Source organism: Tachyglossus aculeatus, chromosome 6 (assembly GCF_015852505.1).
Source record: "Tachyglossus aculeatus isolate mTacAcu1 chromosome 6, mTacAcu1.pri, whole genome shotgun sequence".
Classification (NCBI taxonomy): domain Eukaryota; kingdom Metazoa; phylum Chordata; class Mammalia; order Monotremata; family Tachyglossidae; genus Tachyglossus; species Tachyglossus aculeatus.
This window is the reverse complement of record NC_052071.1, coordinates 27,236,855-27,525,212: the sequence shown is the minus strand read 5'-3', so window position 1 is coordinate 27,525,212 and position 288,358 is coordinate 27,236,855. Positions and strand designations below refer to the sequence as shown.

Here is a 288,358-nt window from a genome sequence, read left to right as displayed (position 1 = left end):
CACTGAACGCTGCTTGAACATTGCTGCTCAAACAGATTGCAGCAAAACACATCTCAAACCTGGCTGCTATTATCACTGTGTAGAGTGGGTGTCGCCATGTTAAGGGCTTGCTTCTCAATTTTAAGATACCTGACCACCACCCCCCTCATAAAGCATCTCTTCCTGCTTCTCAGTTTACTTGATATGGGAAAACAGTTCCACAAAGATCCCACTCGGTTCTATACACAACAAAATTCCAGCATCGTAACCTTCAAATAAGGGTTCCAGAGACTCATCTCGTCCTGAGCCACCATCTCTCTCCTACAGGACTGACAAATCAAGAAACAGCCACTCCTAAAATGACCGTAGTCCTTCACAGACATGAAAAGCTGGCATCCCCTAGGAGAAATAGCTTTATAAAAAACAAGGCTCCCTTGTAAAGGTCTTCTTTTGAGTGCTCAGATGCTATGGCAACAGGTGCTTTAGAAATGGGTCCATTAAATAGAGGATAAAAAATCTCTAGAAAAATGCAACCCATGTATTGATAACATATGCAAATTAAAAAGCAAAACCAATCTCCTCGAACAGCTCCTTTCCAGTTTTCTCCAGATTTGTACTGAGGAGAGCTAATCCTCAAGGAAGAAAGATAATCTTTATTATTGAACACCCCATATTCCTTACCACCCTTCCACTGGCATTAGATTGGGAAGCAGCCAATCCTATAGTGCTGAATTCCTGTGCAATGATCAGATTAAGTGCTCATTTCTTTCACGAAATTTAGAACCATTGTTGTCAACTTTTCTCTCTTGAAATCTGTTCCAAGACCTACCTCCTATTAAGCTCACTGAGGGAAGGGAACGCGTCTACCAACTCTGTTATATAGAACTCTCCCAAGTGCTTAGTCCAGTGCCCTGCATACAGTAAATGCTCAAGAAATTTATTTTATTTTGTTAGTATGTTTGGTTTTGTTCTCTGTCTCCCCCTTTTAGACTGTGAGCCCACTGTTGGGTAGGTACTGTCTCTATATGTTGCCAATTTGTACTTCCCAAGCGCTTAGTACAGTGCTCTGCACATAGTAAGTGCTCAATAAATATGATTGATGATGATGATGATGATGAAGAAATATGATTGATTGGCAACCACTAGAGTAGCCCATCATTTCATCTGTTTGGGCTGTAGCTGCTCTGCTCTGGCTGGGACAACAGGGAGAGTGCAACAAGTTACTTCAGGTGAAATCGCGAGACCACAAAGGGATACTACATAAAAATGTTGAATCTCTGAATGCTGTGGGGCTGGGAGAGGGGAAGAACAAAGAGAGCAAGTCAGGACGACACAGGAGGAAGTGGGAGAAGAGAAAAGGTGGGGCTTAGTCAGGGAAGGCCTCCTGGAGGAGATGTGCCTTCAATAAGGCCGTGAAGTGGGAGAGAGTAATTGTCAGACCTGAGGAGGGAGGGCATTCCAAGCCAGAGGCAGGACCTGGGCAAGGAGTTGGTGGCGAGATAAGCAAGATTGAGGCCTGGTGAGAAAGTTAGCATTATAGAGGGGTGAAGCATGCAGACCGGCTTATAGTAGGAGTAGTATATAGTATATAGTAAGGTGAGGTCGGAAGGGGCAAGGTGATTGAGTGCTTTAAAGGCAAAGGTGAGGAGTTTTTGTTTGATGTAGAGGTGGCTGGACAACCACTAGTGCTCAATAAATATGACAGTGAATGAATATCTTCTATACTGCGGTTCTTATAATAATAATAATGATGGCATTTATTAAGTGCTTACTAAGTGCAAAGCACTGTTCTAAGCTATGGAGAGGTTACAAGGTGATCAGGTTGTCCCCCGAGGGGCTCACAGTCTTCATCCCCATTTTACAGATGAGGGAACTGAGGCACAGAGAAGTGAAGTGATTTGCCCAAAGTCACACAACTGACAATCGGTGGAGTCGGCATTGAACCCGTGACCTCTGACTCCAAAGCCCAGGATCTTCCCACTGAGCCACACTGCTTCTCTTAGGAGGCTTTTCCTCCTATCTCTAATATACTTTAGTATCTGTAACCGGCATTAGATTGTAAACTCCTCGAGGGAGATGATCAAGTCTCCTTATTTCTTTGAACTCTCTTAAAGGGTAAATCCAGTACTGTGCACACAGTAGGCACTCACTGAATACTACTGACTGATCTGTTGATTCCTACTGAACAGGAGCAGTAGGGCCTAGTGGAGAGAGCACAAGCCTGGGAGTCAGAAGGACCTGGGTTCTAATCCCGGATCTGCCCATTGCTTTCTGTTTGACCTTGGGCAAGTCCTTTAGCTTCTCTGAGCCTCAGTTTCCTCCACTGCAAAATGGAGATGTCTGTTCTCCATCCTACTTATTCATTCATTCAATCGTATTTATTGAGCGTTTACTGTGTGCAGAGCACTGTACTAAGCGCTTGGGAAGTACAAGTTGGCAACATATAGAGACGGTCCCTACCCAACAGCGGGCTCACAATCTAGAAGGGGGAGACAGACAACAAAACAAAACATATTAACAAAATAAAACAGAATAGTAAATATGTACAAGTAAAATAAATAGAGTAATAAATATGTACAAACATATATACAGGTGCTGTGGGGAGGGGAGGAGGTAAGGTGGAGGGGATGGGGAGGGGAAGGAAGGGGAGAGGAAGGAGGGGGCTCAGTCTGGGAAGGCCTCCTGGAGGAGGTGAGCTCTCAGTAGGGCTTTGAAGGGAGGAAGAGAGTTAGCTTGGCGGATGTGCGGATGGAGGGCATTCCAGGCCAGGGGGAGGACGTGGGCCGGGGGTTGATCGCGGGACGGGCGAGAATGAGGCACAATGAGGAGGTTAGCGGCAGCAGAGGAGCGGAGGGTGCGGGCTGGGCTGGAAAAGGAAAGAAGAGAGATGAGGTAGAAGGGGGCGAAGTGATGGACAGCCTTGAAGCCGAGAGTGAGGAGTTTTTGCCTGATGCGTAGTACTTAGACTGTGAGCCTCAGGCGGGCCAGGGACTATGTCCCACCTGATTAATTTGCACCTACCCCAGCGTTTAGAACAGTGTTCTATACATAGTAAGCACTTAACAAATACCAAAAAAACCCAAAACAGTGTTTTGTTGAACAAAATTTCATGGATCAGTGAAACAGATTAATTGTTCTACTGAGCTAGTCCTGCTAATGTGACACACCTGTTGGAATAGATAGTAATGGACTTCAGAAACGGCAGTCAACAGAACAAATGAAACAGGAAATTCAGAGAGCAATTTATAGATAAATAGTGCAAGAGCGGTAATTAGACTTCAGTAAAGCTTAGAGACTCACAGCAAGGGATCGAACAGTGCTTCACACAGAGTAAGTGCTTAACAAATGCCATCATCATTATTATTATCCCCAGATTTATTAATTAATTCAATCGTATTTATTCATCATCATCATCATCAATCGTATTTATTGAGCGCTTACTATGTGCAGAGAACTGTACTAAGCGCTTGGGAAGTACAAATTGGCAACATATAGAGACAGTCCCTACCCAACAGTGGGCTCACCGTCTAGTTTACTGTGCTCAGAGCACTGTACTAAGCACTTGGGAGAATACAATACAAGAGAGCTGATAGACACATTCTCTGCCCACAAAGTAGAGATGATTTCAGGTGTACACCTTTACTGTTAATTAATTCAAAATCTTATTCAAATAATGTTTCCTGTTGTGAATTGTTCTCCAGTCAATCAATCAATGGTATTTATTGAGTGCCTACTATATAGACTGTAAGCTCCCTGTGGGCGGATAATGTGTCTACCAATTCTGTTATATTGTATTCTCCCAAGCGCTTAGTACAGTGCTCCACACGCAGTAAGCCCACAATAAATACCATTGATTGGTTGATTGATTACTATGTGCCGAGCGCTGTACTAAGCACTTGGAAGAGTACAGTATAATGGAAGGTACAATATATATTCTTTTTAACCGATCAGGGAAAGGTTAAATGCTTATTGGTCAGTTACCACAGGGTAAAGCCTTTATCCAAAAGTCTGTAAAATGCCCTTGCTACTTTGAAGAGTAAAAAGTAGCCTGTCTTCTGCAGATATTTCTGCATGAAGCACCAAAAGCTAAAGAGGTAGCATCCTTACAGGGTAAGCACAAACAATTCATGCTTTCCTTTCATTTAAAATGTCACAGGTGTATACCTGCTTCCACATCTAGCTTCGCTCACAGTGGTGAAATTGAGGTTTTAACTTCTCATTCTTTATTCATTCATTCAGTCATATTGAGTGCTTACTGTGTGCAGGGCACTGTACTAAGTGCTTGGAAAGTACAATTTGGCAACAGAGACAATCCCTACCCAACAACGGGCCTCATCCTTCTTAAAATACTTGGTGTCTGCTCTAGTGTTTCTTGTTAAGTCACTGCAGGTTAGGCAACAGAGACTGGGACAATTGGGATAAATAAAGTCCTCTTTTTACAGGCCACTTGGATATATAATAATAATAATAATGGCATTTATTAAGCGCTTACTATGTGCAAAGCACTATTCTAAGCGCTGGGGAGGTTGCAAGGTGATCAGGTTGTTCCACGGGGGGCTCACAGTCTTAATCCCCATTTCACAGATGAGGTAACTGAGGCCCAGAGAAGTTAAGTGACTTGCCCAAACTCACACAGCTGACAATTGGCGGAGCCAGGATTTGAACCCATGACCTCTGACTCTACAGCCTGTGCTCTTTCCACTGAGCCATGCTGCTTCTCTAAGCAGCATATCTGAATGTATCTGAATATATATCTGAAAATAGACACAAGGCAAATCCCTCTTTCAATGCTTTCTCATCTTCTGTTGCCTGGTTCGACTAAACCATGGTCTCCAAGTAAATGACTGAGAACAAATCTGAGTCTCCATGATTAATTCCATACTTAGCACTGATACTGTTTGGAACAAGGACTTCCAACTGTGTCAAATGTGGCAACGCTCAAATGAAATCTTTTTTCACAAGGAGTGCAGACCTTGAGCAGGTTGTTAAAACATCTCCCAAGATTAAAGGCCACTGCATTACTTCACATTTGTACTTTCAGAATGTCAGCTGTTGCTGTGTGGGGACTCTTAAAATTAAGCAACTCTTGGAAAAGCCTACACTTAATGAATGAAAGAGAGAAAGAAAAGTGTTCAGCTGAATAGAGAACACAGATTTTTCTTCAGGTTTTTAGGTAAAAATTGAAGCGTAGGTCTGTGGAAAGGTCTTTGATGAAGAAAAAATAAGTTGAGTTTTAGATGTAAACATCCGATTTTCAAAGGGGAATAGAACATATAAGTGGAAAAAAAAATCCTTCCTCTAAAATCATCGCTCAGTGAAGGAACCCATTTCTCTCCAGGGAACAAATTTCAAGCGCGAAAAACAGTTTCTCAGTAGATGTAGTACCATTTAAGTCCTGATATTGTTGGTTAATGGCAATCATATCTAAATGTATAGGGGAATAGGTTAAATTAACAACATGAAACCAAAGCGGGGTAACCATTGTTTCCTCAAATAAGTGCTTTTACTGCTGGTATTTTTATCTTTATATTTTATTCTTAAATTCTTCCTTGGTGGCTCCTGGTCTCCAGGCCAGGCTGGATAACGCAGCCTAACAGCACGGCAAGGAGTGCAGTGCCAACTTGACTCCACCTCCAACTTCCACCCCTTCTGTCTCAAGGGGCCAGGTTACGGAGAGCCTTTGCTGCTGAAAAAACTGTGGGGATGAAGAGCTAATGGTGTTGCCCCCACGGCACCATGAAGGGGTGGGCCCTGAAGATGTCTCTGAAGGAGCCTCTGAAGATGACTCCGGACAGGTGGCCCAGGATCTCGGGCCAGAGTGAAAAGGAAGACAGGCCTGCAGCTGCTGGCGATCAAGGGACTGCAGGGGCTGGAAAGGGGGCAGGGCACAGCCCCTCCCTGACCAAGGCCCATGTATTATAATAATAATAATACTGATAGCATTTATTAAGCGCTTACTATGTGCAAAGCACTGTTCTAAGCGCTGGGGAGGTTACAAGATGATCAGGTTGTCCCACGGGGGGCTCACAGTCTTAATCCCCATTTTACAGATGAGGGAACTGAGGCCCAGAGAAGTTAAGTGACTTGCCCAAAGTCACACAGCTGACAAGTGGCGGAGCCGGGATATGAACCCACGACCTCTGACTCCAAAGCCAGGGCTCTTTCCACTGAGCCACGCTGCTTCTCGAGAGAGAGACAGAGAGAGAAATATCATTTTTTATTTCTTGGTACACAGCCCTTTGCAGACAGAGCATTTTACTCTGTTATTAAATTGACACAGATAGACAGGGAAGAAATACACTATGCAGGTGAAGGCGGATGCGCATGTACATTTACAACCTTATTTTACTTTATGCAGACGCTTACACAAACCATTGTATTTACACCTTACAATCCTTGTCTCTATACAGGCGCGCGCGCACACACACACACACACACACACACACACACACACACACACACACACACACACACACACACACACACACACACACACTGTATTTACAGACCGACCGCCAGGACTGAACCGACAACCTCTGAATCCAGAGACGGACCATTTACCCCTACTCCACAAGCTGCCTCACAATTAGGTGAATTAGGTGAATTAATACAATTAGGTATTAGGTGGGTAGTGCCCTTCACTGGCCAAAAGTCCACTCACCACCACTCCCATTGTCCCCAAACAGCAATTCCGGGACTTTGTCTTTTCCCAGAGCCGAGTTGTGGCCCATTCTGGTTTGATTACAGCAGTGCTTATTATCCCATGCTTTATCCAATTAAGAAGCAGCACGGCCTAGTGGGTAGACCAAGGGCCTGGGAGCCAGAAGGTCACAGGGTTCTGATCCTGGCTCCAACACATGTGCTCTGTGTGACCTTGGGCAAGTCATTTCACTTCTCTGTGCCTCAGTTACTGCATCTGTAAAATGGGGATTGAGACTGTTAAGCAGGGACTGTGTCCAACCCCATTTGCTTGTACCCAACCCAGCACTTAGTACAGTGCCTGTCAGTAAGTGCATAACAAATACCACAGTTATTATTATTATTGTTCCCCAACCTAAAGGGCTCCTGATAATAATAATAATGATGGCATTTATTAAGCGCTTACTATGTGCAAAGCACTGTTCTAAGCGCTAGGGAGGTTACAAGGTGATCCCACGGGGGGTTCACAGTCTTCATCCCCATTTTACAGATGAGGGAACTGAGGCCCAGAGAAGTGAAGTGACTTGCCTAACGTCACCCAGCTGACAATTGGTGGAGGTGAGATTCGAACCCATGACCTCTGACTCCAAAGCCCGGGCTCTTTCCTCTGAGCCACGCTGCTTCTCCGATCCCATCTCCTGATCCCATTGGATCTCCTGATCCCACCTGGCTCCCAAACCCCAGCAACCCTTAATCTAGCCTAACTCGCTTGGGGGCCGGCCGGGGTCGGCATGGATACTGGCTGGATCCTGAGTGAACTGGATTGGTCCAGATCCCAGATTATTAATCCATGATGGGCTCTAACCTAGAACATGCTTGCTAGAGAGCAATTCACCTCAACTGGCAGAGCAAGATGAATCTCAAACTCCTATTCTGACAGTCACAGCTATCACTTTACTCATTCCTACAACAGTTCGAAAACACTGGTAACACTTGTACTCAGCTCATTCACGCTGCACTAGAAATAATTCATTATATTCCTTCAGAGACAAAGCATTACAGGGAGAAGGAGGAATAAATTATAGAAGCGGCAATTTCCCGTCTTCAATGCAGCCAACAACAATAACTAAGCCACGTTTTTTCTCTCTGATTCTTCTTCTCCCTCCCAGGTTCAAGTTTCTTATTTCAGGTTGTTTTCTTCTCGAGCTCTTTATTGTTAACAATATATCCCTGCATTTTGGAAAGATATATCCTTAAGGAATATTTCTGTACAATCTAATATCATTTTCAGTCCATCAGCAGTGGAGCCGATTACCGAAACAGTCACCTACAGCAATAAGCAAGAAACAGCGTGGCCTAGTAGAAACAGCACGGGCCTGGGATTCAAAGGAGCTGGGTTCTAATCCCAACCTGCCAATTGTCTGCTGTGTGACTTTGGGCAAATCACTTTTCTGTGCCTCAGTTACCTCATCTGTAAAATGGGGATTAAGACTGTGAGCCCCTTGCGGGACAAGGACTGTGTCCAGCCTGATGAGCTTGCATCTACCTCAGTGCTTAGTACAATGCCTGGAGCATAGTAAGCACTTACCAAATACCATAAAAAATAGTAAGTCGATTAGCCGAATGCCAGTTATTTGAACTGAGTAGTTATTCAAAACCGACTCCAAATCAATCAAAAAGAAATCCAGAAGAGTAAACATACCTGTGTTCAGTCATGCAAACTTCCTGTTGGAAGAACTAATAGTGGTCTCAATAGGCTGGGTATTCATCTTTCCACTATGTACAGAAGGCTGTAAGTTAGTGGGAATGAGAACTTGTGGGGTTAGTGCTATGGCAGTTGACAAGCGTGAGTGCTGAGGAATGTTATACAGGAAATACAGTTCAAGTTCCTCCTTTGAGGCGCTAGCAGTTTTACCTTCTGCATCAGTCAATTAGTAAATGGGGTTTTTCATTCATTTAGAAGGTAAATCCTCAGTTATTTTTTTTTGGTGGTGGGGGGCGGGCGGAACCAAGGAGCTGTACCACTGGGTAACCACCCGGTCCAATGGAGATGACTTTGCCTTTTCTCCATCCTACAGGTAGGGCTAACAGTCAAGAAAATGTTAGTTTTGAACAGCTTGCTCTCAAAACTGGGACCGTTAGCTCCACCTTCTGTGATTAATAGGTCTCAGATAACACCATCGATGTCCAATATCCCCATTCCAAATATTTCAGTGGCTTATCTCTTCAGCCACCTAAACCAAAACCCACCTTTCTCTGGTTGATTAGAAGCTGATATTGCCCCCAGGGGCCTCACCCTGCACCAGAGTGGAGTGGATGAAAGACCACAGCCCCTTTCAACAATTGCAACATTTCGGTTGGTTGGGATGGTTTGGACCTAGTATTGCCTTTCCCTGAGCAATAGAAAGCTGAGGACTATTCCCTTCCAGGAGTGATGCACTACAATTCTCCTTGTTGTTGCAATTGTTGACTTTTTTTTACAGTATTTGTTAAGTGCTTACTCTGTGACAGGCACTGTACTGAGCTCTGGGGTAGATACAAGCTAATCAGGTTGGACACAGTTCTTGACCCTCATGGGTCTCACAGTCTTAATCCCCATTTTACTGAGGCACTGAGAAGTTAAGTAACTCGCACAGCAGACAAGTGTTGGAGCTGGGATTAGAACCCAGGTCCTACTGATTCCCAGGCTCATGCTCTATCCATTAGGCCAGACTGCTTCTCTATTGAACAGTGTCATTATTTGTTGAACTTCCCTTATTAATCTTTCCCTGTATGTCTTGTCCTCTTCTTTCTCCCTGACTTCAGACATCCCCCATGGATCAGGGCCCATATCGGGATCAATTTTGCTCATATTTCTCTCTAGTTGTTATATTGTACTTTCCCAAGTGCTTAGTACACTGCTCTGCATATGGTAAGCACTCAATAAATATGATTGAGACAGCACCATCATCCTTCCCATCTCATAAACCCATAACCTTGGGGTTTCCTTGACTCCATCTCTTTCATTCAACCCACATGTCAGTCTGTCACTAAATCCTGTCACTTCAACCTTCACCACATCGCTAAAATCCACCCTTTCCTCTCCATCCAAACTGCTCCCATGTTCATCCAAGCAATTATCACATCCCACCTTGATTACTGTATCAGTCTCCTTGCTGACCTCCCTGCCTCCTGGCTTTCCCCACTTAAGTCCATACTTCACTCTGCTGCCTGGATCATTTTTCTACAAAAACACTCAGGCCACCTTTCCACACTCCTCAAGAACCTCCAGTGGTTGCCTATCCACCTTCTGCATCGAACTAAAGCACCTTACCACGGGCTTTAAAGCACTCAATCACCTTGCCCCTACCTCACCTCACTGCTTTCCTACTACAAACCAGCCCGCACACTTTGCTCCTCTGGTGCCAGCCTACTCTCTGTACCTTGATCTCCTCTATCTCATTACTGTCCTTTCGCCTACCTCCTGCCTCTGGCTTGCAACACTCTCTCTCTTTATATCCAACAGTTACTCTTCCCCCCATTCAAAGTCTTATTGAAGGCACATCTCCTCCAAGAGGCCTTCCCTAAACCCTCATTTCCTCTTCTCCCACTCCCTTCTGTGTTGCCCTGATTTGCTCCCTTTATTCACCCCCTCTCAGCCACACAGCACTTATGTGTCCATAATTCATTTATATTAATGTCCATCTCTCACTCTAGACTGTAAGCTTGTTATGGGCCGGGACTGTGCCTATCAACTCTGTTATACTGTATTCTCATTCATTCAATTGTATTTATTGAGCACTTACTGTGTGCGGAGCACTGTACTAAGCGCTTGGGAAGTACAAGTTGGCAACATATAGAGATGGTCCCTATCCAACAGCTGGCTCACAGTCTAGAAGGGGGAGACAGACAACAAAACATATTAACAAAATAAAATAAATAGAATAAATATGTACAAGTAAAATAGAGTAATAAATATGTACAAACATATATATATACAGGTGCTGTGGGGAGGGGAAGGAGGTAAGGCGGGGGGGATAGGGAGGGGGAGAGGAAGGAGGGGGCTCAGTCTGAGGCAGGGGGCTCAGTCTGGGGTAAGCCCTTACTGTGTGTCAAGCACTGTTCTAAGGATTGGGGTAGATACAAAATAGAAAAACAGTGTAGTTTAGGAATAGAAAGAATGATAATAATAATAGATCCCAAGGCCAGAGAGTCAGAAAGACCTGGGTTCTAATCCCAATTCCGCCACTCGTCTACTGTGACAATGGGCCTGTCACTTCACTGCGTCCTGGTCATCTCATCCTCAAAATGGGGATAAGCCCGTGTGCCCCATGTAGGACACGGACCGTGTCCAACCTGATGAGCTCGTATTCATTCATTCATTCAATCGTATTTATTGAGCACTTACCATGTGCAGAGCACTGTACAAAGCGCTTGGGAAGTATCTACCCCAGAGCTCAGAACAGCACCCGGAACATAGTAAGCGCTCCCAAACGCTTAGTACAGTGCTCTATGCCCAGTAATTATTCAATAAATTGGATTGATTGATTGATAGTACAACCCATTACATTGTAAGCTCTTTGAGGGCAGGGAATGTGTATTTTGCTTAGAACTGTGCTTTGTAATCAATGGCATTTATTAAGTGCTTACTGTGTGCAGAGCACTGTACTAAGCACTTGGGAGAGTATACTACAATAGAATTGGTAGACACATTCCCCGCCACTAGGAGCTTACAGTCAACAGTGTACGGTGACCCTCCCATAAATCCCCTAGGCACAAACCATCATTATTCCTCTGTCGATCAAATTTTCAGCTCCTCATTGGTAGTGGTGCAGGAAATAGGCACCTCTTAGTCTCCAACGATATTGATCATCACTCTTGGTCCCTTCTCCAATGATTCCATGGATCTCCACCTTGGACCTCCATGAAAACTGCCTAATAACTACCCCAGTGCTTAGTACAGTGCCTGGCACACAATAAATGCTTAACAGACACCACTATTACTATTCTTTTTACCATGACTACTAGATAATGTGTAGTGAGCTGGTTTCTGCCTCCAGTAAGCCCTCTCAGACAGGTGCCTGTCCCCGGAAATGTTAGACATTTTTGGGAGCTGCTTAATTCTTCCAGGCCATTTAGTGACCTCTCATCTAGCAGTAATTTTGTAAATGGTCCCATAGGGATCTGTATGTGTTTGAAGTGCTTACTTTCTTCCCTAATGCATTGTCAGATTCTCTAGCTTATTGAATTTTGTCTATCACCACTGAGCAGAAGACCCAAAACCCACTCTGTAAAATTTGCATCGGCCTCGCCCATATTTACCAATACCTTCCCCTCTGGACACTCCCCATCGTACAGAGATAAAGCAATACCAGTATCAACTGCAGCAAACACATCCAGAGTTTATGCCAATCATCGATCCCCACAAAAACCAATTGAAAGTTATTGGCAAGGAGAGATAGTGCTTTACAAATCTTTTTTAACCTTACTGACTGAGAGCGTCAGTCAAATTATTTTCTATTCTGGGTCCAGTGTGGGAAAGTGAGTTAGGATTGGGCTAGAGGGTGTTTAACTTGGGGTAAGGTTTATGAAAATTGGGAGGACTGTCAGAGTTTGAGGTAATTTACTGCTGGGAAGAAAGTATGGAGAAAGGGAAAACTTGGTTATCAATCAATTAATCAATGATATTTATAGAGTGCTTACTACGTGCAGAGCACTAAACTAAGAGTTTGGCAAAGTACAATATAATAGACACAATCTCTGCCCAGAAGGAATTTGCCATTTTTTATGCCTTTTGACGTAATACAGAAATACAGGATGGAACTCCCCATCTTTGAGTCCACCTGCTTTATTTCACAGCATTTTTTGCTTTCCTGTGGAGTCGAAACTAGGCCAATCCAGGGCCTTTCAAATCCAATCCTGGGACAAATGGTGGAAACCTAGGCTTTGGAGTACTATTGGGTTTTGAAGCAGCCATCCTTCTTTCTCCAGTTCCATATGGGTGTGTCTATTAATGGAGTCGATATAACTGCTCTCTTCTTCACCTAACTTTTTTAATCAGTCTCCGGTTTAGTGGCAGATTTCCCAATGGGCCCCATAGGCCCTAGCCAAGAGCAACAAATACCAATTTTTTAGAAAAATAAATCAAAACCTAAAAATTTCAAATTAATAATACATGGCACCTGTAGGTATTTTTCTCAATCACAATTTATGCCCTACTAACTATACGAACAGTGATGTCTATCTACCTATTGCTACATGTGGTTGTCCTTCATGCTTGAAGGAGATTCCACTGTTGGTGGAATTCACCTATGAGTATATTTGCAAGATCCCCAGTTCTGACCACACTATATGTACACACACACACACACACACACACACACACACACACACACACACACACACACACACACACAGCCTCTTGATGAATCGTCACATTTGCAGCACTTTGGCACTGTTTTTGCTTTTGCCTCCTTTTCTCGCATTTCTTTGATGGCTTCTGATCAAAAAGAACTGCTCCTTTTTTTAATTGCAGTGTGAAATTCTGGTCTATCCAGGGCAGGGAAGCAGCATGGCCTAGTGAAGAGAGCCTTAGCCTGGGAGTCAGTGAACCTGGGTTCTAATCCCAGTTCCAAAATACTTGCTAGGTGTGTGGCCTTGGGCAAGTCACTTAACTTCTTTGTGCCTTAGCTTCCTCATCTGTAAAATGGGGATTCAATTCAGTGTCTGTTCTCCCTCCTCCTTAGATTGTGAGGCCCAGGTGGGACAGGACTGTCTAACCTGATTAACTTTGAGCCCATTGTTGGGTAGGAATGTCTCTATATGTTGCCAACTTGTACTTCCCAAGGACTTAGTACAGTGGTCTACACACAGTAAGCGCTCAATAAATACGATTGAATGAATTAACTTGTATCTACCGCACTGCTTAGAACAGTGCTCAACACATAGTAAACCTTAACAAGTAACATTATCATTATTATTATTATAACTGACTCACAGTTTTCAGTTTGGATTTAAGATTTGGGGATTAAATTCTTAAAGCTCTACAGTATGGTGACGGATCCTATGGAACTCTTTCTATGACCATGGCCTGCCAGATGTGAGCTCTCCCTAGAAACAGTGTGACCCCCATACACGATGTTACCCCTGACTCGCTCAGGTAACAGGACTCTCCCACTAGGTAGCCATTAGCTAGTGAATCATGCACCGTGATCATGGCTCATGACATGAGACCCACTGGCCCCACTTGCTAGGGTGAACCATTCTAGAATAATCTGGTAGAACAATCACCCTTGCATCAAAGGGCTTGTGCCTTTCTTATCTTGAGAAATGCTTCCCAAATTCCATCCTTTAGTTCCCTGTCCAACAAAGAGTTCTGTTTGAGGCCCAAGTTCCTCGATTCTCTTGATGACTTATAGGGGGACAGGAAAGTCTTCTTCTGGTGATGTGAATGATACCGATTCCTCCTCCCTTTGATGAAAGTCTGTGGGAACATGTGGAAACTCTTTTTCAGACTTCCTCTTCTTGTGACGTGGGCAGTTCTGGTTCCTCCTCCTTTTGATCCTTCTCCTATTAATGTTAATACAGTGGAGCCATTTTGTTCAGAGATTGTTTATAATGGTATTTGTTAAGCGCTTACTATGTGCCTGGCACACTACTAAGTGCTGGGGTAGATACAAGGTAATCAGGATGGACACAGTCCCTGTCCCACATGGGGCTCACAGTCTTAATCCCCATTAAGATGAGGGAATTGAGGCCCAGAGAAGTGAAGTGACTTGCCCGAGGTCACACAGCAGACAAATGGCAGAGTGGAGAATAAAACCCAAGTCCTTCTGAGTCCCACTAGGCCTCTATCCACTAGGCCATGCCTTGTGTGGATGCTGATGTGCCTGAACTTGGAGAGGAAGTTTCTCTTTGAGCAGATCCAGAGTTGGCCAAATGTCTGCCATCCTGGATTGATGCAGGTTCAGGGTTGTATCTGGCTGCTATTATTCTGCAGCTGGCCTTGTGTGCCAAATAGGCCACTGTACAAGTAGTAATCAATAAATTGCATTCATTGAGAGCTTACAGTATGCAGAGCACTGTACTAAGTGCTTGAGAAAAAGCCATAATAATGATAAATTACTTATCTATATTAATGTCTGTCTCCCCCTCTGGACTGTAAGCTGGTTGTGGGCTGGGAACATTTCTGTCAACTCTGTTGTATTGTATATGTTGCTTAGTACAGTGCTCTTCACACAATAAGCACTTAATAAATACCACTGATGATGATAAGTTGGTAGATGTGATCCCTGCCCACAAGGAACATACAGTCTACAGGGGGAGAACACAAGAGTGTTCTAGAATGCTATTTATTTTTGTTATGGTATGTTAAGCTCTTACCATGAACCAGGCACTCTACTAAGCTTTGAGGTAGATACAGTCAGGATGGATATATTCCCTGCCCAACATGGGGCCACAGTCTTAATCCCCATTTTACAGATGGGCCAACTGAGTCACAGAGAAGTGAAATGAGTTGCCCAAGGTCATGCAGCAAAGTGGCAGAGCCAGGATTAGAAGCCAAGTCTTCTAACTCCTAGGTCTTTGCTCTTTCCACTAGGCCATGCTGCTTCCTAAATAAATAAATAAATAAAACCTAAACAAAACCCTAAATCTTACTAGCTGAGAGCTGGCAAATGAAAAGTCACTTCTGCCTGAGGTGTGTTTACACACTGGGTGTTGCAGGGGATCAACTGACAGGGAATCAACTAGTGACGAGGGGCCTGTGAGGAAGTGCCTCGATGTAGGGAGTCCTTGGGGAAGTCTGATTGCAGAGCTTCTGAGACACCCTCCCATCTACTTCTTGCATATTCTTAGTTGTCCTCCTGGTCTACTGGAGAGGGTTCTCTCCAAATGGGCCAGCAGGATTCTTGATGTCAGGATTTTGAGATGCCAGCAGCTCCAAATGGAGAGTCTGGTTAGCGGCTCTTTGGCGCTCCCGAGGTCTGACTTCTGGGTCATCCCTCTTTCTTCCTTGGCTCCAAATATCCAGCTTTCATTTTTCCCATGCTTATTAGATAACCTCCTCTAGGTGTGAAAAATCAATGTTACGCCTGGTTGCAAAAATCCTCGCCTTGTCAAAACACTAGCTTTGATGTTTGGCTTTTCTTTGTGAAATTTTGAGAAGAAATGGTTTTCTTTTTTGAGGTTTTTAACAGCAAAATATGACACTACTACTGCATCAGCCTCCTCGCTCACCTGCCTGCCTCTTCTCTTGCCCCACCCAGTCATTCATTCATTCACTCATTCAATCGTATTTATTGAGCACTTACTGTGTGCAGAGCACTGTACTAAGCGCTTGGGAAGTACAAGTCGGCAACAGTCCACACATCACTCTGCTTTCCAGATCATTTTCCTAGAACAACATTCAGTCCACATCTCCCCACTTCTCACTCCTCCAGTGGTTTTCCATCCACCTCCACATCATACAGAAACTCCTTACTCTCAGCTGTGAAACACTCAATCAGCTTGCCTCCTCTTACCTTACCTCGCTGATTTCCTGCTACAACCCAGCTCGCATACTTTGCTCCTCCAATACCACCCCAGTCACTGCACTTCAAGTTCGTCTATCTCGCCGTCGACCCCTCGCCTACACATCCTCCCTCTGGTTTGGAACTCCCTTCCCCTTCTTATATGACTGACCACCATTCTCCCTACCTTCAAAGCCTTATTAAAATGACATCTCCTTCAAGAGACCTTCCCTGATTAAGCTCTCCTTTCTGCTTTCCCCCCCTCCCTTCTGTGCTATCTGGGCACTTGGATCAATCAATCAATCAATCAATAGTATTTATTGAGCGCTTACTGTGTGCAGAGCACTGTACTAAGTGCTTGGGAAGTACAAGTTGGCAACATATAGAGACAGTCCCTACCCAACAGTGGGCTCACAGTCTAAAAGGGGGAGACAGAGAACAAAACCAAACATACTAACAAAATAAAATAAATAGAATAGATATGTACAAGTAAAATAAATAAATAAATAAATAAATAAATAAATAAATAAATAGAGTAATAAATATGTACAACATATATACATATATACAGGTGCTGTGGGGAAGGGAAGGAGGTAAGATGAGGGGGATGGAGAGGGGGACGAGGGGGAGAGGAAGGAAGGGGCTCAGTCTGGGAAGGCCTCCTGGAGGAGGTGAGCTCTCAAGGCACCTGATATTCATCCCATCCTCAACACCTAAGTACATACCCGTATTTTATTTTAGTGTCTGTCTCCCTTTCTGGACTGTGAGCTCCTTGTGAGCAGGGAACGTGTCTCCCACTTTGGTTGAATAAATACCGTCAACAGATTAATTAAAGGCATAGACAGTGCAGTCTTTAGCACTACTTGACCTTTGGCCAAGTCTATTCTGGGCAAGTGAATTTGGAGAGGATTTTTCCAATGAAAATGTCCATTTTAGACTAGAAACTGTATGGGGCAAAACAAACTGTTGGTGCCAAGGAGGCATCTTTGAAGAGCGCAGTATCCTGATGAGAATATTGTTTTGGCATAGTGTATTTCCCTAGTCTAGCCATTCTCCCCAAGTCCCCCAGCCCCGGCAGAGCTTTAGACGGTAAGCTCATTATGGGCAGGAAATGTGTCTATTGTTATATTGTACTCTCCCCAAGCTCTTAGTACAGTGCTCTGCACACAGTAATGCTCAATAAATCCAATGAAATGAATGATTGAGTGAACCATACCAGGAAACCTGGCATCAGTACAGCCACCGGACTCACAAGTGGTACTTGGTTGGGATCATTTTCTTGGCTCTCTCTTTGGAAATGCATCCAGTCTTGAATTCGTCAAGTTTGTGAGCTTTTCTTCCCTCTTCCCCCATTCCTGTCTTAGCAGCACAATAACTGGCCAACTCTGGAGGGAAGGAAAAGTGAAAAAGAGAGAGAGAGAGCAAAATGAGAACTGTGAAACTGCAGGGAGAGAGAAGTGTTATGGCAGGGTGTAGAACTGGGAGTCAGGAGGCACAGGTTCTAGTCCTAGCTCCACCACTTGCCTGCTGTGTGACCATGGACTAGCTTCCTAATGTCTTTGTGCCTATTTTTTCCATCAGCAAAATAGGGAAGAAATATCTGTTCTGTCTTCCTCAGGTTGTGAGCCCCATGTGGGAAGAGTCTTTGTCTGATCTGATTATCTTGTATGTAGCCTAAAACTTGCCACCTAAGTGCTTCATCATTACCATCATTATCATTATTAATGCTCCTTGGGGGCAAGGATCACATCTACCAACTCTGTTGTATTATACTCTCCCAAGCGCTTAGTACACTGCTGTGCATATAGTAGCACCCAATAAATACCACTGATTGATAAAGCTTTACAGGAAAAAATGGTCTCTGGAAGAGAGAACTCCACTCAGACCAAAGGACTCAAGAGAAGAGATCTGAAGCAAACAAAAAAAACTAGAACAGTTCATTTTTCCGGATGCTGAGAGCACTTTTGACTACTAGCCAAAGCTCTACTTGGAATCTCCTCATCCTGGGTCCCACAGGCCTATAGCCTAGAGTAGATCATTAAGAGATGAAGCAGGACTCTGCTAACCAGAGTACTTAGCATGAAACATAATTCCACACAGGATCCTTGAATATACAGCCTCAAGGTAAAAGGAATAAAACAAATCTCTGGCTCTACATTTCCTTTTCTAGAGGGAAATGGGCAGCAGCTTTCTACCAAGCAGATCCTGGACCAATCAGGAACCACAATCAAAAAACAATGTCTAGGAAAGACAAGCTTAGCCCCAAGCAAATAGCTATTCATCTATTTGAATAAACAATGACAAAAAGAACTAGCTGCCATTATCCACTTCACTGGTTTGGAGAGTGAGGCTGCTCCCATTTTCACTATTAAGAGATTTGGTTTGGGGAATATTTTTCAATTGGCTTTTGGATTACCCCTTGCAGACATGGCCACTGAGAGTCATAATTTTTAAGAAAATTTGCATTCACCAGTATACCTTCAAAGGAAGTATTATCTAACTTCTGAAAGACTACAGGTGCACTGTGTGTCAAGGAGCCTTAGAAGAGTGTCATTTACAAGAGAAGCAGCATGGTCTAGTGGCTAGAGCATGGGCCCGGGAGTCAGAAGGACCTGGGTTCTAATTCTGACCACCACTTGTCTACTGTGTGATCTTGGACAAGTCACTTCACTTTTCTGTGCCTCAGTTACCTCACCTGTAAAATGTGGATTAAGATTGTGAGCCCCATGTGGGACATGGACTGTGTCCCACTTGAGTAGCTTGTATGGTCCTTAGTTTAAATGCCTGGCTTATTGTAAGAAATGAGCAGATACCATTTTTAAAAGATAGCAAACGTTTAAGAACAGACCATGTTCAATGAAAATTTAGGGATTAAGAGTGGAAGAGAATGAGATTATAGGAAGCTGCTGCCCAAACAAACTGTCCCTTTTTTGACCCTAAATGAAGTTCACTGACAACATCTTTGGCTAAAAGATGCATGACAGGCGAGAAGATTTTTCTACAAGGTTAGATCAATTAAATGGTTGGTTGGAACCTTTGCAGGCTAACTTTCTTTACCATTACAGACAAAAAAAAGAGGAAGAAGAGATGACAAAGAGCACCTTTACTAGAAAATGAGCCTGCTAAGGAAAAGGACTGTACCATGAAATCAATCAATGGAACTTATTTATTAAGCACTTACCCGTGTGCAGAGAACTGCAGTGTTTAGGAGAGTACAATACAGTAGAGTTGATAAATATGATCCTCTCCACAGGGAGTTTTCATCTAGAGGTGGAGACAGACATTAAAATAAATTGATAAAATTATCGGCCTTCACAACATCACTAAACTCCGCCCTTTCCTCTCCATCCAAACTATTACCATGTTAATACAAGCACTTACCCTATCCTGCCGTGATTACTGCAACAACCTCTTTGCTGACCTCCCTGCCTCCTGTCTCTCCCCACTCCAGCCCATACTTCACTCTGCTGCCTAGATCATTTGTCTATGAAACCATTCAGTCCATGTTTCCCCACTGCTCAAGAACCTCCAGTGGTTGCCCATCCACCTCTGCATTCAAACAGAAAGTCCTTACCATCAGCTTTAAAGCACTCAATCACCTTGCCCCCTCTTAGCTTACCTTTTTTCAAAAAAAATTTTTTATGGTATTTGTTTAGTGCTTACTCTGTTCCAGGCATGGTACTAAGGGCTGGGGTAGCTAGAAGTTAATCAAGTTGGACACAATCCCTGTCCCACATGGGGCTCACAGTCTTAATACCCATTTTACAGATGAGGTAACTGAGGCACAGAGAAGTGATTTGCCCAAGTTCACACAGAAGACAAAGGAATAGCATGGCCTAGTGGAAACAGCATGGGCTTAGGAGTCAGAAGGACCTGGGTTCTAATCCTGGCTCTACCACATGTCTGCCATATGACCTTGGGCAAGTCATTTCACTTCTCTGGCCTCAGTTTCTACATCTACATCAGGAGAAGCATTGTGGCTTAGTGGAAACAGCACGGGCTTGGGAGTCAGAGGTCGTGGGTTCTAATCCCGGCTCTGCCACTCATCAGCTGTGTGACTTTGGGCAAGTCACTTAACTTCTCTGTGCCTCAGTTACCTCATCTGAAAAATGGGGATTAAGACTGTGAGCCCCACGTGGGACAACCTGATTACCTTGAATATACCCCAGCTCTTAGAACAGTGCTTGGCACGTAGTAAGCGCTTAACAAATACCAACATTATTACATCTGTAAAATGAGGATTAATCCTACTTCGTCTTACTTCAACTGTGAACCCCTGTGGGATACAGACTGTGTCCAACCTAATTGACGTGTATCTACCCCAGCTCCTAGTACCATGCCTATAACTGAGTATAAGCACTTAAAAAATACTATATTTAATTGTGGCGGAGCTGGGATCAGAATCCAGGTCCTTCTGACTTTCAGGCCCATTCTCTATCTACTGGGCCATGCTGCTTTCCTCCTACAACCCAGCCGGCACATTTCACTCCTCTATTGCCAACCTACTCAGTGTACCTCAATCTCATCTATCTTGCTGCCACCTTGCCCCCAACCTGCCTCTGGTCTTCAAAACTTTGTTAAAAGCACATCTCCTCCAAGAAGCCTTCCTTGACTAAGCCCTCATTTCCCCTTCTCCCACTCCCTTCTGAGTCACCTTTGCACCCTTTATTTACTCCTCCCTCAGCCCCATAATACTTATGTACACATACATAATAATGATGGCATTTGTTAAGCGCTTACTATGTGCTGAGCACTGTTCAAAGTGCTGGGGAGGATACAAGGTGATCAGGTTGTCCCACGGGGGGGCTCACAGTCTTCATCCCCATTTTAAAGATGACAAAACTGAGGCCCAGAGAAGTGAAGTGACTTGCCCAAAGTCACCCAGCTGACGAGTGGCGGAGCCAGGATTTGAACTCATAACCTCTGACTCCCAAGCCTGGGCTCTTGCCACTGAGCTGCGCTGCTTCTCTAATACATAATTTATTTATATTAATATCTGCCTCCCCTTCTAGACTGTAAGCTCACTGTGGGCAGGGAACATGTCTATCCAACTCTGTTATACTGTATTCTCCCTGGTTCTTAGTACAGGCTCTATACAGAGTAAATGGTCAATAAATACAATTGATTGATTAAATTACAGGTCTGTACTTAAGGGCTGAAGATGGGGGGACTATCAAGTGCTTAAGGATACAGATACAAATGTACAGATGAAACAGAAGGGAGAGAAAAGAGGGCATAATCAGGGAAAGCCTCTTGGAGGAGGTGTGATTTTAATAAGGCTTTGAAGGTGGGAGAGCAATGTATATGGATGGGGAGGGAATTCCAGGCCAGAGGAAAGATGTGGTCAATGCATTGGCAGTGAGACAGACAAGATCAAGGTACAGTGAGTTAATAGGTTGGCATTGGATGAGTGAAATGTGTGTCTGAGTTTTAGTAGGAAATCAGTGAGGTACGGTAGGAGCGAGTGAGCTGATTTGAGTGCTTTAAAGGCAATGGTAGGATGTTTCTGTTTGATGCGTAGGTGGATGGGCAACCACTGGAGGTTCTTGAGGAGGGAGTAAACAACTGAAACAGCTGTCATGGGCAATAGGGCATGGGATTTAATAAGGATGGAGAAATAATATGGCTGGGCAGAGAACAGGGCAGGGTTAAAGCAAGAGAAGAAGAGTTTGAGAAGGATGCAGTTAGCCTAATATCTGGATTTCTTCCAGTAGAGCTCTGCAAGTGATCCAGGGCTACAGGTTATGAGATTGGCAGAGGGACAGAAGAATGATGGAGTTGAGTTCAGCAGAAGGGGTGGTGTTGAGGGTGTAGACCTGGGCATCAAAAGAAGTTAGGTTGGGTATGGAGAAGAAATGGGGCATGATGACTTTAGAAAAATCGGAGGGGGTCAAAGGATAGGAGACCTTGGTGGGGCAACAGGAAAGATTTGGGAATTTGGTCCCTATCCACTAGGGTGGCGGGGGAACTTCTAAGTCTTAATAATGTGTTGCAATTTAAAATAGCATAACCATCCCCAATATACTTAGCATTCATTGCTGATAACTGTTTTTCCCACTTCCCACCCTATCCCAACTCAGTTAAAGTGGTGCTAATCCTGGCCCATGGCTTTCCACTTGATCTGGTGCCTGAGATCCACTGATTTCCTCTTTATTCCTGTGTGAAAGTCTTCCGTAAGCTGGGTCTTGCCCTTCTAAAGCTGCTTTGCAAAAGAACCAGAGTGAATACAAGAACAAATGAATCCCCAGTAGCTTAAGCACATGTTGCTTCTTTGACATTCCCATCTCTCTGAACCCTCTATTCTCTTAGTTGCTTACACATGCAGTGTGTTGTGAAACAGGCTGTATGCTATTTCCCTTCTGAAGCCTGCTGCAGCTTATTATTCACCCTGCAGAGGATGAATAACTGTTCTTCACCTGTGGTTCCCTTCCTCCTGCATTATAGTATTAACTGGAAGCCTTAGAAAAATAGGCTGGATGCCCGCAGGTTGCCAGGATTAGCATCGGGGGTCTTGCAAAGCATGAATTTTGGCTATCAAGCCAGTACAGAGGGCCCATGAACTTTCTATAGGATGCCAACCTTGTTAGCAGGTCTGATGGAACAAATAACAAAGCAAGCGGAGAGTAGCGTGGCCTAGTGGAAAGATCTCAGAGCCTGCACCTGGCTCCGCCACTTGCCTGCTGCCTGACTATGGGCAACTCACTGAACTTCTCTCAGCCTCAGTTGCCTCATCTGTAAAAGGAGGGATTAAATACTTGTCCTCCCTCCTCAGACTGTGAGCCCCATGTAGGTTAGGGACTGTGTCTGACTTGCTATCTTATATCTACCCCAGGGCATAGTACAGTACTTGGTACATAGTGCTTGACAAATACCCCTTCTTATTATGGTGGTGAGAGCCATAGAGATGCTGTTTGCCCAAACTTCCCCCACGCCACCCTACAGTAAGAATGGAGTAGAATCAAACAGTTTAAGTTAAATGAGCATTCAATCCAGTTTGAGCCCGCAGCCAGTCTGGCTTCAGCAGAGCCCCAGGGGTTTGGACCTAGCCAGTTTTTTTTTTTTGATGGCATTTATTAAGCACTTACTATGTGCAAAGCACTGTTCTAAGCGTTGGGGAGGTTACAAGGTGATCAGGTTGTCCCACAGGGGGCTCACAGTCTTAATCCCCATTTTACAGATGAGGTAACTGAGGCACAAAGAAGTGAAGTGACTTGCCCAAAGTCACACAGCTGACAACTGGTGGAGCTGGGATTTGAATCCATGACCTCTGACTCCAAAGCCCATGCTCTTTCCACTGATCCACGCTGCTTCCAACTTGGGGGTACCAAGATCAACTCTGAGCCTTCCCCAGGAGTTCAATCACTATGCTAGAGAAGCAGCATGGCTCAATGGTCCGAGCACAGGCCCAGGAGTCAGAGGACCTGGGTTCTAATCATGGTTCCATCATTTGTCTGCTATAGGACCTTGGGCCAGTCACGTCACTTCTCTGTGCCTCAGTTCTCTCATCAGCAAAATGGGCATTCAATAACTGTTCTCCCTCCTTCTTAGACTGTGAGCCCCATATGGAACCTTGTATCTACCCCAGCGCTTAGCCACAGTAAAGACCTAACAAATACCACAATTACTATTAAATATTATGTCGGGCCCTAGTGTCCTGGAATGTCCCAGGGTCATCCCAGTTCCAAAGCAGTCTGAATGAACTCCTAGTGAATTGTGGAACTTCCCCCATTCTCCCTAAGGTCCTCCAGCCTGGGGATGACCCGAAATTGGACGAGTCTTCCTGAGGCCGCTGCCAACAACCTCAAACTTGCCCCAGGGCAGAACCAAGTTAGGCGCAAATCATTAGATTCAGCAGGAACTGGACCAGGCTGAGTCACCTGGAAAGCCAAATAACTGGAGACTTCCCACCTTCTACATCTTTTTGGTAGTCATATAACTTCTGGTTCCTTTGACCATCACCCATAGGGATTCATCACCAGAAGGGAGAGCAGAGGGGACTGAGACTAGGCTGACACTCCTTCATTCCCTTGGGAGAATTGGAAAGTTGCTTCTCTTTGGCTCATCTCCCTCTGTGCCTCTTTGACTGCTTTTTTCCTGCACTATATCAACCACTTCTTCTTGGCCTCTTTCCTTTCCTCCTGCTCCTCTTCCTCTGGTTCTTGTTTCCTCTGTTCCTCTTCTTATAATAATAATAATAATAATTATAATAGTAATGATAATCATTATTAGGAACTTATTATCTGCCAAGCGTTGAATTTGATACAAAACAATCAGACTGGATACAGCCCCTATCACACATGAGGTTCACATTGTAAGTGGATGGGGAAACAAGTATTTTACCCCCATTTTAAAGATAAGGAAACTGAGACCCAAGAATTTAAGTCGCTTTTCAAAGACCTAACTGCAGGCAAGGTCACATCCAGGGGTCGTAATAATAATGTTTATTAAGTGGTTACTTTGTGCAGAACACTATTCTAAGCACTGGGAGAGAATTCACATGTGGGAATTAGATGTTGTCCCTGTCCTTAATGCGGTACTAAAACTGGGAATTCCTAACTCCCAGCCCTTGCTCTTTCTGCTAGATCACACTGCCTCCCTCATCTTCTCTCATCCTGACTCTCACCACAGACACTTCCATAGTCATGTGGCAAAAGAAATAAAAACAACCAGTAACAAACCTTGAATAACCTTTTTAGAAACAAAAAAAGAAGCCTAAACAAACCTGCTAAATATAACCATACAGTGTTATCATTTTTTCCTCAACTTGAATCTTCTCATTGGCAAGGAATGTATTCTTTTGTTACCTTATGTAGTGTTGCCACTGTGCCATATATACTCAGATATCTTGGAAATAGAAATCAAACCTGTTTGTTTATTAGATTTTTACGATGTCTTTTTTCAGCACAGTGCAAATAATACACATTAACCAGGCACTGTACTCACATTTGAACAGATCTATGTGCCAAAAATTTATTACCTGCATCTGCAAAATGAGTATCTTAATTAGTACCTGTAGATTTGCAGTTCTTTAACTCGGATGCATTGACAGAGATATAAAAATAATTTACATTCCTAATATTCTCAGCACTAGAGTAAAATGCATAATTTTGAACACCATGTTCATCATCATCAACAACAACAAAGAGTTCTTATTGAGTGCTCACTAGCGAGGTGGTAGGAAGAGGTCAGAAAGAGAGTAATGAAAATAGTGCAATAAAGCCCGTGAGACTATAAAGGCTTTGGGATTATTTTCCTGGAAAAGAGAAGATGGTCTTAAAAAATGTGAAAGGTTATTAGAAAGAAGAAAATGACCAGCTTTTCCCTAGAACTATATCGCAGAAAAGCAGGTTTAGGTAGTGGAGAATTTAGGCATTGGTTAACCTTGACAAAGTTGCTTCTCTTTGGCTCACCTCCCCCTATACCTCTTTGACTGCTTTTTTCCTGCACTACATTAAATGAAATTACATTAAATTAATCAACAAGAAATGATGCTTCTTGTTGTTCCCCAAAGTTTAGGTGAAAAAAAAATTAGGGGAGGGCAAACTGGCATACCCCTGCCTGATACCATGCCCTCCCTTGTCTTGTCTTATGCTGTCATCTCCAACAAATAGCGACACCATGGACACACCTCTCCCAGAACACCCCATCTCCATCTGCAATCGTTCTGGTAGTGTATACTTGGTAAAAATACGGAAATGGTTTACCATTGCCTTCCTCCACATAGTAAACTTGTGTTTCCACTCTCAACTCTCTTCCATGCCGCTGCTGCTCCGTACAGGTGAGTTTTGATTTGTAGCAGATTGCCTCCCACTTGCTAGCCACTGCCGAAGCTAGGAATGGAATGGGTATGCCTCTGCTTGACTCTCCCTCCTAAAGCTGAGACTGGCAGAGTACTGGAAACTATCCAGGTGTGATCCTGAGAGGGGTATACCCTCCCTAGGGCACAAAAAATATTTCTGAACCAGACCCAAGCTGGTCACCCCACCATACACTGTCTCCCACACTAGCAATGGAAACCCAACAATTGGTCTCCTTCAAAACCATCCTAATGCTTAATGAACTATACTGTTCAACATCTTTAACTTTCCTTCTTGTAATTCATTTAGTACTGTTCACATTAATTTATCCAACCCCCTCTAGAAATTACTGCTATTTTTGAGTTGTGCTACTTCCTGGATAAACAGAAAGTAATGCAAATCTAGTATTTACAACCTATAGTGCAAGTCTAATCCTGGCTCCACCGCTTGTCTGTTGTGTGACCTTGGGCAAGTCACTTAACTTCTCTGGGTCTCAGTTGTCGCATCCACAAAATGGGGATTCTCCCTCCTACTTAAACCGTGAGCCCCTTGGAGGACATGATTACCTTGTTACCTACTCCAGCACTTAGTACAGTGCTTGACACAGTGTAAACACTCAGAAAATGCCACAATTATTGCTGTTAGTAGAGAAGCAGCATGGCTCAGTGGAAAGAGCCCGGGCTTTGGAGTCAGAGGCCATGGGTTCAAATCCCAACTCCGCCAATTGCCAGCTGTGTGACTTTGGGCAAGTCACTTAACTTCTCTGTGCCTCAGTTACCTCATCTGTAAAATGGGGATTAAGACTGTGAGCCCCCCGTGGGACAACCTGATCATCTTGTAACCTCCCCAGCGCTTAAAACAGTGTTTTGCACATAGTAAGTGCTTAATAAATGCTATAATAATAATTATTATTATTATTATTAACAATTACAGTAATTAATCCCATATGCTCCACTTCTCATGTGATACAGGAATTGTAGTCTTATAGAACTCTGTGTGAAAGAAAACATGCATCATGGTACTCTCTTCAGGTCTGACACCACACACATATACATAACCACTTCTTCCTAACAGATTTCTTCATACCCAAAGGGACATGAGTTGTCAGAAGAACCTTCCCTGATTCTGCCATCATGTTCTATCCAAAACACATAGTCAAAGCACACATTCAATCAATCAGTCACATTTATTGAGCACTTACTGTGTTCTAAGGGCTTGGGAGAGAAGAATATAACTGATTTGGGAAACCTGTTCCCCAAATGTATGTATCACACCCACTGTGTGAAGAAACATTTCTTTTTGTTTGTTTAGAACCTATCAACTTGAAACTCCAACTTAAAACTCCAAAAAGACCCCCTCCCTTCAGTGTTGAGTGATTTAGTGAACAGCAATTCAGTGTTCCATTCATCCTGTGCACACCCTCTGTATTCATTCATTCAGTCATACTTATTGAGCGCTTACTGTGTGCAGAGCAGTGATTCCGGCATTAGCAACCTCGGGATGACTGTGGAATCTTCTTTAGAATTCCAGAATAGTAGAGACAGTATTATAATAGGTAAAATTGTAAAAATATAGATCTTGGATGAAGGGAGTGTGCTAAATAGATAATGTATTAAACTGTGATGCCACCAATATAGTTTCACATTTGAATCACTTTGTGGTTTAAATTATAAAACATTTCCTTAAGGCTGAGAAAAGTAGTGGTTTTGACAAACGAGTACAATTATCCAGTTTGGTATTTTTTCAAAAGGTGAACTATTTAGCACCTAATAACCTTAGTTATTCAAATTAGAACCTGAAAACAAGAGAGTGTTCATCCATTAATCAACCCCCAATTCGCCTAGTTGCTCAAGCTCTAGGGTAAATCTGCTTTATAAGATAGCCATCATTTATAGCACAACTGAAAAAAAAGTTGCCTCAAATTTTCTTCTAACTGCATCTCAGGGTATTTTCAACTTTTCACATTTGTGAGCCTGGTTAGCCCCTAACCTCTCCGCTCTCTCAGTTTTTAGAGGGCTCAGATATATCATGCTAAAAAAGCTTGTTACTGTGGAAGCCTCTAAATAAGACCCGTGAGGAAATAGTAAAAGAATTGGGGTTATCTGACTTGGAAAAGAGAAAACTCTTCATGTCATAAAGAGGGTTTCTGGGAGGAGTTTTTTTGATACCAAGAGTTCTCATAAAATGAAGTATTTAAAGAAAAGTTGTTATCAAGAAGAATGAACCAAAATTCTCCAAGTTTAAAAAAGTCTTCCATATTTTAAAAATCCTGAACGTTCATGGACAGACACAAGAACCTAAATGAAGATTGGTATTTTCTCTGTAATGGCCACAATGGATGTGTCATGTCTTCCAGATGGAAATAAGGAAACCATGAAGCCTATCTCCAGCATTTATTTCAATGGAAATTGGAAGACTTTGCAGGCAGTCTTGGTGTTCCCGATCAAGAAACTTTCTTGAGAAAGCAGGCTCAAACGTCTACTGTTCTGGGAGCTGTTACTAACCACAAAAGGGCTCCAACTTTTGCCTTGTAGTAGCTGGTTTATTATGTAACTCCAAACTTTCTCAAGCATCTCGGAATTCTTAGGTGCCAAATAATGTCCCTCATTCATGAATTATATATTAGAATGATAAATATGAACAATTATTCCCATTGTTCAATTTTTAAAAATCTCAACTGCAGTAAATAGAACCTGGAGTTATTCCTCCTCTAAATATTGGATTCAGGCCTAGTGTGTGTGCTTAGGTGTACAGTTTAATGCAGTATTAGAAACAGTAGAGATATGAATGAGTGCCGTGCATTTCCTCCTTAACCATAGAGACTTCTGGAGAAGGGAAAAAAAAAAAAGCTGTACAGCAAAAAGTTTCTTGGCATCAAGATTTGATGAGTCTGGTATTTGTTGTATTGTGCTTTCCCAAGCACTTAGTACTGTGCTCTGCACAGAGTAAACACTCAAGCACCACTGATTGACTGATGATTTAATACCAAGTATTGTGCTAAGCCCTGGTGGAAATATGAGATAATCACATCAGACACAGTCTCTAGCCTACAGTGAGATCACAATCAAAAGTGTGTGAGGAAAAATATTTCATCCCTATTTTAGAAATGGGATAACTGAGGCCTAGAGAAGTTAAATGACTTGCCCAAGTCACACAGCAGGCAACTGTCAGTCAAGACTAGCACCCAGGCCTCCAGTCTGCCCATTCTGCACTCTATCCACTAGACCACACTTCTACCTCCTCAGATTTGTACTGTCCACTTTGTATTCACTAAATTCATTCATTCACTCATATTTATTGAGCACTTACTGTGTGCAGAGCACTGTACTAAGCGCTTGGAAAGTACAATTCAGCAATAAAGACAATCCCTTCCCACAACAGGCTTACAGTGTAGAATGGGGAGACAGACATCAAAACAAGTAAACAGGCATCAATAGCATCAATAGAAATAGAATTATAGATATATACACAACAAAACAAATGAGCATTAATGTAAATAAATAGAATTATAGATATGTATATGTATTCACAAGTGGTGGGGCAGGGAGGGGGGTTAGAGCAAAGGGAACAGGTCAGGGCGATTGGGAGGGGAGGGGGCGCTGAGGAAAAGGGGGGCTTAGTCTGGGAAGGCCTCTTGGAGGAGGTGACTCTCCAGTAGGGCTTTGAAGAGGGGATCGTTTGGCGGATTTAAGGCAGGAGGGCATTCCAGGCCAGAGGTAGTATGTGGGCCAGGGTTCGACGGCAGGACAGGTGAGAATGAGGCAGGGAGAAGGTTAGCACCAGAGGAGTGGAGTGTGCGAGCTGGGATGTAGAAGGAGAGAAGGGAGGTGAGGTAAGAGGGGGCAATGTGCTGGAGAGCTTTGAAGCTAATAGTGAGGAATTTTTCTTGATATGGAGGTTGATAGAAAAACACTGGAGATTTTTGAGGAAGGGGCAGACATGCCCAGAACGTTTCTGTGGAAAAATAATCTGGGCAGCAGAGTGAAGTATGGATTGAAGTGGGGAGAGACAGGAGGTTGGGAGGTCAGAAAGGATGCTGATGTAGTAATCCAGTCAGGATAGGATGAACAACTGTACTAATGTGGTAGCGGTTTGGATGGAGAGGAAAGGGCGGATTTTGGCGATGTTGTGAAGGTGAGACCAGCAGGCTTTGGTGACAGATTGGATGTGTGTGGTGAATGAAAGAGCGGAGTCAAGGATGAAACCAAGGTTGTGGACACCAAAGCCAACCCTCTAATACTTATCATACTTGTTAAATGCTTACTATGTGCCATGCAGTGTCTAAGCGCTAGATACAATTTAATCAGGTCAGGCACAGTCCCTGTCCCACATGGGGCTCACAGTCTAAGTAGTAGGGAGTAGGATCTAATCCCCATTTTCCAGATGAGGTAGTTGAGGCACAGAAAAGTTAAGTCACCTGCTCAAGGTCACACAGCAGGCACATGGCAGAACCGGGATAAGAACCTGGGTCCTCTGACTTCCAGGCCAGTACTCTTTCCACTAGGGCATGCTGCTTCTCTTGGAGGGACAAGACTGGTATCATTCGTTCATTCATTCAATCGTATTTATTAAGCACTTACTGTGTGCAGAGCACTGTACTACGCACTTGGGAAAATACAACAATAAACACTGACATTTCCTGCCCACAACAAGGTCACCGTCTGGGGCCGGGTGCAGGGGGAGTCACCACCACCCCGCTGAGGTCATCTGGTCCCAGCCTTTGGACAAGGAGACAAGGCTGGCCTTAAGAGAGTTAGGTTCTCACTTCAGTTCTGATATACTGCATGACCTTGGGTAGGTCCCTTAACTTCTCTGGGCCTTGGTTTCCCTACCCTGGTTTCTTACCTTGTGGGGGTGGGGAGCTAAGGAGAGCTATGAACACTCACAGCTTCCTGGAAGACAAGCCCCTCAGCCTTTCCCCTTCCCCTCCCTTCCATTCATCTGTCCTACTCCAACTCTCCTCTCTCCATGTACTGTCCTCCAAATCCCCAAACTAAGAAAATTCAAACATCTGCCTGTGACAAATATACCCAAAACGCTCTCCCCCGAATTCAGATTCTCTTGAAGACTCAACAGAGAGATGCCAAGAAAGAAAAGGCAGAGATGGGTAAATCCTCTAGGCCTGCTGTCTAGCTTCCCTTAGATGCAACCTGATTTTTTCCTCAGACTAAGGCTGCACAGAGAGGATACATGGACAAGCTCAAGATAACTGGCCTAACTACCTAAAAACCTGCAGAGAAGCAGTGGGGCCTAATGGAAAGAGCCCAGGACTGGGAGTCAGAGGACCTGGGTTCTAATTCTGGCTCCACCACTGGGCTGCTGTGCCATCTTGGGCAACCTCTCTGTATTCCCTCATCTGCAGAATGGGGATTCAATACCTATTCTCCCTCATACTTAGACTGTGATCCTCATTTGGGACCCGATTATCATGTATCTACCACAGTGCTTACAACAGCCCTTGGCACTTAGTAAGTGTTTAAATACCTCAAATTAATAATATAATACTAACAATAATAATAATTTTAGCCCTGCATGAATAAGTGGACTGCATCAGGTTCACTCTGAGTCAACTAGATGATCTGGGGACCCCAATTTTATTGCACACTAGGAAACTAATTGATTTGACTAATATAGGGTTTTGATCAGCCTGGTTTGATTAACATGGCCTTGGGTTGAACACAATGGGTATATCTGCTCATCTTGATGCCCAACCCATTTTGGACCAAACCCAACTTGACTCTGGCAGGATATGATGGGAGAACTTTCCTTCCATCTGGGAAAGTGCTCTCTGTGTCCCATGGAAGCCTCAAGGCCTAGCTTTCCTAATGGCAGAACTCCTTGCTACTATTGCCCTGGCCTTTGATGAAAAGTATTTATTGAACACTTACTATGTTCAGAGCACTGCATCAAGTGCTTGGGAAAGAACAAAGAAAGAAAGAATTAATAGTAATGACCTCTGACCTCAAGGGGTTACAATCTATTGGGGAAGACGACACTAAAATAAATTACAGACAGGAGGAAGATATGAATAATTATGCCATTTGTGTTTATTGTGTACCAAACACTGTACTAATCCCTTCAGTAGATGCAAGACAAGTAGGTCAGACACGGTCCCTGTTCTACGTGGGGCTCACAGTCTAAATAAGAGGGAGAGCAGATAGCGAAGCTCCATTTTACGAATGATGAAACTGAGGCACAGAGAAGTTAAGTAAATTGCCAAAGGTCACAGAGCAACCAAGTAGCAGAGGCCTCCAAGAGGTCTTCCCCAATTAATTTATTTTGCTCCCACCATATTCCCCCCTAACTGTCACTGCAGCATATCTGTGCCATCTAAGCATTTTTAAGTACTCACTACTCATTGTAATAATTATGATATTTGTTAAGCATTTACTATATGCCAAGCACATTCTAAATACTGGGGTAGATACAAGGTAATCAGGTTGGACACAGTTCCTGTCCCACATGGGGCTGACAGTCTTAATTCTCCATTTTACAGATGAGGTAACTGAGGCCCAGAGAAGTGAAATGACTTGCCCAAGGATACACAGCAGACAAGTGGTGGAGATGGGAGTAGAACCCATGACCTTCTGACTCCTGGGCCTGTGCTCTATCCACTACATTATCTGCTTCTAGTACTTATTAACGTATCTTCTATATGAATTATGTTCAGCATGCCAGAGACAATGAGTAAGATGTCCCTTTTTATTCTCACCCCTCTCATAGTTCTAATTTTGCAGCTTCCTGTGGACTCTGCAAGCCCTTCCTGTTCATCTTGGGATTTTCAATCCTAACAAGTGATTTGTGAAGAGGAAGGACATATATTACACATATATTACATATATAGTACATATACTATCTCCACTTTGCCCTTTACCTTAGTTTTTTTAAATGTATTTTAAGTATTTAAAAAAGAAAAACCCAATTCTACAACAGTGTAGTTTCACTTCTATTTTCTCTAGTGAACTTAGCTTTAGTGATTTGCATCCTTGGATACTTCAAACTTGGGCCAAAATTTTGATTCGAGTACCTCCTGTCACTACGTGTCATTATTATGTGAGAGAAGAGAAAATTTGGGTAACATCAACTGGGGGCCTGATGGAAACTACTCAGGAAAAAGTGTCAGATACATCAAAGGATTGGCATGTTGGTCTTTCTGCCTGGGGAAAAAAAATGAGCATCAGACTTGAGAAGAATGCAAATCCACAAGGCTGTAATTCCAAAGAGATAGGGAGGTTGTCATTTGTCCAATTTTATACAGAATTCTCTTTTCAGCTGGTTTGTCCTGGTACAGAATGGATATGGCACAAGACCGCTCTGGGTTTAGTGCTTGTATTTCAAATGCACAGCTTCCCATCACTTCAGGAATCTAGAGCCTAGGGACACAGTGGCTTTGAAACAAGGTGGAGCCAGGGTACCCTGATGAACACTCCAAGTCCTACGAACTTCCACAAATAAGCTCTTTGTGTGTCCTTACAACATTACTACAATTCGTTAGTCAACCCACTGCTTCTGGCTCGGCATAGGGGCAGCATTCTTATGGGCCATAACACTGGTCACACCAGAGAAAGATGTGAGGAAATGGAGGACATATCTTGATTAGGAAGGCAAAAAAAAAAAGGACCCGTTGAAAAGAGGAATTAAAAATAGCAGTGAGGTCTAGAGGAAGAGCACAGGCCTGGAAGTCAAAGGACCTGGGTTCTAATTTCGGCTCTTCTACTAGCCTGCTGTGTGACCTTAGGTAAGACATTTGACTTCTCTGTGCCTCAGTTTTCTCACCTGTAAAATGAGGATTCAATTCAATCTCCCACCTACCTAGATCATAAGCTCTAATGTGGGACAGGGATTTTATCCAAGCTGATTAACTTGTATCTATTTCAGCACGTAGAACAGTATTTGACGCATAGTAAGCCCTTAAATACCATTATTATTGGGTACAATTAGTAATCTAGTCAATATCTGATTAACTGTGCCAAGGCAGCATGGCCATTCAAGACTTCAGGAGCCCAAACGGAAGCTATTGCCAAGGGTAAGACTTGCCTTATAATGTTATTCTGGCAGTTTGAGGCAGAGTATGAGCATATTCTCTCTTCCCTCCCCCTAAACTTGCTAAATTTTATTTTTCCCCACAGCCTTGCAGAAGGCATTGGCACTAATGAGGGTGGTGGAGCTTCCTCTATATCCTCACAAATATTATGCAGTCAGTTCTGAATAAACCTAAGGGTCTAGGGAGCAGCAAGGAAGAGGTACTCCATCTCTCCGGACAAGTCACGCTTGTCTGGAGTACTTTCTCTTTCCATCTGGCTGCTTCATTCTCAGAGGCACTTCTTTTTTTTCAAAATCTTTGTTAAGCACTTACTATGTGCCAGGCACTGTACTAAGCACTGGGGTAGATACAAGCTAATCAGGTTGGACAGAGTCCAGATCCCACTTAGGGCTCAGAGTCATAATTTCCATTTGACAGATGAGATAACAGGCACAGAAAAGTTAAGTGACTTGCCCAAGGTCACAGAACAGACAAGTGGCAGATCTGGGATTTGAACTCAGGTCCTCTGACTCCCAACCCCAGGTGTTTTCCACTAGATAGTGCCGCTTATCTCTGTCCCTGGCTCTTCCATCCCATTATCGACCTTTACAAGACCACTCTTGGGTGGCACCAGGGACCCCACCCTCACTTCAGCTCAGAAGCGTAAAATGTTTAAACCACTGTGATGTCTGCCTCTTTATTGCAGCAAGACAGCTGTGAATTCTGTCTCCTCAAAACTGCATGAGACACTTAGTGCCCTCCTAGGGCAATTCCAATTTCAGTTTTAATCCATGAAACATTCCAGACTTTAGGTTCTAGATCCCTTAGGAAAGCACTTTCTTTACATCCCCTTAGCAATTAGGCTGTCAATTCTGAATAATGTCGAGGGTCTAGGCTGGAAGCAGGGTGCCCTCCATGGGAGTTCAAATTCTCTGGTTTTCCCTTCTTTAAAGCCACAAAAACTTCAGGGCCCAATATCAAATATGCCTCACAGATATTCCTCCCTGGATAGAGTACACTAATTACAAGGGCTAATATATCTTTTGTGGTTTCATTATGTTATTTTTATTGCAATTTCCAAAATGAAAGAGATGCATTAAATTTCTATTTATGGAAGCAAAATAAAAATCCCTGAAGGCCCAGATACTGTTCTTCACAGATGGTTTCTTTCCATCTTGATTCTTCCTTATTTTGAAGGACATGTAAATTCAGTTTGTGGTATTGCGTGGTGAAGAGGCTGTGTAAACATATCGTAATCACCACCTTTGCCCCACATGATCCCTGAAACTGAACTTACTTGCTCTATCAAATAGGGGAGAATCAACAGCCCTTAGCAAAGCAACCTATAATTTCAAATCCTGTAATGTCTTTATTTTTCTCTCACATACTTATTATGAAAGAGCAAAGGGCATAAATCAGTCCTTTTCAGAGTATGACTGAGCTATGCCACAGATGGACAATATATTGATTTAAGGGATCATAAATAAGTCTAAAAATGAAAATGTTTTAGTTACTTCATAGACGGACATAGTCAGTAGCCTAATGGCTCCTCTCAGGATCACATCTGGAGAGTTTCCAGTACTATGCCAGTCTCGGCTACGGGAGGGAGAGTCAAGCAGAGGCATACCCATTCCATTCCTAGCTTGGGTAGTGGCTAGCTAATGGAAGACAATCTGCTACAAGTCAAAACTCACCTGTGCTGGGCAGCAGCGGCATGGGAGACAGTCGAGGGTGGAGACTCATGTTTACTGCGCGGAAGATGACAATGGTAAACCACATCTGTATTTTTACCAAGAAAATTCTATGGACACACTACCAGAACGACTGCAGGTGGAGAGTTCTGGGAGAGATGTGTCTATGGCATCGCTATGGGTTGGAGACGACTCGACAGCATAAGGCAAGATAAGCCTAAAGTATTTCTCTTCCTTGATAATCCCAGTGTGGTTTTTAACTTTCAAACTCCTTTAAAAGTTTGGTGGGTAATTAAATAATAATCATCATATTTGTTCAGCATTTACTAAGTGCCAAGTGCTGTGTTGAGTGTGGGGTAACTAAAAGATAATTAGGTCCCTGTCGCACATGGGGTTCACAATCCAAGATGGAGGGAGAGTAGGTATTTAATCTCTATTTTTCAGGGGAGGAAACTGAAACACAGAGCAATTAAGTGACTTGCCCAAGTACCCACAGCAGATAAGAACCAGGTTTCCTGACTCTCAGGTCTGAGATCTTTCCACTGGGCCACAATATCTTCAACTCCAAGCATAGAAATGAAAGTAAATAATGACTAATGGTTCTGGTGAGTGTCAGTGAGGTCATTTGGACAACCATTCCCACAATGCTCAGACAAGCAGCTTGCTATAATCCATTGTACTGAGGTCAGATCAATGAATCGACTTCCACATGTCAGATCAGTAGGTTATGTTGACTTGCTGGGGTCAGTAATGATTGATCATTGACATTAAAAGGTCTTTAACATGCAATTGATGCTTAAGTTGTGGAGTCAGAATAGTAATATAGTAGTATTGTTTAAAAAAGAGAAGTATTCAAAAGCGAGGAATAGGATTCCAGCACTAGTCAATTTCAAGAACGAAAAAGGCATGACCAAATTTCTTTTACTTTTTTAGCCTTAGTTTACAGCTTGTAAGATGGGCATGGAAAAAATCCATCTCTATCCACCCTCAGAGTGCTAGTTTATTGTTTTGATACTTTTTGAGAAGCTATGAATAGGAACTAAAACACATCTTTACCTCAAAGAGGTTTAGGAATTTAATTTAGGAATTGCCAACTAGAACACCAACTATATCTGCCATATTCCTAACAAAGTGAGGCAGAGCCCAAGAAGGTAACAACCAAGAACACTATTCTTCAAGAGGGATGTTAACTATGGGAAGCAGCGAGGTCTAAAGGAAAGAACATGATTATGGGACCCATGAAAGCTGGATTCAAGTCCCAGCTCTGTCACTGGCCTCTTGGGAGATCTTAGGCAAGTCACTGGACAGTAATACCTGCCTCACATGGATGTGGTAAGGAGTAATGGATATCGCTCATGGGAAAGCGCTTAGAAAAACCAAAAATGGGCTGTGTAAATTCAGGTTATTGTTACAGTTACAGGAAACAGGGATCTGAATGGAGAGTGGAAGCTCTCTGATTTCCTTAATCCCGCTCATATGAATATATTCTGGCAGTAAATAACCCATCCCCTTCTTAGTCACCACTCCTTGCCCCACACACATCAACAAGGAGGAATGAGAACAGTAAGAAAATGGGCAGCGATGGGCATATTGACAGCTTCAAGGGCTATGAACCATCAGATTGACTCTGAAAAGTATGCCACGACCCATTTTTCCACTAGAGAGGCATAGCCACCTCTGGGGAAAATGACATTATTATAACAAAAATCAGTTGCACCTAAATTCCACTGCTCCGAAGTTAGATCTGGAAACAAAGAGAAAACAATCACTAGAACTAGAATTTAATTCTGAGAGAGACCATTACCTTACTGTTTCAAAAATTGGCATGGTTAGTTCTAGATCTCTCTACCATTGCCTCCTGGAAACTGTGGTGATAGATCTTGAAAGGAGTTCAGTGCCCAGAAATGACATTCACTCTGTTCCTCTTTAGAAGGGTAAGTGTTACCTATTTAACCACAATCTCAACTTCCTGTAGCTATTAACCTTCAGCTGGGAAACTCCCTGCCAGTACTGAACCAGGGACAGACTTGACTCCTCTTGTTTCCTTGTTAGCTTTCCACCGTTCACTTTTAAATTGTTTGCTTGTGGAGATCTTAGAGACCTGGGAAGAAACAAAAGCCTCTGCGGGATTATCATCTTCTATTCTTTTGCTTTTTCCTCCTTGAGCTTCAGGAATTTCCCTCATAAAACTAATTTTGCTTAAGACTTAACATGATCATGCACACTGAGCTATTTTTATTTGAGATGAAAAATGTGACTGGAGGAATGTCTTTAATTTCCACCAGCACACATTTTCAGAATTTTGGGAACCACTAACACCCACAAAATTTCCATTTGCTAGTCACTGTTCAGCTTTTTTTAAAAAAGGAAAAAAGGAAGGAAGAAAGAAAAACTTTGTAGAAACCTACACCCACTTGGCTCGTCTGGTGTTTTGACAGTTCACAGAGTGAGAAGCCTTTCTCGCCATGTGGAAACTGCAGTTGGATTTGAAGCTGCTGTTTCTGATCCTCCCCCAGCTTGTGCCCATCTTTCTAGAAGCGACATTCCGAGAGACTCCTGACAACAGAAGAGGCCAGCTCTCTACACAGGAGGGAGGATTTTTTTTCTTCCTCTCTCTCTCTCCTTTGGAAGAGTAAAGGTTGAATTGTTTTAACCTTCTTCTGGTACTAAAGGCTCTTTTCCTGCTTGCTAAGGTGGCCTTCCCCAGGAAGGGGATCCAGGAATATAGAGCAGCCTCCCCACTCCATTAAGACCCTGTATTTCAATGCAGAGAGTCCTCCTTTTGTCCATTCAGAAACTGTTTCTGCTGGAACAGATGCCGATACAGGTTCTGACTGACACTCAGAGAGCTAGACATAACACTCATCTGTTGCCAAACTGGTAAAATTAAAGAGAATCCCAGCTTGTTTTCCTCCTCATTCAATTCAGTTTCTTTTGGTAAAGAAAGTCATCTTAATGACTCTTGTGGCGGGGAGTCGGGGGGCAGGGACAGGGTGCAGGGGAAGAAGGAGAAATCAAACGTAACACACTGCTAACCCTGGGAGGAATGGAGGAATTTCTTCAGCAATCATGAGAGAAATATCTAGTAACTAGCACTCTCTGTGCTTATCTTCTGGGTGGTTAGAGTCCAGGAATGTTCTGTTCTGGGGCACTTTTAGATACTCTCCAAATTGTAGACAGCCTATCACTCCCATCAGTTATCAGGCCTTCTTGGCTTTCCCTGGACTAATTCATTACAGAAATTTGTGGTGCCGAAGAATGATTAGATCTAACCCTACAGGGATCACTAAAGGACTGCACCCACCCGATGCCTTGCTTAACTCCCTGTGCAGCTTACTTTCAAGCTTCTCTAGGGACAGGCTCCCACCATTTCTCTTAGAAGATGAGTAAGGATTTGTCATCCAGAAGTGTTTCCGGTCTTGCAGACAAAATTGATCTTTTAATTACATCTCATTATACCTCCCCCATCTACCACTCTGAATCAATCAATCTTACTGAACATTTACTGTGGGCCAACCACAGTACTAAACACTTGGGAGAGTACAGTATAACAATCAATCAATCAATCAATCAATCGTATTTATTGAGCACTTACTATGTGCAGAGCACTGTGCTAAGCGCTTGGGAAGTACAAATTGGCATCACAACTAGCCATCTACCAACAGGGTTGGTAGATGTGTTCCCTGCCCACAAGGAGTTTTCAGGCTAGTGGGAGAACTCCTCTTTTGAGGGTCCTGCTCTTCCGATGGAAGGAAGCTTTGGTCATTTGTGTGACCCTTTTGCATGCATACATTTAGCATTTTTAATATTTCCTTAGGTTGATCCTTCCAGCTTCTTAATCTTTCCCTTGGTCTCCAAATTTCTTTTGATCTCTTTCGAGTCTCTTTTGATTCCGTGATCCCAGAATGGCAGATGAGGTCTTGGCTAATGTAGCCCCATCTATAAAAGTGACCACTGGGTTTCCAAACCAAACTTCCATACTTTTTCATGAGAATGTTATCCAGGACAGTGCAAAAAATCAGAGCATCCTAAGTGCGCGGTTCAGGAGACGATAGAGGGGTGGGAGACCCATAGAGCTGGCCCAATTCTTTCCATCTGAAGCAGTATAAATTTTAATGGTGGTCTATCCTCACCCTGGGAATTGCAATTCAGAGGGGTTGTGATTTGAGCTTGACAGCAACTGGGCAAGAGGCCCTGAAGAAGAATAACCAGACTTCAAACCTTGCTGGGGTAGACACCCTGAATCAAACCTAATTAATGCTGATCCCCTTGACACCTCCTTCAACTTAATGCATTACTTGTTACCTATCAACCTTTCAAGCCATATGGCTTGGCTTGATGCCAATCTAATTTGAATAGTTTTTCAAGTATAACCACCTAAGTCACTGTAGAATAGATCTCCAAGATATCATAGCTGTTTACACGCAACCATCCGTTCAAAATAGCAATGAAGCAGCTAGAATAATGCCATTGTAACCAGTGAAGTGCTCAGAACATATTAATTGATGAACATGACAGTGAACTTCATCTGGCATTCTGGATCTGGAGGCTGAATGATATATTACCCACGCTTCCATTACTCTTTAAATCAGGGTTGTCCAGCATCTGGTTCTAGCCCTGCTACTCTGCCAAGGTTCATGTTCTCAAGGGTTTAAGGGAGTAAGGAGGTGTAAAAGGAATAAGAGGGAAATGAGCCCCTAGAAGAGAGATTAGTAGCTAAAGATTACTGTTGGAAAAGGATATTGGGGGGAGCAAAGGGAGGAGGGAGGGAAGAGCAGAGGTTGTTAGTTTTATCTGGACAGGGAAGATAATGTACACAGGAGGAAGGGAGAAGGATAAAGCAGAGTCTTGGTGACACAGACTGTAAACTCATTATGAGCAGTGAATGAGTTTGTTTATTGCTAAATTGTATTCTCCCAAGTGCTTAGTATAGTGCTCTGCACACAGTAAGTGCTCAATAAATACAATTGAACAATAGAGCAACAAGGCGGAGAGGTAGGAAAAACTGGCTTGGATGTGCTGTATGACCTTGGGCAAGTCATTTCACTTCCTCTGTGCCTCAATTACCACATCTGTAAAATGGAGATTGAGACTGTGAGCCCCACCATGGGACAGGGACTGTGTCCAACCCAATTTGTTTGCGTCCACTCCAGCACTTAGTTCAGTGTCTGGCATATAGTAAGCACTTAAAAAAATACCATAATTATTATTGTTGTTAATTATTATTATGTGAAAGAGAGAGGGAGTCCCTAGGAATTTCCTCAGACTTTTGAATTCTCTCATCCTTATCAAAGGTGGAATTCCCTGGGATCTAGGGGGCAGGAGAGGGAATACCCACTGACACTGACCCCTTCCCTTGAGTTTCCCTTTCTGCTCCAAACAGGAGCCTAGCAATGAAGCTTGGCTGAGTCCCACAGGCCTAAAGACCCAGGCCTTCGGTACTAAACCTGTCAATTCTCAGGACCCCTGGGTGACCATGGTTTCACAGATCTGCGGGCCTGGTTCCTAATGGGGAGGAAATCTATTCAATAATGAATGAAATTCAGGCAGATACCATAAAAGCTGTTTGACTTAGATATTTACAGATTATTTTTCTTGTTTTAGCCACCTACATATTTGAAGCTCTTTATCATGCTGGACTTTCTCCAATTCTCTTCTATCTCCACAGTTCCAAAGAGCTCAGAAAAAAATTGGCCGCCAGTCAGGAGAGTCATCAACTAATTAGACCTAGCTAGGATGAAATGGAAAAAAAAAAAGAGCATTTGTTTATTTATCCCAACCTAAATTTCCACACTGTTGCCAGGGGATTGCACCTGCACAGTTTGGATGTGACTTTATTAAAGCTGTGATGCTATCCCACAGCAAGTAGCATTTCCTCCATCCTCTACACCAAAGTGGGTAAAACTTCCAAGTGAAAGCGTCTCCCCAATATGCTTAGTAAACCTGGGTGGGTCTGTGAGCTAATCTTTCCACTAACCTCAGGGATGTTCATGCCTTTATTTGAGCCTCGTTTGGCAATCAGCAGCGAGAGACATAAGCCCAGAGAACAACATAATTACAATGCAGGAGCTGAAAATAGAACCCTGAGGAAAGTCTAAAAGAACAGGGCTTTTGATTCAGTTCGAGAAGATACAATCAACAAAGCAGGTAAATATGTTGAAGAACAAGGCTGATGGCCCTCAGATAAATTTTGAAATAAGACAATTACAGCCAATTTGTTATTAGTCACTTCTAATGTGAATGTTGTAGAGGGCCCTATCACTGCTGGGGACTGTAATAAATAGTTAGAACATTAAGTTCTGACCGTTACTATTCGGTTTTATCACCAATCAGTAGTGCTTACTGAGTGCCTACTGTATACTGAGAGCTTGGAAGCATACAATGAAAGTAGAAGACATGGTCCCTTGTTATTATGTTATTAAGCCACATTCGGAAGTAAGAACTCACCAAAAGTCTGTGAACTACCGTTCCAAATAGCTAAAGATTCACTCAGGCAGACACTCTGTAGTTGAAACTTGATGTTCGGCAGGGGCTGTTCTCATCCTAACTCTATTTAGTACGTTCAACCATAAACTGGGTGATGGAATAGGGAAGAAATTTGGCAAGCTGGACACTGGACCCAGAATAGTGACTTGGGTCTTGGTAGATAAGGCTAAGATAGAGTTAGGATTCAGAGAGATCTTGACAAAATCAAGTGGGACAAAACAAGTAGCGCAAAGGTCAGTTGGGATAAAGGCAAAATGATACAGGAAGCAGCATGGCTTAGTGGAAAGACAAGGCCCGGGAGCCAGAGGACCCGGGTTCTAATCTTGGCTTTGCAACGTGTCTGCTGTGTGACCTGGGGCAAGTCACTTAACTTCTCTGTGCCTCAGTTACCTCATCCGTAAAATGGGGATTAAGACCATGAATCCCATGTGGGACATGGACTGTGTCCAACCTGACTAGCTTGCATCTAGCCCGGTACTTAGTACAGTGCCTGGTGCTTAATACATGCCATTAAAAAAAAAAGATGAGAAATGAGCAACACAAATACTGCACCAGATGGAAATGGGCTGGCCATGCATATGGCCAAAAAGGGGTCGAAGGTTTATAGAGGACCCTAAGTCAGCAGGAAACACTATTACTCAGAGGACATGGGTGAATTCTGGGATATATACCATCATGATTGATATACTCCACTGAGACACTCTGAACTGGCTGGTCCTCACTAGGCTAGCATGGCCAGTTTGGCATCCTTGACCAAGAATGGGAAAATTGAGAAAAGCAAGGAGGGTAACAAAAGTGACTCAAAGACTGGCAGAACAGATGTGAAATTAAAGGGAAAAGGGAATGTATCTATTTATTGTTTATTATAGTATCCCAAATTCTTAGTACAGTGCTCTGCACACAGTAAACACTCAAATATGATTGAATGAATATTTAAATTAACTGCAGAGCCTTACACTAAGAGCTGGGAAGTACAATTTCAGGGATTCAAATATGGTGAGGCTCTTGTGAAGAGAAGGTGGAGTGACTTAATTATCATCAACATATGAAAACTTATAGGTGGGGATCAACTGTTCTTTATACCCAGTAAAGATAACATAAGAGGAAATGAGGATTCATTCACAGCAAGGGAGATTTAGGTTAGAGTTAAGGAGAGGCTCTCTGGCACCGACACCTTGTCTATACTGAATCAGAATGTGCTGAAACTGTGGACCTCGGCCCAGCTGAGCCCGAGGACACTTTTTCCATGGGATTTTGAAACATTCATACATCTTGTTTTGGAGTGGGAGTGTGCTTGATTGATAGCTAATATCCAGCACTGCTGACAACTCTTTGCTCCTCCCCTCACGTACCCAGCCTCTGAGACCCTGAGGTCAGCTGAGAGGACAGCATGGTATGAGGATCGGGGTTGAGAGTTGGAAAGCAGAACAATTCAGTCATTCATTCAATTGTATTTATTGAGCGCTTACTGTGTGCAGAGCACTGTACTACGCGCTTGGGAAGTACAGGTTGGCAACATAGAGAGACGGTCCCTACCCAACAACGGGCTCACAGTCTAGACAGGTGTCAAGTCATCAGAATAAATAGAAATAAAGCTAGATGCACATCATTAACAAAATAAATAATAATAATAATAATAATGGCATTTATTAAGTGCTTACTACGTGCAAAGCACTGTTCTAAGCTCTGGAAAGGTTACAAGGTGATCAGGTTGTCCCACGGGGGGCTCACAGTCAATCCCCATTTTACAGATGAGGGAACTGAGGCACAGAGAAGTTAAGTGACTTGCCCAAAGTCACACAGCTGACAATTGGCGGAGCCGGGATTTGAACCCACGACCACTGACTCCAAAGCCCATGCTTTTTCCACTGAGCCACACTGCTTCTCTGTGAAGATATGTACAAGCAAAATAGAGTAATAAATCTGTACAAACATATATACAAGTGCTGTGGAGAGGGGAAGGAGGTAGGGCAGGGGGATGGGGAGGAGGAGAAGAAAATGGGGGCTCAGTCTGGGAAGGCCTCCTGGAGGAGGTGAGCTCTCAGTAGGGCTTTGAAGGGAGGAATAAAGAAGAAGGGAGACGAACCACTGTCTGCTAATCAGGCAGGTGGGCTGAAATCAGTACTCTAGGATGGGCTCAGAAATGGGAAGACTCCAGCTCCCGCCACCCCCCGAAAAAATTGGTGCTGTTAACTTTTGGTTGGCTCTGGGTAGATTTTCTCTTAATGGAATTTTCTCCTGGAAAAATATGTCTGGACCACATGGACATACCAGGATGGGATAGCGTAAGCTCATTGTGGGCAGGGAATGTGTCTGTTTATTGTTACAGTATACTCTCCCAAGATCTTAGTAAAGTGCTCTGCACCCAATAAGCACTCAATAAATATGACTGAATGAATGAAGATATTGCTTACCCTATAGATCTTTGATGCCCACCTGCCTGGAACAACTTCAGCGGGTCCTTATGGAGAGGCTGGTGTTGGGCTAGATGGCCTCTGGATGCTCTTCTGAGATCAACGATTGTCTCACCTCAGGGATTATCTTCTTTAAAATCAGCATACGTGAATAAAGAGAAGAGGTTCAGATCGGATTCTTCATAATTCTCACATGTGCTTTTTTTGTTGAACCCCAAAAAGCATAGCAGGAAAAGAAAAATATAGTGTGGATCCCAAGTAAGAATTGTCAAGCAAATGTCCCCAAAATGATGGTTAACCCCGTCTCCAATACATCCCTTCCACCTACAAATCTCAGGAGTACTCATCTGCCTGTTAATCTGCATGTACAATTATGACTCTGAACCATGCCCTTCCCCTCCTGCACTCAGAGGTTAAGGGGAGCCCCAAATAATTCTGATTCATTTCACTTTGGAATTGCAAGATCATCTGAATAAGACTCAGGAAATCCAATTCAAGAAAGCATTGTTCTTTTCTTTTATCTTACTCTGAAGAGTCTGTTGAGACACTTTGCCTGAATGGCATTATCTAAAAATAAATTTAACAGAATATAAAAGGACCAGTCATAGAATAAGGAAAAGAATAGGGTGAGAACAAAACCATAACTTTGAAAAGAACTATACTCCAATTATTTATTAAAGTCATATTTCCCAATTGTACTTTATCTAATTCCTTGTGCTCTTTTAAATGACGCATGGAATGTCAGAAGTAATTAAGCAAAACAACTAGGTAATGAAGATGAGTAATCATCTCAATTGAGTTTGAGACCTTAATATAAGCATAAAAATAGGGGAAAGGATTTTTAGAATAAGGGTAATGGAAACCTGCAGGAATTTTTGGCAGAAAGTTTTTTGAAAGGTTATTTTACACCCAGTCCTCCCATAAACCAGGGTTGGGTTCTTAAAGAGTTTTGGGTTATGGGAAAATTATGTTCTACTAACCACTGAGAAGCAGCATGGCCTATTCATTCAATTGCATTTATTGAGTGCTTACTGTGTCCAGAGCACTGTACTAATTGCTGTGGAAAATACAACACATTCCCTGCCCACAACGAGTATACCGTCTAGAAGTGGGGAGGCAGATATTAATACAAATAAATAAATTACAGACGTGCACATAAGTGCAGTGTGGCTGGGAGGAGGGAGAACAAAGGGAGCATGTCAGGGTGATGCAAAAGGGAGTAGGAGAAGAGGAAAGTGGGGGGCTTAGTCTGGGAAGGCCTCTTGGAGGAGATGTGCCTTCAATAAGGCTTTGAAAGTGTGGGGGAGAGTAATTGTCTGTCAGATTTGAGGAGGGAGGTGTTCCAGGCCAGAGGCAGGATGTGGGGTTGGCGGCAAGACCGAGGCACAGTGAGCAGGTTAGCATTAGGGGAGACACGCAAGACCGAGGCACAGTGAGAAGGGGCACAGTGATAAGGTTAGCACTAGAGGAGAGAAGTGTGTGGACTGGGCTTTAGAAGGAGAGTAGCAAGGCGAGGCAGAAGGGGGCAAGGTGGCAAAGTGTTTTTTTATGGCATTTATTGAGCACTTACTATGTGCAAAGCACTGTTCTAAGCACTGGAGAGGTTACAAGGTGATCAGGTTGTCCCACATGGGGCTTACAGTTTTCATCCCCATTTTACAGATGAGGGAACTGAGGCTCAGAGAAGTTAAGTGACTTGCCCAAAGTCACACAGCTTTAAAGCCAATGTGAAGGAGTGAAAGGAGTGTGGGCCTGGGAATCAGAGGACCTTTTTTTAAAAAAATGGTATTTGTTAAATGCTTACAATGTGCCAGGCATCATACTAAGTGCTGGGGTAGATACAGCTAATCAGATTAGACATAGTCCATGTCCAACATGGGACTCACAGCCTTAATCCTCACTTTACAGATGAGGTAGCAGGCCTAGAGAAGTGAAATGACTTGCCCATTTACCTGCCTGGTGACCTTGAGCAAATCACTTCACTTCTGTGCCTTTGTTCCCTCATCAGCAAAATGATCACCCAGCAGGCAAGTGGTAGAGCCAGAATTAGAACACAGGTCCTCTGACTCTCGGGCCCCTGCTCTTTGCATTAGGTCACACGGCTTCTCCTTTGCATGTGTAAAAGCTAAAATGAGAAGAAAAAACGATAAGATCACACTTATAAAGGTAAGTCAGTGTTAACTGGCATGCGTAGGGATGAATTTAATTTTGATTTGTGCTCCAAATTGTGTCAATTTCATTTGGTCATAGTTTCCAGGCTTCTGAACTTAGAGTACAAGAAAAGACAAACGAACTGAACCTTCAGATTCCTGCCTTTGGGTGGGATCAGGTTAGAAAATACCCTGGAGCAACAACATCCCTTAAACTGCATACTTGTTAATTTTGCATCTCTCCCAGTGAGAAAGGAATGCATTTATGGTAATAAGTTTAATGTTTGGGATATTTTTATTGTATTTTGTATTAAAACCGGGTAGTGTGCAATCTTTAGAAGGTAACAAGTGCCATGCTAACTACCCGTAAATCTGCTAGTTCTCAGAGTTCAAATTAAGTACATAGTTTTATGTATAGAGTCTGGATTCATTCAATCGTATTTATTGAACGCTTACTGTGTGCAGAGCACTGAACTAAGCGCTTGGGAAGTACAAGTTGGCAACATATAGAGACGGTCCCTACCCAACAGCGGGCTCACATTCTAGAAGGGGTAGACAGACAACAAAACATATTAACAAAATAAAATAAATAGAATATGTAAATATGTACAAGTAAAATAGAGTAATAAATCTGTACAAACATATATACAGGTGCTGTGGGGAGGGGAAGGAGGTAGGGCGGGGGGATGGGGAGGGGGAGAGGAAGGAGGGGGCTTACTCTGGGAAGGCCTCCTGGAGGAGGTGAGCTCTCAGTAGGGCTCTCAGTAGGGCTTTGAAGGGAAATGATCAGGGCAACGGTGTGAAGTATGGCCTGGAGAGGGGAGAAACAGGAGGCAGGGAGGTCAGTGAGGAGGCTGATGCAGTAGTTGAGTCAGGATTGGCTTAGACCCATGTGGTGGTCACTTGGATGGAGATGAAGGGGTGGATTCTGGAGGAAGAAATGGCAGGACTTGGTGACCATCTGTTATCCCTGGTGATTAAGAGCTTTAGGAAGTCAAAGTGCTTGGCAAGCACAATGGATGATGGAAATAAGTCAAGGGAGCAGTGGCCTTTGGGTCCCCCTCCCCTGCTCTGGGGACACTTCACAGATGCTGGATAGTTGCCACTGACTGATCCGTTGTCTGACTGATTGACCGACACTCACTTGTCTTAAAGTCGTCCGCTGCCAGCCGGGCATTGTCCATCTGCGGGACGAGCTTGGAGTTCTCGATGGTTGCCTCCAGGATCTTGTCCCGCAGCCCCTCGATGGTGCAGTAGTAGGCGCTGTAGTCACAGTTGTCAAAAATTTGTAAGGGTCTGTATTTATCTACGGAATTTTCACTTATTTGAAGAGAGGCTGGAAGTAGTTTCGCGGCCTGTGGCTCCAGGGGTTTCAGACAGCAATAGGGGGATAGTCTTGACAAAGAAAGGCTAATTTTGTACTAAATCTTCATTTTTTGAGGAACCTAGATTGTATATTTGAGGTATGCAGCAAGGAAGGAATTTTGATCAATTTTAATAACCATATCCTGGTGCCTGGTATAATTCAATCAGTGGCATTTATTGAGTGCTTACTGTGTTCAGAGCACATTACTGTGGGCTTGGGTAAGTTACAATACAACAGCTTTGAAAGGCATGATTAATCCCTGCCTTGGGAAATTGAATACTTATTTTCTAACAGTTACATGGTGATGACCGTCCCTAACTAGGTTTTAACAAGGTTGCCAAGTGAGGCAACTGGTCATCCTTGCAGTGCAGCTAGATCCCAAAACAGAAATATTTGTCTGTACCCTATATATATGGGAATTGTTTGTGATATATCCAAAACAGAACTTATCTTCCCACCCAAACCCCATCCTTCCCATAATTGTAAATGGTATCACTACCCTCCCTGTCTTACAAGGCCTTAACCTTGGCATTATCCTCAACTCATCTCTCTCACTCAATCCACATATTCAATCTGTCAACAAATTCTGTCGGTTCTACCTTCACAAGCATTGCTAAAATCCACCCTTTCTTCTCGTCCAAACTCTTATCACACTGATCCAAGCACCTATCATATCCTGCCTTGACTACTGCATCAACCAATTGTATTTGAGCATTTACTGTGTGCAGAGCACTGTACTAAGTGCTTGGGAGATTCCAGTATAGCTGAGTTGGTAGACACATTCCCCGTCCACAAGGAGCGTACAGTCTAGAGTTCAAGAACTGGAAGTTCCTCAAGAAATTCCAGTGGTTGCCCATCCACCTCCACATCAAACAGAAATTCCATCTGGGGGAAAGAGGGGGACACCCTCAGAAAGGGTGGATATGTTGAAGACAAGAAAGTTCTTCGAATTGGAGAAGATCATATAGATACATTGAAGATAAATTCAAAGTTCCTTTTTTAAAAATTCTCTCAGCTCCTACACAGTATATTCATTTTCTCCATTGTTGATTGATTGGCAGTAAGTCCTTTGAACCAAAAACTCTGAATGGGTTTCATAAATGGCAAAGTCTGGATTTGGAGGAGACAAGATTCAGAAGTAGACTACTAAAATCAAATCAGATGATAGAGAGGCCAGGTAATTGCAAAGCAAACACAATAGAAAGGGTTTGTTAAGACAATCGAAGAATTATTATTTCTACAGTTTGCTGCCTGGATAGATGATATGATTAAAGTAGGTCTCTTCATTTTTGCATTTCATCTCTGCATATCTAGTAGCTAATCTGAAAAGTGGAAAGGGAGATCTGATTTTATTTCTGCATCATGGGGTGGCAGGGAGGAGAATAGGCAGAACACTGCTCACTTAATACAAGCAGGGTTTCACAAGGAGCAGTAGGCACGGCTTTGCACAGTGTGAACTGTAAGTAATGACATTAGCTGAGTGGGCTGCTGAACACCAAGGGCCCTGCTCATTAAAGCAGACTCGTGCGATTTGATTATCTAGTCTAAGAATATCTTGTTTGAGGTGAGCCTGAGTTTAAAAATCCCTGCTTGTTGTGTTCAGTCTAAATTTACTACCTCAAATCTCCTCCTACAAATGAAAGGAAGAGACGAGAGAAATTTGGGCCATATTTAATAAAGAGCTCCAGATTGTTAGCAAACCCTCCTACCATGTTCATCATTTGACCTGTGATGAGCAAGAACTGTCACGCTCTAACTCACCCTCTTTTGTGCAAACATTTGGGGGAAAATTCCAAATACTAGAATCCTTCAAAGTCTTTTTCAAAGCCAACTCTACAGGTGAATGAATGAAAAGCACAACAATATTCCATCCTTTACAACTGCTCTTTCAACTTACCTTGCTACAGGCAGTAGCACATCGAAAATCCAGCTAATGGGAAAACCCCTATAATCTTCCAGTAACATCTACATTCCCCTCCTCCTCAGTTGTCTGACAGAAAGAGTGCTCCCACCTATTCTTAAAATTATAACACTGTACTTGGGCTTTGGATCTCACTCTCTACTCTTTAAAAAAAAAACCACTTGCTTCCATTTCCTCCTTCCCACCTCTCATGGTCCTTTGGATTCCTCCATTCTGCCTTGAAACAAGCCCAAGGCTCCCTCATCCTGATAAAGCTATTTTTCAACCACCCCATACCATCCTGCTATCATTCCTGTCCCTATTTCTGTCCAAACTCCCTAGACAAACCTGTGTATAATTGCTAGCTTCACTTCCTATCAAGTCTCTTCTCAGCGTCCCACAACCTGGGCCTGGGCCTCTTCATTCTAAGACTGCACTCATCAAGATCTCTCATGACCACATCCTGGCTATCCAATGGGCTCTAGTCTGTCCCAATCTTCCATGACCTCTCAGCTGTCTTTGATACCGCTGACCACTCCTTCCTCATGGGTGAAAGTTAAAAATTCCTTTCCCTGGAATGGCAAGGGGGCATTGGATCCAGGAAGAAGCCAAGCCATTTTACACTGCTGCTTGCCACCATAGCAGCCTGGTTGTTCTAGCAGGTGTTGCATGGGGGCAGGGGAGATGGAGGAGCACAGTGAAGCATTTAAAACTGCAAGGACAGTTGTGGGGTGCTAGGTAGCTTCTCACTGGGATTACAGACTCTAATTCAGTGGCAAGCTAGTGGTTGGGGCCCCATAATACCACTGTCGATAGTCTCTCTCGTATCTGTTTATTTATCTCTTTAAATATTTAATCTCTTACCTCTATCGATTTTATCTATGCTCTTACTCTTTTCCCTATTGTATATTTGTCCATTTGTCTCCTCCATTATATCATAAATTCCTTGAGGGCTGGGACTATGGCTTTTACTTCTAAAGTATATTCCTCAGCAGTGAATCCTGTGCTCCGCACACCATAAATGCTTTTCATTGTAATGATGATAGCTTGATGAAAAGGAGGATTTCACACAGATCAATTTGATTTGCTCCCTTGATTCACCATTCAATTCCTTGATTCCCTCACTTGGCCCCAAAGCACTTAAGTACGTATCTGTAATTTGTTTATTTACATTGATGTCTGTCTCACCCTTTAGACTGTAAAGTCATTGTGGGCAGGGAACGTGCCTACCAACTCAATTATATTTTACTCTCCCAAACACTTAGTACTGTGCTCTTTACACATCAAGTGCTCAATAAATACAATTATTGATTGGTATTTTTTGAGTGGTTATTAAATGCTAAGCTATTTTCCCTACCCTTAGTTCAGTGCTCTGCGAGCACTAAGTGATTAGCACTACTCCTAAGCATATGGGCGAGTACAATAAAAGCAATACATATGTTCCCTGCCCTCAACTAACTGATGTTGATAATACAATAGCTATTATGGTAGGTTAACTGAATACAACTTTTGACCGCTTGTGTGAAGGGGGAAAAAGGAGACCATGGAAATTTAAAATCCACAAGAAATCAAAAATTATTTTAGTACATCATTACAAACTCCCTCCTACCTTTCCAGTAGAGTTACTATAAGGAGGCAAAATTAATCGGTATGCACTGCATTTCCACAGTAAAGTGACCAAATAGAAAATCATAATCGACCATAGAGTCTGGATAGTCTGTCCTGAATTAGCATTGATTGAGTACTAAAGCTATATTTAACTCATGAGTATTTGATTTACAGGAAATTAAACTGGATATAGAAAAAAAAATCAATCGATGAAATTACTGGATCAGATTCTCCGTATATATATATTGCTATGCGCCCTATAGGCACCCAAATACTTGTTGATGGAATGACTAGGGAGTAGGAGCTGGCCTATAATTTACATTGACTTTGTTATTGACTGTTCCTTGACCCAAATATGTTCAAATGAATCTCTTTGAAGATATGCAACCTATAAATACACATAGCTCACAGATTAGGGCGTTTCAGCATTAGTGATTTTGTATTTAAAGTAGTCTGTTGCAATTTTTTCCCCTCAGCATCTGTCATTTAAAATAAGTAGAGATTGTGCATTTAGATAAAAAAAAGTTAAAAGGTTTAGTTCATTTCATTCATTGCCTGTGAGTGAATGTTCCAAAGGCTGAACTATCCAGTTTATATTCTGAACAAGTAGTGGACTCATAGCCACCTGTAGCACTTCTGTACATATGGCTGTATATACCCTACTGTTTAAGCACAAACTTATACCTATCCGCTTGGTTCCCCTACTAGACTGTAAATTTCATGAAGGCCAGGTTATTTCTATTTACCCTCCCAAGTACTTAATATAGTGCTCTGTCTTCATTAGGCGTGCAGTAAATACTATCGGTATTATTATGGTATTTATTAAGTACTTACTATGTGTCAAGAATTATTGTCAGCACTGGCTAGATACAAGTTAATCAGGTCCCATATGGGGCTCACAATCTAGAACAGATGTTGAATCCCCATTTTACATTTGAGAAAACTGAAGCACAGAAAAGGGACTAGCCCAAGGTGTCACAGCAGAAAAATGGCAGAGCCGGGATTAGAACCCAGGACCTCGGACTCCTGTTTTACCTCCTATTTAGGTTGTGAGCCCCATGTAGGACCTGATGATCTTGCACCTACCCCAGTGCTTAGTACAGTACATGGAACATAGTAAGTACTTAACAAATACCACTATTACTATTTTAACTCATCTTGTTAAAGTCTCGAAGAAACTGGCCCCTTACCTACACCCATCTCTCAAAATGAAAATCTGTAATTTCAGGCAGTTTATTAATAACAATAGTGGTATTAGTACAGTGCTAAGTATTTAGTAAGTGCTTAAAGTACTGGGGTAGATAGAAAATAACGTCAGTCATAGTCCCTGTCCCACCTGGGGCTCACAATCTAAGTAGGAGGGAGAACAGATATTCCATCCTCATTCTACAGTCAATGTATTTATTGAGTGCTTACTTTGTGCAGAGCATTGCACTAAGCACTTGGGAGAGTACAATACGGTACAGTTTGTAGACAGGTTCCCAGCTTACAAGGAGCTTACAGTTAGATGGGGGAAGACTGATAATAAGATAAATTACAGATAGGTATATATGTTTTGGAGTGACTATCAAATTCTTAAATGGTACCAATCCTTCTGAAAGGGAGATGAGGGCTTAGTCGGGGAAGACCACTTGGAGGAGATATTAATTCACTCATTCAACCATATTCATTGAGTGCTTACAATGTGCAAAGCACTGTACTAAGCTCTTGGGAGAGTACAACATAATAGACACATTCCCTGCCCATGGCAAGCTCAAAGATATGATTTCAATAAGGCACTGAAGGTGGGGAGAATGGTGGTCTGTCACATATGGAGGGGGAGGGAGTTCCAGGCCAGGGAGTGCACAGAGGCAATGGGTCCACGTAATGTTTGCCGTGGAAAAATAATGATGGTGCATTAAAGTAGGGTTGCATTTTTTTGCATCTCCTCTACAAGTATTCAAGATTCTAACATGTCAAAATTAAGTCAGTGAGCCACAATTTAAGGGTCTGATATCTAAATTTCATCTGAAGGTACTGTTTGGAACATTCTCATGGTCATTTAGCTGCTTGGATAAAATTTGGTTTTATTATTATTATTGTGGCATTTGTTAAACGCTTACGATGTACTAAGCGCTGGGGTAGATAAAAGATCAGGACAGACAGTCTCTGTCCCACATGGGGCCACAGTCAAAGTACCAGTTGAGGAAACAGAGGCCCCGAGAAGTGAAGTGACTTACCCACCATCACACGGCAGGCACGTGACAGAGTTGGGATTAGAACCCAGGTCCTCTGACACCCAGACCTGTGTTCTTTCCACTAGGCCATGGCTGCTTTCCACAGTTAGTTTAAAATTACCTGTTATGTCTTCAAAGAAATACTGAGCCCTTGTGACGTCTGACTTGGAAAAATCCAAGGATACCAAAGGCAGTTCTTGGATGGTTCGGTCATTTAATAATTTTAAAAATTTACCTGTTTGGCATGGATCTTAAAGTGTATACCTTCAAAACTAATTTTTACCACGATCATACATCTGTGCATAAGGCACTGCTCTAGACTTTAATTTTGCTTCAAAAAATGGCATCATAGACTGTTCTTTCCCAATGCACTGCAGAAGCACGGTTACTAGCCAGGTTACACAGCCTTTCCATTTCATCTTTAAACCTCTCATTGAAAGCCACATCTAAATGCAGAAACAGACAAAAGCATGAATCAAAATCAAAAATGGAATTTTTTCATTTCCAAGCTTGAGAGATGCGCCCCCTGAATTATGTTCTCTGAAAAGGTCAATATAGACACAATTCAGCTGGTAGATTTTGTCCTTGGAGTATATATAGTTCTAGAAATATTTTCAGAATGATATTCTGTGCATGTTTTTCCTGTTAACCCAGTGCCTGCTTGTTCAAAAGAGATGCAACTTCTCTGAAAAATTAAAAATTGGTAGAATATGAATGATCTTTTGCAATAGATACTACAAAAACAAACAAAAAACCTAAACCTTTACTCTGTCTCAAGGGGCAAAAAAGGAAAAGGAGGATGACTGATGTGTTATTTAAAACCTTCTTGTTGCATCTATCCATTCATTAGTTAGTGTTCTAGCCACATCATCCTCATTTGGGCTAATAAAAAGGATTCTACAAAATAAAACAACCTCCGAGGACATAGCTTCTACTTGAGCTTAGCCAAGAAAAAGAAAATCAGCCTGAAAAATGACAATGACGGTATGGTGCAAGGTTTTTTTTTTCTTTTTGTGTTTTTTGGAAGAGAAAAATCTGTTTGGCTCCTCAATCTACAGTCAGGCTTATAAGAACCAGTTTTATTTAAGGGGGCATTTCTGGAGTAGACAGGACCGACGTTTCTGGAGTCAGGTAGCATTCATTCATTCATTCAATCGTATTTATTGAGCACTTACTGTATGCAGAGCACTGTACTAAGCACTTGGGAAGTACAAGTTGGCAACATATAGAGACGGTCCCCACCCAACAATGGGCTCACAGTCTAGAAAGGGGAGACAGACAACAAAACAAAACATATTAACAAAATAAAATAAATAGAATAGTAAATATGTACAAATAGAGTAATAAATCTGTACAAATATGTATACAGGTGCTGTGGGGAGGGTAAAGAGGTGGGGGGGATGGAGGGGGGAGGGGAAGGAGGAGGCTCAGTCTGGGAAGGCCTCCTGGAGGAGGTGAGCTCTCAGTAGGGCTTTGAAGGGAGGAAGAGAGCTAGCTTGGCAGATGTGCAGAGGCAGGGCATTCCAGGCCAGGGGGAGGACATATTGCCCTTATTGTTTCCCTCCTTGCTGAGGAGAATTAGTGGCCTTGGAGCAGTCTCTAGAGGCTAGGCAGGATGGGGAGGGGAGAAACAGAAAAAGAGGACAGGACCACAGAAGCTCAAAGCTGCCTGAAGCTCAAAGAACTTTAGTGACTTACCCAAGGATACATAGCAGGCAATTGATGGAGTCATGATTTGAATCCAGGTCTTCTGACTGCCAGTCCTGTGCTCTTTCGACTAGGCCACACTGCTTCACAGGATATTGGTTCCAAATTGAGGGGTAGAGGGGGAAAATGAATATCCTACTGCCATATCCTGGCACATGGAGAGAAGCAGCGTGGCTTAGTGGAAAAGAGCACGGGCTTGGGAGTCAGAGGTCATGAGTTCTAATCCCAGCTCTTCCATTTATCAGCTGTGTGACTTTGGGCAAGCCACTTGGCTTCTCTGTGCCTTAGTTACCTCATCTGTCAAATGGGGATTAAGACTGGGAGCCCCATGTGGGACAGCCTGATTACCCTGTATCTACCTCAGTGCTCAGAATAGTGCTTGGCACATAGTAAGTGCTTAACAAATACCATCATTATTATATTATTATATCTTACCGAGTTGTGTTTTCAGGAGGGTAATAGTTTGTGCTGAGCTCCCCACACTCTCTGGCTAGGTATTCTTGAGCTCAGGGTACCCACTGCAAAATGGCTAACAGAGATAGTGGGTGCACTCTCAATCGTATTTATCGAGTGCGCCGTGAAAAAGGAGATTTCTGATCTCATCAGTAGCAGACATCTCTGCCCTCAACCATTCCATAAAACAATGTTGAGGACAGGGGTACCTCTGACATAACCAGGTTATGTTCCTCGAAAATAGGGCTGTATCTAAATCATTAGTCAGTGGTATTTGCTGAGTGTGTACTATATGCAGAACTCTGTAGTAAGCCCTTGGGAAAGTACAAGACAATACAGTTGAGAGATGCAATCCCTGCCCAAGATGAGCTTACAGTCTACAAGGTGAGACAGATATTAAAGTAAATTACAGATAAGGGTAAAAGGATATGTACACAAGTGCTGTGGTACAATGAGCCAGGTTATGTAAACTGGTTGTGGGCAGGGAATATGTCTGTTTATTGTTGTACTGTGCTCTCCCAAGCACTGAGTACAGTGGTCTGCAAACAGTAAGCTCTCAAATATGACAATGATCCAGAAACAACCCCCAAAGTAAAAATTATACTGTAAATTACTCCCTGCTCCCCTAACCCCTTCCTTCTGCTTCCCTGAACTCCAAACTCTGCCACTGTCTCCCCAGTCCTTTCCCCATTCTCCAGTCCTTTTTTATTTTTTGGTTTGAGCTTCAATCATATACATATCCTGGACTATTTGCTGAAGTGTTCCAGGATTCATAAACCAACCTTCTGTCCAAAATTAGGTCTAATCACAGGAGAAAAGTCCAATCTGTCCTAGCTCCTGCCACCTCTCATTCAGCTCCCTCCCTCCTCTCCCCTTTTCCCAGTAGTTTCGCTGCCACCTCATCCCAAACATGACCCCAACCTCCTCCCACATTCCAGCATTATTTATCTAATTTTTTAAACTAGCGATGCACATGGGACCACTGCCACAAACTCCTTCCTTTCCCTGTTTCAGACTTGTAACAATAATAACAATAATTGTGGTGTTCGTTAAGCACTTACTGAGTGCCAGATACTGTACTAAGCACTGGGGTGGATTCAAGCAAATCGGGTTGGACACACTTGGGGTTCACAGTCTCAATCCCCATTTTACAGATGAGGGAACTGAGGCACAGGGAAGTGAAGGAACTTGCCCAAATTCACACAGCAGACAAGTGGCAGAGCCAGGATTAGATCCCATGAACCTGTGGTTCCCAGGCCTGGGCTCTTTCCACTACACCAAGCTTGTATCACCAGCCCTCTCTGAGGCAACAATCCGGCAAGGGAATGGGGGAGGGTAATGAGGCGGGTCATGGTGGGCATGCCCACAACAGCAGCTGTTGCTCCCATCCTGTTCCTGCCCTATCCAGGAGCTAAAGCTCCAAGCAGGAAGGGAAAGGGAAGGCAGTGCTGCCTGTTTGAGAGGTTGCTGGAAGCAGGAGCCTTGGGGTTGACATCCCCAGTGCCCTATGAGGGGAATGCAACACCATACACCAAGAGAAAATATGTATAAGAGCCCAGCAGGGAGGCAGGGGAGGTGGAGAAGGAGGCAGAAAATGGCCCTCAACAGAGGAGAGTAGGTAGGGAGCAGAACAAGGAAAGGAAGAGATAGCAAAGGAATTGACGATAGCAATTCCTCACCAGTAAAATGGGGATGAAATACTTGTTCTCCCTCCCTCAGACTGTGAACTCCTTATGGGACAGTAGCAAAGGAATTGACTTACCTGCTGTGGTAGGATGAAACACCAGGAGTTGGAGCTTAAACATCCTGTGTCAGTAAAAAGTGCAGGATGTGACCCCCAAGGTGTAAACCCAAGGGATGCCTAAATAATAATAATGATGGTATTTGTCAAGCACTGTGTGCCAGGCACTGTATTAAGTGCTGGGGTGGATACAAGCAAATTGGGTTGGACACAGTCCCTGTTCCACATGGGGTTTACAGTCTCAATTCCCATTTTACAGATGAGGTAACTGAGGCCCAGAGAAGTGAAGTGACTGGCCCAGGGTCACACAGCAGACAAGTGGCAGAGCTGGGATTAGAACCCATGACCTTCTGACGCCCAGACCCATCCTTCAGCCACTACCCTATGCTGCTTTAGCTGACTAGCATTCAGGGTAGCTTTAGTAAGGGTTGTCTTTTCCACTTTCTTGCAAAGACAAAAACCAAGAGACACAATGAGAATAGCCAAACAAAACCTGTGCATTTTGATCTATAGATATATAGATATAATGTGCTTCACACAGACAGTTGACCTAGATGGTCTGGAAGTGAAAAAGAGCAGAAGCCTGAGACCAGGGCATTGGTGGACATGCATTGTTGTTTCAGGGGATGACACAGTACCACCGGCCAGTTACTTCTACCACTGGGCAGATATGAAATAAGTGCTTAGTACAGTGCTCTGCACACAGTAAGCTCTCAATAAATACGATTGATGATGATATGAAAGGCCCGATTTCAGCGCCTCCCTGTGAAATTCCCTTCCGTCCTCTGCTACACCAGTCCAATAAGGAAAGGCCTCTTCCTAAAGAAGGAAATCATACACCCATTGAGCACCGAGAAGCAGCGTGGCCTAGTGGAAAGATCATGGGTTGGGAGGCAGAGGACCAGTTTATAATCCCAGCTCTCCCACTTGTGTGCTGTGTGACCTTGGGTGAGTCACTTCACTTCTCTGTGCCTTAGTTTCATCACCTGCAAAATGGGGATGAAATACTTGTTCTTCCTCCCTCAGACTGTGAACTCCTTATGGGACAGTAGCAATCTCTGATCTGATTGCATTGTATCTTCCCCAGTATTTAGTACAGGAGTTGGTACCTAGCAAGTGCATAACAAATATCACAATTATTATCACCATTCATTTCCATGAACTTTCTTTTACGCTGCACAGCCTCACCCAGTGCTCTGAAATCAGCTCCATGTGAGCTCGCTGGGGGCAGGGAATGTATCTGAATGTGTCTGTTAGTTATATTGTGCTTTCCCAAGCACTTAGTACAGTGCTTTGCACAATAAATATGATTGTATGAATGAATGAATAATAGCTTGCCCATGTACTGCAAGAGTCCATTTTGGCGGGGGGAGCCGGGGGTAGTGTCTTTCATCATGGTAATACAGCACCACAGTCAGAAGTGGGATGATACTGGTGTGACCACCTAGATAGTGAAAGAGTGGGATAGAGAAAATTGAAATGCAAAGCCCACGTGCATTAATGCCCCACTCCTCTGGAAAGAGCATGGAGACTAAAGAGACAGAGACAGAAAAAGGCAGATACTGAGACAGAGAGGAGCAACAGAGACAGACACCAGGCTTGCTGCCGGGGCCTGGGGCCAAATGGAACTCCTTTCACAAATTAAGACCTGCCCCTCCAACTTATAATACCCTCTTCAGTATCAGTCTAAAGACAAATTCAGTATGTAGATGGCAACAGGACATTTATCAGCTGCCTATGATTCATCTTAGCAAACAATGAATTCTATGTAATAACTGGAAACTGTCTTTAAAGAACTTCCTTGCTCAATTTTCATGTTTTCAACACCATTTGGAATTCTGAAAGGATCTTAATAAAATACTGCAAATATGCACTAAGATTAATTAAAAGTTCAACTCCTCTATGAGCTTGACTTAGTCTTCCTCTGTAACTTCCTCAGCATTTAGGACAGGGATCTGCATAAAGAATGTGCTCAATACTTTTGAGGCAGCTAAGACAAGTCCCTGCTCTTAAAGAGTTTGCTATGTAAAGGGCGAGATAGGATAAATACAAATAAACAAACCCAAATTAAAATAAAGATGTGCAATTGCCAGAGGCATAGACATAAGTATACAAATAACAGAAGTATAGACAGATGATTTTCAGAGTTTCCCAAAGTATTAGGAAAGCTGGAGTGAATGATGTGAAGAGGGATGGGAGGGAAGGAGACAATGGCTTATGAAGGCTTTATGGAGCAGTGAGTGGATTTTGTTTAGTTTCAAAGGAGGGGAGGTGTGAGGAGGGCAATAAGCCTTGGAAAGTGACATGTCATGATTCAGAGGCAGGAGAGTTAAATGGGGGTTGATAAGCAGGTTTACTTGGTTTGAGGGGAGAGAAAGTGAGTTAGGATGCAATCGGAGAAGGGTCCAGTTTGAATAATGGAAAGCCTTGGTCAACAATTTTACTTTGATACGAGCCACATGGAATTTCTATAATCTCCTATGAGGAGTAGTTATTAGTAAGAGGAGTCTTGCTCTAAATAGGTGTTAGAATGGAATAGGGAGAGGCTAATTAAGTCCGTAGAGAAGTGGAAAAGGAGGGCAAATCCAAACCATGGAGAACTGTACAAGCCAGTGAATGAAAGACACACACACAGACAGAAAAAGTCCTCCAAAGGGGGTGGGGGTGGGGGGGGGAGAAGGAATAATGGTCCTGTTAGCAGGAGTGGGAAAGTTGGTCAGAAGGGAAAGGCTATGTTTAAAAGGAGTTCCAGCCAACCTGTTGCCATAAATCTTGCATCAGAGGAGAAACAACTATTCAGGAACACCATCTTGTTTCCAACGTGGCCTTTTTCATGAAGGAAACTGGGCCATGTACCTTCAATTTGTCAAAGGGGAAGGAAATCTATTTTCTTCCCATGTCATCACTGAAATCCTGAGACCACTAATTTCACCTGTACCACATCAGAGATCTGAAGTAATAGTGGAAGTGTTTAAATGCATTTCATGGAGAATTATATTTATATATGGGTTAAGCGAGTCATCCCAGAAAGATATTGTGAAAAAACATTAACACAGTTATTAAATACCCTTTTATCACATTCATGAAATGAGGGGGGCAAAATATGTTTTCTTAAAAGCAATTTCAGGCCAACTCATCAAATAAATATATTATCCTATATAAAGTGGGGGTGGGGGGAGAAGGTATAATTGTCACTTGCTTCCAAGTTCCTACTATATCTACAATATCTCCATAAGCTTGCTGTGGGCAGGGAATGTGTTTGTTATATTATTGTACTGCACTCTCCCAAGCTCTTAGTACAGTGCTCTGCTCACCATAAGTGTTCAATAAATACAATTGATTGATATCTTGCCTCTTGGGAAAAGAACTAGAAAAAGTGTTATTATAAACCCTGAAATTGTCATTAAACACAAGGGGAATAGCAGTTCCTACAAATTCATGAGCTAGCTGCACTTATCAGAGCCCAGCCACAGCGTGAAACTGCCATTTGGTGATTATAAAAGCAAAACCACAATATTGACCTGAATGAGTGCTGGATTATAAAAGATCAAGGGATGAGTTGAGATTGTAAATTCCCAGTAGACTGTAAGGTCTTGGAGAGTAGATACAATAATACTTGTTAAGCACTTACTATGTGCCAAGTGCTGTTCTAAATGCTGGGGTAGATACACGGTGGTCAGATTGGATACAGTCCCTACCTCACATAAGGCTCACAGTCTTAATCCCCATTTTAAAGATGAGTTAACTGAGGCCCAGAGAAGTGAAGTGACTTGCCCAAGGTCATTCAGCAGACAAGTGGCAGAGTTGGGATTAGAACCCATGACTTTATTACTCCCAGGCCTGTGTTCTAACCACTAAGCCAAGCTCACAGCTACAGCTACCATGAGGCACCAGAAGAGGCTTAAAGAATCCTACTAGGGAAACCAGTGAGGCCTCAATAAACCAAACAGAAATAAGACAACCTCATTACAATTCACAAAGTAGAGAATTAACCAGAAAAGAAGAAGAATAAAATCACCCATTTTCAGCCACTGAAAATAGAGAAGACAATAGAAAAAATCTGGTATCAATGTTCAAACAGTATTAAACTCCAACATGGTCATAACAACAATACCTGGAATTTACAAGACTCCTTTAGGAAATGGCCCAGGACATCGGGTACATTTTTTTCACTTGCTTTTCAATCAGTCAATCAATCATATTTATTGAGCACTTACTGTGTGCAGAACACTGTACTACGTGCTTGGGAAGTACAAGTTGGCAACATATAGAGACAGTCCCTACCCAACAGTGGGCTCAGTAAAGGGAAGCAAGAGATCATCATCATCATTTTTCATATGGAGGAACAAAGGCAAAAATACTTCAGTAACCTTCTACTGTAAACCCCTACTGATAGCAAAGAAAAACTCAGATTAGCATACCAACTCCCAACCAAGGCTACCCCTCTGGCTCTTACCTCTGATTTTAAACAACAATCAGTCTTAAAGGCTGGGGTTTTTTATTCTTATTTTTAACTTTCTGTGGGGGACACTCAGGAAGGAAAAAAGAAGTTGAAAAGCCAGCTCTTCAGATAGCACGAGATTAAATGCTTCATTTCCCTGAAATCTTTACCAGGAAATTAACTATCTTGGCACAGCATTTACAAGGGCTCCTGACAGGCCTTTCTTTTATCCTATGCAGTTATTTTCCACAGGCACTAGGCCGCATGTGCAAACAATTATGACTACCTTTGGCTAATGACACACTCAGTGATTGGCCATTTACACCTGAAATCCCTTCATCTTCAATTGACACAGTTTGGGCATGATTACATCCCACAAAGCCTGTCGAGGAGTTTAGGAGGCAGACATAAGTCTACTGAGAAGTAGCATGGTGTAGTGGAAAGAACATGGAACTAAGAGTGAGAGGACCTGGTTTCCGATCCAGGTTCTGAAACTGGCTTGCTACGTGACCTTGGGCAAGTCATTTAACTATTCCATTTATTTTGTTAGTGTCTTTGGTTTTGTTCTCTGTCTCCCCCTTTTAGACTGTGAGCCCACTGTTGGGTAGGGACTGTCTCTATATGTTGCCAATTTGTACTTCCCAAGTGCTTAGTACAGTGCTCTGCACATAGTAAGCACTCAGTAAATACGATTGATGATGATGATGATTTAACATCTTTGTGTCTCAGTTTTCTCAACTGTAAAATGGGAATTAAATACCTGTTCCTCCTCCTATTTTAGACTAAAAGCCCCATGCGTGACAGTTATTGTGTGTCTAACCTAATTAACTTGTATCTACTCCAGTTCTTCGAACAGTGCTAGACCCATTAAGAGTTTAATGAATACAACAACAATAATAATGTACTGAAAGTAGGAACTGGAAGAAGGGAAATTGGAAATAAGTATGTATGATGTCATTTCAGGATGAGTAAAGACTAGACAAAGATAGCACAAAGGTGAATGAGCAAAGTAGCCAAGGAGAATAAAAACACCTTGTATAAACACCAAGAGAAACAACTTCGGAAGAGAAAATATGGTATTCTTGCTAACAGGTGAAGGAAGGGTTACTTAATGAGAGAAATAAATGAACATTCTTAAATGCTTCAGATCCTCATTTTATTAATGCATATTCACAAGACAAAGGAAAGTTAAAAAACATCTGGAGAATGAAAAGTACTACTAGATCATACCAGAATGGAGAATCGTTGCTGAAAAAAATAAGTAGGGATAGGGAGAAAATATGAACACTATGAGGTATTTCAAAAGGGCTAAGGACCATTGTGACAGCTGAATTTTGTGGTTTTAATAAAATAACAGCAGATTATATTAAACTGGAAATTTTGCCAACGTCAAAAAAGATGGGGGGAGATCATTCAATGGGACCCAAAGAGCTTAGAATGTAACAAATCATTACCAAGTGTGGTTCAATCTGTTGCTCATTGAGGACAAAGAATCCAAGACCTAGAACACTGAGTAGGTTATTCAGTAACCAAATTATTCTGTAAAGTAGAAATGCTGAGAATCTGTGGGTGGCACAGCAGATACACTGGTACCAAGTGTCACAGCAGCAAAAAAATGCTACTTTGGGGCTACCTAACAAAGGAATGGAATTTAATGATATAGGCCTTTAAATCAATGCAGCCAAGCCATGAATATCTTTTACCAGCACGCCCCTTTAATAGGCACCAGTGGGCACAGTTTGGCCTCAAACCCCCAAATTCCACTGGCTGAAATGACAAATGTTGGCCCTAGCCCTAATGTATACACACAATCCAACCTTCATGAAGAGGTACAACACAAAAACTCACAAAATTTAGACCCCCTTCTCTAATTGCAAGTGGAAATCTGCTTTTGTTGTTTCAATTTTTTTTTTTATGTATCCACTGCCACTGGCTTATCATTCCCTTTCCTTATACTTTGGTGGAAAGCGGCTTAAGGTTGAGGGGTTGTGTCATTCTCACCCTTCTATTTTTTCTCTGTGCTTTTGTCCCGTATTCTGCACATAGAAGGCACTCAATAAATACTACTGAATAAATAAATAAGAATCAATCAGTAGCATTTTCTGAGCACTTACACTGCATGGAGCACTGTACTAAGTGTGAGGGGAGAGTAGAGTTGAATTAGTACACATGGAAGCAGCATCACATAGTTGCTAGAGCATGGGCCTGGGCATCAGAAGGTCATGGGTTCTAATCCCGGCTCTGCTACTTGTCTGCTGTGTGAACTTGGGCAAGTCACTTCATTTTTCTGGGCCTCAGTTACCTCATCTGTAAAATGAGGATTGAGACTATGAGCCCAGCTTGGGACAGGGACTGTGTCCGATTTGTATGTATCCACCCCAGTGCTTAGAACAGTGCCTGGCACATAGTAACTGCTTAAAAATGCCATAATTATTAGTATTAGTATTAGTAGATAGGATCCCTGCCATCAGTGAACTTGCAATCCTGCGGGAGAGATAGACACAAAAATAAATTACAGGTAGGGGGGAAGCAGTAAAGTTTACAGATATGTACAGAAGTGCTGTGGGGAAGCCATACCTGAATTCTTGTAGGTGAGGGCTCAAGTGCATAGGTGACACAGTGTGGGGTAGGGAGCTGAAATGTTAGTCATGGAAGACCTCCTGGAGATGTGATTTTAATAGGACTTTGAGGATGGGAAGAATAGTGGTCTGCTGCACATGATGAGGAAAGGAATTCCAGGCAGGAAGGTCAGTGAGGAATTGATACCATAGTTGAGATGGGGTATAACAAATGCTTGGACCAGGTGGTGGCAGTTTGGATGGAGAAGAAGTGGAGTTTCTTGGCCTGTAGTGAAAATAGAATGTACTGGATTTGATGACTGACCATACCGGTTGAAAGAGAAAGAGGAGTCAAGGATAATGCCGGTTACAGGCTTGTGAGATCGGAAGAATGGTGGTACTGTCAACATTGAGTAACCAAAACATAGATTGTACAAGCAGGATCCATTGCCCCTATGAAGTAATATATTAAGCCCTAAAATACAACCAAATTGAAATGCATTTGATTCAGGTGGGTATTTTAAAATCAAGGTTTGGTTTTGTTTACTTAGTTCGCAGAGAGAAATTAGGAATTGCCCCAAGGCAAACGTAATTGCGATATTTTCTGATCAGCCTAATCCTAATTTTTAGATTACACTAAATTAGGGTGAGAAGAAAATATCTGGAAGAAAATAAAGGGTAGAATTATGAGAATCCAAATGAAGAATCAAAACAATAACTATCATAAAAAGAAATAAAATATCCCCATTGAGTTGTAGTGGAAGAAAATAGACAATAATAAATGTGGCTCAGATAAATAGTGTTCTAATATCAATTCAAATATTTTTGATAGCAAGCAACACAAGAATGCAGTATGAGAAAATAAATGACTAGCCAACTAAAAAGAATGGTAAATACTTCAAATAGGGCAGAAAATTTCATTGTGTAGTGTACTCTCCCAAATGCTTAGTACAGTGCTTTGCACACAGTAAGAATTCAATAAACACGATTGAATGAATGAAAATTTGGAGATTAAAAATGACATTAAAGATCCGATTAACTCATGTGGGAAATTTAAAATATCAAATGAAATCACTCAAAGTAAAAACCCTAACCCTTTTCAATTAAACACTGTCCAAAAGAAATTTCAGTGCAGTGGCTTTGTGTCGTGCCGGGATTCATCCCATGTGAGCCCACTGTTGGGTAGGGACTGTCTCTATATGTTGCCAACTTGTACTTCCCAAGCGCTTAGTACAGTGCTCTGCACACAGTAAGCGCTCAATAAATACGATTGATTGATTGATTGATTCAAATTCTGCAAGTGTTTTTAATCCGGAAATGGAAAGTCTTAGATTTCTACCAGGATTAATTCTTCATTCTACCAGTAGGGGTCAGATTTCATTTTTGTCAGTAAACGACAGATATTAATTAGCTGAATTTTTAAACTTTTAAGTTTTAAATTTGGTACAAAAAAATACCCTAAAGAGGCCCACAAGGGTATACTTCAGGATATAGTGTAGAAATAATTTTACCTGAAAACTCTAGAAATCCATGCAATCATGGGACCCTTCAAGATTGCTACTATACTTATTTCTAAACTTCTCTTTGATATGCCATTCTGTGACTTTGAGATGACCGTTCATTATCCTCATGAGAAAGGAATGTGATCATTTTTCATCACCTCCCAAGGTTGTAGGGTTGGGAAAACTTGAGGGACCTTTGCATCAAAATATTGAGTTAAAATGAATGTATTACTATTTTTTTAGTAGCATTTGTAAAGCGCTTACTAAATGTCAAGTGCTGTACTAAGCGCTGGGGTAGATACAAGCTAATCAGGTTGGACACAGTCCCTGTCCCAAAAAGTGTTTTTACAGTCATAATCCCCATTTTACAGATCAGGTAACCAAGGACCAGAGATGTTAAGGTCATGCAGCAGACAAGTGGCGGAGTAGGATTAGAACCCAGGTCCTTCTGGCTCCCACGCCCAAGCTAGTTGGTAGGATACATTTTTTTAATCAGGTTTAATTTTTATTACATATGTTTTCCCTTTATGGGCTGGTTTTAAAACGGAAGGATGCAGAATATTGAGGGATCACTGAAAGAGATCCAAGCCAAGACTCTTTCCACATATAAACCAAAATTTAGTCTGTGGTTTCAATCTCATAAACTGCTCCAGTGAGAATTCACTAATGTGACTACAAAAACCAAATGTTTAGCTATAGTCTTACAGAAGCAAGGAACCAGATATTCAAAATGTTTCTTACTAAATATTTCAGAGATATATGCTACTGTAATATAATAGAAACATAAACTACTTGCCAAATCCCTAAGCAGGCTTCATGTTAACTCAGCCGAATATGGGGAAGAAATATGAAGGAAGATCTATTGCATTAGGAAAACACATAGGTAAAATGTTTTGCCATAATTGGCAAAAGGCGGGTATAGATGACTGTTTACTTGGCATTTTTTCTGAGCAAATTTACCCCTTACTACTTGTAATGCGGTCTTGCAAGTATAAACAAGTACTAAGCCATCAAATAACTTTATTAGCGTGCCTCTTCCCATGGAAAATAATGAATGAAAACAGCAGTCTTTACTCTTATCACTGTCTTCACCATCAGTTTTATGAAAAACTATGTAAGTTGTTCTTCTGTGCAAAGCACTATTCAAGGTATTTGCCTGCCTCGTACACCAATACTCAGCTTGGGGAAGTGGATTTTTTAAAGGATATCAATCAATTGTATTTATTGAGCACGTACTATGTGCGGAACACTGTACTAAGCACTTGGGAGAGTACAAGAGAATGAAGTTTTGCAAGACAAACTTTGAAAATATTCTTTGGGAAGAATGCCTGAGATGTTTTTGGTTTACCACTTAAGTCAAAAACAAGATCTTATTTCAGTTTTGCATAGTGGTCTTAGAATTTTTCGTTGTTACAATTATCTTATCCTTGAAGTAGTCTTATGAACATGATATAATGAATAACTACTGTTATTTGGGGGATTTGAAAGCATGTCTCCTATTAACTTACTGGTCTGAATTTCCCACCTTTAGGATCGTTCAATTGTATTTATTGAGCACTTGCTGTATGCAAAGCTCTGTACTAAGCCCCTGGGAGAGTACAGTACAACAAACAGACATATTCCTTCCCACAATGAGCTCACAGTTTAGAGGGGGAGCTAGACACTAATATAAATAAATCAATAAATGAATTAATAAATCAATAACAGATATGTACACATATGCTTTGGGGATGGGAGGATGATCCTCTAGACAGTGAGCTCTTTGTGGGCAGGAATTGTCACTGTTTATTGTTGAATTGTTCTTTCCCAAGCGCTTAGTACACAGCTCTGCAGGCAGTAAGTGCTTAATAAATACGATTGAATGAATGAATAGGAGTTATGTCAACGATGTTTAGAGGTTAATAGTATGAATGTGTGTGAGAAAGGGGGAATTCAAGAAAGTCGGGGTAGTACCACATGCCTTGTTAGCAGCTCTACTTGGTGGCCTTTCACCCAATAAACAAGGTAAATAATTTGACAGGCAGAGTAGTTGAAAGGAGGAGAAGTGGCTGGAAGGGAGAGCAAAGGTTAGTTGATGAGAAGCAGCGTGGCATATAGAAAGACTATGGGATTGGGAGTCAGAAGACCTGGGTAAACCTTGGGTTGTTGAGGTTCAATGAAAAGGGCAAATGACCTCCAGGGAGCTCTGAAATGGATCTGGTCTCCTGTTGAGATTGCCAGGGCCCAGATATGATCTGAGCTCACTCACACCTGCTGGAGTCCAGGGGGTTAAACAGTTTATGCTGTGCCTTGAGGCAAGTTTCCTGACAGAGAGCAGCAGCACATGCTCCCACCCCTTTCCCCAGGCATGCACCCCCTTGTTCTAAACTCACCCCACTAGCCAGCAGTGGGATAAGATAACCCCATCATGGCGGGGGGGCTGCAGAGTCAGGATCCCCAATTTATCAGCTCTGGATCCCAGGATAGATGAGCTAGCTGAGCCCCTAGAAGGAGCATGGCCTAGTGAACAGAGCACAAGACTGGGTGTTAGAAGGACCTGGGTTCTGATCCCACCTCTGCCACTTGTCTGCAGTGTGACCTTGGGCCAGTCACTTCACTTCCCTGTGCCTTGGTTCCCTCATCTGCAAAATGAGGATTAAGACTGTAGGACGGGGACTGTGTCCAACCCGATTATCCTGTATCTACCCCAGTGTTTAGAACAGTGCCCGGCACATAATAAGTACTTAACAAATACCGCAATAATTATTATTATTGTCTGTGCCTCAGTTCTCTCATCTGTAAAATGAGGATTAAGCCTGTGAGCTCCAAGAGGGACATGGACTGTGTCCAACCTGATTATCCTGTATCTACCCCAGTGCTTAGTGCAGCGCCTAGCACACAGTAAGTGCTTAACAAATACCATAAAAAACCCTAGGCTTATCTTAATCACAATTGGTTTAGACCTAATTCCCCTGGGTTAGGAACTGAACTTGTCTTCTACATGATAGCCATTCAACTATATGCTACATATCACTCCCTGTTAGGCAGAGTTTTATTAGCAGACTTTAACAGTAACAACATGTTACTGCTCCCTGAGTTGTGTTGAGCAATGCTATGGGAAAATGATCCAAGAAATAATGTGCAAGATGGACTGAAGGGATAGGGGAGAGGGTGTTGGAGGCAAGGAGGCAAAACAACTTGTTTTGTTTTGTTGACTGTCTTTCCCTTTTAGACTGTGATCCCATTGTTGGGTAGGGACCATCCCTATATGTTACCGATTTGTTCATTCATTCATTCAATCATATTTATTGAGCGCTTAGTGTGTGCAGAGCACTGTACTAAGCGCTTGGAAAGTACTAGTCGGCAACATATAGAGACAGTCCCTACCCAACAACGGGCTCACAGTCTAGAAGGGGGAGACAGACAACAAAACAAAACATGTAGGCAGGTGTCAAAACTGTCAGAATAAATAGAATTATAGCTATATGCACATCATTAACAAAATAAAGTAGTAAATATGTACAAGTAAAATAGAGTTATAAATATGTACAAATATATACAAGTGCTGTGGGGAGGGGAAGGAGGTAGGGAAGGGGGGGAGGAGGAGAGGAAAAGGGGGCTCAATCTGGGAAGGCCTCCTGGAGGAGGTGAGCTCTCAGTAGGGCTTTGAAGGGAGGAAGAGAGCCAGCTTGGCGGATGTGTGGAGGGAGGGCATTCCAGGCCAGGGGTCGATTGTGAGAACGAGGCACAGTGAGGAGGTTAGTGGCAGAGGAGCAGAGTGTATGGGTTGGGCTGTAGAAGGAGAGAAGGGAGGTGAGGTAGGAGGGGGTGAGGTGATGGAGATCCTTGAAGCTGAGAGTGAGGAGTTTTTGCTTGATTTGTAGGTTGACAGGCAACCACTGGAGATTTTTGAGGAGGGGAGAGATGTGCTCAGTGCATTTCTGTGCAAAGATAATCTGGGCAGCAGAGTGAAGTATAGACTAAAGCATGTACTTCCCAAGTGCTTAGTACAGTGCTCTGCACACAGTAAGCACTCAATACGATTGAATGAATGATGCTCTGCACACAGTAAGCACTCAATAAATATGATTGAAAGAATGAATGAAAGGAGAACCGCCAGCGAGGAGGTTGATGTAGTTGTTAAACCATATATGATGAGTGTTTGGACCACAGTGATGTCTGTTTGGATGGCATGCTAACTAGTAAGATAACCCAGAGCTCTACCTAGCCAACAAACCCTCACCCACATCCTGTCTCGGGCCTAGAACTCCCTCCCCCTTCATACCCTACAGACTTTCTCTCCTCTTCTTTGAAGTCTTATTATAATCACATTTCCTCCACGAAGCCTTCCCCTACTAAGCCTTCATTTTCCCTACGCCCTCTCTCTTCCATGTCATTCTTGAACTTGGATTTGCGCTCTTTATTCACCCCACCCTCAGCTGCACAGCTCTTACGTACACAACCAAATTTATTTTCACATCTGTCTCCTTCCTGAGCTGTAACCTCCTTGTGGCCAGGGAATGTACCTACCAACTCTGTTATTTTGTACTCCCAAGTGCTTAATACAGTTCTCTGCACACAGTAAGCACTCAATAAAGGTGATTGATTGATCCATTGAAAAGAAAAGGTGGAGCTAGGAAATGTTTTGGAGGAAGAATTGGCAGGATTTAAGAGTTGAATAATGAAGAACAGTAAAGAGTTGCGAATGACTAACAAGGCTGTGGCTTGGGACACAGGAAGGATAGTGGTGCTGTCAATAAGATGGGACAGTTGAGGGGAATGGAGGGTTTGGGAGGGGAAGAGGAGAACTTAACCTAGGTCATCAATCAAGGTATTTCTGACAAGGAACCATTTACCAGAAATCTTAATCATGTAAAATCCAGTTATACCATTTGATATATTTAAATGATTTGAACAAATTAAACTCTGATTTCTTATATGCTAACCTAGAGTAGGGTCCAGAGATTTAATAATGATTAAATATGAGTAATTTTTCACTAGTTTTTGGAGCATCTAAAACTTTGTTTTTCTAATTCTTATCTTATGAGGAGAGGTTTTCACCCTCACCCCTCATAATCAGAATTATTTTGCTATTTCTACCATCCCTGGCAAATTGCAGGTACAGTACCAGGCTAACTGTTATCAACTTGGCACCTCAATGACAACAAGTCTGATGTGGCCTTGGGGCCCTCACATAATCTTTCCCAGTTTCAGTTATGTCCTCTGGTAAACTAGGACCATTAAGAACCTCTTTCATTCCTTATGCGGTGAGTTAACCAGGCAACTCTTGAATCTACCAGGTGGTCTATTTACATAGAACAATATGGACTAATTGATATTCTTCTCAGCTTCAGGTTTGTGTAGGTTGATTGAAGATAATACATTTTTCCAAAGCCAAAAAGGGCACAAGTCATTTTGATGTGTGCAGCTCATGCCATACAGTTACTATATAGACTTTTCAGTGTTCAGTAACCTTGTTACCTCCAGTAAAATGGATTTCTCAATAGACACTTTGTTAGTTTCTAAAGAGATACTGTAACTCTGTAACCCTGTGGGAATGGGGGAATAGCAATCCACTCCCATTTGGAAGAATTATGGTAACCCATAATTCAAAGAATTCTTTGGTAACCCAAAGAAAGGGACCACACTGACACTGATTCCTGTATTTTGATGATTTGAATGAATTTAATTGCCTTCTGAAAAGCTTCAGAAATGCCTACTGCACTGAGCATCCATGGTGTCTGATAATTAGTAACTAATTAGAGTTTAAGATCTCCCTCCTTCTGGGACCATTTCTTTCTTAAGAGAAGCAGCATGGTATAGTGGATACAGCATGGGCCTGGGGGCGAGAAGTTTGTGGGTTCTAATCCTGGCTCTGCTACTTGTCTGCTGTGTGACTTTGGGCAAGGTACTTCACTTCTCTGTGCCTCCATTACCTCATCTGTAAAATGGGGATTAAGACTGTGAGCCCCAAGTAGGTCAGGGACTGTGTCCAACCTGATTTGCTTGTATCCACCCCAGTGCTTAGTGCAGTGCCTGGAACATATTAAGTGCTTAACAAATACCATTATTAATATTATTACTACTGCAATGGATAAAATCAGGAGGAACAGTTGGTTCTACTTGGGCTTATTGGCTACCCAGACACCTCCCATGTCCCTCAAGATCTCATCACGTCATGCCGCATGCTCAACTCAATGTGTTAATGTCAGATGTAACATTTTAATGATGAGTCCCTTTATTCTCCCAGAACCCCGAAGAAGCTCGGCTTCGAGATCCGACTCTATGCCCAGTTAACGGATCAATTCTGCCCTGCTCTAGCCTTGAGAAGGACAGTGGTGCTACTGGCATTGAGAGGAAAAGGGGTCTCCTGTCTTGTCTTAGGCTGTCAAGTTGTCTCCGACCCATAGCGACACCATGGACGTAGTGCTCAGTGCTTAGAACAGTGCTTGGCACAAATTAAGCGCTTAATAAATGCCATCATCATCATATCCCTCCCAGAACACCCCACCTCCATCTGCAATCATTCTGGTAGCGTATTCATAGAGTTTTCTTGGTAAAAATACTGGTAAACAGTAGTTTACCATCGCCTCCTCCTGAGCCGTAAACTTGAGTCTCCACCCTCAGTATCTCCCATGCTGTTCCTACCCAGCAGAGAGGAGTTTTGACTTGTAGCTGATTGCCTTCCACTCTTTAGCCACTGTCCAAGCTAGGAATGGAATGGGTAGGTCTCTGCTTGAATCTCTCTTCCCGTAGTTGAGACTGGTAGGGTACTGGAAACTCTCCAGGTGCGACCCTGAGATGGGGAGAAGGGGTGTAGCTATCTCTACTAGCCATTAGCGATCATCTTTTAGAAGGGCCAATTTGCCAAGTCTGGTGTAGCAGCTACAATCAATCAATTAGTGGTATTGATTGAGTGCTTACTGGGTGCAGAACACGTACTAAGTGATTGGGAGAGTACAGTAGAGTTAGTTGACATGATCTCTGCTCTCAAGGGAGCTTACGATGTGGAGGATACAGACATAAAAGTAAATTACAGCTAGGTGAAGCAACAAGCCCCTCTCAGGGTCGCAAACTGGAGAGTTTCCAGTGCACTACCAGTCTCGATTACGGGAGGAAGAGTCAAGCAGAGGCATAGCCATTCCATTCCTAACTTGGCCAGTGGTTTGCAAGTGGAAAGCAATCTGCTATAAGTCAAAACTCACCTGTGCTGGGCAACAGTGGCATGGGAGAGAGTCAAGGATGGAGATTCAAGTTTGCTGCAGGGAAGGAGGCAATGGTAAACCACTTCTGTATTTTTACCAAGAAAACGCTATGGATGCACTACCAGAACAACTGCAGATGGAGGTGGGGGGTACTGGGAGAGATGTGTCCATGGTGTCGCTATGGCTCGGAGATGACTCAACAGCATAAGACAGGACAAGAAGCAACAAGAGTATAAGCTTATGTATGTAAGTGCTGCCAGGTGGAGGAGAAGTGGTTATTAAAGTGCTTAGAGGTTACAGACCCAAGGACAGTGCTCTTCACACAGTAAGCACTCAATAAATACCATTGATTGATTGATTGAAGGATGTAGGTGACACAGAAGGGAGGGAGAAGATGGTGGGAGATGAGAAGTTAGAGGCATCTGCTCACTTTGCTTATCATCTGAAGCCAGCTCTAGCTGGGCCTTAAAGATTCATTCAATCATATTTATTGAGTGCTTCCTTGGTCAGTTATCATCATTATCATTATCATCATCAATGGTATTTATTGACCACACACTACGCACAGAGTACTGTACTAAGTTCTTGGGAGAGTATAATACCACACAGTTGGCATAAACGTTCCCTGCCCACAACAAGCTTAAGTCTAGAGGGAAAGAATGGCCCTGCCGGACGATGCAAGTTAACAAAATATACTAGATTGTGTTTGCTCAAAGCCCTCTTTGAATTCTTCAGCAAATACTGTACCAAAATTAACCTGGACCGCTATTGGTAAAAACAACTTTTATCCAGTGCCAGTGAACTCCTTCCCTCCAGGCACAAATGCCTTCAATTAGTTGCCACAGGAACTGGGTTTGAGGAAGTAACGAAACTGCAACACCACATTATCTTTTAATCATTATATTTACAGTTCTTGGCACACAATAAGCACTTAACGAATACCATTATTATTGCTAACATTATTTCCACTATATTCAGTCAAAACAGGCCCAGTTACAGAGTGAACTGGTGGTTCTAACTCCATAATTGCTATTTTCTTCCTGAAAGCGGTAAATCCAGAAACAGATTCAAAATGAAGGTTGTCAGTGAAAAAACAGTGGTGGTTTGAAAGCTAAAATTCTACTAATGGAGAAAACATGAGTCCCCTTACACTTCCTTGTGAATCTACCCTATAGATTGACCACCTGCTTTAAACGGGTCCCTCGACCACTTGCTTTAAGGCACTCTCTCCCTCCTGGTTTCCCACTCCCCTTCATTTGCATTCTTCATTCCTGTCAAGCTAACCTTCCTCACATCATGCTTCTCTCACCACTGACCTCTTGCTCTGGTACTCCCTGCTCCTTGGAAACCTCTCCCCCTTGATATCCAACAATCCACAGCTTTCCCCACCTTCAAAGCCCTTCCGAAATCACAACTTTTTCAGGAGCCCTTCCATGATTAATTTCTAAATTCTCCACTTCTGCACCACCTAGTCACATAATTCTCTCAACCTCTACATATTTACATACCCCATTACTTAAGCACTAACCCACTTACATATCACCCATTTCTTCCTCTTATGTGTGACTTATTTTGTTGTGTCTTTCCTGCTAGGCTGTAAACTTCTTGGGAAGCAGTGTGGCCTAGCAGAAAGAACACGGACCTGGGAGTAGGAGGACCTGGGTTCTAATCCTGACCTTGCTGCTTGCCTGCTTTGTGACCTTGAGTGAGTCACTTAAACTCTCTGTGCCTCAATTGCTTCAACTGTAAAGTGGGGATTCAATACCTGTTCTCTTTCCAACGTAGACCGTGAGCCCCATGAGGGACAGGGATGGTGTCCAACCTTCTTATTTGTATCTACCGCAGAACTTAGTACAGTGCTTGGTACATAGTAAGTGCTTAACAAATATTACCATTATTCATGTCTACTAGTTTCATTTTTCTCTCTCAAGCACTTCAGTGGTTGCACACAATGAGCTTTAAATAAAAACCATCAGTGGAGTGATTAACTTGCCAGCTCGTGTTTTGTTCAAAACAATATATTTCCTTTTATGGTATTTGTTAAGTTCTTATGTGCCAGACACTGTACAAAATTCTGAGTAGATATAAGGTAATCAAGTTAGATCACAGTCTTAATCCCCAAGACTGAGGCACAGAGAACTGAAGTGACTTGCCCAAGGTCACACAGCAGACAAGTGGCAGAGCGGGTATTAGAAGCCAGGTCCTTCTTACTACCAGGCCCATAATAATAATAATAATGGCATTTATTAAGCGCTTACTATGTGCAAAGCACTGTTCTAAGCACTGGGGAGGTTACAAGGTGATCAGGTTGTCCCACAGGGGGCTCACAGTATTAATCCCCATTTTACAGTTGAGGTAACTGAGGCCCAGAGGAGTTAAGTGACTTGCCCAAGGTCACACAGCTGACAATTGGAGGAGCCATGCTCTACGCACTAGGCCATGCTGTTTCCCATTCACTCAATCGTATTTAATGAGCGCTTACTGTGTGCAGAGCACTGCACTAAGCACTTGGGAGAGTACAACAATAAACAGACACATTCCCTGGAGACAGACTTGAATACAAATAAATAAGATTACAGATCAGATCATCTGTGCCGTGGGCTGGATGGGGGGAAGAGCAAAGGGAACAAGTCAGAGAAAGGCAGAAGGGAGGGGGAGATGAGGAAAGGTGGGGCTTAGTCCCGGAAGGCCTCTTGGAGGAGATGTACCTCAATGAGGCTTTTAAGGAGAGGGAGAAGAATTGTCTGTTAGATTTGAGGAGGAAGGGAGTTCCAGGCTAGAGGCAGGACCGTGGGTCAGGGGTCTGTGGTGAGCTGGAGAGATCGAGGCACAGTGAGAAGGTTAGCATTAGAAAGAGCAAAGTGTGTGTCCTGGGTAGTAGAAGGAGAGAACTGAGGTGAGGTAGGATTGGGCAAGGTAGTGGAATGCTTTAAAGCCAAAAGTGAGTTTTTGTTTGATGCGGAGGTGGATGGACAGCCACTGGAGTTTTTTGAGGCAGGGTGGCATGTCTTGAATGTTCTTGTAGACAAATGATCTAGGCAGTAGAGTGAAGTGTGGACTGCAGTGGGGAGAGACAGGAGGCTGGGAAGTCGGCAAGGAGGTTGATGCAATAATCTAGGCAGGGTGGGATGAGGGAATGTATTATCGTGGTAACAGTCTCTCAACAGTATCTATGTTAGTGTCTGCAATCCCAAACCTTTAGAATTTCTAAAAGTTGTGCAGATATCAACTCTGCACATAGTAAGCGCTCAATAAATACGAATGAATGAATGAACTCTATCAAAATAGCAAGAGAAAAAGTATCAAGATTCAAATATTTTAATTTCTACTAAAGCTGTCATGATTGAAAAACAAAGTGAACCACTTTCTTGTCTTCTCACCCAATGAAAACCTTACCTAAACAAAACAATCCTCACATCTGAAAACTTGCGAAATTGTCACCTGACTCAATACAAGTGAAATAATTTTACTTTTTAGCCCAAAAGAGCTGCAGTATGCATTCTTCTAGGGATTTCATGGCACAGTGGATACAGCATGGGCCTGGGAGTCAGAAGGTCATGGATTCTAATTCTGGCTCCGCCACTTGTCTGCTGTATGCCTTGGGCAAGTCACTTTACTTCTCTGTGCCTCAGTTACCTCATCTGTAAAATGGGGATTGAGACTGTGAGCCCCATGTGGGACAGGGCCTGTGTCCAACCCGATGGGGCTCACAGCTTAGCGGGGGCTTGGGAGTCAGAGGTCGTGGGTTCTAACTCCAGCTCCGTCACTTGTCTGCTGTGTGACCTTGGGCAAGCACATAACCTCCCTGTGCCTCAGTTACCTCATCTGTAAAAATGGGGGGGTAAGACTGTCAGCCCCACATGGGACAACCTGATTACCTTGTATCTACACCAGTGCTTAGTACCGTGCTTGGCACACTGTAAGCACTTAATTACCGTAATTATTATTTGCTTGTACCTACCCCAGCGCTTAGTACAGTGTCTGACACATAGTAAGTGCTTAAAAAATGCCATTACTATTATTATTTCAATTAAAGAGACTATGGTCCAGGACACATAGCTTGGCTTGCTGCAGTGCAGTAAGTCTGACCTGACCTCTAGTTTTTACATGTCTGCATAATGCAGGTGTTTTTTTTTTTTTTTAAAGAAAATTGCTTGTTGTTTCGGGTACTTAACGATGGCTGCTTTTTATTCTCTTAGAATTCGATAAGATGATTTACCCATCATTTTAAATCCAGTAGCATCAAAGTGAGTTTTGAGACACTAAAGCTACATTCTCTTTGTAAAGAATGGAGTTTCTCCCCCTAGGGTAAAACACTCTCCCTGCTGATTCTTAATTTGAAAGGCTTCGGGAGAAAGTATGATGCAGCTCATCGTAGGCTGGCGGGCGATGTAGTGTTCTGCACAAAGTCTAGCCCACGGGATGCGTGTTGCCCATCCCCTTTAGGTATCAGAGTTGGGAGGCGACACTTTGAAGCGGCTGCAATCGCTTCGATCGTTGTCCTTAGCACAGCTTTCGAGCTTCCTTCGCTCGGGAAAATTGCGGAGAGCCAACGGCTGAGCCCTGTCTAAGCGCCCCGTGGGGCCTGCAACTGCGGGGGAGGCGCTGCCGCTTGAACACTCATTCATTCAATCGTATTTATTGAACTGGGACATTCATTCAGTCGTATTTCTTAATAATAATAATGATGGCATTTGTTAAGCGCTTACTATGTGCAAAGCACTGTTCTAAGCGCTGGGGGGGGGGGATATAAGGTGATCAGATTGTCCCATGTGGGGCTCACAGTCAATCCTTATTTTACAGATAACAGAGGCACAGAGAAGTTAAGTGACTTGCCCAAAGTCACATTTCTTGAGAGCTTACTGTGTGCAGAGAACTGGACTAAGCGCTTGGAAAGGACAGTTCGGCAACAGATTACTATTCTATTTATTTTGTTAATGTGCATATAGCTATAATTCTATTTATTCTGACGGTTGACACCTGTCTACATGTTTTGTGGCCTGTCTCCTCCTTCTAGACTGTGGGCCCGTTGTTGGGTAGGGACCGTCTCTGTTGCCGACTTGGACTTCCCAAGCGCTTAGTCCAGTGCTCTGCACACAGTAAGTGCTCAATAAATACGATGGAATGAAGCAATGAACAGATGGAGGCGATCCTTACCCAACGACGTATCCCTCTTCTAGACTGGGAGCACATTGTTGGGTAAGGACCGTCGCTATATGTTGCCGACTTGGATTTCCCAAGCGCTTAGTCCAGTGCTCTGCATACAGTAAGTGCTCAATAAATATGATGGAATGAACAGATAGAGGCGATGCTTACTCAACGACGTCTCCCCCTTCTAGACTGTGGACTGTGAGCCTGTTGATGGGTGGGGACCGTCTCTGTTGCCGACTTGGACTTCCCAAGCGCTCAGTCCAATGCTCTGCACACAGTAAGCACTCAATAAATACGATGGAATGAACAAAGAGAGGTGATCCTTACCCAACGACGTCTTCCCCTTCTAGACCGTGAGCCCGTTGTTGGGTAGGGACCGTCTCTATCTGTTGCCGACTTGGACTTCCCAAGCGCTTTGTCCAGTGCTGTGCACACAGTAAGCACTCAATAAACACGATGGAATGAACAGACAGAGGCGATGCTTACCCAATGACGTCTCCCCCTTCTAGACCGTGAGCCCGTTGTTGGGTAGAGACCATCTGTATCTGTTGCCGACTTGGACTTCCCAAGCGCTCTGTCCAGTGCTCCGCACACAGTAAGTGCTCAATAAATACGATGGAATAAACAGATAGAGGCGATGCTTACCCAACGACGTCTCCCCCTTCTAGACTGTGAGCCCGTTGTTGGGTAGGGACTGTCTCTCCCGTTGTTGGGTGGGGACCGTCTCTATCTGTTGCCGACTTGGACTTCCCAAGCGCTTAGTCCAGTGCTGTGCACACAGTAAGTGCTCAATAAATACGACTAGAAGGAATGAATGAGCAAAACTTTGGCGGCAACAGTGCCCTTTCCTACCTCCTTCCCCGGGGGGAGGGCACGAGGAGGGGAGAAGGGCACGAGGAGGGGAGGAGGGCACGAGGAGGGGGGGGAGAAGGGCACGAGGAGGGGAGGGTACGAGGGGGGGGAGGAGGGCATGAGGGCACGGGGAGGGGAGGAGGGCACGGGGAGGAGGGGAGAGCACGAGTAGGGGAGGAGGGCACGGGGAGGAGGGGAGAGCACGAGAAGGGGAGAAGGGCACGAGGAAGGGGGAAGGGCACGAGGAGGGGAGCCCACTGTGGGGTAGGGACTGTCTCTATATGTTGCCAGCTTGTACTTCCCAAGCGCTTAGTACAGTGCCCTGCACACAGTAAACTCTCAATAAATACGATTGATTGATTGATTGGGAGAGCACGGGGAGGGGAGGGAGGGGAGGGGAAGGGAATGGGAGGGAAGGGAAGGGGAGGGGAAGGGGAGGGGAGGGAAGGGAAGGGAAGGGAGGGGAGGGGAGGGGAGGGGAAGGGAAGGGAAGGGGAGGGAAGGGAAGGGAGGGAAGGGAAGGGAAGGGAGGAAAGGGAGGGGAAGGGAGGGGAGGGGGAGGGGAAGGGAGGGGGAGGGGAAGGGAGGGGGAGGGGAGGGGAAGGGAAGGGAGGGGGAGGGGAGGGGAAGGGAAGGGAGGGGGAGGGGAAGGGAAGGGAGGGGGAGGGGAAGGGAGGGGGAGGGGAAGGGAAGGGAGGGGGAGGGGGAGGGGAAGGGAGTGGAGGGGAAAGGAAGGGAGGGGAGGGGAGGGGAAGGGAAGGGAAGGGAAGGGAAGGGAGGGGAGGGGAGGGGAGGGGAGGGGAGCGGAAGGGAAGGGAAGGGAAGGAGGGCCCGATGTCCCGGGGATCCCAGCTTAGGAAGACAGGCAACCAGGCCCAGCCAGGCCCCGCCCGGCGCTGCGCAACCCGTTTCTGCGGGCCCAGGCCCCGCCCCCGAGCCCGCCTCGCCAGCCTGCCCGCCCCGCCAGCCCGGGCAGCCCGCCCCTCCGGCCTGGCAGCAGCTGCAGGAGCTGCAGCAGCAGCAGCAGCAGCAGCAGCAGCAGCCTCACCGCCCCCCCCCAGCCGTGCAGCAGCAGCAACGCTGCGGCTTTGAGGCCTGCAGCCGCCGCCCTTGGAGCTGTGCAGCAGGAGGCCGGGCTCCCCGGGCCTCCCGGGCTCCCCGGGCCCGGCTCCTCCTCCCCCTCCTCCTCCTCCTGCTCCTGCCATGGAGCCCCGCCGGCTCCTCCTCGTCGTCGCCCTGTCCTTGGCCGCGCTGGCGGGCAGCGGTAAGTCACCCGCCCCCCCGGGGGGGGACCCCGACCGGTGCCCATCACAACGGGGGAGGGGGGGCAGCGCCGGCGGCCGAGCCCCGACGCCTATGGGCCGCAGGGCCCGGTTCGCCGCCGCACAAGATGCCAACGGCGAGGGCGGCCGGGGCTGACCGCTCCTTGGCCTAGAAAACACTTAGGCTAGTGCTCTGCACACCCTAAGCTCCCAGCAACAACAATAATTATAATGATGGCATTTAATTAGCGCTTACTATGCGCAAAACGCTGAGCACTGTTCACGATTGAACGAATAGACCGCGAGCCCGTTGTTGGGGACCGGCCCTATCTGTTGCCCAGTTACACTTTCCAAGCGCTTAGTCCAGTGCTCCGCACACAGAAAGCGCTCAATTCATTCAGTCGTAATAATAATAATGGCATTTATTAAGCGCTTGTTATGTGCAAAGCACTGTCTAAGCGCCGAGCACTGTTCAGGATTGAATGAATAGACCGAGGGCCAGTTGTTGGGGACTGGCCCTATCTGTTGCCCAGTTATACTTTCCAAGCGCTTAGTCCAGTGCTCCGCACACAGAAAGCGCTCAATTCATTCAGTCGTTATAATAATAATGGCATTTATTAACTGCTTGTTATGTGCAAAGCACTGTTCTGAGCACTGAGCACTGTTCACGATTGAACGAATAGACCGCGAGCCCGTTGTTGGGGACCGGCCCTATCTGTTGCCCAGTTATACTTTCCAAGCACTTAGTCCAGTGCTCCACACTCAGAAAGCGCTCAATTCATTCAGTCGTTATAATAATGATGGCATTTTTTAAGCGCTTATTCTGTGCAAAGCACTGTTCTAAGCGCTGAGCACTGTTCACGATTGAATGAATAGACCGAGGGCCAGTTGTTGGGGACTGGCCCTATCTGTTGCCCAGTTATACTTTCCAAGCGCTTAGTCCAGTGCCCCGCACACAGAAAGCGCTCAATTAATTCAGTCGTTATAATAATAATGGCATTTATTAAGCGCTTGTTATGTGCAAAGCACTGTCTAAGCGCCGAGCACTGTTCACGATTGAATGAATAGACTGAGAGCCAGTTGTTGGGGACCGGCCCTATCTGTTGCCCAGTTATACTTTCCAAGCGCTTAGTCCAGTGCTCCGCACACAGAAAGCACTCAATTCATTCAGTCGTAATAATAATGACATTTTTTAAGCGCTTATTCTGTACAAAGCACTGTTCTAAGCGCTGAGCACTGTTCACGATTGAATGAATAGACCGAGGGCCAGTTGTTGGGGACTGGCCCTATCTGTTGCCCAGTTATACTTTCCAAGCGCTTAGTCCAGTGCCCAGCACACAGAAAGCGCTCAATTCAGTCGTAATAATAATGATGGCATTTATTAAGCGCTTATTCTGTGCAAAGCACTGTCTAAGCGCTGAGCACTGTTCAGGATTGAATGAATAGACCGAGGGTCAGTTGTTGGGGACCGGCCCTATCTGTTGCCCAGTTATACTTTCCAAGCACTTAGTCCAGTGCTCCGTACACAGAAAGCGCTCAATTCATTCAGTCGTAATAATAATGACATTTTTAAGCGCTTATTATGTACAAAGCACTGTTCTAATCGCTGAGCACTGTTCACGATTGAACGAATAGACCGAGGGCCAGTTGTTGGGGACTGGCCCTATCTGTTGCCCAGTTATATAATAATGATGGCATTTGTTAAGCGTTTACTATGTGCAAAGCATTGTTCTAAGTGCCGGGGGGGGGGGAAGGGGGGGAGATACAAGGTGATCAGGTTGTCCCACGTGGGGCTTACAGTAATCATCCCCATTTTACAGATGAGGGAACTGAGGCTCAGAGAAGTTAAGTGACTTGCCCAAGGTCACACAGCAGACACGTGGCAGAGCCGGGATTCGAACCCATGACCTCTGACTCCTAAGCCCGTGCTCTTTCCACTGAGCCACGCAGCTTCTCCAAGCTCTTAGTCCAGTGCTCCGCACACAGAAAGCGCTCAATTCATTCAGTCGTTATAATAATAGCATTTATTAAGCGCTTGTTATGTGCAAAGCACTAAGCGCCGAGCACTGTTCACGATTGAATGACTAGACCGAGGGCCAGTTGTTGGGGACTGGCCCTATCTGTTGCCCAGTTATACTTTCCAAGCTCTTAGTCCAGTGCTCCGCACACAGAAAGCACTCAGTTCATTCAGTTGTAATAATAATGGCATTTATTAAGCGCCTATTATGTGCAAAGCACTGTCTAAGCGCCGAGCACTGTTCACGATTGAATGAATAGACCGAGGGCCAGTTGTTGGGGACCGGCCCTATCTGTTGCCCAGTTATACTTTCCAAGCGCTTAGTCCAGTGCTCCGCACGCAGCGCTCAATTCATTCAGTCATTATAATAATAATGGCATTTATTAAGTGCTTGTTATGTGCAAAGCACTGTTCTAAGCGCTGAGCACTGTTCACGATTGAATGAATAGACCGAGGGCCAGTTGTTGGGGACTGGCCCTATCTGTTGCCCTGTTATACTTTCCAAGCGCTTAGTCCAGTGCTCCGCACACAGAAAGCGTTCAATTCATTGTCGTAATAATAATGGTATTTTTTAAGCGCTTATTCTGTGCAAAGCACTGTCTAAGCGCTGAGCACTGTTCAGGATTGAATGAATAGACCGAGGGTCAGTTGTTGGGGACCGGCCCTATCTGTTGCCCAGTTATACATTCCAAGTGCTTAGTCCAATGTTCCGCACACAGAAAGCGCTCAATTCATTCAGTCGTTATAATAATGATGGCATTTATTAAGCGCTTATTATGTGCAAAGCACTGTTCTAATCGCTGAGCACTGTTCACGATTGAATGAATAGACCGAGGGCCAGTTGTTGGGGACTGGCCTTATCTGTTGCCCAGTTATACTTTCCAAGCGCTTAGTCCAGTGCTCCGCACACAGAAAGCGCTCAATTCATTGTCGTAATAATAATAATAATGGCATTAAGCACTTACTATGTGCAAAGCACTGTTCTAAACGCTGGGGAGGTTACAAGGGTCTTCAGGCTATCCCACGGGGGGGCTCACAACCTTAATCCCCATTTTACAGATGAGGTAACTGAGGCACAGAGAAGTTAAGTGACTTGCCCAAAGTCACACAGCTGACAATTGGTGGAGTCGGGGTTTGAACCCATGGCCCCCGACTCCAAAGCTTACTGTGTGCAGAGCACTGGACTAAGTGCTTGGAAAGTACAATTCGCTCAATAAATACGATTGAATGAGAGCCCGCTGCGGGCAGGGATTGTTTCTGTTGTTGAATTGCACTTTCTAAGCGCTTACTCCAGTGCTCTGCATACCGTAAGCGCTCCATAAATACGATTGACTGAATAGACTGAGAGCCCGTTGTGGGGGACTGTCCCTCTCTTTTGCCCAGTTGTACTTTCCAAGCGCTTAGTCCAGTGCTCTGCACACAGTAAGCGCTCAATTCATTCAGTCATATTTATGGAGCACTTACTGTGTGCAGAACACTGGACTAAGCGCTTGGAAAGTACAATTCACTCAATAAATGCGATTGAATGAGAGTCCACTGTGGGCAGGTTTTGTCTCTGTTGCTGAATTGTACTTTCCAAGTGCTTACTACAGTGCTCTGCACACAGTAAGCACTCAATAAATTTGATTGAATGAATGAATGAAAAGGAGTTGGTTTGAATTCTACCCACATCATAATAATGATGGTATTTGTTAAGCACTTACTATGTGCCAAGCACTGTTTTAAGCACTCTGGAGGGGGACACGGGACCATATCCCCCCCACTTTTCCTTGCTGCCAGCACCGACCCTGCCTTTCTTCTCTATTTTAAAACCCCAAAAAGCAAACGGCAGTGTTCTGCTGCCAATTAAAAAGTCAGGAGTGCGATGCTTTAGGAAGCCTTTAAATAGATCACCGCCTTCTCCAAACTGAGAAGGAATTGGCAATTCAGTCATTTAATCGTATTTATTGAGCGCTTACTGTGTGCAGAGCACTGTACTGAGCGCTTGGAAAGTACAATTCGGCATTGAATCAGCCCCCGAGGCAGGAACTGGAGTTTGGCTACTTTCTTTCAATAAATGCAGTGGGATATTTGCTGACTTTTTTTTTTCTCTGAAGTAGAGAGTTTCCTTTGCATTCCGCATTCTGGTGCACTTGTAGAAAACAGAATGTGAAAGCCGGATGGTAGTAATTTGGAAAACATTTTTAAAGGTCTGCAGGAAGGAAAAAATCATATGTTAACCTACACTTCAGTACAGTATGTAGATTCCGAGACGTGGAATGTAATGATCGGATCTCAAACTCTTTTTCTGCTGTCAGATGTTTTGAACAATTAGTCTTGCGAGGTTTCTTGAGGCCAGGGAACCTGGCAAATGTGTATGGAATCCTTTGGGTCTGTTGGACGAAGAATCTGAGAAGGGTGGAGAGAGAGTGTTTCTTATCTAGCCTTTCTCCATTGTGTGTAAGGCACAGAAGGAGAGCATCTGGGTAAATAGAGGGTTATGTTGGGACATCGCACTATTGCAACTCTTCTATGGCTTTCCCCAAATTGCAAACGGTAGGATGTTTTTCTTAAAAACCTAAATGAGAGAAGGAAAAGAAGAGACTAGCCTGAAAGCTCTTTGGGGGCAGAGAATGTGTCTACCAACTCTGATATATTGTATCCCAAGCGCTCCGTACACAGTATGTGCTCAGAAAATACCATTGGTAGACGAGGTGATTTTTTTAAAAAGCGTTTTGGCCATAGGCTAGATGGTGATATTTTTCCATTGTAATGCAGAAGCTTCTTCCTGTTGAGTTCATTCTTTTTTTCAGTATGATAGTGCCAGAACAATCTGGGTGCGGTTATGTGATTTTTCTCTATGCTAATGCTATAGAAAAAGTTACTTTATATTTTTTTCATGCCTGTTTAAACTATGAATGGGTAGACCCCCCCCCTTTTTTTTTTTTGGTCTAGCCATCCAAAGCTTTAGTGCTGCATACTGGCACTTTGTGTAGGCAAAACCAGATTTTATCTAGACAGCTAAATACCCACTTGAGTGCCAAATACTTTCAGAAGCAACTTTGATTCATACCCTTAAATTGTGGCTCACTGACTTCATTCTGGCATGTTAGGATCACAGATACTTTTTAAAAGAAGAGCAAAAAATGCAATCCTACTTTATCCTATTTACCATCATTTGTTTTCTATGGAAAACATTAGGCTGGACCCCTTGCCAGTGTCCTCCCACAAGGAAATCCCTCCCCTTTCATATAAGAGAGTCCATCAGTCTCCCAACCTTCAAAGCCCTCATAAAATCACATTTCCTCTGAGGCCTTCCCTGACTAAAATCTCATTTCCCCTACTCACTCTCCCTCCCACATCACCCTTGTACTAGGATCTGTACCCATTAAGCACTTGATATTCACTCCACCTTCAGCCCACAGTACTTACACACATATTCCTAACTTATTTAATGTTTGTTCCCCCCCCAGACTGTAAGCTCCTGTTGTATTGTGCTCTCTCAAGCATTCAGTACTCTGCACACAGTAAGCGTTGAATAAATAATGTTGATTGATTGATCAGTTGATTTTTTTAGAGCAGTAATAGGCCAAATTCTTGATTTGATTTGTGGCTGGCTAACTCAGTTTGTTTCTATTCTTATCTTGGGTGTCACCTGAGAAGTGTCCTGGGCCCAGGTCATTTCATCTTGAGTCCTAATTAAAAAAAAAAAATCCAGGGAGAACCCACAGAATGTTCAGAAACACCAATGAGACTAAAAACCAATCGATTCCCATGAACAGCCAAAGGAATAAAGAGAATTCAGAAATACTCTCTATGCGAAGATGCTTTTTATATAGCTCAGGTTGCTTATGGGAGTTCAGAGGAAGAAAAAAATCATCATGAGGGTGGTGGTTACAGATGCAAGTTAACTCACAGATAGCTAATGAGTTCTCAGCATCACCAGAAACGATGCCTAATACCTGAAGATTCCCAAGTGGATGTGTAGGTGTTTTGCAGCAAAACAGAACACACAGAGGCATAGTTACCTTCCCTCAGTATGCAGCAATTCCTAAATTTTTTTTTTTAAAAAGACATTCTTGTGTTCTGAGTTATTTTCCCAATGACTGACTATCCATTCAGTTTTGGGAGACAACCAAGAAAGGATGTAGGTGGTGGATTAAGTTAAGAGAATTCAGTCCTTACCAACAAAGGAAAGTTTTATGGAAGGGAAGATGCTTTTAGGAATTTTGGGTGTTAAAGTGGAATAATAAGAAGCAGTGTGGTCTAATGGAAAGAGTGAGGACCTGGGTTCTAATCCTGACTCCACCATATAGCTGTTGTATGACCTTGGGCAAGTCACTTACTTTCTCTGTACCTTAGTTTCCTCATTTGTGAAATGGAGATTCAATACCTGTTTACCCTCCTTCTTAGACTATGAGCCCCATTTGGAACCTGAATATCTTATATCTACTCAAGGGTTTGCCTTATCTACAGTGTTTGACATACAGTAAGTACCTAACAAATGCCATTATTATGGTGGTGTTATTGTTATGGACTCTGTGACTCCTAGCCTTGCTGTCCCTGGAAGAGTCTGTAGTGATGATAGCCTCTCTCAAGTTAAATAAAGCCTGATCCTCGCTCCTCATGAGACTTCAGGACTGAAACCAAGTAGGAGGGAATTGTTTATAGTAAGAGTGGTTTGCTCCATGCCACTCCAGTCAGTGGGATTTATTGAGCACTTCTTGTGTGCAGTGCACTGTACTGAGCACTTGGGAGAGTACAGTACAACAGAGTTGGCAGACACATTCCATGCCCCCAAAAGGCTTCCATTTATTCATTCAATCGTATTTATTGAGCACTTACTGTGTGCAGAGCACTATACTGAGCACTTGGGAAGTACAAGTTGGCAACATAGAGACGGTCCCTACCCAACAACGGGCTCACAGTCTAGAACGGGGAGACAGACAACAAAACAAAACATGTGATCAGTTGTCATGTCATCAGAATAAGTAGAAGTAAAGCTAGATGCACATCATTGACAAAATAAATAGAATAGTAAATATGTACAAATAGAATAAATAGAGTAATAAATCTGTACAAACATATACAGGTGTTGTGGGGAGGGGGTAGGGTGGGGGCTGGGGAGGGGGAGAGGAAAAAGGGGGCTCAGTCTGGGAAGGCCTCCTGGAGGAGGTGAGCTCTCAGTAGGGCTTGGAATGGAAGGGAGGAAGAGAGCTAGCTTGGCGGATGTGGGGAGGGAGGGCATTCCAGGCCAGGGGGAGAACATGGGCCGGGGTCGATGGTGGGACAGGCGAGAATGAGGCCCAGTGAGGAGGTTAGCGGCAGCAGAGGAGCGTAGGGTGCGTGCTGGGCTGTAGAAGGAGAGAAGGGAGGTGAGGTAGGAGGGGGTGAGGTGATGGAGAGCCTTGAAGCCGAGAGTGAGGAGTTTTTGCTTGATGCGTAGGGTGATTGGTAGCCACTGGAGATTTTTGAGGAGGAGAGTAACATGCCCAGAGCATTTCTGCACAAAGATGATCCGGGCAGCAGTGTGAAGTATAGAGTCTAGCTCTTACACTCCCACTCTCTCACCCTTGGTGTTCCCACTGGGGCATAGCTTACAATGAGCGAGTAGGTGAGTAGGGTACTGCACGTTGTGAAGGGACTGCAAGAGTTTTTCATGAGGACATATTTAAAGCTGAAGTATACTGTTGATCTAGTGCCATAATAACCCAGTCCGCGCTTGCCTTGGAAGCCTCTGTGGTCTCCTGTCCCCTGTTAACTGGCTAATTTTCAGAGTTCCTGCTGGGCCTCTCTTCCCTGGGGAGCTCCCTAGGTGCTTTTTTGTCAGAAACCTGATGGCCAAACCCCAGCAGACATCCCCTACTTGCAGATCCGGAGCCGAAACTGTGCCCTTTCCCCTGGACCAGAGCACAGTTGAGATAGTGCCTATTTGGTAATAAGGGTCACATGAATCGTACTTTCCAAGCACTCCATACAGTGCTCTGCACACAGTAAGTGCTTAGTAAATATGATTGAATGAATGAATCTAGGAACAATCTGGGCTTTTCTTTAATACAGTAGGATCCTGGAGTGACCCTGCCACTGCAGGGATCAATACAGTTCAGGATGACTTGTCTTCTGGAAAACCACAGGCAACACCTCCCTGCCATTTAGTTACACCCACGGGACTTACTTGGAAGAGGCTATTTTAAAACCCTTAAAAAATGCGGTGTTCAAGGTTAAAAGTTAGTGGGGAGAGAATTTGGTATTTGGTTCTGTTTTTACAATCTGGTTCTGTTTTTTTTTTTTTTTACAAGTGGAGTGAAAAAAGACAAATTTGGAGGGAGAGAGGAAGTCAACTGAATAGTTTTTCTAGGGCACCTCGTGTGCAGGACACTGTACTAAGCACTTGGAAGAGTACAGTAGAATTAGTAAACATAATCGTTCCCTTCAAAGAGCTTGCAGTATAATACGGGAATCATACTAAAATTGCCCATCAATCAGTCAATCGTATTTATTGAGCACTTACTGTGTGCAGAGCACTGTACTAAGCGCTTGGGAAGTACAAGTTGGCAACATATAGAGACAGTCCCTACCCAACAGTGGGCTCACAGTCTAGAAGGGGGAGACAGAGAACAAAACCAAACATATTAACAAAATAAAATAAATAGAATAGATATGTTCTTCTGATCTGTATATAAGTTAGTAGTTAAGTAGCAATTGGGTACTTTTTAGCCCTGACCGCTCGCTTCTATAATCTTTACATCCCCTTGTGCTTCCAGGAAATCTCAATGTGATGCCCTTCTGGCAACTCCAAAACTGAACTCATTTATCCTTCAAAGTCCTTTCTTGTCCTCAGTGTTGACAAACCACCACCTCCCCATCTGTCAAGCTCCCAACCTTAGCATTGTTTGAATTCTCTCTCTCACTTCCTCCTTCTCTCTCTTCATCTCTCCCTCACTCTCTCTCTCTCTCCTCCCTCTCCCCCCATTTTCAGTCATCCACCAAATCCTGTCAGTTCATTCTTCACATTTTCAGAATCTACCCATTTTCAGATTCTGCCCTCTTCCTTTTCATTCAAACTGCCCCATGCTGTTACATCAAGCACTTGTCATATCCTGACTTGACTACTGTATCAGATTCCTCACATACCTCCCTGCCTCTAGGCCATAGTTTATTCTGTTGGATGTTTTCCTAAAACATCATTTTGCATACATCTCCCCATTCATTTAAAAATATTCAGTGGTTGCCCATTCCACTCTGCATGATGCAGAATCTCCTGACTGTTGTATCTACCCCAGTGTTAGTATGGTGCTTGGTTCATAATAAGCACTTAACAAGTACCATGATTGTTATGATTATTGGCTTCTGGAACTTAATGATCTCTCTCCCTCATATTTATCCAGTACTTTATCACCTGAGGTTCTAGCAACTAGTAATTGTAGTGGCTTGTTGAGGTGGATGATGTGGGCTTCAAAGGAAGTAGGGGTGAGGGATGCAGAGAAGTTTCCTCATGATGAAGCAGGGGTTCCACACACTACATCTTGATGGAGAAATAGGTTAGGGGACTGGGGAGGGAATAATGATGCAAAAGTGGGATAGGTTAGAGGGATGTGAGTTGCTGGGTTGAATTTTGGGTGTGAGGGGTTTGGTGGTGGTGAGGAAGAACAGGGATGCGGTGAGCAAAGATTGGGAGGAGGAATTTCAATGTTGATGTTCTAGACCTTCTAGGTTCTCAGCTTTCCATCCCACATCCTGGATGACTTCCGGGCCTTGGTCCTGAGTGACTGCAATTTTCTGAAGGTGGAGAAAATAATCTTAATAATGATTGTGGCTTTTATCAAGTGTTTACTATATACCAAGTACTATCCTGAGAAGCAGCATGGCCTAATGGATAGAGCATGGACCTGGGCTCTAATCCCGGCACCGCCACTTGTCTGTTGTGTGACCTTGGGCAAGTCACTTAGTTTCTCTGTGCCTCAGTTACCTCATTTGTTAAATGGAGATGGGCTGGGAGCCCCATGTGGGTTTCCAACCTGATTAGCTTGTATCTACCCCAGTGCTTAGTACAGTGCCTGGCACATAGCGCTTAGTATATACCATTTAAAAAAATACAAGATAATCATGTCAGACACATGGGGTTTAGTCTAAGTGGGAGAGATAATAAGTATTAAATCCCCATTTTACAGATGAGAAAACTGAGGTTCAGCAAAGCTAAGTGATTTGCCCAAAGTCACACAGCAGGTGAGTGCTGGAGCTGGGATAAGAACCCAGGTGTTCTGATTCCCAAGCCTTTGCCTTTTCCACTGGGCTATACTGCTTCTCAAGTGTAGAAACTCCTCCTGGGTAGTTAGAAGTACAGAAAAATTGAGAGGCATAAATATACCTCAGATCAGGGAAGTTTGTATTGCATGCATACACACACAGTCAGGGAAGTGGACCCAAGGACACACACAGTGGGAATAGTGGACACTCACAGGCTATGGAAAGCAGTCATGGCTTAATGGGTCCGTGCGATTTTCCCTGTTGAGGCCGGGCCAGATTGTGCAGGCCTTGAGCTACATCCCCAATTACTTGGGAGGAATGCCCCCCATCGACATTTGAGCCCCCTTTTTCCTCTCCTCCTCCCCATCCCCCCCCCCCCGCCCTACCTCCTTCCCCTCCCCACAGCACCTGTATATATGTTTGTACGGAGTTATTACCCTATTTGTTTTATTTGTACATATTTACTATTCTATTTATTTTGTTAATGGTGTGCTTCTAGCTTTACTTCTATTTATTCTGATGACTTGACACCTGTCCACATGTTTTGTTTTGTTGTCTGTCTCCCCCTTCTAGACTGGGAGCCCGTTGTTGGGTAGGGACCATCTCTATATGTTGCCAACTTGTACTTCCCAAGCGCTTAGTACAGTGCTCTGCACAGAGTAAGTGCTCAATAAATATGAATGAATGAATGAATGACATCCCCCCAGAGTTAGCACCAAGTGTTGAATGCCTTCACTCTTCCCCTTCGAACCAAGAACAAAAGGCAGACCCCATCTCAGTTTTAGACAAGGCAGCCTCAGTGGCCTCACTGGCCGACCTTACTTCACTGGGTCTCCTTCAAGTCCGGGACATCCATACCGTGTCCTATGGACCAAATCCAACGTCTCGTCTTTTTGAACCCAGCCTGAAGTTGTAGGTTAGCAATTAGTTCTGCTTTGTTCAGGATAATAGAAGTCCCTGGGAAAGTATTTTTAATGGAGAACCTACTACATTGACAAGCAGTTCTACTCTTTAAGCTTCCCTCCCTGTGTCACCTTCTCTCATGTTCCAGTGGCACAACTGTCAATTTATGGGCACTAGTGTGTTCCCTGTGTAAGTGTGTTCCTCCAGGTGAGATGAGCGAATTTTGGAAACCCCTGCTTTCAGGGATGCCACCTCAACCCAGTTGTCGCAAGCAGAAGGGAGACTTTACTACTGATCTGGGGCAAAGCTCCTTGGACACCCCCAACCTCCAAGAGTCCTTTCCATTAAAACCTCAGGAATGAAATTCAAACTTTTTGTTTACTGTATCAGCCTGGACTCCTTCACTTTCCATTTTTTCATACTCAGGACTTTCTTTATTTTTTCATTTCCCCTTACCCTCTCTGTGCAGGCATCTCTGGTGTAGAGAGACAGGCTGCTGTGATACTGGGCAGGCAGAATTGCAGAGGGGCAAGGACTTCTGAATGTGTCTCATATTGTACTCTCCCAAACACTAAGTACACTGCTCTGCACACATTAAGCTCTCAGTAAGTATGATTGACTGACTGACGGCTTTTGCCTGGGGCCAACTGGGGATGGGAGGAGGGGGTGGAAATGAACCCTTAGGCCTCACAGTGAGATGGGCCTCAGTGACAGTGAGGCAAAGAGAAGATAATAAATCAGTGATATCTATTGAGTGCTGTGTGCAGAGCATTGTACAAAGTGCTTGGGAAAGTACAGTATAACAGACTTGGTAGACAGGTCCCCTGCCCACAAGGAGCTTACAGTCTAGAGGGAAGCTTACTGTGTAGAGGAAGATCAGAGGTTTTGACTACTGCTCTGCTATATCACCAGGGATATCCAAATGGGTGCCTTGGAGAGAAGTTGCTCTGAAAGATTGCTCAGTTGAAAACCTCTCTTTTTTTCTGTTTTACTTTTTTATTATTCAACCATACTTATTGAGCACCTACTGTGCGCAGAGCACTGTACTAAGCGCTTGGGAGAGTACAATACAACAATAACCAGACACATTCCCTGCCTGGTGGGGGAGCAGACATTAATATAAATGCATTTTCTAAAAATTTGAATTTAAATGCCATAATACTTAACTTTCAAAATTCAGTCAAAGCTGAACTTTTGGGAGTCACTGTGCTTTGTAACACAGACTGTTTGGAAGTAGCCTTTTTCCCCCCGATAAATACCCTACATTATTGGCATCTTTTTTTAAAAAAAAAATTGCAGGTATATCCTAAGCACTTTTATAATGTAGGTGAAAAGAACATGCTGATTCCTTAGAGATGAGACTCAAAGGAGAACACAGATATCTAACTGGGCCTGCTGAACAAGTGATACATTTATCATTTGTCATCTCAGAATGATTATAGTGCAGTTTGTAGATCATTTGGGGAGCTGTTAGAATGAAAGTGCTGTTTAAAAACTGGACCAAGTACCAGGAAGGCTGACTGGCAGTGACTGCTTTTTCCAGAAGTAGGTTGGCCCAAATAATAATAATAATAATAGTGATATTTGTTAAGCACTTACTATGTGGCAAGCACTGTTCTAAGTGCTGGAGTAGATACAAGGTAATCAGGTTGTCCCACGTGGGGATCACAGTCTTCATCCCCATTTTACAGATGAGGTAAAATGAAGCGGCGTGGCTCAGTGGGAAGAGCCCGGGCTTTGGATTCAGAGGTCATGGGTTCGAATCCCGACTCTGCCAATTGTCAGCCGTGTGACTTTGGGCAAGTCACTTCACTTCTCTGGGCCTCAGTTGCCTCATCTGTAAAATGGGGATTAAGACTGTGAGCCCCACGTGGGACAACCTGATCCCCTTGTATCCGCCCCCAGCGCTTAGAACAGTGCTTTGCACATAGTAAGCGCTCAATAAATACGAATGAATGAATGAATGAAAGGTAACAGGCACAGAGAAGTTAAGTGACTTGCCTAAAGTCACACAGCTAAGTGGTGGTGCCAGGATTAGAACCCATGACCTCGGACTTCCAAGCCCGGACTCTTTCCACTGAGCCACGCTGCTTCTCTAAATAATAAACACGTGAGGAAGAGTTGCCACTTAAGTGTGATTTTAGCCTTCAACATTTTGTGGGCACATTTTCTAGAGGAGTTGCTGCCTCTTGCAGTGCATGAGCAGTCCCCACCAGACTCGCCTCCTCTGTCAGTAACAGTCATTCATTGTCGTTGGCTGTTGTCATTGATTTATCCACCTGCTTTGGAAACACAAAGGATGTCAAAAAAAGCTCAGCTTTTTAACTCTGCAAGTACCTTCTTCCCAAGTAATTTCACCGTCATCTCTTTTTTTTTTTTTTTTTGGCTCCCTTTGCAATTACAACTTGGGAGGATTGTGGATAGGCCCGATGTGGCAGGCGTTTTCATTATTTCACAGATCTTTTAGAAAGGAGGGCAAAGAAAAGTTGGTGGGCCTTGCCTGTGATGTCCATTGTGGACAGCAGAAGGCTCCTGCAGAACGGTGTATTGGGAATCACACAGTTGCAGGACAGAGATGGTTCATATTTCAAACATGTCTTTTAATTTATTGTGACAAGTGACCAAAAGGGACGTTTTCCAAAATGCATTTTCTTAGAAGCTCACGAACATTTTTACCCCACCGGTTGCTTTCAATTAAGTGTCCTAGGGAACTGAATCAAAAGACATGCAGCTTTCAGCTGTTTCTGTCACACTTTTAAGCTTTCATCTTTCCAATCCTTTTCCTTTGTAATGAGGGCAAGCATGGAGGTGATGGAATTTTAAAGGTTTATGAAGAAGTCAGGGCAACCATGTCTGCGAGAACTTTAGAAAGTCACTGTGCTCTAGCAACCCTCTCACAACTGCCCTTAGGGACCTAGACTCCTGTCCTGATTTCTCTTGATACCTGAAAGAATAGATTGTCCCTTTTGAAGTCTGTTTCTCGCCTTTCAGTTTAAGGTAGTCTCAACTAACTCCCCTTATGGTTTGCGGTTCTGAATCATCCCATTGAAGGCTCCTGGAGGCATTGCACTTGAGTTAGCATTATCGATTCAGCCCATAGTTCGGGTCTGTTTGGGGTTTCTGCTTCAGAGATATTGGTTTTGGGAATCTCACTTGAGGGAGGGGGGGAAAAATCCTTTCTTTTGTGTTCACTTTTTTTGTTGTTCCTCCTCTTCCAGAGTCTTGTGTAACTATTTTCACATAGGTCTGTTTTGCTTGTTTTTGTCTCGTCTGGAAGTGTTCCCTAATAGGGTTGAGAGTCAACCCAGCAAAGGATGATTGGTGTGGGGCTCTGCCTTCCCAGGAGCTGAAGGAGGAAGATAGTGGTGGGGTGTTCATAGATCCACCTCCTTTGTGGAGGTGAGGGGACTTTAGCTTGGAAGGTTTTGGACAGTGAAACCAAAGATAGCCTCCATTCACCATTTTTCTTCCCCATCATCTCTCCATGTCCAAATCTCAAAGCACATGGTAGTTCCAAAGGCACATCACTGACTAAGAAGCCTGTGAGTATTTACTTTTTTTAAATGCAGTTGCTTACTTTTGACTTTTTCTAATTAACATCTATCCTCTTTGTGTGCCTACAATCCAGTTCTGTTTGGGAATGGCTGGAACATATTCCCAAACAGAATATTAGCCAAAGTCAATATTTACCTACCCGCCCCGCCGCCCCCCCACCAAAGGAAAGTGTAGGTTAATCAACCCTTTGCACAACAGATAATGTAGTATTTGCTCTTTTATTGCCAACTTTCAACATTGTGGGAGGATTTTGAAAGCATCACTTTGTGTGACCCAGCTATCTCACAGCTTGAGAGAAACCAAGAGTGTGTGTTGGGGTGTAGTGGGAGAAGAAAGTGGACACTGCAGCATGGCAGCTGTGTAGGAGATGCTGGCAGGGCTGCCAACGTGAGTTGCAGGTGATCCTGTAGCCCTGTGAGCCCCATGTGGGACACGGACTGTGTCCAACCTGATTATCCTGTACCTCCCACAGTGCTTAGAGCAATGCTCGACATATAGTATGCATTAATTCATTCAGTCATATTTATTGAGTGCTTACTGTGTGCAGAGCACTGTACTAAGCACTTGGGAAGTACAAGTCAGCAACGTATAGAGACAGTTCCTACCCAACAGCGGGCTCACAGTCTAGAAGTGGGGGGACAGACAACAAAACAAAACATGTGGACAGGTGTCAAGTCGTTTGAACAAATAGAATTAAAGCTAAATGCACATCATTAACAAAATAAATAGAATAGTAAATATGTACAAGTAAAATAGAGTAATAAATCTGTACAAACATACAGGTGATGTGGGGAGGGGAAGGAGGTAGGGCGGGGGGATGGGGAGGAGGAGAGGAAAAAGGGGCTCAGGCTGGGAAGGCCTCCTGGAGGAGGTGAGCTCTCAGTAGGGCTTTGAAGGGAGGAAGAGAGCTAGCATGGTGGGTCTGCGAAGGGAGGGCATTCCAGGCCAGGGGGAGGATGTGGGCCAGGGGTAGGATGTGGGCCGGGGCGGAACAGGTGAGAACGAGGCCCAGTGAGGAGGTTAATGGCAGAAGAGTGGAGGGTGTGGGCTGGGTTGTAGAAGGAGAGAAGGGAGGTAAGGTAGGAGGGGGTGAGGTGATGGAGAGCTTTGAAGCCAAGAATGAGGAGTTTTTGCTTGATGTATAGGTTGACAGGCAGCCACTGGAGATTTTTGAGGAGGGGAGTAACAAGCCCAGAGCGTTTCTGCACAAAGATGATCCGGGCAACAGTGTGAAGTATAGACTGAAGTGGAGAGAGACAGGAGGATGGGAGATCAGAGAGGAGGCTGATGCAGTAATCCAGTCGGGATAAGATGAGAGATTGAATGAACAGGGTAGTGGTTTGGATGGAGAGAAAAGGGTGGATCTTGGCGGTGTGGAGGTGAGACCGGCAGGTGTTGGTGACGGATTGGATGTGAGGGGTGAACAAGAGCGCGGAGTCGAGGATGTCATCAAGGCTGCGGGCTTGTGAGATGGGAAGGATGGTAGTGCCGTCTACAGTGACGGGAAAGTCAGGGAGAAGGCAGGGTATGGGAGGGAAGATACTTAACTAATGCCATAGTAATAATAATACTAGTAAAGTGCTCAATAAATACCTTTAATTGATTGATTCAGAACACTAATCCGGATAACCTGTCTCATTTTTAAACCCACCATCAAAGTAGGTATGATGACAGTATTGAAAGTCTTCTAGTCACTTCTGTATCTTTCGCCACTTGATGAATGTCTGAACGTGTTAGTGTTTTTTCTTACGAGTCTATTGCCTGTAGAAAAATCAAGCTGCTTCAGAGCATGTGGGTTAAATGTTTATCTCCCTTCCAGTCAAAGCAATTTATTATGAGTGTGCTCTGACAGACTTGATCTCCCTCTCTTGATATAAAGCCATTGTAGTATAGCAGAAAACCGTATAAATGATACAGCTGAGACACATCTCCAAGTTGTCATGCACCGTGCAATAATTTATGTGTGTGGTGGGGAAATGTATGTTTGATCCACTTGCAGTGCTGTGTAACTGAGAGCATGGCAGTCCAGCCAGGGAAAAGAGCATGTTTGAAAGAAGGTGGGAAATATGCTTAGAGTGCAATGATCCAGACCACGTGGAGGGAGCCGATTGCATAGATTCTGCAGGCTTAAGATAAGGCAGACCCGCTCATTTCTCCCTGAAGGACTCCTTGACCAGTGGAGATCTCCAATTCTTGAATCCATTAGACAGTTTGTCACATGTGGGCTTTGGTCAGGCCTGTTGCTAGTGAGCCTCATGGTTAGCAAAGTGCAGGCTTACTATGCAGAGCACCCCCTCCATCCCCAGTCTGCCCTTTCAAACAGTGGTATTTGAGTGCTAACTGCATGCAAAAGACTATACTAAGCACTTGGGAGAGTACAATACAGTGGAGTCGGTAGGCATGATCCCCTGTCCACAAGGAGCCCAAGGTCTTCAAGGGAAGACAGGTATTAAAATAAATTACAGAGAGAGGAAATGGCAGGGTTTAGGACAATTCAAAAGAGAAGCAATGTGGTATAGTGGCTTAGAGAATGGGCGTGGGGGTCAGAAGGTCATGGGTTCTAATCCCGGCTCCACCACTTGTCTGCTGTGTGACTTTGGGCAAGTCACTTAGCTTCTCTGGGCCTCAGTTACCTCATCAGGGACTCTGTCTAACTTGATTTGCTTGTGTCCACACCAGTGCTTGGTACACTGCCTGGTACATAGTAAGTGCTTAACAAATACCATAATAATAATTGTTATTATGTGTTGTGGGGTGACTATCAAGTGCTTAAAGGGTACAGATCCAAGTGCATAGGTGACACGGGAGGGAGAGCGAGTAAGAGAAATGAGGGTTTAGATGGGGAAGGCCTTTTGAAGGAGATAGGATTTTTGTTCTATCTAGGAATTTTTCTAGACTGGGGGCTGTACATCCTTCAGGATCACTGCAAGCTGACATGCATTTCTTCAAGGCTTCTACGGCTGATCCAACTCTCCTTATCTTCTTTGTTTTGCAACTGCTAATTTCCACTCTGTGCCACCTTTCACTCTCAATGCATATGGGACCTTTATCCCAGTCCATATCTAAACAACAAGTCCTTTCAAGTTGAAGCATGTTTCCCTTCATGTTTGGATTGTAGAGGTGTAGTCAGAAACAAATTGGATTGAACAGAACAGTGAAATTTCTTTACTCCTTGGGAACATTGAAACGATAAGTCTTTGGCTTGTAGGCTGTCTGAGGGCAGGGACCTCTCCTTGCTCCTCCGCTTGTTCATTATTGCCCCCAAGGCTAGAGCACCTAGCTTGGTGCCATGCTCTCTGAACTGCCCCGCGGTGGCTTTGCCCTCCAAGTGTCACCATCGTGTCTCCTGGCACCGGCCAACGGCTAAGGGTTGGGGACAGTTCTCCAGCCTATGGGCCTGGAGATCCTGGCACTTCCAGGGGCGCGGGTCCTGAGCCTGGCACCTAGACGAACCCAACCCACTGCAGCATGAGAATTCTGGATTATAAACTCATTGTCTATACTGTAAGCTCGTTTGGGCAGGGAATGTGTCTGTTTAGTGTTATATTGTACTCTCTAAGCGTTTAGTACTGTATCCTGCACACAGTAAGCATTAAGTAAATGCAATTGATATATATATATATCAATTATATATATCTATATATAAAATAATAATATAATATATAATATATATATACACTTGTCCTTCATATTCAAAGACGATGTCACTGATGGTGAAATTCATCTACAAAATTCCTCTATACTGTAAGCTCTTGTGGGCAGGGAATATGTCTATCAGCTTACTTGTTCATTCATTCAGTTGTATTTATTGAGCGCTTACTGTGTGCAGAGCAGTATGCTAAGCACTTGGGAGAGAATGATACAACAATAAACAGACACATTCCCTGCCCACAACAAGTTAGCCCACTGTTGGGTAGGGACTGTGTCTATATGTTGCCAACTTGTACTTCCCAAGTGCTTAGTACAGTGCTCTGCACACAGTAAGTGCTCAATAAATACGATTGATTGATTGATAGAGGGGGACACAGAAATTAATATAAATAAATAAATTACAGATATGTACATAAGTGCTGTGGGGCTGGGAGGGGGAAGAACAAAGGGAGCAAGCAAGGGAGATCCAGAAGGGAGTGGGAGAAGAGGAAAGTGGGGCTTGGGGAAGGGCTCTTGGAGGAGATGTGTCCTCAATAAGGCTTTGAAAGGGGAGAGAGTCATTGTCTGTCGGATTTGAGGATGGAGGGCGTTCCAAGCCAGAGGCAGGACATGGGAGAGGGGTTGGTGGCAAGATAGATGAGATTGAGGCACAGTGAGAAGGTTAGCATTAGAGGAGTGAAGTGCGTGAGCTGGGTTATAGTAGGAGATTAGCGAGGTGAGGTAGGAGGGGGCAAGGTGATTGAGTGTTTTAAAGGCAAAGGTGAGGAGTTTTTGTTTGACATGGAGGTGGATGAGCAATGTCTGGAGTTTCTTGAGGAGTGGGGAAAAATGTTCTGAATGCTTTTGTAGAAAAATGATCTGGACAGCAGAGTGAAGTATGGATTGGAGTGGAGAGAGACAGGAGGCTGGGAGGTCAGCAAGGAGGCTGATGCAGTAATCCAGGTGAGATGGGATGAGTGATTGTATTAATGTAGTAGCAGTTCGGATGGAGAGGAAAAGGTGGATTTTAGTGATGTTGTGAAGGTGGGACCAATGGGATTTAGTGATGGATTGAATATGTAGGTTGAAGGGGAGAGAGGAGTCAAGTAAAATGCCAGGATTACAGGCTTGTGAGACAGGAAGGATGGTGTTGCCATCTACAGTGATGGGAAAGTGAGAGGGAGGGCAGGGTTTGGGTGGGAAGTTAAGGAGTTTTGTTTTGGACATGTTAAGCCTGAGGTGACAGGACAGCGTCCAAGTAGAGATGCCCTGAAGGTAGGAGGAAATGCAAGACTGGAGAGAGGGAGGGGGAAGATATAGATCTATCAGGGTTGGAGATGTAGATTTGGATATCATTTGCATAGAGGTGATAGTTGAAGCCATGGGAGCAAATGAGTTCTCCAAGGGAGTGAGTGTAAATGGAGCATAGAAAGGGACCCAGAGCCGAACCTCGAGGGCTTTGTTGTGTCGGTATGGTGTTCTACCATGCACTCTGCACAAAGTGCTCACTAAATATCGTTAATTGATCATCAAGGAATTATCAGTTCTAATTGCCAGTTTAAGGCTAAAGTGACAGAGACTCAGCAAGCCTGGGCTTCGGGTTTGCACTGAGCTGTTAAGCTCAATAAAAAGAACCGTGCCAGGTAGTTGCAAGGACTTGGAAGGAGCCATTTATTTTAACTGACTTCTTTTGAGGTACTGATGATGGGTGTTTACCACTGACTTCATTCATTCATTTGTTCGATTGTATTTATTGAGCGCTTACTGTGTGCAGAGCACTGTACTAAGCACTTGGGAAGTACATGTCTGCAACCTATAGAGATGGTCCCTACCCAAAAACAGGATCACAGTCTAAAAGGGGGAGACAGACAACAAAACAAGTAGGTGTCAAAACAGTCAGAATAAATAGAATTATAGGTATATGCACATCATTAATAAAATAGAGTAGTAAATACGTATAAGTAAAATAAAGTAATAAATATATACATATGTACAAGTGTTTTGGGGAGGGGAAGGGGGTAGGGTAGGGCGGAGGGAGGGAGGGGGGCAATATGGGGAGGAGGAGAGGAAAAAGTGGGGGCTCAGTCTGGGAAGGCCTCCTTTAGGAGGTGAGCTCTCAGTAGGGTCTTGAAGGGAGGAAGAGAGCTAGCTTGGCGGATGGGCAGAGGGGGGGCATTCCCGGCCAGGGCGAGGACATGGGCCAGGGGTTGACGGCGGGACAGGCGAGAACGAGGCACAGTGAGGAGATTAGCGGCAGAGAAGCGGAGGGTGCGGGCTGGGCTGGAGAAGGAGAGAAGGGAGGTGAGGTAGGAGGTAGTGAGGTGATGGACAGCCTTGAAGCCGAGAGTGAGGAGTTTTTGCTTGATTCATAGGTTGACAGGCAACCACTGTCAACTTTCAACCACTGTCAACCACTGTCATCTTTGTGCAGAAACGCTCTGGGCGTGTTACTTCCCTCCTCAAAAATCTCCAGTGGCTACCAATCAACCACTGGCTACCATCCCCCCCGCCCTACCTCCTTCCCCTCCCCACAGCACCTGTATATATGTTTGTACATATTTATTACTCTATTTATTTTACTTGTACATATTTACTATTCTATTTATTTTATTTTGTTAATAGGTTTTGTTTTGTTGTCTGTCTCCCCCTTCTAGACTGTGAGCCCGCTGTTGGGTAGGGACCGTCTCTATATGTTGCCAACTTCAAGCGCTTAGTACAGTGCTCTGCACACAGTAAGCGCTCAGTAAATACAATTGAATGAATGAATGAACCACTAGAGATTTTTGAGGAGGAGAGTGACATGTCCAGAGCGTTTCTGTACAAAGATAATCTGAGCAGCAGAGTGAAGTATAGACTGAAGCAGGGAGAGGCAGGAGGATCGGAGATCAGATAGGAGGCTGATGCAATAATCCAGTCGGGATAGGATGAGAGATTGAACCAACAAGGTAGTGGTTTGGATGGAGAGGAAAGGGCAGATCTTGGCGATGTTGTGGAGGTGAGACCGGCAGGTTTTGGTGACAGATTGGATGTGTGGGGTGAATGAGAGAGCGGAGTCGAGGATGACACCGACGTTGCGGGCTTGTGAGACAGGAAGGATGGTAGTGCCATCTACAGTGACTGGAAAGTCAGGGAGAGGACAGGGTTTGGGAGGGAAGATGAGCTCAGTCTTAGACATGTTGAGTTTTAGATGGCGGGCAGATATCCAGATGGAGATGTCCTGAAGGCAGGAGGAGATATGAGCTTGGACGGAGGTAGAGAGAGCAGGGGTGGAGATGTAGATTTGGGTGTCACCAGCATAGAGATGATAGTTGAAGCAGTGGGAGCAAATGAGTTCCCCAAGGGAGTGAGTATAGATAGAGAACAGAAGGGGACCAAGAACTGACCCTTGAGTAGTTGCCTAAACACTGGATTTTGGAGAGTGGTTAATTGAGAGCAGGGCCAAAATGTGGGGGGAACAGAGGAAAGGGGAGAGTGTACTCTCCCTCTGCTACCACTCTGGCTCCCCATGATCCCTGTCCCCAGTCCACATACAGCCTTTGCCTCCCACCCTACTGTGTGGAGCCGAAGCCTCAGTGGTGGCTCCCAAACGCTGGTTCTCTTTGGGTCTAACTTCCCAGTAGTCATGATCATTATTTATTAAGCACCTATGTTTAACAAAGCAGCAGAGTGGCCTAGTGGAAAGAGCACAGGCCTGAGAGTCAGAGGACCTGGGTTCTAATTCCAGCCCTGCCATTTTTCTGCTGTGTAACCTTGGGTAAGTCACTTAACTTTTCTAGGCCTCAGTTCCCTCATCTGTAAAATGGGACTGAGAGCGTGAGTCCCACGTGGGAAGGGGACTGGGTCCAACCTGATTAACTGTATCCACCCCAGCACTTAGAACTGTGCTAGACACACAGTATGCCCTTAACAAGTATCATAATTATTATTATTATTACTGTTGAGCCTTTAGTTAATTTTTGTTGACGATGCATTTGTTTCTAAAAGAGCAAGCTTCCAGACCACACTTTTTCCCCTCTGCGTAGTTGTCTCAGCCTCATCTCCCTTCGCCCTATGAAACAAGTTGTTTCGGGGTGGCCCTGCAGTACTGCTGGGCCTGAGATTTAAGCCTCACCCCTTCCCCTCCCACAGAGGACCAGAGGCCTGGGCCAAAGTTTGTGCTTACCCTGCCAGCACTCTGCCTTGCTTTATGACTCACAGGAAACCAGACCGGGGAAGCTGGCAGACACATCTCTTTTACAAGCAGAAAACTCCTTTCAGGAAATTTTAAGGAGGTCAAGGAATGACAACATCTCTGTCATCATCCTGAGCTTTTTTAAGCACCCATACTATATATAGAGAGTGCTGGGTGCTGAGAAGCTGTAAAATATATAAACTGCATAAGCATAGGCATAAAATAGCCCAAGTGTGTAAGATCCCCAAAATACATGACTGCCTGTCACTAAATAATTTAAGAATTTGGATTTTTCATTGATGTTCTAATTAAATGATTTGTAAAGCTCTCAGCACATCATTATGAATATTAAGTTGTCACACTGAGAAGCAAAATCGGATTATTTTTCTCTTGAATTATAGGCCTGGAATACAGAACCACTGTAACCACACTCAGATGATGCAGCATAATTTTCATTGAGAAAGCTGTATCTGATGCAAAATCAAATTCCCCACTGTACTGATTGTGGTCTCTTTTTTTGATCATTATTTGACTAAAATATCTGATTGAAATCAGGTGATAATGAATTCATCTTCCAGAGGAAAGCTCTGCATCATCCATCTCCCTGTGTTCCTGGTATGCCTCAGTCAATGCCAGTAAAAGAAGTCTATGCTTTTGCTATGCCTGTTTGAAGGCAAATGCTGGTTAGTCTTAGGTGAGTTTTGTTCCTTTTTTAACAGGAACAAAACAATACTTAGAATGTTTTATGGAGTGTACTTGTTGTGTACATCCCCACGGCCTCTTACAGAACTTAATTATAAAATATTTGGACAATTCATGTTCCAGGGAACCTGTGTTCCCAACGTAGGAAGCAAAATCTGATTGCTTTTTTTCTGTTGGTTTTTCCTGTGAACCCCTTACCCTGTTTGAATATTCTTGCGCTCAACCTTCAATTTTAATTTACTGAATGTTTTCCCTTGTCTTCACCTTATCGTGGGCAAATTTCCCTCTTTTTTCCATTCCTGCCCTCTTAACTAACTGCTGTGAGCTGCATCTGGAAGGAGCACCTGTTTTGTCAGCTCGTTATTGTCCCGTACTGGCGGAAGCTGTGGCTTTTACCGTCAAGATGTGCTAAGAGGCATCAGGATAACTGTCTAGGAAGAATCATCATCATCAATCGTATTTATTGAGCGCTTACTGTGTGCAGAGCACTGTACTAAGCGCTTGGGAAGTACAAGTTGGCAACCTATAGAGACAGTCCCTACCCAACAGTGGGCTCATGAAGACTGAATCCAGGTCTGAGATATTGTGGGGATGGATGGGGAATTACAAATTTTGATCTACCTATGGCATTATGCCAAGGTCAACCTGCTACTTTAGAGCCAGCTCCTTTAACAATTTGGGGCACCCAATTCAGTAAGTATTCGTTGAACTCCTACTTGGTACAGAACAATGCACCGACCATGTGAAAGAGTACACTAGAGTTAGTGGATATTATTCTTTGCCCTCCAGGAGTTTACAGGCTATCTGTTGAGACAGACACTAAAATAAATTCAAGGTCAAGGAAAGCAGTAAAGTATAAAGAGGATGAGAAGCAGTGTGGCCTAATAGAAAGAGCACAAACCTGGGAATTATAGGACCTGGATTCTAATTTTGACTCCACCACTTGTCTGCTGTGTGACTTGGTCAAGTCACTTCTCTGTACCTCAGTTACCTCATCTGTAACATGGGGATTAGGACTGTGAGCCCCATCTGGAACAGGGACTGTGACCGAACTTGGATCTTCTCCAGCAATTAGTCCAGTGCCTGTTAGTGCCAGTTGCTGTTTAAAAGTCAGATAATCCTGTGTTCAGGTCCCAGAAGACCTCTAGAATTTTCCAATTTTGCCCCCTGATGGCCTGAACGTTCTTCTGTAATTTCAGTCAAAAAAAATATCATGTTACTGTAACACCATGCTAGCCCCAGCTTTTAAGACAGACTTCCTGGAATCAGATGACTGAACCGGAGAAATACTTGACTGAACTGGAGAAATACTCCTTTCATTCACCCTTTGATCACTTCAGTGTATCTGCCACTTGTCTTCTAAGTCCTACTGGTAGGTAAGAGGGGAGGGTGTGCCTGCCTCCAGGATTTTTGCTGAAGATTATCACCTGTATGACTGGCAAATTCTTCATTACTGTAGCAGAGGCTACAGTCATTTGTGGCTGAAGCAACAGAAGTGTCATTCTGAATATTTCCTAGATAAGCTAGTTTCCTCCTCTGACTTTACTTTGTGACAAGAGGAGCTAAACTGCAGCTTTTATAGACAAATCAAAGTGGGAAGTAGTTGGTAGCAGAGGAAGGGTGAAGGGAAATGAGGCAGGCAGTATTGAGCCTGTAAATCATCAGTATCTGTTCATTTCAGGAAGAGATAACAGGTACAGGGGAAAGTGACAGGTAATGGAGGGGGGACAGTCAGACAGAAACGAAGACAGAGAATGAAATCCAAAGAAGAGAAGCCACAGAAGTGAGAGGTACCAGAATGTAGGAACCCAGCCTTTATGCTTTCTGTTTTAGCTAAGTAATAATAATAATAATAATAATAATAATGATAATGGCATTTGTTAAGCGCTTACTATGTGCAAAGCACTGTTCTAAGCGCTGTTCTAAACTCAGTGACCTTCACATCCCGGTTTAGCCAGGACAATCTCAGACTTTTGTAAATCTGGATAATTACAATAAAATACAAGTCTTTTGGAGTTGGGCCCTTCCCAGCCAAACATGTCAGCCTGCATTTCTGTGCAGTAACTGGTGCAGTAACTGGAATGTGTACTGCACACACTCAAGTTCCGTAGCATTTTGGGATTTGTAGTATGGCTATTCCAGAATGCTGAGGGGGAGAAACCCCCTCTCCCTCCATTTTAAAGCAGATCAAATGACAGGCCCGGGGCCACACAGCGGACAAATGGAGGTGGTAGGATTAGAGCCCAGGCCTGTCCTCCATCCATCCTCCACCCCTTCAAAGCCCTACTGAGAGCTCACCTCCTCCAGGAGGCCTTCCCACACTGAGCCCCCTCCTTCCTCTCCCCCTCCTTCCCCTCCCCACAGCACCTGTGTATATGTTTGTACATATTTATTACTCCATTTTACTTGTACATATTTATTCTGTTTGTTTTATTTTGTTAATATGTTTTGTTTTGTTGTCTGTCTCCCCCTTCTAGTCTGTGAGCCCGCTGTTGGGTAGGGACCATCTCTTTATGTTGCCGACTTGGACTTCCCAAGCGCTTAGTACAGTGCTTTGCACACAGTAAGTGCTCAATAAATACGATTGAATGAGTGAATCCATTCTTCTGCTCCCTTAGGGGATGCTGGTATGGTAGCCAACTGAGATGAGCAAGCATCTCTTGCCACTAACCGGGAGGGGTGATATGAGTAGGGGAGAGGTTGGCCTGTGTTTCCTCCTTAAGTAAACTGTGGGGGAGGCCCATTGTGGGCTGAAAGATGATCCTAAAGTTGGGGCACCCAGATACATAGGCCTGTCTTGTGGCTGCTACCAGGCTGGGAGTACCAGGCTGCTCAACTGACTCATTCTGGGACTGCTTTGGTAATAATAATAATTATTTGGTAAATACCACTGCTTTGGTTATAAAAATAATAATGGTATTTGTTAAGCACTTACTGGGTGTGAGGCACTGTACTGAGCACTGGGGTGGAATGCAAACAAATCAGGTTGAACACAGTCTGTCTCCCACGTGAGGCACACAGTCTCAATCCCCATTTTTCAGATGAGGTAACTGAGGCACAGAGAAGTAAAGTGCCTTGCTCACGGTCACATAGCAGACAAGTGACAGAGCTAGGATTAGATCCCATGACTTTGAGGCACAGGCCTGTGCTGTATCCACTATGCCATGCTGCTTCTTGGTGGGTGTAGTCCTAGCAAAAGGTGGCAGAGATGACAAGTGCCTCACCTCTCTCCATCACCTCCCTCTCCCCATTTGCTGTCACCCCCGTGCCACGTAAGGTGACAAGACAGCTTCTTTTCTTACCAATTTGTTTCTCTCTTCTGCCTCGTCCGCTGCCACCTTTCTGTTCTGAGAGAGCAAGAGAGAAAAGGTAAGGAGCTGGATGTGAGGAGATCCTGGTGAAGCCTTGAGATCACAGGGCTGCTGTTTTGTAAAAGGTTGGAAACCCAAACCTTCAAATATCAGTGTCTGTGCTTTTCTGGGAATAAAAGAAAATCTATCATCAAATAGGATGAACATTCTTTGATGATGAAAAATGCCCATGGGCAATGTTGCATCTCTTTGTAAACGAGGCAGACACAGTGTATCTACAAGCAAGAAAATGTGCTTAATATGGGTCCCTCCCAAATTGGCTCCTTTCAAAGGCTGTTAGAACCCTGAAGGAGATATATCCATCCACAGATCTATCTCCTTAGTAAAAAAAAATCTGTAATGATAATGGTATTTGTTAAGCACTTGCTTGGAGAATATAAAAATGTGAGTAGACATGGTCCCGGTCCTCAAAAAAAAAAAAATTAAGGGGTAGTGGAGGAGACACCTTGAAGTAATTTACAGATAGGAGGAAGAAAGATAAGTGGATCTGTATATGAATGTGTTTTAAAACCTTTCTCTTACCCACCAAATCTTTCTCTCCTCCTTTCCCTCCCTCCACAGTTCCCTTGATCTGAGAGCCATGGGCCTGTGTGGCCTGGGCTAGCACAAGCCATGGCCAGAGCAGAAAGAGCCTCAATTCCTTGTGCAGGATGTTATCCAAGTGTGCACAGTGGGTTTGCTTTGGCTCCTGTGGCTGTCTCATGGGCTACTGGGATCTTTCTAACCCAATCCGATCTTGAGGCAAACATTGCAGGGTGTGTTTTCCCAACCTGAGCCTTGGTTAGGTTTCTGACCTGGGAGCTTGTGCAATCATGCAGGTCTCTGGTCCTCACAACCCCAGCCTCCTGGTCTAGGAGGAAAAGGAAGATTGGGTCTCTGCTGACCTGGTTGGAGCTCAGAGACTCTTCATGAGCCATTCTTGGCTTAGTTTTTAATGCCAAAGTACGCCAACCTCTCCTATATTTTCGTTTAATAATTTTGTATTGTCTGTGGCACTCTGTGTTTGGAAGCTATGGGGAAAACCCAGGCAGATACGGTCTGGCATTTTAGGGAGGGATCTGCTGGAGAATCAGTCAATCAGTCAGTAGTATTTATTGAACTCTTACTGTATGCAGAGCACTGTATTGCAGTGCAACAGAATGGTAGACACATTCCAATCATTCATATTTTCAAGAGCTTATTTTCATTCATTCATTCAATCATATTTACTGAGCGTTTACTGTGTGCAGAGCACTGTACTAAGCGCCTGGGAGAGTGCAATTGGTTAGCCACATTCCCGGCCCCAGAGGAGCTTACAGTCTACAGGGGGAGACAGACATTAAAATGAAACTACAGATATGTACAGAAGTGCTGTAGGGCTGAGGTGAGGGTGAATAAAGTGGACAAATCCGAGTTTAAAGGAGAAATGAAGACTTAATTGGAGTGGACCTCTTGGAGGAGATGTGACCTTAAAAAGTCTTTGAAGGTAGGGAAGGGTAGGGGGAGGGAGTTCCAGGCCAGAGGGCGGACATGGGAAAGGGGTTGGCGGTGAGGTAGATGAAAGTATGTCCATGTTTGTGCATAAAAATGCTTTTGTCTGGATGGTCAAGTGCTTTGGGATGTATGAATGAAAGGCATTCATGTAAATGTCAGTTAGTGTTTGTTCCAAACAGATCTTGTGTATATTAGTTCCCAAGCAATGCTACAAGTGCATTGTTTGGTCTCCCACTACCATCCAAGAAATACATTAACAGGCACTTCATTGCATAGAAGGGTAGATGGAGATATTTGTAAGTTAATGCACTACCTTTTTCAGTCTGTGGAACAAGGTTGCCAGATCCCACTGGCAATATTCTATGACTCTTTGTGTCTGGCTGTTCTGAGTTATGTCACATCTAGTGGCCTAATGGATCATGAAGGAACATGTGATCTTGCCTTTTTTTCTTTTGGCATGTGAGTTAGGTACTCATAGGAATCGGATGTTCAATGGCTGCTTCCAGAGCATGTAAAGTACTTTGCCACTCTATTGCACCTACTGGCTAAGACTGTCAGTCTGCGGATGCTAGGGGATCTCCTCCTAAGCTCCTAAGGACAGGGTTCACACTGGTAGTTCTCTGCCTTTCATAAAAGAATTCAGAAGTTTCATAGCGTTCCTCAATCTCTGGATGTGTTTTTATTGAATTAAGTATATTTTATCATCCGGTTAGCTCCCAGAATGGAGGATGTTCGAAAGCTTTTGAAACACAACGATCCATATTATTTTAGCCTCTCATCCACCTTGGAGCAGTAATGAAATCACACACCTCTTTTTAAAGCAAAGAAAATTATGGGAAAAAAATGAATTCATTGGTCACTTGGGTCCATATCTGCTTGTCCATTTTCACCTAACCCATTATTCTCTCTGTTCTGTTGCATACATTACAAAATGCATTCTTTATGTATTAACATGAGCCGTGGCTTTCTTCTTTAAAAAAAATAGTAATGGTTTACTATGTGCCAGGCACTATATTAAATGCTGGGGTAGATACAAGCGAGTCAGGTTGGACAGTCCATAACCCACACTGGGCTTACACTCTTAATCGCCATTTTACAGATGGGGTAACTGAAGCACAGAGAAGTGAAGTGATTTGCCCAAGTTCCCACAGCAGACAAGTGGCAGAACCTGGATTAGAACCTAGGTCCTCTGACTCCCAGACTCATCTGTGCTCTTTCCACTAGGCCAGGCCACCCTTCTCTTTTTGGCTGGCAGATATCTTTCTATCTATCTATCTATCTATCTATCTATCTATCTATCTATACGTATATATATAGATATATATATATAGAGAGAGAGATATATACATATATAGATATCTATATATATCTATATATATATGTATAGATATCTATATACATATATGCATATATATGTATATATATATCTATATATATGTATCTATATATCTATATATATCTATATATCTATATATCTATATCTATATATATATATATATATATATATATATATATATATATATATATATATATATATATATATATATATATTGACCACTGTGAAGCCAGAGACAAATTTAGGGTTTAAAGCTTTGATTGTTTTTAATGCTGTATAATAGACCAGGCAAATATGTTGCTACTGAAAGATGGCTATCCCTGATCTCCCCTTCAGTTCCTGTGTTTGTTTTGGAGTCTGTCTCTTGGCATCCCGGTCTTTGCGAAGCCTTTGTTTAAGTAGAGCAACCCCATCTTTGTTGTCTCATGTTTGGCCAGTCTGCTGCAGTCAAACTTGTTGAGTGCTTACTGTGTATTGGGAGACTACAATATAACAGACACATTCCCTGCCCACACTGAGCTTCCATTCTAGAGGGGGAGACAGATATTAATAAACAACAGATATGTACATAAGTGCTGTAGGGCTGGGACAGGGGATGGATAAAGGGAGCGAGTCAGGGTGAATCAGAAGGGAGTGGGAGAAGAGGAAAGGAGGGCTTAGTCAGGGAAGGCCTCTTGGTGGAGTTGTACCTTCAGTAAGGCTTTGAAGTTGGGGGGGAAGCGTCACTGTCTCTCGGATTTGAGGAGGGAGGACATTCCAGACCAGATTTCCCAGGAGACCCTCCCACCCTAATGAAATGTTAGTCTCTCTTCAGCACACTGCTGAATCTAATTTTTTTAGTCTGTGCTTCACAATGCTCTTAACAATAATAGTAGCATGTATTGAACCCCGTTTGGTGCAGTGTATTGAACTAGGCTCTTAGAAAGGTAGTGGGATTGCATGAAGTTGTGGTTGAGTCTTCTAGACTGTGAGCCCGTCGATGGGTAGGGGCCATTTCTATGTGTCGCCGAATTGTACTTCCCAAGTGCTTAGTACACAGTGCTGCATGCAGTAAATGTGCAATAAAAATGATTGAATGATTGAATTGAGGGTCTTTTCTGCCCACCATGCTGCTCGTGTCTGCAATTCATGCAGTAGTTTTTGGGAGTAATGAATGTACCTAGCAGTCAAGAATTCTGTTGAGGGGCTGGGGGTAGACTATCAAATGCTTAAAGGGTACAGATCCAAATGTATAGAAGGGAAAGGGAGTAGGAGACATGAGGGTTTATTTAGGGAAGAATGTGACTTCAGTAAGGATTTGAAGGTGGGGAGAGTGGAGGTCTGTCATATGAATCAGTCAAACAATGGTATTTATCGAGCATTTACTATATGCAACGTACTGTACAAAGCACTTGGAAGAGTACAATACAACAGAGTTAGTAGACATGTTTGGGTGAGGGAGTTCCAGACCAGAGGACGGATGCGGGCAAAGGTTTGGTGCCAAGAAACTCACGATGCAGTGAGTAGGTCGGCAGTAGAGGATTGACGTGTGCAGGTTGGACTGTAGTGGGAGATAAACGAGGTAGGGTAGGAGGGGGCGATCCAATTGAATGCCTTCAGGCCAATGATAAAGAGTTTCTGTTTGGTGTGGAGATGGATGGGTAACCAGTGGGGGTTCTTGAGGAATGGGGAGACATAAACTGAATATTTTTGGAAGGAAAATGATTTGGGCAGCAGAGTGAAGTGAGAGCTGGAGTTGGGAGAGACAGGCTGATGCAGAAGCGTCGTCTTCCAATCCAAAGGGCAAGATATACTTATTCATTCAATCGTATTTATTGAGTGCTTACTGTGTGCAGAGCACTGTACTAAGCGCTTGGGAAGTACAAGTTGGCAACATATAAAGACGGTCCCCACCCAACAACGGGCTCACAGTCTAGAAGGGGGAGACAGACAACAAAACAAAACATATTAACAAAATAAAATAAATAGAATAGTAAATATGTACAAGTAGAATAAATAGAGCAATAAATCTGTACAAACATATACAGGTGTTGTGTGGAGGGGGAGGGGGTAGGGCGGGGGCTGGGGATGGGGAGAGGAAAAAAGGGGCTCAGTCTGGGAAGGCCTCCTGGAGGAGGTGAGCTCTCAGTAGGGCTTTGAAGGGAGGAAGAGAGCTAGCTTGGCGGATGTGTGAAGGGAGGGCATTCCAGGCCAGGGGGAGGACGTGGGCCGGGGGTCGACGGCGGGACAGGTGAGAACGAGGCACAGTGAGGAGGTTAGCGGCAGAGGAGCAGAGGGTGCGGTCTGGGCTGTAGACGGAAAGAAGGGAGGTGAGGTAGGAGGGGGCGAGGTGATGGAGAGCCTTGAAGCCGAGAGTGAGGAAATAAATCCGACTTCTCCCATTCTACAGAAACAGCCAAAAGTTCATTGAGGATCCGAAACTTCAGCAATGTTTGTGGGATCAATTTTGCTGAGAAGCACTTTTATCTGGACCGTTTCACCTCCTGACCATGTAGTCTCCTTAGGGAAGGAAAAAGATGGGCAACTCAGTCAAAATGGGGCAATAAAGTTTCCACCAACGAGATCATTCTGTCAAATGACAGGAGGTGGGGCAAGGCGGGACCACCATGTCTCTAACCTTTTTTTATTATGGTATTTGTAAAGCGCTATGTGCCAGAAACTGTACTAAGCACTGGGGTGGATACAAGCTAATCAAGTTGGACACCACCCATGTCCCACGTGGGGCTCACAGTCTTAATCCCCATTTTACAGATGAGAGAACTGAGGCACAGAGAAGTGAAGCGACTTGCCCAAGGTCACCCAGCAGACAGCGGCCAGAGCTGGGTTTAGAACCTAGGTCCTCGGACTCCCAGGCTGTTGTTCTATCCACTAGGTCATGCTGCTTCTCTGCTCATGTTGCTTTGTGCTCTCTCTCCCAGGAATTCAACTATCTCCATTCTGTGGATGACTCTTCAGACAGCCTTCCCACCACCAACCTGAATCCTATTCCATTACCTCACACTTCCTCTTACCTCTGGGACAGCTCATGGAAATGCCATTGGCGCCTCTTTACACTTGGTCTCTTGGCCTCTGGCTTCTCCCCACTTGAACCCATCCTACTTGTGGCAGCACGGTTATCTTAACACACATATCACTCCCCTCCTCCAATGACAACCCATTTCCCTCTGTAGAAACTCCTTACTGTTGGCTCCAAGGCTCCACCGCAGCTTTCCCCACCTGACATCAGCCATGGACACTCGTGGCTCCCCAGCTCACATCCTTGGTGTAAACATACACCAGCAGTTGAGGTGGGATCAGGTTATAGGCCCAAGTCTTGGTGACTTTCGAAAGGCTACGGTATCTCTTGCCAGAAAAAACGCTATTACTCAGAAAGAGTGAGACAAAAAAAAAATTAATTATGCAAATTTTGATCTTAAAGCTTTACTCATGCATTTCCTGGCAGACTTTTCTTTAATCTCAAGAGCAAGATTGCTTGGAATTACCATATATTCTTGTTAATTGCATAAAAATTATAGCAAAGGTTGTTTTTGCTATAATCAAGAGTGATTTTGATTAATACTTATGAAATCAAATGTCTTGCTAGCAGTGGAAATGAAAGCCATCTTCTTGGTGATCTTTTTCTCTCTAACCTATGTTTCCATCCTCTCTTCTCTCCCACAACCACCCCCGCAAAGAGGTCAAACCTGCAGAGGTGTTTGTGTGCTTTTCAAATTTAATTTTGCTTCTTGAATGGACAGTTGGACAGTTTCTGTTTCTCAAGAGGAGAGCATGGTAATCTTTATATCCCTGTTTCAGTGGGTGCAAAAGAGCGTAAGGGTCAGAAAAGAGGTTGCAGAGAAGAGGAAGTCTTCAGAGATAATTGCAGAGTAGCCCAAGATGGCAGGAAAGTCTCTGTGTGAGTGGAAGAGAAGGTCAAAAACCCTGATTCATCTGCCTGTGTCTGAAGTCATCTGCTGTTTTCTTTTTTTTAATTTTTAAATGGTGTTTAGGTGCTTACTGTGTGCCAAGCACTGTACTAAGCACTGGGGGTAGCTACAGAGTAATCAAGTTGTGCACAGTCCATGTCCCAAATGTGGCTCACAGTCTTAATTCCCATTTTACAGGTGAGGTAACTGAGGCACAGAGAAGTGAAGTGACTTGCCTGAGGTCACAGAGCAGACAAGTGGAGCCAGAATTAGAACCCAGGCACTTCTGAGTTCCAGGCCTGTGCTCTGTCCGCTAGGCCTCACTGCCTGTTCCCTCCTTTTGTTCCAGTGTTAAGGAGGTAATACTCACATGGAAACATGTGGGTGATTGTTGTCTGTCAGAATATTTTTATAGCCACACTGGAAGTGAAACTTGAAATTCGGGACTTTTGAGAGTGTACTTAATGTACAGTGGTGCAGCAATTGGGTGTTTTCCTGAGGGACACAAATTAATCAATCCAGCCACCAAGCGAAGCTACAAGTCACACCACTGACCCTAAGACATCACGAAGGAAGCTTAGTGTAGCAACATCACTGTCTTCCTTGCTGGTGGCATCATCCTGGAGTCACCTCTCTCCTCCAATCAATCAATCAGTGCTATTTACTGAGCGCTTATTGTGCACAGAACACAGGAAGCTCATTTTGGGCAGGGAATGTGTCTGCCAACTCTGTACTCTCGAAAGCACTTGATACAGTGCTCTGCATGTAGTAAGCACTCAATAAATACGATTAATCTTGATGATGATGCAGAGCACTGTACTAAGCCCTTGGGAGAGTACAGTATAACAGAGTTGGTAGCCATGTTTCCTGCCCACAGGAGCTTACAGTCTAGAGGGAGAGACAGCCATTAAAATACCAATAAGTACATAAGCAATGTGGGGCTGAGGATGGAGTGAATACAGGGTACAAATCCAAGTGAAAGGGTGATGCATAAGGGAGAGAGAGAGAGTAGGTGAAATGAGGGCTTAGTCGGGGAAGGCTTCTTGGAGGATGTGATTTTTAATACAGTTTTGAAGATGGGAAGACTGATTGCCTGTTAGATATGAAAAGGGAAGGAGTTCCAGGCCAGAGGCAGGCCATGGGCAAGAGGTCCGTGGGAAGATAGATGAGATCAAGGTACAGTGTGTAGGTTGGTATTAGAGGAGTGAAGTGAGCATGTTGGGTTGTAGTAGGAAATCAATGAGGTAAGATAGGAAGGGACCAGGTGATCGAGTGCTTTAAAGCCAATAGTAAGGAGTTTGATGCAGAAGTGGTTGGGCAAACACTGGAGGTTCTTGAGGAGTGGGGAAACAACTCTTTTTTTTGTTTTTTTTTAAAGAAAATCATCTGAGCAACAGAATGAAGTAAGGAGTGTTGAGAGACAGGAGCCAGGGAGGTCAGCATGGAGGCTGATGTAGTCCTCAATTATCACCAAATCCTGTGTGTTCTTTCTCCACATCTCTAGAACCGACCCTTCCTCTTCATCCAAAAAACCACCGTGCTGGTCCTAGGACTTGTCATATCCCACTTCAACTGCTGCATCAACCTTCTTGCTGACTTTGCTGCCTCCAGCCTCTCCCCTCTCAAGTCCCCATCCTCAAAACACTTCTGAAATCACATCTTCTCAAGGAGGTCTTCTCCAATTAATCTCTTATCACCCCACTGCGGTAACTTCAGTACTTTAGCGTTGTTCAAGCTCTTGGGTACTCACCCCCATCATCCCTGCTGTAGCACTTAGGTATACATCTTCAAACTCTGCTGCTTTCCCACAAATCATAATTTATTTTAGTGTCTGTCTCCCATGGTAGGGAGAGTGTCGAGGGCAGAGGCTAGGTTTACTGTGAGGAAGGAGACAATGGTAAACCACTTCCATATTTTTAGCAAGAAAATTCTGTGGGTACACTACCAGAAGAGCCCACTGTTGGGTAGGGACTGTCTCTATATGTTGCCAATTTGTACCTCCCAAGCGCTTAGTACAGTGCTCTGCACATAGTAAGCGCTCAATAAATACGATTTGATTGATTGATTGAGTGGGGCGTTCTGGGAGAGATGTGTCCAGGGTGTTGCTGTAAGACAAGACCCATGATAGACTGTAAGGTCTTTGAGAACAGGGATCGTGTTTATTAACATAAATACCCGAGGAATCAGCAATAGGAAAAAATAGGATTTTTAAAAATGGGGCGAAGAACAACCTGATTCCACCCTTCTAGCTCCATAATGTTAAATCTTTGAGGGCTGGACCAGTATTTTTTTCTTAAAGCTTGCCACTGTGTAGGCAATTGGGATTGGAAATAGAATTTTGAGACCTGAACTTCTAGGTTCTGCCCCAATTCAGCCAAACCAGGTCGTTGGCTCCTGGTATCATACTTCATTCCACAAAGGCAGGGGGGCCAGCATTCCAGCTGGGTAGGCGTCGAGAGGGGATAACCATTAGCTCAACCCCAGAGGTTTTGGGGCGGAGCAGGCAGCCCTAGTTAGCCACCCTGCCCCTTTGAGCTGGAAAGGAAACAGAGCTGGAGCCAAGGTTGTGGCTTGGCTTCTTGCCCACTGCTGACAGAAGGAGAGGGAGGAGGACATTTCCACCCGCTTTCTCCTCTTCACTGGGCTTCGGAGCTGAGCCTGAGCCCCTGAAGCCCCAAGAGGAAGAGCCATCACACCTGTCCTCCGTCTGATCTGCCCAGCCACTCTGCAGGCCCCAACTAATAATTAATGAATTATGGTACTTCTTAAATGCGTACTGTGTGCCGGGCACTATTCTAAGCGCTGGGGCAGATACAGGGTAATCAGGTTGACCCACTTGGGGCTCCCAGTCTTAATCCCCATTTTACAGATGAGGTAACTGAGGCACAGAGAAGGTAAGTGCCTTGTCCAAGGTTACACAGCACACAGGTGGCGGAGCTGGGATTAGAACCCACATTTTGACTCCCAAACCCTTGTCCTTGCCACTAGGCCATGCTGCTCTCGTTCCTTCTTCCCTCTTGTGAGAAGCAGCATGGTGTAGTGAATAGAGCACGGGCCTGGGATTCAGAAGGTCTTGGGTTTTAATCCCAGCTCTGCCACTTGTCTGCTGTGTGACCTTGGGCAAGTCACTTCACTTCTCTGTGCTTCAGTTACCTCATCTGTAAAATGGGTATTGAGACTATGAGCCTCATGTGGGATGGGGACTGTGTCCAAACCGATTTGCTTGTATTCACCCCAGCACTTAGTACAGTGCCTGGCACATAGTTAGTGCTTAACAAATACCATAATATATTTTTCCTCCCTCCCTCACTTTCTCCTTCCTCCCTCACTTTAACTGAGGCTGAATTGGTCCCTTTGCTAGAGGATGGAGCAGGGAGAGATTGGGTCAGTGAAGCAGTCTCACGTCAGTGCCTGAACCCTGCTGACCTTCAGAGCTGGAGCAGAAAATCCTGGTTAAGTTTGGTTTGGATATAGTCCTGCCTCCAACATCCAAAAGCAGCGTGACCTTTTGGAAAGAGCACGGGCCTGGGAACTCAAGGCCCTGGGATCTCCAAACTCCTTGAACGAGTCATCTACACCTGCTGCCTCGAATTCCTCAATGCCAACTCTCTCCTCGACCCCCTCCAATCTGGTTTCCGTCCCCTACATTCCACCGAAACTGCCCTCTCAAAGGTCACCAATGACCTCCTGTTTGCCAAGTCAAACGGCTCCTACTTTATCCTAATCCTCCTCTACGTCTCAGCTGCCTTCGACACTGTGGACCACCCCCTTCTCCTCAACACACTATCCAACCTTGGCTTCTCAGACTCTGTCCTCTCCTGGTTCTCCTCTTATCTCTCCGGCTGTGCATTCTCAGTCTCTTTTGCGGGCTTCTCCTCCCCTTCTCATCCTCTTACTGTAGGGGTTCCTCAAGGATCAGTTCTTGGTCCTCTTCTGTTCTCGATCTACACTCACTCCCTTGGTGAACTCATTCGCTCCCATGGCTTCAACTATCATCTCTATGCTGATGACACCCAAGTCTACATCTCTGCCCCTTCTCTCTCTCCCTCCCTTCAGGCTTGTGTCTCCTCCTGCCTTCAAGACATCTCCATCTGGATGTCTTCCTGCCATCTAAAACTCAGTGTGTCCAAGACTGAACTCCTTATCTTCCCTCCCAAACGTTGCCCTCTCCCTGACTTTCCCATCACTATAGACAGCATTACCATCCTTCCCGTCTCACAAGCCTGCAACCTTGGTGTCATCATCGACTCCGCTCTCTTGTTCACCCCTCACCAAATCCAATCTGTCACCAAAACCTGCCGGTCTCACCTCCGCAACATCACCAAGATCCACCCTTTCCTCTCCATCCAAACCGCTACCCTGCTGGTTCAGTCTCTCATCCTATCCCGACTGGATTACTGCATCAGCCTCCTTTCTGATCTCCCATCCTCCTGTCTCTCCCCACTTCAGTCTATACTTCACGCTGCTGCCCAGATCATCTTTGTGCAGAAACCCTCTGGGCATGTTACTCTCCTCCTCAAAAATCTCCAGTGGCTACCCGTCAACCTACGCATCAGGCAAAAACTCCTCACTCTCGGCTTCAAGGCTCTCCATCACCTCAACCCCTCCTACCTCACCTCCCTTCTTTCCTTTTACAGCCCAGCCCGCACCCTCCGCTGCTAACCTCCTCACTGTGCCTCGTTCTCACCTGTCTCTTCGTCGACCCCCAGCCCACGTCCTCCCCCTGGCCTGGAATGCCCTCCCTCCGCACATCTGCCAAGCTAGCTCTCTTCCTCCCTTCGAAGCCCTACTGAGAGTGCACCTCCTCCAGAAGGCATTCCCAGACTGAGCCCCCCTTCTTCTCCCCCTCCCCATCCCCCTTGCCCTACCTCCTTCCCCTCCCCACAGCACCTGTATATATGTTTGTTCAGATTTATTACTCTATTTTACTTGTACATATTTACTATTCTATTTATTTTATTTTGTTGATATGTTTTGTTTTGTTGTCTGTCTCCCCCTTCTAGACTGTGAGCCCGTTGTTGGGTAGGGATCGTCTCTGTATGTTGCCGGCTTGTACTTCCCAAGCACTTAGTACAGTGCTCTGCACACAGTAAGCACTCAATAAATACGATTGAATGAATGAATGAATGTAATGCCATCTCTACCATTGGCCTGCTCTGTGACCTTGGGCAAGTCCTTTAACTTCTCCGTGCCTCATTTTCCTCATCTTTAAAATGGGGATGAAATTCCTGTCCCTCTTTCACTGTGAGCCCTATGTGGAACAGCAGTTAGTCGTACTTATTGAGTGCTTACTCTGTGCAGAGCACTGTACTAAGTGTTGGGAGAGTACATACAACAATAAACAGACACATTCCCTGACCACAGTGCCCTGATTATCTGTTTTAGCACTTTGTGCACTGCTTAGAGCAGAGTAAGCGTTTAACAAATGCCAGTTATTAATACCCACTCCCTGCTCCCAATCCTTTAAGGTTTTCGAGGACAATAGCAGCCACACCTCTCTAAGAATCATACATGGATGGGCTGTTGCCTGCCCACTATGGATCCTGGCTCAGCGTGGTATGGGGCCAGTCTGCAGATTTTGGGCTCTTACTCACCCATACCCAGCTCCACTTTGCTCTGGCCTCAGCCTTTTCTCCAGAACTGTGGCAACTGGGCCTGCCTTGGGGCCAGTTGGGACCCGGCCTGCGTAGTGGGGAGGCCTAGGCCAGCAGAGTGTATTTGAACAGGGTCGCGTTTAGGTAACTGGGCGCTGGAGCTGGGCTGGAATTGGGTACTCTTCGGTGGCAGGCTAGGTGGCGTTAAAAGAAGGAGTATTTGAGGGATTAAAGTTCCGTTATTTCCTCCTTTCTGGCTTCAAGGTAAAACTGAGCCGATTGAATCTGTGCCAATAAATCAGGTGAGACTCTGGCTCAGAGTCAGGAAGCTGTGAGAGACTCAGCTGAAAGAGTACGGGCCCAGGAGTCAGAGGATCTAAGATCTCATCCCGGCTCTGCCGCTTGTCTCTTGTGTGACCTTAGACAAGTCAGTTAAATTCCCGGGCCCTCAGTTTCCTCATCTGTAAAAAGGGAATTCAATACCGGTTCTTCCTCCCACTTAGACTGTGAGTTCCAGTGGGTTAGGTCACAGTCCGACCTGATTATTTTGTACCCACACCAGTACTTAGCACAGTGTAAGTGCTAAAATACCATCACCACTATTATTTTGATGATATACATTTGATATTTGCTCTAACCCCAGAGCATTTATGACTTGTTACGTATCCTGAATTATTTATATTAATGGATGTCTCCCTCTCTGGGCTGTAAGCTCGTTGTGGGCTGGGAACATATCTGCCAATTCTGTTGTGTTGTACTATACCAAGCTCTTAGTACAGTGCTCTGCAAATATTAAGTGCTCAATAAATACCATTAATTGATTGATTGATACAACAGAGTAGCAATTGGGTGGGGGATGGTTTGGAGCAGTTGCTGAGTCTCATTTTGAGGCTGTGTAAATAACTCCAATCACCAGGCACAGCTTATTCCTATCATCCCCAATCCAGTGGGGTGGGATAAATATCAAGTGCTAAAGGGGTACAGATCCAAATGAGTACTCCTTCCATGTACCTTTACCTGTCCGCCCTCTCCTACTACACCCTAGCTCCCTCTTCCTCCCTTCTCACTGTGCCTCCTTCCTGACTCTCCTACTTTTGGCCTCAGACTCATATCCTTCCTCATGTCTAGAACTTCCTCTGTTTAAATATATCACTTAACAGCTCTCCCCATCTTCAAAGGGTTTCTGAAATCCCACTTCCTCTGGGAAGCTTTCCCCTCTTCATTTTCCTTCTCCCCAAGTTACATCATCTCAGCCCTTTTACACCACCTAGCACTTTCGTACTCATAATCTCCTGTTGCGCTTTCATTCGTACACTGCTGTTTAAGCACTTCCTCCTCCTAGATGTAAATTATCTTTTCGGTCTCACCCATTTGACTGTAAGGTCCTCATGGGTTGGGAATCGTGTTTCCTATCTGTTTTCCTCTCCCAAATGCTTAGTACAGTATAGTGCTCTGCCTATCGTAGGTGTTCAATAAATGCTGTTGATCTAGAGCACCAAACCCAGTCAGTTTAAGACTCCGGGAAGCCAGATCATATTGAGCTCAAGTGGAGTGTTTTAAGTAGGCAGTGTAGGAAAGCAGGAACTCTTCCAGTTCACTAGACAACTGCTTAGCTGCATAGATTGTGCACACCCTGCTGAAATGAGCAAGGCAGTCAGTAGTTTGAAAGCTAATGCTGCTCCAAATGCCTAATTTAACCCCGGGGGAAATTAGGGTTATTTTTGAGTTGTGATTGGATCTCTTGTTCCACATACCATGTTGCTTCTCTGCTGCTACCAGAGAAGCAGCGAAGCTCAGTGGAAAAAGCATGGGCTTGGGAGTCAGCAGTCATGGGTTCTAATCGTGCTGCGCCACTTGTCAGCTGTGTGACTTTGGGCAAGTCACTTAACTTCTCTGTGGCTCTAAACTGTGAAATGGGGATTACAACGTGGGACAACCTGATTACCTTGTATCCCCCCCAGGGCTTAGTACAGTGCTTGGCACATAGTAAGTGCTTAACAAATACTATTATTATTATTATTATTATTATGTTGACTTTGCTGGACCGAAGCACTAGAAAATTAACACTTCTTAAATTCCAGTACTATTTTTTTTTCACAGTATTTGCTAAGCACTTACTATGTGCTGGGCTCAGTGCTGAAGGCTGGGGTAGTTACAAGGTAATCAGATTGGACACAGTCCGTATCCCACATGGGGGCTCACAGTGTTAATCTTCATTTTGTGGATGAGGTAACTGAGGCACATAGGTGTGTGACTTGCCCAATGTCACATAGCAGACAAGTGGCGGAGCAGGGATTAAAACCCAGGGGCTTATGATTCCCAGGCCCGTGCTTTATCCACTAGGCCACACTGCTTCTCAATAATTATTATTACTATAATAATTGTGGTAATTAAATTCTGACAATGCGCCAAGCGCTATGATAGATAAATTACAATCAGATGACACAAGGAGCTCCCAGTGTAAAGTAAGGAGGGAGAACCAGAATTTAAACCCTGTTTTACTGATGAGGGAACTGAAACAGAGAGCTTGTTGTAGGCAGAGAATGCTTCTACTAACTCTGTCATATTGCACTCTCTCAAATGCTGAGTACAGTGCTCTGCACACAAAAAGGGCCCAATAAATGCCATTGATGATGATGAGGAGAGGTTAAGTGACTTATCTGAAGTTATACAACAGATAAGTGGAAGAGGCAGTAGTATAAGTCACGTCTCCCAACTCCCAATCCTTTGCTTTTCCCTTAGGCCACACTGTTTCTCACTACTACAACTACTACAGTTACAGTAAACTTTTCGAAATTCTCTTACAAACAAGATTGAGGAACAAGTATGAGGATGATTTGGGTAAAGGCTAAATTTTTCATGACCAAATAGGGATTTAGTCTCAAAAGAGATTAGTTTTCAAAGACCCTTGTTCCACTGTCCAACAGACACCAGTGCCTGAACTATAATTTAATAATATCTCATGCTGAAGTACAAAGAAAAGTGAACAGCATACTAAGTATGAATTGTGAGTCTCTGATTCTAGGCGTAGTTGAATCATATTACTTAATTAGAACATACATAATCATAAGTAGAAAAAGTTGATGAAGACAACTGGTTGTTTTAAGTGTGACATTCCTAAAAATAATGAGCAGAGCCCACTCTCAGCCAGCTAAAATTACCTTTGAATAATACTGGGGCTGGATTTAAATTAAGAAATGAGACAATTTACAATTAAGGCTGAAAATGAGGATGCTCTTCTTTAATAAAGCAGGGTAAATGCTCCCAGAGAGGCAGTGGGAATTCAAAGGATCATAGCTGTTGTAAGGATTTGACTTTTAAAGTTCAAAAACAAAATTATTAATCTTTTGTCCAAAGTTTAACCTCAGTGGTGATTTTCCAGTCACAGTGTTGAATAATGATTTTAGAGTAAATAACACATTTTAGGGAAAATCCTCATTGGAGAATTTAAAGTGTTCATCAGTCAGTGGTATTTGAGTGCTTAATGCATGCACAGAACACTGTACTAAACACCTGGGAGAGCACAATACAGCAGAGGAATTTAGTAGCCAAAATAACTGTGGCTTGGGGAGTGTTGATCATGGAGTCTCTAGGCTCTCGAACGGGAAAGCCTGAGACCTTGTATTGTGCTGAGCAGGCAGATTGACAAATTCAAGGTTGGGCACTAATTGTTTAAGGACAGTCGGTCCTGCCGCTGCAAACATTGCTTGCAGGAGAGACACTACAAGGATGGTAAGACTGTCACGTAGAGGATTTAGAAGTAATAGACCGTGGGCTAGACCGGGGTGGGAGGGGGATACTTTTCATCCCTCTTTCTCTGTTGACGTCTTTCTCTCTGCCTCTCCTCCACCCTCCGTTTCTCCTTACCTCTCCCTTGTGCTTTATGGGCTGAGGAAAATGGCAAATGATCCCAGGAAAACCACTGTCACGTCACACTGCGAGTTTAAGACAGTGGTAATCAAAATTGTAAAGCCAATGAGTCCTTGGTAAATGGGCTCAAGTAGAGTATCTTACAGGAAAACAAGGCACAGCCAAATAGGTCTGAAGAAGGGGAGTTGGCAGGAACTGATAGATTGGGGTTGCATGTGTGAACAGAGTCACCTAGGCTAATGTCTAAGCAGCAGGGCTCAGTGGAAAGAGCACGGGCTTGGGAGTCAGAGGTAGTGGATTCTAATTCCAGCTCCTCCACTTATCTGCTGTGTGACTTTAGGCAAGTTACTTAATATCTCTGTGCCTCAGTTACCTCATATGTAAAATGGGGATTAAGACTATGAGCCCCACGAGGGACAACCTGATTACCTTGTATCTACCCCAGCGTTTAGAACAGTGCTTGGCGCATAGTAAGTGCTTAACAAAAGTCACCAGTGACCTCCTTCTTGCCAAATCCAATGCCTCATACTGTATCCTAATCCTCCTTGACCTGTCAACTGCCTTTGACACTGTGGACCACCCCCTTCTCCTTAACATGCTATCCAGCCTTGGCTTCACAGACTCCGTCCTCTCCTGGTTCTCCTCATCTCTCCAGCCATTCATTCTCAATCTCCTTCACGGCTCCTCTTCCCTCTCCCATCCCCTTACTGTAGGGGTTCCTCAAGGGTCAGTTCTTTGTCCCTTTCTGCTCTATCTGTACTCACTCCCTTGGTGAACTCATTTGCTCCCACCACTTCAACTATCATCTATACGCTGATGACACCGAAATCTACATCTCCACCCCTGCTCCCTCCCCCTCCCTCCAGGCTCGTATCGCCTCCTGCCTTCAGGACATCTCCATCTGGGTGTCTTCCGACATCTAAAACACAACGTGTCCAAGACTGAGCTCATCTTCCCTCCCAAATCCTGTCCTCTCCCTGACTTTTCCGTCACTGTAGACGGCACTACCATCCTTTCCGTCTCACAAGCCCACAACTTTGATGTCGTCCTTGACTCCACTCTCTCGTTCACCCCACACATCCAATCTGTTACCCAAACCTTCCGGTCTCACCACCACAACATCGCAAAGATCTGCCCTTTCCTCTCCATCCAAACCGCTACCTTGCTGGTTCAATCTCTCATCCTATCCAGACTGGATTACTGCATCAGCCTCCTTTCTGGTCTCCCATCCTCCTGTCTCTCCCTGCTTTAGTCTAAACTTCACTCTGCAGCCCGGATTATCTTTGTACAGAAACGCTCTGGGCATGTCACTCCCCTCCTCAGAAATCTCCAATGGTTGCCTTCCAACCTTCGAATCAAGCAAAAACTCCTCACTCTCAGCTTCAAGGCCCTCCATCAGCTCACCCCCTCCTTCTTCACCCCCTTTCTCTCCTTCTACAGCCCAGCCGGTACACTCCGCTCCTCTGCCGCTAACCTCCTCACTGTGCCTCATTCTCACCTGTCCCGTCATCTACTCCTGACACACGTCCTTGCTCCGGCGTGGAATGCCCTCCCTCCAGACATCCGCCAAACTAGCTTTCTTCCTCCCTTCAAAGCCCTACTGAGAGCTCACCTCCTCCAGGAGGCCTTCCCAGACTGAGCCCCCCTTTTCCTCTCCTCCTCCCCTCCCCATCGCTCCTTCTCCCTCCCTCTGCCCTACCCCCTTCCCTTCCCCCCAGCACTTATATATATTTGTACATATTTATTAATCTATTTATTTTATTTGTACATATTTACTATACTTATTTTATTAATTATGTGTATATAGCTATAATTCTATTTATTGTGGTGGTATTGACACCTATTTGTTTTGTTTTGTTGTCTTGTTTCCCCCTTCTAGACTGTGAGCCCGTTGTTGGGTAGGGACCGTTTCTATTTGTTGCTGACTTGTACTTCCCAAGCGCTTAGTACAGTGCTCTGCACACAGTAAGCACTCAATAAACATGATTGAATGAACAAATATCATTATTATTATTATCTTCTGTCAGTCAGTCATATTTATTGAGCTCTTACTGTGTGCAGCGCACTATACTAAGTACTTGGGAGAGTACAATACAATAAACAGACACATTCCCTGTCCACAGCAAGCTTACAGTGTATAGGGGGAGACAGGTGTTAATGTAAATAAATTACTGGTGTGTACATAAGCACTTGTAGGGCTGGGAGAGGGCACGAAAGGGAGCAAGTCAGGATGATGCAGAAGGGAGTGGGAGAAGAGGAAAAGGGCTTGGTCAGGGAAGAACTGTTGGAGAAGATGTGCCTTTAATAAGGTTTTGAAGTGGGGGAGAGTAATTGTTTTTCAGATGGGAGGGAAGGAGTTCCAGGCCAGAGTCAGGAAGTGGGCGAGAGGGTGGCAGCAGGTTAGAGGAGATTGAGGTACAGAGAGAAGGTTAGCATCAGAGGAGCAAAGTGTGCCGGCTGGGTTGTTCTGGAGAGTAGTGAGATGAGGAAGGAGGGGGCAAGGTGACTGAGCTGAACAAAGGGAAAAATCAAGTCCCCATGTCCCTGGGCCAGACACACTGTTCCACTCCATAGAGTGGGATTCCTGAAGGAATGGTTGCATTTTATTGCTCATTTCCCCACAGTGAATCTTGCTGAAGTGGCTCTTAAAAATGAAATTGTCCTTTTCTTTCCCTGAGCCCCACAGTGGGTTTGTACAAATTTATTACTCTATTTATTTATTTTACTTGTACATACTTATTCTATTTTATTTTGTTAATTTGTTTTGTTGTCTGTCTCCCCCTTCTAGACTGTGAGCCCGCTGTTGGGTAGGGACCATCTCTATCTGTTGCCAACTTATACTTCCCAAGCGCTTAGTACAGTGCTCTGCACACAGTAAGCTCTTAATAAATACGGTTGAATGAATGAATGAATATTTATTACACTATTTTACTTGTACATATTTATTCAGTTTATTTTATTTTGTTAATATGTTTTGTTGTCTGTCTCCCCCCTTCTAGACTGTGAGCCCGTTGTTGGGTAGGGACCGTCTCTAGATGTTGCCAACTTGTACTTCCCAAGCGCTTAGTACAGTGCTCTGCACACAGTAATCGCTCAATAAATACGATTGAATGAATGACTATGGCTGTAAAGGGAAAGACAGCTCTCTGGCTGGATTCTGCTAGAGGTGTGAACAGGTTAGAAGGGTATTTCCCTTTCATTTTGGCTGGACAACTTCACCATGCTGACCAAGCTTGGCCGACAGCTGACCTCAGTTTCTGCTTCTGCTGTGCTCCCTCACAAGAGAAGGAAGAAGGATAGGGGAATAAAAATGCCTGGAGCAGGAATGAAAATGAGAATGTATAATGGTATATAACGTCGGCCAGTTCTGGAGGGGCATGATCCGGGCTCCTGGGAAAGTAACCGAGTTGCTGATAAAATAGTGGACTCCCTTTTTCACTGGTAAGGCTTAGATACGCAGGCGCTAGTCGAGTATATGGCCTGTGACCTGATGTGTATTGCAATTGTATGGGAGCAGTTTGAACGGGGACATTTCTGGAGCTGGGTAGATAGTTTGCCACATGACTTTGGAATCTCTCGATTTGTTGGAATGTCCAACAAATGAGGTTTGAATAACTTGAGTGAAAAGCCTTGAAGTTTGGCTCTGTCAAGGTGGGCATGCGTTAGTTTGCCACAATGCTTAGTTATTGATCCAGAAAGGCATAATGTGTATGTTACCCTCCTTGCATTAAACAAAGACCTGTCACATTTAATTAGCTCACCATACATTATTAATTCCCACCCAGGGAGTACATGTGCTCTATTGCGCAGAAAGTGATCTGCTTTCAATTGTTTGTGTATAGAAGAATAAAGTAAAAGAAGAAAGGCAGAGTCCTAGCAAGTGTATTCTTAAAAAGGGTCTTCAGTTGGAAGATGCCTGATTTATCAGTTGAAATTTGATTTATTATATTGAAGTTTGGGGCTTACAAGTCAGAATTGGGCACATTTTTTTTCTGATTAATATCAGAATTTGGGTTTATTTTAAATCCAGCTAAGTAAACAGATACCATACTTTCAGGAACTAACCAGTCAATAGTGTTTGAGCACCTACTGCTGACAAATTCTTCATGCTAGGGAAGGCAAGAGTTTTGAGTTTTATAAGGGCACTCTAAAGCCAATGAAGATAACCAGTAAAATTTCAAAATACCCCTAGTGTCCCAATGCCCCAGGCACTACTCACCAATCTGCTTTGAGTCTTTTGTTTATTCTAAATCTCAACCATTTAATGGCCCAATTAGTCCATAATGACAAGGTGACCAGGCTTAAGTGGGACAGTCTTAGTGGTGTTACGCTCTGCCCCACTCTTGCTTCATTAAATAGGAGAGTCATTAATATGGGCTTGTCTGAGCTGAGCACAGTATCCTAAAGCTGAAAATTGGGCTCAGTAACCTCTCTTCCAATTCTGATTGCAGCAAAGAGGGGTGGGTGGGGGGAGTGGTTAAGGGGCTTCTGATCCCTGCTCATTTCCGTCCCCTGCTTTGAAGAATGGCATTGGAGGAGGTGTGCTCCTGACCTCTGGACTCCTGATCTAGGGGAGACAGGACCTGGGAAAAGGTCAGGAAAAATTCTTCATTGGAAAAATATGCAATTATCTGGAAAAACACTGTGGCCTGGTTAGTGATCTCTTTCAGGAACACATCCTGAAAGATGTGTTTCAGATGTGTTGTGTTGAACCACCCCCTTCTCCTGAACACGCTATCCAACCTTGGCTTCACAGACTCCGTCCTCTCCTGGTTCTCCTTTTATCTCTCCGGTCGTTCATTCTCAGTCTCTTTTGCAGGCTCCTCCTCCCCCTCCCATCCCCTTACTGTGGGAGATCAGTTCTTGGTCCCCTTCTGTTCTCGATCTACACTCACTCCCTTGGTGACCTCATTCGCTCCCACGGCTTCAACTATCATCTTTACGCTGATGACACCCAAATCTACATCTCTGCCCCTGCTCTCTCCCCCTCCCTCCAGGCTTGCATCTCCTCCTGCCTTCAGGACATTTCCATCTGGATGTCTGCCCACCACCTAAAGCTCAACATGTCCGAGACTGAACTCTTTGTCTTCCCTCCCAGACCCTGCCCTCTCCCTGACTTTCCCATCAGTCATCAGTGTTGGCGGCACTACCATCCTTCCCGTCTCACAGGCCCGCAACCTTGGTATCATCCTTGACTCTACTCTCTCGTTCACCCCTCACATCCAAGCCGTCACCAAAACCTCCCAGTCTCAGCTCCACAACATTGCCAAGATCCACCCTTTCCTCTCCATCCAAACCGCTACCCTGCTTGTTCAAGCTCTCATCCTATCCCGTCTGGACTACTGTGTCAGCCTCCTCTCTGATCTTTCATCCTCTTGTCTCTCCCCACTTCAGTCCATACTTCACGCCGCTGCCCAGATTGTCTTTGTCCAGAAACGCTCTGGACATGTTACTCCCCTCCTCAAAAATCTCCAGTGGCTACCAATCAACCTACACATCAGGCAGAAACTCCTCACCCTGGGCTTCAAGGCTGTCCATCACCTCGCCCCCTCCTACCTCACCTCCCTTCTCTCCTTCTACAGCCCAGCCCGCACCCTCCACTCCTCTGCTGCTAATCTCCTCACCGTGCCTTGTTCTCGCCTGTTCCGCTGTCGACCCCCCGGCCCACACCATCCCCCTGGCCTGGAATGTCTTCCCTCCCCACATCCACCAATTTAGCTCTCTTCCTCCCTTCAAGGCCCTACTGAGAGCTCACCTCCTCCAGGAGGCCTTCCCAGACTGAGCCCCCTCCTTCCTCTCCCCTTCCTCCCTCTGTCCATCCCCCTGCCTTACCTCCTTTCCTTCCCCGCGGCACCTGTATATATGTATATATGTTTGTACATATTTATTACTCTATTTTACTTGTACATATCTATTCTATTTATTTTGTTAATATGTTTGGTTTTGTTCTCTGTCTCCCCCTTCTAGACTGTGAGCCCATTGTTGGGTAGGGACCGTCTCTATATGTTGCCAACTTGTACTTCCCAGGCGCTTAATACAGTGCTCTGCACACAGTAAGTGCTCAATAAATACGATTGATTGATTGATCCTGAACACCAAGTGGGAATCGCTGTTTGTGTATCTGAGTTCTGATGTGTTTATGGGCCTGTGGCTTTTATTCATAGAAATATATAGCTAGGCTTAGAGTTTGATCATCTATCTTGTTTAACCCTTTAGATGGCAAATTATCTGTGCTTTCTTTTCCCCACAGAATCTAGTACAGTGTCTGCATAATAATGAATCAATTATATTTATTAAGTGCTTAGTGTGCAAACCACTGTACTAATTACTTGGGAGAATACAGGTTTAGCACTCACTCAACTGTGTTTATTGAGCACTTACTGTGTGCAGAGCACTGTCAGCCTTAAAAGTGCAGAGCAGAATTCCTCATCTTCCCACTCAAACCCTGCCTTCTGCCACACTTTTCCACAACTGTAGACAACACCACAATTCATTCATTCAATTGTATTGAGCACTTACTGTGTGCAGAGCACTGTACTAAGCGCTTGGGAAGTACAAGTTGGCAACATATAGAGACGGTCCCTACCCAACAGCAGGCTCACAGTCTAGAAGGGGGAGACAGACAACAAAACAAAACATATTAACAAAGTAAAATAAATAGAATAAATATGTACAAGTAAAATAAATAAATAAATAGAGTAATAAATATGTACAAACATATATACATATATACAGGTGTATATATATATATATATATATACATATATACACCACCCTCCCTGTCTCCCAAACTCATATTATTTTCAACTCATTTCTCTCATTCAGCCAGCATAAGTTACCAATTCTGTCGGGTCTACCTTCACATCTGTAGAATCTGTTTCTCCACTGATCCAAGCTCTTACCATACCAACTCGACTACTGCAACAGCCTCCTCGCTTATCTCCCTACCTCCCGTCTCTTCATTCTCCTGCTCAGATAACCTTTCTAAAAACAAAAAAATCACTCCACGAAGATAAAAGCAGATCCACCCCATTTCTTTCCTAGAATCATTATGCATTTCAAGCTGAGTTGAACTTGTGGAGCATTCAATAACCTAGGCAACTAACGAGGCGATCTCTAAGGAATTCCAAGTGGGATATCGGGGGGCACCGTGCAGAAACAATTTCGATATGGCCGCAGAAAAATCTGGGGGTCCCAGAGTCTTTTCTCCTTTGTGATTTTCATTTCATGGGAACTAGGAATTGCGGTGAATCCTAGTAGTAGACAAGTGGAGGGAAACAGGTCCTTGTCATTTCAATAACAAAGAGGTCTCCCCAATTGCTTTCTCCCTTCCCAACCGGCTACTAGGTCACAGTCCATTCCCTTGGGTACTGGTCGTCTTGTTTTTTTTTTTTAAGGGGTCAACCCTCTCTTCAAAAACCTCCAATGGTTGCCCATCTACTTCTGCATCAAAGCAAAACTCCTTACCACCATTCAGTCAGACCCCTCCCACCTTTCCTCTCTGATCTTTTATTTATTTATTTTATTTTGTTAGTATGTTTGGTTTTGTTCTCTGTCTCCCCCTTTTTAGACTGTGAGCCCACTGTTGGGTAGGGACTGTCTCTATATGTTGCCAATTTGTACTTCCCAAGCGCTTAGTACAGTGCTCTGCACATAGTAAGCGCTCAATAAATACGATTGATGATGATGATGATCTCCTACTGCAACCCAACGCACATGTTTAGCTCCCCTAATACCAACCTACTCTTCATTTCTTTTTCTCTTCTTTCTCACTGCCAACCCCTTGCCCATATCCTCCCTCTGGTCTGGAACTCCCCATTCATATTTGACAGACCACCACTCCCCCTATCCTCAAAGCTCTACATCTTTTCCAAGAGACCTTCCACTGCTAAGCCCTAGTTTCCCTTACTTCCTCTCCTTTCTGGGTCCCTATGCATTTGGGTCTGTAACTCTTAGTAGAAGCAGCGCAGTGTAGGGAATGGAGTAGGGCCCGGGAGTCAGAAGTTCATGGATTCTAATGCCGACTCTGCAACTTGTCTGCTGTGTGACTGTAGGCAAGTTACTTCACTTCTCTGGGCCTCAGTTACCTTACCTGTAAAGGCAGATTGAGACTGTATTCAACCCAGTTTGCTTGTATCCACCCCAGTGCCTAATACAGTGCCTGGCTCATATTAAGCACTTAATAAATACCATTGTTATTATTACTATTATTATTAAATGCTTTGATTTTCACCCCATCCCGCATATAGTATCCAGTACAGGTATCCATCTGTAACTCATTTTGATGTCTGCCTCCCCTTCTAGTGTGTAAACTACTTTTGAGTAGGGATTGTGTCTAGCTACGCCATTGTATGGTATTCTCCCAAGTTCTTTGTAATGTGCTTTGCACACAGTAAATGCTCAGTAAATACTACTGATTGTAAAGGACCTTATTGTCATGAGGGGGATGCAGATATTATAATGAATTACAGACTGAGGAAATGGCAGGGTATAAGGTTAGGTACCTAAGTGCTGTGAGGCTGTGGGTGGGGTGGATATCAGTGCATAAGTATTTGTTGATGATGGTACAAATGCCTGTTAAACTTTTTTGCTAGTTAATTTGGAGACAGGAAATGCCCCAGTTGCTTCCCTTCACAAAGATGATCTCTAGAGTCTTCCCCTTCTGTCTTTTTCCTTTCTGGGCCTCTGGGATTCTTGGGTGGGTGTCTGAGAGAATTTGCTTCTCTTTGTTGGGAGGTACCACCTGACAAAACCCAAGTACTATGGTGGCGCCGGGTTACATTTCTGTGCTAGAATATTAATGTTTTGGCAACAGCTGCAGAGAAAGTGTGGTAGCAGATTTGTTGTTAAACTTGAGTAGGTGTGAAAGTCATTCATTCCTATTGTTCCAGCTAATCAGCTCTTGCACCACCTCTCACATCTCCAGGTAGTGCTTCATGATTTCCCATACTAATCTTTTTACAGCTTTATATTTCCTTATAAAACCATTAATTAATGTAATTGAAATTGATTGCTAATTAGGATAATTCCATCTATACGCTCTCCAAGGCCTTGAATTTTTTCTGCATGAAGGCTAACCAGACAGCCTGCAGGCTGCGAAGGAATTGAGGGAGAGGCCAGACTTCAGCCTTTGGCTGCCATCTACTTGCTTGTCTGGTGCTCCCCTTACCAGAGGCCAAGTGAGCACCAGAGCCAGAGATGGATTGGGATGTGGCAGGCACTTTCACTCATGCCTCAGCTGTTGACATAAGTGCCAGAGCACAGTGTTGCCAGGCTCCAGCTTCTGAACCCCGTTGCCAGCCTGAAACGCAGGTGCCAAAAACGCACTGGCAGTTGTGTGTTTTTGGGACTTGTTCTCGGTCCCGCACCTTGTGCACAAATGAACATTTCCAATTGTTCGGACGCATGAATGATTTTCCGTTTCACTTAGTCTTGCCAGTTAAGAGCCCAGAACAAATCACAGGAGCTAGGGAGCTTTAGTCATGTGTTTTCTTAATCAGTCAATGGTATTTATTAAGTGCTAATTGTGTGCAGAGCACTGTGCTAAGCACTCTGGGGAGTAGAGTACAACAGAGTTCGTAGACCCATTTTCTGCCCACAAGGAGCTTACAGTCCCGGGGGAGGAGGGTGGGGGGGGGGGGGGAAAGTGGCAGTCAAACTCTAAAATAAATTATGGATAGGTACATAAGTGCTGTGGGACTGAGGCTGGGGAGAATATAATAATAATAATGATGCCATTTACTAAGTGCTTACTATGTGCAAAGCACTGTTCTAAGTGCTGGGGAGGTTACAAGTGATCAGGTTGCCGCACGGTGGGCTCACAGTCTTAAACCTTATTTTACAGATGAGGTAACTGAGGCACAGAGAAGTTGTGACTTGCCCAAAGTTACACAGCTGACAAGTGGCAGAGCCGGCATTTGAACCCATGATGATGATGATGATAGTAACATTTATTAAGCGCTTACTATGTGCAAAGCACTGTTCTAAGTGCTGGGGAGGTTACAGGGTGATCAGGTTGTCCCACGGGGGGCTCACAGTCTTCATCCCCATTTTACAGATGAGGTAACTGAGGCCCAGAGAAGTGAAGTGACTTGCCCAAAGTCACACAGCTGACAGCGGAGCCGGGATTTGAACCCATGACCTCTGACTCCAAAGCCCGTGCTCTTTCCACTGAGCCACGCTGCTTTGAATATCAAGTGCTTAAGAGGGCAGATCCAAGTACATAGACACAGAATGGAGAGGGAGTAGCAAAAATGAGGTTGTAGTGGGATAGGCCTCTTGGGGGAGATGTGATTCTAGTAAGGTTTTGAAGGTAGGGAGAGTGGTGATCTGCCATATATGAAGGGAGAGGGAGCTCCAGGCCACAGGGTTCACAGAACTTGTTCACAAAGATGCATATGTTCCCATGATTTTTGTCAATTCATTCATTCATTCATATTTGAGTGCTTACTGTGTGTAGTAATAATAATGATGGTATTTAAGTGCTTACTATGTGCAAAGCACTGTTCTGAGCACTGGGGGGATACAAGGTGATCAGGTTGTCTCACGTGGGGCTCACAGTCTTCGTCCCCATTTTACAGATGAGGTGACTGAGGCCCAGAGAAGTTAAGTGACTTGCCCAAGGTCACACAGCGGACAAGTGGCGGAGCCGGAATTCGAACCCATGACCTATGACTCCCAAGCCTGGGCTCTTTCCACTGAGCCACACTGCTTCTCTGTAGAGCACTGTACTCAGCGCTTGGGAGAGTATAATACAACAAACACATTTTCTGCTCACAATGAGCTTACAGTCTAGAGTGGGAAGAGACAGACATTAATATAAATAAATAGCAGCTATGTACATAAGTGCTGTGGGGCTGGGAGTGGGGAAGAACAAAGGGAGCAAGTCAGGGCAGCGCAGTAGGGAGTGGGAGAAGAGGAAAGGAAGGCCTGTTGCAGGAGATGTGCCTTCAGTAAGGCTTTGAAGGAGGGGAGAGTCATTGTCAGATTTTAGGAGGGGAGGGTGTTTCAGGACAGGGAATGAGGATGAGACAGTGGGAAGGTTAGCATTAGAGTGTTCGTTCATTCATTCAATCATATTTATTGAGCGCTTACTATGTGCAGAGCACTGTACTAAGCACCTGGGAAGTACAAATCGGCAACATATAGAGACGGTCCCTACCCAACAACAGGCTCCCAGTCTAGAAGGGGGAGACAGACCACAAAACAAAACAGCAAAGTGTGTGCCCTGGGTTGTAGTAGGAGAGTAGCAAGGTGAGGTGGGACGGGACTAGGTGATGGAATGCTTTAAAGCCAATGGTGAGGAGCTTTTATTTGATGTGGAGGTGCATGGGCAACCCCTGGGTTTTTTGGTTTTTTTCAGGAGTGGAGAAACCTGCCCTGAACGTTTTCGTAGAAAAATGATCCGGGCAGCAGAGTGAAGTATGGACTGGAGTGGGGAGAGACAGGAGGCTGGGAGGTCAGCAAGAAGGCTGATGCAGTAATCCAGGCGGGATAGAATGATAGCATGGAGAGGAATGGGCGGATTTTAGCCAGAGGCAGTATTCAAGTGATCAAGCAGTAACTTTTAAAAGTATAATTCTCCCATAGTTTGAATCTGTCTGCAGTTTGGAAACATTATACTGTATGCTTAGGAACTGCTTGTTCCTAACTGCTTCCTAAGCATAGGAACTGCTTCCTAAGCATATATGTTGCCAACTTGTACTTCCCAAGTGCTTAGTACAGTGCTCTGCACACAGTAAGCGCTCAATAAATACGATTGATTGATTGCTTACTAACTTGTATTTGTGGAGGAGGCAGAGGTGGAAAATATCCTAGAACAGCATATGAACATTAGCATATTAGTGGCCTCAGGTTATAGGGTCATCCTTAGAATTGGGGTGGCTTGTTCTCCCCCTCCCCTTCCAGAACAGCAACCATAGCCTGATAGGATTTCTGGAAGCAATCCTAGGATAGGGTCAGCTGAGTCCTGCTGGGCAAGGAATCTGGCCCACTTGTTTCTTAAATGGCAGAGGATACTTGAGCAGGGAAGAGGGTGATTTGGGGTGTCAATCCCCTCCTTTGGCACAATGACCCCAGGAAGATAAGTTAATTGAACACTTGTCACTTTAATTGCTCCTCCAGAGGGGAGTAGATTCCTTCCTTTGGGTCATGATGAACTTTCAGCCAAATTTCCCTTTGAGGCTGAAGTTTCTCACCTTTGTTTACCCAAGGGTGCTTTGCCTTTGCCTTTTAATCTTACAAAAGGGAGCTCTTTTGAACTTTTTTAGTACTGAATAAATGAGCTGTCCCAGTGTAGTGTGACTAACTCCTCTGAGGCCCTCTTCCTCTCCCAGCCTTGTTTGGAAAGTGTGGGCCAGGGAGAGGGCAAGAAGCAGTGCTAGACCATTGCAAGAGATTGGGCAGCCCTGTTAGTTGGGGTTTTTCCAGGGGCCAAGCTGAAAGTTTGGAGTGGAAAGAGCACGGGCTTTGGAGTCAGAGTTCATGGGTTCGAATCCCGACTCCAGTTGTCAGCTGTGTGACTTTGGGCAAGTCACTTAGCTTCTCTGTGCCTCGGTTACTTCATCTGTAAAATGGGGATTAAGATTGTGAGTCCCCCGTGGGACAACTTGATAACCTTGTAACCTCCGCAGTGCTTAGAACAGTGCTTTGCACATAGTAAGTGCTTAATAAATGCCATCATTATTATTATTATTATTATCTTCAGGATTTTTCAGGGAATGATTCCTTCAGAAAGGTGTATCATATTCCTTTGTGGAAGGAAAGAGGGATTTAAAAAAAAAAAAACTTTTCAGATCTGAGTCTTTAAAATGTAGTTGACATGAGGAATCACCTATATGGAGACAAAAGGCTTTCTCCTTTTTACAAGAATTTCCCAGGTGGATCGTTTCACAAGTTTCCCAGCCTATTTCAATTCAAGGTGCAGAAAGCTCAAATTCCTCCTGAGGGAACAGCTCCTCCAGGTGGCATTCTCTGACAATAATAATGGTATCTGTTAAATGCTCGCTATATGCCAAGATCCGGGGTGGATACAAAATAATCAGGTCAGACGCAGTCCTTGTTCCACATGGGGCTTACAAAGTGAGTAGGAAGAAAAATAGTATTTTGACTGAGAGCCCCATTTAGGATAGGGACTGGGTCCAAACTGATTTATATCTAACCGTTTGTGGTGTTCAGTACAGTGCTTGGCACAAGTGCTTTACAGATGCCATAATAACTGTTATTAATCTTACAGCTGAGGAAACAGAGCCCCAGATAAATTGACTTTCCCAAGGCCATACACAGGCAAGTGGCAGAACCTGAGTCTCTTGATGCACATTTTGTGTCAGGGTTTTCTGATGGTTTTAGGGTAGATTCGGGTATCCCACTAGCAGGCAGGTGGGATATAGGCAACCTCCCCCCATCTCTGCCCCCACATTTGCAGTCCTAAATGTCTCTCCACATTTTTCTCCTCAGTTGCCACCTCAGCACTTCTGCACCATCTAAGCACTTGTGAACTCACAGCATCTGGGTATATTTCCATATTTTACCTCGATCACTGCCTAGGCTATAGCTTATGTACTTTATTCCCATTATTCTCTTTCCTCCTGTTTGTAAATTATTTAGTGCATTAGAATGTGGGGGAAATGTGCCCTTAAGGGCCATTACTAACTTTATTGCTCTCTCCCTAGTGCTTAGTGCAGTGTTCTGCCCCCAGAAATGCCTTCAATTGACAGAAACTACAGAAGTGGAGTAGAAGACTACCCAGGAGTGAAGGCTATGTACCCAATCAGTGGAAATTATTGAATACTTACTCTGGGTGGATTACTGGACTAAGTCTTTGGGAGAGTACAGTAGCAGTAGACATTGTCCTTGCCCTCAAGGAGTTTATGTAGACACTAAAAAAAAAAGTACAGTTAGGAAAAGGAATAGAGTATGAAGATATTTACATGTAAGTCCAATGGCAGGAAGCGTGTAGGTGACACAAAGTGCTGATGGGGCATATTGGAGGGGGAAATAGGGTGGAGGGGTGAGTAATTTATGGAGAAAGGCCTCCCGGAGGAGGTAGGATTTCAGAAGGGCTTTGAAATTGGGAAGAACAATGATCCACCTGATGTTAATGGGGAGGGAGTTCTAGGGAGAGGGCGTGAGTGACATATAAGTGAACGAGAGAGATAAGAATGATGCTCAAGTTGGTTGACTTGAGAGGAGCAGAGTGTGCCAACTGGGGTGTAGTGGGAGAGGAGTGAGGGGACTGTGAGCCCGCTGTTGGGTAGGGACCGTCTCTATATGTTGCCAACTTGTACTTCCCAAGCGCTTAGTACAGTGCTGTGCACACAGTAAGTGCTCAATAAATACGATTGAATGAATGAATGAATGAAGTAGGGAAGAGAGCTGATTGAGTGCTCTCCAGCCAATGGCTAGGAGTGTCTGTTTGATGTGGAGGGAATTGGCCACCATTGGTGGTTTCTGAGGATTGGGGAGATTTGTGTCAAGTACTGTTATGAGAAAAATGGCTAGGGCCGTAGAGTGAAGTATAAACTGGAGAGGGGAGAGACTGGAGGTAGGGAGGTCTACAAGGAAACTAACAGGTGCGGGAACCAGCAGAATAGCAGTTTGGATGGAGAGCAAGAGGCCTATTCTGGAGATATTGTGAAGAAATATCCTCTTTCCCTCCCTTTGAGACATTTTTCCTCTCCCCATCTCCTCAGTGCTGCACTCTGTCTGCCCCCATGCTCTAAGTGAAAAAGTCGTCACCCCTGTGAACATGATGTATTCATCTCAAAACCACAGGAAGGGTGGTCTTTTAAGTTTGTTGAACAGTGTATACCAGATTGCTAAATCAATGTTTGTGAAGTGCCATCTAAATGCCAAGAACTATGAGTATTTGCTTTCACTGCAAGTGTTCATAGAAGTTTAATTTTGGTAGTTGTTGATAGAAGCACCAATCTCCTTTGGAGCAAATCGAGAAACTTGGACAAGCCATTTCCAGGCAAATGGGCTTACAAGTGTGGACATGGTTAAAACAAAGAGGATGGAGGAATCAGGCAGTCACTCTCTTTTGTCTCTGGAGAGAGTAGAGCTCTGAGTTTTGTGCCAGCAATAGGAGTCAGTGATGAAAATGAGTCAGCAAGAGGACTGCTCTCAGTATAGTCAAACTGATCAATAGACACGGTTCAAATCTGGCCGGAGACAGGTGGCTTTCCAGACTGAACGAGGGACTTGGAACCGCAAATCAAGCAGGCGGCTACACGTCGTGCCCAGGTTGGCATTGGATCCCAGTGACTTCTGGATGCATAGAGTTGAAGTGGCACTGATCCACGTGTGGGGGGAACATGAGTGTATCAGTAATGAGCAGCTCCTGGGGCCCTTATCCCTTTCCCAAAAAGCACCTTGTTGATCTTCTTTAGGGTCTCTTGTGAACCTGCCTCGTGGTCTTCTTAGCAACCTCCCCACCCCCATCAATCATATTTATTGAGCACCTGAAGTGGCACTGGCTTTCTCTGTCCTGAGTATCTCTTCCTCCACACTGCCAATCCTCCTGCTGGCTTCCGAAAAATTGTTCATGCAATTACTTCCTTTTTAATTTCCTGGACCACTTTTTTTTTTTTAAATGGTATTTGTTAAGTGCTTACTATGTACCAGACACTGTATGAAGCACTGGGGTAGAGACAAGTTAATCAGGTTGGACACAGTCCCTGTCCCACATGGGGCTCACAGCCTCAATCCTCATTTTACAGATGAGGTAACTGAGGCCCAGAGAAGTTAAGTGACTTGCCCAAGATCATACAGCAAAGTGGAGGAGCAAATATTAGAACCCAGGTCTTGATTTCCAGGCCTATGCTCTGTCCTTAGGCCATACTGTTCCTCTGTCTTCACTTGCTTTTTCTCCGGGTAACTGCTCTATTGCTGCCCCTTATCAATCGAACAATCAGTCAATCCATGGTACTATTGAGTGCTGACTGTGCTGAGCCTCCTCTGCCTTGCTAAATCCTAGTTGGTTCTAGACTCTGCTTCACAAATCTTTTCTCTCCCACACAATGGGACTGTCTGTTATCATCATCTTCAGCCTCTGCCCCACCCTTTCACACCCCTAAGTGTAGACTGACCATAAGAAAGCAAATACCTATTTGGAATTTCTTTGCTTATCTCTGGGCACCCTGAAATTTCAGGTTGACTGTGTTTCTTTAAAAAAAGGTTTTTTTACTGCTTGGATTATTGAGAGTGGGACCGCAGTGCCTTTCCCTGACAGCAGTCCTTTCTCTGTTTTTCCCCTGGTGTAAAAATAAGCTGTGTAAACATTAGTTCTCTGAGCACATTTGCTGTCATGTTTCCAGTCACACCATTTAAGAGAAAAGAGCCACCCTCTCTCTGATGGCACATCTCTCCCAGGGATAACATTATCGTCTGCTAAATGGGGAAAAAAAAGAAGAGACTGCTGGGACTCTTTTTCACTGCAGAATCTAGGTGCAGAGCAGAATCTACTTGCTTGATTTTTTTTAATTGTGAAGAAACAAAACCTTAAGGTGTTGAGACATTCAGATGAAATATGGTTGCGGATTTCTCTATCCAGTTTTTACCCTTGCTCTTATTCTAGTTAAAATGCACTCCATGTCTGTTGATTAAAGACTTGCTGCATCTTCCTTTGAAACTTCATCCTAATTTTAAAAGTGGGTGCATGTATGTATGTGAATGTGTGTTTGTGCCTCTGTAAGTATATGTGTAGGTGTACATGTGTATACTTTTGTATATATGTATGTATGTACATTTATATACATGTGTATATAACGAGAGAGATGGGGGTGCTTGTTGTCAACGGTCCGCTTTTATGGATGTAAGAACTAATTTACTTCAAGGTTAGCCTGGCTGGGGAGGAAATTCCTCTTGAGGCAGGCTCCCTTTTTGCAAATGAGAAGCAACACAGCTTAGTGGGAAGAAGACTCAGAGGAACTGAGTTCTAATTCTGTCTCTGCCACTTGCCTGCTGTGTGACCTTGGGCAAGTCACTTAATTTCTCTGAACCTCAGGTTCCTCATCTGTATAATGGGGATTAAATCCTGTTTAGACTGTGAACCCTAGTCCACCTCAGCTCTTAGTACACTGCTTGGCACCCAGTCAGCACTTAACAAAACTCCCGTTATGGAGCACCTGTCCCCCTCTCCTGCAGCCTTCCTCCCACCCCAAGCACCTGCACGCGTCTCCCTGGCCAGCTTTAAGCTCTGCTTAGCCCTGAGCTTCGGGAGGTGAACGACAGGGACTGCACTGACCTCAAGTGCATCTCCGCCCTCTCCCTCTTCCCCAAATGAAAGGTGTAGCTTCCCTTTCCTCTCGCTCCAGCGCCATTCCCCCTCTCCCAAGCTTCTCCTTTGCCACCTCACATCCCCAACATCCTCAAGGAGCTGAGGTAGATGTGACCTCTACTTTACATGGGGAAGCCTGGTTACATTTCACCACGAGGCCTCGACTGCCCAATAAAGGTAATGCTCCGCTTCCCTTGCAGTGCAGGAGGGGTAGCCGTGATGGTATGCTGCTGGTGTTTCCTCGGGTGTATCGGTCTCCAGTTTCCTCAGTTTTATGTTGTGAGCCCTCAGGAGGTAAATCTTTGTCTGAATTATTATGCTTATCCTCTTCACTTAGCACAGCCCTTTACACAGTGCTCAACAAATACAATATGTAATATTAAAAAGTGCACTCAGAAGAAAAGGAGATCGTCAAGAGGCTCGATGAATTATTTAGTCCTTTATTAAAAGTTATTTGGGTTCATGCATTCTCTAGACTGTAAGCTCCTTGTGGCAAGTCACTTAACTTCTCTGTGCCTGTTACCTCATCTGTAAAATGGGGATTGACTGTGAGCCCCACAGGGGACAGCTGTGTGACCTTGGGGAAGTCACTTGACTTCTCTGTGCCACAGTTACCTCATCTGTAAAATGGGGATTGACTGTGAGCCGCACGGGGGACAACCTGATCACCTTGTAACCTCACCAGCGCTTAGAACAGTGCTTTGCACATAGTAAGCGCTTAATAAATGCCAAAAACGCCCCCCCACAAAAAACCTGCCTACCAATTCTGTTATATTGTAGTCTCCCAAGTGCTTAATATAAGTGCTCTGTGCACGGTAAGTGCTCAACAAATACCATTGATTGATTAAAAAATGATCCAGAAAAGGGGATGTGCAGTGTGAAATTTATGAGTCTGCAAAAGACATTAAATTATTCCACATGATAAAAGACCATGAGAATTGCCATATGGGGCAGGGTTAAGCTAAGGGCCTGGTCTGAAAAAATGGTGGATGAGGTTCAGTGAACGCAAGTGCAAGTAATGTGTCTGGAGAATAATAACCCAAGTGACAACCACCCCGTGCTATCCTTGGTTGATCACAGTCCCTGTCCTACATGGAGCTCTCAGTCTTAATCCCCATTTTGAAGGTGAGGCACAGAGAAGTTAAGTGACTTGCCCAAGGTCACACAGCATACAAGTGGTGGAGCCAGAATTAGAACCCAGGACCTTCTGACTTCCAGGCTGTGCTCTGTCCACTAGACCTCATGGGCATGGAAGGTACCTACCAACTCTGTTGTACACTCCCAAGCGTTGAGAAGCAGCATGGCACAGTGCTCTGTTACCTCATCTGGAAAATGAGAATTGAGACTGTGAGCCCCACGTGGGACAGAGGCTGTGTCCAACCCGATTTGCTTGTATCCACCCCAGCGCTTAGTACAGTGTCTGGCTCATAGTAAGCACTTAACAAGTACTATCATTATTATTCTTATTTGGTACAGTGCTGTGCACACAATAACTGCTCAACAAATACCACTGGCTCTTCTTTGAAATCATCAGTCCAATGTTGGCAACCATCGAAAAAGCCAACCAAGTGCTGGGCATCCCAGGGAAGCTGGTATAAGCCACAACTCAACATTTGCAGACCAGTGTAGTTCTTTGTTGGGACTCCTGGGTGAGGTTATGGCCACCACACGGAGGTAGCACCTAAAGAGTTGGAGTAGAAGTAGAGATGGTCATCCTAGATGACCAGGGGCATGGATTAACTTCTTTAATGGGACAGACTGAAAAAATCAGGACTTCTTCCATCTAAAACAAAAGCTGAGATGGAGATACGATGGAAGACTCTACATTTATGAAGTGTGGGTGCAGGGTGAAGGGGGATAGGAAGTAAATAATCATTCTAAATGATGGCCGAATGAGGGTGCACCTAATGAGTCTTGGCATTGTTCAGTTCATAGCAAATACAAGGAGATACTGTACACAAAGAGTGGTAGGCATGTGAAATCCCTGGCAGAGTTTGTGTTAGCAGAAAGCATAAGTAGGTTCAAGAGGAACTTGAATCAAAACATGGACGAAGTATCCATAATGGGCTAATAGAGGATAGTTAGAGATGCAAAGGGAGATGGTTCATCCCGAAACATCAGAGTCTATCTCCAAGCATCCTTTTGCTGGTCAGAGACAGAAGAGTGATGATGATGATTGCAGTATTAAGTGCTTACTATGTACCAAGCACTGTACTAAGCACTGGGGTGGATACAAGCAAATCGGGCTGGATGCAGTCCCTGTCCCTCTTGAGGCTCACAGTCTTAATCCCCATTTTACTGATGGGGTAACTGAGGCCCAGAGAAGTGAAGTGACTTGCTCAAGGCCATACAGCAGATAAGTGGCAGAGCTGGGATTAGAACCTACGTCCTTTTGACCCCCAGGCTCTTGCTCTAGCCATTATACCATGCTGCTTCTCCTACACAATCTGACTCATAATGGTAGCTTAGGTTCTTAGGTTAGCCAGCAGTAGAAAAGGTAATTTCCATGCAGCAAAATTCCTTAGATTAAGAATCAATGAACTGGCTGGAAGGCTGGTAGGAACTAAAGAAAACCCCAACTTGAACCAGGTTCCCTGTTCTCAAAGAACTTGTGGTTTCATCTCGGAGGCAGACGGAACTAATGTGGCTCAATGGAAAGAGCACAGGCTTTGGAGTCAGAGGTCATGGGTTCAAATCCCGGCTCTTTCAATTGTCAGCTTGGTGACTTTGGGCAATTCACTTAACTTCTCTGTGCCTCAGTTCCCTCATCTGTAAAATGGGGATGAAGACTGTGTACTCCACGTGGGACAACCTGATCACCTTGTATCCCCCCAGCGCTTAGAACAGTGCTTTGCACATAGCAGGCAATCAATCAATCAATCGTATTTGAGCGCTTACTGTGTGCAGAGCACTGTACTAAGCGCTTGGGAAGTACAAGTTGGCAACATATAGAGACGGTTCCTACCCAACAGTGGGCTCACAGTCTAGAAGGGGGAGACAGAGAACAAAACCAAACATATTAACAAAATAAAATAAATAGAATAGATATGTACAAGTAAAATAAATAAATAAATAGAGTAATAAATGTGTACAAACATATATACATATATACAGGTGCTGTGGGGAAGGGAAGGAGGTAAGATGGGGGATGGAGCACATAACAAAGACTATTATTATTATTATTATTATTATTATTATTATTATTATTATTATGAAAGCCTGAGGAAGAACAAGGATAAAACTAGTCACAGACCCAACAGTGCTGGGTGAAGCAGTCGACTAAGCAGCGTGGCTCAGTGGAAAGAGCGTGGGCTTTGGAGTCAGAGGTCATGGGTTCAAATCCTGGCTCCGCCAATTGTCAGCTGTGTGACTTTGGGCAAGTCACTTCACTTCTCTGTGCCTCAGTTACCTCATCTGTAAAATGGGAATTAAGACTGTGAGCCCCCCATGGGACAACCTGATCACCTTGTAACCTCCCCAGCGCTTAGAACAGTGCTTTGCACATAGTAAGCACTTAATAAATGCTATCATCATCATTCTCATTCTCATGTACAGGTGAATATATAAATGGAGGGCACCTCTAGAAGGAAGAATGAGCCTTGGTCCTGAGACTAGCCAAATGCCAGCCCATGGGAATTGATTATCCTTCTAGAGGCTTGTACAGTGCCCCTTGCAATTCGCTTTCCCCTACCAAACATTTTATGCCTAACTGCAGCACTGCTGTTGGTCCATTGGAAAAAGCAATGCTCTGGGCATCAGGGCACCTGGGTTCTAGTCCCATTCTACCTGTAGCTGGTTAATGTGGTCAAGCCACAAAGATAGCTATGCATGTGTAAATGAATGCTGAAGAGAGGAAGGAAGTATCCAAGTATTATGGGTGAATACTGGTCATGTCGCTGACCCCTCACCCACATCCTACCTCTGGCCTGGAACTCCCTCCCCATCCATAAGCAAGAGACAGTCACTGCCCGCTTCTAAGCCTTATTCAAGTCACATCTCCTCTAAAAGGCCTTTCTTTTTTTTCCTCATAGTGCTTGTTTAAGTGCTTACTATGTTGCGTGCGCTGTTCTAAGTGCCAGTGTAGATCCAAGGTAATCGGGTTGGACATGGTCCACATCCCACCTGGGGCTCACAGTATTAATCCCCACTGTACAGATGAGGTAACTAAGGCACAGGGTCACAGAGCAGACAAGTAGCCGAGACAAGCCCATGCTGTATCCACTAGACCACACTGCTTCTGCCTGGGCCACCCTGCCCTTCCCAGTTAAGCCCTCATTTTCCCTCCTCCTCCTTCTGGCATCACCCTTGCACTTGGATCTGAACCTTTTCTTTGAACCCCAGCCGGAGCCCCACAGCCCTTATCGGATTGTGTCTACCGATTGTGTTGAATTCTCCCAAGGGCTTAGTTCACTGCTCTGCACACAGTAAGAGCTCAATAAGCACAATTGATTGATTATGTTCATAGCTATAATTTACTCTGTCTGTCTCTCTTTCCAGGCTGCTGTCTCCTTATGGGCAGGGGCATATTTCCCAAATCTGTTGTATTGAACTCTCCCAAGTGCTGAGTAGAGCGCTCTGCACACTGTAAGCCCTCAGTAAATACAATAGATACAAGGACATAGCTTTGAAGATGGAGACAAACTATAGTTTGGCAGTTTGGGGAGGGGTGAAAGGAGAGTTTTCTGCTGGGGTAACAGTGTGAGGATGGAGGCGAGAGAGCCAAGAGTGGGATGCCCAGTGAGAAAATTAACTTGGGAGGGGTGCAGACTGTGAGGGCCATTGAGCTCCTGCCAGCTGTTGCCACACTGAAAGTCAGAACAGTTGATGGAGCCTGTGCCACTGGGCAAGTGTCTGTTGCGTTGTGGGCAGACAGGGCTGTAGAGCAGTGGCTGTGGGAGTGTGTTTCTCGCAGTGACTCTCAGTGATGATGATGGCATTTGTTAAGCGCTTACTATGTGCAAAGCACTGTTCTAAGCGCTCTCAATGTGGCAGATGCAGATCTGGAGCAGCTCCGTTTGGCTGTTGTGCTAGGTACAGACCGTTGCTCCAGTGCCATGCCACCTGTCAGCCAATCAAGGGACATGGTGGCAGGCTAAATAGTGACTTCCAGTTGATATGTGTATATCCTGCGACTTCCTTCTGTGAGGTACTCGGATATCTTGGAGGTCACTGCAGAAAGATGAAGGGAGAAGAGAGAAAAGAGCAAGGCTGCTTCTTTCCCACTAGCTCCGGCGTCCTGCGAGCCTTCCTTAGGAAAATACCCCAGGCCTAGAGGCATCTCATTTTAACAGAACAGTACACTCTTTCTCTAACGTGGCCCCAACTTTCCATTGCAGATGTCTACCATTTAATATAGGAAGGAAGCTGTCTTTTAAACAACAGACTCATCTATGTAGTGATTAGTGTGATTTCTTTTTTTTTTAAAAAATCAAGCAACCCGCAGCAGAGCTCTCTCGAATGTTTCCTTAGGAAAATGTAAGGAGAAACAGAGCATCCAACCCTAGATCTTGCCTTTCAATCATTCTCTTGTTTGGAGAGTTTACATTTAAATGGATGGTAAATGAAACAAGATGTGATGTGTGAATAACTAAAATTAAATCTGAATGGATTATAATACATACTGACCATTGCGTGTAAAGGTTTTGGGGGGTGATTTTATACGGAAATGCTGATACCTGCTTTCTGGTGGACTTCTGGCATTTCATTGTTATTGGCCTCATCAGTAAAGCTCTCAATTTATTCATGAAGCAAGCTGGAGCTCAGGTGGCAATAGCTAAATCTATTTAGAAGTAGGAATAAGAAGAAAGCCATTTTAATGTTGCCTTGCAGTGCTGCGATATTTAGCAAGCCCAAAGGATATTAATTGCTCAGCATGCTTTGGGATGTAAACGCATGAATTTATCAAGACAAATGTGTTCAAAACTAGATTAGGTCAACAGTAATTAATGGGAAGCAAAAATATCTAGAAATTAAGGATTAACTGGACCTAGTGAATTACACCAGTCTACAGTGGGAAGGAGAGGCTCACCAATACTGAAGGGAGTAGAGGCTATTTCCATCTTTGTGAGGATTTAATAAAATTAATTGATAAATCTGTTGGGTGTATTTGTGAAAATTGGCCTGACAGCTGGCGATCAGATTGTAGATAGGAAATACCAAGTTGTATTTGATCCAGTAGAAGACTGCCTTTTTGTTTATGGGAAGTAGTAGTTTAGTTGTTAACTCTAGACTGTGAGCTTGTTGTGGGTAGGGAATGTGTCTATTGTTGCGTCATACTCTCCCCAGTGCTTAGTACAGTGCTTTTCACACAGTAAGCTCTCAGTAAATATGATTGAATGAATGAATGAACAATGAAAATATTTGAAATCGTTTGGATGGTCTTTTTAAAAAAATATACCAAATATTGTTTAAGCACTTATGTACCAAGCAGTGTACTAAGCACTGGGATAAATACAGGATAGTCAGGTTGGACACAATCCCTGACCCCATGACATGGGGCTCACAATCTTAATCCACATTTTACAGATGAGGTAACTGAGGCACAGAGAAGTTGCGTCACTTGCCCAAGATCATGCAGCAGACAAGTGGTCATGGGTTCAAATCCTAGCTCCGCCAATTGTCCGCTGTGTGACTTTGGGCAAGTCACTTAACATCTCTGTGCCTCAGTTACCTCATCTGTAAAATGGGGATTAAGACTGTGAGCCCCACGTGGGACAACCTGATCACCGTGTATCCTCCCCAGTGTTTAGAACAGTGCTTTGCATATAGTAAGCGCTTTACAAATGCCATCACTGTTATGATTAAGTGGTGGAGCCGGGACTAGAACCCAGGTTCTCTGGCTCCCAGACCTGTGCTCCACACTGCTTTCTCTTTTGTGCTTCATATTTAGAAGTCGTTACTTCTTCCCTTGGGAAGCAGCAAGCATAAACACAGATGATGGTCAGGTAGATGGAGTGGTTGGCTTAACTTTGCAGATTTAAGTACAATGAATATGTTTATGCCATACCCATTAAGGCAGGCAAATGGAAAACCTTGAGATGATCTCTGAAATTTGCCAGTCATGAGATTCTGTTTTTGTATTTTTCATCAATGTATTTGAAAAATTTGAGAACTGAAGCAATTTGTGAGAAACTATTTATAAGTTTTTTTCTGTGCCTCCAGAGCTTATACTCATTCTTTGTTTTTAGGCTCTGGGGACAGTGATTTCAGTTTGGAAGACGCTCTGAGTGACCTTACTACGAAGAAACGTAAGTAGCATCCAAAAAGCTTCACACAAAACTAACTGCGATGATTCATATGTGTCATTAGCTACCCAGATTAGACACTCAATAAGGTGAAAAATGCATGACGTATGTTTGGGTTTTTTTTCTGATCAGACGATCTATTCATAAGTCTAATATCAATATCATTAAAAGAAGGCCTTTGTGATGCTTATAAAAATAGCACATTATTCTACTTGTTGAAAGTAAGTTCATTTAAACTGAGGGTGTGTTTTCTTTCAAGTCCCTACTCTTACACAATTGGCTTCCTGAAGTATTTTGCCTGAGATGCGGTTGCAGAACTGCTTTCATACCTGTTCACTGTAATTTCCTGCCTTTTAAGTTAAATTGCCTTCAACCATCTCTTTGGGCATGGGTCATGCTGAGGATGAAGCTTTAGCTGTTGTCTTTACCGAGATGATTTTTTTTTTTAATGATAAGAAGGGATCCTGTAGGCACAGACCCTGCCTACTAAAATTCGTTTCTGGACTTAGCTGGAATAGAGGGTTATGTTCACCTCCTCCGCGAGATAGAAGTGGAATCTGGTTGTTTCCCCTCTCTCCCACCCCATATGGTGAGGTGTAAGGAGTGAAGTGAGGCTCGTTCACTTGGTTTACTTAGTTGTTTATTAGTCCTGTGAAATTTTCCCTGCCCCCGCCCCACTGCTGGAAACCCTTGCTGCTTCTGCTGCCGTTTCTCTCCTTTGAAGGACTTGTGGAACCCCACAAGGTTCTTGGGCTTGGGGGATTAGTTTTGGAATTAGACTGTGTTGGCTGATCTGGCAAGTGGCAGCTCTGGTCAGTGTCTTTCCTCATTTTTCCTGGGGCTCTGTACAAGGCCAAGTGTGGGGCCAGTTGGGAATAACCTTCCTAAAAGGTGTCAGCATCCTTCCCCTCCTGCTAATTGTGACTGCTCAGTCTTCCCTTACCTCTCAGGGCTCAATGCTCCAAAATAATCGTACCGCTTTCACGCCGCCCTGCTTTCGTGGCATCCAACCTCAACTCTCCAACGGATAGAGTTCCTCCCGTCCCTGTAAATTTGCAGTAAACCCAGAGGGAAAAGTAGGCTGGAACCGGATGCAACACCGTCCAAGTGAACCAGTGAGTGCCGGGACGGGAGCCCTGGTGTAAGTTATTTGGAAGCACCAGGCCTCAACCTGCCCAGGCTCCCGTCACCAAGCGCCACGGCCGTACCAGGAGTCAGACTGACCCAGGAAAGGGAGGGCAAAGGCTCCGGAGCAAGTGGAGGTACAGGCTGAGACATTCCCATGGAGCCTGTGTGGCCTGAGGCAGGGTGATAACAGTGAACCTGGGCAGGGGCTGGGCAGGGCTTGGGCTACAGGAAGGCAGCAGCACTATCTGCTCACACATCATGCCCGCTGTGGCCGTGGGCGTAGTCGGGGCAGACCTCTTGGAGAAGATGTGATTTTAGGAGGGTCCTGAAGGGTGGGGAGGGTGGGGGAGGTTCCAGGCCTGAGGAAGAATGTGTCCCCCTTTTAGACTGTGAGCCCACTATTGGGTAGGGACTGTCTCTATATGTTGCCAACTTGTACTTCCCAAGAGCTTAGTACAGTGCTCTGCACACAGTAAGCGCTCAATAAATACGATTGATGATGATGATGGTAAGGGGTCGGTGGCGGGATAGGTGAGGTGGAGGTACAGAGAGTAGTTGGAAGTAGAAGAACAGAGTGTGCAGGGTGGGAGGATGAGGAGTTCTGTTTCAGACGTGTTTTGTTTGAGGTGTTGACGGGAGGTGTTCTGAAGGCAGGTGGGAATGCGAGACTGCAGAGAAGGAGATGTTTATATATGTGTATACCTGTGTATACCCGTATATATGCTTGTACATATTTATTACTCTGTTTATTTATTTTACTTGTACATATCTATTCTATTTATTTTATTTTGTTAATATGTTTGGTTTTGTTCTCTGTCTCCCCCCTCTAGACTGTGAGCCCACTGTTGGGTAGGGACCGTTTCTATATGTTGCCAGCTTGTACTTCCCAAGCGCTTACTACAGTGCTCTGCACACAGTAAGTGCTCAATAAATACGATTGATTGATTGAGATAGGTCAGGCCTGGAGAGAGAGATTTGGGGATTATCCCCGTCATGATCTCCAGGTCTGTATTACGGGATTTAGCTCCGTGAAATCAGAAAGTATTGGAAGCTCTAGTAAAATCCAGCTCGATATGTTAGCTGAGGAAGTGATTGTTGATTGCTGCAAAGATCAGTGACTGGGAAGTCCTGGGGATGGGCACCTAAGAGTGGGTGTGCAGTTGAAGTGCCACATCGCCAGGGTACATGAAATGTACCCAGATCAGACACAAACTCAGGAACGAAGGTACCACAGTCAGCAGTGGCATCTTTGAGCATGAAGGGCAGCAGCATTTAACGAAGGGGGGAAATAAACACAAGAGTGACATTAGTTAAAAAATATTTTGATCTTTTCTGAGAAATAATGAATAGGAGGGCTCGTGATTAAGAAATGATGTGGGGACAAAGCAACAAAGACATCTGTTTCCAATGTTTGGAGAAATGAAATTCAGTCACACACTCTCAAGAAGGATGCAGACGTGGGACACCCAAGCTTGCAAACAAGTCCAGGGGATCAAAACATTTTCTTCCAGCCATCTGTAAGGCTGGGCAGTGCTCAGAATTGTTTCCGGTGTGATTACGCACTGGACTAAAACATCATAAACATGGTCATTTGCTTTTCAGCTAAATGTTTCCTCATCTCTGATATGTTTCCATTTGGTGGAGTGCAGCAAATGTTCAGTGGTGACTTGATTTTTATTAAAATGCTCTTTGAATGTATTAGGCTGTTTGGAATAATTGCATGTGATGCCCAGAAGAGCTCTCCTCAAGGTGGGCATTTCATTTGCAGTGAGCTGGGAGGGAGAGAGGGGTTGAGGTGAGATGTGGTCATCTGTTTGTGCTTTGTAGACCTCAGGAACAGCCCAGAAAACAGTTTGTTCTTCAGGGAGGCCACAGGGCTTTACCCCATGGGTGCTGGGAAGCCTAGAAAGAGATTTCATTTCCCAGCGCAGTCTTACCGAATACTGATTTTTGTCCTACTTTGTTTTAATCTTTATTATACCATTGCTTTGGCCTCTTGTTTCTATCCTAGGGGAAATAAAACACCCATCCAGTGGCAGGTAAGAGTTACAGAGGGAAAAAGAGTCTTCGGTAAGGCTGCGCTGGAAAATGTAAATTAGATTTCATGGTAGCCCCAGGGGTCCACGCTGTGCCACTACTGTGGGAACAAGCTGCCTTCTGGGCTCTTCTTGAAGCCTGCGGAGCACAGAGAAATGTGCTCCTGTGTCCCACCTGCCTTTCTTTCTCTCTTGCTCTCCTCCCTTGCAGCTCTGCTTCCCAAAGAAGACTGCTGGGAGGAAGTAGGACACGTGTCAAGCTGGTTTATTCGGTCTCATCTTGGGAGCTCTCCAATTAAGAAAAGTAGCGGATGCCTGTCGGCTAACCCCGGCATACTGATTCCCCCAGTGTGGGCCAGATATGAGAGAGATCCTTAGGACCAAAATCCCTGGCCCTCTTTCTGCCATTTAAATCACACCCATTAGAGAAGCGGCACAGCCTAGCGGAAAGAGCACCCTCCTGGAAGACTGAGAATACCTGTTCTCTTCTCTAGACTGTGGGCCCCATATGAGATAGGAACTGTGTACAATCTGAATGTACTGGGCCTCTCCCAGGGCTTAGCACAATGCTTGGCAACTAGAAAGTGCTTAATAAATTCCACTATGTTTTATTATTATGGATTTGTAGATAGACAGGTGAAGATTATGATTGTTACCGATTGAGCTCCAGCTGTGTGTTGGGCACTGGGCTCATAGGAACTTCACATGAGGAGTAATCCCAGGAGCCGCCGCGACCTGGACCATGGTCCTTGGCTGTGAACAGCTCGGCCTTCCTGCCTTCTCATTGTTCTCTGAGTTTAGCCGTAGAGGTGGCAGGCTGGTAACGGCTCCATGCCCCTACAGGAGGTGGGATTGGTGTCCTACACTGGTGTCTGGAGGTAGGGATGCTGCCCCAGACATCGGGAAGACCCCGGCGAGGCTCAAGTCCACAAGAGTGTGGTGCAGAGAAAAATAATCTGATCATAACGAAAGAATTACATCTCCAGACTTCTTTATTTTCCTTAGAAGACTCGTATTTATTCTGCCTCCCAGGATTTGTGCATAAGTTCACCTCTACTGGAGACATCTGCTCTCACACTCTCACACTTGGTTGTTATTAGTACCGTGTGCATCAGTGTACAGTCTTCACTCTGGTGAGGTAGAAACGGAACTCTTTTTCTTTTTCACCTTCAGCCTCTTTCCATTTCCATGTGTCACTCTTTATTTTCTTGCTGCTCTTCTCCTTTCCCTCTCTACCTCCTCAGGTCATAAATGGGTCTCTCTTCCCCTCCTCTCTTCTCTTTCTGATCCTATCCTACTATTATTCATGTTAACTCTCCTTATTTTCTCTCTCACCTCCTTTTTATCCACCATTTAATTTTTCCTCCTTTGCTACTATCCTTGACCTTTCTTTGGATCCCTCTTCTCTCCTCTCCTATATTTTACTTATCAGCCTCTTACTGCCTCTTTCACACTGCCTGTCATTTTGTCCCATTCTCTGTCTCCCCTTTCTTGTCTGTTGCTTTTCTTTTTTCCCTATCCTCTCCCATCCCCTCTCCCTCTATTGGTGTCACATGTGGGTTTCAGACCAGTCATCCTGAAATTGTCTGGCAGTAACTGAATGAACCGTTGACTGAAGCAGCTCAACAGGGAGAAACTCACATGTGGCATAAACAAGGAGTACAAAATCTCTTCACCTATTGCTGACGTGTAAACTGACAAAAGTGTGTGTGTGTGTATGTGTGTGCACTATAGGTAGCTCAATGAAGAAATTTAACTTCATTTTTCATTGTTCAGGTGTCATAACTTCAACACAAGATCACCAAACTGACAAGAAAAGCAAACCAGTTCAAACTGGTTCATATTAGTTTAAACAGGAGTTCAGTGCTTCAGCGAGGCCTCTAGCTTTATTCCCACTCTATTCACCTGTAAAATCCTCCCCTTCTGCCTGCTCCCCCCATATATCCCACGTGGCCTTAAATGTGGTAGTTCAATCTTGGTTTGAGATTGACTGGCCCAAGAAGTGTAAGATGAAAGCTCCTTTAATTCGCACTGGATAGATGGGAAATGTGTATATAAACCTTCTTTTTCCTGCTTCTCCTTCTTCCCAATCTGCACATTCCTTCTTCCCAATCTAGGCCGCTTAACTGTGAGGCTGAGCGTGGTCAGGTTGTTGATCAGACTAGCCCCTCTCTCGGAGTACGGGGAAGGAGAAACTCACTTCTGAGGACCCCCACCCTGAGGAAAGATGAATTGGTGTAACAACTGGGAGTTTTATCAGGTGCTGCCACCTGGAACACAGCCAGTCACAGGGGAACAGTGGGAAAGCAGGAACAGGGGTGTTGAAGTGAGGTCCCCTAAGCATTTTGAGAGAGAGAAAGTCTGAGGTGTGATCCTGGAGGGTGAGGGTATGCAGAGAGAATTAGAGGCTTGATCCTGGAGCGATGAGTCCCAAGAGAAAAGGTACTCCCTGGATTGGATCCTGAAGGAAAGGTCCTTGAGGAGTGAGGCTCCCACCCCAGAAGAGGGGAAACGATTGTGAAGGTTGGTAGTAAGTCTATCCTGGCATCCAAAGGTGCTAAGGGAAGGATCTGGAAAGGTTGAAATTGAAATCTGGGGCACCCCAAGACAGCAGGGAAAGAATGTGTGCCACAGGACACCTTCAGGAATGTAGAAAGGGCCCTGGGGAAAGGGGGAAAATGTTAGAGAAAAGGAAGGTGATTTGGATTGGAATTCTGTTCTACTTGTGACCAAATCAATGCATGAATAATACCTGCTGTTCCTCTACTAAAAACCTATTCGGAGCCCTAATCTCAGGGTCTGCCTGTAGTATGGAAGCAGGTGATTCTGGGGTGATGGAGAGATGTGTTTGCCTGGGAAACTGAGGGAAGGGAAGGAAGTGTATCTCAAGCTTCCTGCAGCCTGCCTCTAGAGTAGAAACAGCTGGCCAAACTTGAAGTAAGTCTTTGCTGTTCAGAGGATCACTAGGTTGAAAGGTGAGGGATGGTGATTGGGGCTAAGGAGGTGCAGGAGCGAGATTTGCTAGATACGGTGCCCAAACGTGCCCATCCCTGGAATGGTGGGCTTGGAGGGGCTTTAGAACCTTATCAGGGGGCAAGAGTCTTCTAATTGGCACCAGAGAGGGGTGGCTTTTGGCTGGGATTTAGTGCTAGGGGTCCCTGGCTTGTCCCAGTGATACATTTATGTCATGTAATTTCATGCATGAGTCAGCCCAAACTAAGTCAGGTTTTTTCCTTCAGGACAGAGGGCTAGGTTAAAAGCCCACAAGGGTACTATCCCTCTCTCCATACTCCTCATCATACTCTTCCAAAGAAATATAACTCAGACATCCTTAATGGGAAACAAATTGTTCGGAGACATTGCTCCCAGAGAATCCTGCTCGCCACCTTCTAGCAGAGGTTTAACCCTCTCCTTGGACACAATCCTTCTTTCACTTTGTCATTTAGACATTTATTTATATTAATGTCTGTCTCACCCTCTGGGCTGTGAGCTCTTTGTGGACAGGAATGTGCCTGTTGTTGTATTGTATTCTCCCAAGTGCTTAGTTCAGTGCTTTGCACATAATAAGTGCTCAATAAATATGATTGAATTTAGAGGACCCCATTTAGATTTAGTTTAGTATGACCTCCCAACCACACCCCTGGTTTGCTGTAGAAGCCACTTAACCTTGCCGTTCCTCACCATTTCCATCTATAATATGCTTACTTCTCCCACCTCTCTAGGGAGGTGTGAGGCTCCACGAGGTAATGCTTTTTCGGTTGGGTTTTTTTGATTAATGGTATTTGGCAAGTGCTTACTTTGTACTAAGTGCTGGAGTATATACAAGATCATCAGGTTGGACACTGTCCATGTACCTACCACATGGGGCTCACAGTCTTAATCCCATTTTAGAGATGAGGTAACCGAGGCACCCCCTCTCAGGGTCACACCTGGAGAGTTTCCAGTACTCCACGGGAGGGAAAGTCGAGCAGAGGCCTTTCCATTTGTAGCTGTGCAGTGGCTAGCAAGTGGAAGGCAGTCTGCTACAAGTCAAAACTCACCTGTGCTGGACAGCAGCAGCATGAGAGTCGAGGGCAAATACTCAAGTTTACTGCATGGAAGGAGGCAGTGGTAAACCACTTCCATAGTTTTACCAAGAAAACTCTGTGGATACACTCACTACCAGAGCAATTGCTGATGGAGGCGGGGCGTTCTGGGAGACATGTGTCCGTGGCATCGCTATGGGTCGGAGATGATTCGATGGCATAAGACAAGACAACTGAGGCACATAGAAGTGAAGTGACTTGTCCAAGGTCATACAGCAAACAAGTGGCAGAGCCAGGATTAGAACTCCCAGGCCGTTCCTTTTTCCACCAGGCCATGCTATTTTTCAGAATGTTTAATGTCTAATGGGCTTTGTGTTCTGTGGTTGAAAGGCAGCCTAGAAATATAAAGAGCTCAGCTAACTGTAGTACCTTTGTTAGGTTTGGTGCCAAGTCAAGGGGAACGGAAGGGATACACTTTTCTATCTCTGCTGTGTCTGCGTTTTTTTCCCTTTTGGGAGCATTTTTGGCCTTTTGTACATCCCTTGTACTTTTCAGCAACGAATCCGAACTGCCATGATAGCGTTAGAGGAATCGTATCTCGTGAAGGGAAGAAGCATGGTAATTCTTGTACTCGGGCATTTATTTAACAAGACCCAAGGCTGCTGATACCCTCCTTTCAGTTCATCTCAGTGGATTTACACAGAATTACTTGCAGTAGTTTAACCGGCCAACTTTTTATCTTTCTGAAGTGCCTGAGAGGTCTTCTCTCCATTGGCAAAATGAAGAGGAATAATGTTCTTCTCTTTTACTTAACTTTGGCTGGATTAACTTTCTCAGAAGCTTCCAAACCTCTTCCGAAAACTTTCACGCCATGAGCACCTTTGGTAAGATGTGTCTAGGGGAACCTAACAAGTTTTATTTAATTTTTGGTGCAGCACATCTGTTACAGAAAATCACCCCTAATAGGAATATTCTATTTCTGGTACCAGTTTACCAAGCAGAGAAGAATCTTTTTTAATTTTGTTTTTGAAAATGGCTTGATATGAATAGGTTTCATTATTGCAAGAGCCCAACTGCTTGATGAAGTTGGTCCTCCATTACTCTTCTCTCAATAAGTAGACAGACCTCTTTATTGCGCAGAAGAAAATAAATTCAAGTGCAGATCAGATCACAAAGAAGTCTGTAGTTAATTAAAAATATATTTTTCACGTCCAAAAAGAAATGCCATATAGGATTCCAAGTTAATGCTCTTCCAGTCATCACAGATTTGAGCCCAGAGAATTCAACTTTTCATTCATGAAAGCAGCATAACGTAGTGGGAAGAACACAGGCCTGTGTGTCAGAGAACCAGAGTTTTAATCCTGACTCTGTCACTTGCTTTCTTCGTGCCCTGGAGCAAGTCATCCAACTACCCTGTGCCTCAGTTTCCTCATCTGCAAAATGGGGATTAAATAGTTATTCTCCCTGCTGCCTTGACTGTGAACCTATATTCAGTTCATTCAGTCGTATTTATTGAGCACTTACTGTGTGCAGAGCACTGTACTAAATGCTTGGGAGAGTACAGTACAACAATAAGCCAACACATTCCCTGGCCAAAGTGAGTTTACAGACTGGGTTGGAGTGACTGCATTTGACCTGATTAGCTTGTATTTACCCCAGGCTTAGAGTAGTGCTTGACACAAAATAACTGCTTAACAAATTCCACAGTTATCATTATTATTATTACTATTTTTATTAATAAGACTATCCTGTTTGAAATTACAATGGCTGAATAACAGAAAAGCTGAATTTTCAACGGTAGCCATATATTATTTACAAAAGAAGTCCTTATTGCGGTAGACAGAGTACAGGCCAACAAAACCATTTCTATCTCAGTTAAAGACACATCTTATGGAGGATTAAGATTTGGGAATATTCATCCTGGTTGACTTAAGACAGAATTCTTCAATTTTTCTCATCCCTGAAATGGGATTGGGTAGGATCCCAGGGAGCTGAGAAGGACAACTTTCAAATGATTAAAGAATCAGAAGAAAAATAAAATGTCTTTGTATCATGAGCACCCTAAAGAGAGGAGATGTTGCCCCATAGTCTGTGGGACACCAACCTGGTCAAGGAACATTAGTTGATGGTGATTAAAAATGGAATTGTGGCAAAAAAGTAAAATTGTGAATTTGTGTAATGATTCATGTTTTCTTCCAAAGTTGTTTTCTAAGTGTCAGTTTCTTCCCTCTGCAGCTGATCCCGTGCCTCCCAAAAAGCCATCAGGTGGGACAAGAGGAGGAGGAGGAGCAGGTGAGGATTTTTTTCCCCCCCTTCTTCTTAAGTAAAGATGAACACATTGTTTTTCCAGGAAAGTAAAAAGTCTTCACTTGGCTGGAACCACCTATCTCCTCCAATGGAAATCTGCATAGTGCAATACTGTCATCCCCAGTCTTCGATGTAGCAGTAGTCCACCTTTCAATACATTGTGAGCCACCTGAAACCCTGAAAGTTAGAAGTGAATGTGGGAATAGTATGTTCAGGTAGGCCTGGTGGGAGCAAGAACAGATCCAGGTGGAGGTAGTGTCCACACTGAGCTCAGGGTGGGCGATAGGTGTTGGGAATTCCAGTGACCAGCTGTTGAAATAGGGTTAGCAGCAATGGGTCCCTGGTTAAAAAGTACATATAATCCTGGAGCAGTGGATTGTACAGCTGTGATTTAGGTAAGTGATTGCTTTTTGCCAACTTCCCTTTCAACTTATTTTGTGACCATAGAAAAGTCTTAAATTTATCTGACTGTTTTCCTTACTGGAGAGAGGTGCTGGGTGGAAAGGTCAACTATAAAATGCTTGGCAGATCTCTGAGGAGAAAGGGCCTATGAGAGAAGAGTACCTGGAAAATGAGTCCAGCAATCCTGCAGCAACAGGTTTGTGTGTCGGGGGAACGAATTTGTGGCAGATAGTCAAGATAAGGGAAAGGGAAGCCTTTGAGATTTCTAAAACCTCTCATATGTCATATTGCATTTAGTTAAAAAAAAAAAAGCTCAGCAGATCTAAAACTCAGCTTCATGAAAATAGCTGTTTAGGGAGGAGTGACGAAGTACACCAAGATCTCCTTTCGTGTTTCAGTCCAGAGACATATCTTTATCAAATTTTCCTCCTACTCAGTTCTGAACGTCCTTAAATGGAAATCAGAAACATAGTCTAGTTTATAATTAGCTATGTAATGATGTTTTCCCATCCTTTCGGTATCATTAGATGTCCGTGTTTATCAGGTCCATGTAGCATGAGACATTTTAGTTGGTTAAAAATTGGATTGAAGAGTCACCTTTGGTTTCACACTGAATCCAAAGAAATCCCTTTTTAGGCCAGATTGAACACTGCCAGCCTAAATGAAGAGAAACTGTGACTGTCCATTTTGGACTTAGTAACCTCCAAAAAAATTTCAAGTATAGTTAGAAGAGGAATTCAGGTCTGAAGAACAAATTGCTCCATCATGTGCTCTGTCGTCTAGCCATGCTGTCATTCCCCATCTCCAGTATTTGGGTCACAAAAGCTGCCAGTGGGAACTCTCTTTAGTCAAAACAAGAAAGCAAATTTCTATCAAAAGCAAAAAAAAGAATCAAAGCGATCCACAATCCCCCTTGCTTCTTAAACAGGATACCTGGCTCCCCAGTTGAAAGTAATGCTTTTGTAGACAGCCGAACCAACCCAGCCCCTGTTTTCTCCCAGTCACTGGCCTCTTCACTCTCAGGGACCCAAGGACCCTTTATCCTTGTGTGCTTTAACTCTGCCCTCTCCTCTGCCTGGCAAAATTATTTCTCCAACCTTATTGTTTCTCCATGCTCATTGTCCTCACCAGTTGTTCCAGACATTTAATTCTTTCCTCAAACCCCAATCTCCTGTCCTCCCCCTCTCTTGCCTCTACTGTCCTGGCCACCTACCTTACTGACAAAATCAAAACCATCTGGCATGATCTCCCTAAAATCTCCCCTGCCCTTCCCCAGTCCCTACCTCCTCCTGCCCCTCCTTCAACTCTCCCATCTTTCCCAGCAATATCTTAAGAGGATCTCTTGCCTTCTCTCAAAATCTACCCTCTCCACCTGCACATCCAACCCCATCCCTTCACACCTTATCAAATACTTCCCCCGTCCTTTCTTCCCTCTCTATCCTCCATCTTCAACTGGTCACTCTCCAGTGGTTTCTTCCTCACTGTTTTCAAACATCCCCTTGTCTCCCCTCTCTTAAAATAACTCTCCCTTCACCCCAAAGCTCCTTCCAGTTATTGCTTAATTTCCCTCCTACCATTCGTCTCCAAACTCCTTGAACAAGTTGTCATTACTCGCTGTCTCAAGTTCCTCTCCTCCATTTCTCTCTTAGACCTCCTCCAGTCTGGCTTCTGACCCCTTCACTCCACAGAAATCACCCTCTCAAAGGTCACTGATGAAGTTCTTTTTGCCAAATCCAGAAGCCTGTACTCCATCGTAATCCTCCTCGACCTCTCAGATGCCTTCAACACTGTCGACCACTCGTTTCTCCTGGAAACAAGTTATCCAACTTGGCTTCACTGACACTGTCGTCTCCTGATTCTCCTCCTGTCTCTCTTGCTGCTCAATCTCAGTCTGTTTCGTGGGTTCCTCTGCCTCATATCCCCTAACTGTGGGTGCCCTTCAAGGTTCAATTCTGGGTCTCCTTCTGTTCTCCATCTACACCCACTCCCTTGGAGAACTTTTTCATTCACATGCTTCAGCTACCACCTCTTTGTGGATGATTCCCAAATCTACATTTCCAGCCTTGATCTCTCTCCCTCTCTGCCGTCTTGCATTTCCTCCCGTCTTCGATACATCTCTACTTGGCTGTCCTGCCATCACCTCAGACTTAACGTCCAAAACAGAACTCCTTTTCCTCCCATCCAAATCCTTTCGTTCCCCTGACTTTCCCATCAATGTAGAGAGCACCATCAATCTTCCTGTAGCTGTGGCATCACCCTTGAGTCCTCTCTTTCATTCAACCCACATAGCTAAACCTTCACAGCATCGTTAAAATCTGTCCTTTCCTCTCCATCCAAATGGCTACCATGTTAACCAAAACACTTATCATTGTCCACCTTGATTACTGATTATGCAGTTGATTCCCAAATCGACATCTCCAGAGCTGACCTCTTTCCTTCTCTGCAGTTTCTCATTTCCCTCTACCCTTTAGGGCATCTCGACTCGGATGTCCCTCCATTACCTGAAACTTAACAGGTCCAAAACAGAACACCTCATCTCCCCACCCAAACCCTGTCCTCTCACTGATTTTCCCCGTCGCGGTTAACACCACCACCATCCTCCCTATCTCACCAGCCTGTAACTTTGACATTGTCCTCGACCTATCTCTCTCATTCGGCCCATATGTTCAGTTCCTCATCAAATCCTCCCTTCACGACATCTCCGTGGCTCAGTGGAAAGAGCACGGGCTTTGGAGTCAGAAGTTATGGGTTCAAATCCCAGCTCTGCCAATTGTCAGCTGTGTGACTTTGGGCAAGTCACTTAACTTCTCTGTGCCTCAGTTACCTCATCTGTCAAATGGGGATTAAGACTGTGAGCCCACTGTGGGACGACCAGATCACCTTGTAACTTCTCCAGTGCTTAGAACATTGCTCTGCACATAGTAAGTGCTTAATAAATGCCATCATCATCATTATTATTATTATTACTACTCTTTTAGCCTCCTTGCTGACCTCCCTGCCTCCTGCCTTTCCCCCTTCCAGCCCATACTTCACTCTGCTGCCCGGATCATTTTTCTACAGAAACATTCAGTCCATGTTTCCCCACTCCTCAAGAACCTCCAGGGGCTGCCTGTCCACCTTTGCATCAAACAGAAACTCCTCACCATCAGCTTTAAAGCACTCAATCCCCTGTGCCTCCTACTACAACCTAACCCACACATTTCACTCCTCTAATGCCAACCTACTCACTGTACCTTGATCTCTTCTATCTCACCGCCGACCTCTTGCCCACATCTTGCTTCTGGTTTGGAATGGCCTCCCTCTTCGTATCTGACAGACTATTATTCTCCCTCTCTTCAAAGCCTTGTTGAAGGCACATCTCCTCCAAGAGGCCTTCCCGGACTAAAGCCTTCTTTTTACTTTCTTCCTCTCCCTTCTGGGTCGCCCTGACTTGCTCCCTTTATTCAGCCCCCTCCCAGTCCTTCGGCACTTCATTCATTGTCGTATTTATTGAATGCTTACTGTGTGCAAAGCACTGTACTAAGCTCTTGGGAGAGTACAATATAACAAAAGACATGTTCCTGCCCACAACGAGCTGATAGTATAGAGGGGACTTATGTACATCCATGTTATTTATATGTTTATATTGCCTGTCCCTTCTAGACTGTAAGCTTGTTGTGGGCAGGGAATGTGTCTTATTTTGTTAAATTATACTCTCCCAAGCACTTAGTACAATGCTCTGCACACAGTAAATGCTCGGTAAATGATTGATTGAATGATTGACTGGCAGCTACCCCTGCTCAATGATTCTACCAGTGTTCCACCTCCTGACCTTAACCAATCAATCATATTTATTGAATGTTTACTGTATGCTGAAAAAACAGGGTAGAAAGAACACTGATTCTTTTGAAATGTGGTTTTGGAGAAGGCTTTTGCAAATACCATGGACTGCCTGAAAAACAAACACATGGATTTTGGAGCAAATTAACCACAGTGGTCTTTGGAAGGCCAAATGACGCGACTTAGATTAGGCCAAATGACTCGACTTAGATTAGTGTATTTTGGACACGTAATCAGGAGGACTAATTCTCTGGAGAAGACACTAGTGCTAGGAAAAGTCCAGGGAAAACGTGGAAGAGGCAGACCAATATGGAAGAACCATTAGAAAGGTTGTGGATTATGGCAGAGGACAGGACATTCTGCAGAAAGTGTATCCATGGAGTTGCTATGACTTGGAAATGACTTCATGACACACAGTAATTAATAATAATAATAATTATTACTGTATTCAGAGCACTGTATTAAGTAGCTGAAGAACTAGAACTCCTGTGTGCTGTTTGTCCAGAAGCAACTGCGACTCATTACAGAACTCACCCTAGCCTCGGGACAGGCCTCACAGCCATTGTGTCCTCTGGGCTGCTATTGATCAGCACAGCTGTCCTATCTCTGATAGATCTGAAAGCTGGACTTGTGCCCCAAGTGACCCATCCCAGTCCAAAGCTAGTTGGCCCACTGGGGATAGGCCAAGCCATTGTCAGTTGTATTTATTGAGCGCTTACTGTGTGTAGAGCACTTTACTCAGACCTTGGAAAGTATAATTCAGCAACAAATAGAGACAATCCCTGCCCACAAAGTACTCACAGTCTAGAAGGGGGAAGACAGACATCAAAATAAATAGACATTCATAGCATCAATATAAATAGAATTATAGATATGTACACATCATTAATATAAATAAATAGAATTATAAATATGTACATATACGCGAGTGCTGTGGGGCGGGGGTAAAGTTAAAGGAGTGAGTCGGGGTGATGGGGAGGGCAGAGGGAGCAGAGGAAAAGGGGTCTTAGTCTGGGAAGGCCTTCTGAAGGAGGTGAACCTTCAGTAGGGCTTTGAAGCGGGGGGACCATTGTGCCAGCACACACTCCCTGATTTTCCCAACCTGTAGATAAGGGCAGACTACTGGTGGAACAGGCAGCTGTCAGAGCTAGTAGCTAGCAAAACTAAGATGAAACACAAATCAAGCCTCGCAACTGTCACTAGCAGAAGAACTAGAGAACTCACTTGTCAGTTCTGGAATTCAGGAACAGAGCACTTCGTGTAGATTTTAGAGTGATTATTTCTCTGCCATTTCCCCTTTGCCCATTTCATGACTGCATGCCCCTCTTCTGATCTCCCTCTAAACAATTCTGCATTCCTACTTTCCCACAAAACATTAATACTTAATGAAAGTTTAAATACAGTTCTGAATTCTCTTCCTTTATTTGTGTAAAACTCCATCTGCAAATTACCCAACTTCTTGGACCATATAGCCAAACTATCATTGGCCACTTTGGGGTTTCTCTCTCTTTCCAGCTTTTTCTGGGGCAAGACTTTCAGCATTGTCGCCATTCTTAATATTTACTTTCATCCTTTGTTTTCTTTGCATGTCTTGCTATTTACAGAAATACCTAGTCTCCCTCCTACTTAGACTGTGAGCTCAGTGTGGGACAGGCACTGTGTCCTACCTCATTCTCTTGTAACTATCTAGAGCCTAGGACAATTTTCAGTGCATAATAAACACTTAGCAAATACCTCAATTATTATTATTATTGTTTCTTATCCAATTATTTCTTGTTCAGCAGTGATTCCACCTCTCTACAAGGTGTAAAAACAGGATTTAAACAGCCACGATAAATAATTCTCAGGCACTGACCCATGCACAATTTACAATATGAAAATATTGTGGTTAAAAACTATGTAACCATTTGTGCTTCAAGTGATAGCTTCCAGTGTTCTCTCAACTATATTCTTGTTTGTACCTCCTCCAGTTTTATATCCTAGTTCTTTTTCATATCTTCTTGTCCTCCCAAAGTGAGATCTAATGTTTTTCCAGGTCATTCTTTATGGGTAGCTGTCCCTACCAGCTTTATCCTGTGATTGCTTTTGCCTGCCTCTACTATTGAGAAACTTGTGCACTTCTTGTGCACCTGAAGGCAGCGTTGGACTTCTCTTCTTCACAATGTTGCCATCAGACTGGCTCCATCAGACACCATATCCTCCCTCCTTCCCTTCACTCTCGACAGGTTTTCTGTCCAGGATGCATGTCTGGAGGAAGGGCCTGCTGCCCGAGAATACAATAGTGGGATATGAGGACATCTCTGCTTCACCTGCTCCAGAGGATCTCAACCTCCACTTCACCCTTGGACACAGTAGTAACTCCTAATATTTAGGAAGCTGTGGCCCAGCCTCTCAAAATGGATCAACAGATGCGAGAGTTGAAAGTCACTTTGGAGAGCATGGTAGGAATTCTAAGAGAGGGCTTTCTGGGTCCTTATGGACTGACTGCCGCACTTACAAGGGACGTTATTGTTCTGGGGAAACCATTATCCTAAGTTTTGAAACAAGCCCAGAGAGGAGGCAAGAGAGCTCTTCTTTCAGACTGGGGTCTGCTGGTTGGAAGAATTGAACCTTGATGATGGCATTGGGTCAGGGCACCAGGAGCATGCCTCCCAAAGAAACTGCAGTAATGAGAGGTGGCATCCCTTACTGGTACCCATATCCCTATGATTTGGGGTCCTTCTGCTAACGTCAGATAGAAGTGTTCCACACTCAGATTCTTAGGCCTCCAGCCTTACGCGTGTTTTGACAGGAAGAAGAGCCATCGGAATGAGTCCAAGGACAGTGTCCAACCAGTCACCTTCTGCACCTGGAGAAGCCCACAAGGTCCTGACCCAGTCATCTAAATAGCCCAGACCTCAGGTACCTCAGCACCCTGAAAGTACCGCCAGTAGGTCATTTAGAGAACACAATAAAAATATGGTTCCATCTCAGTCCCTCCCTACTCTTGAAGTCCAAAATAAGGCTTACGTGCATCGGCCCACCCACTGACTTCTGAATTCTACTTGAAAACGAGCTCCTTCACTGTCTATTTCTCAGACTCTAACAAGGAAAATACACCTGTCACACACGCTACAATAAAGAAGAATCTCAGCTGCTCATCTCAGCTTTCTTTTTCTGTAACTTGTTGGAGCAGCAGGCAATTGTTGATTAGTCTCACTAAGCTGCGGATAGGGCAGTCTCTGTTGGAGCCATACAAGCTCCTTTCTCTAAACAAGGGATTCTGATTCGGGAATCATGATTTTTGGGAATCAAGTTTCGTGTGGCTCTTATGGGGTACGAATGTTTTTTCTGACCTGTGGACTGTTCTTGCTGGTAATTCCACCAGGAAGAGCCATATGGACCGAGCCGAAAGGACCGTGTCCCCGGGAACCCCTGGGAACAGTGCTGGCCTGTCTTCTTGGCAGCAGTCTCTCCATGCTTGGCAAGCTGCTTAGTTCCGAAGAGCTGCAGAGGCTGGGGCCAAGCAGGTTTCCTCTCTCCTTTCCTGGCTGTTGGCCCCAACAGTCTGTTGATATGGGAGGGGAGTTCCTGGCCTCCCTGGTGAAACCACCTCCAGGATTATAATTAGTGTTAATTGGAACGATAGTTAATTCAACTGCGGTGCCATTATTTTCTTGTTATGACCAACTCCTTGCCATTCATCTACCGTGCTTTCCGAGAAGCTGAGTGCAAAGCCAAGATAAGGAGTGAGTCACTAGTGTTAGAGCCCTGCATTTAGACCTGCGGCATTTTTTCACCCATCTTTGCCACGTTAGCCTGTGTCAGTGAGTTTAGGAAAGGGAGGATCAGGAATCTAAAGGAGTTTGGGAGTATGCTGGGAACTTTATCATCATCATCATCATCAATCATATTTATTGAGTGCTTACTGTGTGCAGAGCACTGTACTAAGCGCTTGGGAAGTACAGGTTGGCAACATATAGAGACAGGCCCTACCCAACAGTGGGCTCACAGTCTGAAAGGGGGAGACAGAGAACAAAACCAAACATACTAACAAAATAAAATAAATAGAATAGGTATGTACTAGTAAAATAAATAGAGTAACAAATATGTACAAACATATATACATATATACAGGTGCTGTGGGGAAGGGAAGGAGGTAAGATGGGGAGAGGGAGGAATGCTTGGCCTCTTTCTTTCTAGTTCAGTCAAATGGACCAGTGCTAATCGGAATAACCACCTTAAAGACACAGGAGGGTTAAGTTTCATTTCTTGTCCAGGTCAACAAGTAGCACCTTTGCTCAGAAACAGGAGTTTTGGACATGTCCTCCTATTTTGGTTTGTGAATATTCTGCCTATCAGGGATCTCTGATTTTCCTGGAATTTCCAGGAAATTTTCCTGAATTTCCTCTGTTTTCAGAATTGTCTCCAGTTCTAGAGTATATAGCTTGTTTGACCCAAGTTGTATAGTCAACGGTGATCCTAAGACTGAGAAAGAACATCTTAGGTCTTAATGAGCAAGATGGTTCTGTACCTTGAGTTCAGTCTTGCACCTCTCTGACCCCCTCCTTTCATATAGGATAGACCACAACTCTCCCCACCTTATTTAAAATTACGTCTCCTCCAAGAGTCCTCCCCCAACTAAGCCCTTATTTCCCCTCCTCTCTCACTCTTGCATCTTCTCTGCACTTGGATCAGTGTCTTTTAAGTAGCGTGGCTCAGTGGAAAGAGCACAGGCTTAGGAGACAGAGGTCATGGGATCTAATCCCAGCTCCACCACTTGTCTGCTGTGTGACTTTGGGCAAGTTGTTAACTTCTCTGTGCCTCAGTTACCTCATCTGTAAAATGGGGATTAAGACTGTGAGCCCCACATGGGACAGCCTAATCACCTAGTATCCCCCCCCCCGGCGCTTAGAACAATGCTTAACACTTAGCGCTTAAAAATTACCAACATTATTACTAGTAGTATTACTATCTACCCTACAGCCCCACAGCACTTATATTCATAGTCGTAATTTATTTTAATGTCTGTCTCCGTGGCTAGACTGTAAACTCCTGGTGAACAGGGAATATGTCTACCAACTGTTGTACCGTATTCTCCCATTCATTCATTCAGTTGCATTTATTGAGCGCTTACTGCATGCAGAGGACTGTACTAAGCGCTTGGGAAGTACAAGTTGGCAACATACAGAGACAGCCCCTACCCAACAACGGGCTCGAGTCCTTAGTACAGTGCTGTGTACAGTTCCCCCTTTTAGACTGTGAGCCCACTGTTGGGTAGGGACTGTCTCTATATGTTGCCAACTTGTACTTCCCAAGTGCTTAGTACAGTGTTCTGCACACAGTAAGTGCTTAATAAATACAATTGATTGCTGTGCACACAGTGAGTACTCAGTAAATTCCATGGATCGATTCTGGTGTAAGGAAAATCCTTTTCCTCTCAAGATTTCCATTTACCTCTTGCCTCCATTATTTTTTTCTTGATTGAAATGTAATCATAGCTGCTGCTGCAGGTGCCAGCACAGTGATGGGACTTATCCCTTTTCCTTCTCTTTCCTGGCTCGTCATCCCATCCCTCCACCCCGCCAAGGAAAGTGGGACTGGCCCCAGCAGGATGGGGAGAGTAGTGGTAGTTTGAGTGGTAGCTCCTACCCTCCTTAATATAGTGCCCTGCACCCAGTAAGCAATTAATAATGCCAGTAATTGATTGGCTACACAGCTGAGGCGGGGGTAGGAGGTGTGGCTACAAGCCCGGAAAGAGCTGTGTTGGCAGCAGCAGCTTTACCCACATCCAAGAGCTGTTGCTGTGATTAAAGTTCAACGAAAAAAGTTATTCGTGGGAGCGAGGACTTTAGGGAGACAGGGATGGTTGGGAGCTGAGTTCATGGTACGGAAGAGAGGATAGAAAAATCCTTGAAAACAATAATAATTAATAATTGTGGTTTTTGTTAAGCATTCTGTGCCAAGCACGGTACGGAATGCTGGGATAGATATAAGATAAGCAGGTCCCACGTGGGGCTCACAGCCTAAGTAGGAGGAAGAACAGGTATTAAATCCCCATTTTACAGAGGAGGGACTGAAGCACAGAGAAATTAAGCGATTTGCCCAAGGTCTCACCTCAGGTTAGTGGTGGAGCTGGGGTTAGAACTCAGGTCCTCTGATCCCCAGGCCTGTGCTCTTTCTATTAGCCCATGCTGCTTCTCAGAGAGGGAAAGTACTGGGGAGGGAATTGACCTATCACTTTGGGCAAGTTATAATGTTAGGAGGCAGGATTCATGTAAACTGGGGTATATCGGCAGTTAGTTCAAATGTGCCCCTGGGTTACTTGTATTGTGTGATGGTAATCCGAGGTGAATTCATACTCCTTGGCTCAGTGATTGATTGATATAGCAGTTTCCATTGCAGTTGGATGCCTCCTTGATAAAGCTAACTTTGGGAGACTTGAAAAGCTACGACCCATCTAGGATATGAGAACTGAATGAATTGCGTTATTATATTTGAAATCCCTTCCCAACTTAATAGGCTTCTTTTTCTTTCTTTTTCCATCAAAGACACTGATTTGGACTTGTTCGATGCCCTCGATGATCAAGATGATCCACATGATGGTAGAAAACCCAAGCCAAATTCAGGAGGAGGAGGTGAGCGCATTAGGTCTTATCACTGTCCCAGTGTGAGACTAGAGTGGACGTATTTCTGTGGTAAAAATCCACTGAGCAGGGAGGTCCAAAAGCCAAGCCTGTCGGTTCCAGCAGACCAACAGATGTGCCATAGATTACTTCCTTCTAGACTGTATGCTCCTTGTGGACAGGGAACGTGCCTCCCAAATCTCCCGACTTGTACTCTCCCACACGCTTTTGCTTGCATAGTGCAATGAATGTGATTGATTGATTGATCATATTTCCAAATCAAAAGATTATAGACTAGAATGATAAAATGTGGATTCCCCAAGATCCACTCTGGTTCTTCAGGTGGAATTAATGAAGTTAGGTAGGTCTGCATGTAAATGGTATAAGCTGAACTACTTTGGATGCCTATGAGACCCTTCTAAGAGTGTGCTCAACCCAGGTGTATATTGCACTGGCCCATGTACACTGATATTAGTTCACAGAATATTGCACCATCCAATTCCTCATGTTTAACTCCTTTTTCTCCCCTTTTTCTTGCACATCAGGTAGTATTTATTGAGCACTTGTTCCTTGCAGAGCACTGTACGAAGCTCTTGGGAGAATACAACAGAGTATGTAGACATATTCTCTTCTCTCAAGGAGCTTGTAATCTAGTGGATTGCTTCTCTTTCCTCCACTACAGGTTTCACAGTCCACATCGTGGCCGGTGCTTCCATTCTGCCAGCAGATGCAACAGGCATGGCAATTCCATAACACAAAAGCATAAGCTTAGTAATATAAAAGTATTGAACGTCAAGTGACAAGACACCAAGTAAACTTAAGTAATAGATTCGTGCCATTTTTGATTAAAGCCATGGAACTATTCCTTAAGTTACTTTTTTAAAATTGTTTTTTGCCTAATTTAAGTCCAACCCAAAGTAGGAAGCAAGATTTTTTTTCCAAGTCCTTGAGGATCCTCAGATTTCACTGCCTTCCCCAAACCATTCTTCTGAGAGAGTGATTCTGTCTGTATGTGACTCCGGTTTGTAGCCCGGGAGTTATCGTGTAGGTTTTGTGCTCCGAAAAGAATCAGGGTGAGATGGAATAATAATAATGATGGTATTTGGTAAGCTCTTACTATGTGCAAAGCACTGTTCTAAGCTCTGGGGAGGTTACAAGGTGGTCAGGTTGTCCCATGGGGGGCTCACAGTATTAATCCCCATTTTACAGATGAGGGAACTGAGGTCCAGAGAAGAGAAGTGATTTGCCCAAAGTCACACAGCTGACAAGTGGTGAGCCGGGATTAGAACCCATGACCGCTGACTCCCAAGACCGGGTTCTTTCCAGTGAGCCATGTGTTTCATTTTTCTTGACTATGTGTCTTCCACGGCATTCCTACCTGATGTTAATTGGAGACAAATTACTTCCTTCTCTGGGCAGTGATGTTTCAAGCACTTTTTCTCCTTTCCCTGGGAGTGTAAATGGACAAATGTCCTGTCATCCCAGGCAGGCAGAATGTAGAAAATGACCTACTGGAATGAGGGAGAGCCAATGCTGGCTGTAGAGCCGTGTTCTTTGGGGGTTAAGACCTTTAGTAGACAGTCTTAAGGTTGAGGGACTGTGCCGATGTGATGTAAGATCCACAAGAGCCAGGGCTGTATTGTCGTCTTTTGCCAATGCTCCCTGTTGTCAAGTACAGGACTGCGCACTCAGAAAATACTGATGGTGATGGTACTGGGACACCATATAATGCAATCCGGGAAGGTTTAAGTGGCCACATTTGTGCAGGATGTAAACAGGAAACCTGTGCTGACAATAGAACTGCAATTTGTGACTCTGTGTTTTGATTTTCTTCCCAGGTGGTTTCAATCCACTAGACTTTGATTTGGGACCTATCCCACCCAAGCCAACCACTAAGCCCTATCCAAAGAGACCAGGTCTGTGTACATTCCTAAAACAATCCTTATGTTCATGTGATTTATTGATTTGGACATAGTCAAAGGTCAAAATGATTGAATGGATTTGTCCTTATGCTCCAGCCCAGTTCCAAGCGAAAATAATGTCCGTAATAGTTGCAGTTAATTACTAAGTACCAAGCACTATTCTAAGCGACCAGTCCTTGCCCCACTTGGAGCTCACAGTCTAAGGGGGAAGGAGACAGATATTTAATTCCCGTTGTACAGCTAAGAGGACTGAGTCACAGAGTTGTTAAATGAGATATCCGAGGTCTTACAGCAGGCAAGTAGCAGAGCCAAAGGTCCACTCCCATTTCCTCCTCTTTATTTGAGCTTGGACCCCATTTAAACGCTGTCTCCTCCAAAAACAATACATACCTGTTCATTTCTTTTGGCACCAAGTCACGCAAAGCGTTTTTTCGTAACTAGTGATCAAGGCTTTCAAAGAGAAAACATTGTCTGGTAGTGCACTGGCCTGATTGTCAGGAGTTCTGAGGGTCATGTGCTAGTATATCTGAAATACTGTGGGTTGTGGGGGGAATGATGCTGCAGTAAAACAATAAGAATAATAATAATAATGGTAACAATAATTTTGATATTTGCTAAGTGCTTACTATATGTCAAGCACTGTCCTAAACCCTGGGGTACATACAAGTTAGGTTGGACACAGTCCCTGTTCCATATGGGGTTCCCAGTCTAATTAGGATGGGGAACAGGTATTGGATTTGCATTATACAGTTGAGGAAACTGAGGCACAGAGAAGTTAAGTGATTTGCCCAGGGTCACATAGCCCACAAGTGACAAATCTAGGATTGGAGCCCATCTTTTTTTCCATTTGGCTGCGCTGTTTCCTTCATTCTAGCAAGAGGAAACAAAAATACCATTGTGACACGAAGCTGTGGATTATCAATTGATGGTATTTATTGAGCACTTACTGTGTGCAGAGCATTGTACTAAGTGCTTGTGAGAGTACAGCACAGCGGAGTTGGCCGACACAGTTCCCTGCCCACAATGAGTTTACAATCTAGAGGGAATGATCTTCAATTGTCCCTGAAGACGTTGGGATTGTATTTGCATCCAGGGATCAGGGATCTGTTGAACAGTATCCTCAAGCGGTGGGACGGGTCAGAATCGGAGCCCAGAGTTCCTGGGGCTGATAGGTTAGGGATGAGTTTGTGAATGGGCGAGGCACCAGGGAATGGGGGGAAACTGGAGAACACTGTTTTTCCATCTCTGACCCGAAGAAACCCTGAAAATAGTAACAGTGATTGTATTAATTTAGAAGTAGTTGTAGTTAGCCAGTCATTTTTATTGAGTGCTTACCGTGTGCAGAGCACTTTACCTAGTGCTTGGGAAAGTACACCATAAAAGACACATACTCTGCCCACAACAAGCTAACAGTCTAGAAGGGCTTACATTCCTGGGTAGTAGTGTTTAATGACTGCCCATTTAATGCAGTGCACCGTACTCAGCATTTACTCTTTGAAAAGCAATGTGCTAAGCCCTGGGGTGGAATTTAAATAATCGGATTGTTTGCATTTGGGCTCACAGTCTAAAAAGGAGGAAGAACATGTATTTTATCCCCATTTAACAGAGGAGGACACTGAGGCACAGAGAAGTCTGCCCCTCCAGAAGTTAAGTGACTTTCCCAAGGTCACCATGTGGAAGAACAAGGGCTAGAACCGGGGTCTCCTGGATAATTTCTGGAGCCCTGAGCAATATCTTGTATTTGCACGGTGTTTTTATTATCCCAGAGCACTTTCACATAAATCATCATATTTTATTCATTGTCGTAGTTATTGAGTGCTTACTGTGTGCAGAGCACTGTACTAAGCGCTTGGGAAGTACAAGTCGGCAACATATGGAGAGGGTCCCTATCCATATTTTATGTATTTTATCCATACAACAGCCTTATGAAGGAAGATATCATTATCCCCATTTTGTAGACGAGGAGACAGAAGCACCGAGAGGTTAAGCGCCTTCTTCAAATTCAAGCTGAGATGAGAACCCTGGTCTCTTAATTCCCAATGCCATGCCTTTCCCTGGCCCATGATTAATCCAGAGTCTTCATCACACTTTCTACCGTTCCCCACTGGAAATGGTGCTCAGTGAATCACTTTTTCCTAGAGTGCTATTTGTTGCTTGGCCTCTTTTGGAGAGGACCAGCTTTTGTTATAAAAAATATTTTATGGCATTACGGTCTATTGAGGTTTACCTGTGTATAAAAATGCAGGTCACATCAATTGTATTGAGCTTGCGTGGCTCAGTGGAAAGAGCACGGGCTTTGGAGTCGGAGGTCATGGGTTCAAATCCCGGCTCCGCCACGTGTCAGCTGTGTGACTTCGGGCACGTCACTTCACTTCTCTGTGCCTCAGTTACCTCATCTGTAAAATGGGGATTAAGACTGTGAGCCCCACGTGGGACAACCTGATCACCTTGTAACCTCCCCAGTGCTTAGAACAGTGCTTTGCACATAGGAAGCGCTTAATACATGCCATCATTATTATTATTATTATTACCATATTTAGAAGAAGTCATGACTTTGGACTCGTGGAATAGCGTGAGGCAAAGGGTGTCGTAAACTGCAAAATAAGCGATGATTCGCACCAATTGATCTTGCCCCATGCAGTCCCGCAGAGCTGAAATTTCACACCCTCTTAAACAGAAGGATTGCATTAATCGGCTGCTTTTGTTCCATTTTGTGCACTCCCGAAGAAAGCTCCTAGTAAAAGAAACTGCCCCCGTGGTCTTTTCTTGCGAATGAAATGCAGTGGAGTGGAGTAAATTGGAAAACATTACTGTCTTAACTTTCTTTATTCATCAATACTGAATATCAATCCTGAATACCCTGTTCTAAGAGGGGAGACAGGAAAGTGTTAAACATACTTAAGACTTTGGGCCAAACTGCTCTTTAAGGCGAGCAACTGTTCTCGTTTGCTCCTCCAAAGGAGACATGTGGAGAATCACTTTTCTTCAACAGAGAGGTTCAAATGGTGGCCGACCCCAGGGAAAGTTGGACTTGCTCTTCTGACCCCTCTTGAGTTGTCCGACTCTTGTTCCAAATCTCACCCAACCTGATGCCTAGCACAGTGAAAGACTGGACCTTTTCCAGCTTCTGACGAGGTTCCCGAAACGCTTGCTAAGCGTTTGCAGAGCTCCAGGTGCCGTGTCGCGCGTGTACTACTGCTGAGCTTCTGTGCTCAATCTCAAGTCCTGTTGAGCTTTCAAGATCAAGGGATGAATTGAAGATAAACAGTCCCCTGGCCCCAGTCACCAAAACCTCAAATTCAAACTCATGTTCTCAGCTAACAGTTGTGGTGAATTGTAGACATGGCTTCTCTGGGCCCGCTTATGTCATAAACTTCATACCGCTGGGTTTAATTTTTAAGGTAACCAGCCAGGTGGCATGCGATTCAGCTGTATAAATGGCATAAGGAGAGATTGCTGATTGAGTGACTTAACTCCAGTGCTTAGGGCTTTCCAGTCAATATGGAAAGGAAAGGGCCACCGCTGTTTGAAGGGTGGGGAAACAAGGACAAAACAACACGTTAGGGAAATAATCTAGGTAGTAGAGCAAATTTTGGACTGGAGGGGGGAGAGAATGGAAGCCGGGAGATCCGTGAGGAGGCTGACACAGTAGTACAACTAGGATACAAGAAGTTCCTGGGTCAGAACGGTGATTGGATGGATGGATTGTACTTTCCAAGCACTTAGTACAGTGATCTTCACAGAGTAAGTGCTCAGTAAATGTGATTGAATGAATGAATGAAATGGAGAGGAAGGGGCTGATTCTAGAAATGGTACGGAGGGACGGCTGACGGGATTTGGTGATAGGCCGAATATGGGGGTTTCGAAGAGGTGGGTAAGTCAAGGCAAATGCCGAGGTTACAGGCTTGAGAGATGGAAAAATTGGAAAAATTAGGTGGAGGAGAGGATTTGGGAGGAAGACAAATTCAGTTTTGGACATGTTGAACTTGAGGTGGCAAGATATCCACGTAGAGATGTTCTGCAGGCAGGAGGTTTCAGGTTTCCATGTGCCCAATTTAAATCCTTCCTCTTGCAACTTAAACCCATTTCTTCCTGCCCGTCTTTACTGGAAATGAATAACGGCTGAACACCACCTTGAGGCAGAGGGAATGATCTCGAGAGGGCCTTTCCTGCCCCCGATGCTATTTATTACAAGATAAGTAACAGTCCTTCATTTTTTCCTTTTCCAGGCTAAAGGAAGCCTCAGCCTCTTTCCCTGGTGCACTAGCATTTAGTGGCTGATGGTTCTTTGGAAAGGCACCAGCCAGATGTATCCTTTCCTCAACTCCCATAGACCAAAAATCATCTCCTGGAGAGCAGCTGCTTTTGTAAGAAATGCTAACTTTGTCGTTCTCTTACATAGGCGGTTGGGACCACATCCAAACAACCACAACCAAGAGGCCAAGAGTCACCAAAGCTCCACCAAAAATACCAGGTAACTTCAGTTCTGGAAGAATCCAAGAGGTGAAGCTACAAAAATTCCAGATGAGACAAAAGTGATCTTAAACTGTCTTTTATGGAATGAAATGCTCTTTCTGGCAATTAGCAGTTTACTGGCACATCACCTTCCTGCTCTGATGCCGCTCTTCATTAGTTTGATTTTATCACTTATAAAATCCGAGTTGGTTTATGTGAGAATTGCTGCTTTTTTTTGCAGGTGGTAATGTCTTGTAGATATGCCCTTCATGTCTTGAGAAAAACATTTTGCCTTCGAGAATGACGAGAGAAATCCAATAAAAATAGTAGTTATGGGATTTGTTAAGCACTTACTATGTGCCAGAAACTGAACTAAACGCTGAGGTGGATATAAGCAAATTGGGTTGGACACGGTCCGTGTCCCACATGGGGCTCACAGTCTCGCTCCCCATTTTACAGGTGACGTAACCGGCCCAGAGAAGTTAAGTGGCCTGCCCCAGGTCACACAGCAGACAGTGGTGGAGTTGGGATTAGAAACCATGACCTTCCAACTCCCAAGCCCATGCTCTACCCATTACACCATGCTGCCCATTACACCAAGATGACCTACTTGCCTTTTTCCTCTTAGATCCATAAATACCAATCAGTTGTAACTTGCACTTCCCAAATGCTTAGTACAGTGCTCTGCACACAGTAAGTGCTCAATAAATACGATTTTTTGATTGTATTTATTGAATGCCACTGTGTGAAAGCACTGTACTAAGATCTTGGAAACTCCAATAGGCTTAATCAAAATAATCCCTTTCCATGACATTTAGAGGTCATCTGCTTAAGGCTTGAGACAGGTGAATGCCGAACCACCAAATTTCCTCCAGTTGTTGTTAGCTTCTCTATGTTGTGAACATGCTTATCAGTGAAATGTATCTCCTATAAATAACCAAATTCTCTAGGGGTAAACTACTCCCTTGAAGTAAATTAGGCAGTTATTCCTGTTTCTGGTAATAAATATTTTGTTGGTAAATGATGTTTACTCTTGTTAACTGAGAGTTGATGAATTTTTCAAAGATGCCTAATTTTGCAGCAGAGGATAAAATTAATTTTTTTAATGGTACTTAATTGCCTACTGTGTGTCAGAAACTGTAGTGTAGATAATAATAATGATGGCTTTTGTTAAGCGCTTACTATGTGCAAAGCACTGTTCTAAGTGCTGGGGAGGATACAGGGTGATCACGTCCCACGTGGGGCTCACAGTCTTAATCCCCGTTTTCTAGATGAGGTAACAGAGGCACAGAGAAGTGAAGTGACTTGCCCCAAGTCACACAGCTGACAATTGGCGGAGCCGGGATTTGAACCCATGACCTCTGACTCCCAAGCCCATGCTCTTTCCACTGAGCCATGCTGCTTCTCTTGATACAAGATGATCAGATTGGGCACAGTCCCTGCCCCACATGGGATTCAAAATCTAAATCAGAAGGAGGAGGATTTAATCCCCATTTTACAGATGAGGTAACTGTAGATTGTGTATCAGACAAGTAGTGGAGTGGGGATTAGAGCCCCCGTCCTTCTGACTCTCAGTCTTGTGCTTTTTCTACTAGGCCCCTCTGCCCCCTCAATTCAGGGGTATCCCTCAGTGGTTCATTCATTCAATTGTATTTATTGAGCGCTTACTGTGTGCAGAGCACTGTACTAAGCGCTTGGGAAGTACAAGTTGGCAACATATAGAGATGGTCCCTACCCAACAATGGGCTCACAGCCTAGAAGGGGGAGACAGACAACAAAACAAAACATATTAACAAAATAAAATAAATAGAATAGTAAATATGTACAATTAAATAAGAGTAATAAATCTGTACACACACATATACAGGGGCTGTGGGGAGGGGAAGGAGGTAAGGCGGGGGGGATTCATTCATTCAATTGTTTTTATTGAGCACTGACTGTGTGCAGAGCACTGTACTATTCAGTCAATTGTATTTATTGAGCGCTTACTGTGTGCAGAGCACTGTACCGAGTGCTTGGGAAGTCCAAGTTGGCAACATATAGAGATAAACATCTCATCAATAAATGAGAAGCAGCATGGCTCAGTGGAAAGAGCCTGGGCTTTGGAGTCAGAGGTAATGGGTTCAAATCCCAGCTCCGCCAACTGTCAGCTGTGTGACCTTGGGCAAGTCACTTCACTTCTCTGGGCCTCAGTTCCCTCATCTGTAAAATGGGGATTAAGACTGTGAGCCCCACGTGGCACAACCTGATCACCCTGTATCCTCCCCAGCGCTTAGAACAGTGCTTGGCACATAGTAAGCGCTTAACAAATGCCATTATTATTATTATTATTTTTACCAGGTACACCTGGGTACCACTGGTACCATTGGTACCACTAGGGAAGCAGCGTGGCTTAGTGGGAAGAGCCGCGGCTTGGGAGTCTGAGGTCATGGGTTCTAATCCCTACTCCGCCACTTGTCGGCTGTGTGACTTTGGGCAAGTCACTTCACAGTCTCTTTTAGACTGTGAGCCCACTGTTAGGTAGGGACTGTCTCTATATGTTGCCAACTTGTACTTCCCAAGCGCTTAGTACAGTGCTCTGCACACAGTAAGCGCTCAATAAATGCGATTGATTGATTGATTCTCTGTGCCTCAGTTACCTCATCTGGAAAATGGGGATTAAGATTGTGAGCCCCACGTGGGACAGCCTGATCACCTTGTATCCCCCCAGCGCTTAGACCAGTGCTTTGCACATAGTAAGCGCTTAACAAATACCACTATTATTATGTTTTTCGAAAGTGTGGACTGTGGGGTAAAGTTTCCAATGGCTTGCATGCAGATATTTAGGGTGCATTGCAGAATGCACCCTCTAAATAAGTACAATCTACTCTGAAAATCCATCTCCACCCCTTCCTCCCCTCATCTCACCTCCTTGGCCACCGCCTCCCATTCCTTGCAACTTTCCTGTTGTCTTTTCAGCCTCCATGTTCCCATTCTCGCTACCTCTTCCCCTATCTCCCCAAGCCAGTGACCACCTCTGCATGCTCCAGGATCCATTTCTTTATCAAAGTTTCTTCACAGCTGTTGGTGCAGGTTCCAGCACTGTGCCTCCTCTTCCCTTCCCAGCTTGTCCTCCCACCTATCTCCGCTCCAATCCCAGCAGCGATGGGGACAGGCTGTAACAGAAGCTCTCTTCCCCAACTCAGGGAGAAAGGGGAGGGTGGGGAATGAGTTTGGGATATGGAAAGGAGTGTAGGAAAGACCCTGGGAACAGGGCAGGGAAGTGGGCAGCAGAATTGACTTCTCCAATCTCCGCAGGTAGCTGTGGTATTAGGAGCGGGGTTTATGTCAGCAAATAGTGCAGGATGTATTCCTGGATTGCACACATTATGAAGCGGTGGTATCAGAGGACATTTATACTCCCTGACTCAGTGGATTGATATAGCAGTTTCCAGTGTGATTAGCTGTCTTGATTTAACTAACTTTGGGAGGCTTGAAAATCTGTCCCTTTATGAGTCTTGAATGAATTACATTATGCACTTGAAATCCTTTTTCCAAGTTGTTAATAGGCTTGGGTTTTTTCATTGTTTGTTTTTATCGAAGACTCTGATTTTGACCTGTCTGATGCTTTGGATGACCGAAATGATCCAGATAGAGGCGGAAAGCCAAAGCCAAATTCAGGAGGAGGAGGTGAGTGGATTAGGTCTTAACGCTTTGTCCCAGTGTGAGACCAGGGTGGACATATTTCTGTGGTAATAATGGCACTAAGCTGGGATGCCAAAAGCCAGAGATGTTGGGTCCAGGAGACCAGCAAATGTGCCTACAGGAGCTCATTTCCAAGCCAAAACACTTCGGCTTAATAAGGTAAAATATGAATTCTCTAGAAACTCTACAGGCACAGAGATCCCAAGATCCGCTCTGGTTCTTCAGGAAGAATTACAGTAAAGGTTTGGAAGTGATGTAAGTAAATGCCTGAAGTCTTCTACTTTGGAAGCCTACTAACTCTTTGAAGAGTGCACTCATCCGGAGTCTATTAAGCTTGTAAATGAAGAACAGAATATTTTACAAGCTAGTTAATCAGTCAATCAATCAATCGTATTTATTGAGCGCTTACTGTGTACAGAGCACTGTACTAAGCGCTTGGGAAGTACAAGTTGGCAACATATAGAGACAGTCCCTACCCAACAGTGGGCTCACAGTCTGAAAGGGGGAGACAGAGAACAAAACCAAACATACTAACAAAATAAAATAAATAGAATAGATATGTACAAGTAAAATAAATAAATAAATAGAGTAATAAATATGTACAAACATATATACATACATACAGGTGCTGTGGGGAAGGGAAGGAGGTAAGATGAGGGGGATGGAGAGGGGGACGAGGGGGAGAGGAATAGTTCTTCTCTTCTTCCTTGTTCTCATCTTTCTCTCCTCCATTACAGGCTTTTCAGTTTGCACTATGCAGATGGTACAAATAAGTAATACCAAAATTCTCTGAGACTACCAGCCTGCAATAAGATGACTTAGTAAGACAATAAGATGATGGTGATTTTCTTCATATATGTTCCGGAGGTTACATGGACACAGTGAATAATTCACATGTGTGTTGTAAAATGTGAGACCCAAGCACTGTGAACCAGATAGAGCCCGATTTCATGACTGGTGCTTTCAGTCTGCGAGTAAAAGTGACATTCATCATTATTGCCTCTATAATACAAACCCATTTACTCAGTTGATAAAGTTAATTCAGCATCAATTAATTAATTACCATTAAATAGAAATAAGTAATAGATTGTCAAATGTATTAGAATTAAGGAGAATTAAAACTATTAGAACTGCTCCCTAGTATTTTTAATAAGAATGCGTAATTTCTTTTGAATGCCATATTTCAGACTTGGACAGTGATTTTATGTAACAGTGTTGATTTTTGTCTTGGACTATTAATAAATGAAAAAAAAAATCCTGCTGTAGTCTCCAAAGATGACGATCCCCCTTCCAAAGGTGGAAAACCTGGTGGAAAGAAGGCATGATGTAGCAGTTAGCTGCATCTTTTTTTGGCTTCCTAGTAATAATAATGGTGGTATTTAAGCGCTTACTATGTTCCAAGCACTGTTCTAAGCGCTGGGGTAGATCCAAGGTAATCAGGTTATCCCGCGTGGGGCTCAGAGTCTTAATCCCCATTTTACAGATGAGGTAACTGAGGCACCGAGAAGTGAAGTGACTTGCCCAAAGTCACAGAGCTGACAAGTGGCGGAGTCAGGATTAGAACCCATGACCTCTGACTCCCAAGCCCGTGCTCTTTCCACTAAGCTGTAGTACTCAGAAGTAAATGCATTTTTCTTCATGTTTTCTATGTGCATGATGCATATGACACACAATACCTTCTTTTTTTTTAAATGGAGGATTCTCCCTAAACTTGCTCTCTTTCACTTGGATCCTTCTTATTTCTTATTTTCTTAGTAACCCCATCATCTGTGTCTAATAAAATCTCTTATAATGACAGCATGTAAAAATATCCATTGCAGACATTAGGTTAGCACCTCATCAATTGAATTCTCAGTCATGAGATTCCAAGTCAAAATATCGAATCTTTTACTGGCTTTGATGAACATTTGCAGATTACATTTTGAAATACAGGCTAAATTATGCACTTTTAAAAAACATAAATTCAAGAGTGTTCTTGGCCTTGACCTGTTGTTTTGAATACTGATAGTATTGGGGAGTTTAAATTAGTATGTTATGGAGAGAGGAGTGAAAGCAGCTACCTCCCAGGAGTTCCGTCAACTTTCAGAGATATTTGCGTGAGTGCAGTTGCTAAAACCTGAGAGGAATTTCCTGGGAGCAGAGTGCATCATTATGTTTCAGAAAATACTGAAAAAAGAAGGATCCAAGTGAAAGAGAGCAAGTTTAGGGAGAATCCTCCATTTTTAAAAAAAGAAGGTATTGTGTGTCATATGCATCATGCACATAGAAAACATGAAGAAAAATGCATTTACTTCTGAGTACTACAGCTCAGTGGAAAGAGCACGGGCTTGGGAGTCAGAGGTCATGGGTTCTAATCCTGACTCCGCCACTTGTCAGCTCGTGACTCTGGGGCCAAGCTAGCTCTCTTCCTGCCTTCAAAGCCCTACTGAGAGCTCACCTCCTCCAGCAGGCCTTCCCAGACTGAGCCCCCTTTTTCCTCTCCTCCTCCCCATCCCCACTTTCCTACCTCCTTCCCCTCCCCACAGCACGTGTATATTTGTTTGTACAGAATTATTACTCTATTTTACTTGTACATATTTACTATATTTTGTTAATGATGAGTAGCTTTATTTTTATTTATTCTGGTGACTTGACACCTGTCCACATGTTTTGTTGTCTGGTTCCCCGTTCTAGACTGTGAGCCCGTTGTTGGGTAGGGACCGTCTCTATATGTTGCCGACTTCCCAAGCGCTTAGTACAGTGTTCTGCACACAGTAAGCGCTCAATAAATACGATTGAATGAATGACTCTAGACCGTAAACCCGTCGTAGGCAGGGATTATGTTCGTTATCTTGTTGCACTTCTCCCTCCCAAGTGCTTAGTACAGTGCTCTGCACACAGGAAGCACTCAATACATGCGACTGACCGATTAACTGACTCCCTGTCTGTCAGAAGACACCTCTCTACAGAAGACAGTCTGCCAACAGGGAGATGTCTTTAAAAGTGGTTGATGTTCTACCTGCGTCAGGTGCTCTTGTTCCCTTAATCGGCTCATATTCTACAGAGCGGTCCCGGCCAGAGTGCCGAGCCTCCAGGATTTATGTCCCGAAGTCCAAAGGCAGAGGAAAAGAAATCACCCCGTGTCATTCTTCCCTTCCCAATTATTCAAGTTTATGGCTTCTCAGCCTGTGTCCGCCACTCCTCCCCCTTACCCCCCACCCCATCTGTTATCATTTCCTAAAATTAGAGCCAGAAGAGGCCATCCAGTCAGAATTCACAGACTGCTACCTATTCCTCTTGGAGGTATAAAGAGAAAGTTGTGCTCAGAGAGCCAGTTGCTCAGAGAGCCACCAGTTTGAATGCTGGTGAAGGGCCCAGGAGAAATAACTTGGCTCCAGGTGGGATCTGCATCTGACCTTTTCTGCAGCTGGCCTCGACGGTTTATAATCTACGGGAAATGGAAATTTGCGCTGATTCAATGGGGAGGACCAAGTAACGGTCCTTGGGCATCCGCCTGCCTGGCTTTGTCCATCGCCCTTGTGCAAGCAGAGGATAAGAACTGCAAACCGTATTTACACTCAGGGGTGTTTGCCTTTATGTGTGTATTTGTCATCACGTCTTGAACAATCTCATATGTTTGCTCAGGAGTGCTGTGGGTTTGATTTCATCCTTGTGCTCAAGTCAAGATGTTTCACAGAAGTGGAATAGCTGTCGAGGTAGGGGGACCACTCAGAATGTGCAAATCCCCAGCTAATCCTCCAAGGAAGATTTAGTCCCCAAGTTTCAAACAGAGAGATGCCTGGATTCGGGAATGAATGGGCTCTTCAGGGTAGGAGCTGAGGGAACTAAGTGGATGAGAGGAGGGTTAGCGAGGTAAATGTAGAAAGCAAAGGAAAGTGCGACTGTGGAAACAATAGTGGAGCCTTCCTCTGGGAACTGAAAAGAAATGTACTGTGCCCCTAACATGCTTCTGTGCTTAGGGAAATGGAAGGGCATTGTGATCTCACTTTGGATCCAAGTGTAAGAGAAGAGAATGAAGAGGTCTTTGAAATTATAACTAAATGCTCAGGCTGTAGACAGCTCTCTGTGCCATCAGGCTTCATTTCTGTACGTTCTACCTTTTTGTCACCCAGAAGAAATGTGACTCAGATCAGGCTCGAGTTCAAGCACGTGGATGCAGATGGCGTAATGCTTAGCACGAGCTCGAGATTCATTTTGGTGGAAATTAACAACCTTTTACAATTACTGATTTAATGAGGAAAACCCCATGAGAATAGAGTTAAGTACCAAGTCAAAAGATGAAGTATGTGAGATCCGTTAGGTTCCAACAATGATAAAAATTTCTAATTAAAATAGAATACAAGTGTGGATGGCAGGATTGCTGCCATTAGCTCACTTAGGAAAAACCAAAAGAGCTTGGTTATAGATGGAATTAGAATTTAGGGTGGGAATGCAGGGAAAATTCAATCCAGAAGATTGACTGCCCTTCAAAGAAATATCATAAAGAGGGAATCCTAAAATCTGGCCTGTCATCATTGTGTCGTAGAGGAAGTGCAGTTTAGAGATAATGGTGACATTTGGGCAAAAAATCAACAAAACTTTCTTGACTGACTTGAGGATTTTGGTTCATGCAGTTCATTGCTGTAGCAGAGCATTCCCAGAGGCTCACATGCTTAGTCACTTAAGGGTAATTAATATTCCATTCCATTCGACGTTCCACGGCAAGGTTTTCTCGACCTTCGGCTTTTCACTGTAATGCCCTTTAATGGTGTCCAGCAGTCAGTGTAGCTTTGGAGAGAGCGAGTGGATTGTTTGAACCTATGTGCAGTGGCTATGTAAGGTGTCTGTTTCTCTGGATAGCCATCTGATTTTTTTTTTAATGTCTTAAAGTCACTAGGTTCTTCACATATGCACAGTGACACAGTGCAACCTTTTATACATAGCCACTGTGATGAAATCTCTGAGATAAGGCACCAAGAAAGAGGTATTTTAAGGGGACAGTTTTCAGTGGAAATATCTAGTAAAAGCTTATGATAATAATAATAATAATAATAATAATAGTGGTATTTAAGCGCTTACTATGTGCAAAGCACTGTTTTAAGCACTGGGGAGGTTACAAGGTGATCAGGTTTTCCCACGGGGGTGCTCACAGTTTTAATCCCCATTTTACAGATGAGGTAACTGAGGCACAGAGAAGTTAAGCGACTTGCCCAAAGTCACACAGCTGACAGTTGGCGGAGCCAGTACTTAAACGCATGACCTCTGACTCCAAAGCCCGTGCTCTTTCCACTGAGCCACGCTGCTTCTCTTGATGCAACACCACTGATTCTTGCCACTTATTTTTCAGGGCTTTCAGACCAAGATCTTGAGGACATTCTGAATGATGGCTACAAACCCGATAAGGATAAAGGTAAGTTTTTTGGACTTTACAAAATGGCTACTTCTTTGTTTTAATAGCTGGGACGGTGATTATTCTGCTTTGTACTCCACTTATATTTTCTGAGGACATACTAGCGAATTACTTAAACTAAAAGCAGCTGGATCAAGTTGGTTAGCAGGACTCCGAGGCAGGAGTAAAAGTATCAGGCAGTCCATGAGACAGAGGGACAGGTAGGAGAATTGAAACAAGCGGCAACCAGAGCTGCAATCAGAGGACATTCTTCGCATTTACATAGTGTGGAAAAGTTTTTTGGTCACACATTTAGACACGCCTTTCTAAGGATCACACCACCATCCATAGCAAGGCTTTTTTCAGTGGACTGCAAAATATATTCACACCTGGATTCTTGCTGGTGCCTCTGATAAAGGGAGAATTTTTCTCCAGAGAGCTCAGCCTTCAGGTTAAGGTTCAGATGACATTTTCCAGGTCAGAATACTTGACCTAAGCAGCTAGAGTGTTGAAAAACAAGATTATCTGTGAGATGAGCAGGAAAAATGATAAAAAAATACATGCCCTGAGGATGTAGAGTTTAGATTACAGTATACACTCTAGTACTAACCCTGAATCATAAAGCACTGGTGATTTTCATAGAGAAGCCACTTACCAGTTGTGTTTATTGACTTTTAGACTGTGAGCCCACTGTTGGGTAGGGACTGTCTCTATATGTTGCCAATTTGTACTTCCCAAGTGCTTCGTACAGTGCTCTGCACATGGTAAGCGCTCAATAAATACGATTGATTGATTATTGAACTGTAAAGTTGGGCATGGCAATCAAATTTTCAAGAGGAGTATCTTTAGCCAACCCAGGTATTGGAAGAGACAGTCTGCTGAATAGAAACCCAGAGTTGGTTTAAAAAAAAAAAGGATTTTGAAAGTTTGTTGCAGCACAACTGGGGGTGTGAGGGTGAAGAGAAGATCTGCAAATCTCTTTATAGCTACAGGGAAGCAAACTTTCCCCGAAACAGAACCTCGAAGCACTCTCTGCAGATGTATTGGTGGTAAAATGCTTCAGTCAGACAGCAGATCAATCAATGAGAAGCAGTATGACTTAGTGGCTAGAGTACAGGCCTAGGAGTCAGAAGGACCTGGGTTCTAATCTTGGCTGTGCCACTTGTCTGCTGTGTGACCTTGGGCAAGTTACTTAATTTATCTGTGCCTGATACGTCATCCATAAAATGGGGATTAAGACTGTGAGCCGTACGTGGTACAGGGACTATGTCCAACCCAATCACCTTGTATTATCCCCAGTGTTTAGTACAGTGCTTAGCACAAAGTAAGCGCTTAAATGCCATTTTAAAAAATCAGTAGTATTTATTAAGCCCGTGCTACGCACAAAGTGCTTGGGAGAGTATAATCCAAAAGAGTAGATAGAGTTGATCCCTGCCCACAAGGAATTTACAGACTACCCAGGGAGACAGAAATTAAAATGGTACCAGTGAATAGGTACATAAGTGCTAGGGGAGAAGTGCCAGTTTCCTCCTGTCTTGTGTCAGCTCTGTAAATGTCATCTGAGAGCACTGCAGTTGCAAAACCATGTCCTCTCTAACAGGAGTCTCTAAGGCTCTAAATGCAACCCACAAGGGGTCAATCAATAAGTCAGTGGCAGTTACTGTGTGCAGAGCACTGTACTAAGCACTTGGGAGAGTACGGTACCACAGAGTTGGCAGATGTGAGCCTTGGCCACAGACATTAAACTAGATTTGGGATAGGGGAAATAGTCGAGTATAAGAATATTTGCAGAAGTATTCAGGAGTTGGGATGAGTATCAGAGTGCTTCAGGGGTATACAGCCAAGTGCATAGTGGAGGAAGTGGAAGCAATAATTGTAGGCAACTTGCTCAAGGAGTTTGGAGAGGAGTGGTAGGAAGGAGATGGGGCAATAAGTGGAGGGTGCCATGGCGTCAAAGGAGGGTTTGTTTAGGAAAAGGGGTACATGGGCATGCTTGAAATCAGTGAGTAGGAGCCATTGGAAAGTGAGGAAAGTGGTGGTCAGAAAGTTAGAGATGGAGCCTGGGGAGGGTGCAGGAGGTCGTGCAGTAAATAACAGTGACTAATAAATGGAGTGGGTGATAGAGGTGGTTGTTGTGGGCTTTGAGGAAAGGGGAAAAGGGGAGCGGTGGGGTGGCATTGAAAGTGCCATTGGGGGAACAAGAAGGAGGCGAACTATGCCCCTGTTCCCAGTAAGTCCTAGGGAGTGGGCGAAGGTGAGACCCTTATGGGAGAGAGACAGGTATCACCTGAGGAGACCCAGGTCAATCATCGCTATCAATTATATGTAATTATCATTATCGATTAAGTGCAGGCACTTGAATAAGCACATGGCAGAGTACAACAAAAGTAAGACAACAATCCCTGCACGCCAGGAACCTGTAGTTCAAAGGAGTAGATGAACAAAAAGTACGTATAAGTAGTGGAAGCATGAAGAAGGACACAAATGTAACAGGAATATAATAGCTATATTATAAAAGGGCAGTATCAAGTAGTAGAAGTTTATCAGGATTAAAAAGCGGAATAATTACATTTTTCAAGTAAAATGAGCATAAGTACTAAGGGTCAGACTGAAATATATACATGATAAGACTGGTGTTGGGTTGAAATGAGTGGGATATGGAGTGTGATTAATCAGGGAAGGCTTTCTGGAGGCGGTGGCATTTTTAAAGAAAGGTTTTGATAAGGAGAGCTGTAGTCTGGCAGATTTTTGAGGGGAGAGAATTTCAGTCTGGGTGTAAAGCTTGTGTGGGGTTGGAGGCGAATGAGTCTAGAGCGAGCGACCAGTAGAAGGTGATCATCATCATCATCATCAATCGTATTTACTGAGCGCTTACTGTGTGCAGAGCACTGTACTAAGCGCTTGGGAAGTACAGGTTTGCAACATATAGAGACAGTCCCTACCCAACAGTGGGCTCACAGTCTAAAAGGTCACAGTCTAAAAGGGTTCAGAAGAGTGAAGCGGAAGCGTAGGTAGCAGGTGAAGAGAGCTGATATGGGAGATGGGGAAAGCTGGTGGACAGCCACGGAGGAGAGGTGAGGTGTCGCCCGAGTGATGCTTCAGGGAGAGGATTTGTTGGACAATGAGGGGTAGAGATTCACTGGGAGCCACATGTGGGGTTGGGATTGAGGCCAACCTGATAAATTGGTATCTACCCCAGCGCTTAGAGCAGCGCATGACACACAGGAAGTACTTAACAGATACCAGGATGATAATGATGATGATAATGAGAGGGGAGAGGCTGGAGGCAGGGAGACCAGTGAGAAGGCTGGTGGAAAAGACTAACCGTAGTATGGCAAGAGCTGGAAAGTGGTATCTGCGGAGAGAAGGATTAGATTGAAAGCTCCTTGCAGGCAGGGATTGTATTTGCCAGCAGTACCAACTCCCAAGTGCTTAGTACAGTGTTCTTTACAAAGTAAGTACTCGGTAAATATCACTGGTTGACGAGGCAGATCCAGGAAATAGTACGGAGGGAGAACTGGCAGGATTTCGTAGGTGACTGAGCTTGAGAGCCGAAATACGGTGAGGTATCAAGAATGACACAAACGTCAGCTTCTGGCACAGGGAGCGTGACGGGAGGATGGTGGTGTTATCAACAGAGATGGGAAGATTCGGAGCTAGAGTGAACTTGAGGGGGAAGATGTGGAGTTCAGTTTTAGACATGCCAACTTGTACTTACCAAGCGCTTAGTACAGTGCTCTGCACACAGTAAGCGCTCAGTACATACGACTGAATGAATGAATGAACAGTTGGCAACATCTAGAGACGGTCCCTACCCAACAGCGGGCTCACAGTCTAGAAGGGGGAGACCGACAACGAAACATATTAACAAAATAGAATAGAGTAATAAATATGACAAATTAACAGAATAAAATAGAGTAGGCAATATGTACAAGTAAAACCTTCTCCCCATAGCAGATATGCAAAAGTTCGCATGCTGCAGCATACACTGCATTCATTCTCACCCCCTTGTTGGCATGAAGGTGGGAAATGATGCATATTATTATGATGTGTTGCCAGAAAAATCTCTAAAATGCTAGTATCAAGTCAAGCATGTCTTTTTTTTTTTCCCCAGATGGACATATTTACGGTCCGAGCCTTATATTTAAATAAAAGGAAAAATCAAAACACATACGGTCTTCTGATGAAACCAAAACATTCTGTTACAAATATGGCCAAGTAGCCCGATTGGGCTGGCCCGAAAATAACCCAGATCAGGAAAGCCCAAAATCAGTTGCTTTCAGTAGTATGGGTTTAATCATCATCAGTCGTATTTATTGAGCGCTTACTGTGTGCAGAGCACTGTACTAAGCGCTTGGGAAGTCCAAGTTGGCAACATATAGAGACAGTCCCTACCCAACAGTCTAAAAGGGGGAGACAGAGAACAAAACGAAACATACTAACAAAATAAAATAAAATGCCTAAGTGCCATAACCAGTGGGTTATGGCTTGTGTCCATGCTTTTCAGGTGCCTGGATTAAGGCTTTCTGTTTCCCTGAAACTGAACTTCCAGTCCTGTAGGAAGAGTAAGAGGGGCCGTCTTTTTCCAGTCTTTCCCAGGAAGCTGCCCCGGTTCTCCCAGGTGGCACAAAGCATGCTGCCTTTCCTCCTCTGAGCAATACCCTTCTCAATCCACAATCACCCCTCACAGGAAAAGCTACAGGCCCACTCCCCACCCGAGGAACTTTCAACCAGAAGACTTTCCAGTCCTCCGTGTCCCCTCAGGCAAAATCCCACTGGGAGCCAGTGATGAAAGGCCAGGTTGGGCTCCTCAGAACCGAAGAGTCCTGGCAGGAAGCTCGCAGGGAGGAGGTTAGATGGGGGAGCGGACTCTCCTTTTTTCCCATCTTGCTAATTGCCGACAAGGTGAGAAGCCTTGCCTTCCCCCTGCTTGCGTGGGCATGGGGCAGCTCCCTGAGGCCCTCACCTTGCCAAGAGCCCGGGCTTTGGAGTCAGAGGTCATGGGTTCGAATCCCAGCTCCACCACATGTCTGCTGTGTGACCGTGGGCAAGTCACTTAACTTCTCTGAGCCTCAGTTACCTCATCTGTAAAATGGGGGTGAAGACTGTGAGCCCCACGTGGGACAACCTGATCACCTTGTATCCCCCCCAGCACTTAGACCAGTGCTTTGCACATAGTCCCACCATCGACCCCCGGCTCACGTCATCCCCTTGGCCTGGAATGCCCTCCCTCTGCCCATCTGCCAAGCTAGCTCTCTTCCTCCCTTCAAGGCCCTACTGAGAGCTCACCTCCTCCAGGAGGCCTTCCCAGACTGAGCCCCTTCCTTCCTCTCCCCCTCGCCCCCCTCTCCATCCCCCCGTCTTACCTCCTTCCCTTCCCCACAGCACCCGTATATATGTATATATGTTCGTACATATTTATTACTCTATTTATTTTACTTGTACATATCTATTCTATTTATTTTATTTTGTTAGTATGTTTGGTTTTGTTCTCTGTCTCCCCCTTTTAGACTGTGAGCCCACTGTTGGGTAGGGACCGTATATGTTGCCAACTTGTACTTCCCAAGCGCTTAGTACAGTGCTCTGCACACAGTAAGTGCTCAATAAATACGATTGATTGATAGTAAGCGCTTAACAAATGCCATCATTATTATTATTATTTGATTGCGTAAGCTAACTTTGGGTAGAGTGTTAAAGGGACAGGACTCTGGCGGGTAGAGCACTGGGGGAGTAGCATTGAAGGGGAGAGTGAGGAGAAGGGGTGACAGGGGAAGATTATTCTGTCTTCCGGGGCTTTTACAGCCCTCCTGGGCTCCGACTCCGGAGGGTAGAAAAAAGTCTCTGGCTGGCCCACAGCCCGTGAAGACGTCAGAGACCTTCAATTTCCTGGGCCAGATTGGTGAACCACTTCCTGACAGTCTGGGGGAAAGAGAAAGCATCAGCATCTCTGCTCCACCTCCTTCCCTTTACTGGCTTTGAAGGGTGGTTGGGCTAGCCAGCTTCCCTCACCAGTTCAGAGCCTGTGACGGTAAAAGAGCCTCCTATCTTGGTAGAGTTTCTTCAACCTACTTCCATATTTAAGAGCGTAAAGTACCGGTTAAGTGTATTTTTCTGCTTTAGAGAGCCTGCAGTGTAAGTTAATGTCATGCCTGCCAAGCAGTATCTCCGTGATCATCAGTGCAGGCAGATAGGTGATGAACAGTTTATGCTTTCAGGGGCCTTTAAGGTTGGGGTTCTCCAATAGGCACAATGAATTGACAGGACTTGGGATTTGGAATTTAGTCATGCCTTAGGCCTTCTCATCTAGGCTGTTCAAACACATCTCTCACACTTGGTTTTACTTGTTATCCTTTCACCGCCCCTCTGAACAGTTTTTGAATGACCAGGGCCGAATAGGACCACGTGGCAGGTTGCTCGTCAGATTCTTAGCGACAGTAAACCCGCGCTGTTCCCATGGCAACTGAAGCTGAGAAATCTGGAATTTCAGGGTAGAAAAGAAGTGCGAGAGGTCACTGAGTGATCCCATTCACTTGCCTTCAGGATCAGTGCTAAAATGCCTCAGATGGATGAGATTCTAGGTGATTTTTAAAGCCTTCCCGAGAGTGATTCCCCGTTTTTTTTGCTATGTATGCTATTCCAATGTTTAATAATACCTCCCCCCACAAAAAAAACCAATTCTCTCTCTTATGCACCCCTCCTGTTGAAATTTAAATCAATCTCTCCCTGTTTTCATTGGGTTTAGACCCCAATTGAGGAAGTGCCCTCTATCTGTTTGAAGAAAGTAAATAAATGGGTCCTGCGCTTTCTTTCCTTCAGAATGTCAACTTTGGCTTCTTTTACCTTCCTTTAAAGGTCCTTATTTTTTTTAGTGGTATTTGTAAAGTGCTTACTACATACCAGGCACTGTACTAAGTGTTGAGGGAGGTACAAAACAATCAGGTTGGACACTCCCTGTTCCACATAAGGCTCACAGTTCTACTTCCCATCTTACAAATTAGGTAACTGAGGCGCAGAGAAGTGACTGTGAGCCCACGGTTGGGTAGGGACTGTATATGTTGCCAACTTGTACTTCCCAAGCGCTTAGTACAGTGCTCTGCACACAGTAAGCGCTCAATAAATACGATTGATTGATTGAAGTGATTTGCCCAAGGTCACACAGCAGACAAGCGGCAGAGTCGGCATTATAATCCAGGTTGTCTCCCAGGCCTCTGCTCTCTCTGCTAGGGCCTGCTGCTATTTTATTATTTTTCAACCCATCGAGCAAGTTTCTAGCCCCTTTTAATTGTGGAGGCCAAACCTCAACACTGTCATTAGTTAGTGGGGATCTAACTAGTGATACAGTTGTTTAGAGATAATCACCTTGACTCCCATGTGCTCCATTCCAAGCTATGTACCCCACCAGTGTGCTTTCTTTAAAAAAGTATGAGCCAGAATGTGTATAAGTCGTGCAGTTGTATGTATCCTTACAAATCTTTGTGTGCACACACATATTATTGCTGATGCTGCTATTTTGTCCAAGGCTTTCCCTGTCAGGACTTGAAAGACAATAATTCATTCATTCATTCATTCAATTGTATTTATTGAGCGCTTACTATGTGCAGAGCACTGTACTAAGCGCTTGGGAAGTACAAGTTAGCAACATCTAGAGATGGTCCCTACCCAACAAAGGGCTCACAGTCTAGAAGGGGGAGACAGACAACAAAACAAAACATATAAACCAAGTAAAATAAATAGAGTAAATATGTACAAGTAAAGTGCAGTAATAAATATGTACAAACATATATACATATTCATTCATTCAATGGTATTTATTGAGTGCTTACTGTGTGCAGAGCACTGTACTAAGCGCTTGGGAAGTACAAGTTAGCAACATCTAGAGACGGTCCCTACCCAACAGCGGGCTCACAGTCTAGAAGGGGGAGACAGACAACAAAACAAAACATATAAACCAAGTAAAATAAATAGAGTAAATATGTACAAGTAAAATACAGTAATAAATATGTACAAACATATATACATATTCATTCATTCATTGAATCGTATTTATTGAGTGCTTACTGTGTGCAGAGCACTGTACTAAGTGCTTGGGAAGTACAAGTTAGCAACATCTAGAGACGGTCCCTACCCAACAGCGGGCTCACAGTCTAGAAGGGGGAGACAGACAACAAAACAAAACATATAAACCAAATAAAATAAATAGAATAAATATGTACAAGTAAAATAGAGTAATATGTACAAACATATATACATATATACAGGTATCTACCTACCCTAGTCTTTCTACCCCCTACAGCGCCTGGCATGTGGTAAATACCCCTCAAAATCATCATCAGATGATGATGATGATGATGGCATTTGTTAAACTGGCTCCCTGTCTTTATTCCAGAATGCACAGCGAGACAATAGACGTGGGAATCTCCGGATGCTGAGAGAGTTATCTCTGGGCAGTCCCCTCTCTCTCCTCTCCACCCTCCTTCCCAGTAATAGAGGGGGTTGGCCAAGTCAGCTTGGTACATAATAATAATAGTAATGATAATAATGATGGCATTTGTTAAGCGCTTACTATGTGCAAAGCACTGTTCTAAGCGCTGGGGGGATATAACATCATCATCATCAATCGTATTTATTGAGCGCTTACTATGTGCAGAGCACTGTACTAAGCGCTTGGGAAGTACAAATTGGCAACATATAGAGACAGTCCCTACCCAACAATGGGCTCACAGTCTAAAAGGGGGAGACAGAGAACAAAACCAAACATACTAACAAAATAAAATAGAATAGATATGTACAAATAAATTAAATAAATAAATAGAGTAAAAACAAAAACAAAAACAAAAACGAAAAACATGATCAGGTTGTCCCACGTGGGGCTCGCAGTCAATCCTCATTTACAGATGCGGTAACTGAGGCTCAGAGAAGTTAAGTGACGTGCCCAAGGTCACACAGCAGGCATGTGGCGGAGCCGGGATTTGAACCCATGACCTCTGACTCCAAAGCCCGGGCTCTTTCCACTGAGCCACGCTACATGAAGCGGACTCAGGCTTGGATGTGCGGGGCAGAGATGTAGAAACTTCCACTTAAACCGCTTGGGCATAGTAGGAGCCAGCTGACTTGCTTCAAACTTTTTTCTGCTTTGAAGTTGTTGCTCTATTTTTGTGTGCCTCTTCCTTAGAAAGGATGCTTTCTTAAGAAAGTTTATAGTTTAGGGCTTTGGTTTCTTTGGACAGTGTGAGTATTACCATTTCTGTGTGTGTTTAGTTGTCCTCTTAATCTCCCCGGGGAAAGACTTGATTAGTGCTGAAATAATAGGGTAGTAACTCCTCTGTCATACACAATGTGATTTATTCTGCAAAACTGAGTCTTAACAGTAAGTGGAGAGAGAAAAATCACTAAATGTGACTCATGAAAATCACAATTTGATTCCACTCTTAGGTGGAAGGATTGAGTAGATTGAGTCAGCCAAGTAAAGATTCCAAGCAAAGTGAAGAAACACTGTCATTAATGCACCAAATAATAATGATGATGGCATTTATTTAGCGCTTACTATGTGCAAAGCACACCAAACGCATCACACTGGGTGTGTAGAACCCAGGGCTCAGGATAAACAAACCTTATTATGAGATGCGCTATACTTTGCAATCCTCAAGTCAGAGATATTAAGCATGATATAGAATTATTATCAACAGGACAGCGTAATACAAGAATGCAGTTCACTCCAGATGATGATCTCACTTTGAGCACATTAATGCGGTAGGTGGTTTCGTCCTGTGATTTGTGGAAACTGAGTCATTCTCACTGATCTGTTTCAGTTCCACCGTAAGAAATCAAAAAGTGTTTCATGTCCAATCAGAGGTCTTTATGAAATTGGTTTGACAAGTTTTTGCTCTGGGTGAGGTCATAACCAAATGCTTGGAATAAAATCACCAGCTTCGTCTTCCCACCTGGGCCTTTGATTGGAAAACCAACGTCAAAACGTAATACATAAAAAAGTATTTCATGTCCAATCAGAGGTCTTTATGAAATTGGTTTGACGAGTTTTTGCTCTGGGTGAGGTCATAACCGAATGCTTGGAATAAAATCACCATCTTCGTCTTCCCACCTGAGCCTTTGATTACAGTGCTCTGCACACAGTAAGCGCTCAATAAATGCGATTGATGATGATGATTGGAAAACCAACGTCAAAACGTATTTCCTCCCTCTAGTCCGGCGAATTTTCCCTTTGAACACTGGGCCTCTGCAAGCAGCTTCTCTGGTGCCGTTATTTACCGTTAAGCTATAAGCAGAAAGCAGTGACGTGAAGGGGAAGTAAAGAAGGATTAGATTGCTGAAATGTTTGCATCAGCTTGTCGCAGGGTAGAAGCTGGCTTGGGAAAACGTCATTTTCACCTTCCCACCTGGTCTCCTGGGGTTATTTTTTAATAGTATTTGTTAAGCGGTTACATTGTGTCAAATACTGTTTTAAGTGCTGAGGTAGAAACAGGTTAAGTTGGTTGGACACAGTCCCTGACCCTCATGGGATTCTCAGTCCAAGTAGGACCGAGCACAGGAGAACTGAGGCACAGAGAAGTTATGTCTTGCCCGTGGTCACACAGCAAGATATTGGCAGAACCATTTAAGTGCAAGCTCTGTCAGCGGGCCGGCGTCGACACTTGTCGTCCGCATCACTGGGATGCACACCCTCCCACACGACGACTCAGATCCGGAACCACGTTTGCTTCAAGTACATCCTAGCTTGTTGTTGATCCTAGTCATTCATTCATTGAATCGTATTTGTTGAGCGCTTACTGTGTGCAGAGCACTGTACTAAGCACTTGAGAAGTACAAATCGGCAACAAATAGAGATGGTCCGTACCCAACAACGGGCTCACAGTCTAGAAGGGGGAGACAGACAACAAAACATGTAGACAGGTGTCAACCGTTAGAATAAATAGAATTATAGCCATATGTATATCAATAAAATAGAGTAGTAAATATGTACAAGTAAAACAAATCTACTAAGTAGATAATAGTAATAAGTAGATCCCATCTACTTCTAAATTCGCTCACAGGCTTAACACTTTTGAGCTGTTGGCTGTGCCCTGATAAGAGGTTTCAGAAGATCAATCAATCGTATTTATTGAGTGCTTACTGTGTGCAAAGCACCGTACTAAGCGCTTGGGAAGTACAAGTTGGCAACATATAGAGATGGTCCCTACCCAACAGTGGGCTCACAGTCTAGAAGGGGGGAGACAGAGAACAAAACAAAACATATTAACAAAATAAAATAAATAGAATAGATATGTACAAGTAAAATAAATAAATAGAGTAATAAATATGCTCGGTACAGTGCTCTGCACACTGTAAGCGCTCAATAAATACGATTGAAAGCCTGTGAGCTGACTGATCTTTGGGGTCAGGCCAGGGTCCGGCAGTAATTTGGAGTAATTTAGAGTAGTAAATACGTACAAACATATATACATATGTACAGGTCAGTTGCCTCAAGGCCCTACTGAGAGCTCACCTCCTCCAGGAGGCCTTCCCAGACTGAGCCCCTTCCTTCCTCTCCCCCTCGTCCCCCTCTCCATCCCCCCCATCTTACCTCCTTCCCTTCCCCACAGCACCTGTATATATGTTTGTACATATTTTTTTACTCTATTTATTTTACTTGTACATATCTATTCTATTTTATTTTGTTAGTATGTTTGGTTTTGTTCTCTGTCTCCCCCTTTTAGACTGTGAGCCCACTGTTGGGTAGGGACTGTCTCTATATGTTGCCAATTTGTACTTCCCAAGCGCTTAGTACAGTGCTCTGCACATAGTAAGTGCTCAATAAATACGATTGATGATGATGATGATGAAATGTGGTATAAAAGTCTATTTCAAACTTCTGTCAGACGTCTCAATGCTCTAGAAAGCTAGTGTCACTGAAACATTAACTGTTCCCCAGTTAGTCTTCCTGGGCAGGTATTCATGCTTACAGATGAAACACTGTTGGCCTGAAGCAGGTGAACACACAGTGTAGAAAACCCATTCGCCCTGCCCTGGGCTTCCTGTCCTACCCTGTGGTTGTGGGACTCAGCAATCCGAGTCCAACAGCAGTGGAAAAGATGGAAGCCAAGGCAGAAGGCCCAGCTGAGGAAGAAGCCAGTGCCAAGTGGTGCTTGCCGGGTTGGGCTGGGCCCATCTGTTTGGCATCTTCAGCGTAGGGCCATATTGCTCTTTAATCATTGACTCGTATCTGGGCAAAAGTTCTCCTGGTCTTCCCTTGCATTCCTCCTCTTTTTGTTGTGAGAAAGGTGCCCCCCAGGTGTGATGCTCTATCCTCTGTGCACAGAAGGTACTAAACAAATGTCATTTGTAATAGTAATCTTGCAAAAGTCAAGAACATCTTTGGTCAAGAGGGCTGTATTTCAAGGTATCAAGCCTTTACTCCTCAAAATATCTGGGATTGGCACGGAAATGATTTATCGATTGTCCTTTTGGCTTTTAATGTCCTTCAGTTTGGAGACGATTTTATTGGTCGTTTAAGCTCCTGAAAGCAGAAGAGCATCTTATCCTCGTGGAAAACTTGGACTTGCAAGATCCAGGAACGGTGCCCCTCCCACTTGAACGGTGCCTGTTCTAGACTGTGAGCCCATTGTTGGGTAGGGACCGTCTCTATATGTTGCCGACTTGTACTTCCCAAGCGCTCGGTACAGTGCTCTGCACACAGTAAGCGCTCAATAAATACGATTAATTGAATGCCTGTGAGCTGACTGGTCTTTGGGGTCAGGCCAGGGCCCGGCAGTAATTTGGACAGCCAGGAAACATCTGCTCCCTCTGCACTTGGACGGGAATTGGCGAGGACGAACTGTGGGTGGCTTTGTTTCCTCAGCCACTCTTTGGCTCTGGCTCTAGTAGCCAACATTAATCTCTTGCATCCTTTTCTAGGTGGTGGCTTTGGCAGCAATGATGACCCTGGAACTGGTAAGTTACTGTTCCCCGAAGATCGGTTTATCTTTGCATGGAAATAGTGAAGCTTCTTCTCAACTCTCACCTTGTAGATCCCCATTTCCCACTTTGCCATAATCTCAAATTTTAGCTTAATAATAATTATAATTATGGTATATGTTAAGCACTTACCACGTGCCAGGCACTGTTCTAAATGCTAGGGTGGATACGAGGTAACCAGGTTGTCCCATGGGGGGCTCACAGCCTTAATTCCCATTTGACAGATGAGGTAACTGAGGCACAGTGAAGTGACTTGCCCAGGGTTACACAGCAGACGTGGCAGAGCCAGGATGAGAACCCACGTTTTCTGACTCCCAAACCTATGCTCTTGTCACAAGGCCATGCTGCTTCCATAAGGAAGAACTCCAAGAAAACTGTTCATTTAAAATTGAAAAGTACCAAGGAGTTTGTGGTCAGTTCCTGCTAAGTAGACATTTGCACTGATTGCATGAAACTAAAATGACACAGAAGTCTCTTTTTATGACATTTACTTGCACAATTGTCCCATTTTGGGGAATAAAATTTGTACCATTAAAATGTAGATGGAGCTGTTCCAATGGTCATATAATGGTTTAGCAAGAAGCAGGGGAGGAGAAAAAGGAGAAACAGAAACTCCTTACCATCAGCTGTAACACACTGAATCAGTTTGCTCCCTCCTACATTACCACCTTCATTACTTACTTACTGTGTGCCGAGCACTGTACTGAATGCTTGGGAAAGCACAATACAGTGACAGTCCCTGCCCACAACAAGCTCACAGTCTAGAGAGGAGGAGACAGACATCAACACAAATAAGCAGACATCAATATAAGTAAATAAAATGACAGATATATGCATAGCGGCTGTGGGATGGGGAGGGGGAGAAGAGCAAAGGCAGCAAGGCAGAGTGACGCAGAAGGGAGTGGGAGATGAGGAAAAGTAGGGCTTAGTCTGGAAAGGCCTCTTGGAGGAGATGTGGTCTCAGTAAGGCTTTGAAGTGGGGGAGAGTGATTGTCAGGCACACTGATCTCCTACCACAGCCCCCTCCTCTAACACCAACCTACTCCTTGTACCTTGAACGAACTCATCTATCCCACTGCTGACCCTTGCCCGTCGTCCTCCCTCTGGCCTGGAATTCTCTCCCCCTTCACATCCAACAGTCTACCTGTCTCCTCACCTTCAAAGCTCTCCTAAAATCACATCTCCTTGGAGGCCTTCCCAATCTGAGCCCTCATTTCCAATCCCCCTTCTTCCCTCTGCATTCGGCTTTGTACCCTTTCCACTTTGATGCTCACCCCAGCCCCTCTTTACTTGTATATATCCTCACACTCTACAATTTCCCCTATCTGTAACTTATTTAACTGTCTGTCTTCCTCCATAGACCGTAACTTCCTTGTCGACAAGAATCTCACCTACCAACTCTATTTTATTGTACTCTCCCAAGTATTTAGTACAGTGCTCTGTGCACACAGTAAACACTCAAATAGCACTGACTGATGAAAAAAAAAGAAACAGAAGAAACAAAGAAGGGAAGTAGAGGAAGGGCACTTGGGACTGAGTCTCTTACTTCTTTACAAGTGGTGTATATGATAGGCACTCAATAAATTCATGCCCCTAAACTGTGAGCTCGTTCCGGGCAGGGAATGTGTAGGTTGTTGTACTCTCCCAAAAGCTTAGTACAGTGCTTTGCACACAGTAAGTGCTCAATAAATATTATTAAATGAATGAATTCTTCCCATCCCGAAGCATGTGCACACATGCAGGCGTACGTGCACACCATTTCTCTCTGTCTCTCTCCTTCCCCCCTCCCTCTTTCCTTTCCTCTCTCCCTCCCTCCCTCCTCTTCCCTGTTTCAGTGAGGAAACTATCCATTTCCTGGCACTAATCAGTCTCAGTTGTATTGGCAGGTTTCAGCCCTTCTCCTCCTCCCCCTTCCTCACCCCTTGGCCTGTGCCACTAGCATTGCTTACAGTAACGTGTACAAACAGTAATGTTCTATTTCTGTCGTAAAAAATCGTGATGGGCCAGTTGTGTTATAGAGACAATTAGAAGCCGGTAAATTTGGTCGTTCTTAAGGTGCACTTTGTCTCAGCGGTGTGCTTCTCTCTCTTTTCTGGGTAGGAACTGTGGCGGATACTGGGACGATAGCAGGCATCGCTAGTGCCCTAGCCATGGCGCTGATTGGAGCTGTATCCAGCTATATTTCCTATCAACAAAAGAAATTCTGCTTTAGCATACAACGTAAGTGGTTTGTGAACTTCAAGGAAGTACCCTCTGCTTATGTGTTGGTAAAAGGATTGGTAAAAGTTAGGCACTATGTGTTGATGACTATACGAAGGATTGGTAAAAGGCACTCACCAGTTGTTTATCATTCAGCCAAGAGTGCAGGTAGAAATTGGCATAAATAATAATGAGTAATAATTCTGGAATTTAAGTGCTTACTATGTGTCAGGCACTGGGGTAGGTACAAGTTAACCAGGTTAGGCCTAATCCCTGTCTCACGTGGAGCTCACAGGGTAATCAGTCAGTCAGTGGTGTTTGTTGAGCACTTACTCTGTGCAGAACACTAAACTAAACACTTGGGAGTGTACAATACAACAGAGTTGGCAGACACATTCCCTGACCACAAGACGTTTACAGTCTCAGGCATTATTATAATTTCAGATATTTCCATAAGTGTTGTGGAGCTGAGGTTGGTGTGAGGGAGGACAGGTATTCATCCCCATTTTACAGATGAGGAAACCGAGGCACAGAGTAGTTAAGAGATTCCCGGAGCCAGTGTTCTTGTAGCCTCCAGCCTCTGGGGGAAACTGGAAAGCTTTTGAAAAGCTGCTTCATCACCGTTTTACAGATGAGGAAACCGAGGCACAGAGTAGTTAAGAGATGCCCGGAGCCAGTGTTCTTGTAGCCTCCAGCCTCTGGGGGAAACTGGAAAGCTTTTGAAAAGCTTCTTCATCCCCATTTTACAGATGAGGAAACCAAGGCACAGAGTAGTTAAGAGATGCCTGGAGCCAGTGTTTTTGTAGCCTCCAGCCTTTGGGGGAAACTGGAAAGCTTTTGAAAAGCTTCTTCATCCCCATTTTACAGATGAGGAAACCGAGGCACAGAGTAGTTAAGAGATGCCCGGAGCCAGTGTTCTTGTAGCCTCCAGCCTCTGGGGGAAACTGGAAAGCTTTTGAAAAGCTGCTTCATCCCCATTTTACAGATGAGGAAACCGAGGCACAGTAGTTAAGAGATGCCTGGAGCCCAGTGTTCTTGTAGCCTCCAGCCTCTGGGGGAAACTGGAAAGCTTTTGAAAAGCTTCTTCATCCCCATTTTACAGATGAGGAAACCGAGGCACAGAGTAGTTAAGAGATGCCTGGAGCCAGTGTTCTTGTAGCCTCCAGCCTCTGGGGGAAACTGGACAGGTTTTGAAAAGCTTCTTCATCCCCATTTTACAGATGAAGAAACCGAGGCACAGAGTAGTTAAGAGATGCCTGGAGCCAGTGTTCTTGTAGCCTCCAGCCTCTTGGGGGAAACTGGAAAGCTTTTGAAAAGCTTCTTCATCCCCATTTTACAGATGAGGAAACCGAGGCACAGTAGTTAAGAGATGCCTGGAGCCCAGTGTTCTTGTAGCCTCCAGCCTCTGGGGGAAACTGGAAAGCTTTTGAAAAGCTTCTTCATCCCCATTTTACAGATGAGGAAACCGAGGCACAGTAGTTAAGAGATGCCTGGAGCCAGTGTTCTTGTAGCCTCCAGCCTCTGGGGGAAACTGGAAAGCTTTTGAAAAGCTTCTTCATCCCCATTTTACAGATGAGGAAACCGAGGCACAGTAGTTAAGAGATGCCTGGAGCCCAGTGTTCTTGTAGCCTCCAGCCTCTGGGGGAAACTGGAAAGCTTTTGAAAAGCTTCTTCATCCCCTTTTTACAGATGAGGAAACTGAGGCACAGAGTAGTTAAGAGATGCCTGGAGCCAGTGTTCTTGTAGCCTCCAGCCTCTGGGGGAAACTGGAAAGCTTTTGAAAAGCTTCTTCATCCCCATTTTACAGATGAGGAAACCGAGGCACAGAGTAGTTAAGAGATGCCCGGAGCCAGTGTTCTTGTAGCCTCCAGCCTCTGGGGGAAACTGGAAAGCTTTTGAAAAGCTGCTTCATCCCCATTTTACAGATGAGGAAACCGAGGCACAGAGTAGTTAAGAGATGCCCGGAGCCAGTGTTCTTGTAGCCTCCAGCCTCTGGGGGAAACTGGAAAGCTTTTGAAAAGCTTCTTTTGGACTGGGGCTCCGAGGAAAGAGTTTGGTTTGGGGAGGAGACAGGAGCCCTGCTCCTGGTGCCCGAGGGATGGCAGTGATCGGAAAAGGGAACCCCCAGCAGAGTGGAGAGTGGGAGGTTGGCACTCACTGTAGAATCCAGTGGCTTCAGGCTTGTCCGAAAAGTTTGGGGACAAGAATTCCTTGTGACCTTTAGGCTGCGGGGCACAAGACATCGTTGTACCCAAATAACTGGCATCAAGATGATGAACTAGAAAATAAATCCTGTTATTAAAGGCCCTTTTGCTAACATCTGTGAGAAAACGGGGAAGTGGACAATGTGAAGAAGCTGTGAGCGTGTCGTGAAACCTCTCCGCTTCTTTTTTTCGAAGTACAGTGCTCCTGGGCTGGCTCCCCTCTGAGCTCATCAGTAGAGAACTCCCCGGTGTCTTGTGTCTGGCCATCTGTGCCGAGGCTAACTGGGCCAGGGTTTCCCAGGGGCTCAGGCCTGGCACTCTCTCTTTATTGAGGTGTGATTTAAGCTCATCCCTCTAACCTATAAGCTCGTGGGCAGGGAGTATATTGTATTGTACTCTCCCAAGCGTGTAGTACAGTGCTCTGCACATAGTAGGCACTCAATAAAAATGATTGCCTGACCGACTGGGAGTGGGTAAGAGACGAAAGGGCAGAGGAGGCCTTTGCCCGCCAAAAGAGAGAGACTAGTTGACGAATGAGGCAGAGGAGAATTATTTATTACTCTATTTATTTTACTTGTACATATCTACTCTATTTTGTAGTATGTTTGGTTTTGTCTCCCCCTTTTAGACTGTGAGCCCACTGTTGGGTAGGGACTGTCTCTATATGTTGCCAATTTGTACTTCCCAAGCACTTAGTACAGTGCTTTGCACACAGTAAGCGCTCAGTAAATACGATTGATGATGAGGAGAATGGAGCAGGATCAGCTCTTACCTGTAAGTGACTACTTATGCTTTCAATTTTATTGTTGCTGTTGGCTGGCCGGGGGTCTAGGAGAGAGCAGAGGATCGTGATCTCTTACAGACAGACAGACACACACACACCCCAAGGAAAACCCAAATGGAAGTAGCTTGAGGTCTGCTTGTCATCTGGTTGTGGGACTGCTCGCCGACACTTGTATTTTTGATGTTTTAAATCACCCAATTAAGAACATCTTGAGGGCTTGAGAAGGGGAAGAAATAGCATTTTCCTCTCTTCTTTTCCTTGCATGATTTTGGTTTCCCAAGATGCCTTCCAGAACTCCTTGCTCCTGTTCTGTTGTGAAAAAGGAAAGTGAGTGGCAGCAGCCCAGGCTTCGTGAGCTTTGAGCCATCCCCCCGCCCCCAGCAACTACTCTGTGTGTGGGCACGCAACCAGCGTGATTAAGTTCTGCCCTTCTGGGGGGTTAGGAGAAACAGGAAGGAGTAGAGTTCATTGCAGATCTTGAAAATAAATGCCTTGATGGTGTCCTTTTCACTCGGTGGGGCCCAAAAGCTAAAATGAAAATACATTATTTTCACAGTAGTTTCCTAAAACAAACAGGTGGGAAGTTTAGTAAATTGGATCAGCGGGAAAAGCCAAATAAAATTTGATCAAATGAATGCCCTGGTACATTTTAACAATTTAAATGATATTTTGGAAAGAATAAATAAAAGGAGGGAGCTTTGGTGAAAGAGAGATTAAAGAAGCCAAGCGCTAGAAAGACGGCAGGAAATTAAAGTTAATTATAAAGGAGGATTAATTTAAGCCATCAGACATGGCATGCTGGGATAATGTCAGGTCTTAGATGCATTGTAAAGCATTAAGAGAAGCAGAGTGCCTTCAGCAGCCTAGGAAGTGAGGTTTTATTGAAAAGCATAAATTGGGTAGCATTGTTTTGCAGATTGCTATCAGGTGTTATCAGAACTTGCTTTCACATTGTTACAGGTTATAGATGAGAACCAGCACCCAGTTCTCAGAAAGGGACATAGATTTCATTAGAGCAGCTGGCTTCAAATTCCTTGGAGTAAAATGACTAAGAAGCAGTGTGGTCTGGTGGGTAGAGCATAGGTCCGGGCATCAGGTCTGGATTCTAATCCTGGCTCTACCACTTGTCTGATGTGTGACCTTGGGCAAGTCACTTAAATTCTCTTTGCCTTAGTTCCATCATCTGCAAAATGGAGATTATTACTGTGAGCTCCACATGGGACGTGGACTCTATCCAACCTGATTAATCTGTATCTACCCCAGAGTTTAGAACAGCCAATGGCACCTAGTAAATGCTTAACAAATGCCATAAAAAAGACCTGTTCCCAGCAACTAGGTCTAATAAGACCTCCCTCGTCCTGTCAGGCATTAGTACAGAGAGGAGAGATGTCTCTAAACCAAGCTGCCCCGGTGTTCATTTCCTTTTAGTGGTAGTAAATAATAACGGTGATGATGATGACAGTGGTATTGGCCAAGCTTGTACTGAATGCCAAGCACTGTGCTAATTATGGAGGTAGATCAGTTACAGTCTCAATCCCATGTCTAAGGGGTAGAGAGAATAGGTATTTTGGCACCATTTGACCCGTGAGAGAACTGAGGCACAGAGAAGCCAAGGTCACATAGCATGGAAGTGGCAGAGCTGGGTTAGGCTGGCTGTACAAACCCACCCGGAGCTGTGACACTGACTGTTGTCATAATTGATGATGTCATTATCAGGAGGACTCCAAGGATACCATTTTTCAGTTTGGTCTCCTCCCCTATCTTAAGCTGACAGAAGGAGGGAGAATTTACATCCCCGAGAGATAGGGAGAAGGGCGAGGCCATGGCATCCTCTAGTGCTTGGTCCCCCCAAGCAGCAAAGGTAGGGGAGGGCCTGGCGAAAAGAGCAGTGCACGTCAGAGTGAACGAGTCGGAGCAAGAAGACCAGGGCCCCGAATGCTCAGCCGTTTTCCAGGAAGGCCCCGCCAAGAGAGCGGTGCGAATCCAAGTCCCCGGGGGGCCTAGAGAAGACGCCCTTCCGGCCCCAACTGATGAGACAACCAAGATAATTAAACCGACCAGAGCGGTGGTCGTCGACTTGGGCACCGGGTATTGTAAGTGTGGCTTTGCCGGCGAAGCCAGACCCTCCCACGTGGTTTCCTCGACGGTGGGCAAGCCTCTTCCGGAGGCCGCCAAGTCGGAGAACAGGCGAAGAGAGAGCTTCGTCGGGCATGAGCTCCTGAGCTCGAGGGAACCCCTCAGACTCATCAATCCCCTGAAGCACGGCATCATCGTGGATTGGGACTCCATGGAAGAGATCTGGGCGTACCTGTTCTGGCACCAGCTGAAGGTCCCTCCAGCGGAGCACGCGGTTCTCGTGTCAGACCCTCCCTTGAGCCCGACAACCAACCGGGAGAAGTATGCGGAAATGCTGTTCGAGACCTTCGACACACCGGCCATGCACATAGCCTACCAGTCCCGGCTGTCCATGTACTCTTACGGCAAAACCTCCGCTCTGGTGGTGGAAGTCGGTCACGGGGTGTCCTACGTAGTCCCTATCTTTGAGGGGTACCCTTTGCCAAACATCACCGACAGGCTTGACTACGCTGGCTCAGATGTCACCCTCTACCTGATGGAGTTGCTGAACAAATCTGGCAGCCACTTGACCAAGGACCAGCTGGAGCACATAGACGTCATCAAGAAGAAACACTGCTTCGTAGCTCTGGATCCTGCCCAGGAAGGGAATTTTCACAAGAACGAGGTGATCGACTACCGCCTTCCGGATGGGCAGGCGATCAAGATCGGCACGGAAAGGTTCCTTTGTGCAGAAGTGCTCTTCAGGCCTTCTCTGATGGGGTCCAAGCAGCTGGGGCTGCACACCTTGACTCTCTCCTGCCTCCACAAATGTGACATTGCCCTCAAAAGGAACCTGATGAGCAACATTCTGCTGTGTGGGGGCTGCACCATGTTGCATGGCTTCCCTGCTCGCTTCCAAAAGGAGCTGGACAAGATCTGCCCGAATGACACCCCCTTGGTGATTTCCTCGCCTGGGCGGGACAGTTCAGTATGGACCGGAGGGTCCATCCTTGCCTCGCTCCAAGCCTTCCAGCCCCTATGGGTCTATCGTTGGGAATACCAGGAATACGGGCCTCACTTCCTTTATAGGAAATGCTTCTGAACCCAAGGCAAGCCTGGTGGAATGTGCCGTCGCCATTGCTTTCTGTTGTCTTCACGGTCCCTTTGTCAGCCATAAGTTCCTCCCTTCCCTCCTCATCAAAGTGCTCATCAAAATACTGAATCTGTTGTAATAGTTATTATTGGGGCTTTTCCTCCTCACAATGGGGAGGGTGTCAGGGAAGCAAAAAATTCCGTTTTAATAAATGTAAGTGGGCGTTTTCTTTTCACCTCCGTAATCTGAGGCTGGACAATGGGAAATGTGTCATGGACTCCACATGTGTCTTCTCTCCACTCAGCGTTTTTCTCTTTTTTAATCAGCTAACTCTGTTAGGAGGTTATTCGTTAAGAGTAGGATTTGATGGTACTTGGGCTTTTGGCCACAGTTCGGCAAGGAAAAGGCTAAGTGTTGGGCTAAGCTTGGGTAGGTGGCATAATTTTTTCTGTTGTATTCATTCCGAAATGCAGTTCCTGTTGATGGGTCTGTTCTCCCCTTTACACTCGGTCGCCGGTCGGTCTACCTGGACCCTGTAAGGCCATAGGGAGGCCTCAGGACAGCCTTGGATTTGGGCTGGGAAATGAGAAATGCAGTTTGTCAGGTTGATGTGAGCCCCAAGTGGGACAGGGATCGGGTCTGACCTGAGTGGGCTCTACCTACCCCAGTAATAACAATTATGCTATTTGTTAAGCGCTTACTATGTGCCAGGCACTGTACTGAGTGCTGGGATGGATACAAGCAAATTGGGTTGGACACAGACCCTGTCCCACATGGGGCTCACAGTCTTAATCCCCATTTTACAGATGAGGGAACTGAGGCACAGAGAAGTGATGTCACTTTTTCAAGGCCATTCAGCAGACAAGTGATTAGAACCCATGACCACCTGATTCTCAGGCCCTTGCTCCAATACGCCATGCTGCTTCCTGTTCTCAGTAGTGTTTAGCTTCTTGGAAGTCCTTAACAAATACTGTGGTTATTGTTAATGTTATCATTATGTGCTACCCTCAGGAATTTTCATTTGGACTCAGTGGTATGAGGCTCCAACGGCATACACTGTTCTTTTCTGTCCTGTTGGCAGTAACACTGGGTTTGCTCTCAGCAGTTTGGGGCCAAAAATAAGATTTTATCCTGGAAAACATTCCCTGCACCTGTAGCCTCAGCCAGTCCTCTGCCAACCCTTATTTAAACAGCTCTGTATAGGCCTCTCTTCCCCCTAAAGCCCATGGTGGACATCCATTTGTGAACATTCCTCCACCTACGTCAAAGAGCTTTAACTGGTAAGTGCTCCCACCCGAGGCGTTCACCCTTCCCCTTCGGAGCAGATTGGGGTTTGTACCGATTGTGGGGATGATGGGGTGAGGGAGGGGAGGAAGTCGCCATGCTACATCTCCCTACCCGCCTCTTTCTTCTGGATGCTATGAAGTGACATGTGCTTCCTTCACAACACCCTATTCCATGTTTCCTGCTAGAGGATGGTCTAGCTCACTTAAAGGTCAGTCCTTTGAGCAAAGTCAGTGTGTCTTGATGATAATGGAGTAAGATCCTGTGACAGGGTTGTAAGATTTGTGCCTCCTCCTTTGACGCAGCAGAAGGTCAAGGTAACAGTGGTGTTTTGGCTCCACATTGCTATTTCTTGCTTCAGCCTAGAAAAACTTACTTTTGAGCATTTCTCCTTGTCTCTTCCCCTTTCCCCCCTTCTTCCTCCGTGTAGCATGTCTGGCACAATTCCTTTTGTTGCACGAATGAATATTCCTTCTGTAACGTGCTCTCTGTGCATCCGTGGCATTTGTTACACGAAGATGAATTTATACCATTCTGGAATATTTCTGGAATGGCAGGAGCTCAGCATGAGATGAGGCTTGTGGTTCACCCCCAAACCCTCTATCAAGGAAAATTCCACTCAGCTCTAACCACCAAGGTCTTGAGATCCATCCCTCAATCCTTGACTTGACCAAAGACTCATCAGGAGGCCTGACCTAAGGCGCCTTTTTCCCACAAGTTAAGGTCATGAAATAGATTTTATTTCCCAGTCGCCATGGCCAAAGGGAGGTCTAGGGAAAGGTTTGGGGAATGAAATTATGTACTTATTTACTTATTACAAATTACTTATTGGCAGAATTTTCTCACTTTTACAGTGCTAAAACGGGAGGAGCCAGTACATGGTGATTTAAGTATAAGGGGAGCAGGAGAAAAAGGTTAAAAAAAGAAGAGGAAAGCCTGGGAGAAATTTAAGAGGTCACTGGAGATTGCCCTGTCCCAAGAGCTTCACACAATAGACACCCGCTAAATGATGGCAGCCCATTTCCTTTCTCTTCCTACCTCAGAGAGTGCCTTTTTCTCTTGCCTTGATCCCGAATTTGTGACGTTTCCACATTCTTACCCTTCTCCTTCTTGTCCCTGCCATGCATGTGCACTTTAAAAAAAAAATTCTCCCACAGCACAAACCAGTATCTGAAGCTCCTGACCTTTATCTTCCTGTCCTAGACACCCCGGTACCACTGCTTACAAAAAGAGTACCATATTTCCCCTGCAATGATTGCCAGTGGGTTGGAGAGAGAATCATGCTAAGGAGGCAATTATGCCAGTTATTCCTGGAGGTGACTGAAGCAAGCTAGTTTCTCCAACTAGGTTGCCACCAAGGCCTGGCTTCAGTGAAGTAACTTCTTCAAACAATGGCCATGAACTAAATAGGTTCAGCAGATCAGATACAATATTGTTCCTGTGGGTTATTTTAGGAGCAGGCACAATCTAGTAGCCGTGATAATTGGTGTGGACCCACTGGCTCTGGGCCTGTAGATACCGAAACTAAAATTTGTAACTTTAGGCGTGTAGATATTGAAACTAAAAGTAACTTCCGCTGTCTCATATCCCAGAGTTGGGGGAAACCTCTGGAATCTGTTTCTGGAAAGGTGGGAATGGGCTTTTCTGCTGGGTGCAATCCCAACCAACTTTCAAAGGTGGGATAAGTAGGTTTACAATAGTTAGCTATTATTGTATATAGCTTTCTTTTTAGCACCGGACTAGAGCGCTTCAGATCCTCGATCAGTGAGCCCACGTGACTTTTCATAGCTAATGTGCTGGATCTATTGCCTGAATTTCTCACAGGTCTCTTTTTTTTTTTCTTATTGAATTTATTTGGGTTTGTGGCTCCAACCTTAAGGAGTAATGTTGTTGAAGTCTGTGGGATACCTGGCGATTAGAGGTTGTGGAAGTAAAGCAGGTCAAGACAGTTGTTGGGCCTAAGTAGGAATTTTCACTCTTGATTTTCTCCCTACCATGTCACAAATACAGCGTCTACTTATGTAACTGCTTTATGACTCCCCTTCACAGTGAAGGCCCAAGTATGTCCTGCTAGTGAAAGCACACTGGAAATGTGATGTTTCTGCAAGTATACTATTACCCACACAGGAGTTCTCAGGAAGTCTCTCTGCTTATATGGAGGGCATATTTGTAGAGATGTACTTTGGACCATTAGCCAGCCTCGTGTTCTGGTACTGTCACTTTACTTACATAAAGGAAAATGAAAGTTCAGGTATTACTTTTGTTTCCAGAGGGTCTGAACACGGAGTATGTGAAGGGAGAAAACCTGGAAGGTGTTGTGTCTGAAGAACCTAAGGGTGAGTAAGAATTTGCTTGAATCCAAGTTTGCCCAATGAAACAATTTCCCCCAAAATGGTGAAAAATGGACATCTATAAACCCATCCCCTTCTGCTCACAAACTACTACTGTATATGAATGTTTTCTAAATACCTATTATATTGCTACCTACAGTACTCTATTTCTCCACACCAATAGATCTTAACATAAAGTTTCTTCTTATAATAACAGTAGTGGTATTTGTTAAGCCCTTACTATGTGTACGAAGTGCTGGGGCAGATACAAGTTAAGGTGGACACAGTCCCTGTCCCACATGGGGCTCACAGTCTACCTATTTTACAGATGAGCTGACTGAGGCACAGAGAAATGAAGTGACTAGCCCAGGGTCACACCAAGTGGCAGAGTTAGGATTAGTCTAAGACTTCCAAGACTGCTGTGTTCCCTAGGTCTGCTGTCCTGCTCTATGCAAAAATATGTTCATGGAGTTGTGTTAGATTTATTTTCCAATTATTTTACACCCGTTTCTTCCTCCTCCTGCCCCTACTCTGTGTACAATACACCGTTTTTACTTCCTACTTTAAAATCCTCCTCAAAAATCCATCCCTTCAAGAGGCCTCACCTGCAAATCTCCACCTCCCCATATCCTGTCATTCCATTAGCTCCCCTTTGCCCTCCTTTCAAAGCAAGGGTGATAAATTGAGGGGAACTTGGATTCTTATAGAACTTCATGCAACGGAATATTTTTATTATAGTGCATTCCTTGCCAGTCACCCATGTAAAGTTTCTTCCAACTCTGCCTTGTATTCCCTAATTGTGCCATCAGGTTCTAGGAAAACAATGCAGTCAGAGTAGTGTTTGTAAATATTCATTTTTCCAGTGTTGCCAGCTGTATCTTTTTCCTGTGTGTAATTTTTCTGCCCTTATTATGTCATAAGACCCTAATTGGCAGAGACATTATTTTTATTACACTCTTCAAAGCACCTAAAACTATGATTTGCCCTCAGAGGTCACTGAATTAATGTTCTGCTCAAAGTAAAGGAGAAGTAAATGGTGAAGTTGTTTGATGCATATTCTGCCATATTACAATAATATTCTCTAGACTGAAAGCTTGAATTGTGAGCAGGGAATGTGTCTGTTATATTGTTGTGCTGTACTCTTAAGCACTTAGTACAGTACTCTGCACACAGTAAGTGCTTAATAAATATGACTGAATAGAATGAATATGATTGGTGACAATGATACCGTGTCAGCCCAGCCCTATTTAGGTGTACCTACACTTGAAGCAGACATCTACTTCCAATGGAAAACATAGAGAGGATTTTATTTTTTGATCAGTTTGTATGTCTGCTTTTTTTAAATTGAGCACTGTACTTAGCACTTGAGAGAGTACAGTACAACAGAGTTGGTAGACATTGTCCCTGTCCCTGAGGAGCTTAGAGTCTATAGGGGGAAACAGACATTAAAAATAAATTGATGTACATACTGCTGAGGGTGAGCTGTAAAAACCAGGTTTAGATTTAACACTGCAGTGATAACTAGGAGGAGGGGCCTCAATCTAGAGCTGGCTTCCATGTAGTTCTTGAAATTAAGTGAAAGCATTTCCACTTTTTGACATAAAATTCTCATCACTACTTTGGTCTTCCCCACTCCCCAGTTCAGTATTCAGCCCCACAGTCTGCAGCACCATCTTCAAGAAACCCTGAAATCTGAAGCTCAAGGGCAAGAAGAAAGAAATCAGCCAACTGCAGATGTATGCCCAAATGTCTCAAAACGCTTGTAATTCAGCTTGTATTTCTTTTGGATACAAAATTGTTGTACATATTCAGCCTTAACTGGCTCCTCCTTGCTGTAAGCTGAGCTTTATGAATGTGGTGTCAATTTTTGAAAAGCTGTTTGTTTACATTGGACTGAAAATGCAATATGTCTGGTGTCTACCAGAGGTGCTGTGAATTGACGTGAAGCTAACAGGACTGATCATCTCCTCCAAAGCAACCAGAAGAGAAAGTAACTTTCCAGGTACTAGGGAAGGTTTCAGGTGCACCTGCCCGTTGGAAGATAGCCAAACCCTGCAAATAATTACTGTGAGAAATGTTTGGATTGATGACAAGTGGAGTACCTGGCCTTAGCCGTGCCTTCCGATGACAAAGAGTTCAGTTGTGCTTCGAGGTATGGCTCTAGCCCCTGTGGCATAGTTACAGAGTCAGTATTTGTGTAGTTCTTATCGGGCCGGAGAGCTTAATGATATAAGAAAATCGGATTTCAGAGATCTAAAAAGCAAAGTCATTCTCGGCAGAAACCTGTTAATTGTAATGATTCTTTTGTGATCCCTCAAAAGTGGCTTTATGCCCTCCTGAGCCCGACCAGGGGTGCTGATATGAAGGAAGGATAAGCATATCCTGAGGTGAGTACTCTCTTATTTTAAAGGAGGGCTCTGTGATGTGTCCTCTTTTGTCCCATTAAGTGTGATAGGTGAAACAACCATTTTTATTTTATTTATTTATATTTTAACCACTTGTAAACTTCGCCTCTGAAGAGAACCTCTTTGGGACCCATTTTGATGTAAAAAAAAAAACACACCTAACTAGCCCATTTTAGTGTTTGGCACACAATTACAATTTCCTAGAGAAACACATTAGCTACAAAGGTTAAGTGGTATGCATTATTTTAGCTTTTTTTGGCGGGGAGGGGGGGCATTTGTATTCTAATCATTTTAATCAAAGGTAGCGAATGATGTGTTAACGACAACAAAAAAACCCTACCTACTTTGTCTTCCTTTTGGCTCTGAAATGTTTACAGCTAAAGTTAGAGATGAGGAGTCTTCTCATTTTAGCTGATTTTCTAGGCTGCCTCCTCCTCTTCCTTAATAGAGGAATGCTTGTTTAGGAGACCATTATAGTGTTGTTGCCTTCCGGCCCAGATTCTCTCCCATCTGTTCCTGCGCTGAGGATAGTCTCTAGTTTCCTGCCGTTGTGTGGTAATGTGCAGGGGATCTGGTGTTCAAAGTACATGCTCTTCCTCTACAAATGGAATACTGAAAAAAATGTCACAGGACATCAAAGGTACTACCCTAATCACCATCTTAAAGGAAGGTGAGATCCTTGCCTGTGGATTGCCAGCATTATTCTATCTGGCCAGCCAGTCCTGTACCACCTGAAGTAAAATGTGAATTGATCGTATGTTCGTTCAGCTAAGTAATCTGAAAGGGCCCCGTCTGATCCGTATCCTACCAACACGGGCGTAAAGTTCCAAACACTGCCCAACGCAGGGTTTTGCTGCCACGCATGAGAAATTTTGAGATTATCTGGCCAAAAAGATCAGCAAAAGCACTGAGTCAGTGACCCAGGAAGTAGTATGTGCTGGTGGCTGAGCTGTAGCACCACACACTCAGGATGACATGCACATGATTTAAGTTGCCTTCTAGAGTCAGCACACAACTAAGGATGGATAGCGAGCCTAAAGAAAAAATAAGGTTATGTACAATCAACCAGAGAGTTAGTTATCTGGTGCACTAATAAAGAACATTAGGCTTTTAACATTTCTGCAAATCATTTTTTAAAACCAGCTTTTGCACCCCGCCCCCCAAATGCCATTTAAAAAAAAATCCTGAGCATTTTAACTGCAAAAATGCACTTGGGTTGATTTACAGTAATCCATACTACGCTTTGGTTGACTTAGTTCTGTTTGGTACAGTTGAATGATGAAAGATTATTATTAATGTCATCAGCAGTACTACAACAGGCCTTTATTTGGGAATATGTTATCTGGTTCGGTTACTTTCAAAGAGAAGGAATGTTTATTTGGAAGATTTACAGAAGAAATCTGTAAAGTGTAGAATTTACCTGGATATTTGTCAACTGTGGTCAGTTTGGGGATTTCTTTTGTTAATAAACTCCTAATTTTTGCTCCAAAATGGAACCCTCACTTGTAAACCAAGATATGATCTTAGGTTTTGGATTGCCTTGGGACTCTTGACACCCAGGTTTTGACAAGGTGGGCATAACTGAGCTGTTGAGCTGTTTAGTCACAATTTGTATCAGAAAAAAGAAAATTCAGTTTTGAGGTTTAAAGTGTAGATTTTCACCTAAATATTTTTTAAAAACACACTGTTACATAGCTTCTAATGTATAACTTCTTTAAACCAAAAAAATGTACACCATACTTATGATTAATTTAAATGTTAATTTGGGTACTACTGCTTATTTTTAAAGTTAGAAAGGTGAAATAGAGTGTCAGGAACAAAAAAAAAACCTGGTACAAAGTAAAGATATGAACTCTGTGGTTAAACACATATATATTTGCAGTGGTGCTATGGTTTGTCCATTTAAATTGCTTTTCTGTTATTAGCCAAACCACGGAGTCCAATGTACTGCCTGCCACAAAACAAATTCATACCTATTAAGAATAGGAAATTTAATCTCATTAAAGGACAATTTAAAAACCAGTCCATCTGCAATACTTTCATATGTAATTTGCATCTCATGGTTTTCTAAAGCAGTGTCATTAGGAAAAATGTTAAGTGTTAATACCCTTAGATCCTAGACTATGTAGTAAAGTTAAATTACCCTCTTCCTCACATTTACCATTAAGATTAAGAAAATGACTGTGCTTCAAGATTTAGACTTGAGAAAACCCAATCTGATTTGGAGCTTTTTTTTTTGATGAAACTATAAAGGCAGACAATTTTTTTGTCTTCAGAGCAGACTCTGATAATTGTAGAAGTACTGAGTCTTTCTTCCTCCTCTCCACTTACCAAAAAAAAAGGTAGTAATTTTTTTGTGGGGAGAAAAAAGGCAAGGCTTTCAGCCACAAAGCAAGGCTAACAGCTGAAAGTCTGTCGAAGTTGAAGTCCAGTCATCTTTTACCAACAGCTCACCGGTTTCCCAGAGAGAGGTAATTTAGAGCAATGAGAGAGCTGTTGCAGGTTTGGGAATGACACCCCAAAGACACAACTCTAGCTTTAAGATGCTTAAGTACACACTCCTTGAATAACTGGGGGCAAATTCCTGGGTGTGTTTCACAGCTGTTAAAACTAACGTACCTAGCAGGTAAAGGAATGACGGTGACTGAATTCTGGACCACTGACCAGGCATTATTGAGTAAAGATTAAATAATATTGACGTTACATTACTCTTTCTGACTGAGATTACTTACTGGCATCGGCTAACCGTAGTATCCTGCCTTATTTAGACCGCTGTTGTGCGACAGATTGAAGGATGCAGTAAACTTCATCTAGAAAGGAAGTTGTAAGTGAAAGTGGGAATGGGGTTTGGGTTAAGAAAGCAGCAGTGTGGGTTAGTGGAAAGAGCATATACCTGGGAGTCAGAGGACCTGGGTTCTAATTGCAGCGCTACCCATTGCTGCTGGGAGATCTTGGGCCAGTCACTTAACTTCTGTGCCCCAGTTTCCTCAGTAGTAAAATGGTGATTAAGTCCTCTTCCCTCCTACATAAACTGTGAACTGCATGTGGGACAGGGACTTTGCCCAATCTGATAAACTTGTATCTACCCTAGCACTCAGAACAGTGCTCAACACATTGTAAGCACTTAAATACCATTTAAAAAATAGGTTATTTCTAAGAGGAAACTGTTGTCTGGCAGCTTCTTCAACCAATATGTTGTAGGTAGAAATGCTAAGTAGATTGTGAAAGAGGCAGATTCCTTGGTGTAGTTATTTCTCCCACAATGAGATGCTCTGACCAGAAATTATTTGATGCAGTCAATTCTGGCTCTTAGCTCTGTTCACTAATTTCAGGATCACATCCGCTGGTGAAAACTACTGGAAATTAGAATTTGAAACTGTTTGCATAAATGTGCTAATGAAGACATGGGTTGTGTTTCTTCTGACTAGGGTAATTATGTTAAAGTTAGACCTGGGTCTCCAGGGAGACAATGAACACCCTTCTCATCTGCAAATGATACAATATAGAGGACTAGAAGTCAACAGGAAGGCCAGACTAATATATTCATTTTTGGAGAAGGCCTTTGCTATTTAAGAGATGGATTCAGTTTTCTTGTGCTGTCATCTGAACATTAAGATGTGATCTTATTGACTTATTTAAACAACTGATTACTGTGAAGACCTTTCTCATCCAGAAGGTGAGTTCAAGGCCTGAATTAAATTTATGGGCTGCATGACCTTAATCATTAGGACTGAAAGCATCCAAATCTAGACTTACCCTGATGCAGCTTTCTTCTGAAAGGAAAACACTAGCTTGACTAAACTTCCACTCTTCAGACATGGACATTAGTTTGATGCAGTTAAAGTCTAAAACAGAGATCAAAGTTCTTCCTGTCAGTCAGGACATAGAGTTACAAGCCTTTCTCTAAAAGTCACCATCATGGTGGTAGAAACAATAAAGTGTTTTATGGTCACTTATAGGGCTTCCCCCTTTTCAGTATTTGGCTAATAATAAACCTAGAAACACTGAGGTTAAATGGGGGAGGAAGCGAAATGTGTGTTTTTGGTTTTTTTAATTTATTTTTGGCACATATTCCCTAGCCCTTGACATTGTTAGAGCTGATGTGTTTGGGAAACCTTTTTTAATTTTTGTAGCATTTTTTAAGCACTTACTATGTGCCAAGTACTATGTGCTGGGGGTAGATATAAGCTAATTAGGTTGGACACAGTCCACGTCCCACATGGGGCTCACAGCCCTAATCCCCGTTTTACAGATAAGCTAACTGAGGCACAGAGAAGTCCAGTGTTACACAGCAGACAAGTGGCAGCGCTGGGATTAAAACCTTGGCCTGTGCTATCAGGCCATACTTCTTCCTCTGCTTTGTAGCCTCAGCCCCCCCAGCACTTGTATACTGATCTATAATTTAATGTCTCTCTAGGATGTGAGCTTGTTGTGGGCAGGGAACTTGTCTACCATGTCTTAATTTTGTACTCTCCCAAATGCTTAGTACAGAGTAAGAGGTCTTACTCTTTGCTGTGCACAGAGTAAGAGGTCAATAAATAAAATTGATTCAAACTACATATAGTGCTGTAGCTTCCTTAGTTTTTGGTCATCCCTGTAGACTAATTTAAGCAGGAAAGACTGCCCCTGAAAATGTGACTGATACTGCTGTCTGGGGAGAAACCTGTAACTATAAATTTCCACCACAGCCATATGCTTTGGGGTCCTTAGCCAGCGTTGAGCTAGACCAACAAAGGAGCTGAACTGTAGCATCAGACACTTGGGTCAGACAGAAAGGCAGCAAAGTACTCTGTCTTTCCAAACACTGTACAAAAAAAGATGAAATCAAGACTGCACTGGATGGGGTCCTAGTTATATAATAATAATAATGGCATTTTTAAGTGCTTACTATGTGCCAAGCACTGGGGGAGATACAGAGTAATCAGGTTGTCCCACGTGGGGCTAACAGTCTGAATCCCCATTTTACAAATGTGGTATCTGAGTCACAGAGAAGTTAAGTGACTTGCCCGAAGTCACACAGCTGACAAGTGACGGAGCCAGGATTAGAATCCATGACCTCTGATTCCCTAGTTCTCAAGAGCTCTATTTTAACTTGGCTTTTGGTGGGTCTAATTTAGAATGTGAATTTACTGCTTGAAAAAAAAAAATTCCAAGGATAAAAGCTGGAATAAATACCAGGGTATATGGAACAGAAAACTGTTGATGGAGGTTTAGTACTAGAGCACCTCAATTGGGGTTGCTTCTATTCTGAGTAACATGGAGTTGAGTTGTGACATGCTTCCTGACAAGCATTGGGGGGGTGGGAGGGGACTCCTCAAAACTACCTAAGAAAAAAGAAACATGATAGTGTGCTAATGCACAGACTTTTAAATTTACAATACTGCATGTAGTTTGGCTGCCATGACAATGAAAGAAAAATTACTGTGAACAATAAAAATATAATCACAGCAAAATGTTTCTCCGAAGTCTTTACTGCGGGTTGCAAGACAGTGTTATTGTTGTACTTATGGCCTTTGGCACGTGAGATCTGGAAGATAGAGTGCCATAAAACCAGGCATAAATGACTGTCTGATCTAGTTACTAAGAAAATTTGGGATTGCAAGTTGAAATGGAACTATTTTCTAATTCTGAAAGGCAACATTTTTGGTGACTAAGGTAATGTGTTGTCTTTCTCTTGAATGCATTCACAACAAAATGTGAAGGCCTTGGTTCTTGGGCAGAAGACAGTTTTTGACATCCTGAGTTTTCTCTCTCTTCACAACTATTCCTGGGGTAAAAATAGGACCCCTAAATTTTAGGGATTGGTCTGTCAGACTTCAGGGATTGCTCAGATATTGAAAAACTACATTCTTAAATGAGGGTGAAAGTAAGGTAAATAGCTTATAATTGAATAATACCTTTCAGTTGGCTTCCAGTCAGTCTTCTTCATTTGGATAAAACCATAGTCCTCATCGTACATAAGGAGTCTTGCGGATTTTGAAACATTATTTCAATGAACCTCTGCAACACGTAGACAATGATGAGGTCCTATGAATTATTAGTGAGCTGGCATCATGAAGGCAATAGCATTAACTCCCGCAGAAGTTATTAGAGCAAGTCAGAGACATGAAAGATGGTAGGCTTTTGTAGGAAGGGTGACCTTCCTACAAAAGCCTACCAGCAGGAATGGCCTGAGAAACCTGTATATATAGGACTTGATGCCACCTAACAAATTTTAATTTCTTCCTCAAATCAAGGGCTAAATACTAGGAATGCCTGCTGGAACATCATACAAGCTTGTATCCAGTTTTATATTGCCCTGATGCCTGTAACCAAGAGCAACCTGAATATTGTTTTTTAATTATGAAACTACAAACTCACTAAAACCAGCTTCTACAGATATACACACATACACAAAATGGCTGGAAGATTACCATCTTCCTTTGATTCAAATTTACCTTTGTAGCTCCCCAGTCATGGCTCCAACCCCAACGCAGGACTTGAAGATGCACTTCTCAGGCACAGTCTGGCTCATAATCTGACCCTTCATCTCTAATCCTTTGCAGGAGACAGTGTTTCTCCCTTTGATCCCAAGCAGCATTTCATGTCCCCAAAAAGCACAAAAAATAATAAACCTCTACAAGAAAGGATACTTGCTCCAAGTATGAACAGCCTCCTCAGCAGCTTAAAAAAACAGACAAACTACAAGCCAGTGACAGCTGAAACTCAATCAATTTAGAGAAGACCCTGCAGTGCTTTTATGTAATTGATCAGAAGTAGAGGTAGCTGAAAACAAGGAACTAAAGGTGGGGGGTACTAAAATGTGGTGTACTAAGGCTGAAATCAAGTGAGGCACTAAAACCAAGGCACTTGCTTACTTCAAGTCAACCATTTATATTAAGTACTCATACATACTCATTTCTTCGTGAGAATAATGTACATTTTTAGACACAAAGCAAACCTATTTTAATTTGTACAATATAAAACAGAATGAGAACATACAAGGCAAATACAATACTGTACCAGTTTCAAAACCTGTATTAAACCCTTTTAAAAACAGAGAAGGCCTAGAACTTGACATGCTTTAAAAATGGACCCCCCCCCCCCCCCCCAAATTTTGTTGTGCTTTGTTTAGGTCACTTTAAGAGGCTTCTCTTAAAGTCTTGGATTGGTTTGCCTTCGAGAAAAGTTCCCTCAAGTCCTGGGCTCCCATAACCACAGTTCTACCACTTCTTGGCTCAGTCTGGGAAGGAAGGGAAAGACAGGAGGTGTTAAAACTAGCCAGTGAGTTGAACCTAGTAAAGTAGAACAAAGTAAAAAAAAGTAGGGGGTGGGGGGCCTGGGGGAACATTCTGCCACCTTCTGAAAATATCCAAATATAGTAACACAATTAATACTCTTTACTAGTGATGAAACAGAATATTCCACGACTACGACTGCAAATCAAGGTCTAATGTCAATTCAAACTACAGACCACAGGTACTGAAAACTGTATTTTCAATCTCACTAGGGAGGTAAATCATTTTCAGGTTTGTTTTCAGCAGCAGGAAGGCTTAGCTACTAGAAGCTAGCTGAAGCTTACTGAAACCAGGAATGTCAGTTCTCCAACCGTTCTTAAGAGTAAATTTTTCAAAATTCAAAGTCAAGCTATACAAATTTTAACTAAAGTAAAAGACAATTGTGCATTGCTTTTTTCCCCCAATCATATGAGCTAGTGTATGCAGCTCACATAATAAACAAGGTTTCCTTACACCTGCGAATACTTTAAAATGCAGTACATTAATCTACATTTCGCTTAAAGTGAATCATGCAGCATGCTGGCATGTGGTAGATATATGCCATATTAATTCAATCAAGTACCACGTTAAGGTGTTACGCTAAAGAACCAGTGTATAGAATCAATTGATCATAAATTAATTCCTGAAACCACTGATTGAATCATACAGCTCAAGGTCAATAAGTGCAGTTACATGAGCTAAATGTGCAAATAAGAAAGGATGAGCTACTTGAGTAATAGCCAAGGTCTGTGAAAGGAAAATGAGGGAAACAGAAAGAGACACTTTGTGCCTACAGAGAATGAGGATTAATTTTAAAACACAACATGCAGATGTCAATGATTGCATACACTTAAGGCATTGCGATAAATGAAATAAATATCTACTAAAACATGAATAATAATTTAAAGCATACTTATTTAGATACAGATATTGGTATCTGGAAAATATGGGTTGTCAGCATATTTTAAAAAACCTGAAAATTCAACAGGTGTCATTACCTCCAGGAAACAGAAATAAAGCTTAGCAGAACTAATAAAACTCTAGGTTTACCATCTTGAAAATCATTTGGAAATGAAGAAAATAAGCTATTAATTTATTCTGGGACCATTTCATCCAGAGTCTAAGGCTTTAGAGCACTGTTCCAGTCAATGAGTGAATACAGTACGCTCCAAATGTGTCCTAGTGCCCGGGAGTGATGAGAATCAATCAATTGGATTTATTGAGTGCTTACTACATGCAGAGCACTGTACTAAGCATTTGGGAAAGTACACCACAACAGAATTAGCAGACACGCTACCTGCCCACAATAAGCTTTCGGTCTCAAGGACATTCTCTCAAATATACTAACTTCACTGTGATACCTGCCCTGGGGTCAGGTCAGATGTAGTCTGTGTACCACATGGGGCTCACAGTGTAAGGTGGTGGGAGAACAGGTACTGAATCCTCATTTTACAGTGAGAAAACTGAAACAAAAGGTATGTGACTTGTCCAAGATCACACAGCAGGCACGTGGCAGGGCTGGGATTCGAACCCAAGTCCCTTAACTCCTGGGCCCATGTCCTTTCTGCAGGGATAACCAGGGACCCATTCAGGAAATAGAAGAATCAGACTTAACATGAACTGGACCGAACATTTATGAATAAGCAGTACTGGATTTGTGAACCTGTAACAAAGAAGTGGGGAGAGTATACTGAGACCATACACAAACTCACATTCCAAAAAACGACCATAAAATTTGACTGAAAATATCATAGGGCGCATGATTTAGTTGATACCTCAACAAAGGTACACTGAGCAACTTGACTCTGAAGCGACAAAGTGATCTTCTTAACCATAAAAATCTTAAACCTTAAAAAGGCACATGAAAAAAACTGCCACGCTTTGATTTTTAAAAAGATCTTGCAAATGTGTATATACAATCATTTGCAAGTCAGGGTCCCCCTTATTACCACTTCATAACTTGGGCGCATTAACAACCAAAATGTCAAAATGACCCCATTAAATAATACTTTAACTCAGTTCGTTTTTTCTCCAACTTGAGATGCCACTTACCTGGCCGTCATTTGATAGTTAACTACAAAATGACATTTGTTTTTTAACGTAATACTCAACTTTGGAATAAATGTCATGATATTCTTTCTTTAAAAAAAAAATCAACTGCATTCATTCTGGTTTTTCACAAGCTGTGTAAAAATAACAAAACATTGCCATTTCACATTATCAGTTCAACAGAATCCCTTTAAAGATCTCACCAAAAACTTCTGGTTGCTCACAGTGAAGTTAACTTTACAATAAGCGGTTCTGCTAAAGCTGCCAAAATATACACACATTACCAATTTATGAAAATATCACTTACTGAAGGACATTTTGGCCTCATTACGAAAAAAGACAGTTGTAAGGCATAGATATGACATCAATTATTAAAAAAATCACCTTCACCACTGGGCTGGGGTTCTGTTTACCTCATATTAAGGATATTCTCAGAACTACAGGACATATCCTGATAACCTTATTTTACAGAATTGTTTGTGCTTTTTAGAATATATCAAACAGAGGTGTGTACTGGGGTAATGGAGTGAGAAGGTGAGGAGCCTCGATCAGACGATGATGAAATGGACCTCGCAGCAGCTTCGCGTTGCAAATCTTCCACCCTCTTTTGAAGTTCTGTTCTGATTGCAAGTAGCTCCTTAAGGTTCTGATAGATTGGCATCTAGTTAGGCAACAAAAACAAAAGTAAAAAAAAAAACCAACAGTTTAAGCAATATAACTCTCTGGCCAAAACTTCTGTGCATTAAGAAAAGTTTCAATTGCTATTGGAAAACTGTCAATACTAATTAATGATGGCATTTATTAAGCGCTTACTATGTGCAAAGCACTGTTCTAATTGACTGCTTATTATATAAAGTGCATGAGAGGAGACAGTAAAAATAGAAGACAATCTTGGCCCTTGTGGGGCTTTATCTAAATGATGAATTACTCTCCCCACAAATCTCAAACTCGGTAAGTCTGTAAAAGGAGTAAAGAGACTTTAAAAAGATACCCAGGTTCTTGTCCCTGCTCTGCCAGTGGCGTGCTATGAGATCTTGAGCAAATCCTTTAACGTCTGTGGGCCTCAGTTGCCCCCTTCTGCTCCCCCTTCTTAGACTGTGTGCCCTATGTGGAAGGGGGTCTGTGCCCAATCTGATTAGCGACTTTCTGGCCCAATTCATTCATTCATTCAATCGTATTTATTGAGCACTTACTGTGTGCAGAGCACTGTACTAAGCACTTGGGAAGTACAAGTTGGCAACATCTAGAGACGGTCCCTACCCAACAGCGGGCTCACAGTCTAGAAGGGGGAGACAGAGAACAAAACAAAACATATTAACAAAATAAAATAAATAGAATAATCATGTACAAGTAAAATAAATAGAGTAATAAATCCGTACAAACATATATACATATATACAGGTGCTGTGGGGAAGGGAAGGAGGTAAGGCGGGGGGGATGGAGATCCGGGGGTCCGCATCTGCGCCCCCACACTCACAGTGGGTAGAGCCCGGGCTTGGGAGTCAGAGGTTGTGGGTTCTAATTCCAGCTCCACCACTTGTCTGCTGTGTGACCTTGGGCATGTCACTTTACTTCTCTGGGCCTCAGTTCCCTCATCTGTCAAATGGGGATGGAGACTGTGTGCCTCACAGGGGACAGGGACTGTGTCCAACCTGATTACCTTATATCTACCCCAGCGCTTAGTACAGTGCCTCACACATAGTAAGCACTTAACAAATGCCATAATTATTATTATTATGTCAGTCGCTCAGTCGTATTTATGGAGCGCTTCCTGTGCGCAGAGCACTGTACTAAGCACTTGGGAGAGGACAACAGAAGAATAAACAGACACATTCCTTGCCCACAACGAGTTTACAGTCTAGAGGGGGAAACGGACATGAATAGAAATAAATAAATGAGGGAGCACTTAGTACAGTCAAGCACTTAGTACAGTGCTCTGCACACAGTAAGTGCTCAATAAATACGATTGATTGATGTCTGCTATAAAGAAAACACTTAATACCATATCGTTATTATTGAGAAATACAGTTTTTGCAATAACTCAAAATAATACCATTTAAAACTCTATCAGCTGAAAACCACTCTCCCTCTTGCCTGTCCCTTGATAGTATGTGATTTACAGATTAACGAAAAATAACAAAGAACGCTAGAAAAATAACAAAGAACTCTAAAAAAATAAGATTAAGCTAAAAATGGAAAAAAACAGAAAATGAACTTTTTAAAGTCATTCTAACTGAAAATGTACTGTATAGAAAATGTATTGCTTTTGTATTTAACATTTTTATACAGAGCTTTCACAAAACATTTAAGAACTACATTCACTAAAATTATCTAATTTTAAGATTTTTCTTCCTGTAAAATAATAATGGCTTTTATTAAGCGCTTACTACATGCCAGGCACGATACTAAGCGCTGGAGTGGATACAAGCTAACCAGGTTGGACATAGTCCCTGTCCCACAGAGGGGCTCACAGTCTCAATCCCCATTTTACAGATGAGGTAACTGAGGCCTAGAGAAGTGAAGTGATTTGCCCAAGGTCACACAGCAGACAAGAGGTGGAGCTGGGATTAGGACTCATGACCTTCTGATTCCCAGGCCAAGGCTCTATCCACTACGCCATGCCACTTCACTAAAATGGAAAAACTATGGAAATTTGCCACAAGTCTAGTCGCAATTAAATAAAACAAACTTCATGATAAAATTATATTCTGAATTCCTAGAGGTGGCAGTACAGTCGCTATTAGGAATTCTGAGTATGCTTCCCACTTTCTAGTGGGAAGCAGCATGGCCTAGGAGTCAAAGGACCTGGGTTCGAATCCCAACTGCGCCACTTGTCTGCTGTGTAACTTCTCTGTGCCTCAGTCCCTCATCTGCAAAATGGGGATTAAGACTCTGATCCCCAAGTGGGACAGGGACAGTGTCCCATCTGACTGTTCTGTATCAACCGCAGCACTTCGTACAATGCCTGGCACCTAGTAAGCACTTTACAAATACCATCAAAAATCCCCAAACCAAAAAAAAAAAAAATCCCCAAACCCTCCCCTTGATTACCTTGTATCTACCCCAGTGCTTAGAACAATGCTTGGCACATAGTAAGCACTTAAATACCACAATTATTATTTTTTTATACCACGATGCAGTACCTTTAATTTTAACTAGTCTTTTTTTTTTAAGGGACCTTTGACCAATTAGGACCATTCACTGCAGTACTTAGTGATGGGAACACAAGCCCATGTGTGTACACAGCTTGATCACCGTGAACTCCAACAAACTTCTTTGGCTTTTGGAAGACGAAAATCTTTACGGAAAATCAGAAATGCTGATTACTAGGCATTACTATTACTGATTACTAGGCATTACGGACAATCAGAAATGCTGATTACTAGTAGCAGTGTTCATTATTATTATCATTTATATTTGTTAAGCGCTTACTATGTGCCAAGCACAGTTCTAAGCACTGGGGTACATACAAGGTAATCGGGTTGTCCCACGTGGAGCACACAGGCTTAATCCTAACTTTACGGAAGAGGTAGCAGTCACAGAGAAGTTAAGTGGCTTGCCCAAGGTCACACAGCAGACAAGTGGCGGAGCGGGGATTGGAACCCTCAACCTGACTCCCGAGCCCATGCTCTTTCCACTAAGCCAAAACACTCACTGTGTGCACAACACTGTACTAACCTAAGGGAAGGAATACCCAGGTGGGAGTTTAGGCACAATCCCTGTTCCTCGGTGTGTCTATGTCTGGTGGGGGGCCGGGAGGAAGGAACGGGGACCGCGGAGGTATCAGTGGGAAAAGGTGGTTCCTCTCCCCTGTTTTGGCCTAGAAAGTGGAGTTTAGGTGGATGGCTACGGGTGGCTCTACCAAAGGGGGCAGAGAGGATTTCAAAAATATCACCGATAAACAGTTTAAGGGAAACACCTGGCAGGCTGTGAAGACAGAGACGGAGTAGCGGCAGATGGCAAATATTGTCATCTCTATGTTGCGGCTGGTCCCCGAGATTTCTTGGAATGGAGTTTCACTACCTCAGAATGTATTATGTATGTGACATGATGCTCATTATTTCTTTTTTAAATGTACCACTTCTTTGAGTTTCATTGAGTTTTAATCACACTACCCCGTGAAATACTTTGCATATCTATGCTTTAATATAACTATGCAGAAAAGATATATGTACAGGAATATAAATTTTTCAAATCCTGCAGGTGTCACTTGTGCCTATCTCTGCACTGAAAAACTTGACGTGTGGAGTAATGTTCAGTTTGGCTAATCTCCAGAATCACCATCCAGAAAACAAACCCAGTTTCCAAAGCCAACCACATTACTTACCAAACCATTGGAGTACTGCAGAAAGTATCTAATTTAGAAATAATTTCAGTTTAGCAAGAAATAAATCTACGATCATATGAAAAGAGTATATTTTAAAACTACAGTAAATTTATGAAGCTGTCACAAACTCCATTTCTGCAGTCCCTCGTAGTCCTAGTGTGTTACAACTAGAGTACTTAGCAAATAAGTACTTGGGAAAGCAGCATGGCTCAGTGGAAAAAGCCCGGGCTTGGGAGTCAGAGGTCATGGGTTCAAATCCTGACTCCACCACTTGTCAGCTATGTGACTTTGGGCAAGTCACTTAACTTCTTTGTGCCTCAGTTCCCTCATCTGTAAAATGGGGATTAAGACTGTGAGCCCACGTGGGACAACAAGATTACCTTGTATCCTTCCCAGCGCTTAGAACAGTGCTTTGCACATAGTAAGCGCTTAACAAATGGCATCACTATTATTATAAAAGTGGGAAAAATTTGAGGGGTTACAAAAAGTGAGGCAATCAGCAGTGTTAGTAATAGTCATGAAACAAGACATTTTTAGTGACTGGCTACAACTTGGAAATTTTTTCATATTTCATATTAATGCAACTTGAGGTTATTTCTAAAGAAAAACAAAAGCTGGAGAAACCACCTGGATAATGCTGGGATAATCCCAGCATAAAAATAGCCAAATAGCAAATATTTATCCATTTAAATATAATTCTGAAAGGTAGTTTTTTTTGTTTGTTTGTTTTTTCAAGGCCTCACTGGTCTACCAGATACCAATAAAATCCTGGTGCCCTTGTGGGCTACTTGTGAGGGGCTGGCCAGGCAAGGCCACACAACAATTTTCGAGCAGCTCGGAGCCAAAGAGCAGCAGCTAGAAATGAAGAACTTCTTCCTCGTAAAATATCTTAAACCTCTCTCCCTTTCCCTTCCTAGCTGGGTGTTTTCCATGCCAGTCCAACCTGAACGCCTCCCCTATACATTATGCATGTATTAATCAAAAAGCACGCCAGTCACCTAAGACAGTCACCTTGATTTCTGACTTCTATATTCAGACCAGACCAGAAGAACTAGTGGAAATTCAAACAGTGTGCCTTTCTGTGTGTACCAGACATCGAAATTCCTCTGGTCTAGTTTTTCAAGTATTTCGTCTCATATCACAAAATCAAGGGCAGGAATTCCTCTAAAACTTTTTTACACAACCAGTTCAGAAAATAGGTACGTAATCAACTATTCAATTTGAGAGTAACTAGCTCTTAACTATTGCATCGCTCCAAATTCCTGAAGAACGCTCACAGAGATTTCAGCAATAAGCCCAGTTCTTCCATGGGTTTCACATTATTTTAGTAACAGGGTACAAAGGGTGATGAGGAAAGTGAGTATTTTAAGCTATTTGGTTGTGGTATCTCCTTGTGGGCAGGGATTACGCCTACCAATTCTCTTGTAATTTCCCAAGCACTCAGTACAGTACTCTGCACACAATAAGCGTACAAGAAATACCATTCATTGATATGCGGTGCTATACTACATTTTCATTCAATCGTATTTACTGAGCACTTACTAGGCGCAGGGCACTGTACTAAGCGCTTGGAAAGTACAATTCGGCAACAGACAGAGACAATCCCTACCCAACAACGGGTTCACTCTTTCTTAACAAGATCTCTTATCCCCAACTGTCTTCCCTTCCAACCCACAAGCTCCAGGACTTTTAAATAAACTGCCCCTAGTAATAATCCCAGTGCCTCAGCAACTGCTACTAAGAATCATATAAGCAGCATTTCTCTTCCAACTTGTGGACTCACCTCCCTGCCGCAGCCCCAGTGACCTGCCCCTTCAATCAATCAAATCTATTAAGCACATATACAGAGCAGAGAACTGTACCACACACTTGGGAGAGTACAGTATAACAGTGTAACAGACGCATTCCTTGCCCACAATGAGCTTAAGGTCTAGAGGGGGAGACAGACATTAATATAAATTACAGGCAACACTACGACATTTTCAAGCTTGTACTGGGGAGTATGCCTAAAATTTGTTTCTCTTTATAATGAAAAGGTTCTCCTGTTTGTTCTCTAAACCCAGTCCTCCCCATCCCAAAAGCCCACAACTCTAGTGTCATCCTCTCCTCCTCACTCTTTCAGCCGTCGTGTTCCATCAAACTGCAAAATCCTAGCGGTTCTTCCTCCAGAGCATCTCCTCAAACCGGCCCTTTCTCTGCCCCCGAGCTTCGTCAGGTCATGATGTGACCACTTGCGTCTGCCACCTTACTGATCCACCTCCCTGCATCCAGTGTCTCTCCCTTCAGCTTATACTATACACTGTTGCCTGAATCACCTTCCGGCTATCCAATCTCCCTCGGCGGCAAGCAAAATCTCCTCAAAATTGGTTTCAAGGTTCTCTATCTGCCCTCCCCATCATACATACTGGCTGTCTTCACCAGGCTTTCCCTAGGTCACATTCCCATCCTCTTTCTGAACTCTCTCACCCGTGACCTCATGTTGTCCCCCCATTCACTAACCCCACTACCACCCCATCCCTCTCTGAAGGTCACTAAACCTTTGATCTCAAATTCAAAGCATTCTGAAAAAAGTCTCACCTCCTCCTAGAAGTCCGCCCTAATTAATACCTTAATAAACATAGCAGCTTCCTTTAGCACTCATTTTACTCCTAGTCTTAGCACTTATACACATATGTTCACACAATCGTATTTACTGAGCACTTACTGTGTGCAGAGCACTGTGGAGTACAATATGATGATGATGGGATTTGTTAAGGCTTACTATGTGCAAAGCACTGTTCTAAGCTTGGGGAGGATCCAAGGTGATCAGGTTAAACAGACACATTCCCTGCCCAAAACGATCTTTTAATGAAGAGGGTATTTTCAGTTATTTATTGTGGACTGGAAATGTATGCCTTGTTTCCTCTGTACTCTTCCAAGTGTGCAGTACAGTGCTGTACTTTTACTAGGTGATCGATAAATATCATTGTTTAATTGAGAGGCACAATGTAACTCTGGGAGAGCTTTCCAAAAGGACAAATACACCAAATATGAAAATACTGTCAACAAGCAATCTACCTTTCCTGCCAATGAGCTCATTCTAGAAAAATGCTAGTGTTTTCTTCAAAGCCATAAATGAAGCATTTCGAAAATTTGAATAACAAGTGGGGTGCATGAATTAGCGAGAGTGCTCCCAGTTCAATGACCCAGTGTAACCAACCCTGCTGAAATAAGGAAATGATTCCAAAATGTATGCCTATTTTATCCTGCTTACTGATATTCCAGATGAAAACTATTTCCAAATATGACTTTTCTCATCATTATGACTTTGCTTCAAGAATGAAGAATCACTACAACACACACATAGATCCTCTCTGACATTATGTTGCAAATTCGTTATGGGCATGAAACATGTCTGCTAATTCTCTGGTGTTCGACTCTCCCAAGTGCTTAGTACAGTGCTCAGCACATAGTAAGTGCTCAATAGGTACCACGAGTTGATTGAGATGCAAATTGATTATCAGTGACAGAAATTTTGCCTTAAGCTGTCAACTGCAGTAAAGAGAGATATAGTTTCAGTATTACTCCCTGTTCAGTGTTGAAATACAAGCTTTTCAATATCCCCCTCTAGATTGTAAGCTCCTTGTGGGCAGGGAACGTCTACCAATTCTTTTGTACTGCACTCTTCCAGGGAAGATGAAAAAATCGTCATGAGAGTATGGATTTTTAATGTTTCAGCCCAATTACTCTCCCTCAATTACATTTTAAAAAGTTTGGGTTAAACCTAAAACTTGGGGGAAAAGTTGTTGTTTTCTTTATGCTTTCACTTCCAAAATGTTCTCAATTGATTTATGAAACCATTCTAATTCTCCTATGGTTGACATATATTGAGTTAGCACACTGGTGTGACAGATTTCCAATTTTTCTACTGCCGTGTCTTGGAATTTGCTATTTGGAAGGCTTGATCAATATTAAGTGTGTAAATTACATTATTTCCTGAGGGAATTCTATTCTCAGTTTGCATTAGAGTGCAGAGTCACCTTAGGTGACTAGCAACTGCAATCAGTTTTGTTTGTCTCTTCAGAGAACAGCATTTTTTTTCCCTCCGATATTGGGCCTCTGCCTTCAAAAACCAAGCTTTGGATGTTCAGTTTTGGATCATCACCTGAATATATGCAACTGCCTTACCACTGCTGAATGCCAACAGGTAGCTGTGAGATTGGACATTCAATTTAATCATCTGTATGACTTGCAAACACCAAAGAAACATTTGTCGAGAAGACCTATCAATCGAAGGTATTTACTGAGCGCTTAGTGTGTGCAGAACACTCTACTAAGCGCTTGGGAGAGTACAACACAACAAAGTTGGTAAAAACGTTCCCTGCTCACAATGAGCTTGCAATCTAGATGGCATTGTATGTAAATTTAAACCGGATTTTTATACAAATTAAAACAGAATCCCAAACTCTCCCCAAACCATCCCTTCATTACGTTCCCATTGAAAGACAGAGAAGTAATTTAAACTACATGACTTATGAAAAATAACCGGTACCTGAGGCCTCATCTGTGGATTCCAACGGACGTAGTAGTTTACCCACAACTCCAAATGATTCAGACTGGCAACAGGATATAAGACATGGTTTTCATAGTTCACGTAAAAAGGATTACTAAATTCATCGAGTTGGCTGTTGATGTAAGACCACAAAGATACAGTCTTTGTATATATGCCCTGAGAAAGAAAAAAAATGCTAGTATAGAAAAGCATTTCAAATTCCATAATTTTTATTTCACACTATATAACTCCACAGACTTAATGAAATAAAAGGTTTAATAGTTATCGTGGTCATCAAATAAGTGCCGGTGCGTAATATTCCGCTGCGGACTGAACTAGAAAGTAAAACAGACCTAAGTACCTATTCTTTCAAATCTTACAAACTAAGACATAACATGAATATGAACAGATCTGCAGTAGGACAACTCGCGAAATAATATTCTGCTGAAGTCTACCCATTCCTTCCATGTCTCACAAACTCCTGACCATTGGTTTCAAGGTACTCAATCAGCTTTGCTTCTCTAGGACTATGTCAGAGTTCGCATGCTGGGACAATCTGCCTCATTCTCATCCCTCTGATTTATTACTTTCCCTTCCGCCTAGAGTTCCTTTCCTCTTCATATCAGGTACATCGTCTTCAAGGCTGTTTTAAAAATCAGATTTTCTCCATGGTGACTTCCCTGATTAATTTATCGTTTCCCTCTCTTACCCCCACTCCAAAGCACTTGGGTATTCACCCTGCCTTCTCCCTCAGGTACTTAAATCTGTACATATCTTTATATGTGAATTGCTTCCTCCTACCTGACATTTATTTCAGTGGATCTGTCTCCTAGCTAAGTCATAAGTTCCTTGCGAGCATGGATGTCTACTTACTCTGCTGTACTCTCCCAAGCACTTAATACAGTGTTCTGCAGTGTAAGTGCTCAAAAAATACCATTGCCTGACTGAAAAATAGCAGCAGGTGGCTCAAAGAATAAAATATTTAACCTTGACTTTTGGGACTTAATCTTCACGGCTCCTGTGTTGAGAGACAATCACTTCCCAACTCCCACTTGGTAGAAAGTTTCAAGGAGGTGCAGCTACACTTTGAGCACTTGGAAAAATCATCACAGTTGAATATTCAATAAAGTTTGCCTATTGCAGCAGTGGACAGAGAAAGTAGTGTATCACCTTGGGGTGATACACCCAGTTCTCCCAAAATGTGTTCTTTTGCAATGAGTTTTGGATAAAATGCTGTTACAGAACCAGGAGAATTATTCAGGCAGTATGCGTCTACCTGGAGAGAATGCTACTGCAGTGTCAGAAGAAAGTGGCTGGGTGCCGACAAATGGCTCAGTGGAAAGAGCCCGGGCGCTTAATAAATGCCATTATTATTATGAATTCCGGATTCATCAGCCAAACTCCATTTTATTTGAGAACTGGGTGAACTAAATTACATTTTTAACATGCGTTTAAAAAGAATGGGAATTATACTAGTTAACATATCTGTGTTCCTGAAGAACAGAGTTGCCTAAACGAGGTTTCTGGAAGTACCTGATGACTTGGTAGCTTTTAAAAATATTGTTATTTGTTTTCTTGAAGAAAAACACTCAAACATCCTCACTACCATCTCTGAGCTAAAAATAAAATAAATAAATAAATAAATTGCAGTTTAAAGGAGCAGCGTTATCCATCAGTGAAAACATCTGTGGTAATAACCATATATACTGAGAATGTATTTATTATTCAGTGCCATCTTGTGGTGTAATCTCATGACTTTGGGTATTCAAATTACATTTTTAAATCAGCAAAATTGACATTCTTTTCTGTGACAGAGTGAATATTAAAGACCTAAAAAGCTTTTATAATTTCTCAATTTGTGACTTTCTAACAATACTTTATTTCCTTTAAACTTAGATGCAGTCTTGCCTAGTGGAAAATGTACAGAACTGGAAATCTGGAGACCAGGTTCTAATCCCAGCTCCGACATTTGCTTGTTATGTGACCCTGAGCAAATCAATCAAGCAAGCAATGCCATTTATTCAGCACTTATTATGTGCAGAGCACTGTACTAAATCACTTGATTTCAATGTGCCTCAATTTCCTCGCCTATGAAATGGGGAATATGTGTTCTTCTTCCCCTTAGACTGTGGAACAGGGATTGTGCGCAACAAAATGATCTTGTATCTACCCCAGTACTACTAATACAGATTTTGGCACACATTAAGTACTTAACAAATACTACTTCTATTATTATTACTACTATTAACTGCCAACTTTTCGATAATGGGATTCTGTTACTCAGCTTAAGAACTTTCCATGCCCTTTTCTTCTCCTTTCTGTTCTTTTTTACCTTGGGTCCATTTCAAGGCTGTTATCAGAAACTGTACTTGCAATAGACAGAATGTGAAATATACAGCTGCCCGCCCATAAAGCAACTTTGTAAAAGATCATATGGAGAGATGAAAATTTCTGGCTTAAATAAAGTTTCTGGAAAATTCAAAAATTTCATCTCCCAATACCAGGATTATCCAGTGTTGGAATTAATGCAGGGACTAAATCAAAAGTGACTTACCTCTTTCTGTTGCTGCTGCTCACAGTTGCACAAAAAAGTCCCAAAAAGGCAACTATAAAGGTGATCCAATATAGTAATCAAGAAGAGTTCATTGAACTCAAATGCTGAAGGAAACTTGAATGGAATTGAAAAAATAGCATATGTAAAACACATTTTATAAAATAATGAACTTGATTCTTTCCGATTTGATGGGCATTTAAATTTGTATTTTCCCAGTTATCCCTTGAAGCAAAGGTATTGCAAACAACTGAGTGATTAAATATCCTTTTGCCCCACATAATCCCATACACCCGAACACAGGAAGACTTTACTAAGAAGTTCTCACCTGCCAAACTGTGCTCTCAGCAGGAAAAGTTACTGAGGACTTTAATTTGCCACCTCCAGCAGTGAAGATGAGAAACACTGTGGCAGTCAAGTTAGGGACTCCCCAAACTCATGAAAAATGGAAGCATTCTAGCGGTCGGGAGGAAAGGGTAAGGACGAGTATGGATGCCAACTTAAAGTTAAACAACTCCTCTGGGCCATCTGGTATTTTGATGTGTTTCCACTCCCTCCTTTATATAATTCCACTAAGCAAGAACCTATCCGCATCCAACAAGAGCATCCGTCCACCTCTACAACCAACAGAAACTCCCTACGATTGGCTTTTAGGGACTCAATCATCTTGCCTTACATCCTCATTCACTTGTATTTATTAAGCGCTTACTGTGCAGAGCACTGAACTACGTGCTTGGGAAAGAACAATACAACAATAAACACTGACAGTCCCTGCCCGCAATGAGCTCACCACAACCCAGTCCACATATTTCACTCCTCTAATGCCAACCTATTAAGTGTACCTCGAGCTCATCTATCCGCCCACTGACCTCTTGCCCACACCCTGCCTCTGGCCTGGGATGCCCTCCCTCTTCATATCTGAGAGTAATTATTCTCACCACCTTCAAAGCCTTATTAAAAATGTATCTCCTTCACTAATAATAATAATAATGGCATTTGTTAAGCGCTTACTATGTGCAAAGCGCTGAAAGAAGCCTTCCCTGATTAAGTCTTCATTTCCTCTTCTCCCACTCCCTGCTGCGTCACCCTTACACTTGGTATTTGCCCCCTTTATTCACCCCTCCCTCAGCCCCATGAACTTATACACATATCTTTGACTTTGGGCAAGTCGCTTAACTTCTCTGTGCCTCAGTTCCCTCATCTGCAGAACGGGGATTAAGACCGTGAGCCCCACATCTGATTATCTTATATCTCCTCCAGCGCTTGGAACGGTTCTTGGCACATAGTAAGTGCTTAACAAATACCATTATTATTATCATTATTATGAATTGGCAGAGCTGGGTTTAGAGCTGGGTCCCCTTTTAGACTGTGAGCCCACTGTTGGGTAGGGACTGTCTCTATATGTTGCCAATTTGTACTTCCCAAGCGCTTACTACAGTGCTCTGCACATAGTAAGCGCTCAATAAATACGATTGATGATGATGATGAGGTCCTCTGACTCCCAGGGTCTTGCTCTTTCCACTGGGCCACGCTGCTTCTCCCTGTCATCGTCAGGGTCAGATTAAAGGTGATGTGTATGTGAGTGTGTGTAGATGTACATATGTATATACCTGTACATATGTATATATGTTTGTGCATATTTATTACGCTATTTATTTTACTTGTACATATTTATTCTATTTATTTTATTTTGTTAATATGTTTTGTTTTGTTGTCTGTCTCCCCCTTCTAGACTGTGAGCCCGCTGTTGGGTAGGGACCGTCTCTAGATGTTGCCAACTTGGACTCTGCACACAGTAAGAGCTCAATAAATATGATTGATTGAATGAATGAATGAATATCTGTAATTTATTTATATTAACATCTGTCTCCCCATCTAGACTGTAAGCTCGCTATGGGCAGGGAACGTGACTACCCAATCTGTTATACTGTACTCTCCCAAGAGCTTAGAACAGTGCTATGTGCACAATAAACGTTCAATACAATTGACTGATTCCACGAATACTCATCTAGCCATTTTTTAAACAATATGCAGATTGTGTCCATTTTGAAACCTCTACTTACCTTTTCCACAATCTTATTTCTTAATTTGGTAGCAACCAGCAAACAGCAAAAACAAACTACAGAAGAACTGTTTTGGAAAGGGGCAAAATTTGAATAATAGAAACTTCTGATAATTGTGTGAAATGCTTAAAGGGGAGTCTGACAGTAAATATAGATAACCCCAATACCTAGAGTCAGAGGATCAGAAGACTGATATTTTGGAGGTGTTGGTTTCTTGCAAAAGGTGGCCCGAATTTCCCTAGCAGCCAAACCAGAACCATGGGTGATGGTCATAGTTTGTTTTCTGGAAAAAATCATGAGACTCCACTGAGAGCTTCTGAAAGCTAAAGAATAGGTTCTCACAAGATTTAGAGTTACTTTTTTCACCCCAGAGAAAATAACAAATTTAAATGTATAAACTAAAAATCAGATTGAGGGCTGAGAGACAGGGATACTATTGTAGCTGCTTTCGTATTTATTTTCATTTAACTCACATATTTCTGAATTTCAACTATGCTTAAATAGTGTTTTAAAAAAGTAGTCTTATTCAGTAATGACCAATGATATTAATTCAAAAATAAATCTAAGAAAATAATGACCTGGAATCTTTTCATTTATGTATTTGAAAAAAGATGAACTTCTACATATTTTTTATAACATACCAAAATATAACAGCATCATTGTCATGAAAATAAGCATGGACTTTTACATACAAGCATATATAAATACATTTTCAGAGGTTTATTACCTGCTTTGTCATTTGCCAAACACAGTCAATAAATTGAAGAAATATAGGAGATCTATCTGCATCTGCATGGTTGTCATCTCCATGACCTATGCGCTGGGAAAAACAAAAAAAAGCATGATCCTGCATTTTCTTTAAACCTTAAAAACTATTTTTGTGGACCTCCTTGGGGGAAAAATGGTTTATGTGTATCAAAATGATCATTTCCATTTATTATGGTTTTAGAGTATCAAAAGATGTGGTCTACTCTTTCATTTAACCAGAGTCCATTTTTTTTTCCCCAAAATGTGAGACTACTGTTATAGCTCTTGAGCAACTACATTAACTACAGTTTCCCCTAGGAAAACAGGTATTTACATTACAGTGGGGATACAGGATGGCCTTCGAGGAAATAGCAGGAGACAGCAGATCTGTCCCACATGGGACAGGGACTGTGTCCAACCCCCATTTGCTTGTATCCACCCGAGTGCTTAGTACAGTACCTGGCACATAGTAGGCACTTAATAGTTACCACAATTATCATTATTACAGTTATTATTATAGCCTCTCACCCACATCCTGTCTCTGGCCTGGAACGCCCTTCCTCCTCATATCCGACAGACAATTACTCTACCTTCAAAGCCTTCTTGAAGGCATATCTCCTCCAAGAAGCCTTCCCTGACTAAATCCTCTTTTCCTTTACTTCAACTCCCTTCTGCACACCCTGACTTGCTCCCTTTATTTACTGCCCCACTCCCAGCCCCACTTATGTACATATCTGTAACTTATTTACATAAATGCCTGCCTCCCCCTCTAGACTGTACGCTCCTTGTGGGCAGGGAATGTTTCTGTTATATTGTACTCTCCCAAGTGTTTAGTACTGTGCTCCGCACACAATAAGCACTCAATAAATCATCATCATCATCATCAATCGTATTTATTGAGCGCTTACTGTGTGCAGAGCACTGTACTAAGCGCTTGGGAAATACAAGTTGGTAACATATAGAGACAGTCCCTACCCAGCAGTGGGCTCACAGTCTAAAAGAATAAATACGATTGAATAAGTGCTCGGTAAATACGAATGACTGACAGGAGGCCAGAAACGAGATACGGAGCATGGAGATCAAGAGAGTTCCTAAGAATACCGGAGGGGAAGGGATAAGGGGGCAAGGAGTGGCAGAAAGTGATCGCTACGTATTTTTTAATTAACTGTGCGGGCTCGGTCTTGTTGGTGGGGTTAGTTCTGTGACAGGAACGTAAAGATTTACATTTAAATGAATGGGAACACATACCCCACAATACAATGGTTCCCAATACAACCACATTTTCAGGGAATGCCTCGCCTACGCATTCTGGAGCATGCTGCACAGTCATTTCTTACAATTAGGCATGCTTTCATTAGACAATTAAGATAGAACACGATCAAAGTAAACTCCAAGCCGGATTCAAACTATGAGGCGATATCCTCAGGGTGCACCAATGGGGGATGGCAATGGGTCACAAATCTTTTGAAAGGGCCTACCCTGCCTGTGAGAACAGGGACTGGTGTGGAGAAGAGTTGGCAGACATGCTCCCACTAGGAGCTTACAGTCTAGAGGGGGATAAAGACGTTAATATAAATCAATTACGATATGTACATAAGTGCTGTGGGAGGGGTGAATAAAGCTGCAAATCCAAGTGACTTTCCCAAAATCACACAACAGGAAAGAGACAGAGGTAGGATTAGAACCCCAGTCCTCAATTCTAAGGCCTGTGAATCCCAAGTGTCTGACCTGATTTTCTACCCTGGCACTTAGAACAGTTCTTGACACATGTATAATAATAATAATAATAATAATAAAAAAAATAATAATAATAATACAACTACTACTACTACTACTAATAATAATAATGATAATAATAATAATAATAATACAGTAGAAGCCTGAATACTACTTTTGTAGGTATTCTGAAGCTGGACATTCACTTTTGAACACCCAAAATAATCTTGGCAAGGTAAATGGTTCTACATTATTCAGAACCTGTTTATTTACATTAGAAATACAGAAAGAGTAAGAAAGCTCTATTAGTACTACTTTGCCACACAATATATAACTGTAATTAGCTACGTCAACACTTTACTCAAATACTTAAGTAAAACTATTATGAAGTATATTAACTTACCAATGCAAACCTATGACCGAAGCTTATCCACTCCTTTTCTATGAGAACTTCAAACCCTTTAATGGTCCGGTAATAGCCATCCAACATTAGCATAGCCAGGGATGTGAGTTGTGATGTACGATCCCACCCATCACTGCAGTGAACTACTACGGAAGTTTTGCCAGATTCTATTTTATCAGCAATTCTTACAGCTCCAGCAAGCAGCATCTTTAGAAAGACAGACATATTATGTAATAATCCATTTACATTCTATTATTAAACCATCTAGTAGAAAATGCTTGCATTTCCAGTTAACAGAACCTAGCCCAATCTATTTTTCTTAAATTAAGATTTATTGGGAATTCGTAAAGCACTCAGGCAAAATACCACAAAGAATTATTTAGCCTAAGATTAAATTGCCCTTTTTCACTCATGGGTGTCAAAATACTTTAACAAAATTATATTTCATATCAAGTGTTTTTCCCACTTCACAGAAAAAGAAGCTGAGAAAAAAGGCATGAGTGACTCAGAAAAACATAGACTATTTCAAAGAAGCTCAATCTACTTCTGGGCAGGTGCAGAAAGTGTCATTATGAATGAGTATTTAAAGAAGTTCTTTTTTACCCTTATGTATTCTAACCAGTGTGTTCCATCCACTCTATACAACCACAATGGCTCTTTGATGGCAGGATAAACAATTTCTCTCAATTTGCGTAATGATTCTCTCATAACATGAATATTATGAATTTCCAAGAATACTCTCTCAACGTTTGGATAAGCACTTTCACTTTCATAGCCACCATCTTTTGCCTGTTTTAGAAAAAGAAAAAAATGGGTTAACATTATAAATAATAATAATAATAATAATGCTGGTATTTGTTAAGCGCTTACTATGTGCCAAGCACCATTCTAAGCGCTGGGGAGGTTACAAGGTGATCAGGTTGTCCCACAGGGGGGCTCACACAATTTTAATCCCCATTTTACAGATGAGGTAACTGAGGCACAGAGAAGTTACGTGACTTGCCCAAAGTCACACAGCTGACAGTTGGCGGAGTCGGGATTTGAACCCATGACCTCTGGCTCCGAAGCCCGGGCTCTTTCCACTGAGCCACGCTGCTTCTCTAATGATACTATACTGAAGCTTCTTTTATTTATTTGCTGTTGTATATTATGAAGCACAATAATAATTATATTATTATTATTATCCAAATCCCTGCAACTCCACCCTCCATAATTCAGACCTTAAAACAGTTTCAAAAGAATTTTACCCAAACAGAATTAGGTTAAAAGAAAAATCTGAATTCCTAAATACCATGTCTAATATTTTAATCTGATTTATCTGGCCTCAAAAAATGGTTAGTTTGAAAGTTGCTAGCTTGAATTGTTTTTTAATTACGAGCCCACTGTTGGGTAGGGACCGTCTCTATACGTTGCCAACTTGTACTTCCCAAGCGCTTAGTACAGTGCTCTGCACACAGTAAGCGCTCAATAAATACGATTGAATGAATGAATGAATATTACTATTATTATTATGGCATTTGTTAAGTGCTTACTATATGCCAAGCACTCTTCTAAGCATTGGAGTACAGTGCTCTGCACACAGTAAGTGCTCAATAAATACGATTGATTGATTGATTGGAGTAGATACAAGTTATTCAGGTTAGACACAGTCCCTGCTTCACATGGAGCAGGTATTTAATCCCTATTTTGCAGTTGAGGAAACTGAGGCACAAAGACTAATAGTAACTGTAGTGTTTGTTAAGCGCTTACTTTGTGTCAGGCACTGTACTAGGTGCAGGGGTCGATACAAGTAAAATCGGGTTGGACACAGTCCCTGTCCCCCATGGGGCTCACAGTCTCAATCCCCATTTTACAGAAGAGGTCACTGAGGCCCAGAGAAGTGAAGTGATTTGCCCCAAGGTCACACAGTAGATAAGTGGCAGAGCCAGCATTAGAACCAGGCCTGTGCTCTGTCCACTACGTCATTAAGTGACTTGCCCAAGATTACATATAAAGCCACTGGCAGAGCCAGGATTAGAACGGCCAGAGCCAAGGTATTTCCACTAAACCAGCATGTTTCTCTACATAACTCATATTAACCAGACAGGAGGAATATATATATATATATATATATATATATATGTCACAATCACAGTAATGAAGAAGACTCTCCTGCCTCCATCCCTTCACTCCCTACCCATCTTAATAATAATAATAATAATGACGGCATTTGTTAAGTGCCTATTATGTGCCAGGCACTGTACTAAGCACTGTGGTAGATACAAGCAAATCAGGCTGGACACAGTCCCTGTCCCACATGGGGGGTCACAGTCTTAATCTTCACTTTGCAGATGGAGTAACTGGGGCAAGAGAAGTAAAGTGAGTTGCCTAGGGTCACACAGCAGACAAGTGGGAGAGTCGGGATTAGAACCCAGGTCCTTCTTACTCGCAGGCCCGTGGCTCTATCCGCTATGCCATACTGCTTCTCTATTCCAACAGGCCTCTCTCCTTCCTTCAAAGGCCTTCTACAATTCCACCTCTGAACAAGTCTTCTCCAATTAACTCCCAACACCTCGGCACCAGCTCTAGCATGGACTGAGGGATTTATATCCTCCCTCAGCACCTAGGTGCATATATATACATATATATATATATATATATATATATATAATATTATTTATATATTATTATTGTATTATTATATATATTATTTTATAAATGTTATATATAATATATATATTAGGGGTGTGTATACATATACAATAATTATGGTACTTGTTAAGCACTTTTTGTGTGCCAATCACTGTACTATGCACTTGGGAAGACACAAAGGTGGATACAAAATTGTGCCTTCAGTTAATTTACTGACCTACTACCATACTTGTAAATATTTTTATGCTCTCCCCTGTTGGGATTTTAGCTCCTTGAGGGCAAGGGATACATGAAAAACTTTCGTTGTAGCTTCCCACACGCTAAGTCCAGTGAATTGCCTCCAGTGGGCACTCAAATAACTTTTACTACTAATTATGTCAGTTTTGTATTGACTATTTTGCATATTTTGCATACTTTATATTTGTTAAATGTATAAATATTTACCAGCAAAATCTCATTACCTAAAGTCCAAACGTGTTTCTACTTGAAATTCTTCCAATTTCCTAGTGCCACACAAATTTTAATAGAAAACTGCTTTAATAGTTCCTACAACTGTTGATGTTTGTAGCTAATGGGCCCTCACATTAGCCTTTCAGAAGTTTTAGTACCTGAAAATGAATGAATAAAACTGCACTTTCCCTAACCTGAAACTTTCTCCTCTCTCTTTGTCTGAATGGTATTCCTTACCTTCTTCAAAATGAGATTTAAAATGTCCAAGCTTTGTATCTAACTGTATAATTTTCCTTAAGATCCTGCTACCGGATTCTTTATAATGGAGTCTCTAAATACTGTAAAATGCACCATCTCAGGATTCTTTTATTAGAAAAGGTACTTCATCCTTATGCTGTGAATTTACTTTCTCAAATTTTATTTAGAATAAACGATACCTGTGACGTTAGCAGCACAATTCCAATGCAAGTGTGGAGGAAAGTATTAAAAGGAATCCATGCTTGCATGAGGTGCTAAATTCAACATAGATGGTGCCAAACTGGAGGTCAAAACGTAACGTGTTTGGGCTTGTCCTGGATAGTTGTTAGTAATAAGAATACTAATGATATTTGTTAAGCGCTTATTATGTGCCAGGCTCTGTAGTATGTGCTGGGGTGGATACGAGATAATCACGTTGGACACACTATGGTAACTTTAAGTAGTAGTAAATTTAATTGGTCTTGTAAAAGGAATAGATGGAACACTTCACTATGACTATATAGTGTAATGTAGATTATATCTCATATGGTGAAACTGAATTTTGATGTTACAGTCACGAGGACACTTTACCTTGTTAGTAAAAGCAACACTCTTTTGTCGGGCATCAAAAATGATGAGCTTATGTGACTGAGCATTAGCATCCATTATTGTCTGCAAATATTTTTCATCCTCTTTGCAACGTTTTTCATTCGGGCCAGCCGATGGTTGGCTACAGCGTGTAATTGTCGCCTGGCTCTCGGGGTGAATCCATGACAACACCTGAGTTTCAAAAATGACAAACTTTATATTGTAAAAAGCTCACTGAAGGCAGGGATCATCATCCAAGCACATAGTGAAGCACTCTGTAAACAATAGGTGCGCACCAGGATAAAAGGAACAGGTCCCAAAACAACTATCTTCAAAGACTGGGGTACCAAAAATTTCCCTTTCAATAGTAAGAACAAAATCACTAAATCCCTAACTCACTAAATTCCCCCAAAACACAGAGGGTAAAGGAAATAACAGAAATATAGACCAGAAAACCCCACAACTTTTGTTAGCTGTTAGCTGAAATATGTACGTAATTAGGGTGGAGGAAGCCTACACAGAATTTGGCTTCAATACCTGATTTACCAATTTGGAGTTGGCTTTATTCACACTTAAATAATGGTTTATTTTGATAATCAAGAGGAGGTAAAACAAAAGACGTATCTGATCATTGCATAAAGTCATAATGCCAAAAGTGCTACATTTTGGGGGTCAGTGGAAATGGAAACTCCTAGCTTGAGTATTTTTTGTATGATGCTTTAAGCACTTACTATGTGCCAAGCACTATTCTAAGCACTAGGAGAGGTACAAGTTTATCAGGTTGGACACAATCCCTCATCCCACATGGGGCTTACAGTCTGAACTAGAGGATTCAGGATTTAATCCCCACTTTAAAGGTGACTTAACTGAGCCACAGAGAAGTGTCTTGCCCAAGGTCAATTGAGAAAGCCAGGATTACATTAAAGGATTTAGGGGACTTCAAGGCTCATTCATATCTCTTCACTGATGATCACTATTCTCTTTTATACCTCCCCCTCCTTTGCAATCAAACTGCATGCTTGTTCAGCATCTCAATTGGAGCATGAGAAAGGTAGTTTTTTCTGCAAAACCAATGACCAAAAAGTGAGTGTGCTGCATACTATTTATTTTACAATACTAGATTTTGACCCTCTAGTTTGACACTAGGTTTCTTGACACTCTAAAAAAGTAGAGTCTACCAATCAATCAATGGTATTTACTGAGTGCTTACCAGAGCAGTGTATTAAGCGCTTGGGAGAGCACGATATAGAGTTGGTAGACATGCTCCCTGCCCACAAAGAGGAGGACCGTTAGAAATCTAAAATTAAGTTAAATTGTCCTAGTTTGGCCTAAAGAAAACAAAATAAATTAAAATACAAAAAAGAGCAATTGGAAAATTTAAAAAACTAAGACATCACTATCATCAACCAGGATCCTGCTGAACAAAGCCTCTCATCTCTAACAAAAGTAGGCCTCTATATTAGCAATAATGACTGGCATAACCCAGAAAGATATATGCTGGTATTGTGATCTTTAAGATAATTTCCTCTCACGATCCATCACGGCCCCATCATTCAGGCCCTTCTGAATTGAAACCTTATATATTTCCATACTGACCATGAGACATTCCATTTCAAATAACATCTATTCACAGCTGAAGTTTTAAGCTTACTACTTACAGGAACTCTGCCTTTTGCTCTAAATGCTGCTACTTTCGAGAGGTCATCATCTTTTACACTCATTGGAACAACAAGGACGGCAGGGTATGTATCGCAAAGCTCATAGTTATTATTTATTTTGGATATTTTCCAACTTTCGTTTGGCAGACCCTAGAGCATATTACATAAGGGAGAAGAGAAAAACAGGAGTTTACAAATTCAAAAGGTATAACTACATTTCATAATCTAAACACAAAACTCTTCTAGATTTATTTTGCTAATCCTTTTAGAGTTCACTGTTAAAGCTGCATTTCTCACTTCATGGTCATTGTATTTTATTATGACTTAAAGATTCATATTAAAATTGGAATCTTGAAGCCAGTCTGCTGAGATCAGCAAAACAATAGGACAACGGTCAGCAGAACTGTACAGACTATATATCTTTAAGCCTGAAAAGCACTAAATCAGTGATTTGGAATACATATTTTCTTACATAGAATACAACGTCAAGACAAAGACAAAAACTGGATGGCAGGGGGGAGGTCTTCTGTCACAGTTAACAGGAATTCTGGAATGAATAGGAACTAAAATGGTCAACTCAATTTCGGTTCATTAGCAAAATAAAAAAGGTCACCCTTTAGTAAACGGAATGCTATCCTCCCTCTGTTTTGCTAAGCCTACGGAGATTGCTAGATCTTCAGATCAAAATTTATATAAACCAAAATTAGTTTGAAGCTAAGGTACCCCAGCTCCAAAGGGGCAAGAAGGTCATCCACTCTCTCCAGGGAATTGGTAATAAACAAATGACTTCGGCCCCATAGTTTTTGAGCAGGACAGTCAGCTGCCACTACACAAGTATTTCCCTCCCTTTCCCCTCTTTCCTCCATCTCTCTCAAACTTCTTTCAATCCTCTGCCCCTCTTTCCCTCCTTTTGACCTCAACACCAACAACTGAGGTTCACCCTCACCCTCCAAATGAAATGCTGGCACCCCTAGTTTGAAGAGGGATGCCAAACTCAATAATAACTTTTACAAATATTGCAAAAGTGGAAGTCAGCTGGGAAACCAGCGGATGCGCTTGACAATGGCAGGCAAAAGTTGCATTCAGGGATGAAAAGGAAAAAGACAAAAGACAATGTGTTTGGTCAGCCTTTGGTATTAAAGAGTTCCTTGCACCCCACATCTTTCAGAGCCAGAAGAATGGGATCTCACTGTGGCAAATTGTTTTAGAACAAATTTATAAACTAGATGTAGACAAATCAATGAATGATGATGGCACCCACTCAAGAGTTTTTAAGGAAATTTGGTGGTTCAGCTGTGGAACTCCTGTTGAGAAATGTATACACTAACAATGCAAAGTTTCACCTCCATACCTGCAAATTTGTTACAATCTATAATTACGTTTAGGATCAACATGCATTGAGAACACACAACCTGATGGCAGAAAGAGAAGAAAATCATAGCCTCCCAAGGTACTGCACTTAGAACAGTGCTTGGCACATGGTAAGTGCTTAATACCATTATAATTATTATTATTATAATTGCTGAAGTTTCCATGGGACCAATACACATATGATAGAGAGAAACTAGTGGACAGAATATATTTCAGTTATTAAAGGTCACTGACACAGTTCCACACACTAAAATCTTCTAAAAATTTAACAATCGAGAAATGGAAAGGAATGTTCTGTCATGGGAAGAAGCCCAGCTAAAACACAGGAAACAAAAGAAAAAGACTGATTGCCATTTAATGGGGAGTAACGTAAATAAGTGCTCCTTAGGAACTGGTACAAAGATAGGTTTTTAAATGATTATAAATGAATGGATGAGAGAATGTGCAATGAAATCTACAAATCTCTTCTCCATAGACATTTTGTTATGGTTGAAATGTAAAGGGATCCCATAAAGCTGAGTATATGTCATAAAAATATGACTATCTTCTAATTTTTTTGTACTCTTCCAACTGCTCAGTTCAGCACTCTACATGTAAGTAGGTGCTCAATAAATGCTTTTGATTAATGTGAGACATACCAATGAATTCAGAAGATATAATACAAATTACTATTACATGAAGATAAGATAGGTCACTACTGTTCATATTATTGGTCAAATTCACAGTAAAACCTAGGAACATTAAAGTAAAGCTGAGCATCATCAAAGAGGACCTAGAAAGCACATTTCTAACACTGTATTAATATGCATCATATCTGGAATAGCCTGCACAATTCTTATCAATGCATCTTAGGAAGGAAATAGAACTGGAAAAATTACAGGTAAAAGGCAATCAAGATCAATCAATCATATTTATTGAGTGTTTACTGTGTGACAGAACTGTACTAAACTCTTGGAAGAGTGCAATATAAGAGAGTTGTTAGACATGTTCCCTGCCCACAAGGGGCTTACGGTCTAGAGGATGATCAGAGTTGAATAAAGATTGGAGAAACTTACACATGAGAAAAAAAATTAAAAGAAAGAAATAGCCTTCATTTTGGACTAAGGTGGAAGAAGAAATGCTTGAAGTCAAAATCATGAAAGATAAAGAGAATAAAAATGAAATTGCTATTCACTAAATCATACAAAAGGACTACGATGTACCCACTGAAGTCTGATGGCAATAGGTTTCTTTTCAAACTTTACAAACCAGGTGACTTTTTTTTTAACCAAAAAAATTATCAGCAGACTAAATAATGGCTGAGAAGCCAATATGGGTTACTTGAAGGTAAGTTAAGGATTTTAGATGGTAAACCCCTCAATATTAGGATGGGTAACAAGGCTAAAAAATATCATACTGTTCAAACAAGTTGTCACTATTGGAGACAGAATCCTAGGCTCAATCTGACCCCAAAATGGCTTTAAAAAAAAAAAAAACGTTCTTATGTTCTACATGTAACCTATCTAAAAAAGACTCAAGTCTTTGGTTTAGATTTCTCTCAAGTGTCTGCTAGAGTTATTGCTAAACAATTATAGTTAACAGATTCAAATTTCCACCTCCTTTTTTCTCCCCATACAATTCTCTGTTGAACAGGATACTGAATAATAATAATAAAATAATCAATAATTGTGGAATTTGAATAATGAAGGGGAAAGAATGACGAAACCAAGAGATTCACGTAATATTAGATAAACTCTTGATGATTCAGCAACTAGGTACTTTGTTTCAACATATTTACCTATCCCTACCCAAAAGCATGAATTTCCCCACAGAGAGAGAAAAATTCTCAGGTTACTGTCACTACTTTTCCAAAATACAACACACTTTACCTGTCTTTTAAATTCTGCAATTGGATCAAAAACCTTCCAGCCATTAACTGGAAACTTTTCTTTGTAGCTGAATGCAAATAATGCCTGTATAAGAAAAGCATAAAATAAATGTAAACAAGTGTTTCTATTTTTCCAAGAGGTAGTACAGTACAATCAATGGTCAGGACTCTCTTAGGGACGACAACTAGGCTGGTGGGCTCTTGTGTGGGGAGAGAGGAGGGAGAGATAATGAAAAATTTTATTTTCCGAAGTACTGAAATCCACCCAGTTGTTTGGCCCTTTTGCCTGGGATTAGAACATAGACATTAGTGTGGCTTCCTTTGGGGGACAGCTTTCAGGAACTCACGGGCTTTAAGATCTCACTCATCACATCATATCACATTATATAATACACACACACACACACATACACACATCTCAGTTGTGATAGTAGCAATAGGCAAAGGAAGATAGAACCAGGATAATCACAAAATTTTACACTAAAATTTAAAAATGTATTTTAAAATGTGCACTTTGCCACCTACCTGCCCATTAGAAAGAGGAAATGCATGTTTACTGAGGTTTTCAAATATCTCCAACTTTGTCTGTTCTTCCTGTTTGTAGGCAAGCCGCAAACTTCTCATATCCTGTCAAACAATCAGCCAGACAGACACTTTGCTAGATAAATAAGATGTAGTATACATTTCTAAAACTAAAATTTTATCCTACTAAAAGTGATGCCCGTTTTCCAGCTGACGGCTCTAAGGATAAAAAGGTACAGCCACAACAGAGCAAAATCCCTATGTTTTTAAAAATTCAAGTCCTCGAGAAAAATAAACCTAAACTACACTTTTTCATTCTCTTAAGATCCAAACTCTCTGCATAGAAGCCCAGGCACTCAAAGAGGCTAAAAGACTACAAATAGGCCAAAACAACAAGAGCAAACGTGGAGATCATCCTAATCGGAGCACCCCACACTGAAACACAAACTAGAGAGACACAGGGCTATACTTGCTCTGTTGAGGTGAACCTACGTCAGCCAAGATTTATCAAAAATTAAGCCTACTGATTGACTCAGTTCAAATTTGGAAGAGGTCATAACTGATCCCTCACAGATAACTGTATGCTACTTTTCATTCCACAGAAACTATTTTGAATTCAAATGCTCTTAAAAATGCCACTACCAAGATTCTGAATGCCCTGCTTGAAAGAAATATGACAAAAATAGGAAGGAGTACAAATGTAGCTGGGAAAGAAAAAGGAATATATATTAAATTTCTGTAATGATGTCCTTTTGAATTTCAATATGAATTGTACTGTACCTTACAAACAATTTCTAAGCCACAAGAGTTGTCCCCATGGCTCTGCACTCCAATCTTCTCAACTCTGCTTATCACTCCTAGGGGAACATCCAGGACAAAATGTGGATCCTACAAATGAAAAAAATTAAGATGACTGCAATATTGTTCAGGAAATAGGAAAAATCTTCTGGAAAAATTTTTATTTGTTGCTAAACCACAATTTCTGCTTTGAAACAAATAGAAATAAATCTTAATTTTCAAATCGACAAGTTTTTGTGGAAAGCAATAAACATTACAGGTAAACTGTGTTCTATCAAAAGCAGAATACATCAGAAAACTTACCCTCTCTACATTTTTAAAATACAACTTGAAATCTGTGACTGTCAGTGTTCCACTAACTGCTCCCATAAATGGACAGATATACATGACATCTTTCACTGGAAGAAAAAACAACAACAGCAGGGATAATACATATTTGGATGTCAATATATCAAAACAATCAAAATAAATATTTTAGTTCCATCTTTAATTTATAATCCTATAATATTATCTGAAATTGCTTCAAGTCAGATAGCTACTTTTTCCACAAGGATACACTTTAGGATTAAAATGATTTGGTCCTGCAGGAAGCTGTTTGGATGAACCATTTTTTTTTTTAAGTGGGTATGATGCCATACGTATGTTCAAGCTCTTCCCTGAAAATGTATTAGTTCTTTGGAGGTGCTTTCATTCTTGTAGACCAGCAAATTACCAAAATTAACTAGATGTGCTTCCTTGAGAGAGGAAGCATTCATCCATGACATGAATAATAATAATACTAATAATACAGAGTATTTGTTAAGTGCTTACAATGTGCCAGGCACTGTTCTAAGAGCTGGGGTAAATACAAAGTAATTCGGTTGGGCAGAGTCCCTGTCTGGCATGGGGCTCATCATCATCATCAATCGTATTTATTGAGCGCTTACTGTGTGCAGAGCACTGTACTAAGCGCTTGGAAAGTACAAATTGGCAACACATAGAGACAGTCCCTACCCAACAGTGGGCTCACAGTCTCATTCACCATTTTAAAGATGAGGTAACTGAGGCCCAGAGAAGTGGTGCTTGGTATAGTGCTCTGCACACAGTAAGCGCTCAATAAATACGACTGATTGATTGATTGATTGGTGACTTACAGCAGACAAGTGGTGGAGCCGGAATTAGAACCCAAGTCCTTCTGACTCCCAAGCCTGTAATTTATCCACTAGGGCCATGGTGCTTCTCATAAGGAAAAAGCACAGGACTTCTGGATTCTAACCCCAGCTCTGCCACTGGCCTGATGTGTGCCCAGCCATTTGATCTCTCTGGGCCTCAGTTTCTTCACCTGTAATATGGGGAAAAGATATGTTATAATAACAATAATGATGCCATGTATTAAGCGCTTACTATGTACAAAGCACTGTTCTAAGCACTGGGTTCTCTCTACATCTTAGATTGTGAACTCCATGAGGGAAAAGGACTGTGTCTTGTCTGATTATTTTGCATCTACCCTTGCATTTAGCACAGAGGTGAATGCTTAATAAATATTAGAAATGTAACTACTGGTCTGCAGAGGTTAGAGGATCTCCAACTGGGCCTAAATTAGATATCTATTCAGTACTAGAGCTGAAATAAGAACACAATCACAGAGCACAACTTAAAAGTCTTTTAGGAGGTTCCTATAAAATTCAAATTACTCAAACTATCTTACTGACTAGCTAATTATATAGTTTACTGTGTTTTACTTTTACACATCCCAAGACTTTTACCTCCATTAAATATCAAATATCAATCACTGGCAGGCTCACCAAGCAAGAACATTTCACAGCACTGAATATACCATGCTCGCCTAACCTTATACTGTCAATGAAGTGGTGACTGAGAGGAAAAGGACATGGGACTCCAAGTCTCCATTCCTGGAGCATGATGTTGCTGAATCTGAGCAGATTCTTACAACGAGGACAGAATGGTCAATTCTGTCACAAATATGTATTACTGGGATCAGGCTTTTCCATCCCTGAATTTCTAGGTCATTGTTTGCCCCACTACATCCATTTACTTCTTCCTTTACTCAATATTAGAAGCCCTGATATAATCTTCCTGTTCTGATTTCAATTAGACTTTCTTTTTCTCCCACCCCATACTTTGAGTCCCTTCCTACTCATGAGCTTGGTCTTCATCCCTTATTCTTTCTCTGCTATTTTTAATACTGGACTTTTACCACCTAACAACCAATTCTAAAATGCCAGGTTCTATTTAAAAATGAATGCCCCCCACCCGCCGAAATTTTCAGTAAGGGTATCACAGTTGTGTGAGGATAAAAAAGATAAGATGAGGCAACTTTCCTTTCTTGTACATGCAATATTTCAATTAATGTCTGAGCTCAAAATTACTATCATCAATTAGCCAAGGACAACCATAACAAATAATTAGAAATCCCAATCCTTTGCTGATGGGGAATATGTTGCAAAGAATGGGAGCAAGAAGTTTGAGCTCTTCAATGCAGTAACTGAGAATCTGTCACTCAGGAAATCTAGGTACACAGCAAAGGGGAGTCATGGGGTTCTTCATGAGGAATTTTAATCCTGCACTAAAGAACCTAAGGAAGTAGGAAGTGTACCATGGAACCAGTGAGGGGGATCTTCCTACACATTTACCATAGAAATTTTCTTAACAGGCACATCTATGAATGATTTCAAGACGGGAAAAAAAAGCAAAGGTACATGTTAAGTGGTTCAAACATAGCTCATTTTCACCTTTACATGTAACCCAAGTTCCAAACAACCACACGCATGAACTCCAAAGATACATCATTTATTAAGTGTGGAAGTAGCCATAACCCCGACCCAAAGTTCCATCTAATTACTACAGGGAAGTCAATTACCCTCCGGACCCCTCCTCCACCCTGCTGTTTCCCAAATACTGCCTTGGAGATCAGGTTCTTTACCTTGGAAGGGAGGTGGCCCAAGTTGGGTCAGGTGAAGGGATCAGAGGTTTAGGCTTATTTAGACAATCCCTCTTCAAATAATAATAATAATAATGATGGCGTTTATTAAGCGCTTACTATGTGCAAAGCACTGTTCTAAGCGCTGGGGAGGTTACAAGGTGGTCAGGTTGGCCCACGGTGGGCTCCCAGTCAATCCCCATTTTACAGATGAGGTAACTGAGGCACAGAGAAGTTACATGACTTGCCCAAAGTCACACAGCTGACAACTGGTGGGGCCGGGATTTGAACCCATGACCATTGACTCCAAAGCCCGTGCTCTTTCCACTGAGCCACGCTGCTTCTCTTCTCCCATCCGGTTCTGGTTTCCTTGGATGGGGTTGGGAAGGAAGGAGCGGCAGGTCTGAGAGGGGATCACCAGCTCCTCTCAATGCTCCCTTCCAGCTCTGACCTCGGTGCTCAAGCTCTCCGCCACAAATGGAAATGCTTCCAGGCAGAAGCCATGCTTGGATTTCAGAGTAACAACAGCAGGCAGCTAGAGCAGGAGCAGAAGTGCATGCAAAAAGGAACTTGGAGGCAACACCGAGTAACGACAAGGAACATGGCTGGTTCAAAGTATGTGGCCCTTTTGCTGCAAGGAGATTGGGTCAGACCCAAGCATCTGGCCTTCAGGTCCTTACTGGGATTCGGTAACCTTTTTCTGCCCCTCACTGGCCAGTGACATAGTTTGAGCTGGGGTGGATCACACGAGTCCCTATTTTACAAAAATATATTTATTTATACATATTTATGGCCATGGTGAAGATGACCATTTTTGGGGTACAGTGGAGTCAATATAGGCCCTAGGTATGGTGGAAGGGAAGGGGCAAAAGGAGGGAGGTGGAATGTAGTGATTTACACGGTAATTTTTAACTTCCCAAAGGGCTGGGTCATGTAAGTGGTTGGTACTGGAATGAAACCTAATTTAAGTCTAGGAAAAACATACCCCACAATATGGCCATTTACCAGACACCCACATTTTCCAGGATTATATTAAGAATGGGTCCTAGGGTACACCTATAGCTAATTCTATGGCTAATATATTACATTTACAGTCTGTCATGTCCTTTATTAAAATGATCACTCTAGCCTTGCATCTCAGGTTTTACAGTATCCAAATTAAAAATGAATCAATGATTTTTTTATTTAAGATGAAGTGGGATGGACTGTGTTCTCATTATCACAAGATAGCATCATTCATTCAATCGTAGTTACTGAGCGCTGTGCTGAACATTGGTACTAAGTGCTTGGGAAAGTACAATACAATAATGAACAGTGGCATCTCCTGCCCACAATGAGCTTGCAGTCTAGAGAGTGGGAGACAGTCATCAATACAATTAAATAAAATTACAGAAATGCACATAAATGCTGTGGGGCTGGGGGAAGAGCAAAGGGAGCAAGACAAGGCGATGTTTAAGGGATAGGGGATGAAGTGGGGTTTAGTCTGGGAAGGCATCTTGGAGGAGATGTGCCTTCAAAATAGTTTTCGAAGGTGGAGAGTAACTGTCTGATTTGAGGAGGGAGGGTGTTCCAGGCCAGAAGCAGGACATGGGCTAGGCGTCGGAGGCAAGACAGGCAAGATCGGGGCACAGTGAGGAGGTTAGAATTAGAGGAGCAAAGTGTGTAGACTGGGTTGTAGAAGGAGAGAAGAAAGGTGAGGTAGGAGGGGCAAGGTGATGGAGTGCTTTTAAGCCAATGGTGAGGGGTTTTTGTTTGATGCAGAGGTGGATGGGCAACCACTGGAGTATTTTGAGGACAGGGGTGACATATCCTGAACATTTTTGTAGAAAAATGATCCAGGCAGCAGAGTGAAGTTTGGGCTGGAGAGAGGAGAGACAGGGGGCTGGGAGGTAAGCAAGGAATTGATACAGTAATCCAGACGGGATGATTGTATTAGCATGGTAGCAGTTTGGACGGAGAGGAAAGGGTGAATTTTAGCAATGTTGTGAAGGTGGGACAGACGGGATTTGGTAACGGATTGAATACTGTGGGTTGAATGACACAGAGGAGTCAAGGATAACACCATGATTAGGGGCTTGTGAGACAGGAAGGATGGCGGTGCCATCTACAGTGATGGGAAAGTCAGAGGGAGGATAAGGTCTGGGTGGGAAGATAAGGATAATCAAACTCCTTGAGTAAAATACCACTTCATTTGCTGGACAGCCACGAACAGACATACTGATGAAATGCCATACCTAAACTTACCGATAGCTTTGATCGACTCTCCTGGAAAAAGTGGTGCTTCTTCCATCTGCGCCAACTTGTTTCCATCCCTCAGAGCCTGGCAAAGAACCAAGCCAAAAAGTAAATCTCATTTTCCACTTAAGTACTTTCTGGAACACACCACATACACTAAAGAGGTAACAGGACCACGAGCATGACACTGCAAGCGCCCCTTTTCAACATCAACACTGCACTAAATGGTTCCAGCACTGCTGACTCCAAGATTGAAAATGCAGCCACGTTGGACACTGACATACTTTGTATTTACAATTCTCAGTTTATCGAGACAGGTATACATTGTACAAATGAAATATATTGAATGCCAAATTATGAACAAATAGGGACAAACAATAGCAAGTTAATTTTACGATGTGTTAGGATGGAAAGTTTAAATTTGATCATTTTTTCTACTACTTTTCTCTTAAGAATGAAAATTTGAGACTACTTGGAAAGCCAAACTGTTTCGGGGGTTTTTTTTTTTTGGTATTTCATAAAATCATTTCTGTGATTTCAATTGAATAACCTTAATTTTGTAATATCATAGTCAAATGGGAGTCGAAAAAAAATTCAGAGAGAAAAGGAAAAAAGTTAATTCACAGTAAATTCAACATTAAATATTTGACAAAGATTGATCTGCATCCTACTGTGAAAGGAAAACTCTTTGGGTACTTGGGAGCATTGTCTATCCATCTTTTATTAAATCGCACACTTAGGCTACAAAAATTCAGCTTTCAACTATGAAAGCTCAGTCAGCTCAGGGTACTAGAAATACTTTTTTGTACACTTTTTCAGACCACACAAGGAACTTTCAGCATTGACCACTTTAAAGCCCATCAATATTTGGGATAGTTCGACAAGTTTCTAGAATTTCCTTGCCACGTTACATTTTGGTAATGAATAGCCCTAAAACCTGTCATATTACAGTCTATTTAATGATAGAGTAACCCCAATTGGTATTACATAATAAAAGGTGACACGATTATTCAGAAATATTAATATGAAGGCTTTGACAATTTTTATGAACTTGTGATGACTCAACAACAATCTTAAGAATTCATTACATCTCCCAAATTTTTCATACTCCCCAAAGTACCCTGAAATAGTCAATTTGGAATTAAGTTATTCAATATCACTAACTGAAATTTAAAAAAATATTTTTGTTTACACTTAATAAAAGCTGCTTAAAAATGCTCATTTAGGGGAGTTTGTGGGATTTTCTTAAAATGAAAATTGTGGAAAGCCTCATCGAGTTCTCTAAATTTTAAATCTGAAGAAAGCTTTCACAATGGGATGGTGAGGGTTAGTACTGAGAAGGGGTTTCACTAAATCCTTGAAGCAAACCTATTAATCTCAAGTCATGGGTATTTGGCTCTCACCATTTTCTACCTAAGGTGATTAGTTCAATGCCAAGTTTGGTGCAGTTAGAAGCATAAATTAGAAATGTGTAACTGAGACACAGGGAGAATAACATCTTCCTCATCTAACAGAAATCAAACCTGAGATGATCTTTTAAATTTTCTTCTGCTATAAAAAAGCTATCAAAAGGTAAAGAGAAATAATTGGACAGGGATACAGTTTTAACTCGCCCACACAAAGCTCACTTTAAGCAGCATGAGCTTAGCGGTAGATTTTTAATAAGATAATGGCTTCAAAAGGTAGTTCAAATATTTCAACTTATTAAGTTAAAAAAAATTAAATATTTAGAAATGACAGATCCACTGCAGAGCTAACTGAGCACTTCAAAAAGTGTCCTCTTCTTGCTTTAAAATAGTTCAGAATGGTTTCCAAAGCAGTGACCATACAAAATAACAAACAAACAAGTAAAACTTGCCACCTGATCAGCTTCAACTTCAGAATGAAAGCCATTGTATCCTTCCTGTATCTCCTGCATAGCACCAGGTGCATGGACAAGATAGATAAATAGGAGAAAAGAGAAACGTGCAAACAAACAAGTGAAAGAGCAGAATTTTTAAAGAGACAGTATGTGTGCAAAACTTAATACCTCACCCAGCTATGTATTTCAAAACAATTTTCTTCAGAGTTAAAGACTCCGCGTGTTCGAAATGTGTAGTAGACTCTTCTCCCTAAATATGTGAATGGCTACTTTTTCTTGTGTGGAAACAGAACAAAAAGAAAACATACAGCATGGGTTCCAAAAAAATGCAAAAAGTGTACTGTCTTTTTAAAAACTAGAAAAACAACAGCAAAGAAAATGCAGGACAATGGCCAAAAGCATGCTCAAAAACAGAAATGTAGCACACTTTGGAAGCAGTACAAAGGGCAAAGCTGTGCAGTCAAGTGCAAAAGAAAACCCAACCCAATCTGACCATCTCAACTGAAATAACTGTTTATCCTGGGGTCATCCAGTTCCTTCTTACTACTAAATAATTTAATATTTTTACCCCCAATAATATTTATTTTGTTTTCTGAAAGTCACCATAAATTATACGCTATGCTTTATAATTTTCCTATGCAAATGAGCAGTGCACTATATATAACCCAGGTCAAAGAATAAGCTGACACAATGTGATTTTTGAAAACTTTAGCAAATTATGACTACAAAGAAATTAAGCCAGCTTTTTCTTCAGAGTACATATAATATTTGGTATGCATTATTTTATGTTGAATGTGATATGGAGAAAAATAAAGTTAATAAATCATATTTGTTATTCATAAATTGTGTAAGATTTTGGGGGTAAATGCTATACAGCTAAATATACCTACATTTAGTATTGTACTTTCATGGAAATTGAGTTTCATTAACCAACTGTTAGATGCATTAACTTGTTAATAGCAGAGCAGCCAAATCTTAAAATTATTTTTGTTTCCAACACATACTGAAAATGAACAGCAAACATGATGGTCTTTGAATGTATCTTAATTTAAAAAAATTCTGGCTAAATTATCTGCCGACAAAACTTACATTTCAAAATTATGAGTCCCCACACTCAAAAGACTTTATTATTTTTTATACTTTGTTTTAAAAGTGGAGACAACCTTGATACAGTCTCAAAAGAGAAAATACACACCCACACACACACACACACACACACAAATTTTCCACCCAAAATCAATAGCATGGATCAATGAAAACATAGAGGGTGCATTCCCATTAGTTTACAGATACCTTAATGGAGAGGTGGGAGTGGAAGAAAGCTTAATCTGGAATAATGCAAATTTTATTTTAGATTTTATTAGCTTATGCTCCAGTCTACCAGTGCAACATAAAAGTGCATTAGAGTCTGTAACATTAAAAGGCTATAGTGATTGATATTAATGACAGAAACTCAAATTTCTCAGGAATAGAAAATAGATCATCTTTAAGCCACTTGCTCATAGGTTTTTATTTTTCTTCCCCTCTCCACCACCCCCATTTTTAACATACTTTAAAAAAAATGAAATTAATGAACATTACCAATCTTTTTTTCATTTTATGGATGCTCTGAAGTGAAAGGACAGGAAAAAAAATGTATTCTACTATTTATAATCTTAAGAAATACTGCATAAAACTGAAGTCTTAAGCTGACTTCTAAAAACACTGAAATACTAAATTAATCTAGCAGTAACTTCCAGTTCTACTCATAGGCTTCAAAAATTGAGGTGAAAACATGCACAAATGAAAACATTAGTTGAAATCTTAAATAGGATACAAAACTACTTTGTGTGTCTTCATGAACTAATATTTCAGCAACATATTCAAAGTGGCACTCTAATTTTAGGCACGTATACATCACTCGAAATACATTTAGTCAGAATAAACATAATAAAACAGTTAGTACTGCACATTTGTATACATAACCACTATAATGCCCTTACGCATTGGCTTTTACTGCACACAAAAACATTTGTAACAAAGCATTCCTATTGCACACACTTAAAGCAGTGAAAAAGCACAACAAATTGATCTGATTGGTTTATTACAAGGAAAGTAAAAAAAATGCTAAACGGGCTTGGTTTTCAAGAGAGCACAAAGAGACAAACAGGTAGGAGGCTGACTTGCTGAAAGCCAAATATTTCCTTACCCTTAAATCAGGCCTCCTGAAAACCTGTTAGTTAAAATATAGAATATCATCAAAATGTGCATTTCAACATCAACTTGGGGCAAATGTCATTAATTCGGGAATCTTTTTCCAAAGAAACTTCACACTACCATGAATGGAGAAACAACAATAATCCAAACATATAGAGCTTTTAAATTTCAGCAGTGTTCACCACTGTTCTGAAGAAATCATTAATTTACAATTCTTACAATTCAAGTGCCTATCCAACAACACTAATTAGTGACTTGCACTTTGAAAACTTACTTATAAATTTTGAGTAGTTTTGTTCAATAACATGTTTATATGTTCTCATGCCATAGTACCAATGACAGCACATTTCAAAACCTGTTCTCATCTTATGAAATATTTATCTTAATGACCACTACATACCATGTTTACTTGCATAATTACCCCACTATCTTGCATACTTTTGCAGCCACGAAACTGGGGAGGGGTTATGACATGGTTTCAATAGGAATTAAGCCAAGCGATAAAAGCAATAGAAGGAAAAAAGGAAATAAATGAGAGGAGAAGAAAGAGTAAGGTCAGAGGGCACTTGCAACGGCACCTCTTAGGTCTCCAGGCCCTTCTCCTCTTCTCTACTTTGAGTTGGCATGTCAGTGAAGAAACTTCCTAATAACAGTAAGTGGTATTTGTTAAGCCACTTACTACATGCCAAACACTGAGCTAAGCGCTGGGATAGAAACAATATATCTGCTCAGATTCAGTTCCTGTCCTACATGGGCCTACAATCCAAGGAGGGAGGAAGACACATATTTAATCCCTATTTTACGGATGAGGAAGTTGAGGCAGAGAAGTGACATCTTCCCAAAGTTACACAGCAGACAAGGCAGGGTCAAGATTCAAATCCAGCTCTCCTGACTCCAGGCCCAAGATCTTTCCACTAGGCTACACCGTTTTGCCGAGTCTATCTTTATTTTTAATGGTATTTGTTAAGTGCTTACTAGGTGTCAAACACTGTCCTAAGGACTGGAGTAGATTCAGGTTAATTAGGTCGGACACAGTCCCAGCCCTGCATGGGGCTCACGGTCTCGATAGGAGGGAAAAGTACCTAATCCCCATTTTATGGTTGAGGAAACGGAGGCACAGAGAAGTGAAGTGACTTCCCCAAGGTCACACAGCAGGCAACTGGCAGAGCTGGGTTTGGAATCCAGGTCCATGCTCTTTCAACTAGGCCATGTCGCTCCTACCTGCATTCTGACCCTTCTTCTCTGTCTACCCTAGCATAAGCGAGCACATTTCAAAGCAGAAACTTCCCCTCCCAACATGAGCCTGTGCCTAAGCCTTGCGTAGGTCACGGCAACGACTTGTGGGTTTCAAGCCTCTTCTAAGCAAGATCTGGAAGCTGCAAGTTTAACAGCTGTGGGGCCCCCAAATGTACCAGAAAAAGAAATCCCAGCCATGCATGAGCAACCATGCATGAGTGTCTTTAAGTACAGTGTAGCAGCAAGCCTCATGTGAGCAGTTGGGGTTGGGTCTCCGGTGGTTAGTGACAGAGTTTATGAATCCTGGACAAGGAGAAGAGAAGAAAACAATGCAACGTAACCTAGAGTTTTTCTCCAGAGGGATTCCTAGACTTCCCAACTGCTCTCCTCCTAAGTCCTATGTTTAGGGCAGAAGGAGTTGTGCAATTAAGATTTAAAAACACCAGACAGAAAGGAGTTTGGTGCTATGGCTTAGTGGAATGAGCACAGGCCTGGGAATCAGGAGACCGGAGTTCTAATCCGGGCTCAGCCCCCTGCCAGCTGTGTGACCTTTAGCCAATCACTTAACTTCTCAATGCCTCAGTTTCCTCATCTGTAAAATAAGAATTCAATACCTGCTTTCTCTGCTCCTTATATCATAAGCCCCATGTGGGACAGGGACTGCACCCAGCCTAATTATCTTGTACCTACTGCAGCACTTAATACAGTTCTCGGCATGTAGTAACCATTCAAATACCACAATTATTATTCATACCAGACAGAGGCCAGAACAGACGAAAAACAGACATACAGCTATCATTCAACTAGAAAAGAGCGGCCAAGCCTAGCTGGATACCCAAATTTTCACCTATTCAACAATCCATGTTATTTATTGAGCACCTCCTACTAAGCACCTAGAACACAGTACTGGGTGCTTGGGAAACTACAATACAACTGAGTTGATAAACACTATCCTTCCCCACAACGAACTTACAATCTACAGGGGGGAAAAACATGACACTAGATTACAGCTAGGGGAAATAGTAGAGTATAAAAATATTTACTAATTATTATGTAGCAGAGGTGAGTATTAAAGTGTTTAAAGGGTACATAGCCAAAAGCACAGTCAATTCAGAAGGGAGGGTGGAGAGGGGACATAAAAGGTTTTTTTCAGGATGGTCTCTAGTTGCAGGAAGGCAAAGTATCTACCAATTCTGTTGTACTTGCTTAGTACAGAGCTTAACACAGTTCTCTGCATGCTATAAGTGCTTAATAAATAAAACTGATTAATTGAGAGTAGGCTGGCATTAGGGGAGCAGAGTGGGCGAGCTGGGTTTCAGTAGGAGATCAGTGTGGTAAGGAAGAGAGCGAGTTAATCAGTACCTTAAAGCAGATGGTAAGGTGTTTATATTTGATGCCAAGGTAGATGGGCAACCACTGGATGTACTTGAGTGAGGCGGTATAGACTGAACCATTTTCCAGAAAAATGAACTGGGCAGCGGAGAGAACTATAGACTAGAGTGGGGGGTTTCATGTATAATAATTTCAGGTTACATTTCATTGTAGATGTTTCTTTTTTAAAGTATGAGTCATGAATATGCTTAAGGTGACAATGGACAGTTTCCAAATATAAGTGAGCAAGAGCAACTTTTTAAGTTATGCTGCTTTTCAATTAGAAAGTTCTAAGTGGAGAAAGACCGTGATAGTTTCTTATGCTTTAGAATACACATTTAATAATAAATACTTAGCTTCAGGTATTATACCATCACCTAATACTAAGCAAAGCTTGAGCAGACAGTAAACTTGAAAGAAACAAAAAAAATTTATCTTTCAATGCTAAATTCAAAAAAGACTGAAAAAGTTTATATTTCTTATTTAAATAAGTCGTATTCAACCAAAAGTTTCCTGAAAACATTCACCCGAAAAAGCACTCTTCACGTGACATATTTATTGCCCTTTTAAAGCATTGCCTCTGGCAAATAATTTTACAAAGTATTTCTCACTATAGCCCTTTGAAGGATGCCCTAGCAATGGTGATCTTTCAGGGCCCACTCTAGACTTGGCCAAGCAAGGAATTCGTACTTAAATTTGGGATCTGAGCTTCTTGAAGCACAAATTGTAAATTTCGCCAGCGAGGCCAGCACCTCACAAGGAGGCATTTCCCTTTTCAGTGACCAAGTGTTTGTGAAAGGGTATCAGTACACCTGTTCCAGCAAGAAAAGGAGATAAAGTCAAAGCCTTCTGGGCTGAACGATATTACGTGGAAGACAGACAGACGTGCACCCGGGATTTAGCTAAACCACGTTCTTCAGAACTGCGGCTGTTTCACATTTACAACTGGATAGCCAGAGGTCCCGCTGCTGTCACACAATGACAGTATCCCAAAGGATGTGTTGTCCATCTTGATTCAGTTTTCTACTTCCTTGTCTAGTGTTGCATCATTTTTTAACAGCTGCTGGGTTAAATTATAATTCTGGAATTTATTAAGCGCTTACTATGTACCAAGCCCTTTACTAAGTGCCAGCCATGTCTCCAAAAAGTAGTCTCACGATCTTAATTTTTCTGGGGAGCCAAATTTGCTAAGTAGTCTCCAGAGCCCAGCTCTACAGATGGTGTCAAATGCTTTCATAAGTTATATGAAAACCATGGGCAAGGGGTCGGCAGTGAGATAGACAAGAATTGGGGTACAGCAAGAAGGTTGGCATTAGAGGACTGAATATGAGGGCTTGCTGTGGGCAAGGAATATATCTGTTTATAGTTGTACTCTCCCAAGCACTTAGTACAGTGCTCGGCACACAGTAAGCACTCAATAACTATGAATGAATGAAAGGAAATCAGTGGGGCCAGGTAGGAGAGGGAGATCTGATTGAGGGCTTTCAAGTTCATGATAAGGAGTTTCTGTTTGATGCAGATGGGGGTGGTCAACAACTGGAGGTTTCTGAGGAGAGGGGTGACTTGGACTGAATCGTTTTTAGAAAAATGATCCAGGCAGAAGAGTGAGCTTAGTACAGTGCTCTGCACACAGTAAGCGCTCAATAAATAAGATTGATTGAGAGACAGGATGCAGGGAGGTCTGTGAGGGGCCGGGTGCTGTAGTCAAGAAGGGATATGACAAGCTTGATCAACGTAGTAACAGTGTGGATGGAGAGGAAAGGGCAGATTTTAGGTGATGTTGTCAAGGTAGAGCTGACAGGATGTGGTGACGGGCTGAATCAATGGGTTGAGTGAGAGAGCTAAGTCAAGGATAATGTCAAGATTACCGGCTTTTGACACAGTAGTAGTCATAGACTGTAGACCTTTTATCTAGGAGTTATTTGCAAGCCAATGCAGTGACTTGGCTTGGCTGTGCCCAGCTCTTCCTACATAACATTTACATCATCTCACCCTTCCACTCCATCCAGACTGCCACCACCTTAGTCTACGCTCGTTGGACCGTGACTAATAATAATAATGAACGTGGTATTTGTTAAGTACTTAGTACATGCCAAGCACTATGCTAAGCGTTGGGATAGACACAATTAGACGTAGTCCCTGTCCCACATGGGGTTCAAGGTCCAAGGGGGAAGGAGAACAGGTACTTAACCTCTATTTTACAGATGGTAAAACTCAAGTACGGAGGAGCTGTGACATCCCAACGTCACACAGCAGGCACATGGTGGGTCTCCTGATGCACAGAGAAGCAGCGTGGCTTAGTGGGAAAAGCACGGGCTTTGGAGTCAGCAGTCGTGGGTTCTAATCCTGGCTCTGCCACTTGGCTGCTGTGTGACGTTGGGCAAGCCACTTTAACCTCATCTGTAAAATGGGGATTAAGACTGTGAGCCCCATGTGGGACAATCTAATTACTTTGTATCTACCTCAGCGCTTAGAACAGTGCTTGGCACGTAGTAAGCACTTAACAAATACTATTATTATTATTATTTCACCAGGCCCCGCTTACTGTATCACCCTCTTTAGTGGCCTCCCAGTACCCAGTCTATTCCCACTACCAGTCTACTCTATATGGACAATCTTCTCTTCTTCTAGACTGTGAACCCGTTGTTGGATAGGGACCGTTCTCTATATGTTGCCGATTTGTACTTCCCAAGCGCTTAGTACAGTGCTCTGCACACAGTAAGTGCTCAATAAATACGACTGAATGAATGAATGAAAGCACTGTTCATCTCACATCTCTCTCCTCAAAACACATCACGGGCCTCCCATTTCCCTCCGTATCAAGCAAACTCTCACGATCAGCTTTGGAGCTCTCCACTAACTCTCTCCATCTTACGTATCAACCCTCTTACCCCACTACTCTCCAGCTCGCTCTCTTCCATCCTCCAAGTTACCCTTCTAGCGGCGGAGGCTCTCGACTTTCCCTCCTCAGTCTCCTTATACGCTGTTCTGCCAGCCTACAACTCTTTCATCTTCAAAGCCCCCCCATCTCCTCCAAAAAGCCTTTCCTAAAGTCCTAACACTGCAAGTCATATCAACCCAAAAAGCCACTTCTAAAACTTATGCATTTATTTCTACTTTCCTCAGCACTTAGTTACCCTATTTGTAATAATAATAATAATACTGATATTTGTTAAGTGCTTACTATGTGCCAAGCAACATTCTTATGCTGTTCTCCCCCATTAGCTCCATGCAGACAGTAAACATGCTTCGGCTTCACTTTCCCTAGGCCTCAGAGTTCCTAGATGGTACTTAACAAATATCTTTACTACTATTACTCATATGTCTTGTTCATGCTTCTTTTTACACTGCAGTTAATCAACTGGAGTTCACCAACGAGCCACGTTTAAGAGACATTCCTTTTTTAGTTCACTTCCCCACCTAAAAGGCTGCTCAGATGCCCAGGGTACTGCCGAGTGGCACTACTGACTCAACAGCAGCCAAATGACTGGTATTTTAGGACTGCCGACACACACGGGACTTTGTGAGAATAGGTATGAGGTATCACACAGTCATTAGGACTTGAGCTTGGCTCATTTTTCATCACAGCATGACATAAGATGTGCAACACAATCAAGCTTTTTCTACACCAGGGTAAACTTAGGTACTGTGAGAACCCATTTCAGGCTGCAAACCAACAACTTAGCATATTTTAATGTCTGAGAAAGAATGAAGTTAAAACTGCCTCAGATTTTGAAAGGTTTAGCTCTAAAACTAGGCAGGTTAAAAATTAGCCCGCCACATGGGTTCAGGTCATTCCTTCAGTATCAAAAGCTCTTTGTCTGAAGAGGTCATTAGAACTCACACAGCAAAATGAACACCATTTCCAAGGCTTGAATTTGGCTGAAATGAAGCCTTTGATTTACAGGGCTACTATGGCCCAGACAGATGTAATGCAGGCTTTCCCACAATGATCCATCACAGACTTCAGAGTCATGACCTGGAGTGAGTTGTTGGTATTCAATTTCCATACTACAGAAGAACTTGGCTGCTTCTTTGTGCAAACTGCTGACTCTGTTATTAGCGGCCAACTCTGTGAGATGAATTTTTAGGACAACTAAGAATCACAGAAGTTGAATGATTCACATTAAGTCTGGCCTGATGGTGTAAAAACTGAACTACTACACAGTCCATCAGCATCCAATATATCATTAAAGCACTGTAAATTACTTAAATATAATTTTTAATTGATCATTCTGTACTATTGGCTCTTTGCTACTCTCAGAGCCCCAAGATCGACTGATGGATAAGGTACTTCCAGCAGAGAATTAAAGCACTCTGAAACCAAAAGAATGAACATACACAGAAAGAGAAAAAGAATTTGTATAAGTAAACTTGCAGGAGAACAGAAACAACATTAATAAAAGATGAGCATTAACAGGTTAAACATAATAACAGAAAAAACATCTAGTTAATGACAGTAGTAATGACAGCTTTAAAGAAATCAAGCATGATATTGGCAGGTATGCAAATAGGCCTTGATTGTATAGGTGATATTTTTAAAATAGGAGCAATTGATAAATATGCAATGAGCAAGTAACTGAAGGAATGGAAAGCAAGGGGTTACACTGGCCTGTTAAAAGAAGACTGCACAATTAACACCCTGCAGAACTAATCCTGTTTCGACTGAATGTTGTTTGGGGAAACAGAGCAGAAATGACTTTCTAGAGTAACTTGCACTTTTGAAGTCTGAAAACAAAAATAAGCAAGGTAATGTGCTGCCAACGGTGAATCAGTGATAGGGAGAAATTTCACATAAATTAAATTGCAACTGGCAAATCCAGACAGCTGAGATCTGACTGAGTAACCCAAAACCAACAGCTCCCCACCGGCCCCAACACCACCACCAATGAAAAAACCCAAGGGAAATTATTCTCAGCATTAAGTTCTGTTGTGGATTCAATAACCTGGGAGATGAAGTATATCAAAACACCTGGACCAATGCTATGTACATACAAATAAACTTATCACTTATTAGTAGAGCACTAAGGCTAATAAATCCAGAAAAGATGTCCAAAAAACACCAGAAGTAAAACAGATATAGAAAGCCGGCAAAGAACAATCTAATTAATGGTATATTTGTTAGAATGATGATGGTAATGATGGCATTTGTTAAGCACTTACTGTGTGCCAAGCACTGTTCTAAGAGATGAAGTAGATACAAGGTAATCAGGTTGTCCCACATGGGGCTCACAGTCTTAATCCCCATTTTACAGATGAGGTAACTGAGGCCCAGAGAAGTGAAGTGACTTGCCCAAAGTCACACAGCAGACAAGTGGCGGAGCCGACATTAGAACCCATGACTTCTGACTCCCAAGTCCGTGCTCTTGCCACTAAGCCACACTGCTTCTCAGTCTTCTCCTGGACTGATAATGACCCCAAGCTACCATTAGTTGTACTTGTGCTTCCCAAGCGCTTAGTACAGTGCTCTGCACACAGTAAGCGCTCAATAAATACAATTGATTGATTGATTAGTTGAATCCTGCCTGTGTGTCAGGAGGGCACTCAACTTACTGACTACAAAAATTCAGGGAAATTTTAAATGTACAGCAGGTTAAAAGATTTCAATATTTTTAGTGAGAAGATAAGACTGGACATATCCTTCTCTATATGATTGACTGCAACATAAAGAGAAGCAACTATTATCCATCTCCATTGTGAACCGATGAAGAGAAAGCATCTTAAAACTGACTGCTTTTGGAGGAATTTAAACTGGTCAAAATAAAAAAAAACAAACAAACCATTAAGTTGCTGAAACTGGGGGGGGGGGGGGCAACGGGGGGAGGGACACGATATCCTTACTGTTTCATGCATACCAAATAAAACCTCATACATACTAAATTACTTCCCAAGCGCTTAGTCCAGTGCTCTGCACACAGTAAGCGCTCAATAAATACGATTGATGATGATGATACATACTAAATTCTAGTGTCATTACTCTAAAACATAAATCAGGATGCTTCACACCCCATTCACAAAAAGGATACCTTGCAGGCCATTTACAATCATTCATTCATTCAATTGTATTTATTAAGCGCTTACTAGGTGCAGAGCACTGTACTAGGCGCTTGGAAAGTACAAGTCAGCAACATATGGAGACGGTCCCTACCCAACAACGGGCTCACAGTCTAGGAGGGGAAGACAGACAACAAAAAAAGCACTGGATTATCAAATAGTCATGGACCAATCAAAATCCCCAGAAATTTCCTGCCCAATCACTTTGTTCAGCTACTGGTCAAGTATTTCCAAAATAGTAAACATCACTTACTTTATAGTCTCTGGATACATTTTCCGCTTGCACGGAGCCTGAAATCTGACTAGAAAGTGTAGCAGCTATTAGCTGTTTACACCATTCAACATGGGAACCTGAAGGGCTAAAAGAAAAATGTAATTAAATTATTTTAAATCACAGAGGACACTATTGAGGAAAAAAGAATGAAAAGGTCAAAATACATGTCCCAGTGGAAAACACAAGCCTAAAATGTATAGCACAAAGTTTTAATTAAAGAACTAAAAACATGAAACACAGATTTTTCACCCAATGAACTGCCCAAACAAGAATTCCCCGGAGAATGAATATGACAGAATGGCAGCGACAGCAAGTTCAATCAGCCTCTATATTGTAACTAAACTCCCTAAATGTAGGAATGTGATCAAATGCATTTTGGGGGTTAGTCGCACCAAACAGCCAGTGTAGGGATAGAATCTTGTTTGCCTTTTTATCAACTCCTTGGGCTGCTGTTGTCAGATAAGCACATTTACAGAATAACCAGGCTATTTAAGTGACTGTAAAACCGAAGAGAAAGTGTAGGCAAGACATCTGCGAATTTCTGTGGTTTAGTGACTTCATTACTACACTATTTGCTGAATTACCTCAGCCTATGTACACCTTACTTCAATATTATGTCCAATCACCGCAGGTAAATCAGTTCCTTCCCCATCCCCTTCTGCTCTCGCTTCACCTTCTCCCCTCCATCCCAACTACCAGCAGCTTTCCTGTCCCTCCTCCAAACACTTCATTCATGCAATCGTATTTATTGAGCATTTATTGCATGCAAAGCACCGTAGTAAGTGCTTGGGAGAGTACAATATAACAATAAACAGTCACATCCCCTGCCCACAATGAGCTTCTGCCCCCTCATCAGTCTCCTCTATATCCCAAATCCTGTCGAGTCTAGTAATTTTTTTTTGTTTGAACTTTATAGCAACAGTTGTGGTTATGGGCACCAACTCCCTCTGGCTTCCCAGCTTGTAGCTGCCCCCCAATCCAGGGAGCAGGGAAAAAAGGTTACAGAAGGAGGGCAGGCTCTGCTCCACCACCATTCCCTGGTCCCCTCAGCTTTGGCCAGGCTTGGGGAAGGTGGAGATGGTGGCTGTGTTCACAGCGTTAGCTAGCTGTGGGCAGGAAACGTGTCTACCAACTCCGTTGTAGTAATAATGATGATGGTATTAATAGCAATAATAATTACGGTATTTGTTAAGTGCTTACTATGTGCCAGGCACTGGGGCGGATATCAGCAAATCGGGTTAGACTCAGTCCCTGTCCCTCATAGGGCTCACAGTCAATACCCATTTTTCAGATGCGGTAACTGAGGCACAGAGAGGTGATGTGACTTGCCCAAGGCCACACGGCAGTACTCTTCCATGCACTTAGTACAGTGCTCTGCACATAGTAAGCACTCAATATGACTGACTGATTGCTGCTATGATTAAAGTTCAAATTCCATAATTGACCACGGGATGGGAAGGGAAAATGAGAAGGAGACAGGTAGCAGTCTGGCCTAATGGTAAAAGCACATGCCTGGGATTCAGGGGACCTGCGTTCTAATCCCAGCGCACCACTTGTCTGCTGTACATCCTTGGGCAAATCGTTTAACTTCTCTGTTCCTCAGTTACCTCATCTGTAAAACCGGAATAAAGACTGAGAGCCCCAAGAGGGACAGGGACTGTATCCAATCTGATTATCCTGTAACTCCCCTGGCACTTAGTTCAGTGCCTGGTATAAAGTAATTGCTTAATACTTTTTTTAAAAAAAAAAAAGGTAGAAAAGTCACTGGGAATGGGAGGTTGGAAAAGGGGCACAGGGAGAAGAGGAAGGGGTAGGGAGGCATTTACAGTGTGACTTTAGCAGAAGAAAATTGAGAGCATGCCCTATCTACTCTAAGAATACAGACTTCTTGAACCAACTATAATTCTACCCATCTCTACTTTTAATATAAAAATTGATAGTCTGATTAGCAAAGATGATCAGTCATAGATTTCATGAAGTTGGTTTCATTTAGGCTACCCATTTTGACAATGAATACGAATGTTTAAGGCCACCTCATTAGAAGTTTTCCTTGTTTTACAAGGGAATTACATTAAGAAAAAAGGCAGTGCAAGCAGAATCATTACAAAGGGATGAGGTTTTTTCATTAAAAAAAGATTCAGGCATCGGAGATCGCAGCACCAGGAAAGACCGCCTGGACCAATGAAAAACAGCTCGTAGAAAAGGGTACTGGATGCATCTTCTTTTGGAAAGGTCCTCCCGTCGGAGAGGCGCCTGGCCAGAAGTGATTGTCGGGGCTGATTCCAGTGATGGTGTGAGTGAGGACTGGCCAGAGATGATTTCACAACCATACCATCACCGGAATTGGTACATGACTAGTATGAGACAGAAGTGACACTGTGCCCTGGAACAAGTCCTCTTACCTGATGCTCTGGTCATGTTCTAACTCCAGTCTGCCTAGTGGGAGTGTATGACTGTATTTTTCTTGCTCTTTATCTTGCTTTTACTTTTCCCCTAGCTTTAGCAAGAAAATGGAAAATGCCCTAGGGCTTGCAAAAGCCACTCTGGGCGCCGTACTTAATAACGGCTTTTGAGTTGGGTAAGGGCATGGTGGTCTGCTGCTCCACTCTGAGGCTTATTATTAAGTTGATAAGGTCTCAAATATTCTGTACCATTTTCAGAGACTGTACTCTTAACCTTAGCAGGTGTGTCTCAGTGCATATGGTGAGCACAAGGATATTAATCAAAACAGCACAGATGGCTCTGTTCAGATCACAACTGATTGCTGACATTAGGCTACACCTTGACCTTCTCCCAACACAGAAGTCCTGAAAACCTAAGTGGCTCCAGCCTAAGATTTTGCTGAGTGACAGCAGTGCCACTCTACAGCACTGTTGGTGTCAATCATACTTAATGAGCGCTTACTGTGCGCAAACCTCCGTACTAAGCGCCTGGGAGAGTACAACACAATAATATAGCAGACACATTCCCTGCCCCAGTGAGCTCACAGATTAGAGGGAAAGACAAACATCAATATAAATAAATTATGGATACATACATAAATGCTGTGGGGCTGAGGGAATAAAAGATGAGCAAATTAGGGGGATGCAGAAAAGGAGTGGGAGAAGAAGCAATGAGGGTTTAATCACGGAAAGCCTCTTGAAGAAGATGTGCCTTCAATAAGGCTTTGAGGGTAGGGAGAGGAATTTTGTCAGATATGAAGAGGTAGGGTGTTCCAGGCCAGAGGCAGGACGTGGGCGAGCGGTCGGTGGTGAAATAGACAGGTTCCAGGTACAGTTAGTAGGGTAGCATTAGAGGAATGAAGTGTGTAGGCTGGGTTGTAATAGATGAGCAGCGAGGTGAGGTAGGAAGGGGCAAGGCGACGGTGCTTTCTGTTTGATGCAGAACTGGATGGGCAAAATCCGGAGGTTCCTGAGTGAGGAAAAGCAGACTGAACAGAAAAATGATTTGGGTAGCAGAGTGAAATATGGACTGGAGTGGGGAGAGACAGGAAGCAAGATGGTCAGCAAGGAGGCTGGTACAGCAATCAAGGTGGGATAGGATAAGTGCCTGCAATAACGTGGCAGCAGTTTGGACGAAGAGAAAAGGGTGGATTTTAGTGACACGGTGAAGGTTCATCTGACAGGATTTAGTGATAGGTTGAATGTGTGCCCACACTGAATGGCAAGGAACCAGAGACTGGGCCCTACTATCTATCCCTGAGCACAGTACACAAGACAGCCTGTCAACGCCACTTATACTCGTAGATGCCATCACTGTCAACAGTGTAGTATTTGGAATGAACTGAATGACAGTTCTACCATGGAGGCGCATAAAGTATAGTTTGGGTATGTTGGTACATAAAAGTTTTACTAGTCACATTATTTTACCATCCAATCTTCTCCTCCCAGGCAGCTCATTAGATAAAAATGGCAAAAATAACATCTTTTACCTAGTAATTTAGAATATTTCACTATCTCTGGGTTAGTGAAAAAGTGGTTAACTGCCATGCCAAAAGGTTTTTCTTTTTCCTGATGGTTTTTAAGTTAGAATCAAACAAGAGCAGAATCCAATAAATGTACTATTTTAGTACTTAGTTCGGGTTATTAATTTAACTAGTATTAGAAAAAGATAATTTCTACTTAACTGGGAAGAAAAAAAGCTTTTTCAGGAAAAATCAGTGCTTTTAGGACTTTCAACCTTTTAATATCTTCCATTATGCTGCTTTTTTTTGAGTGCCATTATCTTTTTTCTATCAGCCCTTACTCTTAAATATGATCAGTACCCGACAAACTTCTTTCGAAGGAAAACTCCACTATAAAGACTCACACCTTCAGCAGCACCCCTAGCATTTGCACAACTGACATTGTATTCTTCCCAAACGCAGTTATAAAGTTGGAAGAATATTTCCTAGTTCCCCACAGCATTCCAACCATAATGCCTGACTCTATTATTAGATTGCAAGCACCTGGAGAGCCAAAGATCAGTCATGTCTCTCACGCATGGATTGCTTTTTCCAGCGCTTAGAACAGTGCTCTGCACCCAGGGAGCATTTAATACTCCTTCTCCTCCTCCTCCTCCTACAACACCATGGAAACACACAATACGGGAGCTCTGACTACAGTAGAACACTTCTTTTCCTTACTCAAGAGTTCTGAATAGTTCCAGATGCAGCCATACTTCAGAGATCGGACATAGCATAAATATATTAATATCGTTTACTCAAAATCCATTGAAAAGTATACATTTGTAAATACCAGTATTCATTAATGTAAGATAAGCATTAGATTAAAAATGACAATTATTGCCATGAAGCAGAACTGGAGGGGAAAGGACCTTATCACATCAGTTAGACTTCAAACCTGCCTAAATAGTCACTGTATTCAACTAAAATGTTGTATCCAAACATTCATTCATTCAATTCAATCGTATTGTGTGCTTACCGTGTGCAGAGCACCGTACTAAGCGCTTGGGAAACACCACATGAAATACGATTAATTTGATTCATAATCAAATAATAATCTTTCTTCCCTGCTTGCTATCTAGTGGAAATGGTGAAATACTTGCAAACAAGAGGGAGAAGAAAACAAAGAATCCAGATACTCTTCTTTTGGGGAGTTCTTCCCTGTTTGACCTTTTCAGAACGTAATTTATGTGCCCAACTGCCTTTGCGTTGGCAACTTTTCCATTCTGATTGAAAAAACAGGGTGTTAGTCACTCCAATATCGACTGCAGGTTTGATCGCTTTATCCCTTTCTCAGGCACCGCACGGGAAAGTAATACAAAGAAGGGCCTTTTCAAATCAGTAATGAAACTTCGTTTCGCTAGGAACTCAACAAATCCTGTTGAAAATGAAACCAGTGCTAACGAAGCTGCTATGCTCGTCGGCCAACTTGGAAAGTTGCAACCTTTTGGGAGAAAAAGAAAAATCAAAGTCTGTATTCAAGGGCATTCCTGCACACTTGTACAGAAGAGAATGGGAAAGCCCCGAGGTGTTTTTGTTGTTTTCCTGTCAATGGAGGGACCAACTCCTCGGGCCCAAAAGGACCAGAGAGGAGAAGGAAACTCAAGGGCAGAAGAGAGAAGCTGAAAGCACGAGGAGGGGAGGGGTGGGAAAGGAGGCCGTGACCTTTTCTTTCTTGGGGTTGAGGGCCGCAGAAGGGAAGTTGCCAACTTGTACTTCCCAAGCGCTTAGTACAGTACTCTGCACACAGTAGGTGCTCAATAAATATGACTGAATGAATGAATGAATGGAAGGGCAGGGGAAGCTAGGACCCCCGAAAAACAAGCCCGGGGTGTAACACATGTGGGGGGGGGGTAGCTTTGGGTAGGGGGGAGGAGGGAGGTGGGCTTAACTTCTCTAGGCCTCAGTTCCCTCATCGGTAAAATGGGGATTACGACTGTGAGCCCCATGTGGGACAACCTGATTGCCTTGTATCCCCCAGCACTTAGAACAGTGCTTGGCATATAGTAAGCACTTAAATACTATCATTATTATTATTATTATTAAGGTGGGCTCTGGGCAGGATGAGTGTGTGTGCATGTGTGTTGGAGCCTGAGCATGATGTGTGTGTATATTTGACTCTGAGCAGGATGTATGTGTTTGTGTGTGTGTTTGGTGGGCTCTGGGAAAGGGATGTGTGTATGTGTGTGTGTTGGACTCTGATCATGATGTGTGTGTGTGTGTGTGTGTATGTATTTGACTGAGCAGGGTGTGTGTGTTTGGTGGGCTCTGGGAAAGGGATGTGTGTGGATGTGTGTGCTGGACTCTGAGCATGGTGTGTGTGTGACTGGGCAGGGTGTGTGTGTGTGGGTGTGTTTGGTGGGCTCTGGGAAAGGGATGTATGTGTATGTGTGTTGGACTCTGAGCATGGTGTGTGTGTGTATTTGGGCAGGGTGTGGGTGTGGGTGTGTTTGGTGGGCTCTGGGAAAGGGATGTGTGTGTGTGTATGTGTTGGACTCAGCATGGTGTGTGTGTATTTGACTGGGCAGGGTGTGTGTGGGTGTGTGTGTGTGTGTTTGGTGGGCTCTGGGAAAGGGATGTATGTGTGTTGGACTCTGAGCATGGTGTGTGTGTATCTGACTGGGCAGGGTGTGTGTGGGCGTGTTTGGTGGCCTCTGGGAAAGGGATGTGTGTGTGTGTGTATGTGTTGGACTCAGCATGGTGTGTATTTGACTGGGCAGGGTGTGTGTGTGTGTGTGGGCGTGTTTGGTGGGCTCTGGGAAAGGGATGTGTGTGTATGTGTGTTGGACTCTGAGCATGGTGTGTGTGTATTTGACTGGGCAGGGTGTGTGTGTGGGTGTGTTTGGTGGGCTCTGGGAAACGGATGTGTGTGTATGTGTTGGACTCAGCATGGTATGTATTTGACCGGGCAGGGTGTGTGCGGGTGTGTTTGGTGGACTCTGGGAAAGGGGTGTGTGTGTGTGTGTGTGTGTTGGACTCTGAGCACGGTGTGTGTGTGGGGGTGTGTTTGGTGGGCTCTGGGAAAGGGGTGTGTGTGTGTGTGGTGGGCTTTGGGCAGGGTGGGGGTGTGTGCGTGGTGGGCTCTGGTGTGTGTGTGTGTGTGTGTGTGTGTGTGTGTGTGTGTGTGTGTGTTGGACTCTGGACAGGATGCGCGTATGGATTTGACTCTGAGCAGGCTGTGTGTGTGTTTCTGTGAGACGGGGGGCGGGGGGGTTGGTGGGGCGCGGCTCCCTTTCACGAGGAAGAGGACCGGGACTTCCCGAGCGCTTCGGGCAGTGCTCCGCACCCAGTAAGCGCTCCATAACTACGACTGAATGAATGAATTATTGAATTATTATTATTGACTGCGGGAGGAGAGGGCCCTCCCTCCCTCCTTCCCCCCTTACCTGTCCAAATTGTCCTCGCTGGGCAGCCTTGGCAAGGTGGCGCCGGGCCCCGCGGGCCGCGGAGGCCTCCTGGCGGGACCAACGCTCTCCCCGCTCGACGCCCCCGCCGCCGCCGCCCCCTTCTCCATCGCGCTTCCACCGCGGGACCGGCCGGCCTGCCGGGGCACGGAGCCTCCGCCGCCTTCGGTGGGGGGCGGGAGAGGAGGAGGAAGACAAAGGGGAGGAGGAGGAGGAGGCGGCGGCAGCCGAGGCGAGGACGAAGTTGAGGAAGCGCCCGTCAGACGCTTCGCCCCCGTGCTGAGGCGGCCCCCGCCGCCGCCGCCGCCATTAGCTGTCACCTGGCGGTTCCCTACCCAGAAGCCTTCACGCGCCGCCGCCGCTGCCGCCGCCCCGCCCGGCGGCCCTGAGGAGAGGAGCGGCCCGGCCCACCTTTTTCCTCACAGGGCCGCCAAGCCAACCGTGCCCACCAAGCCTAGTAATAATAATAATAATAATAATAATAATAATAATAATAATAATAATAATGGCATTTGTTAAGCGCTTACTATGTGCGAAGAACTGTTCTAAGCGCTGGGGTGGGGGGGGAATACAAGGCGATCAGCATGTCCCACGTGGGGCTCCTCACAGGGCCGCCGCACCAACCGTGCCCACCAAGCCTAGTAATAATAATAATAATAATAATAATAATAATAATAATGGCATTTGTTAAGCGCTTACTATGTGCGAAGAACTGTTCTAAGCGCTGGGGTGGGGGGGGAATACAAGGCGATCAGCTTGTCCGACGTGGGGCTCCTCACAGGGCCGCCGCACCAACCGTGCCCACCAAGCCTAGTAATAATAATAATAATAATAATAATAATAATAATAATAATAATGGCATTTGTTAAGCGCTTACTATGTGCGAAGAACTGTTCTAAGCGCTGGGGTGTGGGGGGAATACAAGGCGATCAGCATGTCCCACGTGGGGCTCCTCACAGGGCCGCCGCACCAACCGTGCCCACCAAGCCTAGTAATAATAATAATAATAATAATAATAATAATAATGGCATTTGTTAAGCGCTTACTATGTGCGAAGAACTGTTCTAAGCGCTGGGGTGGGGGGGGGATACAAGGTGATCAGCTTGTCCCATGTGGGTCTCCTCACAGGGCCACCGCGCCAAGCGTGCCCACCAAGCCTAGTAATAATAATAATAATAATAATGATAATAATAATAATAATAATGGCATTTGTTAAGCGCTTACTATGTGTGAAGAACTGTTCTAAGCGCTGGGGTTGGGGGGGAATACAAGGCGATCAGCATGTCCCACGTGGGGCTCCTCACAGGGCCGCCGCACCAACCGTGCCCACCAAGCCTAGTAATAATAATAATAATAATAATAATAATAATAATAATAATAATAATGGCATTTGTTAAGCGCTTACTATGTGTGAAGAACTGTTCTAAGCGCTGGGGTGGGGGGGGGAATACAAGGCGATCAGCTTGTCCGACGTGGGGCTCCTCACAGGGCCGCCGCGCCAACTGTGCCCACCAAGCCTAGTAATAATAATAATAATAATGATAATAATAATAATGGCATTTGTTAAGCGCTTACTATGTGTGAAGAACTGTTCTAAGCGCTGGGGTGGGGGGGGAATACAAGGCGATCAGCTTGTCCCACGTGGGGCTCCTCACAGGGCCGCCGCGCCAACTGTGCCCACCAAGCCTAGTAATAATAATAATAATAATAATAATGATAATAATAATAATAATAATGGCATTTGTTAAGCGCTTACTATGTGTGAAGAACTGTTCTAAGCGCTGGGGTGGGGGGGGAATACAAGGCGATCAGCATGTCCCACGTGGGGCTCCTCACAGGGCCGCCGCACCAACCGTGTCCACCAAGCCTAGTAATAATAATAATAATAATAATAATAATGGCATTTGTTAAGCGCTTACTATGTGTGAAGAACTGTTCTAAGCGCTGGGGTGGGGGGGGGAATACAAGGCGATCAGCTTGTCCCACGTGGGGCTCCTCACAGGGCCGCCGCGCCAACTGTGCCCACCAAGCCTAGTAATAATAATAATAATAATAATAATGGCATTTGTTAAGCGATTACTATGTGTGAAGAACTGTTCTAAGAGCTGGGGTGGGGGGGAATACAAGGCGATCAGCTTGTCCCACGTGGGGCTCCTCACAGGGCCGCCGCGCCAACCGTGCCCACCAAGCCTTGTAATAATAATAATAATGATAATAATGGCATTTCTTCATCATCATCATCATCAATCGTATTTATTGAGCGCTTACTGTGTGCAGAGCACTGTACTAAGCGCTTGGGAAGTACCGAATTGGCAACACATAGAGACAGTCCCTACCCAACAGTGGGCTCACAGTCTAAACGGGGGAGACAGAGAACAAAACCAAACAGACTAACAAAATAAATAGAATAGACACGTACAAGTAAAATAAATAAATAAATAGAGTAATAAATATGTACAACCATATATCCATGTATACAGGTGCTGTGGGGAAGGGAAGGAGGTAAGATGGCGGGGATGGAGAGGGGGGCGAGGGGGAGAGGAAGGAAGGGGCTCAGTCTGGGAAGGCCTCCTGGAGGCCCTGTTTTCCTCACAGGGCCGCCAAGCCAACCGTGCCCACCAAAACTAGTAATAATAATTATAATAGTAATAATAATAATAGTGATAATGGCATTTGTTAAGCGCTTACTATGTGCGAAGAACTGTTCTAAGCGTTGGGGGCGGGGGAATACAAGGTGATCAGCTTGTCCCACGTGGGGCTCACAGTCTTAATCCCCATTTTACAGATGAGGGAACTGAGGCTCAGAGAATAATAATAATAATAATAATAATAATAATATTTGTTAAGTGCTTACTATGTGCAAAGAACTGTTCTAAGCGCTGGGGGGGTGGGATACAAGGTGATCAGGTTGTCCCACGTGGGGCTCACAGTCTTAATGCCCATTTTACAGATGAGGGAATTGAGGCTCAGAGAATAATAATAATAATAATAATAATAATGGTATTTGTTGAGCGCTTACTACGTGCAAAGCACTGTTCTAAGCGTTGGGGAGGAATACAAGGTGTTCAGCTTGTCCCACGTGAGGCTCACAGTCTTAACCCCCATTTTACAGATGAGGGAACTGAGGCTCAGAGAATAATAATAATAAGGATGGTATTTGTTAAGCACTTACTATGTGCGAAGAACTGTTCTAAGCGTTGGGGGCGGGGGAATACAAGGTGATCAGCTTGTCCCACGTGGGGCTCACAGTCTTAATCCCCATTTTACAGATGAGGGAACTGAGGCTCAGAGAATAATAATAATAATAATAATGGTATTTGTAAAGCGCTTACTATGTGTGAAGAACTGTTCTAAGCGCTGGGGGCGGGGATACAAGGTGATCAGGTTGTCCCACGTGGGGCTCACAGTCTTAATCCCCATTTTACAGATGAGGGAACTGAGGCTCAGAGAATAATAATAATAATAATAATAATAATAATAATAATAATGGTATATGTTAAGAAGCGCTTACTATGTGCAAAGATCTGTTCTAAGTGCTGGCGGGGGCGGGGGGGGGGGATACAAGGTGATCAGGTTGTCCCACGTGGGGCTCACAGTCTTAATCCCCATTTTACAGATGAGGGAATTGAGGCTCAGAGAATAATAATAATAATGATGATGATGGTATTTGTTAAGCGCTTACTATGTGCAAAGAACTGTTCTAAGCGCTGGGGGGGGGATACAAGGTGATCAGGTTGTCCCACGTGGGGCTCACAGTCTTAATCTCCATTTTACAGATGATCAAATAATAATAATAATAATAATAATAATAATAATAATAATAATAGCATTTGTTAAGCACTTACTATGTGCAAAGAACTGTTCTAAGCGCTGGGGAGGAATACAAGGTGTTCAGCTTGTCCCACGTGGGGCTCACAGTCTTAACCCCCATTTTACAGATGAGGGAAATGAGGCTTAGAGAATAATAATAATAATAATAATAATAGTATTTGTTAAGCGCTTACTATGTGCAAAGAACTGTTCTAAGTGTGGGGAGGAATACAAGGTGATCATCTTGTCCCACGTGGGGCTTACAGTCTTAATCCCCATTTTACAGATGAGGGAACTGAGGCTCAGAGAATAATAATAATAATAATGGTATTTGTTAAGCACTTACTATGTGCGAAGAACTGTTCTAAGGGCTGGGGGGCGGGGGGAGGAAATACAAGGTGATCAGGTTGTCCTACGTGGGGCTCACAGTCTTAATCCCCATTTTACAGATGAGGGAACTGAGGCTCGGAGAATAATAATAATAATGGTATTTGTTGAGCGCTTACTATGTGCAAAGCACTGTTCTAAGCGCTGGGGAGGTTACAAGGTGATCAGGTTGTCCCACGGGGGGCTCACAGTTTTAATCCCCATTTTACAGATGAGGGAACTGAGGCTCAGAGAAGTGAAGTGACCTGCCTAAGGTCACCCAGCAGACATGTGGCGGGGCTGGGATTAGAACCCATGACCCCTGACTCCAGAGCCCGTGCTCTTGCCGCTGAGCCATGCTGCTTCCTGGCTTAAATACTGTTGTTATTATTATTATTATTCATTCAATCGTATTTATTGAGCGCTTACTGTGTGCAGAGCACTGTACTAAGCGCTTGGGAAGTACAAGTCGGCAACATCTAGAGACGGTCCCTACCCAATAACAGGCTCACAGTCTAGAACGGGGAGACGGAAAACAAAACAAAACATTATATTATTTCCCTTTGATTGGGAGCCCTGTGTGGGACGGGGGCTATTCATTCATTCATTCAATCGTATTTATTGAGCGCTTACTGTGTGCAGAGCACTGTACTAAGCGCTTGGGGGGTACAAGTTAGCAAAATATAGAGACGGTCCTTACCAAACAGCGGGCTCACAGTCTGGAAAGGGGAGACAGACAACAAAACAAAACACATGAACAAAATAAAATAAATAGAATAGTAAATATGTACAAGTAAAATAGAGTAATAAATCTGTACAAACATATATACAGGTACTGTGGGGAGGGGAAGAGAAGCAGCGTGGCTCAGTGGAAAAAGCCCGGGCTTTGGAGTCAGAGGTCGTGGGTTCGAATCGCGGCTCCACCACAAGTCTGCTGTGTGACCTTGGGCAAGTCACTTAACCTCTCTGAGCCTCAGTTACCTCATCTGTAAAAATGGGGATTAAGGCTGTGAGCCCTACGTGGGGCAGCTTGATCACATTGTATCCGCCCAGCGCTTAGAACAGTGCTTTGCACGTAGTAAGCGCTTAACAAATGCCATTATTATTATTATTAAGGAGGTAGGGCGGGGGGGATGGGGACGGGGAGAGGAAGGAGGGGGCTCAGTCTGGGAAGGCCTCCTGGAGGAGGTGAGTATCTGACCAGATGATCGTGTGGCTTCCTTGTGCTTCGACTAGTGCTCTTTAATGATGATGATGGTAATGGCATTTATTAAGCGCTTACTATGTGCAAAGCACTGTTCTAAGCGCTGGGGAGGTTACAAGGTGATCAGGTTGTCCCACGGGGGGCTCACAGTCTTCATCCCCATTTTACAGATGAGGTAACAGGCACAGAGAAGTGAAGTGACTTGCCCAGAGTCACACAGCTGCCAATTGGCAGAGCCCGGGCTTGGGAGTCAGAGGCCGTGGGTTCAAATCCCACTCTGCCACTTGTCAATCAATCAATCGTATTTATTGAGCGCTTACTGTGTGCAGAGCACAGTACTAAGCGCTTGGGAAGTACAAGCTGGCAACATATAGCGACAGTCCCTACCCAACAGTGGGCTCACAGTCTAAAAGGGGGAGACAGAGAACAAAACCAAACATACCAACAAAATAAAATAAATAGAATAGATATGTACAAGTAAAATAAATAGAGTAATAAATATGTGCAAACATATATGCCGGTCAGCTGTGTGACTTTGGGCAAGTCACTTCTTTGGGCCTCAGTTCCCTCATCTATAAAATGGGGATTAAGACTGGGAGCCCCACGTGGGACAACCTGATCGCCTTGTATCCTCCCCAGCGCTTAGAACAGTGCTTTGCACATAGTAAGCGCTTAACAAATACCATCATTATTATCTTCTCCACCCCCCCACCGCCCCATCCCCCGAGCTTCCCCTCCCTCACTGCCGGCCTGGGGCCCATCCTATCGCCCTTCCTAAACAACCGGGGTGAACGGCCGGGTCCAGCTCCTGAGGGAAAGCGGGGTGTTTGAGAATAATAATCAGTAGGGTACCACATAATGATGGTATTTGTTAACCGCCTACTATGTGCCAATCACTGTTCTAAGCGCTGGGGGAGATACAAGGTCATCAGGTTGTCCCACGTGGGGTCACACTCTCAATCCCCATCTGACAGATAAGGTCACTGAAGCACAGAGAATAATAATAATAATAATAATAATAATGGCATTCGTTAAGCGCTTACTATGTGCAAAGCACTATTCTAAGCGCTGGAGAAGTGACGTGGCTTGCCCAAGGTCACACAGCGGACAAGGGGCGGAGTCCGGATCGGAACCCATGTCCTCTGACTCCCAAGCCCGCGCTCTTGAGCCCACTGTTGGGTAGGGACTGTCTCTATATGTTGCCAACTTGGACTTCCCAAGCGTTTAGTACAGTGCTCCGCACACAGTAAGCGCTCAATAAATACGATTGATTGATTGATTGATTTCTGTTAAGCGCTTACTATGTGCACTGTTCTAAGCTCTGGGATAGATACAACACAGTTGGGTTGGACACAGTCCCGGTCCCACATGGGGCTCACAGTCCCAATCCCCATTTTACAGATGAGGTAACTGAGGTCTGGGGAAGAGAAGTGACTTGTCCAACATCACACAGCAGGATTAGAACCCAGGTCCAGGTCCTTCTGACTCTCTGGCCCGTGCTCTACCCACTAGGGCTTCTCATGGCCACATTGCTTCTTCTAGACTGTAAGCCCACTGTTGGGTAGGGACTGTCTCTATATGTTGCCAACTTGGACTTCCCAAGCGCTTAGTACAGTGCTCTGCACACAGTAAGCGCTCAATAAATACGATTGATTGACTGATTGATTTCTGTTAAGCGCTTACTATGTGCCAGGCACTGTTCTACGCTCTGGGATAGATACAATGCGGTCAGGTTGGACACAGTCCTGGTCCCACATGGGGCTCACAGTCCCAAATCCCCATTTTACAGATGAGGTAACTGAGGTCTAGAGAAGAGAAGTGACTTGTCCAACATCACACAGCAGGATTAGAACCCAGGTCCAGGTCCTTCTGACTCTCTGGCCCGTGCTCTACCCACTAGGCCACACTGCTTCTTCTAGACTGTGAGCCCACTGTTGGGTAGGGACCGTCTCTATATGTTGCCAACTTGGACTTCCCAAGCGCTTAGTACAGTGCTCTGCACACAGTAAGCGCTCAATAAATACGATTGATTGATTGATTGATTCTCCTGTTGCATTGTACTCACCCAAGGGCTCAATAAATACAATGACTGAATGAATGACTGGCATTTCTTGGGTGCTTACCATGTGCTGAGCACTGTACTATGTGCTTGGAAGAGAACAATATAATAGAGTTGGTAGGTAGGTTCCCTGCCCACAACAGACTTAACAATACCAATAATAATTATAATTATGGCACAGTGCTCTGCACACAGTAAGTGCTCAATAAATACGATTGAATTAGGGTATTTGTTAAGCTCTTACTATGTGCTGAACACTGTTACATCATCATCATCAAGCAGCGTGGCTCAGTGGAAAGAGCCCGGGCTTTGGAGTCAGAGGTCATGGGTTCAAATCCCGGCTCCGCCAATTGTCAGCTGTGTGACTTTGGGCAAGTCACTTCACTTCTCTGTGCCTCAGTTCCCTCATCTGTAAAATGGGGATTAAGACTGTGAGCCCCCCCCCCCCACAACCTGATCACCTTGTAACCCCCCCAGCACTTTAGAACAGTGCTTTGCACATCGTAAGCGCTTAATAAATGCCATTATTGTTATTATTATTATCAATGGTATTTCTTGGGTGCTTATTATGTGCAGAGCAGTGTACTAAGCTTGGGAAAGAATAATGTAGCAGTTGTTAGACACGTCCCCTGCCCAAAAATGAGCTTAAAAATGCCATCATCATCATCATCAGTGACTCACCCTCTGACTCCCACGGCCATGCTCTTTCCACTCGGCCACGACGCTCCCCTTTGCTTCATTCGTTCACAAAGGTTTCGTTTCCCTTGTTCCCACTTCACACAATTTTACAATCCTAAAAGAATCATTTCAAATAAATGAACTGAGGCCTAACGACTTTTAGCCCCCCTTTTAGACTGTGAGCCCACTGTTGGGTAGGGACCGTCTCTATATGTTGCCAATTTGTACTTCCCAAGCGCTTAGTACAGTGCTCTGCACGTAGTAAGCGCTCAATAAATACGACTGATTGATTGATTGATTGACTATAGCGTCCCACGCTTTTTAGGACTTCATGAGGGATTTGCTTAAAACAGTAAACCTGCCGAGATGACACCTGGATGGCGTGAGAAAGAATTGGGCAAATAATTTTGTAATAACACCAGTTTCTGCGTGAAGAGTAAGATGGTCATTCACCCAGTTTTACATCAGACTATTTTTCAGCTGATCTGCCCCATATTGGCACTGATGGAAAACTGAATGCTTTTATGTCCACACTTTTAATTTAAAATGCTCAGCCTCACTTTCACAGGTCTGAAGTGAGGGTCATGTTCCCAGAGACCTGAGAAACTCAAATTGGACTGTTCTGAGAAAAAAAATTCTCAAATTCCTTGGGCTACTCCAAAAAAATCTCATTGATGGAGTCGGAGTTATCTTTCAGAATTCTGTTCTAAACTCCCAGCTCCCGCCATCCCAGGCCTTTAACAAAATCTGAGAGCTTTTGAGCAAAGCTGAAAAAGTGGAGTGTCGTAACAAAGAATGAAAAGCCTAGAAAGAGGGCTTTCTGTGTCATTAATCTTCTCAGCCAGCCTGCCTGCCCCTTCCAAGGCCCATCTCACTTGTTCCCACCCTTAAGAGCAATACCTCCTTTTAATCCTCATATTCAAAATGAAAAATTGACATCAATTATTGTGGATTGTGAAGCATTAAACAGACTCTTTGGAGTACATCGGTAAGGCTGACGGATTCTTCGGACTGCGGCGGTAAAGCCGGTGTTCACAAAATGTCCCTTTATTTGGAAAAACTACAATTCAATTATTAACGGTATTTGTTGGAAGCTTATTGGGTGCAGAGCAACATCATCATCGTCAATCGTATTTATTGAGCGCTTACTGTGTGCAGAGCACTGTACTAAGCGCTTGGGAAGTCCAAGTTGGCAACATATACAGTCCCTACCCAACAGTGGGCTCACAGTCTAAAAGGGGGAAGACAGAGAACCAAACCAAACATACTAACAAAATAAAATAAATAGAATAGATATGTACAAGTAAAATAAATAAATAGAGTAACAAATATGTACAAACATATATACAGGTATACACACACACACACACACACACACACACACACACAGAGCACTGTACTAAGTGCTTGGGAGCGTTCACTACAACAATTGTGGTAGACACTTTCCCTGTCCATAATAATAATGATAATAATAATAATAATAATAATAATAATAATGTCCATAATGAGCTTAAAGTCTACATGAAATCAGAGAAAGGACTTACAAAAGACTTCTAAAATAATTGTGCTTCAGGCACTGAAAATTCACGTTGAAATAATTTTAATTCAGATCCTCACGCCGTACACAAACAGTAAACTTTTAAAATATTTCTTTTTCTGCTCCAACTGGTCATGCGTAATAATGCGGATGGAAGTCTGCCCAGAATAATAATAATAATTATGGTATTTGTTAAAGCACTTACTAGGTGCCAAACACTGTTCTAAGCGCTGGGGTAGATACAAGGTAATCAGGTTGTCCCAGGTGGGGCTCAGAGTCTTAATCCCCATTTTACAGATGTAAATACTGTTGATTGATGAATACTTCTCCCATTCCTCTTTTCCCATCCTTTGCATTTTGTATTTTGCTTCCCTGATAGCTAGCAGCCCTCACTGCATAATGTAGCATCCTCTGGCCCACTCAGGGACAGCTCTAGGTGACGGAGAAATGGTCCAGAAATAGCCGTGTGTCAGAGAAAGTTGGCGGGGGACTCGGCGTGGCCTAGCGGCAACAACACAAGACTGGGAGTCAGAGGACCTGGGTTCTAATTCCGGCTCCACCGCTCTCCTGCTGTGTGACCTTGGGTAAGTCACTCGGCTTCTCTGTGCCTCAGTTCCCTCACCTGCAAAACGGGGGTTCAATCTCTGTTCTCCCTTCTTAAACTGTGAGCTCCACCCAGGAACTGATTATCCAGTGCTTAGTACAGTGCTCTGCATACAGTAAGTGCTCAATAAATATGTTTGACTGATAAAGCAATAAAGGTGAACTGCCCAGAATGGCGTGAAAAAAAACACTCCCCTTTAATTCAGTGTATTTGTTCAAAAAGGAATACGTGCATTACATGCCAACTTGTACTTCCCAAGCGTAGTACAGTGCTCTGCACACAGTAAGCGCTCAATAAATACGATTGATTACAATTTTACTGACAAGATTTCACTGTTAAGGAAGTACAGTTAATAGGTTTCAGCAGATCTGTGCTCCAAACCATGGAGGTTAAGGCTTAAAAACAATTTGTCTGGCAGTTCACAGCGCTTAGAACAGTGCTTTGCACATAGTAAGCGCTTAATAAATGCCATTATTGTTAGTTAAGGGAAGGGAAAATATTGCATGTGAAGCCCAGTGAAAGGTCCATAAGGACTTCTGTTCAGAAGTGAGATCATCAACCTGAAGCTGAAACAGATTTCTAATGAAAACTGAAATGATAAATGGTTAAAGATTGAAAGGATTTTCTCCTGTTTGAGGGTTTTGGAGGCATAGAATGGAATAAAGGATTCTTTTTGTTTTACTTTCGCAGATTCTTGAATACATTTTGTAGCCAACAATTAAACTACAACCACCACACCAGGGTGTGTGTAAGATCTGCTGAAAGCACACTGCATGGGAAAACTGTGTGCATTTGTGTTTAACTTTTTACTCCTAAAATGAGTTGTCAATCACAGAATAAAGTACTAACACTTGTGTCGACATGAACATGTGCAAAAACAGGGCACAGAAATGTATCTCAAATACCGTTCACGAAAAAGGACAGGATTTTTAGAACTAAAGTACATTACTCAGAATAATAATAATGGCATTTATTAAGCGCTTACTATGTGCAAAGCACTGTTCTAAGTGCTGGGCATTTACAAGGTGATCAGGTTGTCCCACGTGGGGCTCACAGTCTTAATCCCCGTTTTACAGATGAGGTAACAGGCACAGAGAAGTTAAGTGACTTGCCCAAAGTCACACAGCTGGCAAGTGGCAGAGCCGGGATTTGAACCAAGGACCTCTGACTCCAAAGCCTGTGCTCTTTCCACTGAGTCACGACTGGGGAAAGAGGGACTTGGAAAAGAAAAGGTGAACAGAGAACAAAGTGTTTTGTGCAGCTCTGGGCAAAGTGAGGGATTGATACCGTTGGAATATACTTAAAAAAGTGGGCTTCTTATAATAATAATAGCATTTATTATCATGAGAGGCTCTAAATCCGACTGCAGGGGTTTGAGCCAAACACTTACCGACGGACCAAAACCTCTTCATCGTCTTCAAAGAGGGATCATCTTCAGAACCAAAGGAGAAGCACCGTGGCCTAGTGGAAAGACCAAGGGCCTGAGAGTCAGAAGACCTGGGTTCGAATCCCAGCTCCATCATGGAACTACTGTGTGACCTTGGACCAGTCACTTAACTTCTCTGTGTCTCAGTTACTTCATCTGTAAAATGGGGATTAAGACTGGCCTTTGTGGGACAGGGACTATGTCCAACCCAATTATTTTATATCTACCCAAGCGCTCAGTACAGTAACTGGTACATAGAAAGCACTTAAATACCAATTGATCTAGATAGCTAGATGCTGGAATTTGTTTTTCTTAGTATATTTCTTGTGTATATTTTACTTATGTATATCATATATTATTTACGTTACACTTTACTTATGTAAAGTATATAACATATTGACCAAAATTGTGATTGTTCGATAATGGTCGCTGACACCGTTCCAAGTGGAATAAAGATCTGAGGATTATGCGTTAATACCTCAGTTAACTCATTATTAGTTTTTTGGGAGATCTGTATAATTTAGAATCTTTTATTTGAAGAGTCCAGCTTGCAGGAGATCGGGAGCCAATGAAGTGTTGATTTCCAAGACATTGGCTTCCTTTTTTTTTACTTTGAAGTATTTCAAGCCGGGTTGGTCTACCCTCTGATTTTGTTTCCCATCATATCGCAGCTGAGAGTTAAGGTTTCTGCTCTTTTCCCTGGTTGTTGTCTCCCACCCTAGACCAGCATCCTGCTGTCATCCCAGCATCTTAGGTTGTTCCACTCTGAGAATATGGTTTTGATGTTGTGAGGCTGGTTAGATTCCAAAAGATCTCATAAACTGCAATATTTCGAGTTCTTTATCCTCCACAACAAAACTGTGACGTTCCCACAAATGCTATAAAATGGTGCTTGTTAGTTCCCAAAAGCGGAATTATCCAAAATGGAATTAAGTGAAATACTTAAAAAACACTAAAAACACCTGCAAGTCAGAAAGACCTGGGTACTTATCCCAGCTCTGCCATTTGTCTTCTGTGTGAAAGAGTGAAATGATTTGCCCAAGGTCACCCAACAGGCAGGTGGCAGGGCTGGGGTTTTGTTGAGAAGCAGCGTGGCTCAGTGGAAAGAGCCCGGGCTTTGGAGTCAGAGGTCATGGGTTCAAATGCCGGCTCCGCCAATTGTCAGCTGTGTGACTTCGGGCAAGTCACTTGACTTCTCTGTGCCTCAGTTACCTCATCTGTAAAATGGGGATTAAGACTGTGAGCCCCCCGAGGGACAACCTGATCACCTTCTAACCTCCCCAGCGTTTAGAACAGCACATAGTAAGCGCTTAATAAATGCCATCATTATTATTATTGATCTGGGTTACCTACTCTTCTAATTTTACTCCTTTGGGGCGGTCATCTACTCACTCAAGGATTTGAGCGATGCTCTAAATTGGATTATAAAAATCTTCCCAACTAAGACCCAAAACCAATGCTTTTCGAACTGCCCCAACTAAACACATTACATAAGATAAAGAATGTTGTTGAGGTAGTTAGTGAGGTTGAAGAACAAAGAATGACCGTTGCTAACCGTTCCTTATCTGTCTCATTTGTTGGCTTTCTTGTACCTGTCATTCCCTAACCATGGGTTTCCCCCAGTTTTGGGTCTCTCATTTCTGCTGCACAACACAACTTGCACAACAGGAGAAGCAGCACGGCCTAGTGCAAAGACCATGGGCCTAGAAGTCGGAGGACCTGGGTTCTAATTCCGTCTGCATCACGTCTGCTGGGTGACCCTGGAGTCACTTCCCTTCTCTGTACCTGTTACCTCGTCAGTAAAATGGGGGTTAAGACTGTGAGCCCCATGAGGGTCACGGACAGTGTGTAACACAATTTTTTCCCCTCAAGCTATATCAATCAATCAATCGTATTTATTGAGCGCTTACTATGTGCAGAGCACTGTACTAAGCGCTTGGGAAGTACAAATTGGCATCACATAGAGACAGTCCCTACCCAACAGTGGGCTCACAGTCTAAAAGGGGGAGACAGAGAACAGAACCAAACATACCAACAAAATAAAATAAGTAGGATAGAAATGTACAAGTAAAATAAATAAATAAATAAATAAATAGAGTAATAAATATGTACAAGCTATATGTTATGCACTTGCTCTGTGCCGAACACTGTACTAAGCGCTGGGGTAGATACAACCTGATCGGGTTGGACGCCACCCATGTCCCACACGGGGCTCACCGTCTTAATGCCCATTTTACAGATGAGGTAACTAAGGCACAGAGAAGTTAAGTCACTTGCCCAACGTCACACAGCAGACAAGTATTATGAAAGGAGAGAAGGTTAGCACTCCCCTTGAGAAGGATGGAAGAGGTACTAGTGGCCTATACAACACATATATGGTTAAGGTATTGCCACCTACTTCGTGGCATCTAACCAAGTTTTTTCAATTTGTACTTCCCAAGCGCTTAGTACAGTGCTCTGCACATAGTAAGCACTCAATAAATACGATTGATGATGATGATGAAGTATTAGCTTTTATCTACGCCAGGGCTTAGTACAGTGCTTTAGTAAGCACTTAACAAATACCATTTGAAACAAAAAAAAAACAAACAAAAAACACCGCAAGGAACTCATCCACTCACACCGCTTCAGGTACTACATTTCTGCAGATGGCTCTCAAATCTACTTCACCTCCCCCAACCTTATTCCTGCCGTGCCACCTCACTTTCACTCCTGCTTCCAGGACACAGCCACATGGAAGGCCAAACGACTTCCATTCATTCATTCAATCGTATTTATTGAGCGCTTACTGTGTGCAGGGCACTGTACTAAGCCCTTGGGGGAATATAAGTTAGTAGAAACGTTCTATGACCACATTGAGCTTACAGTCTAGAGGAGGAGACAGATAATAAAATTGATTACTAAATTAAAATCAATTCCTCCTAATTTCCCCATCTCTCCCGTCAGTACCAATCATAAACCTGCCCCAGGAGCCTACAACCCTGGTCTCATCTTCGAGTCCTCACTAGGGTACTGGCTTCTTGAGGGCAGGGATCAAGTCTACCAACTACATTGAAGTCCTCCCCCCTCACTCTCCCAGTGCTCAGTAAATGCCACGGACTGAATAGATGTCTCTTTCTAAATCCCGCCTAGTGTTTCTCCTCAATATTTCTCAGATATGCCCATTCCTTTCGCTTCCCCAAACGGCTCCCACCCTTGTTCAAACTCTCATTATCTCCCAATTAGTTGATTGGGTTAGTCTCTTCTGCGCTCTCCCTAGTTACAACCTCTCCGCTAATGTCACTCTGTAGCCTGGACCACCTTCCTAAAATGTCATTCTGCTCACCTTTCCCTTCCTCAAAAACCTCTAACGGCTCCTCGTTTCCCTCGGCATCAAGCAAAAGCTTCTGATAGTGGGCCACAAGCCCTTCCACCAGCTTTCTCCTTAGTTTTTTCCCTCTTTAGCTGCTACTCCCCAGGACATGTTTCATGCTTCCCCTAAACAAACCTTCTCATCACCCCCTCGCTCTCACCCTCCTGCCGTGAGACCCTTGCCTGGATCCTCCTTCAAATCTGCCATCCTCATCTTCAAAGCCGCCTGAAATCCCACTTAAGGCAGGAGGCTTTCTCCAATTTATTTTCTTCTCTTCAGATTTACATCTTCCCAACTACCGCCTCAGCACTTACACCCGCACAGGCACCCAGAGCTTTTAGGTACATGTTGATCTACATATTCTCCGGCTTTCCCTTAATTTTCCTCTGAACTAAATAATTGTGTGTGTCTCCCACAGACTGTCAGATCCATTGGGGGCAGAAAGCGTGTCTTTTTCCTCTACAATACTATGGCCAAGTGCTTAGTATGCAGCGGGCATTCAGTAAATACTTTCAATTGACTGAATGAGTGTAAACAGAACTTAATCTCTCAACTCACATACATACATATAGCCTCGCTATACACTTTGAGATATGGTTTGAAGATGTTCTCATCACTTTCAGGTTTAAAATACAGAGTAGTACAAGTTTCTTCAAATCATCTTTTTATTTAATATCACTAAAAACTTGTTTTTAAACATAACCAAAAAATATTCAGTTAAACCTTTACTTTTTCACGGAGAAAATACAAGTGAGCTTGTTACATTATTTCAGAGACTCAGCTATGGCTCCATTACCATAAGATGTAACGACCATTACTGAAACAATGCCTTAAGTAATTTGCTGATACATATTTATGTAATGAAACTACAAGTGCATTTATTTCATTCAATCGTATTTATTGAGCGCTTACTGTGTGCAGAGCACTGTACTAAGTGCTTGGGAAGTACAAGTTGGCAACATATAGAGACGGTCCCTACCCAACAGTGGGCTCACAGTCTAGAAGACTGTGACACTTTTCATCCAAGTCAATAGTTTGCACTTCTGTGGTATAGACCAAAAACTAAAATTATAGTTAGTTATACGATTTTTCCTTCACTACTATTT

At 43.4% G+C, this 288,358-nt stretch overlaps 3 protein-coding genes, 1 long non-coding RNA gene and 3 other non-coding genes across 10 annotated transcripts; 5 read left to right on the top strand and 2 right to left on the bottom strand.

Moving 5' to 3' along the window:
- Window positions 1-25,894: 25,894 nt before the first annotated feature.
- Window positions 25,895-26,032, bottom strand: LOC119930237. The gene has a single exon (XR_005451722.1). It is a non-coding gene; the product is annotated as a small nucleolar RNA SNORA7 (small nucleolar RNA).
- Window positions 26,033-35,472: 9,440 nt separating this feature from the next.
- Window positions 35,473-35,610, top strand: LOC119930338. The gene has a single exon (XR_005451815.1). It is a non-coding gene; the product is annotated as a small nucleolar RNA SNORA7 (small nucleolar RNA).
- A 44,820-nt stretch (window positions 35,611-80,430) lies between these two features.
- Window positions 80,431-196,626, top strand: CD99L2 (CD99 molecule like 2). The gene is made up of 9 exons (XM_038747705.1): window positions 80,431-80,610; window positions 147,827-147,886; window positions 157,308-157,364; window positions 168,131-168,217; window positions 170,044-170,121; window positions 174,530-174,601; window positions 178,165-178,251; window positions 183,593-183,655; window positions 196,544-196,626. The coding sequence occupies exons 1-9, from the start codon at window positions 80,550-80,552 to the stop codon at window positions 196,624-196,626; spliced, it is 648 nt and encodes a 215-aa protein (XP_038603633.1). The 5' UTR covers window positions 80,431-80,549.
- Window positions 196,627-198,708: 2,082 nt separating this feature from the next.
- Window positions 198,709-213,665, top strand: LOC119929659. Its single transcript, XR_005451578.1, has 3 exons — window positions 198,709-198,823; window positions 208,493-208,558; window positions 210,193-213,665. It is a non-coding gene; the product is annotated as an uncharacterized LOC119929659 (long non-coding RNA).
- On the top strand, window positions 203,554-205,182 carry ACTL7A (actin like 7A). The gene has a single exon (XM_038747845.1). The coding sequence runs from the start codon at window positions 203,613-203,615 to the stop codon at window positions 204,945-204,947; it is 1,335 nt and encodes a 444-aa protein (XP_038603773.1). The 5' UTR covers window positions 203,554-203,612; the 3' UTR covers window positions 204,948-205,182.
- Window positions 213,666-219,698: 6,033 nt separating the features above from the next.
- Window positions 219,699-272,499, bottom strand: MTMR1 (myotubularin related protein 1). 4 transcript variants are annotated; one of them, XM_038747806.1, is made up of 17 exons: window positions 272,199-272,499; window positions 264,849-264,954; window positions 255,927-255,950; window positions 253,739-253,789; window positions 251,887-251,962; window positions 247,026-247,120; window positions 246,705-246,812; window positions 245,928-246,029; window positions 245,404-245,487; window positions 242,165-242,314; window positions 240,510-240,698; window positions 237,204-237,389; window positions 236,601-236,807; window positions 234,462-234,554; window positions 231,675-231,788; window positions 229,121-229,297; window positions 219,699-220,923 (listed from the first exon to the last, which is right to left on the bottom strand). In XM_038747806.1, the coding sequence occupies exons 1-17, from the start codon at window positions 272,324-272,326 to the stop codon at window positions 220,759-220,761; spliced, it is 2,055 nt and encodes a 684-aa protein (XP_038603734.1). In that variant the 5' UTR covers window positions 272,327-272,499; the 3' UTR covers window positions 219,699-220,758. The 4 variants fall into 4 exon arrangements, with proteins under 4 accessions (XP_038603734.1, XP_038603736.1, XP_038603735.1 ...); XM_038747808.1 differs by lacking the exon at window positions 253,739-253,789; XM_038747807.1 differs by lacking the exon at window positions 255,927-255,950.
- A 13,697-nt stretch (window positions 272,500-286,196) lies between these two features.
- Window positions 286,197-286,324, top strand: LOC119930309. The gene has a single exon (XR_005451789.1). It is a non-coding gene; the product is annotated as a U6atac minor spliceosomal RNA (small nuclear RNA).
- Window positions 286,325-288,358: the final 2,034 nt, after the last annotated feature.

Excerpts from the sequence above, each read along its gene's own strand:
- ACTL7A (XM_038747845.1), top strand. The coding sequence starts at position 203,613 with ATGGCATCCTCTAGTGCTTGGTCCCCCCAAGCAGCAAAGGTAGGGGAG.
- CD99L2 (XM_038747705.1), top strand. The coding sequence starts at position 80,550 with ATGGAGCCCCGCCGGCTCCTCCTCGTCGTCGCCCTGTCCTTGGCCGCG. Across the intron at positions 157,365-168,130 it reads AAGAGGAGGAGGAGGAGCAG|ACACTGATTTGGACTTGTTC; the intron begins GTGAGGATTTTT and ends TTTCCATCAAAG. Across the intron at positions 168,218-170,043 it reads GCCAAATTCAGGAGGAGGAG|GTGGTTTCAATCCACTAGAC; the intron begins GTGAGCGCATTA and ends TTTTCTTCCCAG.
- MTMR1 (XM_038747806.1), bottom strand. The coding sequence starts at position 272,326 with ATGGAGAAGGGGGCGGCGGCGGCGGGGGCGTCGAGCGGGGAGAGCGTT. Across the intron at positions 251,963-253,738 it reads CTGAAGTTGAAGCTGATCAG|GCTCTGAGGGATGGAAACAA; the intron begins GTGGCAAGTTTT and ends GTTCTTTGCCAG. Across the intron at positions 247,121-251,886 it reads AGAGTCGATCAAAGCTATCG|TGAAAGATGTCATGTATATC; the intron begins GTAAGTTTAGGT and ends TTTTTCTTCCAG.